Below are 288358 nucleotides of genomic sequence, written 5' to 3' on the forward strand. Positions count from 1 at the left end.
TGGAAAGGCAAAATTAAGGGGGGAAAAAAAAAATATTCCTTTTGTCTTAAAACCTGGTAATTAGCACATCTTCTGTAGCCCTGCCATTAAATGTCATCCCTCCGACTTCTTACCATTTTACGACCAGATCCATTTATCCCACCTACCATTCTGTTGTGGCGTTTGAGCAGAGAGATTGCTCCTCCTCACAGGAATGTGGAGACATCTGTTTTCTGAGGTCCTGCAAAGCATTATACAGAGCTCTTCTGACTCTGTCAGACTGGCTTCACATTCACTCTCCTTCCACTAGTCTTCAGCTCATTTAATTTATAACTGTTCTCTCAGTTCAAGACTTTGTTCCCAAGTCAAATCTTTCCTTAGTATAATCTGTCAAAGACAATTCTTGGTTAACAGCTTTGATGAACATGCCAACTCTGTATGTCTTAATGTAATAACAAAACTTTAAGGTTTTCTGTTATGGGATAACAAAAACCTAAAAGCACAAAAAAGACCATGTCTAGACTTCCCTGTATATTTTTGTTGCCAAAGCTGCATATAATGCTGACCGAACAGCACCTCAGCTAGGATTCTGCTTCAAAATCAGCAACGCAGAGAAAATGTCATTCTCATTTTACAACAGATACATTAACTTCACGTACATTCATACAATCACAGATACAAAGCATGTCCATACTTGCTCTAATTATTAGTGAAATCCTGTTCCTACTGACCTAATTACTAATTTTTTCATTGACTGATTTAGGAGAAAGGGAAGGCAATGATAAAAAAAAGGGCGAAATGATAAAACAAATGTGGAATATTCCAGATCTTTTCTACAAATACCATATTAATGCAACCCCATCTAAACCAATATGACAGAAGCAAAACTTGAGGTGAATACAATGATACAAATAATTAAACAGATATGATGAAAAAATTGTTGAAAAATGACATGAATATACTATTATTTCTTAACACATCAAGCCATGCATTTGGCCTGGGCCCCAAGACACCATAAGCACTGACTGTCCCTGCCCAGGACCCCCGGGGCTCCCCCACCCTGCCCACAGCCCAGGACCCCGTGTCAGCTCCCTGGGGCCGTCAGCCCCTGCCCCAGCAACGCTGCAGCAGGGCCGGTCTCCAGCTCCCCACAGCCCTGCCCTGCCCGGCCATGGGCCCCGCCGAGCCGGGCCCACCCACAGGCCCACATCCCGTCCCAGCCTTGGCCTGTTCCTGTCCCCAGGGAGGTGCCCGATGTCTGGGGCTGGGGCTGCCCTGGTGCCCCCCGGCTGCCCTGCTCCTGGCTGGGGGTGGGATGGGCCCTGGCTGCCAGGCCCTGCCCTGAGCCCCACAGAGAATCTTCACAAGCCTCGAGGTGCCCTGACAAATTGAATTAATATGCAAAGAAATTCACCATGCGTCATGAATTTTAAAGTTTTCTAGTAAATCTCTTTAATATAAGTGATTAAATCTCAATGTCTTTGTTCTTGCTTTGATTTGATTTAGCAATAAAATATTGGAGGGTTGTTTTGGGGTTTTTTGCAGTCAGTACGCCCAGAAAGATTTGAGTCTTTACCTGACAAAGTGTTTTTAAATGTTGCTTTGTACACTCATTGACATAATGCACTAAGGAATGCATCCATAAATTGAAAATCATGTATTTAAAAAACCTCAGGTAGCATTTGTTACAAATTTTCATGAAATTATAAACTGCAGAAAAATTAATTGTTTAAAGATGTCTATCAGAATAAAAACATGCAAATTGCAGAACTGATAATGTTTTCTTGCTAGAATAATAATACAAAAAAGTAAAAGAGCAAGTTTACCATTACATACTAATTGAGCTAAACGTAATGAAAAAGCATCTGACAGAACTGTAATGAAAGCAGAAAAAATGATAAATAAAATTATGCTAATATGAATTTGTAATAGACCAAGGGAGAGAGAATGAAGATATGTAATCCTATCTGCAACTTGATGTTTCAGTAGAGAGAAAAATATCCTGTTCAAGTGGCTGTCCATGTGGTGATGCCCAGCCTGCAACATAACAAATGTAGTTAGCTTAAATACAGATATAAGCATATTCAAAGATAACAGGAGTCTTCACATGATGCATTATTTTAGACTTTGTCTTAGTGTTTATTAAATGGAATATTACATTATATTTAAGAAACAATAAACTCATTCAAAAAATCGTAAACTCACTCAAAATCCACAGTGTGCTTTCTCCTTTCGGGTATTTATTTCCTTCCTGGCAGGACTGCAACCTAACCATGTATTATGTTACGTAGAAGCATATATGAATCTTATTTATCTCCAATTAATACTGAAAATTATTCCAAATCAGTCATTCATCACCATCATGGAACACAGACATATATTCTAACCTTGGTTGTACATGTACTCCAAAGGTTTTGAGAGGACTCAGAATGAGGACTATTGTAGCTCTAGGAGAAACTGACTTGACTGTCCAAAACTGAACCTCTTCTAAAACAACAATGGGCACAGCTATTACCCAGGACATCTTTGTAGAGCAGTAACAGGTCTAAACAAGTTACATATAGAGAGTAAAGAGTAAATAGGTGTCCTTTTTTTTTTCCCCCAGCACACCAGTATATACAATAAAGCAGCAAGAAACCATCTTCAACTTCCACATCTTCTGTCCTTTCTGACTTCAGTTCTGCACCTATTTCCTTCTTTTGCCCAGACAGACCCATATCTTCCTTGAAGCCATCCACACAATCCTAGTGCAAAGCCTAGGCTAATATTCATATTCATAATCAGCCCAGTTTACAGAACTTACATCCTAGGGGAAAACAACCATTTGCCTACTTTTTCATTATAATGTATACAAACTTATGTTCCAGATTGGATTATCCAAATCAATATGAGATTGGAGTTAATATGGTTCATAATATGCTAACTGGAGTCTAGTCAATACATCATGTAATAACTGAGGTATTTGTTTTCCTCATCTCTTAGTTAATGTAACCTGATTCTGCAAGTGAAAGAACAGATTTAAGAAGCTTCAGTCATCTTCTGTTTATTCCAGTATGAATCAAAAGTAACCTGATGAAATGAAATTTGTTTTGCTGATGCAAGATAGGTGTGAGAGGACATACAAAAACAAAAACTGAAGGTCCAACTTAGGTAACAAAAGCTTTTCTTAAGTGCATGCAGAGAGAGAGGGAGAAAGAGGATCCACAGTAAGTGCTGAGCAGGGAACAGCTAGAATACTCAGGAGAACATGTTGATAGAAACCAGGATGCCTTTAGTTTTTACTCTTCTCCTTTCCACCTCTTCAGTTACACAATGACGTACTTCTAGCTGCAATGCACAGTTGTCCTGGTTTCGGCTAGGACAGAGTTAATTTTCTTCCTAGTAGCTGGTATAGTGCTGTGTTTTGGATTTAGTAGGAAAAGAATGTTGATAACACACTGATGTTTTCAGTTGTTGCTAAGTAGTGTTTATACTAAGCCAAGGATTTTTCAGCTTCTCGTGCCCAGCCAGCAAGAAGGCTGGAGGGGCACAAGAAGCTGGGAGGGGACACCGCCAGGACAGCTGACCCAAACTGGCCAAAGAGCTATTCCATACCATATGACATCATGCCCAGTATATAAACTGGGGGGAGTTAACTGGGAGGGGGGATCGCGGCTTGGGAACTAACCGGGCATCAGTCAACGAGTGGTGAGCAAGTGCATTGTGCACCACTTGCTTTGTATAGTTTAATTCTTTTAGTATTGCTATTGTCATATTATTATTATCATTATCATTGTTTTTCATTCCTTTCTGTCCTATTAAACTGTCTTTATCTCAACTCACGAGGTTTTTTTTTCCTGATTCTCTCCCCCATCCCAGGGGTGGGGGGGCAGTGAGCGAGCGGCTGCGTGGTGCTTAGCTGCCGGCTGGGGTTAAACCACGACAACAGTCCTGATCAATGTCCTCCAGTTACTCCTTTTTCACAAAATGCAGAAAGAGATACATATAATTATAAATACAAATACATATGGGCAGTATGAGTATATACACATCCATTGGGAGTTTATGAATATCTCAGGTGCATATATAGTGTACATATAAGAAGGAGGTACAGCCTTCTTATTAGGTAGTAGCTTAGGCAATCACTAGTAACTAAGCAAGCCAGTCTGAAGGGATCTGAAATAGATGGGCTTACAAAACTATTTGTGCTGAAGTGTTCCATTTTGATAGAAAAAATTAAATTTTCATTGGGCCAGAGAGATGAACACATGTGAAAGCGTGAGCATGGCTTATTGGTAACAATGTACTCACGTGGGTTCAGATTCCCTTTGCTGGGTGCTGTGAGACATGATTGAACACCTCACAATTTTTTCAGGTGAAACATGCACACCTAAAAAAACAAGGTTAGGCAGCAGCTGATCATGGAATTTCAGGCTGTGTGCTAGGAATGATAATACTCATAGTAAAAGTTTACCACTTAACTCTTACTTTAATCCTCCTATTAATGATCTGAGTTTGTGCCAAAATGTTAAGCATTTGCTCAAAATTTCCAAAGTTTCCTACAGCTCAGCACTTTGAAAATAACTTTAAGGATCAAATTAATGGTCTTGACACAATGACTAAACAAGCAGGTGGGACAGAGAAGACGACAGGCGTTCAAAGTAATCTTTTAACCATAGTAAACTCAAAATACAATGCCTAAAAGATAACAACTCCTTTATATATTTTTTTAGCACATCTATTCCAGTTGAGTTTTATCTGCAGTATTTTTATATTGTGGGATGATTCCTTAGTACCCACCTATACAAGGAATGACACAATATTGTATCAATAAGGATAGCTTTGCTATACATAGTAAATCTTAAAAATATAGACTATCTCTTCTTTCTGACATATATTGGCAAAAATATTCGGCTTTAAATGAAGGCAGTAAGATAGAGATTACTGAACTTTTGAAATCACACATACTAAAGAACTTTATTTGTTGAACTAATAATTAGCTTACACTAGCTAGAACAAATTGTGCATTATCCTTGAGAGTCAGGTAGCATTTTATGTGAGAAAAATAATAAAACACCCTTCTTTTATCTAGTGTCTGTATCTCTCACACGTGACTGAAGTCTTTTAAATCTTGAAGTACTGATTAGGGGTATAATTGACCATATGGTGGAATTTTTAAGTTCCTCTCTTTAATACCCCTAATATTATGGCTTCTTGCATCAGTTATATCAGCCTAAGGCATAGATTTTGTGTGTACAAATACAACTTTTTATAGACATACACACAAATATATACACACACACGGATTGATGGAATATATATCTCTCTCTCCAAATATATATATATATATATATGTTTGGACATAGATATAGATATACACATATATGTATGTATACGTATTTGGATATATACACACACACACATATATACACACACACACATATATACACACACATTGGTGGATGGAATTTTTGTTCCAAGCTTCTTGATGGCCATCTGCTTGGGATTCCATTTAAGGAAGCTAAACAGCTGAGGATCAAAGGTGTTTTTAAGAAAATAAAACCTACAGGTCAAATGGGCACACTTGGAGCACAAAGAATGTTAAGGAAAAGAGCACAGATGAAGAACAGCTTGTTTTCAGTCATATGTCTTGTGTATGTTAAAACCCAAAAGCTTACCAAACACTGCAGAGAGTGGATATTGGGAGTTATATTTATGTAGGTAGATATTGTTTTATCTACCTATATATTATGTACAGACATTTTATACAGATATGAAGTTCATTATGGGTTAAAGCTATTACCGATTGGCACACTGAATTATGTTTGCCAGACTTCAAAAAAGACAGAATACTCTAGAAGAGGAACTAACATTTTAAACATACTCACTGAACATATTGCAGCAATTGTTATTATTAATGCATCAGTTACAAAATTAAAACACATTCCATCATGCTGGAAGAAAGAAATCCCATTTTAACAAAATGGTCATTAAGTTTCAACGGTTTACACATGTTCTGAGTGTACAGCCCTCAGACTTGAAAGCATTTGAGAGGCCAATTGTAGGGCAGAAAGGCAATAGAGGGTCCCTGCAACAGATAGATCTAGAGAAACTTTGCTGGATGTTCAAGTGGTATAGAGTTTTGCTTGGTGAGATGTGTAGATAACACATGGAACAATGTAATCAGAAATTAAAAGTTACTGCTATGGATAATGAAGTCACACAGAGAGAAGGACAGACAATGTACATAGATTTAATTGTATTAAATAGGGTAGTAACAGAAAAAAATAAATTAGTTTAAGCTACTTAAATCTTCCTTTTATATAGGTTCCTGCTTTTACACAGATTCCTTTAACAGAGGCTCTGGATCACTTCTAGATCCATGCTATGGACAAAACTGGAACATGGAACTGAATGTAATTCCATGGAAAAGTGAAAATAAACAGCCCTTGAGCTCTACTGTTTGGAATGATCCACAGGTATACTGATTTTAAACTTTGAAGAGACAGTATAATAATTGAATATGACTCTTGCATAGGATAGACCACAGAACCTAGCTGGTAATTTCTTCATTACACCAATTGCTTCAAGTTTAGCTATGTTATACTTTCTAGAAAGTAAAAAATTAACGTCCCTGCTGTAGTATACATATTGCTTAAAGCTTTCTGAATCATTATAACAGATACAAGTTTGATACGAAAATGGAAGAGGCACATATTAAACTTTTGAGAAGTTTAAAAAGTTGAAAATGCCAAATGAACTCGACACATATTAATATTTTTTTCATAATGTATGCTCCGCTGAAAAAAAAAAAAAAACATATGTTTCCAGTAATAACTAGAGATAGTTTAAACATAGAATATTTCTGGGTAGTTTGGGAGTTTGGGTGCCTTTCCAAATTCATCGTGTTACAAACTCTGCATGAACTTGACCTAAATAAAAATATGTGGAACAAATCTTGAATAGTATGCATTTTGATTGTGTGCAACAGCAGAATGATTTGGAGCACCTATGCTCAAGAGAGTGCTAGACTGATGTTACATTTCATCAAATGGAAAGCAACATGAAGTACATTACCAAAAGACAGTTGCTCATATTAAAACACAAATATTAAACTATTTATGACAATCACTTCATCTCTATGCGGAGCTCTGACATTTAGACTCAGAGAAAAAACTTTCTAGGTCTTGTGTGTATATTTTCACTTTAAAAAAAGGATCATTATAAAGAACGACAAGCTACAGTTAAATTAATTCTGGTTTTTCCATGACGAAAATCAAGCCCTGATTAACTTCAGAGCTGTATTAAGGCAATTTTACTGTTTGCCATTGTGGAAACTGGCTTGACATGCTGGAAAGCCAGGAAACATTTTTAGATTTTTTTTGTCCACAAAATCTGGTTTGGATGACTTACCTGTAGGAACTGAGCATGGAATTTCTTCTGTCTAACTTAAACTATTTAAGAGGTAATTCTGCAGCATAATCTATTATTTTGGACTACTCGGATAGGTGTTTACTGTAGGTCATTGGAATCACCTACTAATGGGGCCTAAAGGGCAAATTATTGAAAGAGAAAACCTAAAAATCTGTCTTTCAGGTGGATGGAAATGAGATGAGGTCTGTTCTGAGATAGGAGCTCCACTTCAAGTCTGTCTCCTGTAAAACTGCTAATGAAAGCACTAGTTGGTATTGGTCTCATTACCATAAACTTACTAGTAAACAGATAATTTCCGTCAGTTCATTTTAGTAACAACAGATATTGAAAAGCTACAGAGTGTAATGACTTTTAACCACCTATTCATTTAGTTGAGATCTGAACAACTGACTAGTCTCCTAAGAAATGAAAATCGCAATATATATCTTAATCATTCATTTCTCGTGATGACTCCTCTGACTTTAAAACCAGGCTTCAGCTAAAACTGGCCTATTTTCCACTAAGAGAAAATATGTTGCATCAATGTGGCTGATTTCTGAAAAAGAACAGTTCATGTCTGGTTGATTGGCCGATTCTCAGCTACTAATGCTTGGCAATACTCCAAGAGCTATATTTACAATAAACATTTTGATAAGTGCTAAGAGGCAGTCCATGAAATTTCTCCAAAGTTCATTATCTGGTGCCCACATCTGGTCGTGAAGAGAGCATTGTATGGGGATAGTTTTGTAAACATTATACATCTACATGTAACAGTGTCTGACAGAGGATATAGGTAAAGCTGTCTAAACACTAAAAACATAGCCCAACTGCAGCAACTATCTCTGTGAAACTTGAAAAAATCTGATCAAAATACAGGGGCAAGTCAGCAGCAGGTGAGAAGAAGGAGCCTGAAAGAGAGCAGAGATGCGCTCGCAGCCCAGAAAGCCAACCGTATCCTGGGCTGCATCAAAAGAAGCGTGGCCAGCAGGTTGAGGGAGGTGATTCTCCCCCTCTACTCTCATGAGACTCCACCTGGAGTACTGCATTCAGCTCTTGGGCCCCCAACATAAGATGGACATGGACCTGTTCGGTGGGTCCAGAAGAGGGCCACAAAAATGATCAGAAGGATGGAACACCTCTCCTCTGAAGAAAGGCTAAGTTGGGCTTGTTCAGTCTGGAAAAGAGAAGGCTCCAGGGAGACCTTGTTGTGGACTTTCAATACTTAAAGGGGGCTTGTAAGAAAGATGGGGACAAACTTTTTAGTAGGGCCTGTTGCAGTAGGACTAGGGGTAATGGTTTTAAACTAAAAGAGGGTAGATTCAGACTAGATATAAGGAAGAAATTTTTTACGATGAGGGCGGTGAAACACTGGAACAGAGTGCCCAGAGAGGTGGCAAATGCTTCATCGCTAGAAACATTCAAGGTCAGGTTGGACAGGGCTCTGAGCAACCTGATCTAGTTGAAGATGTCCCTGCTCATTGCAGGGGAGTTGGACTAGATGACCTTTAAAGGTCCCTTCCAACCCAAACTATTCTATGATTCTATGATTCTACGCTGAAAATACATGAACTTACTCCACAGATCTTGAGTTTACTCTGTGAAGACTCAGTCTCCAAGTCAGAGAAACTGTAATGCTTTCTACCAAATGGTACTAATGATGTGACACAGCAAATGAAGATAAGGACAAAGCAGCAACATTGTGTTCCCTTGTTCTAGCCATGTTTCACATACTCTCAGAAACTGAAAGTTTAGTGTGTGGCCGTATCTGTTGACTATGCCACTGGAAGACTGTCCTTTCATTCTGAGGAGTGCCCATAGCCAGATCTGGGCAATTGTGGAAGAAAACAAATACAGCTATCAGTAGATGTGACACACCATATTGGTTGCACACTACAATCTCATATTTCTTATAGAATTATAGGTCATGTCTACCTTATTAAATTAAATGGATCTAGGGAACAGCTACTTAAATTAGGCAGTGCTAGTTCCAAGCACTGGAACTCGATCTGTACTGTTAAACAAGCAGAATCCCTGCTATGTCCTTTGTATGTTTTTGACCTTCACATTTTGCTCCCAAACCATTCCTAGGACTAGACAAGAGTTGACATGGGCTAGGAGCCATTCACAACAAAGTTTATACGCAACCTCCCACTTTTGTAGGACAATATTGTTTAATGTTATGAATGTGGTCTGTTCAACATCAGCTGTCCTCAGCACTAGAGAACAGTCCCCAACACATTTAATGTCCCAGATAGAAATAGACTTTGCAACGGACACGTCTTGCAGCAGGGAGATTCTGAGTAGATAAAAGGAAAAATTCTTTTTACCCTGACAATGGTCAAACATCAGCATAGGTTACTCAGAGAGGCTGTGGGGTCTACCTCCTTGGAGGTCTTCAAGATTTGACACAGCCCTGAACAACCTGATCTGCTTCAAGAGGGGAATAGGATTAAGTGACGTCCAGAGGTCCCTTCCAACATAAATTATTCTGTGATTTTGTGATTCATGTTCTGATTCAAAATCCACACTAGACTGTGCACAAAGGTAAGGATAATTTCATCCAACAAAAGCTATTATTTCTTAAATTGGCACCATGGTTCAGATGGATGAATTTTCCATTTATTTTGTGAGAGTAATTCACATAATTTGAATCCCAAACAAGACTATTATAGAAAGATGACATAAGCATCATGTTACAGAACATAAACAATAAAACTTTGTGTATTCACTTAACAGACACATCCAATCAATACACGAATTACATCTGGCAAAAGTGTGAGAAGAGACATGAGAAAAACTCTACCAAAACCATTAAATTCAGTAAGCAACACTTCCGAATGCAGCTGAAGAGGATCTGAACAGCCCTCCATAATGACCAATTCACAACATCTCTACCACTAGAAAATACGCCTGCACAAACAAGATCTGGGTCATGCATGAAATTTGATATGTACACTTTTTTAGTCTTTTGAAATTGTGACTTAAATTAGATAGCTATGTTGAGGTCCTCATTTTACTCAGTAGAGTTTTCAAAAGTCCTGAAATTCCTCAGTAAAATATGACCCATTTTCAAAAGTAACTAACTCACCTAAGAAGTATTTCCCACTGGAAGTCAAAATGGCCATTAGTTTATACATTGTATGCAACACAACCGTATGTGTGTGTCTCTGCGTATTTTCTGCCTACCAGATTCATCATAATGAATTTGTACAAAAAGATTTCGTATGAATTCCATTTGATGGCAATGATAATAATTTAGATTGTACAGATATAAAACCAAACAGCCATTTCCAAATTCTTGCAAGACTTGAACAAACATCATGAAAAGAAGGACAGATGATACTGAGTATTTCCTGTGAAGTTATAGATTGTATGTCTTGAAATGAGCTTTCTTTCATGTGGATTTTATTATTATTTTTCTATGGCATGACATAATTAAAAACACAGAAACATTTAAATGAAATCTATATATTTCTTACATTAAATTTATTCCCACCACTTTCTAGACTCTGATCAAATCAAAATACATGATAAATTGTCCTTCCCTATGGATCATTTACAAAGTGTACAAAAATTATTAATGACCATATCACTTCATGCTTACAGAGACCTTACTCACATGGATCACTGGCAAAATAAACTACAACAGGAACCGTGTCAATGTGTATAGTTCTTAATCTGCAACTCTGTAAATGAATCAAGTCCACATACTGATGGCAAGCATAATGTTTTTCGATACTGGAATTGTTGATGGCTAAACAAAAAAAGTTAATTAATATTATGGAGTATTGACCTCAATGATTTCCCTCCTAATATAAAGACATTTGAAAATAAGATTTCACACATAGGAGATTCAAAAGCTAAATAGTTAAAGAAGTATTTCCTTCCCAATTTGAGCTAGGAGAAGGAGTACGCGATCAACTAAAGCAGAGACTTAAAGGCTGTGGGTCTAGTAGGGACTGCTCCGCTCTGTGCTGAGGCACTTCAGTCCAGTTCCCCCGACCTCTCTTCTCAGAGTACCTTTAGTTTGGCTTCACTCCAGCAATCCTTTTCTGACCTGTTTCTTTCCCCTACCACTTTCTTCATTAATTTGCATACCCTTCTTCTCCTTTTACTTTATTTATGCATTTATCTAATCACTTCCTACAATTCGCCTTCCTGAAATTATACCCCCAGCATAGTGTTGTCTGCCACAATACTAATCTTTCAGTGTGTTTTGCTTCTGTTCTTTTGATCTTTCTTTTCTTGTTTATTTGGACTGCAATAAGGTTAGGGAAGGCATTATAACACCTAATGCAATGTGGCTCCATTCCTGATTGATCACAAGTCACCAGCAATTAATAATAAAAATTGTGACCCTTAATAAAAATTTACCAAATGTATTATTTTCAAGATTGGGAAAGAAAATCCTCCTTTTGAAAGTTCTAGCTTTGCAATATATGCCTACAATCAGCTTGACATAGCTAGTACTATAAAACACAGCCCTTCAGGAGAAATACTGGAAAGGTTGTTTCGTCCGGAGGAAAATGCTGGTAAAAGAAGGTGCTTTGTGGACAAATGAAAAACCACAGAGGAAAGGAAAATGACTGAATCACTAAAGAAAAGTCTTAAATAAATAGTGTATTTTCTTATATATAAGAATATATATAAGAAAAATGCATCTGCTAAATTATGTATGAAACACATAGATTTCATACAGAGGTCCAAATTCTAGTCTATATGTTAAACCTGATCATTTTCTTCCCCACCCTTTGATTATATGGCTTTAGAAAAGTATTATGCTGCCAAAGAGGATTAAACTGGATTTGAGATCCATGATGGTCCTATTATTTCAAGCATTTAGGAGCAGCCTTTTGTTTGTGTTCAGCATTAGGCAAACTGACAGCCTTCAACTTATCCTTCCTGCCACGGTACACTGTGTAATGTCTGTCATCTACTTAGCCAGGGCTGATTTCTGGGTACCTGTCATTCTGGTTTGCTCTTAATCTAGTCCATTTTCAACATTACAGAGAAAGACTATGAACACTCAGTTAAAGCTTATGTAAAATATAGCTTAGTCTATCTAGCAACATTAATCTTGGCCCCAATCCAGCAAAGCTCTTAATATTTCTTAATATTCTCATTATATTCAGCAGAAGAATTGAAAATCAAACATGTATCTGAGCATGGAGTCAGCTCAAGGCTTTCAACATTATCTGTGTTATAACAGTGAAAACAATAAGAACACAGAAAAACAGAATATTGTAGATCAGGAAGGGCACGAGAAACGTTTCTGAGATTAGGTTAAAACCAAAAGAATACACAAATTTCATTTTTATGCTAATTAATGTAGCTTGGACACAGACTTAAACTAGAGCTAGTTATATACTGCCGATACTGATCTTTGCTTAAAATATCTCTCTTTCATCTGGAGAATCAGATGGTGCACAGTTGATAAGGCCAGGCTAAAGATCTCTCTCGGTACCTCTGTACTGTATTAAAAAAGGGCCAGAGACTGAGGTCAGCACTGGACCACAGCATCCTCGCTGCCTAATTGTTAACAGCACTTCCTGGCTCTTTTTTTGGAATACTCCAGCTTGCTCTCTCCAAGACAAATTTCTTACAGAGGTGGTTAGCACTAAACACTGCGGACCACAGCCAGCTGGCAGCACTCAGCCTTTCAGCAAAAGATCAATCCCTGGACTTTTATTTAGCAATATAGATGGAACTTCAGCTTCCATGGTTGCGAAATAGCTCAGAAAATTAAGCTCCCTTTGCGAGGTGCCTTGCTAAAGATCACGTCTCTCCTTCCCCTACTTTTTCTCTTCATGATCTCTCTTCTATTGCAAAGGTTGTAAAATCTTTTTAACTCTATACATGGATTTCTCAGCCTCTCTGCCTTTCTACAGCTAAAATAGGCTATCATTCCTCTGCCTCTGGTTTGATAGAGCTCCTGAAAACCTTGCAGAAAAAAGGACTTAGAAAAGGACTGTTTTAGGTTTTAAGTAGTCCTTTCTCTATTACAGAGGGTTACATAATCAAAACCTAAAATCAGAAGTTTTATAGTATCATCAAGTTCAGAAGTTGTTTTTATTCTTCCTGTCTTTTTCTTGACTGTCTCCCAAAGGCCTAAATCAAATCATGGCACCAGACAAATGTTTCAGTTTGTTGAATGTTGTGTGTGTTGCATTCTATAGTCCCAGTTTAGTCTTATCAAATGGATAATGACCAACTAAAGGACAGAATAAATGTTCATATTCTTATAGTGATTTGAAGCACTTACAACATGGTTAAACAGTGAGAAGGAAAACAATTCCAAAACAAATAGATCAACTTCCTCTGGATGAGGAATGAGATGCAACATAATTTCCTTGAAGATATTTCTAATAATCATATATTAGCTACTTCAGCCTGTTAGAAATGCTCAGATACCTTCATTTTTTCTTGTGCCTGACACTGAAAATAAAGCCAATCTCTACATTCATTTGTACTCTAAACTGTGTAGTTCTGAAACTTGTGAATAGATTCTGCTGTAGTTTTGGATACAAATTATTTTTGACTGTGCGCGGATAGAAAAAATCCTCTTGGTCTGATTATAACTGGAAAGATAGTTTGAAGAGCAGTGAATATACCAAGGAATAGCTGATACGTTTCTAAGTAAAAAAAAAAAACAAACCAAATTATTGCTTTCAGAAAAGAAAAAATAAAACAAGAAAACAAGGATTTTTAGTGCATGCACTAAATAGTATGTATCACCTTGCTAAGAAAGGACTTGAACTGCAAGATAGTGTCTTAAATAAACTGAAAATATCTCCATAAATGGAGAAGCCAGCTATCACGTCATTTAACTGATTGGTTTGTAGGCAGGATAACATATTTATGATACTTCAAAGTGAGTGAAAGAAGGCTGAGATAAATTCTTGCCATTCAAAATGACATAATGGTAACAGTGGCTCTGAAAAAACATGAGAGATTATTCTTGAACAATTGCTGGAAAGTGATACATGTAGTTATGGTAGATTAAGTAAAACAGATTTCTCTAACACAAGGAGAGTGGTTTTATGGCTATGATATGTGGGTGATGACATTAATTGTCCTTAATTTATTGACAAGTATAAGATAACTTGTACATTGGCAGAAGTATACGAGTCATGAAAGATATAATACTGACTTTAAATATGTCTACCAACAATTGTCAAAGACACCATTATATAATGCAGCTAATAGTAATGGGCTTGGTAGCCAAGTGTTACCAAAAAATTGCAGCTAAAGGAATTGAGAGCAAAATATTCTCATTGCTATGGATTTTGCATGCCAGGAAACTAGTAAAAATAGCATTGTGTATACATACTTCAGAAATTGTTCATAAAGTATCCAAATGAAAGTTTATATGTCAGGACATAAAATACAAAGCATCAAGTCACATCACTGGATGTGTGTTTTTCTTGCCTAACTGGATGGACAAGCAGCAGCACTGATTTCAGTTTCTGAGAATATCTGGCATTAGGTACAACTTGAGAGGCTGTTAAGGATCCTAGAACATGATATGCAATGTTATGGACAGTAACCTCAACAGAAATGTTTTATTTTTCCAAGGCACTAAATCAAAAAGACATAAACATGTCTTATCTACCCTACCGTCTCAAGCTGCAAAGGCACAGCAATCTGCTTCAGTCCAGCTGGTCAGATAGAAACTACAATTCCTTCTGGAAGGAAGATCATCAGAAAAGTTTAAGGTCAGATATAGTGAGAAAGCCAAACTTTCCAAAGAAAACAAAAGTTCCCAAGAAATGTAAAGAGATACTGATGAATCAAGCTGCCTAAATTCAGCACACAAAAAGTAATCATAGATATGCTACCTCAAAGTAACAGATACTGAAATGGCTGGTATTCAGTCAAGATCAAACTAGAGAACATATACAATTATTACTAGTCTTGGAACCCTACCAAAGCAGCAAATGTAAGTGATAAGCAAGTTCAAAATGTTCCTTGGGTGAATGTTTCTACTCTCAATCAAGACAGAACAGTGACTCCATTTCAGCTCTGCAAGACAAATGTCACCTTACAGAAAGAACACTGAAGTTTGTTCAGGAGTGTCTCTGTTGAGCCAGATCCAATATCATGGGTTTTTCAAAGCAATCAAGATGACAAAGAAAGATTCTGGTGATAGCAGGAAGCGAGGCTGTAGCTGCGGTTAGTTTCAGTCCTTCTGTAATATGCTGTAACAGTCAGAACAACACATATGCACACGGGCTGAAGGCAGTGACATGTAGCTTCTACATGTAAGAAAATATGTCGTGTCCAGAAATCCAGAGCTCAGATTACTGAAACATTTTCAGGCTTGTAAATTGTTCTTTTTACTTAGGAATTTTTAAGAAATATTTTTAAGCCACAGTGGCACACAGCCCCTTTAATAAAAGTAAGCTGAACAAGTTTCTCAATTCTCTTTATATATTATCATGATTCCTGGGGTGGGGAGGGAGAGATCAAAGTTCTCCTATGAATCTCCCTTTAGTTGTCTTTTGCCTTGCTGATCAAGCGGTCAGGCCACCACAAAACAAGAATAAACAGAGGGTGAGGGCAGAATGAGAACAGAGCAGAGGAAAATGTTTTACTTTGTGAAGAAAAAGTTGGTAACCTAGGAAAACAGGTTATAATTTCCCGAGCTCATTTTAGCAAAGCAGATACATCATATAAATGTAGCAATGCATCTAAATACTAATGCATTTGCCACATGTATGGATTGTCAGAGTTACTGGAGTTTCATATTTCAGAGTTACTGAAGTTAAATATTTCACTCGTGAACAAAAATACCAAAATGGGTTTATGCAGCTCATAAAGACTGGGACTTCCTGCGGCCCTAAGCATGCAAGCAAAATTTCTTTACCCCATTTCTAGAAGATCTTTTTTTCTTTTGTTAGCATTTTGCACATTTGACCTCTAACCTAAAGCTTGCTGCAGAAAGACCCCATCACACCCTTTTTGAGTTATGAAACAAACATGAGAAAGATTTCCTTCTTAAGATTCTGTTATACCTCATTCATCTTATCATTGTTTTCACTCTGCAAAGATATGTTAAGCTCTTTCCAAGCCCCCAAGGCAGCACAACAGTATTACAATAACATTTGCTGAAAGCTCTCAGAAAGACCTCCTACACTGCAATTCCTAGTTGGCTGGCACACCTATGTGTCAGTTCTTTTAAATCATGTGTCTCAGCAGGTTTTACACACATGCTCATTCATAACGTATAAGCTTGTTGGGTTTGAGGGCTCACTTTCTTTTATCACAGATTGACATGTTGTTGAAATTAATCATAGGTTACTTTCCCTAATGGCTGCTGCTGGGAATTTGGGTATGTTGGAAATCCTGTTGTGATTTGGGATAAAATATTAATGTCAATAGCAGCTGCTTTATGTTATAATGCTATGTAGAGTTAAATAGCAAGGCAGTTAGTTAGTCATATTAGAAGGCTATCCTTGCAAATTACCATACTATTTATTACATTGTGATACCTGACGTGAATGAGCCTTAATTATGATCTTATTTATCTTTCAAATGCAGGTCTTATTTTCATATAAGGTCTACTTTTTTGCAACAAGCAACTATCTATGGCTCAAAGCTTCTTAAAGTGCCAATGACCATCCTTACCACCTTTATAGAACTTTATTCCAGTAAATCAAACCCAGGCTGTTCTGAACTGCATTCAGATCAAGCACATTTACACTTCTTGATAGATCATTGGACTATTGTGTGAACTAAACTAACAGTTTCTAAGGTACTAAACCTGAATTCTGTCTTTCAGCTGCAGAAACCCAACAACTTAAACGTTCAAGCAGAAGTCACCTGGTGGTGTTTGTATTCATTTATTTTGGTCTAGATAACTTGCTCAGTTGGTGCTGAAAGCTATCCAATTTTAAAAGAATTTTAAAAGAGGTGTTTGAACAAAAACCCTAAAATTGTTGCGTCTTTAGGATATTGTTCTCATCAATACCCTCCCTAAGCTACCATCGATTTAAATGGAAAATAGATCATGCTCCAGGTGAATTAGGGAATCATTTGTTGCCTGGAAGCTAGGCTAGGAATAATGGTCAGGCAATGTATATAACAACTGATGAATATTCAAAAACTGGCAGGGACCAAGCTAAGGAGAGGAGAGTAAGAGTTAGTACACAGACAAGGAGGTGCAAAATGAGTTGCTAAAGCCAGAGATATGATTAATCGATCAGCCAGCACATTTATTGAGTAATGCAATGGCATATCTCCAGTTAGAGAAACTGGAGGGAGTCCAAAAAAGTCCCCCAGAATACCTAATCTGCATGCAGACTCGTGATGGAGTATCATTTGCCCCAGGAAAGTGGAAAGGCTGTTTTGGGAGAGGACATAGATCAGACATGAGATAGCTGTGAACAGCTGTCCTGTTTTACTTGGTGGGGTTTTTTTACCCTAGAGGTGAAAAAGAAAGCAAGAAACAGTCACTGCAGTGTCATTTCCTGGACAAATGCTCTCCTGAAGAAGGATGAGCTATTGCAATCTTTCTTTTGTAGGCTGACACAGACCCTGTTTCCTGCAAACATTTTTAGTATGTGACGTCTGGGCAGACATTCCTACATGTACCAGCATGTACATGATAGTGCAAAGGTGGTGGTAAAAATATACTAATCTTTTCGGCCCCAAACTGGTTTTGACCAATTTTTTACTGTGCTGGGAAAACACTTTTGTGCTGCTCCTGCTCCTGTTATTGTAAGAAAAACAGATATAAAATGTGAGAAAAATAGTAGGCCTGTGGTCCTTGCTTCATATTTGCTTTGGTTTTTTGCCTTAAAGAATCAGGTAATTGGCTTTGGTAGCACAGTCATCACCTTCTGCTTGAGAAAGTGAGCAGCTGATCTCAAATATGGAAACAGCTCTTAATTATCAGGTTGTGCCACATAGCTGATCCCTGAACCCCTCACGTGTCTGTGGCATCTTTTTTCTAAGGTATCGTCAAAGTTTTCTTTTGAACCATAACCTTACTCCCAGCATCTACCAACTGTGCCAGCTGCTATCAGATCTGACCTGTCATCATGCAAAAGTATTTCCACTCTTTCCTTAAGGACAATCAGAAAGCAAATGTGTACTGCTATTAAGCTGTCAGTATGAATCACTTCCCATCTGGGTCCTTCTCATGATTCTTCCCATCCTTTGCAACCTGAAGAGTAAATTTTGGGGCTAGCTATATGGGAAGATGTCTCCATCTAATCTACTCAGTCTTTTGGCTGAATGTGAATTCTGCACCAATAAATAAGCAACGTCATGTAGGCTGGAAAACTGTTGTCTATGATAACATGATGGAGATTGCCATTTTGTTTCAGGTTACATTGTATAGCTTTGTTAAAAGCAGTATGTCTGAGCATGGCTTTGATTAGCTTTGCATGTGCAGTTAGCCAATTCAGATGTCACCCAGTAAATCAGACTTTCTTGTGACATTTTGGAGCTAGAAGGACCAGGAGCTACCACAGCATATGAGTATTCCCTGGGCATTAGATAAAGAGGTCCAAAGTATTAGAAATTACACATAGATCATAACATTAGTTGTAGTAGTGGTCTTTGACCTGCTTACCTGGAGAACTTCCAGAGATAGGAGATAGGGGATCTTTCGTGTTCCACAACCCAGACTCAAGAGAGACTACCTCCTTCTCTCCAACTGTTAGTAAGAGATGTTATATTGCTGAAAGCCTGAACCTGGTGAGTTATAATGAGTGACACATGCATGGGAACTGCATTGTCCAGCAGAGAGAGACAGAAACGAGACTGGTCTGTGGCTGCTTTGGCATGAGTAGCTGGCTGTGATAAATGAAGAGCCTTTGACACTGACCTCCTAGGCTAGTCAGGACCTGGAATACTGATAAAGACTGGAGAGAGATGTAGAGCTGCAGCTGGAAAGAACCACACACAGAAGTTAGGAGAATGTGCCATGTTCTGCCAGATAAAATTTTGTCTCAATGTGGAAACATGTCCATATGAACACTTCCTGTGCACGTCCTTTTTTTTCCTGACCTTAACTTCCAATGTAACAAACTTATTAGTGGAAATCTGGGTGACCAGTCGTCTGAAACATAAACCTTTCCTGTGGACTGTGCCACTGAATAACAGAGAGAAGAGAGTATGGCAATTTTGTATGCAGTCTTAGAACTGAGGGAAATGTCTGATGAGGGTCTCTTCCCCCCTGACTGTACTCCATCATGGGTAGCTCCATTCACTGGCCAGATACACCTCTCTGGCTGCTAGTGGAGTGTGGTGCTCACAGTTTAGCACATCTAAGTTCCTGCTAACTTGCAGTAGACTGCGGTGAAGAATGAACAATATCTGTCTCTTCAAATGCAATGTCTGGGAAGGTGACTGTAGTTTGTTAACACACCGTGGCCTTGATCTGAAAATCTAAGATGTGGCTAGATTTTCATCAGCACCTGACAGGTATTACTCTTTGCTGCCTTTGCTCAGAGATGCCATTATTTCATGGTGTCAGGGAAAGAAGTAAATTCAGCAGGCATACATTCAAGGTCTTTTTTTGCATAAAGAACTGATGACAACTATGGTGAACAAATGAGGCACAGGGTGAGGGAGAACTGTATTGGCATAACACAAGTTCATCCTGCAGGCCTGAGGCTGCCCAGATATCCAGAGAAGTTAAAAAAGGAACTACTTATTCAAGAGTACTGCCAGAATTAAAGGGGAGCTTGACTGACTGGCCTGGGCATCTTCCATAATATCTTAGAAGGAGAAGCTCATGCAAATGGGGCTCTGCACATGTCAGAATTAATCTGCAGGATGGGATACTCTATATACTCCTTGCTATTATTTGCAACTTTGAGGAAGAACACTCTTTCTTTTTCATAGATCTCAAGCAATTTATAAAAAAGCAGTTGTGCCCTGAGAAAGAAAACTGAAAAGTAGCAATCACGCTGTCATTCTCAGAATAGTCAGGACCTGATTCACCAGACTATGTGATAGAAGTCACCTATGCTGCATTTTCTAAAAGGGATTATAGTTCAAATTTTTCTGCTCATTGAACACTTTTTTTTTTAGTTTAAAAAAAAAGTTTTCTTTTTCCTTTTGCATTTCTTTAGCAGGAAAAAAGCCCTACTTTAACACCAAATCTTATCCATAGGGAAATCTCTCATCCTGTTTAGAAGTGCAGATTACTCAAAGCCACCTGCAGAAGGTGTGATTAAAACAATACAATAACATTGGGAATATTTTTTATTGTTGCATTGTACAACTGCATTTTCTTTTAAAATATGAAGAAACAGCATGATATTAATGTAATGTACTAAAACTCCTGAATGATACTTCTATACATTAGGAAATTAGAAAAACAGAAAGTTTGTTGATGCTTGAAATGCTGCATAGCCCAGTTCAAATTAAAACAGCTGAGATATAAAAAAAAATTAAAACATTCAGATTCATACTGCAAGTGGTGACAGATTTATACTAGGGTTGCTATATGTATGTCCTAAAATGAGACCCAAATGACTGAGCAATCTGAGCAAAACACACAAGATGGGCAACATGAAAAGATGTTCTCTAAGACAGACTGGATATGATCCACAGTAAAACATAAAATGAACATAAGCATCATAATAACAATAATAAGCAGAGCCTAGCAAGCTAACCGAAGAATTTATGCTTGCAAATGTGTCCCACATGTCTAATTTTGAAATCGTGAACACAATTTTACTGCTTTACCTTTTAACAGGATGAGTTAATACCCTAGTTTTTAATGCAAGCAATGCAAATGTGCTCTAAGTGTGCATTAGCTGTCTCACCTTAGTGGCAGAACACTCAGTTTTTTCTCTGTCTTGTCCTGTTTATCCGTTCTGACTGTTTTCAGATAGTAAACCTAAAAAAGTGATTTTCCACTCTGCTCAGATTGTATATCAGGCTTATACGTAACAGGATTTGGGGAAACAGGAGTCTGTAATTGCTTTGATAAAATAGAGTTTCAACAGAAAACATTGATTTGTCAAAACTGAAATTTGGTACATTCACCACTGTTAACACAGTGGAGAGAGACATTCACCAGAGAAAAAGCAGAAGAGTGGCCAAAAACGATATCACTCATGGTCTTTTAAATTACTCAGATCTATAAAGTATCTTATTTTAAAACCTAACACAAATGAGAATGATGGTGAAAAATGTGGGTGTGAACCTTTTCAGGAAGAAAAGGTAATAGAATTGGGTTTCCCAAATCCTAGATGAGTGCTACAAATACAGATGCAGTAAAAAACCCAAACTCCTCTTCTCTATTCTTGTCAGAAAGTTTTAAAAAATGTTATTTGCAAAAGCCCCAATATTGGTTAATTTTTAAAAGCCGTCTCCATCCGGAGAAAGTTCATTGTTATAAATTCGAAGCAGAAGTTATGGAAAGAAATAAGGTTAAGAAACACCCCCTATTCTTAAGGTTTGCTATCAGCTTAGTTTAGGTGGCTCCTCACTCAGCATGCTGACTGTCAGTTCTGAATCCAGTTCTGCACTGCATTGCCCTCATACTTTAATTAGAGACAATATTTGTGCAGGATTTTATCCTCCATCAGAGGCTTTGTAGATAATGTAAAGCAGTGTAGGGATCCTTGTTGCCTCATAGTAAATATGACTGTAGAAGTCTTGGTAACGTTCAACAGTACACTGTATGACGTGTATAAATGTTTTATCAAAAACTGGATGAAACACTGTTCAGTGTTGTTTCTCCATCAGGGCTTAGAGGTTGGCAGTAAGTCATAACTTGTGTGAGCAGAATGCAGCTGAAGTGAATATTAAGTGTTCTGAAGAACATCATTCAAATTATATATACTCTTTGTTGTTGTTCTTGCAAAATTTTCCAGCCTGTGACACTGTCCCTATTCTTCTCCAGTTGAAAACAGTTATCTCATCACTAGTACTTAAAATGGATTTCTGGATGTGACTATGTAGGTTCACTATTCAGGAGAAAAAGAAAGGAAAACAGAAAACAGATGAAAATGCTGCACCTCTGAAATTAACAGGAAAATTCTTATGTTGTTAGAAGTTTAGAAATATTTCTGATGATGAAATTAGATACTCTGTATCATATTTCTGCTCTCTTAAACCATGAAAAATATGGATGTTAGGGAACTACATATAGATGTTTGTGATACTTACAGTTTTTTCAGAATTAAAAAATATATTTAGATTCCCCCATATATATTCTTTACCTTTTACTGTACATAGATTCCACAACTGTATATAGTGTATAGAGCACATGTAATACAATGGCATAATAAACTTCTTGTTGCATCATAACCTGCATCAGTATTTCACACAAAATTTTTGTGAAGAACACTCTGAACATCATGTGAACACAGGACTGAATGTTCACATTTCTTACATGGTAATAGTGAGAAATTAATCTATAACAGCTCCTTATGAACAAGAGGTAGTGAAAGCCTCAACCTGAGAGATTCCAGTAAGTGATGCTGTTCTATCATTTGTCTTAATTTTTTATGAACTTTCAGCAATTTTTAGTGTTGCAGCCTGAACAGTCATTGCTGAAAGCTCTTTCAGCAGTACCATGGCCACATACGTTAGTAGAAGTTAAGAAACACAAAGATATTTCCATCCCCTTCCATAAGTGTATCATTTATACCTGACTTAACATGAACGGACGAAAACTTGGTGTTTGCTGGAGGTTATTTCTAGCAAAAACAAAGCAGATTTCTACCCTGTAAACCTACAGTGGTCTTTTTAAGACAGAAGATTCTCTAATAAGGGTGGTCCATTTTATAGGATTTCCTGCATCTAGAAGAATCTATCTTTGCTCTTTCCATTTGGGAAGTTACAAAGCCAACATACAGGTGGCCAGGAAAGACTGGACTAACCTTTTCCAATTATGAACTAGCTGGGTCATTGGGAATGCCTGCTGGCATACATTATATTATGCGGGGCAACTGTTTGATGGCAATACAACACTGCCCAAAGTCAACTTCTAAATACGTGTGGATTTGCATGAATCCCTAAGTGTATGACAAAAACATACACTTTGTACCAGAACTGTGTACTATTGGATCATGAATCATTCGGGTATCTCTGGTCTAGTACTGATCATTTGGAGTCCCTGCATATTCTCAACAGGAACTACAGAGTAGCATTTTATATTTCTTCCAACAGCCACCATGTGTTTTCAATAAGAGCAGCAGTCTGCAGGTGCAGTTATCTTTTGCAGTACATAAATTTTAAGGAGACTGAATTCTTTTTCTCCCCTAACAAAGACCTCTGAGACTTGCCATGCAGTTGAGACCTTGCCATTGAGGTGTAACCTCTGACCTCCCATCCAACACGCAGCAGAAGAAAGCAAACTCCCTGGTCTGTACAGAACACCTGCCTCAAACATCTGCAAGCAGCAGAGTCGGCAATTTAATGAACTGGCCGGCTCACAGCCCTGTGATTACAATAGCTCTGCAAAGATTCTTAAGGAGGCCAAGACTAAAAGTGCTCAGGATAGTATGATTTATAATACTATAATGTTGACCTTTTGCAGACTTAGTATGATCAAGCCTCATACTTCAGTTTGATGTCGCCTGTTAAAAACACCAGCCCACTTGCCTGTTGCATGCTAATGCTTTATGTGCTTAGTGTTTTTATTCTCCCTTTTACTTATGGACTTGCACCCATTTGGAATACCCTGTGGAGGGAAACCCCACTGTAAAAGCTTGGAAAGAAAACCACTGTTTTCCTGTTTCTCCATTTGTGACAGTAATATTTATATCTGCTTATACAGTGATTTGAGATCCCTGAATAAAACCGTTTTTTTCTTAGAGTTTGCACAATCCAGGCCACTCTAAGGATGTCATATACAAGTCCCCATAGAATCTAGACAAAGTCCCGCAGATCTGTCTTGTCTCTCAAGCTTGCTGGGAACTCTGCTGTATTACTCTGCTGAACATAGTATTTCCACCTTTGGGATTTTTTGGGGAGGGGGGTTGGTTAGTTGGGGAGGGGAGTGGTTCCTGAAAGGAAAACAGTAAGTAATTCCACCCATTTTGGTTGTTTCAGAAGCATAGTCTGCTTGGGAAAGTGTTCTGCTGTGGGAGCACACAAAGCTCCTTTGACACCCTTGTAGTCACTTCTCCCTACCTACCAGGGTCTATATGTGTGCATCTGACAAAGTAAATGGCACTTGTTCTCACAGCTCCACACCACCTGGCTATGCTTTGTGACGATCTAGTCAGATATGAGCTCTTTTTAATAGTATATTAAGTGAGCTTAGTAAATATGGCAATCATGCCATATTCTGAGCAGTACATCTCCTACTGAAGTTAATAGTTCTCACTTGCTAAGGACCTGAAGTCACACTGAAATCAAGGAACAATACTGGTAACCAAAAAAGACTACCCAGGATAAGGCCCAACATGCCCTTGCTATAAACACAGTATAACTCTTCTTCCACTGCAAAACTTGTAAAACAATTTTCTGCTGAGCCTTTGCCAAATATAAATCTTAGTTATCTGGAGCATCCTAATTGAGTCATTAGCTCTTCCCACTTATCTGATCATTGCTAATCTTTCCTATTTGGCCACAAGTTTTTCTTTGCTTCTTTCTACTGCAAAAAGCGCACAACATAGTCCAACCCTTTCACTGTAATAAGACTGATAAACCTCTAAGGTCCCGAGGATTTTAAATGAGGAGAGCTTGCCCTTTGTTAGCCTGAGTGTTTGGAAGTTGGGTTCCCAGACGTATTTATGTACTGCAAATTGCAGTGTTGCAGAGCATAACTTCAGTGCCCAGCTTTATTTCCTCAGATAAATTGTTTTCCTAAATCTCTTAAAAACTGGGATTTATCCAGTCATCCTCTATAGTAACACCTGTAATGCTGGTACCCTAACCGTTCCAGACAAGGAGATTTGCTGAATATACTGAAGTTCCCTCTCTGTTTAGCTCCTAAATCTCATTCTAATTAATCTAAGGCATAGCGGTGGGATAGCACAGGTAGGAGACTCAAGAGACAGGTTCATTTTAACATGTTGCACTGTCATGGTATGACAAAAGATCACTAGGTCTGCAAAGTGCTTGCAGATGCTCAAGATACCCCGCTCAATATAATTTGAAAATCAAATGTTTTGAGTATTGAACAACTCTTCAATGTCATGAAAGGAGGAAAATCCGTTAAAGAAAATTTTCTTTAGTTACATGATCTTCTATGAAAGTTGCTTTCCAGCTCAGTTTTTAATGTACCAAAAAGTCATGGTTTCTTTTAAATGTCCCTAAATTTTTCTTCCTATTGTTCTGTTGTGAGAACGATTCTAACCTAATTAGGAAACTCCTCTACTCTGATGGAAAAGTTGTGAGCATGCAGGGACAGAAATGTATGAGAAAGGACAGATTCACAGGTTCCCAGCTAATTCCATTCCAGGACAGTTCTCTGTTAATGTCCCTCTTTCCCACCTCTGAATCAGGTGCAGTGTAAATTTTATCTGATGAAAATCCCTAAGAAAAATAACAGACTATCTTTCTCAAATGAACCTCTAGTCTCATAGGCATCTACAAGAGTAAAGAATTAAGATTGTCTGCAGGAAGTGTATTCACTATGTTTCAGCTGGGATAGAGTTAATTTTCTTCTTAGTAGCTGGTACAGTGCTGCGTCTTGGATTTAGTCTGAGAATAACGTTGATAACATGCTGATGTTTTAGTTGTTGCTAAGTAGCACTTATCTTAAGCCAAGGACTTTTCAGTTTCCCATGCTCTGCCAGCAAGCAGGTGTGCAAGAAGCTGGGAGGGAGCAGAGCCGGGGCAGCTGACCTGAACTAGCCAAAGGGGTATTCCATACCATGGAATGTCATGCCCAGTATATAAATGGGGGGGAGTTGGCCAGGAGGGGCAGATCGCTGCTCAGGCATCGGTCAGCGGGTGGTGAGCAATTGCATTGTGCATCACTGGTTTTTTTTCTTTTTTTTTCTTTTTTTTCCCCTCTTCTTTTTTTTTTGTTATATTCCTTTTCATTACTATTATTATTATTATTATTATATTTCATTATTATTATTGTTAGTATTATATTTTACTTTAATTATTAAACCATTCTTATCTGAACCCACGAGTTTTACCTTTTTTTGCTGATTGTCCTCCCTATCCCACTGGGAGCTGGGGGGGAGTGAGGGAGCAGCTGTGTGGTGCTTGGCTGCTGGCTGGGGCTAAACCACAACAGCTACAAATTACGTAAATAAACACCAAGTACCTCAAAAGTGCACAACCGACTTTATCCATATCCACATCAGATCCAAAAAAGGATTTTTTTTTTTTCTTTTTAATGGAAGGATCATCCATTGTCTAGAATTGAAAAATCCTGTCATTACGGGTGTACCTCAGGTATCGCTACTGGCTCCTGTACTGTTCAACATCTTCATTAATGACCTGGATGACGGGATAGAGTGCACCCTCAGCAAATTTGCAGATGATGATACAAAACTGGGAGGAGTGCTTCTTACACCAGATGGCTGTGCCACCATTCAGAGGAACCTCAAAAGGCTGGAGAAATGGGCATAGAAGAATGCATGAAATTCAGCAAAGGGAAAAGCAAAGTCCTCCACCTGAGGAGGAATAAACCCTGTACCTGTACAGGCAGGGGGCTAACTGGCTGAAAAGCAGCTTGACAGAGAAGGACCTCTGGGTCTGGGTGGACACCATGTTGACCATGAGCCTGTAGTGTGCTCTCGTGGCAACGAAGGCCAATAACAGCCCAGGCTGCATTAGGCAAAACTTTGCCAGCAGGTCAAGGAAAGTGATCCTTCCTCTTTGCTCAGCACTGGTGAGACATATCTGGAGTGCTGGGCCCAGTTCTGGGCTCCCCAGTATGAGAGAAATGGACATAGTGGAGCAAGTGTGGCAAAAGACCACAAAGGTGATTAAGGGACTGGAGCATCTTCAACACGAGGAGAGGCTGAGAGAACTGGGACTGTTCAGCCTGGAGAAGAGAAGGTTCAGGGGGGGTCTTATTCATGAGTGTAAATATATGATGGGTAGAATAAAGAAGAGTGAGCCAGACACTTCTCAGTAGTGTCCACTGACAGGACAAAGGCACAAACATGAAACTACATCTGAACATCAGGAAACACTTTTTTACTGTGAGGGTGACTCAGCACTGGAACAGGTTGCCCAGGGAGTTAGTGGAGTCTCCATCCTTGGAGATATTCAAAACCTGACTGGACACCTCCCTAAGCAACCTGCTGTAGTTGACCTTGCTTGAGCAGGGAAGCTGGACTAGACAATCCCAAGAGACTAGACAATGCAATCTCATCTATTCTGTGTAATTCTGAGTAATCCAGCCCTTTTATGTTAAAATTGGATGTCAGTTCTGGGATCCATCTTACAGGCTACATGGGACAGATGGCCAAGATGGCACTCTGATCTCAGTGTTGAAAGCACTTGCTCAGCAGTGTTAACAACAATGTCATTTCTCTGTGCATAAATTCTCTGGCTACATGAAGCATAGCAGGTCAGATGGAGTCATCCTCTGTGACAGGTTGCCACTTTATCTACTCTGCTTCAGGGCGGACTGTAGGGAAATGGGAAAACCAGAATCTATTCTTAGGTTAGTCAAGGGCTCATATAGGACCCAGAAGAAGTTCTTAAAGGGGCCTTAATCTAATAATTTTTAAAGTTGGGCAAAAGTAGGCTAGCTTCTAGGACTCTAACGTATGACCAGAGACATAAGAACTTTCTGAGTAAACATTGACATGACAAGGTAGCAAAGCTCTTCTTCCTCTCCAAGCAGTCGGGAGGCTAATTGTCTCCTTGAGAATAAAACAAGGTGGAATAACTATGTTGGATGTCCAAGATGGTTCTGGCAGTACATGCAAGTTTCATATCAGCTACTCGATCCTCAGTCATCAATAAAGTAACCCTTCCCACATGACAACTGAAGTGATGCTTCCTTTTGACTTTATTTTAAAAGCAATACTTTTTTTTAAAACTTGAACATATGTTTTAATTTTTTTTTTTTCTCCTTTAGAAAATGTACGGATTGAGAGAGACATTTACTGATGGAAAAGACTGTTTTTCATTAATAATTACTGGCATGATAAAACAAAACAAAACCCTTTCAAAGGCTTAATTTCAATAATTTTACCTTTCTCAGCTTGCAAGTTCTTCAGTTCTTTTAAAACTATACCACATAAAGCAGAAAGAAATAGTCATTGCAAACTAAAATGATAGGATTTTACTGTAAAAAAAATTCAGAAATGAAAGACTACTTTGTGAAAAGTGTATGAAGTAATTAGCACATTGAGCTGTTCTGAAAGCTGCTGGCACTGTTTAGAGATTAAGTCAGCCTTTGGCATTGCTGATCATTATTATTTCAGTGTTGTATTTTTAAAGGAGGATTTTAATGAAAGGCTATTGGATTAGTAGTTTGGAGAAAAGCGTTTATGTTATGAAGCAGATTTATAATGCAAGTCCATGTTGATGGCAAGGGCAACAAAAGGGATATACCTCTGGCAATGCAAATTGCTAGATATGCCTTAGGCTGAACTTTTACCTGAAAGTACGACTTTGAAAAACAGCTAGTTCATCTGTGATCTTGGGAAACAACTGAATCTTTTCCTTTGCAAAAGAAATAGAACAAAACAAACCCAAAACAGGTTCAAAATGTAGCTCTGAGAAATTTGGCAATCTTCTCTTGAAAGGGAGTTTCAAAAGAGTGTGTTGATTCCTGGAGATGTGTGTCAATCCATTTCCTGATTCTCTCATATTTTGTTTTCTCTTTGGAGTTTGAATGAACTGTTGACTTTCTCCTCTCTTCATCAAAAATGGAATTTTTAATTTTGCCACTTGTTAGCTTAGATATATAGGAAATATTTGGCAATCAGGAAGGCTCTCAAAGCACAAGGTCTGAGTTACCAGGTACGGGTTTTATCAGGGCAATAACCACTAATATTTGTGAAGCAGTTCATGAAGACAATGTAGGTGAATCACACTCAGAATCAGCAAATTTTTGCTTCTGTTTTCTGTTTTTTCTGTTAACATTTTATGCAGCTGTCTAAGCACAAATACATATTGAAAAAATAGATATTTATATTGAATTAAGCTTGCATAAAGCAATTTCTGAATTTAGATGGGATGCATTAATTCACAGGAGATATACATTGCTGTATATTCACTGCAGATCTAGGGAATCCCTGCCTTAAGGATAATAAGAAATACTAGATCATCAGAAACTAGGGACTAAACATTAGAAAAGGATGTTTGTCATTGCCTCATTCCATCTGGTCAGATTAAAACAAAAAGGCAGTTTTCGGAGTATTCATATTTTCTTCTACAGGAAATCATGCAACTTCCTATAAGCACAAATGGTGACATGACTTAGATTTCCAAAAATCCATTTCTATTTGGACAGTTAAATGCTGCTTAACTTTTGCTGTGATCTTCAGTTCCATTCACTTATACAGGATTTAAACAGATCCAAACATACTGACCTGAATGCAAATGATCTCCAGAGCCTCAGCTAACATAATATCATCAAACGAACCTCACCAGCAGAGAAGCTTGTAAGCTCAACTTAAGACAAGGTGATTGTCTTGCTGCAGAATCCACAAATGAAAGCCTCCAAAGTCTGAAAGCCATTCAAAATATTTGCAATAACTTCTCTGCTTTTCTTTTTATGCAAGGCAGAATGCTTTGGAAAGCGTTTTTAGGAATACTTTCCTTTGAAAACATTTACTGTTATTTAAATATTATTATCAATCAACTATACTACTACAAGGGAATAGGATGCGAAGAACATAGGGTAGTCCAACAAGGCATAAATGTGTTTTTTTCTTTCAAGAGCATTTAGAGAGAAGTTAAAATCATTGAGAATTGTATTGTTTAGGGCTTTTTAAAAAACTGTTCTGCTCAAACACAAAGTCATGCTGCTCAAAGAAATCTCTCTTCAGTTTATTCTTCAGATTCCAATAGGGACCATTATAATCATCAGAAATAATGATAGATATCAATCTCATCTGATCAGATATTACAAGTGCAATGAAAACCAGTGTCTTTTGGGACAAGAAACATTTATTTTGAAGGTATCTTACGAAGAAATTATTTCCAGGATCCAAAATGAAAGATGAAAACAAGGGCTGTGTTTTTTCTCTATTTGATATGCTGCCCTAGGCAATCTTGGGAACCTTAATAATTTTGTAATATTTCTAAATCACTTTGTTCTTATTCCTTTTATAAGCCGGTGGAAAGTAAAGTAATTTTGAGTAATCAGAGGTCTTCTGTTAGCTACTTTATACCAGCAGCTCCTAATTACACCAAAAAATTAACATTCCTTAGAGAACTTTACTTTTTACTAGGATGAAGTTAAGTCTGAGATTTACCATTTTACCAAAAAATCCTGTATTCTGTATTAGAATGAGGCAACAATTTTATCTGTGAACAATAGGTGATGCAGTTTTTTAAAATGCAAATATATATAAAGAAACACTCCATACAGATTTAAGTCATAAACAAAATTATTCTATTCATGATTTTATCTTAAGTTCTCATTAATATGGTAATGTCCTATTAAGTATAAATGTAGTGCTTAGAATCAAAGTAAAGATTAAATAAAAGCAAATGACTCTGTCACAGCCTCAATCTTTTATAGATACTTTCCAGGTGACTAGTATGCCTGACTGTTAAACAAAGCAAATATGGACCATTTGGAACTACTTGGAAATCCTTTCATCGTTTGCTTAAAAGAAATGTGTACCATATAGTTCAGCACATCATTCTCTGGAAACCATTTAACTAATTTATAAAAACAAGACCACTGTTGAGAGTGTGGTCTGCATCTACCAGGCATAATGATGCTGCCTTATGTTTTGTTCATTCTGGAAACAATCAGTCACACACGTGCCAGGAATAATAGTTACTACATGTTCAGAAAGTACCCAAACACCAGAGACACATGTATCTCATTGACTAAGTGGGGAGTATAAATCTACACCAACAATCATCATATTCTGATATTCATAAGATATTTTATTTCAGCTACTGACAGTTTCAGATCATTTTTATATCTAATATATCATAGTTCACAAATACCTTGGAGATGAATCATGTGAGTGAGAAAAAGAGAGGGCTGTGGTGAACTGAGAAGTGAAAGCTGAAGGAAAAAGACAAAGAGAAGATAAATGAATAGTTTTCTGTGACAAATTTTCAGAGCAGCTGGAGATATCAAGCAGACATCAGTAACAAAATATCCCATTTCTACAAATTCAATGTAATATGCAGTTATTATAAAATAAAATTCACACAGCCCAATAATATCTGTTAGAAATTAAAACCAGGATGTCTCAGAAGCACAATCTACTTTCCTGGGACCACTCACAGGATTAAGTGTTGTACAATTTCAGGAAACTCAACAGAATCAATTCCATAACAATTCTTTTCATAAATAAGTATTACTGGCAGGAACTTGCTTCCCTAAAACTCCCTGATAATTTTAGAAAACCAGCCACCCATTCTACCTTCGTCTAAAGTTTTTCCATTCCAGTTAACAGAGTGAACTGGGGAACACTGCTGTACACAAAGAAAAAGGAATACTGAAGTCTGTATCAGTTGTATCTGATTAGAAAGATTTTGTTAATACCTTGCCAATAGTTTATATGTTCCTGTGGACTACAAAGTGTCTTTTGCTCTTTAATTCATTCAGCCTATGAAGAATCTCAGCCCTTGTCGGAACTGGAAGATCCTTTGCCTTCATGGGTGATGGACAGCCACAACACTCTAGCATTATCAACAACAGTCTCTTGTTCTCTTGTCTAGTTCACAAAGTATTTATGGGGATATATCCTCCGGTGACAGGATTGGCAGCACAGTCTTCCCTTCAGCACTTTGATGGGAGAAAGTATGTCCCTTTAGTTATGTGGTTTAGTTTAATGTACATTCAGAATAACTACACGTGGGCCAGTAGGTTGAAACAGATGTAAATCAGCATGTCTGAGTCAGATTTAGTAGGTGAGCTGACCAGTAAAATGTACTTTTACACTGCGCAATAGACAGAAAACACAACTGACCTACTACGGGCAGGGTACAGAAGTTACTGTCTAGGGGCCCATGGGTTACCTTAGCATAAAATCAATGAGGGTTCAGATTTGATCTCACAGGATGAAAGGATTAGTGCATCTGAGAAATGTCAAAGAAAACAAGATTACAGTGCATGTGATGCATAAAGAACTAAGGGTTAAGTATGCACGGGGTCTGCGCCAGGTCAGTTTGCTGGATCTGCTCCTTTTTTCTGAAGGCAGAGTAACCTACTAGCAAATCTTCGCTTAAAATGCATTATTAACTCTGCTTGCATTATGGTTCGTCTTAGAAGCTTTATACATTTCATATTGAGAGCTGCATCTTTAAAGTGTGATTAATACAGAATTAGATGTAGGTAAGCTAATGGAGGACTTGATGGCTGTGATGAGACATACAGCCCCACGCAGTCTGGGAGTGATTGATCAGTTGGGGTGATCCTACTGGCTGCTTGTGGGACCGGAGAGCAGCACCAGCCCGCCGGGGCTCCTTCCACCCTGCCCAGGGCCCAGGACCCCATGTCAGCCCCCGGGGCAGCTGGCTCATGACCACGCTGCCAAGGGACCATCATGGCACTTGTTCTCCCTGCTTCCTGCGTCATCGTTACTACCACATGGGTTTTGCACTAAAATCTCTGGAATAATAAGAGGATTGTGCTGTAGCCCACTAGAGTGGTTTTACTATAAAGTGGAACTGGGGGATAAGTGACGCTGCCTGAGCTGCCACGTGAAGGAGTGCTAGGGTGATCAGGCAGGGGGACCTAAAAGGTGTAGTTTAACAGAATGCCATGGTTCCATCTTTTCCAAACTGCCTCTGGCGAGTAGCGCCAAGAGAAACTTATCCAAACTCTGGGCTTTGTCTCAGGCCTCACTAGTTGGAGCGGTCCTATCTAGGGCAGGAAACAAACCAACAATTAAGCAAAGTGGCCGGTCTGGCATCTGGTACTAAAGCTCGCTACCTGGACCTCTTTCACACAGACTCAGAGAGGCAGCGCATACACCTTAATTACACAAAGCAACTGAGCATATCCTGCCTGAGAATTTATGATGCTTTCCCTAACTCCTCTTTACCTATCACAGGATCACAGGATGGTTGAGGTTGGAAGGGACCTCTGGAGGTCATTTGGTCCAAGCCCCCTGCTCAAGTAGGACCGTCTTGAGCCTGTTGCCCAGACCATGTCCAGACAGCTCTTGAATATCTTGAAGGATGGAGACTCCACAATCTCCCTGGGCAACCTGTGCCAGTGCCTGGTCACCCTCACAGTGAAAAAGTGCTTCCTGATGTTCAGAGGGAACCTCCTGTGTTTTAGTTTGTGCCCACTGCCTCTGGTCCTGTCACTGGGCACCACAGAAATGAGCCTGGCTCTGTCTTCTTTACACCCACCCTTCAGGTATTTGAACACATTTGTACCTACTGTGGCTTTAGGCTTAGCAAGGGAGAAGCAGAGGCAGTGATCTCTTCTGTGATAATGAATTAAAGACACAGCATGAGGTTCAGGACAAAACAACTGACTTCTTGTTGTAACTCCAGAAGTAACTTAAACTCTGGTATTTCCTAATTTTCAAGTACTCAACTTTTTAACTTAAATATAGTTTAATAAGTTTGGGGGATGTAATGGAATACACATTTCCCTCCAGTTACAACACAGCATAAAATTCAACCAGTATCTCAGTTTTTGTGCTCACTTAACAGAGTTAGGTGCATCAGTCACTAAAAACTATGTTTGACTAATTACATCTTTACATTAAAGAGGAATTATTTTAATATATATTACCATTTGAAAACCTTGTGTCAGCCAAATTCTCTTCTCAAAAGCATTTGTGATAACATAAGCAACAATAAGTTTGCTCTAGTCTCACCTGGAAAATCAGCTTTGGTATCATGTTTAAGCTACAAACTGAAAAGTAATACAGCCTTCACTTTGCAATTTGCATAATTCCTATTTTACTTGAAAAGAAAAATAAAATATAAAAATCAGTGGCCCAAATATTTATTATTTCTATTATTTAGTTATTATTGTGCATATACACACACACCCTTATGACATGCATGCGTACACATATATATACACATGCTGTTTCTAGATACAATGAGGTTTTATTGATAAGCAAAAGTTATCAGGGAGAATCTCTGACCTGGGTCAAGCTGATGAGGCAAAACTGATAGGTCATGAAGGTCAAGACCTCTTTCAATTAACCCCACACCATGTGAATGGCATTAGGTAATTACTGTTTTAGATGTGCCAGGGTGGATTAATTGTGTGTCTATTAGCATTTAGACATTGAAGTAGATATGAGTGAAACTTACAGTATGCTACTACAGTCTATTACCTGTAAGATGGTAAATACTGCTACTTAAAAATACTTTTAACTACATAAATTTCAGTTTCTAAGCAATAAATTAGCATGATGGCCAAAATACTGTCATTAGTTAGATGAACCTCCCTTCAAGGCTTCAGAATGAGGGGTAAGCACACTACCATTTCATTAAAGGAGTAGCTACAGGCCCTTATCCAACAAGCATTGAAGTCAATGAATGACAAGAATGCTAACCAATGAGAAAAATATGGGTAGTCTTTAAAATCATTAACAGACAATAAACTTTAAAGAAATGCATATTATTGATGTATGAATTATAAATTTATTCAAACTAGCAGCATAACTAGTTTTTTATGGGTAATCTGTCTACCTTTCCAACATTCATCAGTATCTCAATTTTACTTAAGAGAGTATATGTATGTTCATAATTCCAACATTTATAAATATTTCTGAGCAAGCAGACCACAAAGGATTTTTCACTGAATTAGGGCTCAGAAGATTTGTTTTACTCCTTTCGCTACTAGTGTCCATTGGTTAAGAAAATTTCATTTCCCTCCTATGTAAAAAGGGAAAAAAAACAAAGGACAAGAGAACTGGAAAAGTGGGGATGTTTTGAAGATTTGCCTCTTCTCAATTATCGTGTTCCACTTAGAGTGACAAATGGCCTTAGACTGTTAAGTTGGCTCTTAATACTGTACAGCATTTGTGGACTTTAGGTGCACTGTAGCTGGGTACACACAGAAGTGCAGCTGCCAGGCATTCAGGGGCACGACTTTTAATTCTGACCCAGCTTGATCAGAAAATTGCACCTCTATTAGCAGCTACAGTTTAGGTCACAAGGATATTTGTGTTATCCTGGCTTCAACATTAAGATACGAAATCTCAAAGCTACATAATCACTGCTACAAAATTCATCAGTCTGTATGTTTAGATGCAGATTGCTACAAGCAGATCACCTTTGTAGGCTGGCTTTCTCCCTGTGTCAAGATATTATGACCCTTGAACAGTAGTCTCCGGTCTCTGCAGCTGTCCCTGCCTCTGCTCAGGATCAAGGCAATCTGGAGATCACCTTTCCCAGTGAGTGGGTTCCTGGTCCAGGACCTGTCTGCTGGAAGCAAGACCAGCTGTGGTGTGAGACACCAGTTAGAAATATGCTTCCGTCTTTCACAGGGGAAGATACATGAAGAAGAGCCCTGGTTACAAGCAGAAGTACTCTACTGATGGTTGTGTACTTCAATAACAGTGAATGACTTACGGCCTAAGGCCTGGAAAATGAAAAGTGAGAAGAGAAAGTTCAGAGCAGGTGAATAGATGGTGCCTCTTGTGCAGGAGAAGAGGAGTGGTTGTGTGTGGGTACCTGGAAGAAATCTGAAATCCAAAGCTCTGTAAAACTTTGGAGCAGTTCTGTCCCTCTAAATAGCACAGGGCACTGGCCACAGTAAGGGCTCACATGATAAGCTGCTGCTTCTTTGAAAAAGAGAATCTAATTCTTCTTCAGTTTACTAAAGTGACTAATGTTACATCCATGACATTAGCATCCCTTAACAGGTGTGTCCACAAGAAAGAGTATAACGATGTTCATAAGAGGGAGAGACTATACTTCAACTAGAGCAGGCTTTAGGCTTTGGATTTTTATAATACAACAAATTAGACTGAAAGACTCACTTTTTCAGAGCACAACAAAAAACTTGTGCTTGGCTTAGCTCTCATTCAGTTTCTCATCTATGTGCAAACATGTAGCGCACAAACAAAACTAAAGCAGAACTGTGAAAAAGCCTCACAAAACACCTGCATATCCACCCCATTCTGATTTTTCTTTTTCTTTCTCCTGTACCTCAGCAAGCCACTCTCAATGGAAATTTAGGGAACATATTTTGCCTAAAAAGGACACTTTTCCCAACATTTCTGCAGCTGAAAATACCAGTTAATCTAAACTAAAATCTTTGCATTAAAAGCTTTGAATTTCTATGTATCTAGGAAGAAAAAGTTTATCAAAACCAGAATACAATTGCCAATAAGAGGAGGAGCAACACAAAGGACTGTCTCACAGAGCAGACTTGCAGCTGAGTCTCCACCATTGCAAGGAGATATTTGAACAATAAAATTTTACTTTTTATGGGCTGGATGTCTCGTTTTCCATGGCCAGCTTTATTCCCATGCAGAATAAAGTACGGAGGTTCTCTGAACAATCCTTACTTTTTTTAGGTAGAGGATTTGATAAAGAGAGAAAGAGAGAGACATTGTATTCCCTGTGGGATCTTCAGTTTGGGCTGCACTTTACTAGCTACAGTGAAGTAAAAAAATAATCTCCTTCCCAAAACATGGGGAGAGAGACAAAGTGGCTTATAACAGTCCTTGCCAATGTTTTATTGCACAGACTAATGCAGCAGGATTATTGACCTCTTTTGACCTTTTGACCTTGGTTAACTACATCTTTAAAAAATACCATTTGCTCCATGCATTTTTCCTCATGAATGGGAGTAATTTTTTAACCTTGTGGTATTTGTTAGGCATAGTTCAGTCAGGAGTAGGGAGAAAATAAATGTTCTAAACATAGCTGGTGGCATTATGAATTCTGAGCTTTATCATTGTAAAAGATGTTTACAGATAGTATTTTTTTTTAACTTTGCATTACAAAAAAAATTATTATTCTTCCTATCAGCTTGAGACAAGAATAAAAGATTGTTATTTCTCTCTTGAAATCCTCACTAGTTACACGCAAATTGCCATGGGAAGTATCATTAAAGTATATGAGCAGTCTGCCTATATTTTTTGTTAATCATTTAAAATGAAAACAGTACATATGTCATTATAAGTTGTAGATCTTTAGAAACACAATCTCTTCTTTCATTTGATGTCCCAGCTTCTTGTTTTAGGTGTTGGCTTTAGTGACAGAAAGCACAAACTTGATGACAGAGTGAAAGGCTGAAAACACCTAATTAATTATCATAATTAAAAAGATTCATATTTCTCTTTGCACATTGTGTGTGTGCTTACATTTTAACTGAGACAGAATCAGCACTTCCGTGTACTTTTAATCAGAATTATTTTGGGAAGATATAGCAATTTCCGTTTCAAAGATTTTCCTTTTTCTTTTTCTGCTAGGAGTGTGTCACAAGGAAATATTTCTCCCTGTTCAGTTCTTTACAGAAACACTAACTTTATCAATATTCAATCACTGTTATTTTTGCCCCTTTTTCAAAGCCAGAGAAACAGTACTGTACTGCCTCAGTTGTGCTGGTCCTCAAAAAATTTCTTTTTTATTATATCACAGTATAATATTCCATTCATCTTGATGTTAATTTTTGTATGTAAATATGTTGCCTTTACAGTCTCAGAGCTAGAATTTTATGAAACCCAAAAGTGACAGAATATGGGCTGTGCTAGTAGGAACATCTCCATTCCAGTCCCATTGATTTACTGAGCCCTGACTCGGTGAATTATAAGGGGTAGTAAGTCTTCCAGCTACTAGGATAATTACAAAAGAAATTAAGGACATAGTCCCAACGATGTTTTGTTCTAAGAGTAGTACCAACACAAGCTTCAGCTGCACTTGTGAATTTCAAAGATGTCAGAAACCACATATTTTCTGCTTTCATTACAGTGCTGATAACATCAGAGCTACCAGGGTCTGTGAAGAGTAATATAGTTAGTAGTTAAAGCTTTCTCATCTGTAGCAAATGATGTGCATGGCACTAATAAAGTTTACTGTTTTACAAACGTGTAATAAAAATCCATCACATATTTTAGTGTGAAACAGACAAAGTTTCAGGTGTTTCTGAGATTTTATGTCAATCTACCCACTTCTGGATGAAAAGTAAATGCTAATTACTCCCAAATGGCATTTGTGAGCTAAACAGCTATTCAACTGGGGGAAAGAGGTGAAGAAAGGATAATACTCCCACCTCTACAGGTCTTCCAGGCCAAAAAAAATGGAAAAAATGTCTTTCAGATGTAAAGCAAGATAGAAGATACTGTGTACTGTAGCACTGTAACAACTGATGGACCAAAACATTCTTCAAAACAAATATTTATCTACCTGATAAGAAGGAGCCAATTTTGGAAAAGTATTCAGCTCTTCTCTAGACCAAACTGTTTGTTGTATCTTGAATTAATATTAATTAAATCACTCCGTATCTCCTTAATCTTGGTTGCCTTTCCAAAAAGGAAATAAATCATAGTTTTCCATTAACTATAATGTAAAATGATTTGGCTAATGTCAATGAATTGTTCTATAATGTGATCAATCCATTTCTTTCAGAAGTATTCCAAAGCACTGTATGCCCAGTCCTTGGATTAATAAATAAATATGTAGGAAAAAAGAGGGGGGAAAGGTAGGCATTTGAGAAACTAAACTAATCAAAGTGGTTTCTTTTAAAGTTAACTTGGTTTTTCTATGTTAGACCAAAAAACCTTAACACCCACCCTCCAGGTGTGCACTTTTAATGCTGTTTAGCTTTTTTGCTGAAATGCCAACAATCAAGGGATGCAGCCTTAGTGATTACAAAGTACAGTGCAGCAATTGCTCTGTGCTGATTAATGCTAATATATTCATATGCTGCTGTTTGAATCCAGAGGTCATGACTTGCAGTGAAGTTCTGGTGGATCTCTTCACTACCAGTGCCTTCTTTTTGATAGAAATACATAGAAATTTACAGGGAAGTTTTTTAAGTTGTATTCATATCACACAAACTCTGATGCTGAGTGTATTGCATAGATCTCAATAAGATAGGAGTAACTTTTCTGGATTTATTATTATTAATTGATTTTTTTGTGTTTTGGTGCACAATCCCATTGCATTATTTTATTACTCTAAAGTTGGATACTTCCTTTTCCTACTATGAAACACAACAGACACATTCCTCAAAAGAACACTGAAGCATCAGCAATATCCTTGTTTATTTGTTTCTAGGTTAAGTGACCCTGGAGTTAAAGGGCCCTTGGTGGCCTTTTCAAAGCTCCTTAATACTTTATATCTGATGGAACCATATTTGGCAATATGGTCCTTGTAGTGCAGGGAGTACTTCATGAACCCCAGAAAGGTTTACCTTTCACTTCAGGTATGAACTCAAATCTCCATAAAAATCTTCTACTAAACACCTCATCTATTAGTTGGGTCTTCATGTTCTCCGTATTTGGCCATCCACCTTTAGTGTGATAAAATTTTCATTGGTCTCAGTCAGAAACTTAGTATATTTTCCCTAGGTATTTAAGTCAAAAAGCTAGAAGACTAAAGGTAAGGCTTTATCTTTAGAATCAAATCATTTATCACTTCTTCTCTTTTTCTTTTTCATTTCTTTTTCTGAATATATTAGCTAGTGCAGAAATACCAACATTTTATTAGAACTTTTAAGCTCCTTCAATGCCATTCAGAGCATTAAATCCTAACCCCTATATGGCCCTATTTTACCAGTTTGTGAAATGGAACTAGAAAACTTCATTAGCCTCTCGGCTGAGTATACAAAACCTGAGTGTTAGCTAGTCCTCCCAGTGTAGAGGACTCTTTATGAATAAACTGGGAAATATTCAGGGAGAAAATGTGCCTCACTCCAAAATCACTCCAAAAATCTTCCCTCGCATCATAAAATCCCTGGATTCTACCACAGGCTGATGCAATTTAGAGGCTGCTTTAAGGATTCAGGGGAGAACAATGACTGATTAGTGCTTTCTTGTTTTGTTTTCCTTTTGTCCCTCTCCTAGGTTATGCAAAACAACAAATTATAACAGAAACTGGATTAAAATGCTCTGGAAATTATCCAGATCACCAAGCGTAGTAGCTCGGAAGTACCACCATATTGTTAACACCCAGAAATAGTTATGTTACATATTTCTTCTGAGGTAGTAGCAGCAGTTTTCATAAATGTTTCATTATATGATTAATATATTAATCTATTATAGAATGCATGTCACTGCTCATCCTTTGGTAGTATCCTGTAAAAGAGGTTATAAAGTATAGTAATAACATTTAGACATGCTTAACTAATTATGCTATAGGAACATACTGAAATGCTACTACACTCAACACTACGTTTGTCATTCTAGAATGATTTTTTACTGTTAAAATACCATTTTATGAGCAGTGGTAGTGATACTGCTCAAAGGTAACATCTGCAGTTCTGCAAACATCTGTGTCAATTTTTGCAACCGTCTGAATACCATTTTTGTAATAGCAAGACTGACTTCCAGCCTCATTAGTTTGATCTAATCAATGAGCACACCTTTAGCATTTAGCACACACCTTTTGCTTAGCATTTGCTGAATATACACTTAACAATACAACTTTAACTAGAAGGAGCTGTTTCTCACTTCTACAGTTAATTTACCTACTGAAGGCAAGTTTCCTATTAGTTGCAAGGAACACAGCATTTATATCCAGCGACATGTATTTTTAAGCAAATTCAGTCTTTAGTCCACCAAAATCATTCAGTATGCATGCTTAGAAAGCTTTAAGGGGGGGTAGTCTCATATGCCTGGAAGCTTACTTTAGATAGGAGGAGTTCAAAGCATTTACATCAAAGCTTTAATTTTTTTGCCATTAAAGACTGTGGAGGTGAGTTTGGCAGATGCAAAGTCTTGCATTCAAAGCCAGAGGCAAATGTATGTATCTCTAGGCTTGTTCTGTTCATGTTTTCATTAATTGCAAAGAATGTATTGCTTTAGGCTTACTTTATACTATAGATAACAGAATCACTTCAGCAGAAGTAAGAATCCTTTAAATCACCCACAGAATTATCTTAGATACAGACATTGAAGAATTTTGTGGTCCCTATTTTGCTATGAAAAAATACTTCAGATTTCTCATTTATCTTTTACAAGAAAAGCCATGCCCTCACCAGTAGAAGACAGTTTACTTATATGCTCAGCAACACTAACGATACTAATTCTCCAAATTGTTCTGAGCGAAAGAGTTATGGGAAATGGGAGGAGAAAACTGAGTGGGGATCAAGTGATTAAAAAAAGATATTTTAGCAGGTCCATGGCTCTAGACTACCGTGACTTTGTGGATAATTATAGAACTTATATTCTTGAACCTGACATACCTGTAGTGACCCATGTTGCTCCCATTAACAGTAGCAGACTGTCAGTGTCTCTGTTGGCTCCTCAGCTATGTGTGAGAAGGGACAAGAGAAAGAAGCGCATTTTTGTTGATGCAGTTTGTTATCTGTGGGAGTTGCAGTGACAAATATAAAGGAACTAAGGAAGTAAGACAGAAAAGCGGTGAAAAAATAAACTATATGTAAGCTGCTAGTAGAACCTTCATGGTAAAAAATAATCTTCATTCCTTCAGAAGGAAAAGAAAATCATAGATTTAGACAGCGTTATTTTCATATGCTTCTTATACACCATTCCCAGTCACAGCTAGAAAACATCCTAACCATACCAAACGGTGGTTCTGGTAGGGAGGTGACAGTTAAAGACCAAGAGGTAAGGAAAAAGGAAACACTCAGCAAGGTCATCTTGAGCAAAAAGCTTTGTGTTTGGGGTCCCAGGTGGTTTTGGTTTTAGCTGTGGAGACTCATGCAGCATGAAACCAACTTTTCAGAAGAAATTCTTCAAAAGCCCTAGCAGAGATGGGGAAGCTCCTCATCCAACATGTCAACAGAGTTGATGTGCAATACTTGTGGGGGTAGCAGCCCCTCCAGCTGGAACGGGATCAATATGCAGTCACCTTGAAATGCCTGGAATACTAATGTGGTAATTAATACTAATGCTACAATTTGCAAGTGAAGTCTGAGGTACCTGGAGTCATCTGTGGTTGCAGTTTTGCTCACTGGGTTTTCACAAAGATTGATGTGTGTGTGTAACAAATCAATCAATTTAACCGTCTTAATTAATTACATCCCTACAAAGGGTAGACACTCAGATAGATACTTTCCCTCCAACTGGAATGGAAAGATCAGAGGGGAGCCAAATTCTTTGGTCTTTCCATAAGCATTAAATTATCACTGGGGTTTCTCAAATTCCAAGGCCCTGTTTGCCCTTACTAAAGATTGCTCTATTTCACACATACAAGTAAAGAACTCTCAAAGGATGAAAGCTCTGTCGGTGCTTGGGGCAAAAAGGAAAAGCTTTTTCTCTTGTGATGAGTAAAAGCTTAGGCCAGAGTTTTTAAGCACATAGGACCAAGCTCTCAGTATCATTGCCAACCACAGAAGGTTACAAAAGGAAAGAAGAAGCAACTCAGAAGGATAATGTAAACACATGCTGGGGAAGTAAGGGTTGCATTTAAGAAATGAAGGAAGTTAGTGTTTTGGGGTTAATGATAATTTTTCTGGAAATTCTTGGGAGGTCTGACTGTACTCTGGGAGATCTTTGGTTTCTCAGGATTGCAAAGCTTCTGAATTCTCCCTTACATACACACAAAAGCCAGTGCTATGCACTACATAGTTGTGCTAAGAAGTGAAGCTCTCTGTAGGAGCAGCTCACCATTTTCTCTGCATTCCAGTGAAGCCAGTGTTGGAATGCCACTAAGGTCCTGGCATCTGCTTTTTTAGTAGGTGGCTGGATGGAAAAAAGCTTTTTGGGAGGTTCTACCCAAAAGACAGCAGTAGCAACACAGGGATTATGACTGTCAAAGTTGTGCATTTGCTTCACCCATGCATGTGTGCATACTAATGAAGTAATTCTATTGTTTTTTAAAAAGGTGTGCTCATTGCTTGCTTGGTTTAATAATTAAGGATTTGAAAAGCAGAGTTTTTATACAGTAGGGATTAAATTACCTGCCTTTATGGTTTGTGTTTCTTTGTGTGCCCTCCCTTCTCAATATCCTATTTACCCACTGCTGTTTGAATCCCCTACCTCCTCAGCCCTGCTTTTGGTGCTGTTCTGTTCCCATCTTTCACCACCCTTTGTTTGTTACAAGTAAAATGTGATCGTAGTTACACACCTGCTGTTCTCACTTCATGATAGCATCAGAATACTACTTTCCCAGCAATGTGAGACTGACAGCAGTCAGAGCTTTTTGTTGGATTTTTCTTCTTTTTGCATATCTTTTTGAATATTTGGCATTAAGTGAAAAGCAGTCTTTTCCTTTCACATTACTGCTGTTTTGAACAAGCAAGGTTTCAATTTCTTTGAAGATAAGAGAACAAAAAAATCTATTCTTTGGACACATCTTTTCTATTTTGCTGTATAATGACAATATTGACTCTTCTCCTCATGCCATTAGATCATCTGCCTCAAGGCCAGGGCAATAAAGATGCTTAATTTGTTTCTCACCTAACTTTGACATTTATTTTAAAATTGTATAAATTGTGTGTTATGGGAGAAGACTATCTCACAGATAAAGCATATACATCATAACCATCTCCCTTCCTTTCAGTTTATCTAAAATGCATGTCCCTGCTCATGCTACCTTTACCTCTCTTTTCAGCAAGTTATTTCAGAGTTGCTTCCTCCAGTTAATTCCTAACCATTGGAAGTTAATACTTTTTTTGCTTTTAGTTTTGTTTGCTCAGCATTACCCTGACTTGTGCTTTGAACATACCCCATCACCATCCCCTTCAAACTGTTTGCACTGTTAACAGTGCCAGCTCTCTATTTATTGCCTTTTTTCAGCCCTTTTCTCCAACTGTTGCCATGTGTTTGCTGTTGCCATCTGCTTGCTGCACATTTACATCTCACTTAAAAACCTGTCTATATTCACATGGGTTGCAGATGGAGAGCTCTTTTTGTTGGGTTGTTCATAAGTTAATTTACTATCAAAGAAAAAGGAAAAATTACCTGAACTGATGACTTCCTCTCAGTCTCCATTTTGCAGGGTGGGAAATGTAAATTAGTCTTGTGTAGAAACATAGAAACAAGTATGCTGTTGGTGCTAAACAACTTTTGCATATGTATTTATTAACTGACACAGAGAAATATATTTAGGAGCAACAGCTATAAAAGGTTTTCACAGTTCCTCACTTTGCTTTGAACTAGGCTTTCATGTTATCAGCTGTAGTATCTGAGTTAGAAGTTAATCTGTTGCAGCTTTGGGATAAATGTATAATGCTAAGATTACATGGAATGTTATTACTATTTGCGTACCCCTCAAATCAATTAAATAAATGAAGCCAATAAAACTACAAGCCAAATAAAACATTATCATCACAGCAGATTTTAGTCATGATTATGTACATAGAACTCCGAAATAGCACTGCTTAGACTCTCTGATTTCATCCAATTACCTTTGAATTTACATTAGTAAAACTCAAGCTAGAAATTCATTAATTCTCTTTGCAAAGAGACTTCTATAATATCTTGGCAAATACGAGTGTTGTTTACAATCATTTTATGAATGGAAATGAATTCTGCTGTGTATTTGGTAGATGTATTAGAATATTAGATGTCTTAGAATATGTGATATCTTCAATATCACATATTAGAATTATTAGATTATTAGATATCTTAGAATACGTGGAGTGTTCAATACTGAGAGTATTTTCTGTTATTATTGACATCTTGTAATGTTACATGTGCACAACTGTCGTGGTTTAACCCCAGTCAGAAGCTAAGCACCACGCAGCTGCTCCCTCACTCCCCGTCCCCCCGTCCCCGCTCCCGGTGTGACGGGGAGAAGAATCGGGAAAGAAGGCAGAACTCATGGGTTGAGATAACAACAGTTTAATAACTAAAGAAAAATATAATATTAAACCATGACACAATAATAATAATAAAATATAATACTAATAATAATAATAATAATAGTAATGAAAAGGAATATAACAAAAAAAGGCAGGGGAGGGGGGGAAACCCTAGTGATGCACAATGCAATGGCTCACCACCCACTGACCGATGCCAGAGCCACGATCCGTGCCTCCCGGCCAACTCCCCCCGTTTATATACTGGGCATGACGTTCTATGGTATGGAATACCCCTTTGGCTAGTTCGGGTCAGCAGTCCTGGCTGTGCTCCCTCCCAGCTTCTTGCACACCTGCTTGCTGGCAGAGCAAGGGAAACTGAAAAGTCCTTGGCTTAAGATAAGCGCTACTTAGCAACAACTAAACCATCAGCGTGTTATCAACATCATTCTCACACTAAATCCAAAACACAGCACTGTACCAGCTACTAAGAAGAGAGTTAACTCTGTCCCAGCCAAAACCAGGACAACAACTTTTATATGAAAAATTTGAACTCTATATGATCACACTTTCACAATATGTATATTATAAATGAATATACATCTTCAAGTCCAATATTGTGAGTTTTTCCTTAATTTGACCTTTGACCTTTCCTGAAAAGTTTAACTTTTTTTTTTTTTTTTAACATGAAAATTCGGATGTTACCTACTTGGGTCCTGCTCAGGGAACAGTCAGTTTATGCCAAGAAACTGTGATGTGGAAATAATTCAGACATCTGCAAAAATATACACAAGAAGTTAGTTGTTTTGCACCATGTGTAAATTGGCTATGAAGAAAAATGGGGAAATTCTGAATTATTATTTTTGTTCTAACCATCTGTCAGCAACTTTCACTCTTTTTTTTTCCTTTGACCTACTAAGTTGTCTGTATGCTCTAATGAAACTGAGCTACCCTGGGACACTGAGAGAACTGAAATGAAAGAAGAACATGAGGTAGTCAAAGGTTCTTGTTTAATGAACCTTTATTAACCTCCTATGCATTCCTTCTCATTATGTTGATTTCAGTCTTAGAAAAGATTTTAAAAATATACTCAGAGAAACTGCCTGCTGTGGAAAAGTTTAGTTTGTGAGGAATGTGGTGGTATGCCAGTTCTTTCAGCATGGAAAGAGAAAAACTAAGAATGCCTACCAATTAAGGCAATGTAATTCAGCAAGCCAGAGCCAACTGCAAAATAGCCCTGCTAAGACTGAAATGATATGACTGGAGCATAACAGTGCAATCCTAGTAAGGATTCGTGAGAATCAGTTCCTGTAAGACAATCTTACAATAAAATTAATTTGTGGCTGAAGACCTTCACCAAGGAAAGTAACACCTGGGAGGAAAAGAACTGCCTCACTGTTTATGGTGTGACTAGATAGCATAAACCAGTAGAGACTAAATAAACCATTATTAAATTCACTATTGAGCAAGAAGATAACAGAGTCTTGCAAAAATACACTTTAATTGGCAGCACCTTAAAGTCAAAATAGCTATGTTGATTTATAGTAGCTGAGATTGTAACCTTTTATCTTCAAAGAACTCCAGCTCAAGGAGCTTTGAATCATATAGGACTGAAGTAATAATATTTCCCTCAAGACAGTTTCTCAGTATGGGGACATTGCTACAGGGTGGATTTATTGATTGTATCTTTGATGCTACTGACCAAAAGGAGACTGCACTGTATTTTCTCAGATTGCAAGCTCAACTTTAAGGATTTCAACTTCAGTGCTCCTGCCTTGTGGAATTAAAGAGAAACTTGTTAATTTGCTCTTGACCTCGAGGGATAACTGTCATGAAAGACATTGTCCTCCTTAAGTAGCTTAATATTTCTCTTGCTTTTCTTATTTCTAGCAAGAGTACAAATTCTTTCCTGACCAGGTCTTGGCAGGAAGGATGTGCCCTTGTCTACCTTTAGCAGTCAGTCTAGCTATAGTTTTAGATGTTTAGCCCAGGTATACTTGCATTCCTCTTTGGTTGTACAGAAACAACCCAGTTTGTGAAAATCTCTGATATAAAATACAATTCTGTCTTAATAACATTACTGTAGATGAAAGTGAATATTGAGCATTATTAAAAGAAGGACTTTGTCTACACAGATTCTGAGACGCTGTAGTAGCTTTGAGGATATTAATAAAACTGTCGGCATCCCAGTCATTGAACTTCCACATGGAGCAGCAGAACTGCCAGAGTTGCAAATATCTGTGCCATTATGCAAAAGTTAAATCAGGATCTAGATCAAAATTTTGCAGACTAGCCACATGTCTATTAAATACCTGAATAAACAATGCTGCCCTCATTTTTACTTTCTTGTTTCAAACACAGTTATGCTACATAAAAAGCTAGTCAATCCAACATCCTCAAACATGCCATGTTCTCTCTGTACTGATTTTCTAGCTCTTGCCTGTCTAGAGAAAGTAGCTTAGGATTGTACATTTACTTCATACACTTAAAATTTTGTCAGCACATCTACTACTTCTTTCTCCTCCTGAAGCTATGCAGCTGGATAGTAGCATTTGTGGGATGACACTAGCTGGACTGTATCAGTAATAGTAGTATTGGCGAAGGGAAGTTGGAAGGGGAGGCAGCAAGCAGAAGAGAAAAGAAGACCAGAAGGCAGTAACTTATCTTGCAATATAGATGGCTTGTCCTAGCAGCAGGCTTTAATTACCTTATTAAACTAAATAAATTGGGGGGGATTGAAATATCTAATAAAGTCAGAAATTCTAGAGTACAGAGTGAGTATTTTTCTTTTGAAATTCCCTGTCTTTACTTATTTTCTACCAAAGCAACGCCTAGAAGCTTGAGAATATGTTTATCTATGCATTATAGGATGTTAGGTAAAAAATAAATCTCTAGCCAGAAGAATTTATTACCTAAATAGATAACCAAGAAATTTCTGTTATCTGTATTTCACTAGGACAAAAATCAGGAAACAGCAAAATGCAGTGATTTGACAAAGGTTAAACAGCAAATTGTGATGCTTTGAATCCAGCCCCAATTCTTCTGTCTTCTAGTCCTGAGAAAGAGGTTAGCCTTCCCTGCTGACAGGACGGGTGTCTAGCAGCATTTCTGTTTAGACCTCTGCAATAAGACTGTACTGGACTATGTCAGGACTCAAGCTCCTTTGACTATATCCACTTCCATGGGTGTACCCTAAAAGACGATGCAGTGCACAGCCACTTGGTCATTCCTTTTTCCACACACACTAAACAGCATTAAGGCAAATGTCATATGCAGAGCTGACAGAAATAAATTGCACAAAAGTGATGAAGCATGGAGAATTATTTAGTAATAGTGGAAACTTCTAGTCAATACTGACCTTTACTCAAGTGGCAATATTTCTAGGTGATGAATAATTGCAGACATACACACAGTGCATATATACCTTTCTGAATCTTTGACTTTCTATGTGGTTTTTTTCTACTTAGCCAATATTTATTCTTCCTCTACTGTATTTGTCTATTAAAAGATATCAAAATGAAAGAGGTCTAACTTTTTTTTTTCAAAGCTTTACTTATTTTATTAGGAATTTCAAGACATTTTTTATCTAAAGCAAATGTTAATGTATGACCTTCCGCAATGGCAGTTTTACATCCTGAGGTGACAAACAGATTTTAAAATACACCTGGTACTGTTCATCTCTCAGTCATAAGTGTGCTTCAAAAACAGTGAGAATATACTATGACCAGCTTTGATGATATTCCTGGAAGAGTATGGTATAACTCAGAGTTGACTAAGGGCAGCAGAAGAGAACTGTCATTGAACCATTTTCTAATTACACAAAAGTTTACTGATAATTTTGGCCACAAGTCCAAGTAAATCACATTACATATTTGCACCAGCTGCATATGTTTAATGCTGCAATTTTTATCTCATGAACTAAAAACATTCCCAAAAGTACTCTTGAACTAGTGGAGAACTCTGCTGCAGTAAGATGTCTAATTCTGTTAAATTAACAGGGAACACACCATGTTTGCAATCCATGTTTTCATTTGAGTGGAAGATTTTCTATAGAAATAGCTAGTTACTTTTCTTGCATTCTAAAATTGGAAATGATACAGAAAAGCAGTGTTTATTGTCTTACTATATGAATGTACCGGTAGGTTGTGCATGACCGGAAAACTCAGCGCTTGTGCTGAGGCTGTAGGAAGGGTGACATCCTGTAGTGTTCTCTTGGTCCTGCCCTCCAGAGGGGAGACTGGGAACATTTTCATAGCTCTCTGCAGTTCCCCTCTGCTCTGTGGGTCTAGGTTGCCTTCTGTAATCCAAGGCTGTAGCGGCAGGAGGAAGGACCAAATGATATCTTTAGACTCCAGACATAAGGGGCAGTCAAAAAAATCCAATTCAGACATAAATGAGATGTAATTGATAATATGATTGAAATGATATGTTGTTGGTTTCTTTTTTTTTTTTTTTTTCCTCCACAGTAGATGTATATCCTGGAACAAGAAATCCTATATAGCTAAAATATAAGAAAAATATGTTTCTTTTTCTTCTCTTTCAGATGACAACTAATGAGTCTCTTTTCAACAAGATTCTTATAAATGATAAAGGTATCTGTCACTGTTCTGTTATTTTGAGTCTTTGGTTCAGTGGCCATTAATCTATGCTAATTTTACTAGTGATTTTTTAAATAGGATTTATTAATTTATTAATAGGATTACTCATGGACATAAGAAATATGCCTAGATGTTAGGTTTACACATGTAAAATGATCTTTGGAACTTATAAGCAGTGCCAAACAAGCCTTTAGTCTTGTACTATTGCACTTGTATAACACCAATGCATTAATAAGGCAGACCAAGCTCAATTTAAAAAAGCTACCATACGCATGACAGATTCTTCTTGAGATCTCCATTTCATACTATGAACCCTTTTTACATAAGTACTTTATATTCACTGAAGTCAAAGGAACTGCTTTTATAAGTAATGTGATACTATTAGCCCTTTTCAATTTTAGCAGCAGCCCTCTTTTACAAAAAAGACTCTTTATAAAAGCATTTAGAACCATTCCTGTATTAGCAATATAGTATTGTTTGAATTGTATACAGCTTCACATATTTTCCAGAGAAGTATAATAGTGTATCCAGAGCTGGGAGTTCAAGTTCTATATAGAACAAAAATATAAGCAACTCATGTTGCAAGTCAGTAGGTTTTGGTTTAACCAGTAACAGCTTCATTGCTTTAATTATTACCCCAGTAAAAAGTAATAAATAATGTTGGAAAACTGAAGAGAATAATTGATTTAACTCCTTAAAGAAGGGCCAATTCTGCTGTTATCTTGCTCCAGTTTAGAAATATATTTGAATTATATTTTTTTCCAATGCTAGTTCCAAAGCATTTGGTATTCATTTTAAAAATGGCAATTTTCAGAAATTTTCTTACATTATGGTCCAGTCCTGCCCATGTTAAATTCAACAAAAAGTTATCACTGTTTTCCACTAAATGATTGTTATCACTCCAAATTTGACAAATCGTACTTTCCATCCCGCCATTTCCCTATGAGGTCATTTGGGAACCTGTGAGAATAACCTCCCAGTTTCTTGAAGGAGGCACTGAAACGTTGCAGAAAAGATATACAAGCACTAATGAGAAGAAGAACTGGGAAAGCTCCTTTCAGGCAAGGTGTTAAGCTGTGTTCACTTTCTCTTCTAAGTGAAGTAGACACAGTGATTTGGTTGAGTACTGAACCGAGAAATGGTGCTCCGCTGCCCTGGAACACCAGCTGCTGGTGTCCCTGACTAAAGCATCTGCCCTGCTCTGTGGCATCTTGCCCTGTGCCAGCTTCCTCTAAAACTATTTCAGAAGCATTTGCTAAGGCTTGACTACACACATGCTGAGCTTACCCACCTGATTTCCTAAGGATACAGTAGCCATTTAAATTGTTCATAAATTTCACAGTGAAACTTTCCTTGAACTCCAATATCCTAAACTGATTATAATAGATAATGGTGACACACAGGCTTCAACTGGGAACCAGAACAGTTCTAGGAATGCTGTTCAAAGACACTAAGTTTTAACAGTGAGAGAGAAAAATATTTTTTCTTAAAGATTTAAACATGCAGCACAATGACTGAATGAACAACAATGTGTCATGGATAGGACATAGAAAGTGCATGCATTACAATGACACAAAATGTGTGCAGCTGGTAACTTTGCTGCTTCACAATGAAAACCAAAACTGATTGTAAAGTGAAAGTCATTGCAGTAAGAGTAAAGCAAAAATAGAGATGATTGAAATAATAATAAAGCAGAAAGGCTTTTCTATAACTTTCATCTTGCCATGAGCTGTTTGGAACGTCAACATACAGTGACCACTGCATGAATGTTAGAGGAACAGTAACAGACTGGCAAATGAAATGAGGTGAAATGATGCCTGCCCACTAGTTTACATCAGAGCTAGTTATTCTGGCTGTTTGCCCAAACCAAGCCTTTTCTCATTTCAGTATTCTTCCTCCAGTGTTTTCTGGACATCTATTACCCTTACTAACGAAGCTGACATAAACTGCCAGTATGGCCATTCACACTTGCTGAGATACCACTCACATTCTTCTTTTATGATCTTTCTAATAATTATCCCAGTCCTGTATTATAACATACACTGCACATAGGCCTGCTGACTTAAAATCAAATGGTAACTCCACAGTAGTAGTTTCTTACAGAAATTGATTTAATCTCGTGAAGTATTGCATCAGCTAATAATTCTATAATTACTGTACATGTCATGGAATGTCTTAACAAAACTTCTACTGAGAAAGAATTACTTCTATATTAGAAGAATCCATCATTTTGTGGGCTATAACAACATAGAGCAATGTGAAATTTGAATTTCCTTTTGTTGAAACTTGTGATAACTTATGCTTTTTTCTTATGTAAATTTTCCTCTTTCATTTAATATTCTAATACACTTAATGTTTTAAAGCATTTTATGAAGTGTTAGTAGGACACATTTTTTTAAAATACAAAAAAACTCCATGATCACAACTCTCCATGAACTTTAAACTGTTAAAAGAAAATTAAACAAAGTAACTTCATAACTTTCAAAGGCTGTCACAGACAAGTAAAAACCTCTAAAAATTTAATAAACCTCTGAAAAAAATCTATGAATTATTATTTTTTTAAAGTTTTCTGCATGATGGCATTACAGGGCATTGTATGTAAGATGGGAGACTGTCCACATCCCTGTGCCTTAACATGAATTCTGCCATCACCACTTCAGCAACTAGCTGGGAGGAAAGAGAGCTTTATTTGGAATCTCATTCTTCTACCAGTATAACCAGCGGCTATACGCGCCCTTGAGCTCAGAGTACCTGGTGGCACTTCTTGGGGATTTTCTCACTGTCCACTCCATTTATGCTGCACCTACCTAGATATCCAGCTCTCATGAAGACAAGGCTTTCTCCTTCAGGAAAGAAGTAGGAGCCTGGTCCTCACAGATTCAAAGCTGGCTGAGACCTTTAAACATCCACGTACCTGAAAGCAAAATGAATTGTGCTTAGGACAGAAGTTTATTTCAATGGATCTTAAGCCCTGGAAACCACATAAAATCTCTTCAGGCAAGGTTCTCTAGTACTTTATTGTCCTCACTAATACAAAATATTTTCCCAAATACTTAAATTTGAGTCCTTTAGATATTCATCAACCTGCTTCTCACTGCAGCACATTTCTATGTAGTTGAAGTAAATAACACTTCTTTGCTCTTTCTATTCTCTAAATTACCATTCTCCAGAAGTCCTTTATTCTTTTACCATAGACCGTGTTTTCTGAACTCTGATCATTCTCTTTGCTCTGTAGTTTTTCCACAGTCTTTCTTAAAGTGAGGTTCATTCTCAGAGTAATACTCCTGCAGAAGCCGTAGTAGTGCCAAGTAGAAGGAAAAATTATTTTAATGTTGAATGTCACATTCCTATCTAAATAATTCAGTACAGTTTGCCTTATTTTCTTTTGCAACAATACAATATTGCTGGCTTATGGACAATTTTTCTTCAGCCCATGAATTTGTGTCAATTAGACTACTACTTAGCTAATTGTTCCCCAACCTGTCGTGTGCAGCAGATTATTCTAGCTCTAGCAAAGTACTTTTTGCTTATCTCTATTACAGCTAGCGCTTTAAAATAGACCATATCATTAACTTGAGATTACTTCAAATTCTAGTCTTTCTTTAAGATGTACTTCCTTTATCAAGTCTGCAAACTCAATAAGAACTCCCTATTTCATCCTCCAAAATGTCGATGAAAACAGTACATAATCCTGGACAGAGCAAGAGTCCCTGCAGTACATTAGTGGATACATTCTTCAAAATTGACATGTACCATTAGTAATTACTCTTTAAACATTTTTTTGAAACAAAGTTTGCATATACTGTAATACTTTCAGCTGAACAACATTTTTTGAATTTGATCCTAAGAGTAGAAGACAAAGCCAAAAGCCCTGCTAAAATCAAGATATGCAGAAATGCTCTTCTTTTCTATCTTGAAGGCTTGTTGCTGTGTTATATGAAGAAATCATGCTACTGTTACAGTTTGGTCTTTACAAATTCATAATGGCCATTATTTTGTTGCCTATATTATCTTCTAAGTTTTCACAGGTTGGACCTTGTTATTTTTTTCCATCCTTTGCTAGGTGAACTTCCTTTATACTTTTGCTTATTTATTTTTGTTCCCACATCCATCTTTACTGACCTGCCCACAGGCAGTATGCTTTCTGGTATATGACATCAATACCTTGCAAGTTAGTCAAGCTGCAAGCGCAGCTTGGTATTGTTTCTCTAACAGACTCCAGCTTCTTTACAACATCCTCCTCTGCAGGATTTTGCCTCCTGAGTCTATTAAGTGGTACCACCACGTTCCAAAAACTTTTTGGACTGCCTGGACGGGATACATATCATCCTGCTTTAAGTTTCTTCTGCATAGACATCTGTATCTTAGGTTTTCATTCAAAGTTCTTTTTGATAATGTAAAAAAAATAGACTTTTTTAATGCACAGTTACTCAGATCTTAGCACCTTTTAAGTGCCTCTATTGACTAGAGAGTAGTCAGCACAGATACAGATGTCCTCTCTGTACAAGTCTACCCTTAGTCAGGTGAGTTCCTACCTCCATGTGTTGCTGCGTTCTTTCCATAGATTATGCTTGAGTAGTGACCAGTGACTACCAAGTAATTACAATATTAATACCAAGTCCTATGCTTGGATTATTCTGATTTTCATCTCCAGGACCATCACCATGATAGTGTCCATCTACTTTCTCCTTTAATTCCAAGCAGTATAAAGAGGGCTCTGAACACCTATAGGAAATGTATGCTTCTCTGTAATCCGGATCTCAGAGCAGATGTAAGCATCTTTCACATTTAAGAATATTTTCTTGCCTTCTTCATTAGTCTCCTGCTTGCCTTTTCTGAGCGAGCTATACCCTTCAATATTAATGCTGTGACACATGTGAATCATCTGACAAGTTTTTAATCAACCAAGTGTCATTTCCACCAAAATATTGGCCATGTAATAAAGCCTCCAGCTCCTCCTACTTAATACCTACATTATCTAATATGTTTGGTGGACCAACCCATCATTCTCCTTTTTGTCTCTCCTCTGACCTTACGGTAAATACTTCTTTTCTTGCCAATATTTAGACTTTTGTTAAGGGCAGAATAGTTCATACTGATCTAGTGGGTTTTGTGAACCTGTCTCAATAAATCAGTAAATTGGTGTGAGAGAGGTGCAGTTCTTCCTTGTGCCATGGGGTTTGTGGAACATTATTCCATGGTCAAGGCAGCTGACGTTCTGCTGGCAGCACCATCTGCTCACTCACATATTTATCTCTGTGTCACATCTGTCCCTAAGCCTTGACCTTTGATCAGCAGAATTGACAAAAAAGCCACCTGAGCTCCTGACCCCTTCACCTCCTCATTCCCAGAGCCTTACAGTAGCTTTTAATCTATGTAAACTCATGCCCAGTAGTGTTGTTAACATCCACATGGAACATAAGCATGGGGTAGTGTTCAGTGGGTTGGAGGAGCCTTGGCAACGTTTCAGTAACACCAAGGATTTGGGTTCCTCAGAGGCAGCATGCCTCCCAGAATGTCAAGTCTTGTCAACAGATGGGTCCCACTGTCACTCTCATCACGACTGTCATTGACAAATCTTATAGTCTTGTCACAAAAGTGGTGTTACTTGGTGTTTCTCATGCAACCTAATCCTTTGAATTCTTAACGTCATGAGAATTTCACATTCTTTTCTTCCAACCTTTCCCCCTCCGTTACTGTCACTCTTGTAAAATTGTAACTTTTCTATTTACAGAGAAAAGCTCAAAAACATAAGTCCTGACTGGCAAGAAACCAGAATGTAAATTAAAATGAAACGAAACAAAACAAAACCACATATTTTTTCTCTTTAGAGAAGCCTATGATTTTTCAAGCATATATTAGTTTGGTAATTCCAGGGATTATTTTGCCTACCACAATGAAATGTACAATAGAATAAAAGAATACAAATTCATCCATCCTTAGGGGTAAGTGGTTGAAGAGAAGATAAATGTCTTTAGTAATAAGCTTTTGCCTTAGCTAAACCTCTGACTGCATTCTTAAAATACTTCCTGAAATATACTTTTGTAAACAGTGCAAGTTTACAGTGGAATGAATCTGTACACACAAAGTGCAGTGCCATAGACAAAGACATACTTCTGAAACATTTTAAGAGATACCTAACATAATATCTAATCAACCTTTTTGTGACATAGTGATTAGCTGCTGTGAGGATGCATCCTTCCCTTTCTTTAAATTTATAACAAGAAAGCAGGTAGGGATAAGAAAATTTTAGGGAAAATCTCTGAAACAAAGCCAAAAGAATAAACATTCTACGGTGCAAATAGTGACCCATTATGGAAAAAAAATTGCTCATCATTATAAACATTTACTTTTTTTGTCATTTTTAGATCCTCTATGGGAGAAATACACTCATTTTGAAGAAGACTAAATAAGAAAGACAATCAGCTGCAATCTAGCCCTTTGAAAGATTTCTCATAGCTCACTTATTGAATCACCTGGGAGGAAAGAACAAGACACTAAATATTGGAAAAAGGAAACTTCACACAAATCTGTTGTGGCGGGTTGACCCCGGCTGGATTCCAGGTGCCCACCAAAGCCGTTCTATCACTCCCCCTCCTCAACTGGACAGGGGAGAGAAAATACAACAAAAGGCTCGTGGGTCGAGATAAGGACAGGGAGATCACTCAGCAATTACCATCACGGGCAAAACAGACTCGACTTGGGGGAAAAAAAAAAAAATTTATTACTAGTCAAATCAGAATAGAGTAATGAGAAATAAAACTAAATCTCAAAACACCTTCCCCCCACCCCTCCCTTCTTCCCGGGCTTAACTTTACTGCCGAATTTTCTACCTCCTCCCCCTGAGTGGCGCAGGGGGACGGGCAATGGGGGTTTGGGTCAGTTCATCACACGTTGTTTCTGCCGATCCTTCCTCCTCAGGGGGAGGAGGACTCACACTCTTCCCCTGCTCCAGTATGGGGTCCCTCCCACAGGAGACAGTCCTTCACAAACTTCTCCAACGTGAGTCCTTCCCACAGGCTGCTCCAGCATGGGTCCCTTCCACGGGGTGCAGTCCTTCAGGAACAGACTGCTCCAGCGTGGGTCCCCCACGGGGTCACAGGTCCTGCCAGGAGCCTGCTCCAGCATGGGCTTCCCACGGGGCCACAACCTCCTTCGGGCATGCTCCGGTGTGGGGTCCTCCACGGGCTGCAGGTGGATATCTGCTCCACCGTGGACCTCCACGGGCTGCAGGGGGACAGCCTGCCTCACCATGGTCTTCACCACGGGCTGCAGGGGAATCCCTGCTCTGGTGCCTGGAGCACCTCCTCCCCCTCCTTCTTCACTGACCTTGGTGTCTGCAGAGCTGTTCCTCTCACATATTTTTACTCCTCTCTCTGCAACTGCTACTCCCCTGTAACTTCTTTTCCCTTTCTTAAATATGTTATCCCAGAGGCGCTACCACTGTCGCTGATGGGCTCGGCCTTGGCCAGCCCCGGGTCCGTCTTGGAACCCGCTGGCATTGGCTTTATCGGACATGGGGGAAGCTTCCAGCAGCTTCTCACAGAAGCAACGCCTATGCGCCCCCCCCCCCCCCCCCCCACTACCAAAACCTTGCCACACAAACCCAATACATCTGTGAAGCACAAAGCATCTCATAATGTATGCAATGAGGAATGCGATAATATTGCTAGATCATCTCTATAAAAAGTAATGGTGATATTATTCTTTAGAAAAGGTAAGCAACCTAAAATGTACATTATGCCTAAAAGGGCAAGTCTTTTGCCACAAAATAGTCAGTGATCAAGAGAAGATAAAAACTTTGTAAAGTTGACATATAAACAAGAAGTGCAATTTTGAGACTGAGGAACACATAACGGAGTGTTTAGTAATTGGAATTTTAAAAAACATCTTGCAGCTAATAAATGAACTTCCTCTTAAAGGAGTGATGGAAAGCATCACTATCCAACTCAGGCAAAATTCAGGATATCCAATGAAAAAGTAGGGGGACAGTGGTCAAGAACAAGCAAAGGCAAAATCCTTAGAGAAACAAGGAAGCCCATAAAAATGCTTTTTAGAAGAGTGGATTTCCCAAGGCAGAATTATGGCTCTTAGGGACAAGGCAGAACACAGCAGAGAGGAGAGAGGCTCAGACAACGGAAGTATATCCAGGATGTGTAAAAGAAGAGTCAGAAGGATTGTCTGTCAAAAATCTTTTTTCAAAGTTAATAATGATGAGCAAGTTGGGTTTTTTAATCTCAAATCTGGCAGTACTACTATTAAATTTAAAATGGATTTAAGGTCAGAGGTGACTGTGATTTGTAAGGAGACTTTACAAGAGATGATCCCTGGAACCAGATGGAGCGGTTGCAGATAGTGCTCAATAGCCCTGGGGACATATAAGTTGCCTTGTTTAGTGCAAAACCTACCTTAGCATCACAGGGAAGGCGTGTGCGTTCGACAAACTTGGCATTAATAGGATTCCAAACACTAAAATGGCTAACTAAATCACAGTCATTGAGAAGGAGATTAAAAGCAATTGGAAGAAGCTTGGCCTAAATTTGGCAATAATGGCCTAAAAGCAGTGTAGAATTTACTGAAACAAGGGACCTTATTTCATGCCTTTTGCTTACACATTTTTGCCATTCTTGCTGCTCATATGGCAGGAAGGCTAAAGGACATGGCAAAAAACAAAGTAGCTGTCATTATTAAACTGACAGTGTGGTGTGTCCTTACAGTGCTGATGCTAGTCATTGCTTAGCTAAGCCGTACATACATTTTTTAGACATTAACATATGTTAAGAGTAATACGATGTTAATAACTAAATGCATTACTCCAAGATGTCCAGCCTCACTGAAATGCTGCAACTAAAGGCTTCCCAACATTGCACATGCTTTCTTTGATTCTCATGACACGTTAGAAAAATATTTCATGGATTGGTGCTACAGAATTTGCTGAAATGTTCTCTCCAACATTTTCTAACTGATTTAGTCACTTCATTTTTTATATTTTTGTATCATTTCTAAGAATGTCTAGGTAATATTTAAGAGAAAAATAAGGATTTTTGAATCATATTTATTAATTTTTTTTCACTGTTCACCTCATTAAAATCTTTCGTGTTCCCCTCTAAGTCCTTTCTTTTGATGATTTTCTTCCCATAGTGGCTTATCAAATTATCTTTTTTCAGGTTATGGATCTGTTCATTTAAGGGAAAGCTAAGTATTCTCCTACGATGGGAAAGTTTACTAGGTAATGAGAGCAGCCTGCCAGAGACCAGAAGAAGCTTTCTTTGTTGTTCTTTACAGTGTGCTGACTCCATGGCATTGGCATAGCTGTTGAATTTGCCGGCAGACTAACTATACCTGGAACGGCCGAGCAGCCAAGATGCACAGCGAAGAGATGTCCAGGGAGACCAGTATTCACATCTGGCCTCCTTTTATTTCTGACACCAAACGTCTGGTGGGCTATACTTGCTGATCTTTATCCTGTCCTTCACAAGTCCTTAAGAAATTCCATAACTTTTATTTTCTTCTCTGTGGCTGTGGGATCATTGAAAGGGTGACCCTTTTTCTTGTTTCTGAGTTGTCATGAACTATCTGAGGAGGAAGAGAAACATTTACTTGATCTATAAGTATTTCAATATTTCCACATTCAAGATGACTGTAACATATGCTTCACAATGCGTGGAAATGGCTTGCTTTCAATTACAACGCAAGTCATACATTTAGACTCGTCTTTCGAATATAAAGGAAACCTATTGATTTCAGAAGTCTAAGCTTCAGAATATTTCACAGTAACTGTTGCTAAATCCTCACTATAAGTTGCTAAAAACTGGAGCAGCACCCCTTTCATCTGAAGCTAACAGGTTCAATAGGCAAAACTGGAAACTGATGATTATGCAGAAATGCTTTGCCTGCATTACTGTTTCCCCATAGTTAGGACAGTTGAGGAATTAGCATAAAGTCTCTAGGTCTCCTCATTGCCTGTCTTCTCTTGTATGCAAATTGCCTCTTATTTTTAATGTTTGACTCTCACTATTCTGTCTGTAGTAGGACTTCTACAGAGAGAGAAAAAATTTTGCTTGAGACCTAATGCCTTGCCAGAAGGACTGAGCATGTGAGGTTCTGGATTTCAACTGTGACGTGTGATGAGCCTCCCGCTGGGCTCAAACCCTGCCTTTAGGAGGAACATTCTTTTCTTTCCACTGACACCCAGTGCAGCTCCTGCTTTTGGCAGCTCAGGACCTCATTACTGTAGGTGCTCTCCTGCTGCATAAAAGCAGAGCTCACTCATTTGCGGTCGCTGCTGAAACAACACAAGGGGAACCCTGCTTGTGGTGTCCTCCTTGGAGGCTCCCTTCCTCTACCCAGCTCAAGAGCTCCAGCCTCTTTGCATGCAGTGCCAGGGTTTACCCTTTCTAGCTTGTAGGGCCTTGATTTACTCAGCTTTTCTTATGATCCAACACAGTCCCTCTCCTTTCAGCAACAGTGTTTGACAGTGATGAAACTCACACAGCTACTATCCCTCTGACACTAGGTGATATTTGGGCAACCATCTGAGATGGGGTAGACCCATGGATGTGAGGACCACGTGCAGGGGAAGACTTGCTTAGGACAGGTCAGTGTGAACTTCCCTGAGCACATGGCAACCCAAGGGACAAAAGGAAGAGAAGGGACAGCAATACATGTGTTCACCGCAGTGGCGAAACAGAGAAGGCTAGTGGAGACCAGAGGTGTGCTCCCACGCAGGTCCAGATCCCACATCTCAAAGTTTTGCTCAAATACTCTCCATCTTGGAGGAGCTGAGCTCCCTACACAGTGCCAGCAGTAGACACAAAACCCTGTCAGAGCAGCAGGCAGTGTCAGTCCCAGCTAGTACCCCAGCCATGGTGATACTTTGCACTAAGGTCCCAGAGTTGCAGCTCTGCATCAGCAGATGTCTGGGCTAACAGCAAATGGAGGTATTTCTATGAGTCTTCCACAAACCAAGGTTCAATGGAAGTAGGTCTGTGTGGATTCCAGCACAACGGTCTTTGTGCCAGTCGTCTTTGCATCTTGTCCACCCTCCTCACCCTCACCTAGTCCCCTCAGAAAGGCAGCGTACTGAAGGTGTGAGGTGCTCCTCTCTCCCCTTGCTGTGGACACAGGAGCTCAGGACTGTTCTGCTTCAACAGCGGGGGCATCTCCCCCTGACCAGCATGGCTCTCTATGCCCCTTTGCTCCCTCTTTTGTCAAGGCTGTGCTCATGCAATCAGTTACGCTTCCCTCCCAGCTCGGATCAGTGGGCACCTCCGTGCTGAATCTTTCTTCCCTACTCACCCTACAGTTCTGCAGTGGGACGAGAGGCCTTTCCACAGCATTTTCACCGAAGGCACTCCTTTCTTTCCACTCCCAGGCAGCCGCCCCCTCTCCCCCTGCCATCCCCAAGCATGAGGGTTTCAACATCTGCGGCACTAGCAGAGCCAGCTGGGTGCCAGGCACGCTCTGCACAGCCACAGCAACCTGACCTGCTCAGCTCGGCTCTGCTCTCCAGAGCCCTTGGTGGTCTCCTCAGAAGCTCATACCCTGCTAAGAGTAACATGTTACCTGACCAAGGAGGACTGATAATTTTGGTAGCTGTAACAACCCATGGCATACAAAAGAGGCAACACAAACGGGCCACTGCCATTGTCAATTTAATATTTAGTAATTTTTTGAATGTTAATATGTTGATATGGTAAACTATCACGTGAGTCCTAATTCATTCAGTTTTGTAAGCTAGGCAACCAGTATGAATTCTCTAGAAATATGGCTGATCCACTTCCCATTTCTCAAGGCTTTTGAGGTAACTATTGTCTGACAAAATGAAAATATATTGAGAAGCTGCAGGTCTCATTTTCTGCTAGTTTTGAATTCCCAGGGCCAGTGTAAGAAGGGTTTCATCACAAACCTACTGAGAATAAAAGAACCTATAAGCTTGTGCTTCAACAGAATATTTTTCAATTTCTTTATAATTTGACAGGCCCATCATGCAATTGAAATTGTTTATGCCATGTGGTTTTTCCCATACAATGTCCTTGATAGTTAAGATGTCACTATCTGCCTTACTGTTGTTTCACAACTGATTAGTAAGAGAGGATGTGGAATCCCCATCCTTGATTATCTCCAAAACATGAAAGGGCAAGGCCGTGAGCAACCTATCACATATGAATGACAGTATGGAATAAACTATTCTAGAGATTTTGAGGTTAGCTGAGATAAGAGAACAAGTTTCCTCGATAAAGTCTGACAACAGCTACTGAAAACACTGAATACATTATTCGACTCATAGTTTCCCAATAACTGTATATATAATTTTTAAAAATAGGAAGATTTTTTCAGTCAAAGGTTGAATTTCAGGGAGAGAATCCCAAACTGAACTGTTCACTCAGCTGAATTATGCTGCTCTATGCAAGTTTTCTGCTGAGTGATTCTGAGAACGATGTTAGGCAAATATTAATTTTTAAAATGAAATTTATTGAAATAAAAGGATTAATTTCTTGTTATTGGTTCCACATATTTTACAAAGTTACTTACAAAAGTTACAAGATCGCCTACAAAATAAATGTGGGATCATCGTAGGATTTTATTAAAGTATTGAGTATTCTCTATTAGTGATTGTGAAAAAACCACATAAAGATAATTTAAGCTCTGTCAGCGTTGTGCTTTTTGATATTATTCAGGCACAGAAGTTTATATTGTTCCTGCTACATCTCTCTCCAGACTTCTACTATTCATCCACAACTCCTGTTTTGCAGATGAATTGGGATCAGTTTTGCTCAGTCTAAAAGTGATGTATTTAGCTAACCTGAACATAATTTATTGTCTTAACAGCATTTATCAAGCTGCAAATATGAGTGATATCAATCAGTTTAATATGCTTCTGCGTGCTTGCTACAATTTCCTGCAGCTAGCACGGCTGTTGTTTAAAAAGACAGTAAGGTTTCCTATTCTCCAAAACTATATTATGTACATAATAAATTAAATGAGATACAGCTGCAGATATACTTTATATCCAAAAACTAGTATTACTTTGTTGACAAGGAGCCCTTTATTGAAATCAGCTCTAAATACATGAATGTATATATATTACCTTAATGGATTTATTTTTTATTGGAAAGGTATCATAAACCTAAATCTTTATAGCAATGAGCAGTGAAGAGAAACATGCTTTGACTGTGTCATGTATGACTAAGATTAATAAATGAGACAAGTTCTCACACTGAACATACAACAAAAGCAATGAACAGTGATCCATTATAAAACAAAACAACAAAAAAAAATTGAAGTTCAGGCAAAAAGATGAGACAAATTAATACAACCTTCAGATAAATGAAAAAATACAGGGTTCATTCACTAGTGCATCATTACAGTGTTAAGCTACTGTATACCTCTGGTAACTCAGCCATTCATGAACCACCTTTAGCCAATTAAATGGGATCCTTTGTGATAAGAGGTATTTCACTCAAAGCAAGAAAAATGCATATGGATCTTCTTTGTCTTCAGTATGATTCAATAAACACCAAGCAAAAAGAACAGTTGTCCCTAAGTGTTCTGAGAGAACCATCAGCATCCACCAGCTTATTTTTTTCTTGTATATTCCTGTTTTATGAGGTACGGTCTAATTGATTTTGGCTTGCAGGTATGTTCACTGAAAGTCTGAAATATTTATATTTCAAGCAAGTATTGCAGCACATCTCAGAAAAGAAATCTAAAAGATTGTTTTAAGAGTTTGCAGGTAACTACTAATACTGGAAATTGGATGTCCGCAAAGAAACAAACACATCAGATGATAAGCTTCTTCTCGCGCCACCTATGCTCTTCTGTCCCCAATCTGCCTCCTCTACCTTTCACTTACATAGAAATGACAGTGTGGAAATTACAGCCTACGACTCTGCATCTACTAATAACTATGCAGTCTGAATCATTTAAATCAGGCAACGTTTTCTAAATAAAATTATAAAAACATGAAAAATATATTGGCTAATCAGTACTAATCAGCAAACCCAGAGCTACTTTTTGAACCTATTGCACATCTATATTACTGGACAGCTTGCGAAAAGGACAAGCAAGCTCTATTTGGTGTACAAATATATTTGCACACAAATATAAAGGGAGATTTGTGTGTAGCATATTTGCCTAACTCTCCTGAAAAATGACAGCCCACTATTTCCAAAGTTGATCTTCCATTGAGAAGAAACAGACCTCCTGAATGTAGCTTATTATTAAGTAACATGAATAAATCACCATCGCAGGTGAGGAACTGGGTACAGAAAGCATTCATAAATTCTTTAGTTTCTGTGCCACATGGCACTCTCAGTAAATGCTTATAGCAAGGCATGTATTAAGTATTAATCTATGCTCCTGCCAGCACCTTGAGCAGAAGCAGGAAGGCTATTAAGCACAATCTAAGGGGGACACTGCAATTCACTTCTGCTGAACCACATCCCCTTCAAATCTGCAGGAGTCTTGCACATTGGCTCTATTTCAAAGCTTACGTTCTCAATGTTCTCCCTGGTGATTTCTTTACCCTTACAGGTGCTGAATTGCCACCGATGGGCTAACAGCCAGTGTTTTGGCCCAAGGCCTTCCTCAAGGAGGCTGGCATATATCCAGACGATGACAATACACCACCTGTAATAAGAAAACAGAAGTATAGAGGGAGGGGGTTTTTTGTACTATAAAAAGCTTTTATTGTATTAAATTTTTTATGAAATGGAATCTTTTGAGTGCATTCTCTTTTTAGATGCACAAAAGCCAAGTTGTACAGAAGCACAAGCCACAAAACTCAAAACCAAAATGATCAATACTGTTCAATATATAGCAAATTTGCTTTGTTTCATATGATTCACATCATCCAGTCATTGTCTCTTTTAATTCAATGTTGAATAAAATATTTATTTGAAGTTACGGAAAGAAAAAACAAATGGCTGTTTTGAATTACAGTGTATACAACACTTCAACTATGTATTATGACCACTTACCTATCCACAGTGATCTATCATTCTTGTCTGGGTTTACTGAATTGTAATGGCAAATATCACTGAAACAGTCCAACTTGTAGAGAAATTTAACTATATGGGTTTTTCTAAATATTATCCATTTATGTAAAAGGAAAACCAAAAACAAAAATTCAAGCACTTATTCTAATGAGAAAGCAATACCAGGAAATTGTGGAGTTTATGTTCAAGTTAACAAAATCTAAACGTTTATTAGGTAAGGTAAGTAAGTCAAGAGTAAGTCAAAGGCATATCCCCAAACTAAAGATATTGCATCTGAGAATGACAGCACATCTAGGACCATTTGAAATAGTTAAATGTTTGTTCTAAGACAAATATTTATATTTATTAAAAATATAGAATTTAAATAACGGGATACTGCACTTTAAAATAGAAAATACTCCAAATCTGGTGTATACATAGATTTCGCCACGAGTTTCAATCATGAAAATCTTGACTTGCAGGATCAGGCCACTGACATAGATCCAGCAACATTTTAATTATTTTAAGTTAGTATTACAAAGGGTGAACAAATCTTTACTGCGAACTATCCCATTAAAACAGAGAAAGGGATGGCAAGTTCTTGAGTCTGATTTCTTACTTCAAGGGTTGCTTTTCAATGTAAAAGACTCAAATGATATCTAAATTTATTTTCAGATTATTTTGATCACTTTCTAAAGAAAACAAAATGCTGCGGTAAATGGAGGATAAAATGGTATGACTTTATACACAATGAAATTCAGATGTAGCAAAGGTACGTGGCGTGACACTGATTTTTCTTAGATGACTCTGTGTCTTCAACTTAAGAAAAACAAAACTATAAATTCTGTATGGAGGAGATAATGTAGCAAGATTTCGATGTAGGATAGTTTATTACCTAAACAGTATGTACAAATTCTAAACATGAAAATAGTGAGTAAAAGAAATCAGACTCTATTTACATTTACATTTTTTTACAAATTGTTTTTACAAGAAGTGTATTTTTTTTCTCTAAATAACAGGACAAACACATAAGACCAATCTTTTTGTATTACATACATAAATAAATATTGACTTTAAATGAGTGTTATAGGAACATAATTTCTACAGCCAATTTGGGTAACAGAGAAGCAGTTCTGTTACCTCTACTACACTATAATTAAGTAAAAAGGAAAAATTTTACATATAGAGCTCTGTTAATTACTTTGTAAATTGTACCTTACTAATATATTCAGTAGAGGTAATACAGTCGTTACATTTCATGCCCACAACTGAACAATGAGTTTTGGCATGCAAAACCATATATAATAATCAACATCTGCAGGTATTCATTTACATTTTTTAAATAAAGGGTTTTCTTAATTATTTAAAACTACATGCAACAGCTTATTAGCATCATATTCCTGGTTACAATGCACAAGTTTGCATAACATTAATTTTAGTAATCGATGTTCACAGGTACTGATCAAAAGGGTAGGAATATACTTGGCACATAGTATAAGAAAATGAATTAATAAATAAGTCAATATCACAACTACATTTACATATACACAAGACAAAAATAAAAATTTTTATGGTGTTGTACACAGAATTTAGAACTGTCTGGGTCCCACACTTTGTTCTATAAGGCCCTGATTTAAGACAGTATTCGAGCAAATTTTGACATCCATGCTCTATTCAAGGCATCACTAAAGCTCATTCTTAACTGCAAGGGTTTACTTCCATCCCACTGACATCTTCTGTGCATATGGAAGTTTCCTGTTCTGCATACCTTCCTGAATCAGGGCCTGCTTATCTGAAACTCTCCCAGACTCCAGTTGGGAGCATGGAGATCCAAGTATTGTGGAATAAATGGACTCAGTATTAAGGTTTCTATACTGTTCTGCTAATACCAATGGTAAAATTCCCATTCACATTAGCAATGAGTATTTCTTTGACTTTGTGTGTGACCATGCCAAATGTTAATGTCAATGTTAGCATTGCCACACCATGTCCTCGGCTCTTTCTGAAGCCACTAAGTTGAGGATGTTCAGCATTTCAGAAGTCAGACCTCTTATTTGTTGTCTACGTGCTATACTCTTACTGAATATTGAAGATGATACACATAGATGATACAGCACAAGCTCTGTCTTATTTGAATTTCTCCTGCTCTATAAACAACTCAAAAATGGTCAAAAAAGATGTAACAAGAACAAACCAGTCTCTTCTTAAACAAAAATCATTGATGAACAAAAAAAAAATCCACTTCACAAAGCGGTTAGCAAAAATGGCATAATCTTATAATTCTCCTTTAAGAAATAAAGATAAACAAAATGCATCCTGAAGTCAACTGACAAATCCATCAGAATCGTACATAGCAAATAATACATTAGTGTAAAGGTGCAAAGTATCTAAAACCATCCCAATATCTATATTAACTCTGTATTACACAACATCATTAGAGAAAATAAATTTTTAACTAGTGAATCAAGCAGTGAATTACAACTGTATTGCTGAATTAAATGTTTAATGTGACTTAGGCCAGTAAATTAGGACAATACTCTGTAAAATTCAGCAAACAAGGCTTTATGAATTAGGCACTAACAACTTCAAATCTGTACTGCTAAATTCAAAGAATAATCAGGAAATCACTCATAGTTGGGAATTTAACATCCATGTGTGAGCTTTGTTGACCTTGTATTTTTCATTTTTGATTTGGAGAATGACTCGAAAGGTGAGTTGATAAGCTGATTTGTAGAAGAAAAAAATAATTTATATCTTAGTGGATTCTATATAATACACTTCGTCAATACAATTCCACTTTATCAACTTTTTTTTGATTTCCAGAATCTACTTTAAAAGGGAAAGCCCCTCCATGTTCTTCAAAAGTACATTGTTACTTTTAAAAGTTGAATGCTTCGAAGACACTGGCATCGGCAAACAGTAACCATTTTGACTCATTTCAGAAGAATAAGGCTTCCCCTCAGCAGCCAAGACTAAGGGTATGATCACTCGGGGCTGCTAACTTCCAGTTTATCTCCAAGCCAGATTTGGCATCATTGTAATAAAGACCGACATCCATGTTCTATGCTTTACCATGTCACTATGAATGAAACATAATTTCTTTAACATTAATCTAGTCACTACAGATTTGCTCCAGCGTAACTAGAATAGACTGTGATTGAAAGGTTTGGACAGAATTTTTCAGAGCAGCCTGAGGTAATTACTTTCCCTGATCCCACTGACTCCTGCTCTCAGCAAACACGACAGAGAACACTTCTAGCCCTACCTACACCCTGTGCAATCTAAATGTCAAAGCAGTGCTGCACACCAGTCCGATTCAAATTGTGTTTTCTTTGTAAAGACTTGTACACATGAAACATTTACATCCCGACAAAAATCTCTGAGGCTCTGGCCTTCTGCCAAAATTGAAAATAAACCTTTATACTATGGATTTTATGAAGAGTTCATCTGTTTATTTGCTAATGTATTTTGGAAAAGGGGAGATGACAGAATGACAGAGGAAGGAATCAAAAGCACCACAGCCTTTAATATTTTTAAAACTACTGTTAAAGGCCTAAATCATGTAGCAATAGAAAATGTCTGGAAAAGTTCTTGGTCACTGAGTGCATATCAAAAAAGACAACAAAGTAGAAAGAGAATGGAAGAAAAGAGCCCTTTAAAACTGAAGGTAGAAATGTAGGAAAACTGGAATGAGCAAGTGATCAAAATTAACTCAGTTTCCTTCACCCCCTGTGGTATCAACCCACATGAAACAAAAAGCCACAAACTTCAGCATAGACAAACTGTATTTGAGTATTCTGTGAACGCTCTACTATGATAAACTTAACTCTGATCCTCCGTTTCAGGTATGTATTTCTTTTCTTCATATTTGCTTTTCCACAAAACAGTTTGTCATCAAGAGAAGGAAAATATATTTACCACTAATGTCTGAGCTGCTCTCACTGAATATCTCAGGCAAATGTGCAGTACAGGTAAGTCTGTAGCATCTGCTGGTAGAAAAAGTGGCCACTTTGTCAAGTTTGACTCCTGAGTGTTTGAGGTACGTTAGCCTCATATGACAATTCAGGGAGAAATGGAAACGGTGCCAAAGAATGCAGGAGCGCTTTGAACAACTTGAACATTAGAAGCTGATTATGAGTATTTGTATGGACATTTATTGGCAGATACTTTCCACCCTCTTGATAATAAATCCAAGCAGTTTCTGTTTACTATCGAGGTATGTCTCTCTGTGTGGCAAATTATTCTAGACAGTTTATATTGCACAACAAGGCAATATGAATTCCCTTATGGTTAAAAAGGGCACCCTTCTGTCTCAATTTGAAAAATGCATTCAAATAAACTATAAGCCAATGTTTTCCAGATGCCAGAATATTGTCACATAATTCTTTCTGTAAGCAAAACAGCAGAATAGAGCCAATACATCCATCCTTCTGTTCAAAAGATCCACGGGGAAAAGAAATATGCGCATCAAAATCCAAAGCCAAAAAGTAGCTCTACAGCTACTTGAATAATAAATGTGCCTCAGAATTTCAGTTTCTAAAATGTTAACTATTCAGATTTTTAACTGAAAATTGGTGTTTCTTTTCAAGATATTATTATACCTTGAAATATTATATACCAAAAAATTATAAGTGGAATTTTAAAAGTCATTCTTCCAGGACCTACCAATTAATTGTATTAATTGCCATTAATTTTCAACAATTCTATTAATTGCCATTTGTTTCTTTACAATGGTACATCTACCCTGTATATTTTTTAGCTATTAACTACATTCATAGAAGATCTACGTACTAAAACATTACCACTTTAGAACGGATGGGTGACACAAATGTATCATCATCCTTCTCTGTGGTAATACCGCAATTATTAAATACTGACTATTTTAGGGTTTCTGCTACTGGTATTTATTTTACTTACGTCCTTATTTCAGACGTGGAGATCTTCTTTAATAGCAAAATACACTAGGGCTTAAACTGGTGAGAGGCAGAGCTTTAAATAAAATAGATCATTTAAACACGCTGATGAGAACATGGCCTCCAGTGTTCAAAAGTATGTATACATCACAGGACAACCTTGCAAATATTAACATTGAAGTCACTAAGAGAAAAAGCTGTATACACTGCACCATTTCAATTACTTTAAACATAGAAATACAAAAACATTATAATGAACACAGTTCTGATTTTCTCACAGGCATTGAGTTAGATGTGATCTTCAGTATGTTGAATAGTGGTGGTACTGAAAGGATACTTGCTGTATGTTTCATCCTGGTCTTGATGCAAATACAATTCTTCATGGCTAAACTACAGAGAATTAGATACAGATCGTACAGGATGGTAACTTCCAGTGGAAAACTGGGTTCATTGCTCCTACAGATGTGCCTTTTCCCAGCCCTCATTGGGGAGCTCAGTTTTTCTCTCAGTTATTTGTATAATCATCTGAAACAGTCTAATACTTCTCTGGGGGTGGCTTGTAGTGATGTGGATGATGTTGCTTCAGATGGGGTCCTAAACAAAAAAATAGGAAAATATGCACATATCAAACCCTGAATTTGTAATACTAACGTTTATCCATACTAAAAAGGCTTCATGAGGCCTTCAACTTGTAATCCTTCAGCTTGTAATTGAACTGCCTGTGCTGACAACTATGTGCATGTTCAGTCCAGACAACTTTAGTGGGACTGTGAAAGGACAAACAGATTCAAGCAGATGAATGCTGGACTAATTCATTATATTTTTTACTGGGCTTCACAACGCTGAGCTGTACTTTCAGAAACACATAAAATGCTGGAAATGGCCATTAAGAGGTTTGCACTGCTTTGGAAATACGATCAGGCTCTAGCCATGCTGGACTGAATGCACCCAGAAAAATCTAATCTTGAAAGCTAAGGAATCCCAGGCCTAGGTAGTACCTGGACGACAGACCAGCTTTGAATCCCAAGAGCTACAGGCATAAGCCAAAGAGCTGTGGTGGAATGAATGGCAAATGTCAGACCACAGAAACTGAGTAAGAGAAAGACTGCATTTGCTTCCATCATTGCTGATGGACAGTTATGGGGGGGAAAACCCCAATATTTTCACACATCTAAAGTTTATGGAATGCTACTGGAACCAATAAAGACTCTAAGGCTCCAGCAAACTGTTTACATGTGGAGGACTGAAGTTTTGTAACATGTAACCACATGTCAAAACTGTGAAGTACTTACTGTGGGGTGAAAAAGGAGGAAGGTCGGGTGTTCGGAACAATTTTATCGTAGCTGGCCCTTCCCCACCAGTTGTCAGCACTTGAACTTCCAAGCGGTATAGCATCGATGGCCTCAGATTGGGCACGGTAAGTACATAATGATCCTAAAAATAAATACATCACCTTAATTCTCAGAGCATCTAAAAATAAAACACGGTTGCTCTACTCACACAAATCAGTGGTTTAAGCAGGTTCTGTCACAGCACCCACAAATTATTTTCTTAGAATTCTGTTAAAAGGATTTAACATATGCATCACTTTGTTGAGAAGATTTGTTATTAATTTTTTGCTTGCCATTCCCTTTGAGCAGACTTTTTTACCATAATGTTATGGTTTCATGTATAAGATCTCCACATTGTTCCCTACTGTTCTGGAAAATGGATGATGTGCTCATCACTAAAAAAAAAAAAACCAAATAAAAATGTAACTTCCTAATCATTCTTTTTAACAAACATGTTCATTATATAAACTTGTTTTTATTTTGGATCTGCCTGTGAATTCTACTAATTGGTAAATTAATTAATGGCAGGCCTGGGGCCCCTGCTGCAGCTAGTGAAAGTATGTGTAGCTACACTGATTTCAGCCGATTTGTCCCAATTACACCACAAGAATTTGCCTTCTGTTCTTAATAAATTTCTGGCATGATGGACTCACTTTTCACTGCTCCATACCTTTCGTGGTCACTTACACCTGTGCAAAATAATTTCAGAGTAAGTTTATAAATACTCCCAAATAGGAATACATCTGGCTAAAGACTAAAGGTTATTAAGGAATCAAAAGTCCTGATTCGTCCTATTCCAAGCTGAAAAGGCCCAGTCCCAGGAAGGGGACAGCGGAGCAGTGATGCCAGACAGTGTGGGCACGGTGTGGTCCCACAACCAGCCAGGCTGGACTGGCCAGGAATTTGCAGAGCAAGTTCTTCCGGCCGGCACAGCATCCAGCGCCACACGGGGGGACCCAAGCGAGCTGTGGGAATAACTGATAATTTGCTGTTACTGCCAGAGCAGACAGTAAAGGGGAAAGGAGAGAGAGAAAAGGTGGGGGGAAATGTGTAGTTTTACTGCCAAACTAGCGCGTATTCTGAGATGGGGCTGCTCTTAACAGACCTTGCTGAAGCTGTTCCACCTCGTATAAAATACTGAATGGGTAGGAGAGAGAGAGGAGTGCATACATCACACTCAAACACTCACTCTGCTCGTTCAGGCGCCCCTCTGGCAGCTGGGACCTGTGCATTTCAGCCCTAGTTGTGTAAATATTAAATTTTTATCAGTCAGAGGCTACCAACAAGAATGAGTGAATGATCCTCACCGTAAAATACTCTACATTCTGGTGGTTTCTGAGAGGTAGGAGATATTATTTCAACTCAAATCAGAGTTTACCACAAGTAAACCAGTTGCCATAAATAGATAAATATAGTGATAGATAATTAAATAAAAGGAATCTCCAGGCTCTACAGTAGTGCAAAGATAAAAAATTAAAGCATAACACAATGCAAAGGAGTGTTTTAAATAAAACTTATATATATTTCAGACCTAACTGGAACAAAAGCTTAAAAAAAGGAATAGGAATTCTGAATAAAACATACGCCTGCTCCTAAAAAAAAGGTGAAAACCAAAGTGAAAATCAGCATCTCATGGTCTGTAACTTTGCTTAGCATTGTGCTAAAGTGGCTGTGTGCAGCCAAAGGTCTGTGACTGAGTAACCGCTTCAAGGTAACCCTTGCTAAAAAGACCAAGGCTGTATCTGCACTGTGCTTCTGCTCTGGACTCTAGGTTGAGCTTTCAGCAAATTGGTGCGGATCACACCAAGTCTGTACTAAGATGTAACAAAACAGCTCTGCACACTGCATGGTAGCTTGCCCCATAGTTTTAGAGCATCCGTGGTCAACTTTGTTGCTCTCCCCCAGAACAAAAGGCTTTGAAACACAGGTGCCCTAGCCCTAGGGCAGTCTGCTAGGAATTAAGACAGCATGGTGAGAACCTCGTCTTGGATTTGTGGAAAACGCATTGCATGTAGGATGTGTCCAACAAAACATTTTATGCATTCTTTGGTGAAAGAAATGTTGTGAAAAGATTTTCAGCCAGTTCTGCTCTAGACACAATCACCTTGATCCACTTCCCTAAGTGAATGGAAAGACTCCCAACGTTGTTAGCAGACTTTGGATCAAGACCAGCTGCTTAAGCCCTTTTGTTGACTCCGGTGGATCTGGCAGCGGAGTCTGAATGAAGTGCTCTTCACCTGCCTCTGCCAGAGGAGGAACTGAAATAGCAAAGGCCATCTTAAAGCAAATAGGAGGAAGAATTCAAATTGTTAATTCTCGTACTTTCAATAAACAGTGAAATATAGTTCTCCTTTAAATTATTTGTCCATCAGACAATGGTGTGTATTGGCAGAGGAGGAAGTGATTTTTATTTTTCTTAGAGCAATGAGTGACTCAAAGGAAGAGAAAATTCTCTTAAATCCATTGACTTGGACACCAAATAATGAGTAAAACTATAGTAACCGCCAAGCTGAACAGCCTGATCATCAAAACAAAATAAAAACTATCTATGGCCACACAGATAATCTTATTCTTCCTTCAGGCATTTCTCAGACAATGGTTGCTAATTTGACAATTGTGCACATTAAAATGTTTGATGTGTCATCAAGAAGAGTAGCTGTGCTTTGTATCTCCAGCAAGGAGAAAAATTAAGCACCTCCTGCTCTAACTTGCCTGCAGAGCCAGAGAACGCTATGCGTGACACCTGCATCACCACTAAACATTAAAAATAGGCCACGTACACACACACTTATAAAGCTGCTAGCAAAGGAAAGTAACAAACAACTTACTGCTGGCAGTATCTGCGACTGTGAAATGATGCTGTTGGGTAAGCTGTTCTGCCGGCTTTCTGTGGTTACTTCGGCCCAAGTGACTTGAAACCCTGTCATGGGCTGGTGAAGGTCTGCCTTAGATATCTTCCAGGAAAAATGACCAGTGATGTTACCTTCCTGAACAATGAAAGACGCAGATAGATTCTCGGGTTTGGCCAACACTTTGGGTAGAACTGGCACTATAAATTTGGAAAGCAAAAAGATAAGCTAAACTTTGAGAGATAATGTTCAATAATGTTCATTTAATTCCACAAATCAAGGTCAGACAGAGCTCTCTTTCTGGTGTTACCCAGGATCCTACCAGCTTTCTAGCTCTGCATTTTCAGTGTTAACCAAAGCCTATCTTTCATATATGCCATTGGCATTTTGGGCCAAATTCAAACTTCAGATCAAATGCTGTCAGCTGCAGGTGACAGAAAGGAAAGCTTATAGCATGTAAAGATATAAGTGCCTCATTCACAGGTAGCCATCCTCCTGCACCTCTGTATTTCAGAATACCTGAGCTCTGATTTTCAATTTTGGGACCACAAGAAAACCCACAGGATAGCACAGAACTCCATGATGCAGGCAAAAAGTAAAATTCATGCTTTAAAACTGTAGTACAAGTTAATAGGGGCACTCTGATTAGGGGAAACATATGCCTGAGTTGCATTTGCCCAGGAAGGCTGTAATGCTGGAAACTGTCAGGAGGGGCGGTGAGGAAATGGCAATGGTGGCCAGCAGGACTCTGAGGTGACCCATGGAGCATGGGAGTACCCCTTGGGGACAGTAGGGACTCAAAGTGAGAGGGTCACTCTCTAACTAAATAGAGAGGTTTCCAGACTTGGCTGGGCAAAGCCATGGCTGACCTGACCTAGTGCTGGCAACAGTCCTGCTTTGGGCGGGCGGCTGGACTAGCTGTCCCCAGAGGTCCTTTCCAACGAATATCTCCATAATTCTGCAATTTCCATAACCCTCTAGCTATACCTACCATTGTGGCAATGCTGTAAAAGGTACGAGTACCTTTATTTGTTATTTGAAAGCAGAATTAACCTAAACAAAATCAAACTGAAAAAGCAGCTTGCATCAGTAGCAAAACATTCAAAAGATGGGTCATGCCAGCATAATTATGTTTACACTAATCATCCATCATTATAATAAATGTAACTGGGAAACTGTTCCTCCTTACAAAAATAAACATTGTATAATAACAAATGTCATCATATGTTTATAAACAGTCCGCTAAAATTATCACCTAATTGACAAAACAGTAATATACTAGCCAAAATCTATACTGCTCTGTGTTTTAGTTGATTTTTCACATAAGCATTAGTCGTATTTTTATTTGTTCTGAATCTTTCATTTCCCATTTTAGAAATCCTTTTAAAGACTTTTTTCTTGGTGATTGTAAATGCATTTGAAACTCTTTGGCTAGTTCTCCAGATCATGCCTTACCTCCTTCAGCAGGACAATTAATGTGCTTGTGGTTTTTTTCTTTAAATGCAGAGCAAGGTGGGGTAACAAAGAAAATACTCTCAGCCTTAAAACGACCTTTAGATTTTGCAGGTAAAACAGTTACTTTATATTTGCATGAAAATGACAGGTCCTTGAGAATCACGTAGTTTTCCTACAGCAAGAAAAACAAAAAGATCACATGCTGCAAATAGACCTCTAGAAGAAAAAAAGAAATTAAAAAATAAGTTTGGCAGAAGATGAAAAGTTTTCTCCAATAAAATATTGTCCTGATATGCTTAACACATGACAACATGGCTTTTACTCAGAGAACAAAGCAAACATTGCCTATGTTATGATTATTTTCAGTAGTAAAATATATTAGCATGGTATTTGGATATGTCCTTCCAATCTACACAGTTCCTTCACCATGCTGCATCAAAGCAACTGGCTTCTAACATTTAGAACAGTCTCTCTGACATGATGGCAGTGGGGGTAGCAATGTGAGGATGTAAATGCTAATTGAATTAAATAAATGTAAGAAAGCTGAGTTAAGCTGCTGTAAATGACAGGCTTCATCTACATTTAACTTTTTAAAAGCGCATTCAAAGTCCAGCATGGCATTATGGATCCATTTTTTTCCACTTTAGTACATTAACTACTTCTACCTTCTTATCAGGAAGAAAAGCTCCACAGCTGAACTACAAAGCACAAGTCTCTGTTTAAAGACAATGACTGGACAAGATAACTTTACACAAAGTGTAAGTGTCCTGCCAAATTCTTACTGTTGTCTAAAGTACTTTTGAAAATCACAGCCTGAAAGCTTTAGCACAAATCATATATGAGAAAAAAATGTTTGGATTTTTTTTTTCTGGGAAAATGTCCAATAATGCCTTACTGGCTAAGGTCAAAAGTCTTTCACTGCCTTTTTGATCTTTACTTCCCTTCAGAATCACTAATTTCCAGTGTGTTTCTGCATAACTCCCTCTTTTTTCTAATCCGAAATTGGATTAGTCTCACCTTCACTTGGAAGGTCATTTTCAATGGGACATAGAGATTGGCCTGAGAACAGACTTGACTCCCCGCCTTCCACCTGCCGGGAGGGGGCTCTAACAGGCTTGACGCCTCTTTAAAATTGTGACAGGACTATTTTTATTTATTGTGACAGAGCCTAAATGCTCAACACTGGAAACATAAGGCCTTTATCTACCTCGACCTATCATATCCAGTACCAAACCTTTTGTAGCATCCATCTTGTTCTGTTTGCTTGTAATTATTTTCTTCCTCAAAAGAAACACAGAGTTTCCCAAAGTAGATTGGACCAATTACTGTAAGATGATTGAGAGGAAATAAATGAACTAATCCCACAATGCCTTTGGGCAGATGTACGAAGAGTCTTTCCTGGCCTCTAGCGGAAATAAACTTCTTAAATGTTAACTTTTTCCTATCTTCAGTGTGCATAACTTGAAATATTGGGACTGATCATAACATTATGTCAAAATCATTTTTTTAATCCACCTCTAATATTTGCTTTGCTGACCCCATGAAGCAGTAAATCTTACAAGCTAACAGCCTCCTGTATGAGAAATGATGTCTTTTGATTTACTCTACTTTTACATGCCATTAACTCCACTGAATTGATCTGGTAGTATAGGTCAGGGTAAGAAGGAAAGGTGAATTGTGATTTCTTCCATTCTCCATAACCCACTAAATCAATTGTGATACACCAATCATATTACTGTGTTGTTCAAATAATGTGTTACAGAGACGGATGACACTGGATTGCAAACAAATTGAGTACGAAGAACTGCCACTGCAATATATATTTGGGCTGACATGTACTTACAGAGAGCTTTTCTCCTTATCCGATATCTGTCTGACTTCCAGGTTTAATATCTAGTATTTTTCACCTACGGTCCTTTTTTCGTATTCTATTATTCTCCTCAGGGTTGTGAAACCCACCTGCATGTCTAAAAGAAAACCTAGTTTATTAATTACTATTAATACTGTTCCGTATTTGCACTGTGCTAGAGTCCTACAGGACCAATTACAGATAAAGCTCCATGTTCTACATGCTGTAGAAATATGTAAGTACTTAGCTAAGAAGTTTGTTTGCCTGCTCTTGTTTTCTGAATAACACCAACAAAAAAAAAAAAGATTTTATCCTAGTGTGAATTTTAAAAAAACAAGACAAAACCCAAAACGGTCCAGATGCATGATTTTTACCTTTTGCTGGAGGAACATAAAAAAGAAACTTTCTTACTTATCTGTGAAACATGGTATAAAGCATACTGTGTTATGTTACAGAACCATCCTTTCTCTTGCTGCTCAGAAGCTATTCAGAGTCAAGCAGAAGGCTGAACGGAGACTTACATAAGTCAGCTCTGTTACTTTCCCAAGTCCTTTGGTGTCGTTGTGTGCACAGGACTCCAGTAACCAGTGGACTTGGAATTGATTCGTGCTGATATCTAAATGATACAAAAAGAGAGGAAAAGAGATATATAATAGTTATGCTTTCACCATTGCAACTTTTCTGGCTTCTCTGGATAAAAATAGGAGGAGTTTTAAGTATTGTAGAGTTGGTAGTTCCTCACTTGTTCCTAAGCATCCTTTAATAGAATGGAGAAAATATTATACACTTACGTAATTTAAACCTTATATCAGCTAATGGAGATAAATTTAAAAATAGTGAATTGGCATTTTCAGATATGTAAGCATATACTGCTTACATTTTTTTAAAAATCAAGCATTTAAATTGAGCATTAAAAAAAAAAAATCTCAATGCTGCTACTTCTAACATCCTGCAAATGATGGGAATGACTTTGTGTCAACTGCCTGTGACTGTTTATATTGTCAGAGTATTGCAGTACCGCTGCCTGGCACTGCTTGAGAAATCTGTGCCTGAAGATATGTGAAAATGTCTGTAAATCCCTGACCTTTCTCCTTTCAGAATATATCATAAGACCTGTTCAGTATCTGTCCAAATAAAATTCTAGTCTTGACTCTTAGGAGTAATACTGAAGGCTTGAGTTTGCTCCCATTTAAATAAATGACAAAACTTGCTGCAGTACCAATAATATAAGCTTTCAACCAATTTCCAGCTCTTCTAGCTTCTTGTCTAATACTGATTGCATAAGGAAGCAAAACAAAGGGCAATAAAGAATTAGACAAGAGAAGAAAAACTCATCAGGTAGTGCAAATACATCCTGTCATTTTTCTGGATTTAGTTCTCCTCTATCTTTATACAGGGGATGCAAAATTATGTCTGTTATTATTAATTAGCTCGGTATGACATAGCCACTAATGCCAAGTGCCTGATTGTGGGTTTCAGGAGGGAAAACAAATATCTTTGATGCCTTAAGGGCTGGTCTGGCATTAGACTGCTATGAGCAAATTGGACGCAGAAGGGAAGGATTGTAAACTAAAGAGAAAATAAGTAGTGTCTGAAACTAGCTCAAATGGTATTCTGGTTAAAAGACAGAATAGAAGCTCCTTGAAGTAGATTTTTGCAGCAGCTATCTTCATAACAACATGTATACTAACTATTTCTGCAATTTCTTTAGAAACCCAACCCTTTTTTCAAAAAGAAATCTGTAAAGAAGTAACTTGCTGCCTTGTGATTGTTCCCTCTCATTTAAAAATAAAGAAATGGATGTGCTTTCACTTGCCTCTTAGTTGCTGGGCTTTCCCACTTGATGTGCCTATTGGATGAAGACACAAACTCACAGTGCAATTGTAAGTAGGTTTCATCTGATTTCATCTCTCCCAGTTCACTCAATCACCTGCTTGTGCCCCTCTCCTGGGACAAACAAAACACCTAGCTTCTTGGGACCTGAAAACTTTGTGCTGCTGTATTAATCATGCTATATTAACGATGTACACTCTGTGCCAATTAACCACAGTGAATCTGTTATTGATTGTATATTATCTGATAATCACAACTTACTAATTTAAACTATCTGCACATAAGGTGGGCTGCTCTTTGTAAAGTTACAAATTGGCTATTTTCACTTATAATAACTTTCACATGCAATCCATAAATAAGTCACTCTCTCTTTAGTAGAGATGATCCGAGCCAATTAAGCCTTGCCATTATCCAGCCATCAAGAACTGGATAAGACACATACCTCAGGTAGGTCACTGAATATCACTACGTGGGCAACTGGGGAAAGATAAATCCCAAGCATCAAGAGCTTACAACAGCTCAGCATCCAGATATATCAGTGTACAGGTTTACTGAGCCTCTGTTCAGAAATGTAATTAAGGTTGTAACCCAAGATATTTGGTTTTTCCAGCTCCTGGCACAGTAGAATTCTGTTTGGATTTTATTGCGGCTCCATCTCCATCCCTTATGTGAGCTTCTGCTCTCAGGTAGTTCTTTTCTTCCTTCCTACTTCTCCTCTCCTGCATTAGCAAACCTTTAGTAACCCATTTGTAAACAGCTGTGGTTTCTGATAACCTTTCTATTTGAGCCACAAAATCAGAAAGAGGTTAAAAAAATTATTTCACTTCCTATCAACTTGGACTGTAAATGTAGGATGAAGGTTTTTAACAAACATAATTTCTTTTTTTTTTTTTTTATTTAAACAAAATGAAGAAATGAATCTTATATTTCATAGGGCTCACATCTGGTATTCTGATAACAACCTATATTGAAAAGATAGGATTTTCTTTCCTTTCAGTGAGTATGTAATTAAAGTTATTTCAAAAAGGTTTTTGCATATATATATATATACACACATCAATTGCTATAAACTGGAATGCATCATGACAGCATCAGCTAAGTTTATCCAAAACTTTTCACTAGAACAGGCCTTTTTGACTTCCCTAAACTTTTATTTTCAAGACTAAAACTTCTTCAATTCTCATCTTCACCTTTGTGATTGCTGTTATCTAAAAGATTTGAACATAAGCATGTTACTTGTTTTTTGTTAAAAAGAAGAATGTAAAAACAATTGACAACAATTAAAAAAATATTCTCTTTTTAAAAAATCTATCTATCCTGTCAGGGTCTAAAGCCTGAGTAATTTGGGCTGCAAAACCGAAATATAATAGGGAAGTAGCTCCTACTTGAGACAGAAACTTTTTCAAAAATAGGGAAAGGTGGGACATTTTGTAACTGAATAAAGCTAGAAGCATGAAAAACTCAAAGTGTATGTGCATGCATGAAGTATGCATATTAAATAAAAAGACTGGTTTAGAAATTATCTTTAAATTTTTCAAAAGCAAAAGGAGACAAGATGTATGGAATGATCTAAAAAGTCACATAAGAGACTTTATAAAACAAATGCATATTTTCATCATTTTTTTTTTAAGTTGCTCATAAAGCTCATGGCTCTAGAGTTTCATTTTTATGCAACATTATACATCTGATTTTGTGTTTACAGCACGTGCAAAAGAAAAGCTTCTCCCAGCCTTCATTTCAGCAACATACACTCTCCTAGTGAGATCACTACTATAACTTTATTGAGATTTTTGTTTTCAGCTGTCCATTACCTACTCAGTGGTAGGTACTGGACAAGTGATGCAGGCTGCAGTCTAGCTGAATGTCAGGCACTACCACCAAAGTTAATGGTTCGGAATTAAGCCCAGCTGAAGTTAATACACTGTAACCCACAGCCACATCTCTTTCTGAGAAGTTATTTGAGTAGTTAATATTAACAGAATATCCAGTATCTAATGGGACTGATTTTGGCGAGTTTTATCGGAAAGCTCTGCTATCCCTTCTGGAATAGGTACATAACACTGAAAAGAAACTGCCAGACTCCTTCGGTCTGGCTCCCTGATATTTCAGATATCACATTATAAAGCCTTTTTTGTATCTAATCAATCTCCTTCTTAACACTTTGGAGTTTTCTTGATTCTGTACTTTGAATTATAAGTCTTTATAAAGCTTTATAACTTCATTGTTCTCATGGTTAGAAAGTATACCATTTAACACTAAAAAGACTGATACTTGCACAAAGAGCAAGCATTCATCTTTCCCAGAATTCAAAATATTGTATAGAAACACTGAAGCTGAAGGACATACTAAGTGCTAGCACTCATTCGAGCAGCTTTAAGCTTGTGAAATTAGTCAACATAATCATTTAAGTAAGAACTCCTTAAAGGACTGTTACAGCAGACAGCTTATTCAAACAATTACTTTTATTCTCAAGCTTCTTTAAAAAGAAAAAAAAAAAAGCAAACCAGAAAAATTACTTTAAAAATCCTATAAAGTTCCTGTCATGGACATGACCTTCAGCGGCTCAAGCTAAAGATTTCTTGATGTTTCAGGCAGTTGCACAAAACTAATCCTCCCCAATAAACTAATAGCTAATGGTAATTATTTTGGCTATAATTTTAAAAGTAAATTTTCTGAAGCATAAAATGAGTTCCTAGCCTTAAGAAAACATTCCTACACAGACATCACATGAGCATGTTCTTAAAATTCCACATATGCTTAGCTGTTTTACTGAACAAGGGTATGCAGCCAACTTTGTTAGACAGAACTCTTAAATCTCTAACTAGAAATGTATTGATCAGGGGATGCTCTAATGCATGTTGAAAAGATGTCTGTTTTGATTCCCTCCCTCTTATGTTTCACCCAAAAAAGCCTTTAAACTCCACACGAGTATCTCCACAAAGCTCTCTGTCGATTGTATTTATGAATACGTTCTTCACCAGATTTATCTTCTTTCTCCCCCTCCCCAACCTAAACTCTTTGGTTCCATTTCAATTAAAATAAATAAATATATTTCAGATTTTTTTTTTTGGGGGGGGGGGGCGGGAAATGCACATTTATTCTGCAAAAGCAGCTCAAAATCCCATTAATGCCAGAGCCAAACACATCTTTTTGCCACTTTGAAAAGCTCAGGTTCATATGCACAATTTAAGCATCTTACACGGAAAAGTTTTGCTTAAAGTACTGCAACACATCCTAAGTCATGGCTGCATGATGGTTAATAGGAATACCCTAGGCCTACATTCTACATTTGCTAAATCTCATATCTCCCCACAGAATTTGAAGCTCGAGACCTATTCAGAAAAATCACCCAACATAATGCCAGGTACCTCTGCAACTTTTCCTAGCTGGAATTTCTGGTTTAAATAGTTCCACAGTTTCTTGAAAAGAAACTAAATAAAAAAGTAATCTCTCTTCCTCGTCTTTGCCAACATTTTCCACATTTCTGTTCTGCTGTGCATTTCCATTACTGCCAGCCATGTGAATAATTTCATCTAATGTGGCTTCTTTTTTTCTACCATGTTACCGCAGACAGCTCCTTTCTTTACCTCAAATATTTTTTTCTGCTTTATATTACATTTATCGTTGCAGAAGGGTGCTAACTTGACAATCTTGAGGAACTGAAGTCCGCTTTGTAGCTAGAAAACTGGCATAGCATGGGCAGGCACAGCAGTGAAGTTTGTTCACACAACCCAACACCACCAATATGACAACAACCTACTATCACTCCAGGAGACCAGGTAAATAGATTTAAGAGGTATGTATTTCTTTGTATTCTTGTGATCCACAGCAAGAAAATTGCAGCAGACTGTTTTGGGAACTGGGGCTAGTTCTGCTGCTGGTTTGCTGGAGGTCTTTAGGCAAAGCGCTTCATGGCTGCTTACCTCTGTTCCACCCCTGTCAAGTGGTGATAATGATAACAGTCTCTGCTGTAAAAGTATTTCAGCTCTATAGTTGTATATTATTCTGTTTGACAGGTGGTTGTTGGATGATGGGTCTCTACAATTTGGTATAAAAATGCCGATTAATGCCAGCTGTGACAGCACTATTATGCAGGCAACCAAATTACAAAAACATATTAGAAAGAAAAATCAAATGGGATTTGCTGGAAAACAAGATTTCAGAGCAGACTTGTTCAACAACAAGAGCTGAAATTAAGGTTTAATTACAATAAAAATATCTGGCATCAATAAACATAGTAACATCAAGCCATTTTCTGTATCGTGACAGGATTTGAAGTAATTAACAAGCAGTGTCTGATAGATTTTCCCATTAGAATAAAATATGGTAAAAAAGTAAAGATTATAAAATAAGACTTACGTATATGAAAACCTTTACCTGGCAGCATAAGAGTATTAATTTAATATAAATAACAAGCATATGTCGAATGAGTATTTCAGTAAAAAAGGAAATGGTGTTCTGTATTTTTTGTCAAGTTACCTCAGCAAACTGACTCCCTCCAAAATATATACATATAATTAATATGATAACTGTATGTCAAAAGGAGTTGTTATCAAAGTTTGGAAGATAATTAGCCATATGTAAACCTGCTGTCTTCATTCAAACCTAACCTTTCTTCAAACAGAATGCCATATATGGAGACTGAAATTCCTGTGAGGCTATTCAGAAAGAAAATTACTGAAAGAATTTGTTCTGCATGTAGCTAAACCTTTGGATTTATTAGATATTGTTAAATCTGATAGTTCATACAGCAAACTGCAATGATTATTTGTGATTGGCCACATGGTTTTTGTTTTTCTTCTCATACTGGGGGGTTGATCTTACAAGCTTCTGAGCACTCTGGCCCTTATTCAACAAAGCACTTAAGCATATGAACAGTCGTGTTGACTTCAGTCGTTAAGAGTAGCTAATGGATCAGGCCAGAAAGTTTAGTACCCACCAAGATCAAGACACTAATGACCATACAAACTATAGTTAAAAGACGGTCTTGAACATGTCTTTGACTGTCTTAGACTAATAGGAAGAAGGAAATATAGCAAAATTACGTAATTTCCTTTCAGGATCATGTGTCTTGCAGCATTACCGCTCTAAAAATAGCCTATAGCAAGGGGTAAATATTTTATATTTAATATCACAGCACAGGGCAGAATCTGCTCAGGGCACGTGAAGTGCATGCCTCAGTATCTACAAGCTTGATTAACTGTTTCTATGGCAAAGTTATAGTATGATTTTGGGGAGCTCTGTATAAATCTAAATAAATAAAAAGTCAAACAACACACCATCCAGGACAAAAATTATTTATCTCATTGTATTGAATGGTGAAGCTGTGCTATGGTGAATGTAAAAGTAACAATGGCAAATGGTGAAATTTATGATGCCTTGCATAAAGAAAAACATTTTATCATCTCTGAAGTGCCCAAAGATGTGTACAAGTCAAAGGCTTCCTGAAGAAGTTCCTGCTCTATCTTTTCCCAGTATGCAACCCCTGATAGACCTTTACAACTGTGGATCTAATACAACACAGCACTGCTTCCAACCCACCATTCTGGCAGAAGGATAAGCAGTGCTCGCAGCATAACCTGCCTGTATTTCCACACCAAGAACTATTATGCAAATAGTTGAGCTGATAGAATATAATGAAGTGGCTTCTGCTCTCTCAGGCTTGTGTTCATCTGTTTATCAGGCCACCATTCTTCTCCATGTCAACACAGAGTTCTACAACATGCAAGTTTCCATAAACACTTTTTCTGCTAAAACTCAGTTGCTGGAGAGGTCCTGAAAAATATGCAGGGAAGGCTTAAATATGGGCAAAATCCAAGTGAATAAATGAAGCAGTGTTATTTACTACTAGTTGCTTCCGTTTTGAAGACACGATTAGTATAAAGTGATCCACATGGTATTTATTGCATTATAATAACAGCATGACTGAAGAACAGTTTGGGAAGGAACACTTCAGTGTACTACAGAGAAGCAAAACATGATCTCAGTCAGTACTTGATCATAACATTTATTTCTTCACGTATTGGTTCACGAGCCGTTCTATGCCTCTCTGAATCATGGCGTTTCTTGCCAACATTTGCAATCTGAAGCTAATGATGGGACAAGAAATAATGACAGAATAACAAGTGTTATTTTACTTACGGTAGTTTAGCAAATGCAGTCTTAGGACACATAGGTAACCACAATTTACCTTCAACTAATAATAAAATGCTGCATTGATGTGTTAATGCATGGCGAGCCTCTCTGCACTCCTCTTTTCCCTGTAAAAACTACGTTGTTGATGTGTTCTGTCTCAGGCATCTTAGGTAAGTTTTCTTAAAAAAATGAAATGAAAACAGCTCTGGCTCTTTAGCTGCCTATGCATTGATTCACTGGGTGGTATAAAAAAAGAAAAAAAAATCCAAAGTGTCAAATGTTTGGTTATGAAATTCATGGTATTCATGACACCTCTGAGAAAAAGAACTTTTTAATAATCACCCATTCAAGCAGTATGATTAAAATAAACATCAAAACCCTCAGCTGACATTTAAACTTCATTCAATAAACAATTCCTAACAAGGCAAACTATACTGTTGCCTGCTCTCACATGGAATATAAGCAGTATTGATTAAATTACAAAGATTTTGTTTCTCACATTATGCCATTTAAAACAAACTTTCTTTCTATAGAACACATTCTTTGTATAATACAACGATAAGCCTTTCCAAAAATGATATTGACAATAAGTGTGTAATTTAAAGACAGGCCTGAGCCACAGTATTTGTGTCCATATCTAGACCTAGGAAGCCTCAAGGTTTAAAGATGTTTATATTGAGAGATTTAAGCTTGGGATCATCTCTAAGCCGGATTACCTCTACCCTCACTCCTTTTCCCACACACAACATCCTATACAAAGTGAGTTCAACAGTATCTCATTCTGGTTTTCTATTACAAGGAAATCTGCCTCTTGTAAGCTCCAAGTCTCACAATAGCTGCTTGTAGCCTGAACAGAAGCTTCCTACATTACTCCCTCATAGCCAGATTTTCAAAGGTATCTAAGCATCCAAAACCTGAATTTAATGAAAAAAAAAAAACCCAAACAAACAAGTCCAAGGCTCACTATTGTTATACATCTATTGAAAATGTCACCAGGTACTCTATCATTAACTTCTGTGTAACTTTGACAAACCTGGACATTAATTTAGGTGGGGAGGCTATACTGAGGGTAGGTAATCTGGGAGTCCTTCTCAATTCCAGAGTCAAGGTACAGACCCAGCTTACCCCTAACTCCACAGTGGGAGGAGATGCAGAGGTGCACCTGCTACTCCCTTCTCTCTCATACCCTACGCAAAAGCCGTACGGGTGGGTTTGCATGCATGTACAATGCTCCATCAAGTTCCAAAACTGGACTTTCATGGTATGCATCATGGCACGCCATATCAGGATGTTGCTCTGCTGAACTGTTATTCATAAAGTTAATGGCATTAATATGCAGTTTCTAAATCTGCAGTTTAAGACTACTGAGTCTACGAGAAAAAGAACAGAACAAAACCGGGTTAAATATCCACAAAATCATGTGCGTACAGACAGGGTGAACAGAGCTTGACTGTTTTCTGTGTCTCCAATGTAAGAATTAGTATTCAAATGAAGCTAGAAGAAGTGGCTTCAAAACAAATAAAAAAATGTGGTTCTTCATAGAACAAGCACTTAAAACTCTGAAACTCCATAACCCAGGATGTTTCAGATGCCCCAAATTTATGTGACCCTGATGGGACACTGGATATTATCATTGAAGAGAAATGCATCAAAAGTGAATAAACACAATACAATCACATTGGGTTCAGGAAATCCCATGAACTAGAAGTTGTCTGAAGCTAGGACAATAATCTGCAGAAGTATCATTACATGCTCGCCCTATTCTTACGTTCCTTTCGATTTGCTTTTGGTCACTGACAAGAACAGAATACCTGTTGGGATGGACCTTTAGTCTAGACTACTATGGATCTCTTTATATTTAGTATATGGTCACAGGAGTAAAAGCAACTGCTGTTCAAGAACTCATTATTCATGAGCTGCATACATGTGACATCTTTAAATTTAGATTATAATTTCAGTGTCAGATACCCTTCTTTGGTGTCTTTCCCTCCAACTCTAGCTACTCATTCAAGTAGTCCAGTTTCCTTCCCTATCTGTAGTGTTTATGCTACTGGTTTTATGGCCACCTTATAAACTAGGCTAATTAAACAATACAGGTTAAAAAAAGGCACGTGGAGGAAAACTGACCCAGTTTACAAGAGGACACTCGTTAGCTTAAACCACCTTCACCATGAGCATGATGACTCCCTGCTGATAGTTTAACCTCCCCTGGATCATAAGCTAAATATTTTACTTCAGACCGTAGGGAGGCTAAGAGAGAACTCATGAGCAGTTATTACCCCATAGCTGATGAAAGGTATCTTGCTAAACTGCAGTACCTCAGTATCTTTTTACTCACAGTAGGAATGGTAGGATCGCTCCAGGTATGATAGTGTAAGCATATAAGATAAAGCTTTGACTGAATGTGACCTAGTGATACAGTTTGGGGAAAGGAGGGGAAGAACTGGATGGTAAAAAACTTGCCATTTTATCCCTCAGTTATTCAGACTGCCTAACAACAGACATTGTCATTGACAGTCTTAGTGACACTATATATATATATGCATATATATAAAGTTCTGTATTTGTTGTTAAAATAATTAACGTTATAGGTTGTGGTAATACTCTAGAAGTAATAAGAAATGTAAAAAATTGCGTACTGGGTAGACAGATATTATTGAAGGAACATAAAGATGCTGGTTTTGAAAACATATTTTTTTCCTGAAGAATTAAAAATCAGGTAAGAGTTTATTTATTAGTTGGCCAGTTAATTCTTTCAATGTCTTGAAGTGAGTTAAGTCTTGATAAATGATTTCGCAATGCAATATTGAATGTGTATCTCCAGTCTGACTGCAGGTACTCATCCCACATAATGATGGTCTATCTTTGGATTGCACTCATGGACCAGGTAATTTGCAATTACATTTCTATTTGATCTTTTAATGTAAGTTCAAAAGAAATCAAGCTTAAATTTGTATTCAGTTATTAAGTTTAAGAATAAAAAGAAGACTTCTTTTAAATGTATAAATTAAGTCAAATTAAATACACTTTCACAATTACTAAAGGTGTTCTGGAGTATGATTCAGGTCATACTGAGGGCTTGTGAACAGCATAGAGTATGTAAATTTTAAAATGAAGCAGTAAGTGACTCAACCATACAAAGTGTTAGAACTAGTTTGATGAATGTTCTGGAGCAAACCAGTTCAGTACAGCCACAATCTGCCTTCAGCAGACATCAGTGGGTGCCTGTTAGGCAAAATCAGTCTTCTGTGCTGTCTGAGCTCTGGGACCACAGAGGGCAGTTCTGGTTTGGCTTGTGATATTTGATTTCATCGCAGACTTTGAATCAGTTCCAATTACATTCCTGCGACTAATCATTGGACAGACTTGCCCCTAAGTCTCTCATACCAAGAGCTTTAACCACCTACCCTGAAAGGTATGGAGGTTTGGAAGCAAGTGAAAGGCAACCAGTAATGGTTTTCTGTTGTGCCTGTGGAAACATGAAGAAATGCAGTAAACTGTGCCCTTGAAAAGACTCCCCAATATCGTCCCATTTGCAGGGGAGATGCCACTGAGTTGCCACTATTGTAAATGGGATTTTAAAACTTTATTATTTGTCCCACTAATCAATTGCATACTATCTGAGAAGTTGCACACTATCTGCTCTACCAAATTGTATTATTTGTTGTTGATGTTTTTCATGACTCCCACCAGCAACATTTTAAGTATTGTTAGCACCTCACTTTTGGACATAATCCAATGCAAGCCAAACAGTCCAAGTCCTGTAGTCAGTTTATAAAGTACAACAAATGTGACTGGAGATGGTCAGATGCTCCCCTTTTCATTCTCTCCAGGCAGCAAAAAGGCAAAGAGATTCTTCCTGGAACTACATTAGGCCTATGTAAGACAAAGTTAGGGAGGAGTAGGAATCACACAGAGGATACTTCTGACAGGATAGTCTTTTAACTCTGGAACAATTTCCCATGACAGTTAAAGCTGACAGCATTACCTGCTTCCCCAGGCAGGATGCTGGGGAAGCCCAGAGGATACAGGCATCTGAGTCAGCTGTAGCACATGTGGAAAAGCAAATTATGCAATGTCTACTGCTGAATTTCTAAAGAGGTGAGCTAGTCGAAGATTCCTGTGCTTGGGGCCAGCTTTACTAAGTAAATCCCTAAATACAAATGCACATTATGCGTACCCACACAATCAGCCTCTGCTGAGCCAATGTCTCTGTATTCACATGGAAGTATGAGGGCAGTACATTGGTGTATACTTCACTATAATTAACAGCGAGGTCTTGTTGAAAGAACCATCTGCACCATAGTGATACCTTCAAGTAGAAATATTTTACTCCTTAAATATCGATAATCAGAAAATGGCCAGCTGCTCAAACACTTATCTTCCTAGTGCAACAGTTAGTACCAAAGTAAATAATTCATTAGCGTTAAGCAACTACTGCTGAATTCTTTACAATAACAGCTAGAAACTCCAACTGGCATTGAAGGGTTTCATGAGCTTCAACAGCTCTAGTTCCGTGAGAAAGGACCATTGGATAACATGGGAAAAGCTTTCAATTATTTTAAACCTGCCATATGAAATACCTTATTGCAAACTAAGAGTCAGCACATACAGTCACTTCATTTATCTCCCTGAACTGAGTGAAAGTTAATTTTGTTTTCCTAAGATCTGGTTTTAAAAGCATTCATGGCAGCTTTCTGTTTGCTTTGCCTCGCCTTGCATTTTATTCTTCCCTGTAATTTAATTCATTATTCTTGTTTGGTTGATTTATCAGACAATGGAGGATTCTTTGCCTCTTCCTGCCCTAAGTGTTCTTTTTTTTTTCTGCTTTAGCATTTACCAGAAACAGAAAGAAAGAAGCCTGAAGCCAAGTCTTAATGCATTTTAAATATTTGTCTTTTTAAGCAAAACCAAAGGGCAGACATATTGATTTTAAATATCTAGAAGTACTTTAAATGTTTAATTTAAACGGGGGGACATAAATGCACATAGACTTCATTCAAAGAAAAGTGAAGGAAACTAAAGCTTTACCTGAGCAAGGAGAGTTACATTATACTCAAATAACAGGCACTAAGAAAACAGTAGTGAAGGTAGAGTAATGGTTTAGAAAATATTATCGTGACATGTTGCTTTGGAAAGAAATCATCATACTAAATTACATTTTAATATTCTCATGTATTATAATTATTGCAGCAAGTGATGAGAATTGAGGCAGTGAGTTCATAAAGAATATTTTTTTTTTTCCTTCTGTCAATGTGAAATATCTTGTTTTCATACACAGATTTGCAGGAACTTGAAGGCTTTTCAGTTGAAGTCCAAAACCTCAACTCTCCAGTTGCCAAACCACTAAGCAACAGAGGAAACATAAGGATCTTTTTATTTTCACACTTTCAGTCTTGATTACTGATACGGAGAATCTTAATTATCCTAAGTAGCTAATCCTTTTACGTAGGGTGTTCAGAGTGCATCCATTCTTGGTAATGGATGGTACTCTGTGACTCCAGCACCAAGGAGTTAAAGTGATTTGATTCCACTATTTGACATAAATAGCACATAATTTCTAATTTCACACAGTCGAGATGGCCAAAAAATCTGGCCACAAGTAAGTTGTTCTTTTCATTTACAAAAGTGGGATTCATGCAGTTTAAGGAATGTACTGTGTTTCTCTAATCCCAGGCCTAAGTCAGAGGCAACTAGTGAAAGACATTTTCTTCTTTCAGAAAGAAGCCATTGTATTCATATAATTGCAATATGCTTTTGTGATGACTCTGTCTAGCAAAATTATGTGCATTTGCTAAGCACCTTGTACTGCTTGAAGTGTGGAGTTATTTTTGCTAGCATACATCCTGAAGTAAAGTTATTATTGCCATCATACCGAAGCATTCAAACTGAAAGATTATTTCAGAAAGAGATTTATTTTAATGTAAAGTCCAGATCCTACATTCCATTCATGCCTCATGCTTACTGAAGCTAATGGGACTTAAGAAATGACACTTGAAGAACAGGCCTAGATAAGTCTTTCCCGCTACCAAACTGTGGCACATTATGATGCATGTATATGGAAATAGGATCTTCCATCCGCTTACTCAGACTTTAACTCAAACACTGTGTTCAGTTTCTGAATACTGATAAGCAATCACTTCTTTACTGTATAATAAAGCCAGTTCAGTAATAGTTTGCAACACCCCCTCTATTGCAGTTGTTGCACAGGATAGAGGTCTGATGAATTCTATCCAGAGGGATGATACAAAACCAAGAGCTTCAGCCCTGATGTCATCATTGTGGTCTTTCACCAGCTTCCTAGAGGCACATCTGCAAATGACACTGAGGAATACATCTTCTTTGCAGTAATGGAAGAACTATCTTTGAATGTCAAGAGACATCACTGTAAATTCTGGAAATCCTAAGGTACATTGCAATAAACTGCTAGGTGGCCTCTGCACCCTGATATTCATAAAGGACAAATTCCCTGTCATTCAGAAAACAATAACAACATCTGTTATAGGGCCTTACAGATAGGACTGAACAATTTGATTTAACTTCAGAGTTCTCTTTGAGCAGATGGTTGGACCAGCTGACCTCCAGAGGTCCCTTCCAACTCTATTTTGACCTTTTTAGAGAGAGTAAAATGGTTCAAATTCAAAAGCAAAACAATTTCTCAGCTAACAAAGGGACCAATGAAAGTAAAGTAATAATCTAAAACAACCTTAGGAACGCGTTTGTGTTTCTTAAGTGGTCTGAGACTGCAAGAAATCCACACAAGTCTTTCCTTCTGTTTGTTTCTGTAATCTGTGGTGTGCTGTGATGCTACAGTGTTGGGAGGCAGTACAAAACTCTTCTATAGAGCCATCTCAGTTTTGGACAGAATTAAAAAAATAAATAAATAAACTCAGGTCTAAGTAGAATGGTAGGGCCACTGAATTCAGGAATACAACAAAAATTTCTGAGCAGCTATTACCATAGAAAATTAGTAACATTCTTACAAAGTGAAAGACTGCTGTTTTAGTAGTTGTTAAAGTTTTCACTACAGCTAAAAGACATTCTACATCAACATATCATACTGGTTTAAATGTCTTCATCTTGAAAAGATCCAAAATCTAAATAACATATTTATTTCATCACCACTGCAACTATCTCTTGTTAGGACCATGAAGTCCATCACAGAAAGTACAAAAAAACTTGAAAATCAAACCAGACAAAGCAAAGATTGCTACAACCAATTGAAATTTTGCTTAATTTACAATTGTCCAACATAATCAAGCTTGAGACTCGTATTTCTTGAACTACTTTTTATGTCATGGGAACTCTTACCATTATCAATATACTTATTTCACATGGTTTCATTATATTTTCTTAATTTTTATTTGTTTTAAAGTCACACATCCTAATTTAGGACTATAGAATGGCTGTGTTCCTGTACCAAAAAAAGTGTTGTTTTTAATAGCAAACTACAAAATGATGAGAACATTAGAGCAATCAACAGGGACTCCTGTTTTCACCCACCACGTAAAAGACACAGAGGTCAATTCCTTGTCAGGAAGGATTTGAACTCTGATTGCCTATCTGCAATGAAAATAGCCTAGACACTAGGCCATAGAGTAGGCTGAGGTAAGTTCTCTCTCAGTATTTCCTATTACAGTTGCTGCACTCTTCTACCTCCTACAACTCCCTAAACACGACTTGAGACAGTGCAGTTCATAAAGGAGAAAGATATGTGGGTACAGTTCCCAACGCAGCTGGCTCCAGTAACTGCTGTCTTTCATAAAGACAAGACACAGCCAATATGCTTCTCCTGCTGTGTTCCTTGCACGGTGAAAAAGACTTGCTCTGCAGTAACTTGTCACTAGTAAATTTATAGTCAGTACCTCATCCAGTACTACATAACCTCCAAACTCCTGTAAGAGCTTATAGAAGCTGCTAGCTTCTCAGGAGCAGGTAACTGGCTATATTTCAGTTCCACATGAGGCAATGGCTCCTGCTGAGTTCCTGCATATGCTGTCACTCAGAACACAGATATTTTCTTTTTAAAAAAGAAAAGAAAAAAGTAAGTGTGACAAACTGTCATATTCTGCCCCTCTTCACGCACCTTTGCTATCACTGTTCGTTATGTGAGAAAAATGAAGGCAACTTCCACTGCATGGCTGGGGCATATACCTAAACACCCTCATGCATGTGACAGAGCTTGCTCCCACAACGTGACCAAGATGGACCTCTGGGTGTCCCCCTTATATAACTGGATGTACACAAATTCATACAAGATGAGTCAGCTCTACAGTCAGCAACTCAGGAACTCAACTGGTCCATCCCTGGCACAAGGTGACAGTATGTAAATCCATGTCATTTCTAACAGATCTGTGCCATGTCCATCTTTGAAGATCTCCAATTGTGGAGATTATACCACTTCCAAACACTGTTATTTCCAAGCTATAAAATATTCCCTGACTTCATTTAATCTTAATAACCTCTTTTCTCAGCCACTATGAGAATGCCGACTACCTTATTTCTTTTTATAAGCATTTATAACTTTTACTACAAATATTACTTCCAGGCATGTAACAGTGTGGGATTCCTCTCCAGATTTAGATGTCAACATTTAAGTAACTACGGTGTAACATTTACTTATGAGCTCGATATCCAAGTTACCATTATAATTAGTGGACACCTAGTTCAAGATATCTACTTTGGAACAAGATGAATATTGCTGTACTGGTCATGATTTTTCCTCCATTAACTATAACAGTGAACTTGGAAAAATACTTGTAAGGTGAATTTAATTAGGGGTGCTGGCATTTTGGTCACAGGACACATAATCTTTGTTCTGGAAACAGGCTGGTAAGAAAAGAGCTGCAGCTGGATCAATTGTTCCACTGGGCTGAATCTTGCCTGTGGACTGTGAGTTGCACAACCCAGCCTTACACCTGTGGGAGACATCACAGTCTCCTTATCTTTGAATCTTGTCCCTCAATTTTTTCAGTTCAAACTGCTCAGAATTGAACCTCAGCTCACAGAGATGTTAGGCATCTCTAAGCCTTCTACAAATGAGTTGTCTAGGCTCCCTTCTGTACTCACTAAGGAAGAAAGGCATCTCCAGAGAATGATTCAGCTGCTGTGTGGGATGAATTGCTTCAGAAGTCACCTGCTTTTCTTTTTTGCCTATAAAAGGAGCTTGGGCAACGAGTTGACATCTCACTTCCAGAAGGCTAAAGCTTAAGGTGATCAGTCCCAAGTTCAGAGTATATAAATCTCACTTTGGATGACCAAAAGTATATTGTTCAGTAAACTTAGTATTCACAATTAAAAATGCCTCAACTTTTCTTTAAACTTTAAATTATTCCAGCTTTCCATGAAGTTAGGCAAAAATGAAATATAATGGGGAAAGCTAGAAAAAAGAAAACTAGCATAGCCAAGATACGGACAAACATTTAAAATGTGTATGTAGTCAGGCTGAGCCAAAGCTTGCAGATTTTATGGAGGAAGAAGCATTTGATTCGAAAGTATTTGATATAGCAGGGCTAGAAATGTAACCATTCAAACAGGCAGGCACTTTTTAAGAAGCAAAAGGTACCTCTCACAATCCACACCATCCACTGTGACATATTCTTAAGTTACATAGCATAATTGAATGGTTATATAGCCTTTCCTTGTTCAGGGTGGTGCTGCATACACCTACACCCAAAAGAACTTAAATATTTCTAAAATTCTTTGAAAAATTCCAGAAGAAAAGGTGATTATCCATTTTGTAGCCCTTTATTTCAAACAAAAAAATTGAATGGATTTGATACATATGCTACTGCTACACATGTAGATTGCTGCAAGTTAAAACACTAACAGTGTCAGTACATTTTCAAATAACAGCATATGAACCTATTATGGCAAAGCTGAAGCAATGTGTAATGACCTATATGATCCTAGAGGGCAAGAAAGAAAAATCCCTTTTTTGATTTCTGAATTTGATCAGACACTTAAAATTTATGGCATTTTCCTTTAGACTGGAAGACTTAAACGTAAAATTGTTTTTAGATTTTTCTGAAAAACAAAATGATGCATGCAGCCTAGCAGAAAACCAACTTAAGGATTTTTCCAGTGGTTGTGGCCAACTATTTATACTGTTCTAATTCAAGGTGACTGATAAAGTTTGGCATAAAGCCGATTGTGACCTTAACATGAGCCAGTACAACTCTAAATTTTGTGGTTCAAACTACAGTTTAGTTTTTGTGACACCACTGCGTGATTTCGATATACATTCATTTCTTGACTCATTTCTCAACTGACAAAGTCCAACAAGCGATACAGCAGTGGCATCAACAGAAAATCCGCCTGGGAACTGCATGTGCTTGAGACCCTCTGACCACACTCCAGGGAGACAACATTCATAGCCACAAAAGCTCTGTTGAACATAAGGCCAAATTCTGCTTCCCTATTTAAAACTTTACAGAAGCAATTTCCACCAAACTAAAAATTACCTCAGCACTGGGAAGATTCAGTGTCCCAACATGACTGACTGTAATTTTTGGACAGCTGATTCACATCATTTCCCTTTGCCAGACACTTACACATCCATAACACGAAGAGGAGAGGCAATGTTTCGCTCTAACGTGAAGGTGAAGCCAAGGAAGGAGGAGTGTAGGATTTAACTTTGAATGATTGTGCAAGGTTCATTATATTATATCAATGTTCTGCAACTCTGAGGCAGTTAATGAGAGTTCCTCCTTAGAAAAAATAGCAAAATAAAAATTTGACAAACCTGTCTTCTTCCAGTAGACTTTGACCTGAAGTTGATTTTCCTGATAGAAAGGAGTTCCAATTTTAAGAAAACGAGTGGTTTTTCTTCTTTGAAATGTTGGGTAAGAATCTACCAGTCCTTTCTGGGGTTTCCCACTAGCAGATGTCTGTTCCTCTGCAACACATAGAACAATCAGTAATTATTTAAGTACAGTATAATGACTATGTTAACAGTGCTGAAATTCAGAAAATAATACTATCTTTAATCCAAATTATCTATTTCAGTATCTTACCTAAACGAAATTAATATAAAGAACAAACTGTCCATAATGATTGAAAAGCATATTATTTGTTTGAAATTCAGTCAAAAAAAAAAAAATTGGAGAGAGAAAAAGACAAATATATTTTAATATGAAAATGCTCTGTAAATTTTCAACAGAATAAGGAAAGGGAGTGTATTTATATCCCCAAGAACAAGAAATGTTAATACATGGACTTTTTAAACAGGCAGAGTATCCAGCAGTAGTTCTGTATAATCATTCATGGTCTTTATATTTGTGCAGTGTTTGAATATACACAAAACCCAAGGACGGCATTGAGTGTAACCCACAGAGTGCCACGTGTGGTTATTACATCAAAGTAAATATAGTGTTTGGTATGCTATATAAGAACACTCTGGTCAGATTAAAGATCTTTCTTGCCCACTTTCCTGTTTCCAACAGTGAACAGTGAATGCTTAGGAAAACATTGTAAGAGCAGAATTAACTTTGAGCAATTCCCTTGGTGTTATCTGCCTAGCTTCCAAGAAGCAATGGTAACGGGATGTCCCTCATCAAGCATTTCGTTTGGCAACAGTTCATCAACATTTAGCAGGGTTGACAGTATTTCTAGATATTTTCAGTTGAAAAGGCAGCAATGCTGATTCAAACTGCATTTTCATTGCACACTTGCAAATATATCAGTTCTGATTAAGAGGACAGTATTTGCATCAGATTAACAAAAAAGTTGCATTTAATTCAATAATACACCTAAATGAAAAGTAAAGATTCTAATAATTAGGAAGTGGCAAATTATTAACTACATACTTGAGAGAAAGAGGGAAAGACTCAGGTTTCAATAATTACCATGAGTAACATGTAAACTTGAACATTGTGCCCTACATGTAGCTTCAGCTGAAACCCACTTGCTTTTTGGCCACATTTTACTTGGTCAATCCTTTGCTTAATCTGATTCAATTTTACATTTTCTTTGCTTGTTTTAAATTAAAGTAAAACTACCAAACTTAAGCAAATTCTTTCTCAAGGTAACCATAATGTTTATACTACCTGAAAGGAAATAAAAAAGTGATAGAGAGAAGTACAAACTTAAATCTATTAGGTATACCTCAACTTAAAGTATTTTAATTTTACTAAACCTCTGCTTTGCTGTTCTCTGTCTGCTCCACTTCCAGAAAAACCAGGACACCAATTTAGAATATTTCTATATAAAGATCAAGAGAGAGAGTCTTGCTGCATTTCCCAGAAGTGAAGCATACAAACATAGTGAGGCAACGTATTTCTGAGTGTGGGGAAATATAACGCCAGAGGGCCAGGGTCAAAGCTCACAGAGGTCTGTAGGACTAAATTACTTCAGCGGGTTATGGACTACTCTCTATTCTGACAATAGGAACAGACACCTAAAAAAACAGTGCTTAATTCCACAGAGAGCAGAGCAACTGACAGTGGGACTTCAGCAAAATTGGCATGTTGCTTCTGGAACTACTTCCCAGCGGCCATGGGAGTCCCCAAATAAAGAGGGGGCGTGAATGTCATGTCCTAGATAATATTTCAGGCATTTTTTTTTTCTTTTTCATATTTCTCCATCTGCTGCTGAGTATTCTCAAAAGTACCTCAAGCAGGACTGGCTCTATACCTAACAAACTTCAGTGAGATTCAGAAGATGAATTTGCATCTCCTCCAGGAGTAGTTTTTATTTGCTTTTCTATGTAAGCTATAATTTAGCCATTTTTTAAAAATGCCCAAAAAGGTCCAAATACACTTCTAGCAGAGTGCTCTATCCACTAAAATGTGTAATATCAGTGGTTTAGGCTCAAAGAATCCTAAATCCTTTACTTCACAGCTTTAACAGAAAGGATGCTCAGATTTGTCTGTAAACTTATTATTGGAGTACTCTACTGTAAAACAAATATGTGTTTTAGTTCTCGCAGGCACTGATTTGCAGTTAAAAAGAAAATACTGCTCGTTAACTAAATGGATGTTCATAACTCGAACACAACAGGCAAATACTTGAACTATATGAGAAAACAAAAATATTGCTCTTAGTATAGTATTACTCTGGTTTAAAAAACAATACAACAATTAGTGAACCTTTTGGTCCAAAAAGGTCACCACAGTCAAGTGAAATAAAGCACAAGGCATTAGAAAGTTTATACTAATTAGACATTGGTAGATAGCAGGCTCTCACAGAAACTACTGAGGGACTGTTTTCTGAAGTAAAAGAATCAAGGAGAGGGCAGATTATCCAAGCAAAATCGTGGAAGGAATTTAAATCTAGCTGTGATGATGATAGGAAAGAGGTGCCACTGGAGTGGACAGAAAATGATGAAACCACCAAAGTCACATGTGAGGCATAGGGTAAATGAACTCCATTTGGTAGAGGATTTGTAAGTAATAAATCGGATGTGATCTGCATCAGATTCTGAAAACCACAATGGTTTGGAGAGGGAAAAGTGAAACAAAAATCTTCTTCTCCCAACACAAATCCATTGGTGATATAGACCATGAGAGACAGATCACTAGTGAGACCATGGAGACTTGATAAAGCACTACTAGCAAAAGGGTTTCTCACAGTAAGTATAGAACGGTACCAAAACCGACACAGTCCAATCTCAATTACTCAGCTTCAGTTTAGAGGGTTTTTGTTCTATAGAAAGTCTTTATTTACTATCGTGTTTAAAGACTATGATGATCTGACCTAACGTCAGGACTAGCAATAAAGCCTGACAAACATCAGTTGATTAATTATCCCTGCTCCCAAGAGGGGAAAGTTTATAAAGCTATTCTTATAGTAAAATGAGAGAAAGAAATTCAACAGTTTGCCCAATGTCACTTTAGCTAGGTGTGTATAATGGCACCTAGAATTTCATCCCAGTTACCAGGACACAGCTCAGCCTCAGGTGAAACCCAGGCACCAGCCTTCTATTGTGACCTGATATAAAGTAAACTCAGTTACATGTTCTTTCTCAGAGCTGTGACATAATCTGGTGAAATGCCAGCCAAGATGACTGGACTGAAAACTAAACACCTTAAAGTATAGCACTGAGATCCAGAACTTCACAGAAACTTCTAATCAGAAGAGACAACAAGACCGGGGCAGGGGGGCTTAAAAAAAAAAAAAAAAAAGAAATTTTTGCTTGTTTATCTAGCAAAATGTGCTTTGCAGGAAAAAAAAAAAAAAAGAAAAAAAAAAGAAGCAAAACCAACAACAAATTCTTAGGAAAATACTCAGCAAAATGAGAACATCTCTCATAAACACCAATGATATGCTTCTAGTTGAGCTCAGTGGCTGAGTGTACTGGAATTAAACACCCAGTTCCCACTGCAGTTTTTCTTCCATTACATCTCCTGTGTATGTATAGAAAAGAAAGGAAAACTAAATGTGGTAACTCAAAGAAGCTTTCGATATCATGCACAATCCTGCAAACTAGGTCACTTTTCTAGGGGACGACAGAAAGCACAGGTACAATCTAAGAGAGCCAGTATGGAAACGGCAGAACTCTTATATTCACTTACATTGGGCTTCACTGAGAATTTAACCCAAACTTGCCTTACGTACACACTGTGGAGATTCAAGCTCATATTCTGGTATGGATTTAAAGTAAAGACTCAGTTTATTGAAAAGATGAAATCCTGGCCCTCTGCTGTCTCTTAAAATGGACCAAAAAGGTAGTAAAAATGAGCTTAATATGGGAAAAAGAAGGATCTTTAGGTCTATTTTATCTTCTCGGTACATTAAAATGGGAAGCAACTGTAGATATGAAGGTCTGTCATAGCTAACTACTTTAAAATATTTTATGTACATCCAAACTGAATATGCTTGCAGAAGGGTCCAGCAACAACAGCAATTGATTAGTTAGGATGAGAGTAATCACAGTTATGTTATGAAAATGACAACAAGTGTAAACTTTGAGTGTACTTCAAAAAAATGAATGTAAATGGATGGAAAATGAAATGGAGTCAGGACAAGATATTTAAAATTATATTCTTTAACTTCTTATTATCAGAATTTTGCTGTATTGGTTAATCAGAGACACATCAGCAGTTCGGACAGTGTCGTGGTTTAACCCCAGCCAGCAGCTAAGCACCATGCAGCCGCTCTCTCAGTCTGCCCCCAGCTCCCAGTGGGATGGGGAAGAGAATCAGGAAAGAAGGTAAAACTCGTGGGTTGAGATAAGAACGGTTTAATAACTAAAGTAAAATATAATACTAACAATAATAATAATGAAATATAATAATAATAATAATAGTAATGAAAAGGAATATAACAAAAAAAAAGAAGAGGAAAAGAAAAAACCAAAAAAACCCCCAGTGATGCACAATGCAATTACTCGCCACCCACTGACCGATGCCCAAGCAGCGATCAGCCCCTCCTGGCCAACTCCCCCCTGTTTATATACTGGGCATGACGTTCCATGGTATGGAATGCCCCTTTGGCTAGTTCAGGTCAGCTGCCCCGGCTCTGCTCCCTCCCAGCTTCTTGCACACCTGCTTGCTGGCAGAGCATGGGAAACTGAAAAATCCTTGGCTTAGCATAAGCACTACTTAGCAACAACTAAACCATCAGCATGTTATCAACATTATTCTCACACTAAATCCAAAACCCAGCACTGTACCAGCTACTAAGAAGAAAATTAACTCTGTCCCAGCCGAACCCAGGACAGGCAGTAACTTGGTATTGTACTGTAATTACACAAATAGCATTTAACTAAGACTAAGAATCATGGTTTACTTTCAGATTCAGATATGCTTTTCAATTATATTATTTAGCATATGAGGTTTTAAAGAAGATCTTAACAAGCAATAACCCAACATCTACAGTTCTCAAGATTCTAATTTGAATGCGGGTTCTATGTGTGCAATACTTCCTTGAGAATCCATTGTTTGTCAGGCATGGAACATTTTAGATTCCCTAATAGAAGAGTTGATGTTTTACATCAGTTCATAGTAGACACATATTTGTGTGGTCCAAGAATCTGAATTAATGCACTACTCAAAATAGTCAGGATTTTGAAAAGCATTGCAAGCTAAAACTGTCTAGTTAAGACAAAGACACAGAAATGTTTTTATTCCAGCCACTGACAAATATACTAAGTATTTATACCTGTATTGCGTTTAAAAAATATGAACACCACAGTCATGCAAATGCTTCCATTTTTGTTGCATTTGTTTATTTCAGGTGAGTAGCATCTAAGATAAAGAATTAGGCAAAAACTGCCACCGATTTTTAGATAAGAAATTAACATTAAAAGGTTACTCAACTTCACCAAGACAGGATCACTATGATATGAAACAGAAAGCTTTAAGAAAAAAAAATTTTTGAGACATCATTATATAAAGCATTCAAATTCCAGATAAACAAGAGATAAAGCATTCAGGTGTTGAATACAATTACTCACTATTATTCCTGGTGTCCTGAGTTGTGCTAAAATGGAGAGAAACCTTAGCACTTTTTAGGCGTATCTGACCCCAACGTGTTACTGCCTGCAGTTCTACATTGTAGTTGCTGTTGGGTTGGAGTCCCTCCAGGACCACATAATTTTGGGCCTATAATAGAGGAGAATAAATGTACAAAGTAGTTATAGTATTACTGAAACACAGGCCCTTATTAAAAGCAGGCCTGTTATCTTAGGCACACTATTCTTTTGAAATTAGAAAAGAAAACTCATGTATAAATTTCAGCAGAGTAAAATTTCCTTTCTTTAAAAAATATATTTTATTGGACTCTGTTTTTCTGTGTCATTTTTAAAATACTAAGCTTCTTGATGTTTATATAATTTTGGCAATTACTTGGCAAATACAGACATCTATTGTTTAGGTCAAAACTAAAGGATTTTTTTTACATATAACTAGTTTTTTTCTTATGCCAAAATTATTTTAGCCAAAGAAATTTAAACTTTTTATTCCCCAATTTCTGTGTTAGCAAAGCAATTGAAAACCTTTTCTAGAGACAGTCAGTCTGAAAACAGCTAAAATCCAACATTCAGTACATTTGTCAATATCTTCTATTTGTTTCAACGGTTGAAAACAAAAATGAAAAAAAAAAACCCAAACCCACAACCAAAAATACCCCCTCATTGGTAAGAACACTTTTCCGCCATAGAATGGAAAACAGAAAAGAAAAAATACAGTCTCCATTGTCATGGAAATGTCTTAAATGGGGAAACACCAGAGTAGGATTATCATTCTCCGGTCAATAATCCATAAATTAAGGCAAGTCCCATGATATTGCAAAGAAGAGCCAAGGCTTGTCAGTATTCTTACATTTCTAAATTTTTTAAAATGTATTTATAAAAATGCCCTTCTAGCCCATATCACAGACAGAAGACATTAGTGCATGCTTTCACTAGAATACTTTGTGCCTCTGAAGTTTGACAGTCAATCCAGAGTGAAAAAGATAACCATGTACTGCCATATTTAACACTTCAGGGATTGTCAAAAGCATTTCATATCAATTACCTTTACTTGTTTTGTGCTGAGATATTTATAACATTGACTATAATGCTCAATTAACAGTGTTAATACTGTAGTCAAATTATTTGAATGTCTACCTGGAATGATTTCATATGGAAACCATTATAAAATTATTTGGACTAGACTACATCTAAAGGTAAAAACTGGGTAAAAGAAATCTTCAATGATCTTCAAAAAATAAGATTTTTCCACCTTTAATTTTTTTTTTTTTTAAGATTTCTGCAGTTTCAATTTTTAGACAGAAGAGTTGCTAAAATATTCAAAGGACTATTGATTAGCAATAGGCTCAGGAGTGTCCTGTGGGGGAAGTCTGAATCTCATGGGCATTGCTGTACAGTTTCATGACATGCTACACAAGAAAAAGTACAATGAATCAGGAGTAATATGAAAGGTATTCTAAGAGCCTGCCTTTTCTCTAAAATATGCCTTGGCTCTTCTGGATTTCCCTATATTCTAGGTCAGAACTTGGCCCCAATTACTGTAATGTTGTATATTGGATCTGTTTTAACTTATTTATACATAGGAGGTACCCTGCGCAAAGTGCCAAAACAACATTAAGGACCCAGCTCAATTTTAAAATTCTCTGGGTTTTGTGATTTAAGGACCAGCTTGTGGAGAGAAAGCTTCCCTGTATCTTTAGGCTGTAGCCTCTGCCATGAAGATCTCTAGCCAATGGCAGCTTTCCTGAGAAACACAAACTTTTCTACGTAGCACAGTCCAACCCTACTCCTATCTTGCCAAAGTGATTTTTTAAAAGTATAAGAAAGAACTAACTTTCTTTTCTATGCATATTTATTTAAAAAAAAAAAGTATTTAACTGAAGCAGAAACAAAGAACCAAGTTATCTCAGCCCCTGAAATTACTCCATATTGTCTACGTTTGCAGGGAAATTTCCTTTTCCTGCCTGCCCAGCACAGAGCTGGTGGTGGTGGCTCTGCAGCCTCCAGACCCTGATCACCCATCAGTTCCCATGAGAAGGCATGGGTCCAGCATGCTCCCACGGTGGCGCCTCTGCTGTGTCCAATCTGCTGTAGATGAACTCAGCACACAGCCTTCATCGCCTTTATTTCTCTCAGGGTTTGGTGACTAAGGGACAGAGAGGGAACTATAACACTCTGGCTGTCATTCACCACAGTGCAAGTGGGCAGCCAGAGCCAAAACACAGTGTTAACATAGACATGCAACCAAATTCTCACAATGCATTTATTAAGAGCACTGAAAATTAATTTCAGCCTGTTATCTGTAATTGATTTCTATTTCTGTTAACTACTTCAAAATAATATGCAATACGCTTAAGGATATCACAACAGATAGTTTTCCAGTAAAGCCGTGTTTGATACATCATTCAAGAAACTCATAGGAACTTGCTGCTATGGAAATATGTCAGATCTTTGGTACAACAGCTTATTTAAAGAGTTTTGGGTTTGTTTTTTCCTTGGACCTATACTGACTATTTAATGGTTATTCTACATGACAGCGTCACAAGTTTTATTTGCATAGTGAAAGAACAATGTGACAGATGATATTAGGCTTTTTAAATAAAACAAGCACTGTATCTTTAAGAAGCACTAATAAAATAAGCCTGAATTTAGAGGACAAACAGCATTTAACTTTCTATTCATCTCTCCTGCAAAATCTTATAGTATTTACCTGCATTTTAAAGCAGAAGTCTACTTCTCTCCTTGAGTTCAGTGAAAGACAGAAATTGAGAGATCACAATTGTCTATGGGGTAGGTGATATTAAAAATTAAGACCACTACTTTACCAGCTGCTGAAATCATTGCAATTTATCACATATTTTATACTTACACTCTATTTTGTGCCAGAAATAAGCCATATTTCTGTCTCATTTACTATTTTCTTTCTTACCCCATCGGTAATCTTCCTTCTCTTTTTTTTAGCTGGGATTACATATTTGCTATATGTCCAGCTCCAGAAGACTTTGTAGTGGTGCACTGGGATATCAGGCTCTTCTGGAAGATCCCAAGTAATCATTACGTTTACACTCCCATCATTGTTTGCACTGATATTGGCAATTCTGATATTAGATGGAGCTGGTGGAGCAGACGGATCTGGAATTTAAAAGAAAAAGAGTCTAAAGTAAAGATCATCTTCAATAAGGTAAAGATCATCTTCATCTTATGTATTTACCAGGCATACACAAGCTGGATTAAACACTCTCAATACACTGAAGAAAATTTAGGCAAAAATTTCCCATAAGTGATATGGCTTCTTGTAAATTCTAGAAATTCAAGCTCTACTGAAATAAAAATTATGGGTTAGCATCTAGTTTTGTCATTATTCTGTGTGGTTGATAGTTCACAAATATCATGAAGCTTCATCAAAATGTACTAGATGACCAGCTTTACTTCTGTCATTCACTACTTTAAATACATAGTGAGTGTAAAACATTCGTGTTCTACAAGTGGCCTTGTATAGTCACCACAGAATTGTATGGTGGAAACACTGAATATTTTTTTGATGTTGCCAGACAATCCTCAGATGATAAAATTATGTTTCTATATGTTGAATCTTTCTTCAAAATTCTAGTATTGATATCTACCACCCTGGACATAAACACTTCCTTAGAATAAATGTAATTAAGATGTAATGATATATTATGATGTCATAGAAGTCTACAGGGGTTTTTTAGAACAACAAAAAGCAATTAGCTACCCCTGTGACTTATTTCCCTATTCTGGTTTAATTTCTGGTCAATATCAACTGAAATATTATTCCTTTAGTTGTCTCTGTGCTGACCCTAGAGTCAAGAAGGACACCTGACAGTCAGAGGTTCCAATATTGAACCTTTTCCAATATTGAATGTTAGGTCCTCCTTGTGGACCTACTATATAATATCCTGGCCCTGAGTAATGTGAATCAATGAAAATTTTGCAACTGAGCTTCTGAAAGTCCAATTTGCTATTTACTAATGCCTACTTTTTAATCCTACTTTTTAACTCCTACTTTTTTTAAAATGCCCACAGTAGCCAAACATTGGTGACAAAATATAAGGAAACTGCAAAAACAAAATTTAAGTAAAAGTCAACAGTGTGACTCAAAAAAAATTAAAAGTATATCAGGCAGAACAAAGGAAATTCATAGTAATTAAGGAATATTATGAACCTGTAGCCAAGAAAAAACAATCTGATCAAAAAGACCACTTCCATATAACTTTTTAGCCAAATGAACTACCACTTATTTGCCAGAAATAAAACTGGAGGTGTGCAGAGGGGACACAAGGCATTCATTTACTGCATGGTTCACCTGCATCTTTTTATAATGGTAAATGAGCTGTTAAATAAATTTTCCAGGCATACTAAGTTCATCAGATAATCCCTATGACAAACGGTCTCACTGAAAAATTCCGTCGTTTAGGTCATGCAAACTGACACATTCAGAATTAATAAAGACAGCATTTCCTTTTTAAAGATCAGCAGATGTGAAATAATGGCTTATTCCTGTTATTTAACAGGACTCTTGGTTAAATAACAATGGATGCTCCTGTTTCCTCACACATGCCATTTTAGTTAAATAGTAATGGATGCCCCTGTTCCCTCACACATATAATTCAACCTAACTTTTGGCTATAAAAGTTACAAAGCATACCTGAGTTTACGAATTCTGGAAATATAACTTAATTTTCAAAATAATGATAAATCCTTATTTTGTCTCACTCATTTTTTTAATCAGCTTGCAAGCCAGTTCCCTTTATTTTTTTCTGGCTTTGGAGAAGCACTGTCCTTACACTTATTTTCTTACCTGTGAAGTAGCCAACAACTCCATCTTAAAGTATACAAAGCTATTTATATTGGAGGGGATAAATTTAAGAGATTAATTTAGTTAAATGGTTTGTACTGTTCTCTAACACAACTTTTCACTTACTTCTATAGTTTAATAGAATAAGTAGATATAAAATGAAATTTATGTACAATAAACAGAATCATGATTCATAAATCCAAAATCTTTTGTCTTCACTGATTTAAAATGTTAGGGGTTTTTAATGTTATATGACAATGTATTATGGCAATAAAACATTTATAACCTGAAGTGCAACATGATCATATTACTGTAGGTGAATTATTCAGGTTATCTCCCAGAAGTACGATGCATCATGTATTATGTATACATAACATATTGGATAGAATTAAAATGTTTCAGAGATGTCTGCACAAATATTCAGATATAAGCAAAAACAATTCTAACCATAAAACATGTTTGTCTTCATTCTGCATCTATAAAAGACTCTGAGAGTCATTAAAAAAAATCTAAAAGTTAAATGAAATAGCTCTCCTGGACAAAGTGTATTATATAATTAAAAATATTTAAAAGTTCTATTCACCAATTTTTCATAGGTCTAAAAGCAAATGACCAAATTTACTTTCTTCCTTTTCAAATGTTTCTGTTCCCATAAGAATGCAAGATAGTGTGTAATTTTCTTTGTATAAAGTTAGCGATCGACCAGAATGGAGCTTTTATATGTCTCAGAATCACAGGAATTTGTTTTTCTTTTAAGGTAACTTCAAACATCTCTGTTTTTCCCAGTAACATAAGCAGAAAAAAGAAAACAGTAAGGAAGAACTATGTGCATACTGAAACCAATAGATCATTTCTTCTGACTTCTATAGCAGCAGCACTTCATCTTGTACTTCTTACAATTGCCCAGTTTATTGAAAACATTACTTTATCAGTAGCATTTCTTCTGGGTTCACTAGAAACAGTCCAGTCAGCAGACAAAACACTGATCCATATTTCAAAGAAAACCTAGTAGTGTTTCTCCTTTGCTATGGGAGAATGTAAACATTGTATTAAAAATCATTGGACATCTACAGTTAAGGAAAGAAAGAACGCCCTCTTCAAGGGAATATACATGTGAAATAATACAGCAATAGCAGAAACATTTTCCTGAGTGCCCCCTTTCTTCAAAGTCTCTCTTTTGCAAGCCTCGCAAATGTAATCCACAAAAACGCCTTTGAACAGGAGGAAGGGTGGTGGTGGTAGCAACAGAAGACAGAAAGGAAGGAGATCTGCAGTTGACAGACACGAAAAGACGAGACATTTGAAAGTGCCACATTTTCTAGAAGAGCTTTTTTAAAACCAGTAGACTTAGCTGGAGAAAATAATAAACTAGAAAGACGTAAGATATCAAAGATGAAGCAAACTTAATTTATTACAGTTTCGCATTTAATCATCTGAAAAAACCCTGACTGATTGTAAAGACACAACAGTAAAATATTTCTTGGATCTGGAGTGTATTACCTGAAATATGAAGCCACTTAGTGAGCATTTTATACCAGCTGAGGATCCATTCCATATTAAGTATTTCAATACAACTATATAATTTATTCATCTATTTCTATATATTTCTGTGACACTCATCACCATTACAACTGACAGATCTATCATTTTGTAAGCCAAAAACCCAAGAATATTAATCTTTTCTTTCATTTGAAAGGATTGAGTTTCACCAGCAAAACAAACAGGTGAGAAGGAATAGCAGCAAGGCAAGATATTGTGATCTCTGTTATATAACAGGAAAAAAACCCAAACGACCCAAACCCCACCCTCAAAAAATGAAAAAAGACCAACAAACCCCGCCCCAGACCTCTCCAAAGCCCCCCCTCAAAAAAACCCAACCCCAAAAAAACCCAAAACCCAAAAACTGTTAAGTATAAGAGCATGCTCGTCCATAAAGCGTGCCTGCCAGTTACCAGGTAACAGATTAGTTGTTTTCTTCTGTTTTTTTAAGCCTTCACTACTGCGTTATTGAATGGAAAAGTCATGCTTCTACAAGGTGCTCTATTATGCTTATGTCTATGCAGACATTAAAAGCAGTGTACAACTCGTGCTGAAATATTTCAAGGTCTAATAACTGGTACTGGATTATAAAGCCTATATACATAAAGTGTTTGTTAACCTGACAATGAAGCTAAACTGGCATTCTGCTGACTATAAAGCTAACAGCTATTCTACTGTTAGTCTTCATATATCTGTGATCCCTTTGACTGCCCACATGTATAATTCAGATACATGAACATTAAATTACTGGAATGGAAACTACTGCCAGTTTTTCAAATGTAAAGTTCTGAAATTTTATATACACAGATTTATCTGAGTGTTAAATCAAATTCTTTGGTTTGCAGAAAGAGTGATGCTAGTTGCAGCTTCTCCTTTGCAGTTTATACTACAACTCAAATAAAATAAAAGTCATTATATATATACTAGAATTTGGCACAGACAGCTGTCCTCAAATCTGAAAAAATTCTGGTCTCAGCAGCCTGACAAGTAAATCACTTCTCTCTGCTAGAAATGATAGCTTCATTAGGTCAAGGCTGAAGCTGCTGTTCCAGCACATGGAGTAAGTACTGCATTTGTCTGGATTTTATCTGGCTTGAGTATACTCAAAGGACTTAAATTCTTGTCTTGCTGGCTACTTAGCCTTCACAAGCAAAACTCTGTCTCCAGTCCCCAAAAGGGAGGATTGCTTGCTGCAAATAAAAGAAAAAAAGAAAACCCTCACATCATCACGATTTCAAAATGCACATCTTCCCACACTCATATTTGTAAACATAGTGATAGACAATTTACATTTTACAGAATTCTTTCAGTCAATAGGATCTGGAAGCACTTTGCAACCTCAACGAAACAGCATGGGCAAGCTATATACAAGAATCACATCATACACTGCTGCAATGCATCCACTTTGGCTTTAAATGTGGCAACTGTAATGAAAACAGTAAATTATTTGGAATATATGTCAGAGAAGAAAATAATTACATTGGAACTGGAATTCTCATTCTGAGCTCCAAAAGTGACAGCAAGTTTGACTCTAATTTAAACCCTTTTTTACAGAACTTTTTTTTCTGACTTAAAATGGATCTCCCATTGCTATCTTTTAAACATCAGACCTTCCAACTCTAAAAATCTGCTGAAGCTGCTCTACAGACAAGTTTCCAACCATTAAACAATTCCAAGGCATAAGCAGGAGGACTGGCTTTGCCCAATGGAAATGGCACACATAAACCAGCTGTGCAACAGTATAAAAAAATCATTGGTCCCAAAGGAGCAACAGAAAGAATTTTATTGCTGGGAGTGGGTGTCTGTTCTGGTTTTACTAACACTCAGTAATGTATGCATGAAATCACATCCAGCATGGTACTTATGTGCTGTGAAAACAATGTTGTCTGCTTCCTTTTGCTTGACAATTTATCCTCTGTATGCTAGCAACTGCCTTCATGTTGAAGATAAAAACCTTTAGCAGAGGTGGAAGGATCGGATGGTTTGGGCTCATTATGTGCATCTTATAGCCTCTTTTCGTCTCGGAAAATGGCACAGTACCTCACTACAGACCAGCAAGATAATATATTATATGGAAATGACTAACACTGATCCCTCTAGTTAACTGCAGTCTCTGTTACTAAGAGTTCATTCTTATCATAAATCATAAAAAGCTAGGAAAAAGACAGCCTAAAAACTCTTACCCAAATGCAACAAATTAAAAGTTTTATTACTAGTGCCGAGCAGCTTCTGACCAGTTGGGTTAGGCTATTCAGTGTCCGCTTAATAGGAGAAAAGCACAGGTAGCTTTTCATCCAAGGAGACTAATTTATGGGTTGTAGGAACAGTCCTCTCCTGCTTCCAGAGAAAAAGAAGCAGCTTGGAGAAAGCCAGTCAAAATATCAAGAGAAATATATTTGTAGCTTTGGGGATCAAAAATGTTCTGTCAGGCATTTGTTAGCTTTATTTATTGCTGTTATTGCAAAGTGCTGCCACTCAGTTGAAGATGAAAAGGAAAGCACGCAATTTAAAAACCCTGAAAAGTGAAGTGGAAACCACTGTCAAAATAGCAGAAAGTTTTGATCAATTTTAGCTGACTATCAATCTGAAAATCCATGTGTGGAGTTCTAGTTCTAGGAAAGAACCCACTCTCCTAGGTGCAGTATTCACTTCATCTTCTAGCCACTCTGCTCCAGATAGGTATAGTCTAATCTGTGTTTCTTGTGATTCTGGAATCGCGTTGTGGCAAAATGAAGCATCACTTCATTCCCTGTGAAGGGCCATGCCAGACATGCACATGCAAATCCTTCATTTCCTTTATAAAACAGAAATAAACAGCATAAAAAAATTCTCTCTGCTTAAGCTCTGAATATTTCATAAATTATCTCAGCTGTGTCACTGATTATTTATTATTTACAGATTAATGCCATAAATGAACACCTGAGGCAGTGTAAAACAGCTAATAAACCTTCACCTCCAACGTTTACAGTATAAGAGCATCAAAAGCTGCAGTGGATAAAACCTCAAAACATAGCTAGATGAAGAATGGTAAGCTGGAAAGCTTAATGAAATACTCTTGTTTTCCTGGTTTTGTCTTTTTCATGACTGGGAAATTAAACTAATTAGGATAATAAGAAGTTTTATTTAGTGATAGAAAAGTTAATGGAAATTACATACCTCAGAGGACTTAACATTATTTTGAATAAAACAAAAACTCACTTTGCTGTGTCTACTTAGAGATCATATTTTTTTATTTGCAAAAAAACACAAAATAGTATAAAACAGTAGTGTGGTAACCACAATAGTCTCTCTCCAAGTAATTATAGCACCAATGTTTTTGAATGTTCTTTTTTAACAGCTTAAAATATTTAGTGACAGAGACTTTGTGGTGCCATACTCCTCCCTAGATTCAGATTATATATCATGTTTGTCCTCCTTTAAAGAAAAAACAAACCCAAATAATTTGCTATTCGTTGTAACTTATGAGCAATTGGTAAAAGTTCAGCATCTTGTGTGAGAAACTGTCTTAGGAATTGCTGTCGTGTTTCCTGATCAAAGGGTTTCTTTTTGAAGAAAACTTCAGTTAAGTCTGATGAAGATAATAATCTTCTCTTGGTCTTGGCACAACAGGATGAATTGAAACAGTACAAGAACTAATGTGAATTTCTGTCCACAGTTCACATAAATGTAGCACAGACAGTCAGCAACCTTCCAAAGGTGATGTGCCAAAGTCCACTTTCCTTTTCCAAACTGGAGGTTAAATGTGCCTGTAGGAGCTCAGCAGGGGCCAGCAGATGCTGGCACTCAAAAAACTAGGCACATCTGAGCAGCAGTTTCTTGCCTCTCTGCCAGGCAGGGGCCGCCACTTCCCACTGAGCTCCAAAGTAGTAATTAAATGTCTATATGACACTATAACTGTTACCACTATGAGCGCCTACTCAGGGACGTGGAGGCTAAGAGATACTGATTGAAGCATCCCAGTATCATTCCCGACAGTCACCACCTAGCAGCATCTTCATCTGTGTCACCTAGCGCTTCTACACGTTTCATCTGGCGAACATGGTATCTTTATAATAACCACTGACAATACCAAAGCCTCTAAAATAGTCAAATGACCTGCCACAGTAGGATGATTTTGGCTACACAGCTGATAGCTAACTGAACTCCTTGTTGTTTGTCTGGCAATTCACGATTCTCTGCCAGGGGCTGGAGTTTAGATTTGAAAATTGTTATTTTGAGGGTTATAGAAGCCTTTTGAACAACGCTGGCTACATACTTTCTGCCATTATCAAGATCCCGTTATTTTGGCTTATTAGGTAAGAACATGCAGAGGTACTACTGGCTCCTGCTGTCCTTGTCACAAAGTTCTAAAAGTGCTCCCCACCTCCACCAGACAGCCGTGAGCAGTACTCAAGGAGAGCAAGTGCTTCAGGGGTAGCTGCACAGACCACAGAAAAAGAGGACTCTGGTATCTGACATGTAATCATTTCAAAACCACAAGCTCCTTAAACACAAATCTCTGCCAGCTGGGAGCCTATTCTGAAGAAATATCCCTATGTGCTTATCGTGCTCTTATGCTGTTCTCCAAACACTCACTTTCGGCTGGGGTCAGATACTGGGCTAAAGAGACCTTTAGTATGACTTACCATGGATGTTCTTATATTCATTACCAACGTAGGTATTTTGAACAATATACTCCTGTGGCTAGCACACTCAGTAGGGGACGAATTTTTTGGAAAGTAATACAAATCCTGCCTGAAAATGTCATGCTTAAGCCAAAACCTCAGTGTTATCATGATATACCTTTATGTAATTGCAATTATAGTGGTTCCAAGCAGAATAGTTGGAAAATCTTTGCAAACTCAGTAAAACAACTGACAATGATCTCAGTTTAAAAGAAAGTTGGTGCCAGATTCAGCAACAAAGTGCTGTATCTGCTGAAGTGCTGCTCATGAAGAAAAGCAGAGAAAGCTACTGCTGCTGCTGAGTCCTTGCAGTAAGTTCAACACAGCTTGAAGGAACTGCATTTTTGATGTGACTGAAATGGTATGCTACTTAAGTATAATAAATTCTTAAAATAATACTTCTTTTATACTTGAAAAGGTTTGTGGTCACAGCAGTAATGGGATAGCTATGCCAGCCAGCCTTCCTACCACAAATGTGGTTATAGCTCCAAAAAATTATTAAGTCTAATGTGTACTTATTCAGTAAGTAATTAAACCATCCATACCAGCAAAAGCACTTGCATGCCTCTATAACTGCATCCACAATAAGATTTTTTCTAGGACTGACTATGGCCAAACAGCAAGCTAAAAGCTAGCACGGGAACCCATAGGTGGCAACTGCCTGTATTGCAAGATAATTCTGTCTGCAGAAAGAGGAAGAAATGCCTTCCTCGAAGTATGTGCTATACCAGTGTAAAGATTCTGCCACTACTAAAACAAAGGCAAGTCTTCCTATTAGAAACTACCTCTATTAGTAGAGTTAAGAGTGCTAGATCTCATTCTTTGGCACTAAAGTCAACTAGCATGGTCTGGCTATGCCCACATTATTGACTGCCTTTAAGAGAGGGTGACCACATCCAGCCCATATGTCTGTCGGGAATAGTTTTCAGTCTGTGCTAACTCCTATACTATGCCTGAGAGTTATCCGGGAAAATTTTGCTTCATGTGGGTCAAAGGCACACCAGGGACAATGCCAGCAACTTCACAGGACGGGAGATCCGTTTCTATCTCCCTCATGCCCCAAGTACCATTTACTGGTACAGAAATAATTTTCAAAGTTATTTTATTACCCAAACCCTTGCAAAACCAGAAATGGCAACAAAAATTCCTACAATACTTTGTGGATTGTCTGGTATGCCTTTCTAATGAACAGAAACATGCTATTTAGCATTTATACCCTTTATTTTCTTAAGTCTTAAAATTAGTGCTAGCAAGGGGAAAGTTAGACTGAGAGAGCCCACAGTTCCATCAAAACAATGCTGCTACAATTATTTAGATACAGGCAACAACATATTTTAATACTCTGCTAAACATATGGCAGCAACATATTTCTCATAACTAAAAAGAAAAATAAGAGAAACCTCTCGGAATAACACACTGAAACCCCAGTTCCTTCATTTTTCATGGTCAGGGTCATGTTGTTTGATACCAACTGTGCAGAAAATGTTTAAAAGGAGGTTTATTCGTTGAGACCCCTTACTGATAAAAGAATAATGACATCTTTAACCTTTAATTCCTTTGCTGACTTCAAACAAATCTTACATCATTTCTAAAGCCGGTGGCAAAACTACCCAAAACCCCACCTGTTAAAAACCTTCTGCCACAAAAGTAGGCAGATCAGGTTGCACTCCACGTGTGAGTGAGTAGAAGGTGAGCACCAGACGTAGCAAACAAAAACTAACCTTTCGAGGATCTGAAGTGCTTGCTGGGTGCCGTGAAGCCTCTTGTCCCGTGCACGTTCACAGCTGCCACACGGAACTGGTACCACCTGCTTGCTCGGATGTCCGGCAGCCGAACCCGCTCATCCGTAGTCTGGTGGGGAAAATGCCACACTTACACTCGTTGTTCTGACACGGCTAGTTGTACTGTCATCTCCCATTCAACACTGGTTAGTCAGACTGAATATGCACCAGTGTCAGCAGGCTGTATGCAACCACCTCACCTGACTCTGAGCACCATTCTGCGCTGCAAAGCATTTACAGCTGTGAACAAAACCATATAACCACCCAATTCTACAGTGCCTTGCAGGTCTCTTCTGGAAAAAGTAACCTTTAGAAAACTGGTGAAGTGTTAAATTCACAAAATTAGTTTTCCAATTATCACGATCTTCACCAGTGTATAGGGCTTAGCTGTTCAGGTGTTGATGTTTCAGGGAACTCATTGCCCCAGGTCACAGGACTGATTTCTCCAATTCTCAATTCTCAGAGAATTAGGGGTCCAAAATGGCTTTATGAAATCCAGCGCTGTGAGAAGTCACCTTTTCTGGTTCACAGGAAACACAGGTAATGAATGTAAGCCTTCTTCAGATCTTTGGCACTTATGTCAAAAAGACACTCACAGCCTTAGCTCTCCCCTGCAGACTTTTCTCAGGTCATAGGAGATGACCTTTTCTCCAACAACACCCACTGAGACTGCTAGTGTCATGAGTTCAATTTCCAGCTTCTGTGGGGAGGGCCTTAACTGCTGAAATACGGCATAAGCATAGATGCACTCTGAACCCTTTCAGTAGGAGGTGCTTTACATGCTCTTATTCTGAGCCCTGCTTTCCTCTATCTTTTTTTCCCCTTTAAACTTTCAAAGAGCTATCTTCTGCACTGTTTCTTATTTTTCCTAAGGTACAAACACCAGAACTGAACACAGCCTCCTGGTAACTGCTGAATCACTACCACGTACAGAAGACGTTGCATTTTTGTAGAACTCATCAGAAACTCATCCACTTGTTGAGGATTTTACTTTTGCAACTACCTCTCAATTATCCAGTTTTCAATTCATTTTAGGATGTCATGTTTATTGCATTTTAATTTAATTCTTTAATCAAAATAACACATGAACCTGAACCAAATGTCCTGTATATGTCTAAATATACTATACAATCATTACTGATTATCATTACTGACCATACATGTAAGCTCATTAAAAATGTAGTGACATCAATTTATTTTTACAAGCTCTGTTTTCTATAACTTCAAAACCCCACCTTCCCTGTATAGGATTCAATGTTATTTGCAATGATGTCAAGTAGTTCCTAAAAAAGGCACAGCATAATTTCTGCTTTTTGCTCCCTTTCCAATCTGTGTAAGAAAGTAGCAGCTGCCGACCTAACTCAGATAGCCAGAACTTGAGGAAGTTGTTTCAGCTCTCCAGCAATGGTATTTTTAAAGCCCTGACAAATAAAATTTGTAGGTGTTATCTTGCACTTAATCTCTTCATTTGGTGACAAGCAAAATTTAGGGAAACAGATATCTCGTTTGTGTGTGCATGCAAAGGAAAGAGAGCCTTTCTAAACTGCACGATTAACTGCTGTCAGACTGGTAAGCATTGCAGACTTTGAGCCCCTCACATATTGCTGCTGCTCAGAGTCCTTCTCCATTCAGACCGCTGTATTTGTCTTTTTAGCTTAAGCAGGGGTAACAGTCCCAATGCTTTCATTGTCTGCCTCATCTTCTTTCCTTTTTTTAGCTTTTATGTTACCTGTAGAGTGAATTATCTCATCCAATGAAGGGGTTCCCCTAGGGAAGAAAAAGCCTACCTGAACCAACTTTTACTATTATTTTCATTTTATGGAGCACTCAAATGTGCTAGTTTTTTCCGGCATGCAGGCCCACATACTCAAGAATTTACAGATAAGACACGACAGTGAACTAGAGTAATAGAAACTATCACTATATTAACAGAAAAAAACCCAAGGATATATTCTGGCTACTGCTGCAACTGCAATCAGGGTCAGGACCAATATTTAATTGTAATTAACTAGTTACAACACTGTGGGTTTTTAAAAACAGATTTGCTGAATTTAGTTACAAGGCAAGCATAATCTGAATAGACTTGACCCCAAATTCCTCAGCTAAGGAATCTTGTTTGTCATTTGCATCAGCTCAGCTATTCTGCTAGGACTGATTAAAAGAAAGGATTTCAGTTGTGTCAGCCTTCCGTGGCAACCGTGAAATACTGTAAGATCAAATAATCTGTCAATGCATATCACCAAAATTATTTTAATTTATGAACATGCCTTGGGCCTATTACTTTCATCATTCATTTTGCTGGCATAGCTCCTGTTAAACTCAATGGCATGCAGGAGGTGTATCTGTAACTCCCGCATTATAAACTACTTTGGCACCTCTAAGCAACTTTTACATAGATTTAATAGATTTCAAGAAAGAGCTAAATACTACTGAGATATCTTATACTACCTTAATGGTAAACTGAATTTTTTGTTTAATTGCTTTAGTTTAGTTAGTTCTCACTACTTAAGTATGTTTGGAGCTCAGATCATAATATTCAAGAGTCCTTTCAATATCCTTCATATTAATGTAAGCCCACTAAATGGTATGCTGAGTGGTATTAAATAACTAATGGATTTCATTACACACCTAAAATTCTGCCTGAATATGAGAGAAATTAAACAACAATTTTATTGTTTTCTTAGAATGCTAATATATTTTTTTAAGAATCATAAATAAATGACAAAACAAAAAGATCACCCTTCAAATCATTACGGGATCAACAACCTTATGTAAGAGCAGCATGTAATTGCAATGACATAACCTGGAGAATACAGAGAATAGCTTGACACTCCTTCTCAAGAGTGCATTTAAGGTCCAAGTGACAACAGGCCACCTGCAATGGCCACAAAGAAGAAAGTGGTTGGGCTTTCAGGTGAGAATTTGGCTGAGATCTGCCCAGAGCTGCCCCATTTAGGAAGCACTGACAGTTCTACTCCTCTCGCAGCAGCCCTTAACTGTTTAAGCCCTGAGCCTTCTCCTGAAAGTAGTCCCCTCATCCTGTCTTTCAAAATGGGATCATCTGCTGTTCTCTTCAAAATGCCTACAGAAATCTCGCCCGGCCGCTCATACAACTGACTAATGATTAAAGTACTTACCCAGAGCATGGATGACCTATCTTCAATCCCATCCTTGGTCTGAGAGGCTGGGAGAAAATATTCCCTAGCATCTTGGATGTTGCATGCTATTTTGAATTAGAACATGTTCTAGATTCACGGGCAAAACTGTTCCACGGAGAAAGGAAGGCTGAAAGTTACAACTTCTTGTAAGGGAAAAGTGGGATTAGTTAGGATGAGGAGGGAGAAGAAAGAGAATATATGACCCAGCAGCATAGCAGTTAGGCCATTCAAATGGGATTCTTATGTCGCCACTCCAAGGATTTTTTTCTGTCATATATATATATAATAACTGGTGTAAGAAGGTCTTCATAGCAAAGACTGGTACAGAGGACTCTCTCCTATCCAAGGACTACAGTAATCAATGGACTGTTTCATTGTGTTCATTCCCTTTCTTTCACACTATCAATCCTGTATTCCTTTCTGTAGTACAAAGGTTTAATGGAAATAGGAGAGGACAGCCTTACTCTGCTGAGTTCATAGCTCTACACCTTCTTTTGAAACAACGCACAGTGATAAAAGAATTTGCAGTTCAGACAGTGAAGGGATACCATCCAGGGTATCAGAAGAGCTGAGTTTATGTTTCCTCTGATACAGAAGAAACCTGACAGTGCTGCTTCCACTACTGTATCAAAGGACAGCAGACCCCCCCTATTTCGTGTGAGTGCAATCCCACACAAGGTGGGCGCTCTCTAAGAATGGTTACCAAAGCAAGCCCCTCCTGCGAGACGGAGAAAGAAACCTTTAGTGTACAGGACTGGTGGTTAGCTCCAGCAGGGACTTCTCACTGTCAAGGGCTGAGAAACTTTTTGTGATCCTCAGAACCAGAACTTTAGGTGTCTCAGAAACTTTAAGTTTTAAAAAAGATTAGTTGTCCACAGAATTTAGACAATTCCAAGGTGAAGAACTAAGGTCTGTCAAAATCAGGCTAGCAGTAATACTGCCCCTTATTTGTTGTAATAAAGGAATAAACTAATAAGTAAACTTCATTATTGTCTGCCCATATGTATACGTATATATTTGTGTATGTGTGTATATATATACACACACACATATACTTGACATACATTCACACAACACAGACGTGTTCTGTCTGAAAATAACTGACCTGGCATATCTGAATTAACTTCATTAATTAGCTTAATACAACTAAATATCTAAGTTTCCAATGTAAACAGTAATACTATTATTTTCAGAAAGCATTAGCACCAAACAGAATGGTAAGTTTGTTAACAAGATATACGGTATTCTTATAGGATAGTGCAGCAGGTCCTACTCAGCTGGTTAAACCTTAAAAAAACAGTAGTGTAAGAAACTTGGCATAACCACTTAGGCCACTGTACATCATAGCTAACTAGGCTAACTAGTATCTTAGTTCCCATAGTTTTTATATTAACCAATGGAAATTAGTCAAATGGTTAGTTTTGTCAAGTTTTCCCAAAAATGTGCAGTAAAAAAATAAAGTTAACAAAATCCCTTCTTCCTGAAGTGAAAAATAACTAAAATTGTTTTCAATGTGTTTGCTTTCTTTGTATACTTGGAGAGTTAAATAAATAACGTATTAATAGATTGAGCCTTCCTCCTTAAAAAGAAAACATCAAAAAAGACCTGATGACACAATATAATACAAAGGAAACAAACTTTTTCAAAATTATTTTTTCAATACCAAGTAAAAATTTATGTGAGACATGAGAAATTACTTGCAAATTAGCTCACGTAAAGGCAATAGAAAACAGCACATTTTTTTTGAAAAGTAAACACCTTAAAATAAAGTTATTGAAAATTATAACCCCATTTCTTCTTGGACAGATAATAAAAATAGAATATTGGATGAGGAACTCTGATAAAATATTATGAAATTTCTTATAAGAAGATGCAAACAATAACTTTGCATAATTACACTACATATGGGCATAGGCATACAGAAATTCAGATCCTCACCCACAGCTTTTTTGATCTTCGACTGTTTTTTACATGCTCTCTAGCTTAAGTTGCAGAGTAATGAAAGAGCCAGCATCATCTCCCCTGGACTGAGATGTCCCAGGAGTTCTCAGTCGAATGGCTGAGCTCTTCGCAGCCTTTGCCTATAATTAAAGTCTCATACTCCAATGTTTTGGAATCATACAAGAAAAAATCTCAGTTATACAGACAAGAAAAGCCTGGAGGCTGCACACACAATCACTTTATATCCGTCCTTGTTGCTGATATTGCAAAATAAATTCCATTGCATGCAGCCACACTTAACAAATTTGGCTGCCTGGTGGGATGTCTAAAACTACAAACACCATGGAGGTACATTACTCTGTAGAGGCAGAAATTCTGATTACTAGCACCCCTCAAGGGTGCCCAGCCTGTATTTCCCATAAGGTATACACAGTTCACAAAGCCAGTCAGGCATCCTGAAGCTTGTTCTGAACTGACATTGCCAGTGGGGTCCATCACACAATCAAACACGCGTCTCTTGTGATGCAGAAGGGACAGCAAAGTTCTCAGAAAGATGTCAGTTGGAGGAGACTTCTCCTGCCACAGTGATTAACTCAGTCCCTTCTGCCCATGTGTAACAGACCCCCAGGAAAGGTAGCTGTCAGGGTTCTTATCACTCTTGCACAGGAACACGTTTCTGAAACACTCTCTCCTGTACATCCACTGCAAGAAGGCAGAGGTTCGTATATGCTCCACTACTGTGGAGCATATATAGCACATGCTTCCAGAAATGTGCATGAGGTCTGTTACTGGGATGAGAAAAAGCACAGCAGTGTGCTACCTTTGCAGTCTGGATCCACCAGCCAGGAGAGCTGGGCTTCTACAGTCTAGCACATATACATGGCATGATAACAGTGAGGAGTAATTCAGATCTGGCTCATTTTTGCTACATGGTATTTTCCTGGTAGCAAAGGCAGAAGGTTGTTTGCTGAATATGGAGAATGCAGACTGAAGACCTGCACCTCACCTGAGAGATAATAAATAAGTCACTGCAACTTTATCAGGTTTGGAGGTGTGCACGTTCCTTTGGGCTTGCACAAGCAGGGTTTCATGGCAGGCTCTGCTGCAGGTGACTTTTTCTGAGCAAGACTCTAACATAGTGACAGCCCCCTGTAGCACCAGATTGAAGCCAAGAATTTCACTTCTGAGGGTTCAGTTTCACAAGCTTGATATTATTTTAAAATAGGTTTTTCCTAAGCAATCTGAATTGAGAATGAACACAGACTGTCACAGAATTTAAACTCCTTTATTTTGTGGATGGTTCTATTTATTCTCTCTTTCCTTTTTTTCCTAGCTATAATGACATTTTGCAGGTCTTTTCAAAATCAGCATTTGACTTTTCGTGTCAGCAGGGATGAGGGTGAAGCAGTTAAGATAAACGACTGGAACTCTGCCATCCAGGTGGACTGTCAGCATGTTAAAAAACAGACTGAAACTGGGAAGGTACTAAGTGAAAATTTATGCTCTGTTGGCTGCTTCTCATTAGGAAACATTTGCTCATGAATCTTACATTTTCAGTCTGGATTGTACTGAGTGATAAGAGCATGACATCATAGGCTTTTCTGAATTGGGAGGGTAGCATCTGAAAAAATCAACTTTACAAAGAATAAAGGTTTTAGTCTTTTTTTCACTCTTTGTTTTATTTAAAAAAATTAAATAGCCTTTTCACCAATCGTATTTCTTATCTTTTTGATAAGACCCAAGCCATGCTTGGAGACTGTGCACTGAGTCCCACTGACCTCAACAGGACTATGTCTCTTATGTGCTTCCTTCAGTGGATTTTGGTATCTAATTCTACATTTTTCAAGAGATTTGTGGCTTTCAGAGACTTGGGAATAGATCATAAGTATGTGCTTACAAGAAAGTGGCACTCACTGGCCTTATGAAAATCAAGCCTCCAGCTAGTTCTATAGATTTTTATCTATAGAGAGCAAACCCAAAAAATAAACTAATTTTGAAAACACAAACCTCTGAGTATTTGGTTTTTTGGGGACAAGGAAACCATTATTTACTTCTTTACTGATATATTCACACATTTTTAATGAAGTAATTTTCAATACATACCAAAAGCATTTGATGTTTCTATAACTGAAAAACTGGAAGTGAAAATACTGAAGCTCATTTCTCCTGAGTAAATCTAGAAAACAGTTCATTGAGCAGTGAAGTAAGGCCTTGGAGATATGGATTCTGTTTGCAGCTCTGTTGTGACCTGGAGAGAGACCCCTGCATAAAGGGATCCCTCTGCATGAGCCTCCCCACCTGTAAGTGATCTAACTCTTCTCCAATCTGAAGAGGACCTTTAGATCACGGTCTGGAAGTTAGGGATCCATACCGTTTTACAAAGAACTGACCTGTGCCACAGTTTGCCAGTTAGTAGCATCATCCTCACTTGGATGGATTCCTTGATTCCACCTCCTCTGAACAACATAGATCACAGGCTCAATGGAAATATTGAATTTTGAAGACCACTTCACCTCCAGGTCTCCAGACTGAAGTTCTATGAATTTTAATTCTTTCCGGGGTTTCAGTGGAACACCTGTAATAGGAACGTGCAGACAAAAATATGTGAGTAATTTACAAGATGCAATTAAACCATATGTAAATGAAGCTGTATAAAAAAAATAACTAAAAAAAAAGGAGATTGTTGGTCAGACAGAAGGAAAAAAGAGGGGAATGGATAGGCTGATAAGCATGGGAGTTTCAGAAGTGCTCATAGCTGACTAACACTAAAACTTGTTTTTAAAAAATCTTCAAACTTATTTATTTCATTTAAAAACTAAAGGATCTGAAATTTGTAAGCTAAAACTGATCTCACAGAAAACACTTTCCAAATATTCTTTGATAACCTGGAGAAAGATCCTTTTGATCCCAAGCAGAATCAGCTACACCTGTTGTTCAGTTTTTCACCTAATTTGTCCTTAAACGCATCTAATGACAGAATTTCCACAGCACCACGTAGTAATCCGTTCCACTACTTCTCTATCTTTACCATTAGAAAGCTTTCTCACTACCTTGTTTAGTCTCCTCTGCTGCATCTTAAACTCGATACTTGTCCATGATGTTCATGGATCGTGGAGAATGGATTCTTTCTTTCATCTATGGAGGAGCCTTTTATGTACCACAAGACTGTTACCATGCCTCTGATTGTTTTCTTCTTCAGTCTAATAACCACAGTGCACTCCATCTTCCTTTTAAATCAGTGTTTCTAGACCTCTGATCATTCTTGCAGTTGTCTCTGGAAAATCTCCCATTGGCCCACAGCCCTTCTCCAGAGTCAAGCCTAAAACTGGACACAGACTGTGTCTAAGCTCTTACCAGTGTAGACTAGACAAGCAGGATAATCTCACACATCTTACATTAGTCTGATACACTTAAGCAAGCTGTTCGCCTTCTCCATGGCAGCATGATCTTATTGACTCACATACAGCTGTATTGTATGATGTGTCACTCTCCACTCTTCCCTAAAGATCTAGGAAAGGTAATTCCAAGGCATCTTGAAATAGATATATCTAATGTATATTGTCCAATTGTTACATTTCAGAGACAAAGATGTCTTTCTAAAATTTTACAGTAATTTCTCATTACACAATGACACTGAAGGACAGTTATTTCTGTTGTTTCTACTGCTGGTAACATCACCTTTTTGAAAACATCTGCAGTAGCTTGAAGGAAAAAACAACTCTTCAAATTTGGCATCTTTTGATTAAATCAACAAATTGAGTGTTAGATACATTTCTCTAGACAGACTTTAGAACTCAAATATTTGAGTGCGCAGCATTTTGTCACTTCAGGATATGTCACAAATAAGATTTCTATGCTGACATATAAACCTTCTTAGAAAGTTGTTATAGGCACTTTAGTTATTTTGTCATTTCAGCGGGTGTCCACGTAAGTCCAGCTGTATGTGTTGGTTTAATAAATTGTTTCCTACTCAGTCTGCCACAGATGACTGAGTACCAAAACTTCCTTAGGTGAACAAACCACTTTTATATTTTAAGAGGTCTTCTCCTAAATCTGATTATACAATTAGCTACAAATAAATAAAAATTGATCTTGTAGCCCTTGAAGAAACCTAAAATCAACCTGAGGAAAATCCAGTACTTAAATCTGGTTATCACAGCAGTTTAAACCCTGGATATCCTTCAACAGCCTGCAGTCTTAGTCTAATATAACGAACATCACAGAACATGTCAGTTCAGATTTCCAAATTTGAAAATTCTTCCGTAATTATGATGTACAATAATCCTACAATTTGCATGTTAAGAAAACTTCCATCTGCTTTGCATTAGGGGCAGTTGGGTTCACTTGATTGCAAGTATCTCAGCCTCTCCGGTGTTACGTAATTGCGTGCAGATGGAGCGCAGCAGCACAAATAACGAGAGCACAGCACAAGTGCATTTTAAAACACTTTTGTAGAACCAGTACCATCAATTTAATATCCAGATGTGTAGATCCAATTACTCTTCAATGTGCTTTTTATTATGTAAATGGTCAGCCCTTTCATTGTGCTGGAACAAATTAGTCCTCTGAAGTCTGCAATGCTTAACTGAAGAATTCAAATCACTGATTGCCGTATGTGTGCAACACCAGAGCCCAGGAAAAATGTTTCTAAAGGTGTCTTTCAAACAGCACATGCATCTCTGTGCCATGAAAAATAAATGCACACTGCATCACACACATGATGCAATAAATGCATCATAAGAATCTGTATCTTAAATGTCGGTTCCCCACGAATTCAAAAAGTTTCCATGGAAGGGTTTCAGACAGTAAAGAGTACATTCGTGGCATCAGTACAATTGTGAATACAGTTGTTCAAAGACTCAGAGATGTGCACTTTTAAAACCGTACACTATTTTTTTAATTCAAAACTATTTTTCTTTAAGCATGAAAAGAGCCTTTAAACTGTGGGTGACCATCTGGCCCCAGCTATCCTATTATGATATTGTTATACCACCATACCCTTTAAATGTCATGATCTTCTCTTCACAATTTACCTTGACCAGATCTGCAGTTTGGTCTGCTGTATGGATTGCTCCCTTACATGTTTCAGACAAAACTAGTTAGGCTGGTTTAGACAGCATGAACCCTGAATCTTTGTTAAAAAGAGGTCCTGGAAAGTTCACACAAGTAGGTGTATCATCACATCTAAGAGATCACTAACTTCTGAACAGGAAAAAGGTAATGGGTAATTTTTTCAGCTGTCACTAGCTGAGTGTAGAAGAAGATACATGTCCTTGTCCTTACTTGGGGATATATATGCGCACGTTAGACAAAGTGAACCTGATCACGCATTTTCCATCCCTTTCTCTTCCTTCCTTTTTCTTCTGCACTTTTAAACTGTTTATTTCTAAGCAGAGATATTGCCCCCATTTCTATCTCTAAAGTACCAAATTTACTTTAGGCACTTGCTGTTATTTATAACATCATTATCTCCATATAGAAAAAAAAAATTAGGCAGACCATGGAGAAGGGACACTTTCTGAAGTCCTTCACTAGTTGAGATGACGTAAAGGAGGTGGATGAGGCAGATGACGGAAGAGTAGGAGAGAACATTTGATATGTCCAGTAAAGGGAAATAAAAATGTGAAGACTATGTAACTGATTAGTAATACTCCCAACAGAGATGAAAAAATACAATGACAATCGACAGTTTGAAGATTATAGCGAATGCAAGCCAATAAACAATTAGGATAACAAGTTACTGGACTTGTTATGTTAATCCAACAACATTTGCAATATATGATTTTGATGGCAGTGTACTTACATTAATATTCTTTTAGGACTGGGCTTTAGCACTCAGTACTAGAGGGCAAATCCAGTTTGTAAATACAGTAAATCAGATGAGTATTTTATATCTGCTGTTGTAACTAATCTCCAGAGCTTGATCAACAGTAAAACTATAGGAACTTCTCCAGACTCTTAGATTCAATCTGAGTTCATTTTCTAGCTGTAAGTGCTGTCAAAATGATAATAAGTACTAAACTTATTCACTAGATCTTAGTCATGCTTGCAGAGTTTGCTCTTCCTCAGTGACAGGAAGGTCATTTACCCCTGGAGGAAATGAATAGCAAGCCTGCTCCGCTTCTATTTGTCCTTTGTTGCAGAAAGACAGGTTGAAGAGGCTAATTAGCTGAATTCATTGTATGGTATTGGGTTTGCCCTTCCTCTGCAAGACATATATGCTCTTACAAGCAAGCACCTCCTGCAGATAGGTGATAAGATGTTAGAGAAGGTTAGTTCTGTTCCTATATAATTAGGCTGAACAGTAGTAGACTTTCCAATGTGCAGTTATACAATGTATCATACATATCCTGTCATATCCTGTGTCCTCTCCAAAAGCATGTCATCTTGTTTCATTTGTTTGTTTGTTTGCTTGTTTGTTTTGTTTTTACCTTTTCCAGCTGTTACATTTATTGGAATGCTTTGTAGTTGTGGTATGGAGCCTGATCATGTAAATCATTATGTATACAATATGAATGCCAGTTTACCACTCTGGTCATTTGTCTCAAGAAGACAAAAGAAATAACTAAGCAACCCATTTTAATAATTTTCATTTTGAAAGGTACTGTGTGTAAGAGTGTATTAATTCCTTATAGTTTTAAAGGGGCCATTCTGAAGTATCTTGGAAGCAAGAGAATTTCCCTTCTGCACTGGAAATCTGGATCACAGTATTGCCTGCTGTTCAAATGAGTACTGTCTTCGTCAGTTTTATGCTTACTCAACCTCTATGACTTCTAGATCAAATTTTCTCCATTTATGTAAGTAAATAAGACAGTGCTTCCTGATGGCCCATCCTGTACACTCAAAGACAGGATTCAAAAGTCAAAGCACATTATTTTTTACATACTTTCTCATCACTAAGGATATTCAAAAAGATGCATCAACATTTCACTTAAAGCAATGAACTTAAAAATAAAATCACCATCTCCACATATTTTACCATTTTTCCATTCACAGGTGGAAATAAGTCTGGATTCAGATCTAAGTCTGGAGCTTAGTTTAGAGTTCTGCTGATTAGGCTCTCCACAGAGAGCCCATGCTATCAGAAGAATAACTGATTAATATTTATTTTCTATCACTGAAGTAAGGAGAATGGATTTCTAAAAAAACACTCCATCTCTGTGGAACAAGAAAATGCCTTTCATAAATGCTCATTGTTCTGCATTAGAAGCACATTTTCAGAATATTTTCATGTATAAAGCTTTTTTTAATTCCAACAAATTAAAATCTGGAGTTTGTCTAAGCAAATCACTTCTTAGTCTATATGTTCTTGCCAATGGATGTCAAGGAAAACCTTTTTTCACAGAACCTCAGGACTCAAATAAATTAAAAATTTTTGAATAAGATTGCCTTAGATTTAAATAATGAATTAATATATATATGTGGATATTATAATCTTTCACTATTTTGTTCTTAGGTCATTAAGAACACCAATGCCAAATATACTGCGTTGATTTGTTCTTTTACCAGATTATCTCACACTTCCTATTTGGTAGTCCTATATGGTTGGCTTATAAACATAAATGTTATTTGTGATTAATAGGACTTGAACTATTTATCGTTAAATATTTTCCTGCTGCATTCTCTCTCATCTGCATCAAATTAAGTGAGATTTCACCTAAATTGGCAAGTTTGTTCTGCTTAAGATGATTCATAATAGCCACATGTTTACATTCCACAGATTTCCAGACATGGGCTTCATAAGAGGAAAAAAATTCAGAAACTTGAGCAACATTTTGCTCTGGCTTTCCACCCTTTCAGTGGCCAGCCACATCTCTACAGGCGCCTCTACTTTTTCTTCCCATCCATACTAACTCTTATGAAATGAAAGTCCTGGTTTTCTAGGAGACTTCATTATGGCCTGAAGTTATTAGCCCAGTATGAGTACATATTAATAATCTCTACCTTTGTACAGATTTTTTGGAACTTGGCATGTATGACCACATCCATTGGAACAGCATTTCTTCACTCCAGAACATTCACTATCAGCTTCACAGCTTTCAACACAGGCAGCTGCAAAACCACTGGCCTTCTCAGGTGCTGGGCAGTCCCCTTGCTTCACAGACAGGATGTACTTAAGGAATTCACAGCTAGTTAGGCATTCATAATTCTTCTTGGGGAAAAGAGGCTAAAGGGAAAACAAAAGAATTGCATAAAGTTTTCAACAGGAACAAAAAAAAAAAACGAAAAAATGTTGTACGTTTTCCAAGACCTCCTAAAGGAAAAATCAGATTTTCAGCTTTTGCAAGACTATCCCTGAAGATTTATATATTCAAGCCACTTCTAAAAAAGCATTCCGAGTACAGAATGATGAATTCCCCTAAGTAAGACCACCATCTTTAATGGAATAAAGTTGTTTATATCTGCCAGCTTTCCCTTGTTTTCCCCACATTGGCTGGCTACAAAGTTGCTCAATGACAAATTAAAAACATTCCCAAAACAAAGGGGAAGCAATGGTCAGACAGTCTTTTTTTCTGGACTACCCCACATTCTTTCCTTTGTACTTCATAACACTTTACCCACAATATCTCACGTAATGTCACTCTAGATAAATAAATGAAATCTTGTTTCATTATACTATTTGAACTGAGTTGGCTAAGAGAAGATTTTGCAGCATCTTTATGTTCTTGCCAGCATACTAGTAATTGTATAACTCTTCATGGAACTGGAACTAAATTTCTGATAAAATGATTAAAATAAGCCTTAAATATATTGATTAAAGATCAAAGTAAATGCTACTTCTTTGAGAAAACAAGTCCTAGATATATGAAAGGTTGCTTCAACACATAGACATTTTATAGCATGTCTACTACTCAGAGGTTTGCAAGGTTCACTTAAAATTATATTAAAAATAGCATCTAGCACCCTGGCGAGAACATTGTGTGTGACATGAGGACTTCACCTCCTCTTTTATCTGGTGCTTTATTTAGTTTGGTGCAAAAACAGCAAAAGTGATTCCCTCAAAGTGATTGGTGGAACTGTAGATGGGCAACCCATATAACTGGGGTTATCTATAGCCTGCCTTTCTATCTCAGAGCAATCAAAAACCTTCCACTCTGACTGATCTGATTTACAGATTCCTAAGCCTGCACAGGAATTACAAGCCACTCTCCATCCAACTATTCATGTAACGTCTGCAACTTCCTTCCATATTCAAATGTTTTACTCCCTTATTTTTACTGTTCTCATATTTCTGGCAAAATGGAAAAGGCTTCACTATTATGGAGGCCGAAGGGTTTCACAGACTATGTGTCAGTTTATTCTCCAAAGTCACTGTGGTCCAAGAATTGTGCCACTACATTACCCCTCCCATCTTGTCCTACAGAACAGTCCAGAATTTTTGAATCAGGTTTTTAAGGATGCATTTGGGTGTTACGACTTAACCAGCCTAAAGGCTGCCAAAATGAGCAGTCCTTATATCTCCTACTGACTCCAGTGATTCTTGGACACGCAATCCTGCTGTTCCCCCCATTGGAATGCACCTGATCCCATGGTTAGCCAGTTAAGAAGCTAAACCAGCAGGAAACTGAATTTATGGAAAAAAAGGAGTCAGGTAAACTGTCTCCTTTTCTTCTTCACACATAAGGTTCCTTTAACATTAGTACACTCATTCAGTAGGTCAGAAGTAACATACCAAGCAGGGACCTTGAGAAACACAAAGCTAAATTGTTGCTTCCAGATTTTTTACAAAATACAAAAAGATTGAAAACACTCTCAAAGGAAAACAGCCTTATTTAATTCAATCAATGTCTATGGAGCAAACATGAGTCTTAGAGAAAGGAAAGTGGTCCCGTGCTTGTGTGTGTGTGTGTCTGAAGCTAATTTCAAATCCTAAAACATCACAAATTTGCAGCTACTTAATTAAAAACTTTATAGCTCCCTGAGGCATAATACATCCTCAAGGCTTCTCCTCCTCACCCTATTTCACAGCTCATTTTTCAGTTAGCTGCTAAATGTGCTGCTCTTCATTATGGGCTTTTGAAGTTCTAAATTTAGCTTTAACCACAAAACACTAATCAAAGAGGGATGCTCACTGTTTTTAACTACAATAGAACAGTGTTCTACAAATGTTTTCCTTTTAAACCAATTTTATACGTATTTTCACCCATATCTGGAAACATACAGCCTGAGTGAGAAGTGATATATGAGAATGACATAAATTAGATCCACTAAAACTGCTTTATTACACTACCCTAGAGTTTTGTATATGAGGAAGCAGCAATTAATTGGGTTAAAGAACTCTTACAAGGATTGGTTTTCATGAGAAATTTTTACTTTGTGTTCTAATGTAACTACATAGATCAGTAATCCAGTAATCCCTATTTACATATAGTTGGACCTAAATTTTTTGGTTTAGTTGAAATTACTGCTTTTCCTAATCATCTTCATGATGCTTAAAATCATTTAAACATCAGACATGCTCTTGTACCAGAAAAAGAGTACCCACAGTGATGAGGGAGGACTTAAATCAGTATATCAGTGAGATCAATATTATCAGTTATGGTCACTTCTATTTTTTTATAGGAAAAGCTGAAAATCTTCATAAATATACACTTTCATAGACTTGAATAAAGTTGTATCTTTAAATTGATTTAGTTATAATAAAGCAACTTTCTATTAGGATTATATTTCCATCTTGTACTAAGAAACACTTAAGAACTGTAACAGCTGAATTCCACCAACTCAGCAAAGCCACGTTTTAAATCCAATAAAACCATCTCATTTTTTGTACTAGTTTAACTGACCTAGGTTTGCTTATTCACAAGGTTATTCTGAAACATGATTCAGAAACAGTTTTCCAAAGACTTGTTCCTGAATAGTTAAGTATTGTGAGAGTAGTCTTCTGAACTAGGAGTCCGCAATCCAGTTACTCCTGGAGAGAGATTGTTTTAGAAACCAGATTGACTTTCACATACAGGAAAGCCATCTTTTCTAGCTACCCTGCACAAGGGTTTTCACACAATGACGTTTTATCTTTTAAACAAAGATACTCTTTCTTACACATGGCCAGAAAAGATAGAGGGCATGTGGTAGAAATAGCATCTTACAGGAGGGATTTAACAGCACCTTCTGAGAGAAGCTACATAACTGTAGCTGGATCAAGTCTTAAAACTTCAAGTTGAAATAAATCATTTGGTCAGGAAAAAAAGATCTTTTTTTTTAAACTCAAACTTAATATGGCTAAATTGTTATATGTGTACCCATCCAAATTAAGGCTAATGCCGTAAAAATCCCATGTTTGTTCACTGTCTCATTGAAGCTAATAATTTAAATGAAAGTGACAGCTAGAACAAAGTGAGAAAGAGTGCCCTTGGGCTGACGTACCTCACAGAAGCTTTGGCAATGGTTTTTCTTCAGGTCCCAGGACTCTTTGCACGGCTCCAGGCACTAGGAAGAATCAGGTGGCAGAGAAATGTCAGGAAGAGAAAGAAATAAACAACCAAAAATGACCCCATTTCTTCTCCAGTTGTTTGTTTGGCCCACAGGAAGTTAATAATAGGCTTTAAAAATCCACTTCTCCTGAGGATAAGCTTGTGTCATTGAGTCATGGTGGCACAGCGAGGTCATGCCAAGCCATGGTTAGATTACAAGAAATATTTTCAGTATTTCTTATTGTACAAGGCAATTGCCTCACTCGTTTATATGCCATCCTATTTTCCGTGTTATTGAATCTAGGTCCTAATACCATTTAACACCGTGTCACTGGATCACAGACACAATGTCAAAAGCACTACTCTGAACTACAGAAAGTTAAATCTTCTCGCTGACCAGCCTAAAGATTAGACGGGCACATTGCCTTCCCAAGCGAGAAACTATTTCATCAAGCTATCGAGTAAACTCAGCAGAGGTTTAACCACTATTCCTGTATTCACAGACAATGTTCACTGGTCTATTAGCAAAACCACTTTATTTCAAGTACCATATTATCATTTCTTCACCTTCAACCTCTACTGCAACGGTTACACAGAGAGTTGAGATTCAAACTCTGCAAACCAGAGTCAAGCTTCATGGTATAGCATAAAGAAAAATCACACTATTAAGAGCATTTACTGCAGCTGAAACACGAATTCAGACTCACATCCAGAAACTTTTTCTCTTCCTTTGTTAGACATATGATCTTGGAAAATACTGGCATTGTTGGGACTTAATAACACCTACTCCTTCTGGTAATAGTGGAAAGATACTTATTGCACCAAAAAGAAAGGCCTTTGACATGCAAGTCAGTATTTATATAATTTGTTTCTCTTACACACAGTATTAGATTGGATGCAAATACATTCATGTTATTCAAAAACAAGCATGAATACATATAGGCTGTACCTCAGCTGTCCACCTGTACCATTAATGTACTAAAAAAATCAGTGTTTTAAAAGTTAAGCATTTTCCTTACTAGCAATAAAGCCTGAAAAATATAATAAAACCATTAGTCACAGAGGTTACATATTTCAGGAATGAAAAATACCACTCAAACACTTTCTCTATATATATTTTGGTATTTTAGACTCAACTTCTAGCTCTTCAAAATTCACAATGTGCTGTATACAGAGTAATTAGAAGGATATGTTATAAAATGTCACTGAATTCAGTAAGTTTAATTAATTCCAGAGTGTTGTTCCTCCTGTGGTACAGTTACCGCACATTTGAGCCCAATTCCACTGTCATGCCAATTTTACAACTCTCCTAACTGTCTGATGGATTTAGCCCCAAATTACAGTTATAAATGGTGTAAAGACAAAATAGGCAACATTTTGACCACACTGGCACTTTGTCAGTGATCCTCAAGGCTGTCAGGATTTCCATATCCTTGCCTTCTCTGAATTCTTGCTTCACTGCTGCACAGCCACACAGAGCATATCTAAACCAGCACATCCACAATCTTGAGATGACAACTAGGACCAAGTTCATGCTGGCTGGACCACCTTGCTTGCAGGCTCTAGAGCAAAACAGTTGGTACTCCTGGAAGAAAACACCAAGGCGCTGTATGCTTCAGAAGGTTTATTCAAGGCCTTTGTACCAGGATGTCTTTACCTGCAATCTAAGTAGGCTCCAGCACTTGATGCCTTGCCTGGCCACCGCTCTGTCTCAATAATCACTCGGGACAGCCTAGGCCACTTTCAGTTGAGCCCCAGCATCTCCTGCCATCAGGGCAGACAGAGACGATGGGCATCTCAGCTCAGACACTTCAAAGGAAAGATGGACAAAATGAACTAGGGCTGAGCAGTATCCTGCAATCCGACTGCTCTCACAATACTACAAGGAAAACAGATGATGTAGCAAGCCATAAGGCCTCCTTCATAAGCTTTATAGCCTCTGATTAGAGTACTCTTACCTATACATAAACAAAAAAATCTTCCTGCTCCTGCTGTATGAGGAGTCCTCAGAGCATTGGGCTCAGCCTAGCACCATGGGCTGCTGCAGAAGCTGATTGCCTAGCTTTAGTAGAGCTGTATCATTCTGCAGGTTGGAGAAAAACTGCTAGCAGACAGGAATGTTGCCAATAACTTTGCCCTAGAAGAATTTGGAACTGTCCTTCTAAAAATGTAGTTATTAAGCTTGCAATAACAAAGATGAGAGCACCTCACAAACACTGAGGTTTCTGCATTTATTCTCTCAGCTACTCTGTTATGACGTTCCCCTAAAGTGGGAAGCTGGAAAAGCTGGAAGCTTGGATCCAGGTCTCACCTTTAAGTCCTTGACTTAAATCAGCTGAGATCTTGAGATCCCTCGACTGTGTGGTGAGCTTTATCCTCTGAATGGCAATAATCTCAGGTAGAGAGATACCTTTTTCCCCCCATGAAGTCTCTGTTGATGTTTTTCATATGGAGAGGGAAATGTGTTCTAGATCCAATATGTTATATACATGCTAGCTCTGAAGAAGGGCTATTGTGTACATAAATTTGTCTTTTTCCAGATGTTTCAACTTTCCAATAAACTCTCTGTCCTCATAAACTTTAGCCTGCCTGGTTCTGTTAAACTTTCTTGTCCCATTTACATGTGTCACTCTGAGCTGTATCTTTTATCTGCAGAGAGTTGTGGGGGTTTTCTCATCTTTGGCATGCTTTGCTATGAATGTACATCAAGATGAGTTTATTGAAGAACATACATTTTGCAGTGCTCTGCACAGTACTGTAGTAAAACAATTCTCCCTCCACTATGGATCTCCCCCATTTTTAGTCCATCTAGCCAAGGCAAGCACCAAGTTGAAAATTCTCTCAAGAAAACGCAGAATCAGGCTTTACATCAACAGCAGCTGAAGGTTTTCTGACATGTATCATTCCATGCATAATAAAAAATAAAATCAAGAAAATGTCAGAACTAGTGGCAATAACATCTGTTTTCTTAAATCCAAGCCTTCAGAGAATACAAAAAAAAGCATACATCTTAAAATTTAAAATTTGGATACTACGTGTCTAATAATTTCAATGCAACTCAGCAAAGGCCTGACCCAAAGGTCCCCCAGACCAACAGGAGTTATTTCACTGGTGTTTAGCTTAGCCTTGATGTCTGAAAGGAAAGCATACAGCATTTCTCACCAATAAGAAGAGTTTCAAGGAAATACCTAAAACACCCTTGAGAAAACTATTCCAACCCAGCAGGTAAACACATTCAGGTTTTCTGGATTAGTGTAAATGTGTGTGCCTGTTAAAAGGATACTGAAACCCTCTATCCAAGATAAGGAGGAATCTAGGCCAAGCAGCAGCTGGCAGCTGGTTTTGGCTCTACTTTATGTAATAAAAAATACCTTGCAGTCATTACCACCCACCCTCAGAAGCTAAGCTTAGGTATGTAGATGGCAGACCACCAGCAGACAGGAGGGCAGCAGTGCGGGAAGCATCCCGGCACTCCATTTGGCAGATGTCACTGGTCCCTTGGAGCCACCACTGACTGCTGCCCTGGCACCACCACAAAGGCTGCTCTACTGCTGGGGCGGGAAGAGATATGAAACACATCATTGAACCAGTCATTACAGGCTGGTGGCACTCTTCAGAAGATGATGGGTGTTAATCACACTGGCCTTGCTAAATTGAATCCTCCTAAAGCATCTGTTTTATCATCTCCTGTGGTTAAATCTGGAAGTTGTAGGCTTTATTTCTTCATCCAGACTGCTGCAGTTGTTATTCAGTACTAAACAATTGCATCAAAAGCCAAAAGGAGTGCTAACAGAAAGCACCTCAGCATTTGTCATCCTTCAGAATTTGGGGGGGGGGGGGGGTACATATGCACACACACATAGGTATAAATATATATATCAGATACTTGTATAGATCTGTTAATACTCAGACTGTATAAAATCAGGAACAAGGGCAAAGTACTGTTTCATTCAAGGAAGAAGGATTACTATTACTTTAAAATATTTTGGTTTATATGTTTTTATTTCATTTTTTAAATTTGCAGTTAAGGGCCCTGTTAGAGAAATCTTTTTTGTTCTAATTTTTAAACTATAAATAAAGCAACTATGAGATTAGCATATGATGCATGCCGTTTACATCAGTTAGTAAAGGGATTTTCAAAATAGTCCACCAACACTTTTGCTTAGGAAACATTGCCTTTGACCTGAATGGAGAGAGTTACACCAATACAGCGATTTTGAAACTCTAATGAATTGCAAAACATCATTTAAGAATTGAAATAAATATTTATTCAAATACTGTATATTTATTCAAATATTATATTTAAATTAAATAGCTGAATATGACTATTTATAACTATTTAAACAGCAAACAATTATTTATTTCAGAGTAGAAGAGTCTACCCACAGTATTTTTGTCTAATATGGCTTCTTCCTTCACCAAAGTGGAACCAAGTCATATGCAAACTGTTGTAAAAAGAATGGAATCAAAGTGTTATAGCTGGAATATAATTATTCTTTTCATTATCATTCACCATTCCAGTTGCTCACAACACCAAGGTCAGAAATAAATAATTTATGTTTACAATATATATTTAAGTGTTTTGCTGTCCTAAGGTATTTAATTAAATGGAACTTAGATGGTTAAAAAAAAAAGGAAAAAAACACCTTCCAGTGTACAGTCTCCTAAGAACCTGCCATGTCATGAAGACAAGTACCTGAAAAATGCATGCACTCACTATCAGGCACTGAGCAGAGAACATTCTTGGGGTCAGGAATTTAACCAAAGTCAAAGGAGAAGATAGCGTTCCTCACTCTTAGAGAGAATCATTTTGTGATGGGTACACTTAAATATAAGACTGCACCCAAAGGAAGCATGAGAAAAGTGATTTTCAATTTGTAAATCTTAGCACAGTGGCAGTAAACACAATGAAAAACATAGGCAGCAAGAGCGAAATAACTGATTTTGAGGGTTTTTTTATCTACATCTGCTGTTTATCAATAGGAATAGAAATCATTACTTTCTGTGTCTCAAAAATTGGACTGTGAGCTGTCTGAAGAACACATTTTTTTGTTTCAGAAAAGTAAATGCACAGTTGAATATTTACCCAGCCCAAATCAATTAATAGCATGCTAGCTTGGTAGAACAATATTAGGTATTAGCAATATCGCATTATAGAACACACTATCTTTTGAACAGTTTGAACAACTACTTTTCTTCTTTACTATACGAGTCATGAGATGCAGGATGTGTTTACTGAAACTATTTCTCATGACAAAACTGAGGAGAAGCATCAGGAAGACTTATAATTTAAAAAAATTTAGCACATCAATTAAAAAAAAAAATCTGTTAATTCTGGATTATATTTTCCCAAAAGATCCATACACACAAAAACAATCCTCAAACATTCTCTTCCTCAAAGATACACCTCATTTATTAATGCCAAAAAGAAATATCAATATTTATGTTACTGTTTGAATCAAAGACTAAATTAGATTCTTGACACATGAATCTGATTTGGTACTTCTGCACTTAGGAGAACTCTAAAACCTATACCTATAAGGAAATAATCTAGCAGAATAGGAGAATATTAATTACGCATAAAAGTAGGTAAGAATCACAACTCACTAACAATTTGCAATGAAACATAAGAAAAGCATCCTGCGATGAGACCAATGAATCCATCTGAAGGACTCTGGCTGCCCACTCCAGGAATGTACATAATTTTTGTCAAATCATTTTATAAAGGTCTATTTACACAATTGTCTCTCAACTTCCTGTGGTAATGCATGTCCTCATAAACTTTAAGAAGGGTATTTTCCTTCCATAGATTCAAGGCAGCTTACTTGAATTCTGTATATTAAAATGAAAGAAGTGTTTGGTATGAAATTGATGTTAGACACACTCTTTTAAAGATTCGTGTTCTATTTTTTTTTTAATCTCCAGTTTAAATCTTTGACCAGCACTAAGGTATGGGCTGTCTACCCACCCAGAACACACAGGTGTGACTGTTTCATAATGTATGTTACAAAATGAAAAGCTCAGGTAAACAGAACTATATGCAGTGAGAATTTCAGGCACTTAGAGTGAGGAATCCTACAGAGGCAGGTGAGTGAATCCAGAACCGTGATGCAAAAAAAAACTTTTCTCATTTCTACGCTGGATCATTCTCAATGCTCTCCAAAACTCATGCTCGATAGTTTGATTGATTCGGAGTCTTCATGTGAGTAATTCTCCATGTGAGTGGTTCACGGTATCAAGGTATTGCACTCAAGCTTGTGGGCACTTTTCCTAGTGATCAAATGCCTAAGATGAGGCACTGCAGCACTTCAGGTATGAGCAATTTCAGGTGCTCGTACACCCTATCAGGTCAGGCACCCACTGTACACATCTATCTTCTTTAAAACAAACCAACATCTATCTTGTTTAAAACAAACCATTAGAGGTAGAGATGCACTAACGAATCAGTCGGTTCCTCAGACCAAAAAAAATCTGTGAGCCCAGAGAGGATTGTTCAACTGCAGAATCAGTAGCTGTCATATTACCTTGTAGGTTGATACACGCTGCTCAAGAAGCCTCTGAGAATTTTGTGAGATCCATTTTAAGTCGAGTCAGTCTCTTGCTTCTCTGCCTCTTTTGCCTCTCCTCCCCCATTAGCAGACTGAACCATCGGAGCACTAGTCATCAACTTTTCTAGAAACTCGGTGTGACATTTTAGCTCCTAAAATTCAGTTACTTTTAATGTAGACTGGGAGAGGTTTAAGTATCTTTAAAACTTTGAAAGTCTAATAGGAACAACTGTGAAATGTATTCTTTTATGTAAAATAGCAGTTTCATGGGACTACCTGGAGTTACTCCTCTGTTCATGTTAAAGAGATTCTCATGAGAATTACACTAGTAATTTATTTCCCTTGTATCTGAATAAACAAATAGGTTAAATAACAGAGAACGGTTCCCTTGTCTGTGTTGCCTGTTTTCTCTCCTGTAGGTCAGTGAGCATCATGATTTGGTGAAAAGGAGTGATTTTGTATTCGAGTATCAAGTCTTAATTAAATTAGTTACAGTTGGGGTTGTTCTGTGACATTATCATGTACACTGGGAATCCAGCTGATACTGTCTGAAAGTATTGCTAATTGTAGAGCTGGTTTTGAATGAAAGCCAGGTCTTAGATTTTAAATGGTCACTAAAGAATGTGCTACTTGATTAGAGTGTTCTGGGTCTTTAAAATCGCTTTAAGGAGCGCTTCTTAGTCTTTCTTGAAATATATTTTTTGTTTTTCTATACTGATCGCTTCCTGATGTGTACTGTGATGGGGTAGACAACAAAGAACGGGTTATTAATGTGGAATTTGTTATCATCTGCAAGTACTAATTTATTCTAATTAATAAAAGTATATATATACAAAGAAAAATCCTTCATTTGTAATCAACATTCAGACAGTGCATGCTTACGTTTTAGGACAGATGACCGCTTTGTATTTTTCAGAAGTCAACTGCTCAGAAAAAAGTAACAACAAAATACCTGGGGCTGGCACTGAAACTAAGGGAACGGTGTCTCTATTGGAGATGTAGTTACGGCTACCTTAACTATTCTGAGTCCTCTTCAGTTGTAAGGTAAAACAGCGCAGCACAAACCTCCAGGGTCCAACAGGAGCAAGTAGGGACAGAAAGGGATAGGGGACAGCAACCACATGGCCACTGTCACATTATATCACACAAGAGTGTACCTGCAGTGGCTGGGATTAACTTGAGGCTAACACCCTAACAGACTTTCCTGGTTAATTCACATGTGACCTCATCCAGAACAATTTGGCATTAAAATACTAAGCCCTAAGTTATGAGAATACAGCATTTTGTGTTGATGTCCTGGTTTCGGCTGGGACAGAGTTAACTCTCTTCTTAGTAGCTGGTACAGTGCTGTGTTTTGGATTTAGTGTGAAAATAATGTTGATAACACGCTGATGTTTTACTTGTTGCTAAGTAGCGCTTATCCTAAGTTAAGGATTTTTTCAGTTTCCCATGCTCTGCCAGCAAGCAGGTGGGCAAGAAGCTGGGAGAGAGCATAGCCAGGAGAGCTGACCCGAACTAGCCAAATGGATATTCCATACCATGGAACGTCATGCCCATATAAACGGGGGGAGTTGGCCAGGAGGCGCGGATCGCTGCTCTGGCATCGGTCAGCGGGTGGTGAGCAATTGCATTGTGCATCACTGGTTTTTTTTTTTCTTTCTCCCCCCCCGCCCCATTCTTTTTTTGTTACATTCCTTTTCATTACTATTATTATTATAATATATTATTATTATTATTGTTAGTATTATATTTTACTTTAGTTATTAAACCGTTCTTATCTCAACCCATGAGTTTTACCTTTTTTCCTGATTCTCCTCCCCATCCCACTGGGAGAGAGCGAGGAGTGAGGGAGTGGCTGCGTGGTGGTTAGTTGCTGGCTGGGGTTAAACCACGACAGTTGAGTTCTAACATCAGAAAGTAAGAGGGAACATAAGTCATCCAGCAGTGGTCTTAGTCAACAGGAATGACAGCCATATTTCCTGGCAGAATTTGGTATATCCGTTATGAAAAGACTAGCAAAAGCTGCATAACAGAGATCCAAAACGTATCATTACATAGGCAACTGAGATTTATTTTTACTAATTCTTATCTAAGAAGGATGATGTATACAACCTGCAAGTGAAATATGGAACTTATGACACATGACTTGCTTTAGATAATTTTCCAGGAATTGGATTCTTTCTATTTTGCTCACTGTTTTTATATTTTAAGAAAAAGATGGTAAATTACGTCTTCCAAATATATGCTAAATATAAACCTACAAAGTGAGATCTTCCCTCTCTGGCACCTTGAACTGAAGTCTTGAAAGATATGAACAACCCTTACTCACCTCAAAATGGTGTTAATACTGAAATACTTTTTAAAATTACATTTCAAAACCAGCATTAAATTATTTTACTTCTGGTTTCACATCCAAGCAGTGTGCTCTCAATAAACGTAAATTGTTTCTGCAGATGGGACTGTCAGTGTCTCATAACAGACCACTAAAACCTTCACTTCACCAAACCACGCAGAACATAGCTCAGTATCTTCCAATTACAAATCCTGAAGGACATAGAAAAAAAATAAAATATTAATATTCAAAATAATATCCAAATAAGCAAGAGAAGGACAGCATACTGGCATGTTTCTTTGAAGCTCTGTTTTGCTACTTTAGCTGAGAGGTGGACAAACCCTTACTTCACCTCTGTTTACTCAGCCTCTTACAAGGCTTAGACATATAGTTACTGAAGCAAACTACAGCCGTTTTAGGTGCAACTGTCTTCTATCTGTTACCAGCACTTTGGAGAGTGGTCTGGTCATTCAAATGGTTATTTCAGAGCAGAATTGAACATTTCTAAGAAACTTTACTGGCTGCAAAGTCGAGCAGCATAGTTTAAACTGCTATAGCAAATAGCTGCATTCGATGTGTATTTATACTACTTGGGTGTGGAGGGACTAAAAGTGCACACATGGACAGGTATTACTGCTCTCCACAGTTATGCAAACTTGCTAATATCAAATCAGGACTTACAGTAAAGGAAATTTTCAGCAGTGCAATCGCTGGATATCTAACAAAAACATGAGCTTGAAAAAATAATTTCCTTAATTGTCCAGTTCATTTCAGTAGACAACATCAGGGATGCCAAGACCACAATTTTAAGTGTTAGCAATTTGAGTTACTGAATGCCTTCAACACCCTAAACAAATAAAGGAAGCCTCATGACTTAGGATCGGTATCAGTATTTCCTGGAATAGAGATAGGGAAAGGGCTAGTCACAGTGTATTCATTAAGTCTGTCCAGACTTTTGCATATACAGAGTAGCATTACAGGCTTTGTTCCTAAAATGGAGACTCTGTTTCAAAAATTTGGATAAAAAAGCTGTTCTGACTGCATTGATCTCTGAAAATCCATCATTTCAAATCTCTATATGCTCCAACACCCTGCATTAGAGCACCAGAAAGACCAAGACCCTTGCCAAGAACTTCAGGTCAAATTTTCTGGACGTCCATGTAGCCTTTGCTGTAAATTCCCGGAATTAAACAGAAAGTGAAAGCTAGCAGAAAAGTACATGTACTGAAGGTGAAAATAACTGAAGGTGTTCAAAATGAAGGAACTGTTCTGACACAAAATATTTGGAAAGTAAATTACTATAAAAAAAAAAGAAGTCATATCATCACACTAGCAGAAATGCAGCAGTTTCAACTCTAATCCTTTCAGAGTGAAAATAACTTTCAACACTGACAGCTTGGTATCTATCTGTATGGCTTAGTTGTCTGGCATGTCAAACTTTGCCAGCAGAAGTGTTTGTTTGAAAGGACAGAAGAACAATCCTAGGACGCTTTTCGTGTTTTTATTCTTTGTTACCAAATCAAAATCATGGCCATCGATTTCAACAGAAAATTGGCTCCCAAACATTAGTTCATTCCTGACCAGTTCTTTTCAGTTTGTTTACAGGGGTTTGTACCAGCAGATGAAACTGGGACACGTACTTTCTTCCCTTTTCCTGCCTCATAGCCTAGAGCTTAACACAGTCACCAAAAAACAACTTTGTGTTCTTACTTTGCCTGATTTTGAAACATGGAATTGAACTTAAACCTCCTACATTCAAGATGAATCCCCCAAACATAAAGTATTTGATTGAGCTTTCTCTCTCCTGTTGAGAGAGGGAGAAAGTCTGTTTTGTCTTGTGTAAGCAATGAGTTCTTCTCTAGAGGACACCCTTAAATGTGAACCTCTCACCTTGAAGGGGCATGCCCTAGCAGCACTTTCTGATCCTCTTGAAGTTCTTTTGAAATGCTTATAATATGTACAAATATTTTGGTTATGTCTCAGTGCAGTAGCTATTGCACCACCACTTCTTTGCTACAGAGATAATATTTTTTTTCATGCTCTCCTTTTTTCACATCTTTGTTTGCTCTACTAACCTTCTCTGGTCTTAAAATTGTTGTTCCAATTATCCCTATTCAAACTGTTGCCTCAAAGATCATTTTCCTATTCTTCTATTGCCTTGCTTTTATGTGCTGCATCAAGTGCCAATTAGTTCTCTTTTTTCAAAACTCTTCCTAGCCCTTATTCTAAATCTCCACATTCTGAGGTTTCACCTGTCAAGATATAAGGCGTAGCATTGGCAAAATGCTATGAAGCAGCAAGTCAAGCCTGGAGCGCTAGTGTGCACACAAGATATATACTGTGGCAAAGTGCATAAATTATTTTAAATCAAATGAAGAGTGATACAGTCTAAAAAGGTTAAGAAACTCTTCTCTAACAGATAGTGATAATAGCTTTAATTGCTTAGTGCCTTCTGCTTCTTTCTATGCTATTGCTTACGTATGGAATTCTTTGGTAGCGCAGCTACCATATTAATGAATAATGAAATGAACTACCTGAATTAAAAAACAGTGGAAGTTTTGCTTCTCTGTCTGAACTTTCTTCCTCCAGGCTGCAGTCCTGCAGTGCAGTTTACCAATAAATTGATTTGTTATGTTTGCATCTGTTCCACCAATCTATCACGGATCAGTCATGCCAACTCTTTCTTTCTGCTTTTAAAGCTTCTCCAAGATTGCGTCTATAACCTAGAGAGTAAGCAACATGGCAGAAACTTTCCACTTGTACGTCCCTACTGTTTCTAGATCATTGTTCCCTGCCACCCTTTCCATGTGGATAGGGTCCAAAGAAGGTAATCTAGTGAAAATAACAGAAATACTTACTGCTAACAATATGGGTCTGCAAAATGTAACAGCTTTTCCCTTCCAGATATTAGAACTGTGGATGGGCTTTCACAATTTTTTTCCAGCAGTAGCAATAGTGATCTGCTGATGGATAACTTTACGGTTGGACTCGATGATCTTAAAGGTCTTTTCCAAGCTGAATGATTCTATGATTCTATGAAAAGAAGCCCATCTTACGTTCTAAAATGTCTCTCTCATAAACTGTCTTTTCACTTCCTAATAGTTGACTATTTTCTTTAGTGATTACATAATACTTTTAAAGTAAAAGTAAGCATAAATATTTTGACATTTTATATATGCACAGAATTTTCATTGAGAAAACACGATTCTTTTAATCTCAAACAGACAAGGGAAAGCCTCTTCAAGCTGGCACTTTCCCCTTCCAATCTGTTACAATGCAGCTTCAGATAACCACACACAGTCTTGTTATAAACACCATCTTGCTATGCAACTTAAAGTGTCTGTCAGAGCAGTGCTGCTCTCTCCAAGCAAAGTCAAGCTTTTTGTTGCTGTTTTATAAATGAGTTAAACTAGTGAACTCTTCTGATAACAGATGACTCTCCTTATACATCACCCTGCAAATTCACACATACATTTCTGAATGAAAGAGCCGCAACTAAATGTTCTTTTTGCTTGTATCCACCACAGTACTATGGTTTTATAGACCACCTAACAACCAGAGACGACGAAAAAAAGAGGCGTCCTCTTTGCCTAAATCGTTACTTTGTTTCTCTTCCCTGGCTTTCTATTTCCCTCCCAGCACTACCATCACCATCAGAAACGACATATTCCGCATAACTAAACAGCAAGAGCCATAGGGCTTTTCACTTCTAATTTCACGCCATAATAAAATGCAGTGGTTGTTTCACTGGGGGACCTGAAAAGCCTTCCTTTGTGAGGCTTGTTTGACGGTCAGGTTAAGTATCACACTCTGGCAGCAGGCATCTGTGCGTGACTCTTCATGCAGTTATGGCAAAGGAGGAGGAAAAAGAACAGAAAAATGAAAAGGAGCTCGTCTTGAAAAAAATATTCATCCCTTACTCTGAAGCAAGCAATTCACATTCTATTGCTTGGCCTAAATATTTTTAAGTATTATCTGTTGTCCACCTCATTGATAGACCAATCAATCTAATAACAGTAAGTCTAGAAAATTTTCAGTGTACTTGGAGTTGCGCTCGTTGCTTTAATTGAAAATCTATTGACCTAAAGTAGACTGATGATACAAATTTGTGTAGGTGAGAGGAAGGAAAAAAAGCCAGAGCTAAAGAAAATAAATTTGCGTTTTTATTAATTTCAGAGTAAACAAATTCACAAAAAAAAAGTGAAGATGATCAGCAATAACAAAAAAGCAATATGGTGTTTCTAAAAAGTACCAGGATCATATGTAACAGAAATATTGCTTCATACTATAAAAACAGAAGTTAAAATTCCATTTATCCCAAGTACAACAGGAACAAAAAACCAAAATGTAACAGAAAACTCTGTGAAGTGTTCTACACTTATCTTAGCTTTTTCCAAATATATTCCCACTACACAAAGAATGTTTTTCTGTCCCATGTTTAGAAACCCTATTGTATCCATTGAATCTTTTGTAAAAAGAGATAATGTGATTCCTTTTCACAATAATCTCTTCACGTATCTTAACATAGTCTACCAAAAAAACAAAATGAGTAGAATGCTATCAGTTTACAAGGCAATTCATAGAATAAACACTGCTGAGTAATACTTTAAAAGTTAGATAGTTTCACATATTACTTGAAAAAAAGAAAAGAAGATTGTGATTTAAATAATAAAGTGTCTGAATACCTTAGAAAATTCAAACAAAGTAACCTAAAATAGCTATCTTGTTTCAAAGGAATTTTTCAAAGGTTATTTAATAAATGCCTTCCCTCCTATTATTTTTCAATGCGTGCTACACATGAGCAAGAAAGACTACACTTACATACTAAATTTCTTGATAAGTATCTCTAATTGTTATATTTTTTAGGTTATGGTTTCGTGATGGGCATAAGTGAAGCTAAATCCATAATGCCACCAGAAGAGGGGCAGTCCTGAACAGGGACGAGCACTCCTTTGGATGTAAATGTGCTGAAACAGGCACCCTAGATGAAAAATTGACCAGTTTTTAGCCAAGTGAACTTCCCCATTCAGTTCGCTCGGTAGCCTCATAAAAACTAGCTGTCTGGGTCAGGGACGCATGCAAAAGGGAAGGAGAGAGAAGTCTGTAAACACCTCTTTAATTGAGAGCCTGCACTTACAACAGCTTAAGCCAGTCATAAAACCACAGTCTAAAAACCAACTAATATCTCATTTTCCCTCCAAGGCTGACTAATAAAGGTTAACATTATGGTGTTGAGAGGTAAGCAGGACAAACTGGCAGCTGAGTTAACAAATAAATAGTTCTGATTAAACTATCATAGAACGTAATAAACTGTTAAATCAAACCTCAGCCTTGTGCTGGAAGAATCGAGCTGGATGTAGCAATAGTCTGGGCCAGACCACTGGCCATTTCTACTTCCACGACAGAAGAGAAGGTGATTTGGCTGTCCAGACTGTCACAGACTGCACCTTCTAGTCATGGCCTACAATACATAAAGGGAAAGACTGATAGTAATATACTTCTAGTCATCCTAAAGCGACCTATCGTAGTGTGCAGATGTTAAGATGATGAAATGATCTTTAACAGTTGGACTCGATGATCTTAAGGGTCCTTTCCAACCTAAATGATTCTATGATTCTATGAAATGGAATATAATTGTGATAAAGGTGATGCTGTGGCACAGCAAAAAATGTAAAGTGGAAATCTGGGATAGGTAATGCTTCATCTAGTTTTCCGCCATTCATCTTAACGGGACTCTTGAGCAAGCTCTCAGAGGAATCAGAAAGTAAGATTATGGAAGCATGTTGGTATTAAGTCCCCAGAGAACAACTGTCTGAAAAGCAGCTCTTTGCATAGCACTCTGTATGCTGACAGACGAAATGGATAGCTTGCCTTTTTATGCAAATATATGCAAGGAAATGCACACTAGTTAATGAAGTATAGCCAAAGGGTCACAACCAGAAGTCATAATTCTAGATTAAATCAGCACAGATTGCAGGTGCCCACCAGTCTCAGGAACTGACTCCCTGTGATTGCTCACAGGCATCCTAAATCTCATGGTAATGCATGGCTAGATAAGAGTACCAGAATGCTCGATTTTGTATAGAGAGCATGTAAGTGTGAGCTGCTCTGTAGTTACTGTCATTGTAAACTGCAAAACTTGACAATCCTGAAAAATTTTCACTGAGGGCTCTGGAGTTGCAGCAGCTCTAACTGGATGTCATTTTTTACCACTCATCTCAATACAAACAGGGTTAGGTTGGGCAGTAATGGTAAGATGGCAGGTTGGAGGACTCCGTGCAAAAGGAAGAAGGAAAACAATGGCACTGGATGAGGGAAATAGAAAAGGGGGGCATAGGAAAAAATAGTCCTGCAAAGCTTTCCGTGTGAAGTCATCTGTAAGGACCACAGTACATCCTTCAGGGTATATTAATGTGTAATCAAATACTGCAGCTTTTCATTCAGTCAGGATATTTCCAAGTTTTCTGTTTTCTATATAGCTACCTCTTTTAATGAAACATTTTAGGGATTTTCTTTTAAGAGTTAAACTCCTTTTGAAACCAAACGTCAGGAACGAAAGTACATAAGACAGTTGCCCGTTCACGGGTACCTATATCCAATATAATGCACAGTATGGCAATTAGCCTCCAGCGGCCACTCCTGAAAGACAAACACCTTTTTCTTAGGTATGTCACACCTGCCAGCCCCACATGGATGTCTCCAGGACTCTACAGATCAAATGGAACTAGGTGCTCATGTGTAAATGAACGATACAGCCTTTCTGTGGGATTCAGCCTCAGACATCTAAGCTGGATGTCTACATGTGAGACAGGGACTCAGCTTCCCATTAGCTGATGGAGATCTAGTCAATACAGTCAATGGCATGTGGAGAACCACTCAGTGGACCAAATACAGGTGTCTCCTGCAGGGTGAGATAAGTAGCTCTCTGGAGGTTACTGACTGTACTAACTTGATCCCTATTGACAACAGAGGGAGCCTGGATACCTCCATCACATATAAATTGTATAGGATCCAAAATTCAGGTGTCTGAATCTCAAGTTAAGTCCCACCACTGGTTAATTTGATTAGCATGGCGCGATTATCATATTGAATAACCATTTCTTACCCAACAACTGTAATATTTCAGAATATTCCTGGAAATAGAATACTTCTGTAACAAGTATTCCAGGCAGACATTTATAATCTTATGGCTGTATTCTATTTCTTAAATGTAAGAACACTCAGTGATAAAAGTAGATATAAAAGTACTCATGAAGATACTTCTGAACAAGAGGTAAGATAAAATCTGGCTGGAGATTAATATGTAATATTAATATGTATATGTAATATATGTAATATTGTAATATATGTACATATGTAATATTAATATGTATAGGATGTAAGCACCTTAGGGTAACCATCCTATATTTGTCTGAACAAATGCATCAATTGATGCCATATAATAAAAAACCAATTCTCTCTTTTCCCCAGCCTCCACAAGACAGTTAGACAAATTTTTTCTACCACCATGTAAAATTGCCACTGCCCAGTGGCAAAATTGCTAGTATACTGAAACTGTTTACAGAATTACTTGTAACATAAAATAGACATATAGTCTTTATTGTAAATGCTAATTTTTACAAATCAAATCACAAAAACTACCCGTTTTCGGGAACAGTGCAAAATTTTTTGAATAGTGTTTTTTGTACACTACAGAATGAAGAATATTTCAGGATTTGACTATTAAAAACATCTTAATAATGTCTGATTGTGAAGAAATATAATACCTCTCTCCTGCATTTTATAATTGCCTAACGGAATGGCCATAAAAGTTTGCATGCATCTGACAAATGTATTCTTCAAATATCCTAAAATTTGCTTACACATTCATACAGAAACGACCTGTTTTATGGTTTAGCCTCAGTGACTCAGTATCATAGGGCCAATTTTGTGCTTGAATCAACATATGCAATGTTCATTAAAATCAATAGGAGCCACCCAGGCAACCAAGGAGACAGAGTTTGGCCCAAAGTATCTTAAGAATAATTTATGTATTTGGCACAAATTCTGGAACAACATTTAGGCCAAGCCACTTACATAAACAATCTTTCCATTCATATTCTTAAAAAAGGCAACAGCAACAACAGCTGTCACAGCTTGTTGTCGAAATACATCTTTCTCTTTTTGATTTTAACCTCTTAGACTAACCTGTACCTGCATTTTTAAGAAACTAATTCCATATGATGTCTTTTTCAGTTCTTTTCTTCTATGAATACAATTTTCCTTCAGACATTAACAAGTAGCTTGAAAATTATATTCTTCTAAATTGTAGCCATTACAGTTGATTTACTTACTTCTTCCCCAGTCCTTTCATGCATCCTTTTCCTGTTCAGTGTAACTACTGAAATCCTTTCCAGGCCTGAAGACGACCAACAGAGATGACTACATCAAGATAATTTAGATATAAGAACCTTTCCAGAAAAGGGACATCACTGTAGGCAAAAATGGACTTCATTCATGTTAGAAAATCTATACTTCTTGAGTGTATCTCAGGCTTTACTTTGGTTACTAAAACTCATGATACGTACAAAATCATTCTAACTTAGGTGAAGCTTACAGTATCATATAATGTTCTCTTAAAGACACAGCCTACCACAGTTAAGTTGAAATATTCTGTGCCTGTAAAAGCCCTTCTATGCCATTATAATTGCATCCCTATAAGTATTTTGATAGAGGAGTATCAAAAAGCTCTACTACTCCAATCTATACTGCCAAACTAGCTGCTTATATAGTTTTATATTTTTCTCCTCTCCTGGATCTGACAACAGCATAACAAAGGTATGGTGTTAAGACAATTAAAGTATTTTTTAAAATGGAAGAAAACTTCTAGCCAAAAATCATTATAACTCAGCTATTGAAAAATGTCACCATATCTCTTCAGGCACAAATCCAATCCAAGAAGTCAAAAAGAAAAAACATGCCAGCCCCATCTGTAACGCATTTTAAACTAATTTATTGCCACTAACTGTTCTCAAGTAACTGACTTGCCCTGCAAATACTATAAGCTAAAGTTTTCATTTAAGAGCTTTATTTTATTTGCTTCATGGATTGTTTTGGCACATTTTGCCATTTCCCACTGCAAAAGTAGGACTAAATTTCATGTACTCTGCGAACCTCCATGTAATATCTCAGAAGAAAGAGAGAGTACTCTGAAGTTTGTTATTTGCCACATTAATAATCCAAACTGTTCCAGTTACCCCCAAGAAGGACAATCAATCACATTTGCTATATGAGTCTCCAGAAGCTATTTCCTCCATCAAAGCATTTTACTGATTTTTCTAAATGACATACCATCTTACATTCAGATTTGCTTTTAAAAAAGAAGTAGAAATGTAGCTTTAAAAGGATCGCTTTGACTGCTATAACACAATATAGAATATAGAAGATAGGGACATTTGATGTTTGAAACGGTGACTTCAAAACATGAGGAAGCAGAAGCAGACTAAACAGTGGCATCTACTTCCCAAGTTTACACAAGGAACACTTCATCAGTCCAAAATACTCACCATCCTCTCCCTACACATAAATATGCTTGAGGGTCTGTATATCCTAAAGCATTTCAGGGTGTTTTTTGTTTTGTTCCACCACCCCCAGCCCCCCAAGTTACACTAGTACCTTACAAAAGCTTTATTCAACCTTATGCAGATCATACACAATACAAGACCTGTAGCAGGCTTTACCTTCCAGTACATTGCTTCTTGTAGAGCCATTCAAACCAAGCACAAATCAAGTGATACAAAACCAGAACAATAATGGTTTCCAACTCATTGGATCCAGTTTGGAAATTAGAGATGATCTCTTTACAAAGTGATTGGTGAAGGTTAAGTGAGAGGCATACAAAAGTATTAGTCAAGATGTAGTGGAGAAATAGCATCCTCCCCCACAGCTATTAGTTAAGTAGTACCAGTGAGAGGAGACTGAAGTCCCACTGCCCTTTATAATGAGACTGAGCGAGCACTTTGCAGAGATGAGCAGGTGAGGCTCCAAGAACAGCATAAGCCAAATCAACTATGGGCAGGTGTCTTGGTTCTGCCCTCCCGCTCTGCCTGGGCTGCCCATTGTGTTTACTCTTTTGCACTTCAACTGAAAAAGTGAACACACTTTTAAGCTGGCAATGCTGAAAACTCTCCCTTTGCTCATCTCCTGCACCCTGAGAAGTTTTCGGCCACACATGTAAGCTGACCTTGCTCACTGCAAAGTCAACATAAGGTAGTGGGACAGAACAAGTAGCTAGGGGAAGGGAAGACTGCCCCTTGCCACATCAATCAATATATAAAACAGCCTTATGGCCAGCCCACCCCAAAATGTATTGTTTTGAAAATTTCCTTTTTTCCTCATCGTTTTACTAAACTGAAAAAACTTTGGGATTTTAAAGTGACCACCAAATAAAAAAAGATGAAGTGTTAACATTTTTTTCTTTTACTTCTGCATTTAGAAGATGTGAACTGTTGCCATGATCCTCAAAGAAAGGAGTATTGCATTCTAAAATAATAAAGCCTTATTTGCCCTACTTCTGTTCAAGTTCTTATATACAGAGACATAAATTTGAGCAACCTGAGCATTAGAAAACTTACTCACAAAGAAGATAGTTATGTCACCATGCTGCTCTATGACTGGTCCAGTGACCAAATTCTCACACTGACACTAAAATTTTGTCATTAAATCGTCTTTGATAGAGATAATTTGCTACTAATTCAGACAGAAAGCTTATACAGCTTTTAGACTGGACGATACTATTTGCAATCATATATTCTGACCTTCTTACTTCACTGTCAAACTGTCACAGGTGTTAAGGAGCAGAGTAAAGCTTTTTTTCTAATCTCACATGCCCCACCTTAAAACAACAGGTTATGGGAGTTGAAAAATTTACCAGGTTTCAATGCTGGGCTCCCAGCTGCCTGCAGCAAGCGTTCCCAGATCTCAGCAGAGCTGTGAATTGCCCTTGCCCTTCCCCACTCTAGAATGTCTCACCTTCTATCCCAACTACATATTCTTTGCTCTGGATCTTCACAAGAGTCTTGGGTGCGTGCAACTTTTTGCAGTGCCTATTCTGGAGAAATTCTCCTTAAAAAGCTCAGGGGCTTCTCAAGTGCTTCTCAGCAACATGAAGAATCCAGGCTGAAGGAGACAGATAAATATTTCTTACCTTTCCTGAAACTGATATTTTGGTAGATAGTAAAAATATAAATGAACAGATCTTTACCAAAACCTGAAAAGCTTAAAATGGAAGAAATGAAGATATAATACTGGCCAAATTAATAATAACGAAAAATAATCAGAGGAAGGGCAAGGAATTGCATTCTGAAAATTCTATCATAAAAATTAAGATTTTTAAAACTGAAAACAATAATCACAAGTAGCCAACTGAAATCAATGGTACCTTTGCATTTACTTCAGCAGGCTTTCAATAGGGCTATAATTGCTTTAATTGAGTCTTGAAAGATAACCCGTGATCATATCATGTACATTATAAGAATAGATAGTTGAAAACTGAGAATGTTAATCACAAAAGCCCTTTTTTCCCCACTTGTTCGCCATCTCTGTAGTTTGAATGAGTACTTTTTTTGTAAATATTTATTCAAGTTTGTATTTTTTTCACCATTAACTTCTAAACTAAAAGTTTTACATTGTTCAAGCATCTATGTATTTCTGTTTACTCAAGGTGTGAAGCAGCTTGCCTTTCAAAGAAAAGTTGCAATTCTGTCCTACCATTTCCTTCCAGTGTAACTCGTTTTTCATTTTATCAATGAAAAATTAGCAGATTGTTGTTTCCACAGTTGAGCACATTTTCAGTGCGATGTCGAAACATTTAAAACTTTGTTTACTGAACTTCAGCAATTTTATAGCAATAAATATTGTATGCAAATATTTACATTTTATTGTAAAAGCACCTATAAAGTCGTGATTTTATTAATCTGTCCTAGTAGTTCTCGTCTATCACTTTGAAACAGCAGCCAAATTATTGCACAGGATTTTACAGCAAAACTTGTCTCCTGAAGCTTTTCTACAAAACAGAAGACATTAATTTCTACACAACCTTGCAACTGTACCAGTTTTCTAGAGCTTTTTATCAGTTTCAAAAATACTGTGTCTAATTACTAACCTTGTCTGTTAACTCAATAGTAACTTCATTAGCATAGCTCATAGGTGTTGCATTCACACATTTATAATAAAGAATTGTTCAAAGAAAATGTGTCCAGCTCAAACTACAGTTCTTAATTGCTAAAGCAGATCCAAATTAGCATTCACAGCCTGCATTTCCTTAACAACAGGCTTTCAAGCTGAAAATAATTTCTAATTCAAAAAGGATCTTGGTCAATAGATTCTGAGCATGGAAAACATGCTTGGCACTTAAAAATTCCAAGACCTGTTGAAAACTTAACTTATGAGTTTACATTTTCTTGTTTCCTGTTATTTTTCAGTGAAACATTATAAAATGAGTGTATGATTTGATAAACATTGGAACTATTCCCAGACATTCAATTTAGACTAGGTTTATTGCTAATATCTGATGAAATCTTAATCTATATTTACAACAGTTCTTTACTTTGATTCCAAATGATGTAACGTCCTTATGGTTTAATAAACAGGAAAAGATGTTGAGAAAAATAATCTCATATGTAAATTTGAAACACACCAGCCTCCTCTTCAAAATGTTTGTCTGTACATATGTAAAGATTGTTAGTATAGCTGCTGCAATATGTTTACTCCAATAACAGATGCAGAGAAAATCAGGCTGATTCATTGATTAATTATATAGTTAAGTTGTGTGCAACATCTAGCACTGAATGTGCCTACACGCAATTACATTTTTATGGGGATTTATGGTACATAACAAGTCATGAGATTTAAAAAAAATGAACAGTACTTTCCTATTACAAAAATAGAAAAGCACACACACAACAGTTTATATTTTCCCATATTTGGTTGTCTTTGGAAGTCTGAAATATGTAGACATGATATGATGGAAGTAATATGCGGCATTAGTATTTCTGCGCTGCACTGCACTTTTATGAGTGCTGAAGAAACCTCTGAAACAGTTCTCAAAGAATTCAAAATGTGATTTCCCCTATGAAGTCTGTTCATGATTTGGGCAATACATGTTTTCCCTTTATTTGCATTGAAGAAGAGGAACAGAGAAGAACAAAATAATAGACCTGTCAAGTCGATGACAAAAGAGATGCTCACCATTTTGGCCTTCACCTTAAGTCCTCTCTCCCTCCCTCTTTCCCCTCAAGCCTACCCCTCTAGCTTGATGCCCTCATCTGACACACCTGCACACCTATCAACTTCTGCAACTGTATCCGGCCAGTTGGAAGAGCTTGCTAACAAGATTTATGTGGTGCAGGGAATCCAACATTTTAAGGCAACAGAACCATGCTGCAACAAGGAAAGCATATGCCTAGATACAGACGTGCTTATGTGTGTCTACAAAGAGACTGTATTCTTGGAGAAGAGCACCGATTCCACACGGGGAACAAGACTCCAGAAGACTGGAGGAAGCTTGCCTTCTGTACAGTTCCCAGATAAAGTATTTTACCCTGAAGACTAGAAGTGTTCCAAATAAGTTCCTGATCATGTTGAAACAGATTCAGGTATTATCTCAGCCATGAGAACAAATTAATGTAACATCCTAGTCCCCTGGGGATTTAGGACACAGCAAGAACTTCTCCTTGAAACCTTAAAGCTGTAACTATATTTCATCACAGCTACAGCTTTTTTTGTGCATCAGGGGGCACACAGGTTTAATATGTATTTTTATTTCATGTTTGTTTGTCATCTTGCATATTTTTGTTAGGTACGTCACAGGTGTTGTGATACTTCAGCCTGTTGAGTGAAAAACCATTGGAAATCATATAAAGTAATTTTGAAGTCAATTTTAGTAAAAATTGTCTGAGATTGAAACAATAATATTTATACCAATTTCACTTCTTATTTTCTGAGCCATACAATATGTTTTGCATATTGTCATGACTTCAGGAGACATGCCATCTAGGAAAAAGCAAGATCCACAGATCAAAGACTTGGCAGACAACTTTGTGGATTATTTCATTACATAACCACCCTTCTACGCTAACCCCAAAAGCAAAAGAGCTGCTACAGATGGCTTCTGATGGCAATTTTTTCCTCATTGTAGTGGTAAGACACATTAGAATGATTGCCAGCTTACAGAATGTCCAGCCAGACCTTTATTTCTTTCAAATAAAATTAGAAGTATGATCATTATGGGTTTATCCAAATGCTTCCTCCATCCCCACACCCCGCATATACAGAAAAGTTAGCTGTGATTTTTTCCCACACTCAGCTGACATACTAGATGCTTGGGTATGAAATTATTCAGTCAGAACATGAAATTTGTCTCAGACTCACCTCGTCAGTCTTTTGTCTCTTACATATGATTTAAATAAGAAAATGAAAGCCACTTTTTTACTGAAGCTGAAAAAAAAATACAGAAAAGCAACATAAAACAGTATAAAATATTTAGTTTCACAGAATAAGAGAAGGTAAAGCATTTGATTTCCTATGAACCAGAGTATTATCTTCTATATTCTGGGTCACAATATAGGAAATAAATATTACACTTTCATAACATTTCACATCTCTGTCATCAAACTTCAACCACCATCACTAAAAAGACTGAGATGATTTACACAGCAGCATGTGACAGCTTTAGCCAAAGAAAGGGAGAGAATAAGCGGGTAGAGGAGGGGATGAGACATGACTTTTTAGTTTTGATTCTGGATAGAAACATGGAGATATACTGGTGTGATGGATAAATGCATTAGATTGGTGTTTCTGAAGCTTTTTGAGAGGTTCTTTTTGTGGCTATGCTGCTTTGACAGTCATATCACGAATGGTGTTGGTTTTGCAGCAGCAAACTGAGAGCTGATGAGGGTTTTTGGTTGCTCTACCTCCCTCATACTGGCTACCTGCTTCTCGGAAGAGACTCCAGAAAAGGACACATGTTCAGTGCCCATCTTCCTTACTTGACAAACCCCCAGCTTAATATTTACCAGCATTAAAGTTTATGAATTCTGTTGATTCAGAAGAGGAAACTAGAATTCACCTCTCCCCTTCTTTTTTCTTTCTTCCTGTCTTTGGGACAAATGTTGAGATGTTGCACTCTAACCCACCTGGGCTATGCTAACACTAGCTCTGAAAGCTCATCAGCATGAACCTGATTATAGCAAAGTACCAAAGTGTAATGGTTACAGGCAAATTAAATTTGCAAATGTATATAACAAGAAATGTATATAACAACAAAAGTATATAACAAAATAGGGATTTCTTATTAGGGATTGACAATAGATTTAGTTTCAGTTCTGAAGTGCCCCGTAGCATTGCAAATACCTTTTACTACATTTTATATTAGCTCTGCATACAATAATTGCTTTAACAAGAAACTCTAAGTTAGTCTGACTTCAAAAGTTAACACATACATGTAATAGATCTTGTGCTTAGCTCTGTGTAATAACTTCTGAACATTTCCGGAAAGACCAAACTGTGCCTAGTAGGATAGCAAGGAATTAAATGGAGATGCAAGAAGTAGGGAAAATACTACGTAGGCCACCTATTTACTCACCATTTTCCTGCTCCATTACGCCAACTGTTATCACAAGACGTTACACCAGTACACTGCTAAGAGTTTACTCTCTATTGCTAGCCATGTAGGCATTTACTACAATCAACACAGTAAATGTTCATGACAGACCAGTATATATTAATAAAGTTAAAATATTTCATCAACCATTATTATCTTTAGAGGACACTAATTTAAAACAATCTATTAGAGTAGTTTCTGATGTGTAAGAAGAATCAAGCTCTCTATCGATTTATCTGTGGTGCTGGAAATAGGGAGCCAAAGTACGGCAGAATTATTTCACACCTATCAGTTTATCATGATGTCAGTTATCATCCGAAAGAAATGAAAAAGATCAGAATTAATCCAAAATGTAAGTCTAGCCAAAGGGAACATATATTATATTATGACACTTTGATTATTCCATAAATATCCCAGTAAAGCTTCCACTTTGGCAAAGCCATTTATACTAATACAGTATAATGCTTTTCCTACTTAGGACAAAGAAGTGTAATCAACACATAGTTTTAACTAGAAGAATCCGTGAAAAGGGTTCATGATTTCCTTGGTAGATAATATAATGAGTCCTTTTCATCACTGGGTTATTCGCTACTCTTTCTTTGTTGTACTGAGATCAGATGTCATGAAAAATGATTATAGAATTCACTGGTATTATCCAAGCAGACACTAGTGACCAGGCACCCTACATGCTTGTATGTGTATCCTAAAAATAACTTCCCTATCTTGTTCTTAGTTAAAAAAAAAAAAGCAATGTAAAACTAAGACTAACATTTCACAAAAAAGCAAGCCTCCCTTCCACCAGAGTTGCCCTTGGTTGCTATTCTGTTAATGTGTCATGTACTCATATTTCTTTCTTCCCCATCTCTCATCGTTGATTTACATAAAATCATAACAGATTTGAGTTGGTGCAGACACCTAGCAAAGATATTGGACAGCAAATGTTTCCTATCTTCACTGAAATACTTCATTCTACAAAGACAGCTGTAGGAAACAAGTAATATTTTAATTTCAAACACTATTACAGCTTCCTCCTCAAGAAAAATTTCAATTCTTAGATAAACTAATGTATGTAATGCCAAACTTATGGAATGGAATTATTTTTCAGTACAACAGCAGACTTAGTGATAGCTATGTACTTTATTAACTCTGAAAAACTATTTCCAACAAAGTCCATGGGAGGTAAATACCATTCCGTTTTACAGATGGGGAAGGTAGAGAAGAGAGAGGGCACAGAATTTGCCAAGACTACTTAAAGTATATCAGTGATAAGAACATGTGTCTTTCAACCCCAGCTAAATCAAAAGAATCTTGCTCCTACCTGAGTTACAGTCACCTATAAGCAATTCACCATTTAAAATCACTTTCTGTCCCTGGATGGCAGCATAGATACTCCCAAGCCTTAAGTACTATGTTCAGATTTTGCTGTGATGATCCCCATATCCCACCTCTGTCTTCCGCTGTGCTCCCTTCGCAGCAGAGAATACTGCACCCTGAGATTTCCTCAGGCAGGTGGGTCTGTGACATTTTCCAGTCAAAATGAGGCTAGTTAGCAAAAACTGTAAATTTGTCCAGATTAACTTGTTTTGACAGAAGCAGGTTAGGATGTGCTCACTGTAGTAGCAGAGTGGAGAACCAGTAATCACAGGGATACTGTGGAGAGGGAAGAGATGATAAACAGCTGGGGACATTAACCTCTTCAGTGGTACTATAAGAAACAAAACAAAGTGTAGTACACAAACCGGAACCTGCAGCCCAGCATGAAGGAAAGGTATGTATTGTGCTAGCCAGAGAATTTACCTAGTTAGCACCGCACTAACCTGAACTCTGAACGATCGTTAAATGAATGCTCACAGTGAGAAAACCCAACCAACTGAACTTGAGGAACAGTAAGAGCAGAGGTTGAAGGTAAATTACAAGCTCCAAAGGAGAGGAGAAAAAGGGGTTGATTTAATTCTCATCCACTGACTTACAGCACCCTGATTTTCTACTCTCACCAGCAATAAGAGTGAATGTAAATCAAAAAACCAAGGAAAATACTTAGTCAGTTAGCTAGTGTCCCAAATTCAACACTAGCATAACTCTATTTAATGACAATATGGTCATATCACAACTCAATTTAGAATAATGTATATTTTTTCTGTATTCCTCTTATAATTGTGAATTACACAAGAAGTACAAGCAGTGCCCCCCGTGTGAATAAAGTCAGCTGCAATTATAAAGTGACCAAATAACCATCAGGCCTAGCTGCAACACTCCTCAGTGATGAAGACTGCTAAAAATTAAGCAATGATACTTTCTTGCAGCTCAAAAGACAGCCTGTGCAAGCCTAAAATTAGCACATACCTCTCCTCCAAGGCATTTTATCTGTTCCTTTAAAAAAATTCTCATCAACCTGAATATGAATTAAATGCTGCTTCTCTTCTTTTTCCTCTTTTAAACAAAATCTGCATTTCAAAGGAAATAGACAATTTTGTGTTGGATAATGAAGACAGTATCTGCCAACTCCTCCTTTTGTGTTTCATGTTTCATATCTCCCCTTTTCAATTCTGCATCTTAAAACACCTGGTTTGGCTGGTAAGAAACGCACTGTCCAAAGAAGTACATACTACAAACAATCAGACGGTCTAATTTTTTCTTGGTATGTTACTTCATGACGATACCTGTATCTATACCACAGAATAGTTGAAGCTGGAAGTGACCTCTGGAGATCATCTAGTCCAACCCCCTCGGCTCAAAGCAGAGTCCACTAAAGCAAGTTGCTCAATATTTATACAGAGAGAAAAGGGTGTTGTTATTGCATATTCTTTTATACTACAGCAGCAGGCCCGTGCTCTGGTTACATTAGGATCCTATATAACTATATGCACAAAAGCTCTGTAAGAAATAATTTTGTAGCCTGACAAGTTTCCCATACAAATAAAAATTATTCAACAAATGACTACACCACAATATAAAGAATAAAGGTAACTGCAATTACCAATATGCTCAGCCTTCACAGAATATCTGTTTCACCATAACCTTCTGAATAGAAGCAACACTAGAGATAAATTAAATGATACTGTCATAACAAGCCACATAACTGCTGCATTTTAAGGGCTGGCCAAGTGTACGATGTGGGTATGCTTCAATGTGGGCATGCTTGGGCACAGGCACTACTTGACGATGCACTTTCAGACATGAACTAGCTACTGGACAAAAAGATAATTAAAGAAATATTAGGGTTTTAGCAATTTTTTCTTGTAATTTCAGCCTAACTAGACATATCAGTCACTAACAGAGATTTAATCTATTTTATAAAGTGACATGAAGTTTAGTATCGTCCCAGTATTTTAGACAGACATAATCCTTCAGTAAGATACAGTTTACAGTAGATGCATAGACATTTTATCTAGACATTCTTGTAAATAGCACTCTATAGGTTCTAGGAGCTCAGGCTGTAATCATCTGTAAAGATTTCTGCACCAACAAGGAAAAGCAAATCCTGAAGTCGTATGAACTGCTGTAAGTAGAGCACCACTATTTAGCTTCAGAATTACACTATCTGCAATGATGGTACTCCAAGTTCAATGAACTTCAGTGTTGTTCCTTACCACACTGATACTTTCAGAGAAAATTACACTGACTTCCTTGGGGACTGGATTTTACCTGAAAAACATATTAGAGAAAGCATGTACAAGTGTCTCTAAATTGGGGCCCAAGTGGAGAAATTTTCACCAAGTAGTCACCAAGATGAATAGCTCTTCTTCACCATTTCAGTAGCTCAAAGAGAGGCAGCAGTCCCAAACACATTTCAGCATCTGTATCAAGCCACAATTTTCTCAGTGTCGCATAGCCTATGTTCCCTGCCAGTGTGAAAGTAACATTTTGGGAAGCAGCAAAAACAAGAACAGATATAGATATAACATTTTAAATCTGCATTTAGATCCAACTAAAACTTACAGTTTTCAAACAAAAATTCTTCCCCAATTCTTCCCTTATGGAGGGAAGGATGCCTCTACTTATCTGAATGGACTACCGGACCCAAGGGAAGGCAGTAAATTTTCCCAGGGAAATGATGTTTCAGGACAGAAGCTGAAAGATGAGGCAAGATAATGTGTAGGACATCTGGAAGAAGAAGATGTGCTTCTTTTCTGCCTTTTTGTGGCAACTCTCTCTAACAATCAAAGGCACACATCTTTGTAAAAGCTAGCAAAAGTCACAACAAAGGTTAAGCCTAATCCACATATTTGAAGAATCAAAAGGCTCTCCAAGCACATAGCACTTTAAAAACAGAGTTTAAGCAAGTGGATTTTAAAAAGCAACAGAAATGAGCATATTTGAGAATCATGCATTTCTGCATAGGTAGATGCTGGTTTACATAGATAATGCAGCAGAAATAACAAGTAACAATGTACTATCTCTCCCAGACACCAGTTTCTACTTTATGTTATTTTTAAAAGCCCAGATATGGGAAAAGAGAACTAGACTTGAAATACGAATTCTGTATAAAAACTGACATTTCCCTACCCAAGGTGGTTTACTAAAAACCTCCATCATTAGCCAGTCACAAAGAATGAATATGTGTGTGTTTTCACAGCTGTCTGCTGCAGCTTCCTGCAACAAAGTTTGGAGCAGTTGCAAAATCTTCAACTTGAAGGGAGTTATTGCTGAAGAAGACTTTGTATCACTGCAGTGTCTTGACTTTCACTGAAATTTTGCCTGGGTACAAAGTAAGGAAAGCCCCAGGAAATTGCTGTGTTGGATTTGTCCTGTGGGAGGTGTGGCCAAGTAAAGATCTCTGGATTCATGTCTCAAAAAAAGCCTCCTGAGCCAGGTAATTGAATGTCATTGCCAACATCAATTCATCTGCTTCAGTGAGAATAAAAATTATTTATTTTCAAATATATATACATATATAGATACATATTGTATTACCAATCAATAAGAATGATTTTCTCAGGGGTTAAATGAACAGGTTCAGAGCATAGAAACAGGTAAAAAACAAGGAATAGTTTCAGTGCTTTCAGTAAAAGTTGAAAACTATGGTATCAAAACAGATTCAGATAATACAACATCTTGAAAATATATCACAGTAGCTTACATTATAAGATCCAGTCGAAAATTGTTATATCCCACATAAAGGCTGACTACAGGGGTCAGGCTGGTATATATACATTTGGATTGAAACTCACATTCATAGTTTTACAATTTTCTTTCATACAAATTTCCAACACATTTTTACTATTTCTCTCTCTATAAATCAAGTATCACTGATGCACTTGCCATATATTCTGCGGGTCGAATATAACTGGAATAATCATTTTAAAAAACAACCTTTTTTGAGAGATCCGACTGCATGTCATAGTGTTCTGTACTAAAGGGCCCAGGAAAAAGGAAAGAACCTGTCAAGATTCTCATCCTTTAAAAGAAATGAAAAGAACGGCAAAAGAAGAAAACAACAGAAGGTTGTCTCTTCATGTGTTTTTCCTTAAATTACTGTTAGGGAATGTTGGGGTGGGGGGAAGTTTCTCTTCCCCCCCCCGCCTTGCTCTTTCTTTGTTTTTCTTTCCTCTGTGCGAGAATGCTATTGTACAATAAAAATGTCTTTTCAGTAATTTGTCATCTGCTTTGAAATCATTCCTTTCAATATAACCTTTTGTTAAAATCAGGCAGAAGAACACATCTCTTTCTGCAGAAAGGCACAAATTAAATTTCTTTCTAGTACACACTGGGTGGATAAGTTCTACTGACAAATTGCATTACATGAGCATTAATACTTACAGTTGGAAGATGAAGATATTTGACACACTTAGATCATACATTGTGGTGTAAAAATTTGAACTAGTGCACATTATCACTTTCATATCCTAAAGTTTAAATTTAGTATCTCAAGATCCTCCTAAAATGGATATCATTTGACAAATGTTAAACTCTGCACTTTTACAAAATTATTCTTGCTTACTCATTTTGTGTGTAAATATATATTAAAGGGGAGAAAGCAAAAAACGCATTTTTAAGCATATGTTCACTTAGAACCTAAAATCTTGTCTTCTTTTCGCCCCCCTTAACATCACCTATAAAGTGGCAGTGCTATCATAACCCTTATTTCTGAACAATTTCATATTATTGGAAGACCTGCATAAACACAGACTGCAAAGTTGGACTTTTATGACTGCCCTATATACTTCAGTGAGTCTGAAGGAAGTTTACAAACCTACTTCTTTACAGAAAAATGTCCCTCTGCTTTTAGTGGTCAGATATTTAAACTACTTCTCATGTCCTGAAGTGCAGAGACCATGCTGCTAATGCCTATATTTGTCCATATAAATCTCTAATCTGTCAATCCAGTTCCCCATGAATAGTCCATTTAGGTTGGGTTTAAAGCAGTGGGAAGTCGACCTACACGAGAGAGTTCTCTTGTAAAATGACCGGAGGTCAGTGTTATTATCTCTGTAGGCTACCAATGGTGCATTTGTTCCACCCTATGTATGAGTCATTCATTTATAATAAGCTCCACTGTGCTTTGAAAGTGCTGGGAGGGATGGGTACAGAAGCTTATCTTCTATCAATTGGCTGAAGCATAAGACGACTCAAAAAAGAGATGTCCTCAGTATTTAACTGTTCAACTAGAAGATGATTAACTTTCTTATAAAGCAGAGACTTTACACCCAAATCCCAGTAAAAGTATGCTATAATCACACTTTCTATTCAGACTGCTACTTTGTTATATACTTCCTTCACTTTTGAAGTTCTCATTGTTTATAAATACCTACTGAAGATGTGTACTGTCGATAGCAACTTCCCATTAAATGCAAAAGTAGTTACAAACGCCAGTTTAAGCAATTAAAGTACAACCACATTATCAAGATGTGATTCTATATCTCAGTGTTTATCTTTCACACATAAAATTTAAATAATACAAATAAAACAAGCTCAATATTCAATTGAAAGTAAATTACGTACAGATATAGGTTCAGATTTTCCAGAGAGCCTACAGGAGTTAGATGCAAAACTCCCATATGGTTTGAACAGAGTGGAACATTTCTCTTTTATAGGTTTCTTGAGGGAGTGAGAGAGGAAGGTGAAAACACAATAAACCAAAACCATTTCAGAATTCCTGCAATCACTGACATTTGTAGATGGCTGTGGGATTCATGCAAAAAAAGCATTCTCCTACCCAACATATTTGTACAACATATTTACACACTAGCTTAATTCATAGTTCTTTATAAATTATAATACAGAAGCATTATTTAAATGTTTCATACACTCTTCTTATGATGCACTCTTGTCAATCTTGGAATCCCTTAGACAATTTAGCTGCTGTTATTTTTTCCTAACTTATTCCATCTCCCTGAGGCATCTCCTTTAAAGCCCTTCCACCTGTTCTCTTTATAAGATGTGGCATTTTTAGATGGTAGACCATGGAACTAAAGAGAAGTTAGTTAAGGCTTTCTTAATACAAGAGACAAAGGTGTCAAGACAGATAAATTTCTGTGGCTCTGTCTTGAAAAGATACAGAACAATACAACTTGGCAGCTTGACAATTCTTCCAGGCTTTGTTTACTGTTCTTGCAACATTCACAGTAAATGAGATCACCAATCAGACAAGGTCAGAATATCATGCTATCCAAATGCTGGAGAAAATATAGCACAGAGCATGCAAAGTGAATGTTATATATCATTACAGAGGAGCTCAGATTACTGTAGGCATACAGTACTATGCATCAGTAGTACTTGGATTTGATGCAACACTTACCACTTTGACAGACCACCCCAAAATAACTACATATACAATTTATTTAAATAAGAAAATATTTTTACTTCCTTTAATAATATTCTGGAGCCATGAACAGAAAGTGTAATCATTTTTTTGAGTGCAATTGCAGATGTTGAAAAACATCCAGTTTTTGTCACTGCACAATAAAACATTTCTGAAACCTATTCATATCCTTTCCAGATTATATGATGTCTACTTTCAATTCAAGTACCAAATGTGGAGTCATTTGCAAAGCTGAAACAGTAGAATACAAACAAGGGGCGGAAAGGTCAAAATAGGCCTGACATCTTTACAGGCCTGTCTTCTCACTGACAGATTTCCCAAAACACACTGTGTTTCTTGTTAAGCAAGTGCCACAAGTTTATTGTCTTCTTCCAAGGTGTGAAACAGCTCTGTACTGTTTGATAACCTGTCATCACCCAACAAACGTTAGTAACAAAGAAAAAATGTGCTAGCTTTCCATGACAGCACTATAAAACATACTCAAGAGCTTTTCCCTAAATTCACTATTTGATAAAACTACAATTAAAAGTACAACTGTATTGAGGTATTTCAGCCTTTCCCCAGGAAAAAAGCAAAAACCAAACTGTAATGCACTTAAAATGTCACTCTGAACTAACAGATCATTCAAGTGAGTTTCTGTGCAAACACAAAACACACTTGCCACATGCATCTGTTTGAATTACACTGATCTACCCAGAAAACTGTGACAACTCAGGGAGGAAAAACCCTTCAAATTATTATGATATAAGCTCTTCTTTCTTTTCTCAATTCCATGGTGAACAACTTCATTTTTTAAATAAAAGGTAAGTTAGAGAAGAAAAACCACAGCTCATTTTCTAACAAGGGGAAGATTTTGTAGGCAGATGGCTGAGGTGCAGCAAACCTCCACTAGAAGGATCCTGCTGGCAGGGCAGGAACGATCCCTGTCATTTGTTGGCAAAGATGTGGGTATGAGATCTGCCTACACTACTGTGCTACCTGTTCACTGCTCCTTTACCACCACGCTGTCCTCTTACTATTTCTTTTACAGAACACCACCCATGTCTTTAACATTTTTATATGATCTGCAAAAAGCAGAAGTTTAAATAGCCATTAAGTGCGTCATACAGTTCACAAACACTTTTAAATCAGTATTACATCTGACAATCTTTCTATCACCGAACCAGTAAAAAGGGGGAAGGAGAGCTGAATGTCTAATTAATTCAATCTTCCCATATTAGTCATTAAAAACATTAATGTATATGAATAGTGTTTGCAAATCTATTTTGCTGTTGATGTTGTCTGGATAAAAAAAAATTAAAAGGACATCTTTAAAGAACTGCATATAGATACACCCACTTCCTTACAATAACTACTTTCAAGTGTATTATAAAATGAATTTGCATAATGTTGGACCCGCAATAATGAGGAATAATGAGGACAAATAAGCCCTTCCCTGAAGATGATGATGACCTACTTACTTGCCATTTAAGGAATTAAATTCTTCTTTCTGCAATACTTTCAAACCCTTATTAAACCTAGGAAACATGAAAATCAGATGATTTACCCTACAGCAAGATATTACTTTGAATGAAGTACATATTGTGATTTTATGCAGCACTATTATCCTTTAAGAAAAAATGTGTTTCCACACAATAAACCTACATTATTTTAGTTCTCCTGGTTTCAGTTTATTTAATGGTAGGGGTAGAAATTAAAAGGAAAAAACAAGGCAAGAAAGCTACCAACCAAATCTCTTCTTTTTTTTAAACACTAATTTGTTATTCAAATGTGTTATGTAACTACAGATTAATTTTAAAATATTCAGTTATGAAACCAAAAGATTTAATTCAACATTTGAAGAAAATGAACAATTAAAAGGTGACTACTTTCTGTATCATGACCCCACCAAAAAATGTAGGTCACAATTATCGTAGGAGTTGTGTATGATGACGCAAAGTGAAAGATGACTGGATGAGGAAATTGTGCAGCAGGAACAGCTGAACTCTAAAGAAACACAATACTTCTGTCATGCAGATACCTTCAACAATAAATAATGGTAGGAAAATAGATCCCTAAATAATATATGGGCAGAATAGATCCCCAGTAGAAAGATGTTGGAGGTTTTCTCTGAGACACTAGTGGTTCTTTGAGAAATATTTGCTGAGCTGATGATCTTCCAAGGTGGCAAAGACAGATTTGGTAATGTTTTCATTGATTTAAATAGTTACTTGTCAGCTCTCATTGTCTTGGTGCTTCTTTACAGCTACAACTCCTAACCCTCCAAAAATCTCACCCAAAAAACTCCAGTTCCCTCCCTTGCTCATAGCCCTTCAGGAGCTTTATACCTGCCACCCGGTGAGTGAATAATGATACCCTCAGATATCACTCAACAATATGGTCCAGATCCAAACAAAAATTAACAACTGTAGCCGGACTTATCTCTGCCTGCTGGGTCTGGCGATACCTCCCATGAGCACTCCTGCCACCCAGCAGCAAGCATGGTTAGTTCTCCTCCTAACAACAGCTGCATGGACCAGGCCAGAGATGCGTTCAGGGCTCTGTATTGTATTCTCAGGCCAAACTGAAAGAATTCCAGACATTAGGAAGAGCAACACATCAGAATCCATGTGATGCTAAAGCCTGATTCAAGCAGACATAAGTTGAAAACAATGATAAAGTGGCAAATACTGTTTAACCAATATCTTCGTTGTTTACTAGGGCTAACAGGGTGTTCATATTTACGTAAAACAAAAATAAGTCTATTTCCCTCACGAAGGAGTTCAAAATTCAGTTAGTAACCATATAGCTAAACGTTTTACATAAACCATAAAATTGGAGATATTTCATTCCTAATATGAAACCATTTTAAAAATTGATTCTGCATGCCTAATTCTGGAAAATTCCTGCTATCTTCAGAAGGTGCAGTTCAAATCCCAAGTGTCATAACTGAACTTTCTTTTCCTGCTCATGCCCTGATTTATTGTGGATATTTAGATTCAATATATTTTGGATACAACAATATCACCTCTGTGAGAAAAAAACATAGGCATCTCTTTTCTTTATCCAAAGTCAGAGGCTGCAAACTCTGACATTTGTTGGAATCCACAGGTTTTACATCTTAAAACAAGGACAACATTAGATATTCTGGGGTAAAGAACCTTGTTCATAACTCAGTCTCCTGGTTCACACTCCAAAGGAAAAATCCCTTTCCAGAATTAATTATAGCAATCCTATCATTCCTAAATGCATAAGCTGAAAACACCTTCCTGAAAAAGGAAATCCCTTTTATGCATACATGCACCAGCATCAAAATAGTACAATGCTGAATAGTTATCCTTTGTCTTCTTTCATTTCAGTGTAGTGGATCCTGCTGATGTTCCTGCATGGGGAACTCCTTAGGTTGAACACGAACCCAAAATACCTCTTTATGTTTTCCATGAACATTAAATATGTATGTTAACATTCAAGAAATATGGCTATGATTTTCCCCTTCACTTTACACTCCAAGTAACTGTTCACTTGTATAAAATGAGGATGCAAACCAATTTTAAATTAGACTGCAAGTAGTAGTCTTTAGACCCAATTGCAGATACATAAGTGACTTCAGAAAGGTTACAGTATTGGAAAACAGGCCTGAGTATTTTTCTGTCACTATCTCAGTTTTGGGGATTTGTATCTGTCTAGTTCTATGCTGCCTCTGTGTGTTTAAATTCTTTAGGCCATTGAAATAGCTAAAAACATTTGATCTGACTAAAATCAGAACGCGTATATGTAATCCATATAGTAGCTGTGATTATTACGGAAGAACTGTCAAAACCAGTTACCTTTTTGACCTGTTAACCTGAGACTATACCCCGAACTGACTTCAAGCAGAACTTTCTAAGGAAACTCAATGAGGAGATCTGCTTAAAATCTATGGCACGCAAAACCAACTCTTTAACACTGCACCCTCTCAGAAACATTTTTGTCTGTTGTGCATAGAGAGTTATTCTAATATACAGACAGTGCTAAAAGGCAATGAACTCTTTAATGCCTGATTAAATATCACAGTTAGTGTTACAAAACAGAACTTGCAATTTCTGTTTTAGGACAGACCATGCTTCTGTGCTCGGATAGCTTCCCAATTCTTTGCAGGCACTCAAAAGTGGAAAACAGTCATAGCTCCCACTTCCAGCTCAATGCTTTCCTTACAGCTCAATGAGTGCATGGAGAAAAGGGCGCTTACATCCTTGTCTGTGTGCCTCAAAGACAGTTGCCTTCCTCTCAGCACAGTATCCTCATCTACCTAAGCACATTTTTATAACTCCTTCAATATTATGGTAATGGAGAAACTCCAAGGTAGGTCACTTGAAAAAGCACAATCTTGCCTTCTGGATGGATATAAAGCTTGTTTAAAGTCAGTATTCCTTACTTCAGTGGGTTTTGAATAATGCCCTGGGTCTAGTCAAGCAAAACTCCTTTTAAAGTCAAGGCTAAGACACAGACATGCGTGGTTTTCAGGCTCTGCCCCTTTACAGTGGCTTGAATATATTTTATTACTACATTAAAGGTCAATGCAAGTACATTTTGTCTTTGTCACTTAACTGGAGCTATATTTGATCTAACTCTGCAGTTGTCTCCCACAAGAGGAGAAAAGGACCATACATTTAAACAGACTATTACAGCCTGTTTTGCACTAAGAATTAATTAGGTTAATGAAATGTAATTTAATAAGATAAAATTAAGATTCTGATCTCAACTGCAAAGTTATAAATTTTGTACAGATTCTCTGACTTATGTGAGCTATTAAAATTTCCGAATAGTAATTCATGTAGCTGAGCTTAGGGAACTAAGATTATATTTGGGAAATCAAAATCTCACATACACTTCCATGTTATATATTTCCCTCTGCATATAGAGTGCAAAGCTATTGAAAGATGAGAAAAAAATATGTACAAGGTTTGAGCAAACTGAGTGGTGAGAGACCTGGGAAAACTCTAAAGATTTAGAAGGATAAATCTGTTGCTTGTTTTCAAGCAGATTTACTGCTATTTTTCCTTAGTCTTAGTAGTACTGTCTGTCTTTATTGTCTGACCAGTGTTGCTCTGGTGATGACTGGCCTTCTGCTAGATGTTACTTAATCAACTGCTTTCTAGATGACAAAAAATTACAGTTGATTAGGCTGCATAGCGCCGCTGCTATTTCAAAAGTTTCTAGGAAGGGATTATTTTTGTGCTCAAATACCTCTAAATAAAGGGTTCTGCAGTCTGAATATCCCTGGATTCTGAACAGTGTTCACTGAAGCAGATAAGGTTAAGTTAAAGAAGCATTTAGTGCTTCAGCATGCCAGCTTCAATAAATATCTGTCGGGTATGTGTGTGTGCGTGCGCCCATGCACACATTTCTCCCTTTAGCTGTAGTGTATGTCTGTATATAGTGTAGAGTATGCAGACTTAAGGTCTAAAGCCAGCATTTGCATTTTTGAGACTGGAGTTGAGACTGTTATGCTATTATCCTCAAAGCCAGTGTTGGCACAATTCAGTCATTAATGACAATTTTGTGTCCTTTCTCCGTGAAAGAGGGCTACTTAATCTTTGGCTGGTTATGCTCAGCATTGGCTCAGTTTGCTCAGTATTCAGTAGCTCAAATTTCAAACAGGTGATCAGACTTGCTTACCTCCGTTAACAAGTAGACCAGATACAACCTTCCAGAAAAGCAAGCTCCAAAAGAGCCAAACTTTTCTATAAACCCACAATGAAGATCAATGAGAAGCTCAGCAGAATTCTGCATCAACGAAAACCTGGGGTACAGGGACAGAGAACCAGTATGATCCTTTCCTCCATATCCATTGTAAGGGCTCTAGCAGTGGTGATACTCTTTTACCAGAAGAAAAATGAAAATAATTTGATTCTAACCATTTGTCCTAGACACAGAAAGTTATCAGCAGGACCATTCAGAGTGAAGGTCAAGCAAAACACCTTCCATCAAGCCCTGAGGCCTGTTCTTCAAGATAAAAACATTTAAGTTGAACAAAACAATAAACAGTAAGAGCTGAGAAACCAAAACTAGTGTCTTGAAAAGGACATACCCTTTATGTTTCACAGTACCACACAAAAATAAGTAAAAGGGCTTAAGTAAGTTTGTTCTAGCAGCAGGTTATTCCAGACCTGCTGGTTTACTTACCTATGGAGAATCTAGCTGGTAACACAGTATTAGACTGGAAGGATGACTGACGTGATCCAACATGGCAACTGTGAATAATATGAACTTTCTTCATTTCCACTTATTTCAGTGTCCCATGTTCTAATACAACTGGTTTTTTCATACCCGAAAAATGAAACTTGATATTTACAAATATAGAGAGATACATCAGAGGATTACAAAGTACTGTAAACATTGTTTGGATTTTAACTCTGTTTGTCAGTTCTCAAGGCCCTTAGAGAACAAAGGGATTCCTGTCATCACAGCACATTTATACACTAATGCTTTTGTATAAACATAAACACTGAATCACAAAGCTGTTTCTTCTATTTCCCCAAACACAAATATCCAGAAACTTCAGTCAACCTATTTCTTAGCTAGTTCAGCTTTAATCATCTAACCACTATGGTTCTCTCAGCCCCCTCTATCTTTTTATAGATGAATATAATAAAAAAATCAAATCATCCATAAGAATGCAAGCAGTAGTATTACATCTGCCTTCTTATATGCTCAGGATTATTTTATCTATTTAACACACCAATAATCTGACCAATTCTTATGAACTCTGATTCTATTAAATGGTTTTACCGTATCTTTTACTAGATGAAAGAAAAACACTCTGCCTAGCAGATCAAGAAAAAAATTTTTATTCATTCTTTCTTTTTAGTCAAAAATCAAAACGTCCGTTATCTCACCCTCTCTTGGGTGGTACTTAAATCACAATAGATTGACAATACCAAGAATCACTATTCTTCTTAAATTTTACAAAACTATCTCTATCTTGCTGTAGCTTTCTTGTGTAAATAACAGTGGCTCAACATACTTTCCAGCAGAGATGTGAGTTTCCAGGCTAAGAAACCTGGAATGTTCCAGCTACTTCAGGCTAATGATCTCTCAAATGCACACTAATATGTTTGATAAAAGTCTCCCAGCATGTGTGCACAGAATGCTTACCATAAGAATGACAGTACTGTGGGCAGGGCAAATCGCTGACACCGTTTCAGACTGAGTTAGATGCTGGAGGCACAAATTAAAACTGTGAGCTTTCATTTCAGTGGGCTTTGACAGATGGAAGAGTGCATCAAATCTCTAATTGTTTAAACCATTAACTCATCTTTCCACCTGCATTATCTTTGGAAAGAGCTCAGCTGGAAGCCTGAAACAATTGCTCACAGACTGAATTCAGGAGTGTGTATTATTCTAAAAAGAAATTAGAGTTGTCTTTTTGAAATAGTCTGTTTATTTGGCTGCAGCATTTGTAAACTTATTTATCTTTATTTTCACATTTTCCTCTCAGTTCTGAAAACTCAAAAAATAGCCTTTCAGCCTTTCTGCAGAATCAATCAATCAGGGACCACTGCCTTGGCTGCTGGGAACAAGAAAGTTGTATTGCAATTCACAGTGCATTATGATGATCCTCATTTGTCTCCAGTCCTTGTAAATGCCACTGCACATGCAGCTCTAAATTATGCCTGCTGGTCTTTTGACTTTCAGTTGCTTACAAAAAGAAAAACTTGTGTAAGGAGCTGTAAAAAAAAAATTATCTCTACTTCACAAACTCTCTTGAAATGCCTTTCCCAGCCATTTTGCCCCCCCTTAGGGCTAAAATACATTTTTCACTAAACCAGCATCAATGTAGGGCACTTTGTCATTTCATGTTACTCTCACTAGCATTCGACTCTTACTGTTGTTTTTATAGGGAAGCACCTGTTATGTGCTCAGCACTTCCACGTACTTGAGAAGAACAGCCTCAGAGCTATGGAGCTCACACTGTAAAAGCAAACTGGCAAAATGGAGCAGGAACAGCAAATGCTGTGCATTTACATACAGTTTAGCAAGACTCGCTGTTAATAAGACGACAGAAGGCAGTGGGATTTTAAGGACAGGACAGGAGCTTTGTGAATGACAGTAGGCAGGAGTCATTTTGGGCTTAGAAGGCATAAGTAGAAAAGAAGAAAACATAGGGCCACAAATACCATTAAGGGACTGGAGCATCTGCCATATACAGAGAAGCTCAGAGAGCTGGGACTGTTCAGCCTGGAGAGAGGAAGAAGGTTCAGGGGGATCTTACCCATGTTTACAAATACCTGATGGGAAGCAATGAAGAAGAGGGAGCCAGGCTCTTCTCAGTCATGCCCACATGAGGCATGGGCACAAATTAAAAAACAGGAAGTACAAAAACTTTTTTACTGTGTGGGTGGTTAAACACTGGAACAGGTTGCCCAGAGAGGTTGTGGTCTTCATCTGTGGAGATACTCGAAACCCAACGGGACATGGTTCTGGACAACTTGCTCTAGCTGGCCCTGCTTGAGTAGGGAGGTTGCAGTAGAAGATCTCAAGAGGTTCCTTCCAACCAAAACAATACACTGATTCTTTGGTAGATTTGTAAGAAACAGGTAGATGGGCATACAGAATAGTGACACTAGTGGAGAGAATGAGGCAAAATACCACATAAAGATTTTCGGAGGATAAGTTAAGGAGAGGCAAAGTTTTAAACAAGAATTATGTAAAGATTTGAAAGTTAAATCCAATAGCAAAGGTGAAGTCAGTGGGGGAATTCTAAACACGACATAAAACAGTTTATTACCATTGTACAAAAAGAGCAAACCTCCAGTGCGACATGGTTATCCTTGAAGTACTTGAGTCATCCTTGCAGACTATTTTATTGGGCCAGATTCTGATAGTGTCTCACAGATCAAGTAGTACCTTAGTCCACACACAGCTATTAGTGGGAGGTTGATCAACAAATTTAATGGTATTGTAATGGTTTAGTTCAAGTGAGCTAATCAGTTATGTCAAGACTGGAGACAGCCTGGGCTGCAGTGATCATGCACTGGTGGACTTCGCAGTCCTGAGGGATATGGGTCAGGCGAAGAGTAAAGTCAGGACCCTGAATTTTAGGAAAGCAAACTTCTAGCTCTTCAATGAATTAGTCAATACGACCCCCTGGGAAACTGCCCTCAGGGACAAGGGAGCAAAACAGAGCTGGCAGATCTTTAAGGACACTTCCCATAGAGCGCAAGAGCTCTCGATCCCCAGGTGTAAGAAATCAGGAAAGGAAGGCAAGAGACCGTCATGGCTGAGTCAAGACCTGCTGGTCAAACTAAAGGGCAAGAAGGAAATGCACAGGCAGTGGAAGCAGGGACAAGTATCCTGGGAAGTGTATAGGGATGCTGCCTGGTTGTGTAGGGATGGGGTCAGGAAGGCCAAGGCGCAGCTGGAGCTGAACTTGGCAAGGGATGCAAAGAATAACAAGAAGGGCTTCTATTGGTATGCCAGCCAAAAAAGGAAGGTCAAAGAAAGCGTACCCCCCATGATGAACAAGACTGGCAAACTGGTAACAACAGATGAGAAGGCTGAGGTACTCAACAACTTTTCTGCCTCAGTCTTCACTGGCAACCTCTCTTCCCACACCCCTCAAGTGGATGGACCTCAAGGCAGAGGGACTAGGGGAGCAAAGTCCCTCCCACTGTAAGAGAAGATCAGGTTCGTGACCACCTGAGGAACCTGAACATGCATAAGCCTATGGGACTTGATGATATGCATCCCAGAGTCCTGAGGGAATTGGCTGATATAGGTGCCAAGCCACTCTCTGTGATATTTGAAAAGCCATGGCAGTCAGGTGAAGTCCCCAGTGACTGGAAAAAGGGAAATATTGCACCATTTTTAAAAAAGGTAGAAAGGGGGACCCTGGGAACTACTGACCTGTCAGCCTCACCTCTGTGCCTGGGAAGATCATGGAACAGATCCTCCTAGAAGCTATGCTAAGGCACATGGAGGACAGGGAGGTGATTCGAGACAGCCAGCATGGCTTCACCAAGGGCAAGTCTTGCCTGACCAACCTGGTGGCCTTCTATGATGGAGTGACTACATCAGTGGACAAGGGAAGAGCCACGGATGTCACCTATCTGGACTTCTGTAAGGCCTTTGACACAGTCCCCCACAACATCCTTCTCTCTAAATTGGAGAGACATGGATTTGATGGGTGCACTGTTTGGTGGATGAGGAATTGGTTGGATGGTCGCATCCAGAGGGTAGTGGTCAACGGCTCAATGTCCAGATGGAGATCAGTGACAAGTGGTGTCCCTCAGGGGTCCATATTGGGACCGGTACTGTTTAATATCTTCATCAATGACATAGACAGTGGGATCGAGTGCACCCTCAGCAAGTTTGCAGACAACACCAAGCTGAGTGGTGTGGCTGACACGCCTGAGGGACAGGATGCCATCCAGAGGGACCTGGACAAGCTCAAGAAGTGGGCCCATGTGAACCTCATGAGGTTCAACAAGGCCAAGTGTAAGGTCCTGCACCTGGGTCAGGGCAACCCCCTGTATCAATACAGGCTGGGGGATGAAGGGATTGAGGGCAGCCTTGCAGAGAAGGACTTGGGGGTGCTGGTGGATGAAAGGCTGGACCTGAGCCAGCAATGTGTGCTCACAGCCCAGAAAGCCAACCGTATCCTGGGCTGCATCAAAAGAAGCGTGGCCGGCAGGTCAAGGGAGGTGATTCTTCCCCTCTACTCTGCTCTCATGAGACCCTACCTGGAATACTGCGTCCAGCTCTGGAGTCCCCATCACAGGAAAGACATGGACCTGTTGGAGTGGGTCCAGAGGAGGGCCACAAAAATGATCAGAGGGCTGGAGCACCTCTCCTCTGAAGAAAGGCTGAGAGAGTTGGGGTTGTTCAGCCTGGAGAAGAGAAGGCTCTGGGGAGACCTTATTGCAGCCTTTCAATACTTAAAGGGGGCTTATAAGAAAGATGGGGACAAACATTTTAGCAGGGCCTGTTGTGATAGGACAAGGGTAATGGTTTTAAAGTAAAAGATGGTAGATTTAGACTAGATATAAGGAAAAATTTTCAAGGTCAGGTTGGACGAGGCTCTGAGCAACCTGATCTAGCTGAAGATGTCCCTGCTCATTGCAGCGGGGTTGGACTAGATGACCTTTAAAGGTCCCTCCCAACCCAAGATATTCTATAATTCTATGATTCTAAGTGGATTACATAAAGGGGAATTTACTGGTCAAAGTAAACAAGAGGAGTGAAACAGACCCTTCACCTGTGTGCAATCAGTATTGGTATATAGTCAGTGAGTTAATATGCATAAGAAAAAAACACAGTTGTGAAAATGGGTGGATGTTTTCTGCTTTTCTCCTGAACCCACTAAGTAAACTGTATTTCATTTTAAGAAGCAATATAATGAAACTGCCAGATAACAACACCTGTACGTAGGATAAAAACAAGAATACTATTTTCTACCCTCATGAACACTGGGAATTGCAAGTAAAGATGTATAAGATCAGCTCCGGAAAACACAAATCTAAGAACAACCATATCTGGGCAAAATTCTTCTCTCAGCACTGAACACACATCTCTCTACTCAGAATTTCTCATTAATGTCAATGAGAATTACGCTTGCAGAAAGAGCTAGAATCCATACAGATTTCATTATGTGACTTCTATTTATAAAATCTCTCTCAGAAAAGAAAAAGGAAAAAATGTTCTGAGACCTATCACTTTAACAAATGATAAACAAATCTCTAACAAAAAGTGTCACGAATATTTCTCAACAGCAGCACTAGACATTCTGGTTTAGACGCTGTACATTCAACCAACGGTATTTTAAACACAGACCTATCCTACCCTTTCCTCCCTAGCAGCTGCCATTACACCCAAAAATAAAAAAAAAAAAAGTTTTTTTCTACATGTTTCCATTGAGAGGGAACTTTTCCAGTATTAATGAGAGTTACATGTATTAAAGCCGACTGACTACCTGTGTTGGAAACAAGTTGAATTCTTTAAACTGACGTAACAGATTAGACTATTATATGTTAGATGAGATCAATACATTACAGACACTACTTCATCATGTATACAATCTGCACCTCATAATGCTTTAAAATGATTACCTAGGTACCTCAGAGTATGAGATATCATAGAAAATATGACTAATCGGAGGGGAAAAGGAGGAATAAACCCAAAGTAGATTTTATTTTCATACCTACATATGTAACCCATGTCAAAATATTTTTTTTGTTTTTAAAGACAGCCTACAGATGAGAGACATGAATATATTTTTAATTGCAACATGAAAGCCAAACACTTTGCTATGATGCAAGACTTAAGTCCAGCTTGCATAAGTATACTGGATCTATCAGATTCCAGTTTTAACTGTCTTCCTCCAACCACACAATACACTCTGCAGAGCTTCTATTTTGAATTTCTCTGCTGGGCCAGCTGTTGGCAACAGGAGCTGGGGTTTTATGTAGTCATGTATGTGAAAGAAAAGAAGGGAGTGTCTACTTGTCTGGTTCTCTCCCCAAACAAGCTTTTGACCCATGTGGTGTCCAGGAACGAGTAGAGATGACTGAGATCAGGTGCTGGTCCAATGACTGTGTGTCAAGAAATACTGAGCCCAGCCCAACTCAGCCCATTTTGCTTTTTCTCAGTCTCTCCACTTTGCAGCTCCACTTTCTCACACTGTTGTTTATGAGCCCACCTTTGCACTACTCAGCAAGTCTGACAGGCTGCCAGTAATCTACTGGTAAACTGAAAGAAAAGAAACACTAAATTTTAACTTTCGTTATCTAGACCAAATCTGAATGGAACCTCAGGACATAAAGTAAGTTCTATACCATGTAGTATCAATCCTAATGAGGGTGGCAATGCTAGTGGGAACATTTACGCTGCTCCTGGGAGCACGGAGGGCTCAGGAGCGTATCTGAAATGCTTGTACACCAATGCACGCAGTATGAGAAAAAAAAAAAAGGTGAACTGGAAGCGTTGGTCAGCTCCCAGAGCTATGATATCATTGGTATTAGTGAGACTTGGTGGAATGAGTCCCACAATTGGAGTAGTGGGATGGAGGGCTCCAGGCTGTTCAGGAGGGATAGGCAGGGCAGGCAAGGTGGAGGTGTCACACTATATGTAAGGGAGAGGTTTGATCGTACAGCCCTTACAGTTAGCGATGATGCAGTTGAGAGCCTCTGGGTGAGGATTAGGGGAATGGAAAACAAAGGAGATGTTGTAGTGGGTGTCTACTACCGATCACCTAGCCAGGATGTTAGCACTGATGAGTTATTCTATAGGCAATTAGGAGAAATTTCTGGATCAGTAGCCCTTGTCCTTATGGGAGATTTCAACTTCCCAGACATCAACTGGGAATATCATACTGCTGTGACGAGCAGGTCTTGGAAATTCTTGAAGTTTGTAGGAGATATAACTTCTTGTCACAGGTACTCAGTGAGCCAACTAGGAAAGATGCCCTCCTAGACTTCCTATTTGTGAATAGAGAAGGACTCGTGGGGGATGTGATGGTAGGTGGCTGTCTTGGCCACAGTGGTCATGAAATGGTTGAGTTTAAAATTTTCAGTGTGATGAGAAAAAAGGACAGCAGAGTTGCTACCCTGGACTTCAGGAGAGCAAACTTTAAGCTGTTCAGGGAGCTACTTAGCAGAGGACCCTGGGAACCTGCTTTTGAGGGCTTAGGAGTCCACGAGTGTTGGTCAGTCTTTAAGAACTACCCTTTAGAAGCACAAGAGCAGGTAATTCCACTGTGTTGTAAGTCAAGCAAGCGGGGCAGAAGACCAGCTTGGCTGAACAGGGAACTCCTCGTGGAGCTCAAGAGGAAAAAGAAATTGTATGATCTCTGGAAGCGAGGTCAGGCTTTGCAGGAAGAGTACAGAGCTATGATTCGTATATGCAAGGGAGAAGACATGAAAGGCCAAAACTCCATTAGAGTTGAAACTGGCCAGTGCTGTGCAGGATAACAAGAAGAGCTTTTTTAAGTATGTTAATAGCAAGAGGAGGTCTAAAGAAAACATTGGGCTGATATTTGTTGAAGATGGTCACCTGACTAATAGGGATGAAAAAAAAGCAGAGGCATTCAATGCTTTTTTTGCCTCAGTCTTTAATAATAGTGATAGACCTTGGGCTGCCCAGTCCCCTGAGTCGGAGGACCATGAGTGTGGGAACAGTGACTTTCCTTTTGTGGACACTGAAATTGTAAGGGACCAGCTGTATCAGCTGAATGTTCACAGGTCCATGGGGCCTGATGGGATTCATCCCAGAGTTCTGAAGGAGCTAGTGGGCGTTATGACAGGACCTCTCTCAACCATCTACCAAAGGTCTTGGGAGTCTGGGGAGGTCGGAGGTCCCTGCTGACTGGAAGCTAGCGAATGTTATTCCAGTCTACAAAAAGGGTGTGAGGAAAGACCCAGGGAACTGCAGACTTGTTAGCCTACCCTCAGTTCCTGGAAAAATCATGGAGAAGATTATACTGTGTACTATTGAAAGGCATTTAAAGAATAACGCAATCATCAGGCACAGTCAACATGGGTTCACAAAGGGAAAGTCCTGTTTAACTAATTTGATATCCTTCTGTGATAAGGTCACCCACCTAGTGGATGAAGGGAAGGTGGTGGATATAGTTTTTCTGGATTTTAGTAAGGTTTTTGATACTGTCCCTCACAGCATCCTTCTGGCCAAGTTGTCCAACTGTAGGATGAGCGGGTTCACAGCGCGCTGGGTGAAGAACTGGCTGAACTGCAGGGCTCAAAGGGTTCTGGTGAATGGTGCTACATCTGGCTGGTGACGGGTCACCAGTGGTGTTCCTCAGGGTTCAATTCTAGGGCTGGTTCTGTTCAATGTCTTTGTCAACGACCTCGATGCAGGAGTTGAATGCACCGTTAGCAAGTTTGCTGATGATACCAAACTGGGAGGTGCTGTTGACTCTCTCGAGGGACAAGAGGCCTTGCAGAGGGAGCTAGATAGATTGCAGCATTGGGCTATGATTAATGGGATGAAATTTAACAAGTCCAAATGTCGGATTCTGCATCTAGGACAGAGTAATGCCAGGCACAAGAATAAATTGGGAGAGGAGTGGCTGGAGAGCAGTCCTGCAGAAAGGGATCTGGGGGTGCTGGTCAACAGCAGGCTCAATGTGAGTCAGCAGTGTGCCCTGGCAGCCAAGAGGGCAAACTGCATCCTGGGGTGCCTCAAAGACAGTATAACCAGCCGGCCAAAAGAGGTGATTATCCTGCTGTGTGCAGTTCTGGGCCCCGCAATATGAGAAGGATGTAAAGGTCCTTGAATGCGTCCAGAGGAAGGCAACAAAGCTGGTGAAAGGGCTGGAAGGCATGTCCTGTGAGGAGTGGCTAAGGGCTCTGGGTTTGTCTAGTTTGGAGAGAAGGAGTCTGAGGGGCAACCTCATTGCTCTCTCCAGCTTCCTGAGGAGGGGAAGTGGAGAGGGAGGTGCTGATCTCTTCTCCCTGGGATCCAGTGACAGGACATGTGGGAATGGTTCAAAGCTGCGCCAGGAGAGGTTCAGACTGGACATTAAGAAGCATTTCTTTACCGAGAGGGTGGTCAAACACTGGAACAGGCTTCCTAGAGAGGTGGTCAGTGCCCCAAGCCTGACAATGCCCTTAACAACATGCTTTAACTTTTGGTCATCCCTGAAGTGGTCAGGCAGTTGGGCTAGATGATCATTGTACATCCCTTCCAACTGAAATATTCTGTTCTATTCTGTTCTATTCCATGAGGAGCAGCTGAGGGATCCGGGGTTGTTTAGTCTGGAGAAAAGGAGGCTCAGGGGAGACCTTATCACTCTCTACAACTACCTGAAAGAAGGTTGTAGGGAGGTGGGTGTCAGCCTCTTCTCCCAAATAACAAGGGATAGGACAAGAGGAAAAGGCCTCAAGTTGCTCCAGGGGAGGTTTAGATTTGGTATTAGGAAAAATTTCTTCACTGAAAGGGTTGTCAAGCATTGGAACAGGCTGCCCAGGGAAGCGGTCGAGTCACCATCCCTGGAAGTATTTAAAAGACATGTAGATGTGGCACTTAGGGACATGGTTTAGTGGTGGATTTAGCAGTGTCAGGTTTATGGTTGGACTCAATGATCTTAAAGGCCTTTTCCAGCCTAAATGATTCTATGATTCTTTTCTATTCTATTCCTCTGATTTCCAAAGAAAAACCCACCAAGTTTTCAAGACTCAGCTTCATGCTTAATATATTAAAGATTAAAAGATTAAAAGAACTAATTTCAGGACCAAATAGCTACTGGATTAATATTCACTGTTTTTATCAATATATAAACAACACACAGATGTTATCGCATAAAAATACATTAGTTTGTGGGTACAATAATTCTCAAGCATTATTTTAATTCTAACCAACAGTACCAAACACTTTTCTCCTGCATAAATTGTAGAAAAACGTCTAAACCTTAAAATAAGATTCATTGCCAAAGTATTTTTTTTTTAGGGACTATAGGAAATTAAAACACACCAGATATCTGCTGTAATTAGAGGGCTAAAAAAAAAAAATTATTCCATTCAGTTTTTAATACAAATTCTTATTCTTCCGAGACCACAAGATCTAAAAAAAAGGAAAACCAAATATCCACCATAAAGTAGTAGTGAGAAGAATGAACATAGTAGGAAAGAGCAAAACATAAGAAAAAAGAAAGACAAAACTATAAAATAATACGAAAGGCATAAGCTCAAACAAAACAATAGAACTATGGACGAAGTTAGACATAAAAATTTTGGTTTCAAATCTATTTCCAAAGAAGTTCACAATAAACTTCACTGACTACAGTGCGAATTTTACCTCAATACTCATATTTGCAGCAGATGCCAACCAGGCAATTGACAGGATCCCAAGAAAGCCCTCAGTCTGCTTCAACTCTGTACAAGCAGACAAGTAGGAGTGCATGATGGCAGTGAATAAATAACTACTGCAACCAAAAATGGCAATTTATTTAATGATCCTATAGTCACCCTGATTATAATAGAGTATTTTAACATATTGAAATTACTCACCTCATGTCAAAACAGGGCAAGCATTCAAAAGCTCTCTTGTGTTTTATCTTGTAAAATAGACCTCTGGAGAGATCTTATTAAATTAAATTACATATAAAATTATTGGTGCATATTTTGCTGCTCACAGTCATGCTTTTGTGACTTGCTCCATTAAAATAACAAAAATAAATAGCCATTTGGGATGTAGGTAGAAATCTACAACTGTTCCTGTGAGAGCTAAAACCAGTTTAGTTCATTAGATTTGCACCTCTTTGAAAAATTAGTAGTTCTCAAAGGTATTAATCTTCAAACTAACATTTGTTGCCTACACTTGTATTAGAGGGAAATGGTATAATAGCTGGAATTAACTTTAGACGTACTTCACTGACCAAACGAACTTGAACAATATCTTATCAACAGCTATCTTCAACTACAGAAGTATTCTTAAATATAAAGACCACAGACTGCCATGAGAAAAGAAACATTTTCATTGTATGCTACCATTAAGATATTTTCCCCAGTTATTCTATGTACAAAATTGTGGCCACAAAATTTCCACAGAATTTTATGCCAGACCGATCTTACTCTCAGAGAATAATGGACAGAGACTTTAGAACAGCTTTTTGCCAGTTCAGGTCTAGGCAAAATGAAGCCGAAATAGATATCAAAGGTGCAATGAGGAGAAAACACATGCAAAAGTCCTGTATTGGATACTTTATGATGATTTTTCCTTCTCTGTAGCTCCATCTCCCATCTAGGACATCTACTTTTACCAGCTACTGTCTGTCCTTGGAATAAAAAAAATGCTTCTAAAATAAAATTGGGATTGGTTATGTTACAAGTAAGAAGATGGACTACACTGTACCTTTTCCATCTTATAAATTGTTCTATGAAAAAGTAAAATAATAGAAAAGTTACTAAATTAACTACTTCATCTTTTATTGCTGTATCAGCGACTGTCTGACACATTGATGCAACTTCCAAATAAAATTTCTCCACTGTGTATCATGTGCAAATACTTGTGCAAAAAAAGGTGCTTCTGTGCTTCAAAGTTCCCCTGCTAAGAAAGTAGCTGGATGTTTGCTGTCATCTGCTCTTTACCACAAATCACCTCAAAAAGCTGTGTCTCTAAACAACACAACCACAAAATAAAGGTAGACACTGGGAGAATCCTTTAGAAAAAACGTCATCTGAGATATTTAGCAGAATCACACTCATATAAACCTCCTCTACTGAGGTGCTAAGAAGCAGTGAAAGGAATTTGCATTTTTAAAAGGTTAACTGAATCCCCTGGCATTGCTTTGAAAGTTTCAGTTAGGTAACGCAATTGTTTGACTTTGCATTGCAAAACACAGAAAACCAAAGCTTGCCTGAAAGGAGAACATACTGCTAATGTTCAGCTCTGCTAACAATTTGACCAAGTTTATATTTATTTCTTTTTCTAAACATGGCAAAGCTGCTTTCTTAAGGAAAATGTATTGCCTTCCTGTCGTGGTTTAACCCCAGCCAGCAACTAAGCACCACGCAGCTGCTCCCCCCTCCCCCCTCCCAGTGGGGCGGGGAGGAGGAAAAAAGAAGTAAAACTCATGGGTTGAGATAAGAACAGTTTAATAACTAAAGTAAAATACAATATAATACTAACTAATAATAATAATAATATTATAATAATTGTAATGAAAAGGAATATAACAAAAAAAAAATAACACCCCAGAAAAGACAAGTGATGCACAATGCAATTGCTTACCACCCACTGACCGATGCCCAAGCAACGATCCACCCCTCCCAGCCAACTCCCCCCTGTTTATACACTGGGCACGATGTTCCATGGTATGGAATATCCCTGTGGCTCGTTCGGGTCAGCTGCCCCGGCTCTGCTCCCTCCCAGCTTCTTGCACACCTGCTTGCTGGCAGAGCATGGGAAACTGAAAAGTCCTTGGCTTAAGATAAGCGCTACTTAGCAACAACTAAACCATCAGCGTGTTATCAACATTATTCTCACACTAAATCCAAAACACAGCACTGTACCAGCTACTAAGAAGAAAATTAACTCTGTCCCAGCTGAAACCAGGACACTTCCTAAGAATGACAACATAAGGTAACATGACTGTAAAGTATATGTTAAGTAATTTAAAACTTAAACTGTTGTTGCATTTTGTATTATAATATAATATTAATTTGTAGCATTCTTACACTGATTTCAAGAGACTAATACAAACTTAAGGCAAACCTTAAATTCATAATACTTTATATACACCTTATGTGGATTCTGTGAACTTGGGAGTGACTCAGAGAGATGTTCCTATAACCTCTGCCCTGCTTTAAAAGCTGGACAATTTTTCTTGTATGATTCCTTCTTTGTTAGGCAGGCACAAACCACTGGAAAACCTTTAGGATTACATACCATGGTAGCCTTCATAACTGATTAAAAAAGAAAATTACATCAGGATCGCTGTGGTACAAGACCCCCATGCTTTCCTTAAAAGGCAATTCAGTTACGATTAAACACATTCTCTGCACCTCTGTTTGGGTTTTTTTTAAGAATGATGAGATTTCATTGCAGAAGTGCAATCCTTACCAGCACGGTACAGCTAACAGGAAATATTTTATTCTCTTCTTATACTGACTTTGTTATACCCTGTTTTTAATACTGAAAAAAGTGATCAACTTTGTTATTGACTGTTCCATCTCAGGAAAATAAAACAAATTGGTCCATGTCCAATCCCATTCATTTCAATGGAAGCTAGATCAGTGAATCAGTAATCTCACTCTTTAAATGTAGAGAAGAAATTGTCATGTGTTCAAATCAAGGGTTCTCATCAGCATTTACATAGATTACTTTATTAAAACAATACAGAACAATGCTACTTGGATTTAATCCCATTTGCAGTACAACTTTCACAGAATAGAGAATAAATATTGAAGTTATAAAGCCTAAGTTATTGTAGAAATACATCTTCAGGAAGATTAGACAAAAATATGACCTTCAGCATTTTCAGGTAAATTTCCAATGGATACATCTTCTATGACATTTACGAACAGTCAGCACCAGGGTGTGCAATTCCACTTTGACCCACCAAAGCTCCCAAATCAGTGTTGCTTCTATCCAGGCACCATAGAAATACTCTTGCACAGGAGAATCAGTTGACAGTTAGCTCTCCTACCCTTCAGGCTTTCAGGGTTAAAGTGCTAGGATAGGGCAGGGCATCAGTAGAGCCACTGGCATTTGTATCAAGAATTTTTTCAAAGAAATTCAGTGTCAGGCTAAAAATTAAATACCCAAACTGAATGAAATGTTGAATGTTGACAGACCTCGGTGCTGTTGGAGGAAGATTTTAAAGTGATTGACAGTTTTACTCTCTTATGACCAAAAATACTGAAAGAACACAAATGATGCACCAGATTTTAGCCAGTGTAAAGTTCGTTGATAACCACGGAATTATGTTGGTTTAACTAAGCTTGATATGTATCCTCAAACATGATTCCTTTGTCCTGAAAGAGTAAACTACTCCATTTTAATTTTGGATATTTTATTATAGGTTGAGGTTTCCAAATAAAATATAAACAGATGCTTCTGAAAACACACTAAGATGAAAAGCACTTAATCTACAGACAAGAGATTGAAAGCAACTAGGTAACTTAAATGAGAGGGGAAAAGAAAGGACATACCTTTGAACACTGTTTATGATTCTGGCACCAAGCAAGTGATCCATTGTTCTGAAAGACAAAGAAAAAGTACATGAATATTAATATTTCTTTAAGACTAGACATGATCACCCTAACAGGTTTAAACACAATACACCATCCAGTTCTGCCTAGAGAATGATGTTGTGTCACAACACTAGTACCAATTCTAACTCCAACTCCCTTGTGTTGAGTAAAAGGCTCAGGCAAGTGTAAAGTGACCAGAGAAAAGTTAGGAAAGCATTTCATCAGGTAAGGCTGGTGGAAAACTGACCAAAGTCACCTTTTAGTCCATCTTTGTAAACACTGACTATCTAGGCTTGCTAGGAAGCAAACAAAAGGTAACGCTTGTATTTAAGAAATTGATATGGATTGGTCGTGATTCATGAACAGAAAGCCCATTAGTCACATTTCAATATTGCACGATACTTAAAATAAATTACCAAGGAAAGACAATGAACGGCCTTGAAGTAAATGGAAAATTTAATTAAATGCGACATGAGTTTACCAAAGTCATCTGTGCCAGTTTTATTTTATATTTTTTTATAATAAAGTGCATTTCCAAGATCAGTAAACACTTCAGCTCTCATTTATCTTGACTGCAGTAAAACAACCAATACAGTATCATATGCAAAATAATAATTTAAGCTAAAGGAAAAGAGAACATGATGAGAACAGAAAGATAAATATGAAACTGTCACAGGGACAAACAGCAACTTGCTGTTCTACTAGAGGAGCTTCTGAAGGGTCAATTTTAGAAACAATATTTCCTGGTGTCGTGGTTTAACCCCAGTCAGAAGCCAAGTACCACACAGCCACTCCCGCACTCCCCATCCCCCTCCCCCTGCTCCCAGTGGGATGGCGAGGAGAATCAGGAAAGAAGGCAGAACTCGTGGGTTGAGATAAGAACAGTTTAATAACTAAAGTAAAACATAAAATTAACAATAATAATAATAATGAAATATAATAATACTAATACTAATAATAGTAATGAAAAGGAATATAACAAAAAAGGGGGGGGGGGGGGGGGGGAAACCCCAGTGATGCACAATGCAATTGCTCACCACCCACTGACTGATGCCAGAGCAACGATCCACCCCTCCCTGCCAACTCCCCCCGTTTATATACTGGGCATGACATTCCATGGTATGGAATATCCCTTTGGCTAGTTCAGGTCAGCTGCCCTGGCTATGCTCCCTCCCAGCTTCTTGCACACCTGCTTGCTGGCAGAGCATGGGAAACTGAAAAATCCTTAAGATAAGTGCTACTTAGCAACAACTAAAACATCAGCGTGTTATCAACATTATTCTCACACTAAATCCAAAACACAGCACTGTACCAGCTACTAAGAAGAGAGTTAACTCTGTCCCAGCCAAAACCAGGACACCTGGTAAAAAAACACAGCTCAGGAAAGAGAAGTCTATGTTTGTGAGGTTAAGAGATGAAACAAAATATTGATTCACTTTCTCTATAGTGGAAGATCAAAACAACATCAAGAGCACCTGAGTGACTCTGGGGACTGAACACAAGAAATCGGGTACAAACTCTGCAACACAGAGTGCACATTTATGTACTTGGGAATTTCTACGTATATATTTATTCCATAATTTATAAGCTCATACTCGGGAAACAGAACAGATGAAGATTCTGGTAAATTTGTTGTTCAGAATCTGACTACAACAGTGAGTCTATGAGGGAGTAATAGGACATCCTTTCATATGAATTAGGCAAGGTATTTCCGCAGGGATGAATTAATGTGATTGTACTATACCTTAACCTTTGTCACTGACTATAGATCTGGAAATCAGTCTCCAAGGAAGAGGAATTCAGGTAGGCCAGACTGCAAAGGACTAGCAGGACTATACTTTTTTTTCTTTTATTTGTTTCTTTGTTTTTGTTTTAATAAGGAGAGATGCAAATAATGGAATAATACATATACATATGCTGGTTTTGGCTGGGATAGAGTTCATTTTCTTCATAGTAGCTAGTATGGGGCTGTGTTTTGGACTTGTGCTGAAAACAGTGTTGATAACACAGGGATGTTTACATTATTGCTGAGCAGTGCTTACACAGAGTCAAGGCCTTTTCTGCTTCTCACACCACCCCACCAGCGAGGAGGCTGGGGGTGCACAAGGAGTTGGGAGGGGACACAGCCGGGACAGCTGACTCCAACTGACCAAAGGGATATTCCATACCATATGATGTCATGCTCAGCATATAAAGCTGGGGAAGAAGAAGGAAGGGGGGGACGTTCAGAGTGATGGCATTTGTCTTCCCAAGTAACCATTACATGTGATGGAGCCCTGCTTTCCTGGAGATGGCTGAACACCTGCCTGCCGATGGGAAGGGGTGAATGAATTCCTTGTTTTGCCTTGCTTGCGTGCGCAGCTTTTGCTTTACCTATTAAACTGTCTTTATCTCAACCCACAAGTTTCCTCACTTTTACCTTCCGACTCTCTCCCCCATCCCACTGGGGGCGAGTGAGCGAGCAAGCAGCTGTGTGGTGCTTAGTTGCCAGCTGGGGTTAAACCACAACAATACATAACTTTTTACGTAGAAAAATCACACAGAAAAAGCCAAAATTATTCTCTGGATGTACAACAACTACAATTCAGAAGCAGAAATAGATACATTAGCATGCATTGTAACCAAGCCAACTAGACCAGTTTCTCAAAACAGCAGTACTCTGTTCTGATCTCAGCAAAGCTTATAAGCTTGAATACAGTGACTTGCTACCACAACTATGAAGCCTATGCTTTGAAGCTGGATCTCTCTTAGCGAGTGTTTGAGGAGATCATGTTTGTGCATGTCTTCATACAAGTATAGAGTCATGCCTTCACACAAGCTCCCAAGATGTGGTCAGCAGGTCGAGAAATGGGATCGTCCCCCTCTACTCCGCTCTCGTGAGACCCCACCTGGAGTACTGCATCCAGTTCTGGGGTCCCCAGCACAAGAAAGACATGGAGCTGTTTGAGCAGGTCCAGAAGAGGGCCATGAACATGGGCAGAGGGCTGAAATACCTCTCCTCTGAGGAAAGGCTGAGAGAGTTGGGGTTTTACAGCTGGGAGAAGAGAAGGCTCTGGGACACCCTATTGTGACTTTTCAATATATAAAGGGGCATTACAAGAAAGACAGAGAGAGACTTTTTACCAAGGCCTGTAGTGACAGAACAAGGGGCAACAGTTTTAAACTGAAAGACAGCAGATAGAGATTGGACATAAGGAAGAAAATGTTTACCATATGGGTGGTGAGACACTGGAACAGGTTGCCCAGAGAAGTGGTAGATGCCCCATCATTGGAACTGTTCAAAGTCAGGTTGGAAAAGGGCTTTGAGCAACCTGATGTCATGAAAGATGTCCCTTCCCAGGGCAGGGGAGGTGGACTGGATGACCTTTAAAGGTCCCTTTCCAACCAAAACCATTCTGTGATTCTATGACTATGAAGATTGTTCAAGTAACACATTCACAGAATGACTGAGGTTGGAAGGGACTCTGGAATTCATCTGGTCCAACCCCCCTGATCAAGCAGGGACACCAGTTTCCCACGTCCAGGTCCAGACAGCTTTTGAATATCTCCAAGGAGGGAGACTCCACAACCTCTCTGGGCAACCTGTGCCAGTGCTTGGTCACCCTCAGGAAAAAAAGTGTTTCCTGATGTTCAGAGGGAACCTCCTGAGTTTCAGATTGTGCCCATTGCCTCTGGTCCTGTCACTGGGCACCACTGAAAAGAGCCTGGCTCCATCTGCTTTGCACCCTCCCTTCAGGTATTTATACACGTTAATGTGATCCCCCCTCAGCCTTCTCTTCTGTAGGCTAAACAGTCTCAGCTCTCTCAGCCTTTCTTCATAGGAGAGATGCTCCAGTCCCTTCAGCATCTTCCTGGCCCTTCACTGGACTCTCTCCAGTATGTCCTTGTCTCTCTTGTACTGAGGAGCCCCAGACCTGCACACAGTACTCCAGCTGTGGCCTCACCAGTGCTGAAGAGAGGGAAACGAACACCTCCCTTGACCTGCTAGCAATACTTTGCCCAATGCAGACCAGCATACCATTAGCCTTCCTTGCTGCAGGGGCACATTGCTGGCTCGTGTTCAACTCAGTGTCCACCAGGACCCCCAGGACCTATTCTGCCAACCTTCCAGATGGGTGGCCCCCAGAATATATATTCGTGCATGGGGTTCTTCCTCCCCAGGTGCAGGACTTTGCACTTCCCCTTGTTGAACTTCATGAGGTTCCTGTCAGCCTATTTCTCCAGCCTGTCAAGGTCCCTCTGGATGGCAGCACGACCCACGGGTATATCAGCCACTCCTCCCTGTTCTGTGTCATCAGCAAACTTGCTGAGGGTACACTCTGCCCTGTCACCCAGGTCATTCATGAAGATGTAAAACAGGACTGGACCCAGTATTGACCCCTGGGGCACACCACTAGTCACTGGCCTCCAACTAGACTTTGCGCCGCTGATCACCACCCTCTGGGCCTCACCATTCAGCCAGTTTTCAACCCACCTCACTGTCTCCTCATCCAGCCTATACATCAACAGCTTCTCTTTGAGGATCATATGGGAGACACTGTCAAAGGCCCTACTGAAGTCCAGGTAGACAACATCCACAGCTCTCCCCTTGTCTACCAGGCCAGTCACTTCGTCATAGAAGGTCATCAAGTTGGTCAAGCAAGACTTCCCCTTGGTGATGCCATGCTGACTATTCCTGATGATTTTCTTGTCCTTAATGTGCCCGGAAATGTACTTCTGGATTAGCTGCTCCATCACCTTCCCAGGGATGGAGGTGAGGCTGACCGGCCTGTAGTTCCCTGGGTCACATAGGAGTCAGACAGGAGTCACATCTGCTTTCCTCCAGTCTTTGGGCACTTCTCCCAACGGCCGTGATGATCGATCAAAGATTATCGAGAGTGGCCTTGCAATGACATCTGCCAGCTCCCTCAGCACTCATGGGTGCATCCCATCAGGGCCCACGGACTTATTCATGTCCAGTTTGCCTACATATTCACTGACCTGATCCTCTTCCAACAAGGCTACATCTTCCTTGCTCCAACCCTTCCCCCTGGACTCTGGGACCTGGCATTCCTGAAGGCTGGTCATGCTAGTAAAGTCCGAGGCAAAGAAGGCATTCAGTACCTCAGCCTTTTCCATGTCTGATGTAACCAGGTTGCCCATTTCTTTGAGCAATGAGTTTCCCTAGTCTTCCTTTTGTCACCTATGTACTTACAGAAGCCCTTCTTGTTGTCCTTGACGTCCCTGGCCAGATTCAATTCCATTTGGGCTTTAGCTTTCCTACCTTCATCCCTGGATGCTTGGCCAATATTTCTGTATTCCTCCCAGTTTACTGGTCCTTGCTTCCGCCCTCTGTATGCTCTCTTTTTGTGTTTGAGTATTGCTAGGAGCTCCTTGTTCCTCCATGCAGGACTCCTGGCATTTTTTCCTGACTTCCTATGCATTGGGATGGACTGCTCCTGAGCTTGGAGGAGGTGATCCTTGAACATTAACCAGCTTTCTTGGGCCCCACTTCCCTCCAAGGCCTTATCGCACAGGACTCTTCCAAGCAGATCTTTGAAGAGGGCAAAGTCTGCTCTCCTGAAAGTTCCAAAAATCTTCCCAGCTGTCACAGGAGCTTGGCCCCAACACAGAAATATAGCAAAAAGAACCAGAATCACTTCTTTTCAAGATGCTGTACACCAAAAGGACCAGAAAGTACAGTAAGTAAAAGGACAGAAACAGTATGGATTTTGACTCACATGTTCCCATTAGACAGTTTGTGGAAACTAAAGCCTTCATACAGCAAAGAACATAAATCTGCTTTTAACCTAAACACAAGTTATTCTAACAATACCAACAGCTAAGCACACTCTTCTATGCACTAATGGACCAACTAAATTAAAAAAAAACAAACAAACAAAAAAAAAACCCACCACAGATCTACTCCAAAATCAGTAGGATAAACAAATTTTTGGTTAGATCAGTCATCTGAGGGCATGTCCTTTCTGTACGTAGAGATGAGCACAGCTCACTAAGATGGTTCCGTAAAAATAACAATGGCGAGTCACTTACAAGGACAATTCAGAATCACCTTCCAAATTTTTCTTAAGCTTCTGTTAGCAGGAAAGACAAAAAGATGGAGGATAAGGTAACTAGTCTGCAAACTTGGGTGTTTCAGTCATGCAAGATAAATCACTGCCGCCTTCACTTTGAGCATTAAGCATATTTTGTATCTGATACAATGCAAAGACAAGTCAGTAACACAGATTTGGATCAGACACATTGGGAAGTTCAGGAACTGAAACTAAAGCATTGAACTTGAATGTTACTCTAGTACCTTAAGAACCAAACTAATGCAAATTATATTTATGCTTTCACCTCAACTTTTAATGTGGACTTCAGAAATTTTTATATATGCCATTTTTTTCATATGAGCTGTAATGCTAAAAATTTCTATTCCTGTATTACTTAAGGAGCTCTGGGGATGACAAATGTAAAGGCATATCCACTCCTTTCCACTTGTAAGCTTATTTAGGAGCAATTTAAAAATTTTAGTTCATAGAATTTAATTTCAATATTTTATGAAAATTTATTTTGTCTTATCTTCTCAGCAGATTACAATGCAATCATTATTTGATTCTATAATACCATTTTTATCTGTTGTTACTGTAGAATTTAGCTAAAACTGAGATTTGCTAGCGTAAGAATAGCTAACTATGAGCATCATGTCAAGTCCAACCCCTTCAAAAAAGAGAGACACATAAATAGAAGAAATAAAACTTTAGAATAGCCGTAAATAACATATGCTAGTGGGAATACTTTAGTATTACCCTCAATGCTGTATGAGGATTTATTATTTCCATTTACAGATCTAGCCAGCAGTAATGTTAAAACAATATTTTATGTGCTATTTTCAATTTACCCCCCTTTCTTCCTCATATAAAATGTGACAGAGGCAGCTGACTGCAATAACAGATTAGTAGCAGCTCACCACTTTGTGTCAGGTATGCTGCTGCTTTCCACTGAACTAGAAAAAGCACTCCTGCTTTTGAATTATATCTGTTACTTGAGACAATAATGCCATAAACGTCCAGATGTGCGGCTCCCCTACTTCATAACTTCAATGTCTACAACTGTTTTCATTTTTCTGCTGAAAACTATTACCACTTGAATTAAAAAGTAAGTTTATCAAAACATAAAAGTATTGTTTAGCAACTTCAACTTCATACAAACATGTGAATGATCTTTCATCGCACAGGTGAAAGCAAATTCTGCAGGCTTCCTTTGAACAACAGGGCATCAGAGGAAGCAGGAATGCTAATGAACGCTCTCCTCCACTCTGCATCTTAGCAAATGGTTAATCTAAGTTACACAAACGTTCAGCTGTGATTTTTTTCTGCTTTTAATCTAGTGTACCTGGCTGAAACTGTCATTTCAAACTATCAGAAATCTGTCTTTTGTCTGTAGCATTTTACGTGCTCCCAGATTACATCCTCAGCTCCCTCACATCTGTTTTTCTTCAAACCCAATCCTGACCTGACTTATGCCAATGAGAGTTTTGACTTAGTCTTTAGTGGTGGCTTAACTCTGCTGTGCAGAAATGGCCTTGAGGAAGAATCATATACCACTGTTTCTGCCCATCTATAAGCCTTCCACCAGTGTACCTTCAGGGCAACCTTAAAGTATCTTAATCTGTATACTGAAGAGGAGAAGAAGCTGCGCTCAATGGGGCAAACTCCAAATATTCTATCTTCCCCGCACTGACACGTCATATGAAAGATGTCAGGCAGACAAGACCAAAACAGTCTCCAACATCACATAGTAGATGAAGACAACAGGAACTCAGGCCACCGTCTGAGCCCTACACACTTTCAGTCTGCCAGAAAGGAAACTGTAGACAAACAGAATCAGACCTTCGAAGACAAGGACTGTTTGACATGTATAAGGCAAGAGTTTACAAAAGCAAAGATGGGGAGGGGGGAAAGGAAACAGGAAAAAAAAAAATCAGACAAATATTATAAGATTTATCATTCAAATTTTTCATGAAAATACAAGCCACAAGTATTTTCAATGAAACTGATAAATTGGCATCTCTAATCACTATTACTGGGCTTCGTTTCAGCAAGTATATGTGCATGCTTGCTTTCCTGTGGCAAACCACAAATGTCCTTGGGCCTAAACAGTTAAGATCGAAACATCTGTGTTCTGTGCCCCCTTACGCCTTGAAAAAAGAAAAGTTGTGCAGCATCTCTTGTAAGGAAAGAAATGCATGTAGAGAGGCAATATAGAATCAATCTTCATCTATCTACAGTGTGCCCCAGGGAAAAAAAATTAATAATCTTCACAAGCAAGTAAAAACTGGCCTTTCATTGGTGCAATGGCAAAATAAAAAGAATTTCCTTCATTTGCATCTTTGTCCATAATTATGTTAGGAGATATAACCCTTCTTTTGAAATGCCAGAGATCAGCTGTGAAAAATGAACTAGCCACTTAATCTGCTATGACAGTACCTGTGTACCTATTATCAGTTTTGGAAGTCTTTTCTCCCCTGCCCAATCTTCAATTCACGTTTGAGTGAAACTGCTCTCTCAGAAGTGGCCTCTCCTGACGACCTCACTGATTCTTTCAAAATGACAAAAAAAGCATAGAAATAAACCTTTCAAATAACTGTACCCACTGACGTGAAACAGAGCATTTGAGTAGACAAATCAATAGCTGATGCAATGATGAATTTAAAGGGACAGGTTCCCAACATTTTCCTTAACCTTTCAAAAATCTCAACAACATGAAATTATATGTAATGGTAAAATATAATTTATACTGTGCCTGACATATATTTCCTGACTGCTTGCTCACTAAGACACAAATTAATATAGGGACTTATCTATGGCAGTGCTGTGTGTCCCCAGGCCCAACTCTAAAGTGTGGAATTAAGGTGCAGAATGGAATCAACAAACTCAAACTAGGCTTTCTAGTTCCCAAATACCAAAGTATGCACCTAGGAATGAATTTCAGAAATCCTGTACACTTAGTGGGGAGAGATACCAAACCCAGCAGATAGGAAACACCAAAGAAAAATTTTTTTCTCAAAGCCTTTCTCTTGAGATTAAACATGAACTTGTAGATGTATGGACAGGGGAACCACAGTCTCACCTCTCCTGGGCTCTGGTATTTAGGTATCCTTTTGCATATAAATAACCAGAACACATTTTTCTTTGAAAATATGGCAGAAGAATGAAAAGAGGATAACCTTTTATACAACAGCTTGAACACTTGCCCCATAAGTCTTTCAAGCTAGAGCAAATTTAAGCCCTTATGCACTTTGAAATGACTCTTAGCAACAGGCTAGAGTGAAGACTGAAACCTGGCCAGTGAAAGTGAACCACTCTGTAGAAATGAACAGGAGATACATGGAGCTAGAGACAGTGAACAAGCAAGGTTATAAAGCCCAGTGACAAGGTCCACCTCTGGGAAACAAGACTGCTCCTTCAAGGACAATTTATGCAAACATATTTTTAGCATCTTCACTTCTATGTGCTTGTCCAATGTACAGCAAGTTTCCACCGGAGAAGCCATGGATAGAAGAGGATCAGTATGAGATGAAACCACCCATAAAATACAACAAAATCCCAGAAACATTCTGGTTCCTTGGCTTTCATCCGGGGAAGACAGGAAGGACATACAAACAACTGAAATGCGTACATTTTGTTCCTTTTATAAAGTTTCTTATTTCATTGTAAACTATGTCTTAAGGAAATAATTAATTCTTTAGTAAGGGATTTCTGTTGCCTTCTAATGGTTCTAATAAGGAATGAAATTGAATAAAGCAAGCATCAACAAATCATAAATTGAATGTTATTGAGCAGGACCATTTCTGATACTTAAACAAACAGGAACAGTGTTTGAACGTATAGCAGCAGTTTCCATTATAAACATTTAATTGGGATACTTCATCCCATCCTGATAGAAAATGATCAGACCTTGGTTAGTTACACTTTCATCACCTCTAAGCTATATTAAACCATGTGACAACCCTAATTACTACTAGGGAGTTCCAGCTAATATAAAACAATGTCATATACTGCAGAAAATGCAAGTCTGACCAGTAGGTGCCCCTGGATTCCAGTCTTCCCAGTTGCTGGCACCTGGATACGCGCCCAAGATCACAGCCCCACTCCAGCTGCTGGTACAGCCCGTCTCACACACACTGACAGAGCAGACTGGGACTCCAGTAGCCAACCCCACTATGATTGGGAGGGTTACTCTGGCCCCCAGTAGCCAAGCCCCCTGTGGTCTTGCCCTTAGAGACACACTGTGACACACCCAGACCTGGTCAGGACTCCCCTGGTCCTGCAGTAGCCAACCTGCTGTCCTCTCACCCCTGGAGGCACACACTCACACCCAGCTCCCAGGCCACCTCACCTACCCATGGGCTTGTCCAGCTGGCTCTTCACTAGTGCTCACACACCCACGCTCGGTCCAGTCGCTGGCACCACAGATGCACAAGCCCCTGTGACCCACGGTCCCAAGCCAGGGGCTGGCACTTGGTTTCACTCGCTCCAGTCCCTCCGGCCGCCGGCTATCAGCACATGGGCCCTCCAGCCCATGGTCCCAGCCCAGCCGCTGGCACCCAGAACCTTGCTCACTCCAGCCACTGGTACCATGGACACACGAGCCTCTGCCCCGGGGTCTGACTCTGGTTCCTGGCACTCAAGCCCCCATGTACACACACACAGAGACAGACACACAGAACAGATGCCCTTCAGCCAGGAAAAGAGTTAGAAGTGGAATTTGATAAGATAGTACTGACTGTGCTGATCAGGAGCAGGGCATGGCCAGACAAGGGCGTCACCTATTTACACACATCCAGCCCTTTTTATCCCCTTATCCCTCTATTTACCTGTAATAAACCCTGAGCAATCCCGAAATTCTCTTCCCCTGCATCCCATACTGTGTGCCATGCCCCAGGCAGCATCTCCCCTCAGTACAAACGAGGATTCAGCATTGATTCACCTTGATGGGTTTCATGGCTGGATGATTCACCTTGATGGCTCTCCTGGGACAGCCCTGGGAGGGCCCGGACAGGCTGTTCCTCCCTCTGAGTCCTTAATCTGGGCTCCCATCTACCTTCAGGACTCTGTGCTCCCCTGGCCTTGTGGAGATGGGCCTCTGATGGGCTGATGGCTCCTGTGGTGGGCCTGGGAACAGCCAGGCAGGGTGTGATTTGGGATCCCCCACCTGCCGTCGCCTCTCTGAGCTCTTTCGTGGGTCTGCAGATGAGCTTCTATCACACAACCTAACAGTTCATACCTAAATATTTTATAGCAGTCAGAGAACTGAATCAAATTCCACATAGTCCAACGTCATGTATCCAAGAGTGGCAAAAATGGTTACTGAAGCAAAAGTGTAAGAACTGGATGAGCAACTAAGGGCTAATTCCATATTTTTGGTCTTTCTTGTTACTCTTCTCTGTAATTTTCCTACTTCTACTGTACTTTTTTGAGACGGAAAGACAGCAACAACATGCAACCTTCAAAATGGATCATGCATAATTTATACAGTATCATAATATCTTCAATTTCTTTCACTGTTGTTTCTCAAAAATCCTTAACTTTTAGTTTATAGTTTTGATTTCTCCAGAGAAGTTAGCTGATATTTTCACCTTTGAAACATGTGACAATGTCATGTGTGCAGGTGTCAGTGCCCTGAAGACACAAGTAGGCCTTAACAGCCCTGACCTGCCTCACCTGGGGTCTCCACCCTCACCTCCTGCCCATGGGCCCAGATGTCCCATTTCAGCCCGGCTGGGGCCATCAGTCCTTCCGTGAGCTATGCTGTAGCTGTGCCTCTCACTGGTCCTGCCTCCTGGATGTCCTTCTCACCTATGCTGTAGGCAGCTCATCTCCTGGGTGTACCCTGTAGCTTCTCTCTGGCCCCGTCTCGTGGCTGGACCTGGGACCGCTTGCTAAGGCCTTGTCTCCAGCACTGTCTCGCTTTAGACTAGAATAGAATACACTATTTCAGCTGGAAGGGATCTACAATGATCATCTAGTCCACCTGCCTGACCCCTTCAGGGATGACCAAAAGTTAAAGCATGTTGTTAAGGGCATTGTCCAAATGCCTCTTAAACACTGACAGGCTTGCAGCATTGACCACCTCTCTAGGAAGCCTGTTCCAGTGTTTGACCACCCTCTCGGTAAAGAAATGCTTCTTAATGTCCAGTCTGAACTTCACCTGGCGCAGCTTTGAACCATTCCCACATGTCCTGTCACTGGATCCCAGGGAGAAGAGATCAGCACCTCCCTCTCCACTTCCCCTCCTCAGGAAGCTGGAGAGAGCAATGAGGTTGCCCCTCAGACTCCTTCTCTCCAAACTAGACAAACCCAAAGTCCTTAGCCACTCCTCACAGGACATGCCTTCCAGCCCTTTCACCAGCTTTGTTGCCTTCCTCTGGACGCATTCAAGGACCTTTACATCCTTCTCATATTGCGGGGCCCAGAACTGCACACAGTATTCGAGGTGAGGCCCCACCAATGCTGAATACAGCGGGATAATCACCTCTTTTGACCGGCTGGTTATACTGTCTTTGAGGCACCCCAGGATGCAGTTTGCCCTCTTGGCTGCCAGGGCACACTGCTGACTCACATTGAGCCTGCTGTTGACCAGCACCCCCAGATCCCTTTCTGCAGGACTGCTCTCCAGCCACTCCTCTCCCAATTTATTCTTGTGCCAGGCATTACTCTGTCCTAGATGCAGAATCCGACATTTGGACTTGTTAAATTTCATCCCATTAATCATAGCCCAATGCTGCAATCTATCTAGCTCCCTCTGCAAGGCCTCTTGTCCCTCAAGAGAGTCAACAGCACCTCCCAGTTTGGTATCATCAGCAAACTTGCTAATGGTGCATTCAACTCCTGCATCCAGATCGTTGACAAAGACATTGAACAGAACTGGCCCTAGAATTGAACCCTGAGGAACACCACTGGTGACCCATCACCAGCCAGATGTAGCACCATTCACCAGAACCCGTTGAGCCCTGCAGTTCAGCCAGTTCTTCACCCAGCGCACCATGAACCCACTCATCCCACAGTTGCCCCTGGCTGCCCCTGACCCTGGCTCATCACTTGCTGTGCCTAGGACTGTTGATGACCCTGTTAACAGCACCCAGCTCTGCCCATCCTGTGCAGGCCCTTTAGGGCTGCTCCCCTTGGAGAGTCCACGGCCTGTGATAGGGTCACCCTCAGTCCCCGGCCCCCCATCACCTGGGAGCAGCCAGCCCTCACTGAGCCTGACAGCAAGAGACTGTGCTTTGGGGTCTACATTAACAACTTCATTTTTTCCTGATGTATAAGAAATGTCCTTAGACTTTGCTCTAGTTAACAAAAGCACAAAGCAAAAATTCAACAAGAAAACCAAATAAAGATCACCCAAACCTGGCAAAACCACCAAACATAAAAAAACTACCAAAACAAGCAAAAAAAATTACTGCATAGGACTCTAATGTGAGAAAAGGTAAGAGAACAAACAGTACTCAGCGGATATTAGTCACATTGTTTAACATATTACCATCAGACACTTGGATAACTTTATGATGAGTGTGTTTTTTAAAATCTTAGGTAGAAATACAGCATTAAGCTTAACTATGTACATATATTTCCTCTGCCATCTTACAAGTACATACAACTCTTTTCATTAAAAAAAAAAATTAACTGAGCAACAGTATTCTGAAAAGGAAGCCGAAGGCAAGAACTTATTTTGGAACATACAACTGGAGTTCTTCTGTTACTGTAACTAGCCACTGTGATCCCTCACAGCTAAATCAAATGTACATCCTCCTTAGCAGAAGCCATTTCTATGCCACAGATGTTTAAACGTTAGAAAAGTAAATGGTGGTTACTAGTTAACCCAAAGTAATTAAGTTCAAGAGGTGACTGAATGTAAGAAATAGTTATAAAACTGATCAGCCTAACAATTCATTCTGGTGACATCACTGCAGTTTGTAAATATAAACCAAAATTAAATTATCATGGGTAACAGCTTGACTAACACTGCAGTCAAATTTTAAACATCTGGATTTAACACCAGAAAATGGATATCACAAATAATTTTTAGAATGTCTTAGTCAGGCTTTCTTTTGGATTTACACTAATGCTGCCATCACCTGTAATGTGCTGACTCCTATCACAATGATATGGTGGGTCCTCCTGTAGATGAATGGGTACAAATAGAACTGTATTGACCCAAGCCTTGTATTGATATTTCCTAAACAGTCCATGCAAAGTCATCTTCAACCTTCGTTTCTATTACAGACTGTTTTCATTAGAGTTTACACTGAAATATTTAAAGCCACAACTTTACATGCACCAAAATGAAAACATGGAAAAAACATTAAGATCAGAGTAATTACAAAAGAAATTAGAAAAAAAATACAAAATCAGCAACCATCACCTAAATCGTGAGACACAACAGTATTCGTTCTCTGGCTGTCATTAGTAGATTCCTAGAAAGACAGTCATCAAAATCCAAAGGTCATTACCAATGAAACAGCAAGAGATCAGTAGTTTTGAAAATACGGACTATGTATTGCTTGGATCAAATTTGCATCTCAAGTATGGAACACCTTTTCTCTTTTTACAGCAGTGTCTTCTCAAATGCATAGAAAAACTACTAGATAAACACCAGCTGTAAAAACAAATGAGCCACAGGAATCCTTGTGCCTCCACCGCACTTGTGAGTTATGACTGCCTTCTTGTGGTTTTACAGACTTCACTCTTACCGCTTCTAAGACTGATCTCAACTGAGGTCTTATTCTACTTAGCAGAAGTTTCTATCAATCTGTAAAAGAATCCAGATGAAAAACTTCACTTCACTAAGCAACAGGAGGAATTAAATACACTGACACTAACTTGAAGATATTAAAATTAAATATGGAATCTCACACTAAGGCACATACTTTGGGCCAAATCCCGCACACATTTCTTGGGGTTAAGTAACCCAGTTGAAGTGAACAGAAACTAACCTAATAGCATTAATATGGGAAGCAAAAGATAGCTTGTCGACTATTTGTCTGTAGGCTCTATTTCAAAACCCCCACCCTTCAAAAATGCTAATGTGCCTTTTTTGTCATGTCATTAAGTAGATTTGCTAGACAAATGAAATTATGAGACAATAAAAGTATATGCCAGCTCAAGGATGTAACAGAAATGTAGCCCACTGGGAAATTAACACCAAAAAGAACAAAATACATTCTAAAAAATGTAATGTTTACTTACGCAGAATACAAAAAAAATGTAGATGTACATGACCTACTTCAGTGTACTTGAAAAAACACGACTGATTTACCAAAAAAAAGTAATATTCCAGGTTTCAGAAATGTGTGCATGCTGCTTTTAATGCTGATTTGGCTTTATAACTGAAAATTATAGTCCATATTACTATTCTGTATAATCATAAGATTATTGGTTAGTTGGGTGATTCCCAACAGCATGTGATGTGGTACATTTGCCACAGGCTGCATTTGCCTGTGCTTGCCTGCACTGCCTACCAGCTGATCATTCCAGAATCAGCTACAAACACCCCAGGGTGTCTCCACACTAGGAAGTCATGTGAACTACAGGAACACATCTGTTGAGCAAAACAACTGGTGTTGATGGACTTGATGTCTGCACTACACATGCACCAACTTCCCCTTTCCCTTTTCCTTCAACTAGTTCTAGTCTAGTCCCATGGACACAATGCCCATTAGTCTCTAAAGCACATTAGGTCCCCCTGGATCATCTCTTCCAGTTATTTCATCCAGAAGAAATCCACTGTATGAATTCTCAGACCGGTCCATGATGTGAAACAAAAGGTGATCATGATGCTCAGGAGACTCACTCTAAAAGCAAACTCTGATCCACGTTAAAACACTAATGTGTAGATGCACCTCAGACACTTCTAACATCTCCCACAAACACACAAAAGTAGTATTTCAGTGCTTCCTACTAGACTAGATTTTCCTCAGAAGTCACACTGTTTCAGGACCATTCAGGGTGGCATTCCTTCCTGGACTTGAAAAACGCCTAGGGTTCTGGTGTCTCATGTCCTTAAGAAACTAAGCGTTAAAAAAAAAAAAAAAAAAAAAAAAAACCACACCACACATTTTTAGATCTTCTACAATGTCCATTATAAATAGTCTATAAACTATATGAACACGGGATGCTCCATGCAGGTTGCTTTGTCATGGAGTCATTTCTGATTACAAAACTGCTAACTGTATTGTATTACATACTGGCTATGTGATATTTTACTGTATTTTCTCGAATTCTGTTCCAGTATGTATGGGAGGGACATCATTATATAATACACTTGTACCTTTGGCAAGAGTATGTATACATACCTGCCCTTAAAACTTAACAGCTCTTCAGTACCCATGTTATGACGACTCAGGCACCATCAAATTCTATGCTCACACTCTTGTATTTAATGTACTAATTATTTCAAATACAATTGCATGAAATTCACATGATAAATTTCAGGAATGTACTTCCTTTGTCTTTGGCATGTATTATTAGTTTACAAGATACTAAATATTTCAAGCAGTAGTAGCAGCCATATCCACCACAAGCTGATGGATACGTATATTTTCATTTCCCTTTAAAAGAAAAACAAACAAACAAATAAATGAATAAATTCCATGCAGTACCTTTCTCGACAGAAAATATTTGTGACAAATATCCCCATCTTATTCCAATTGTCTTGATATATTACTATAAAATTTCTCCTCTTTGATCTGTGAAAGGCAACAAGCTCAATAAACATCATTGCCAATATAAATACTTTGTTTCACTGTCCCAAGTTCTTTTAATATTGTAAAAGCATGTAAAAAAGTGTAATCTCGGTAGTAAAAAACAGCACAAATTATGATCCTACAGATGAAATATGCAATCTAAAATTTGACTGTAATTATACATTGGTAGTTCCACAGACCCATTCATATTTATAAATAAAGTTTTCTATACAAAAATCCTATTTCAGAAGAATTATTGAAGTGCATAGCAAAGCTCTCGAAAGTAAGAAGTGTCAAAATTAACACAGTCCTTGGAGCTCTAACAGTTGTTTAAAATAGTCTTTTGGGATTTTTTTTCCTTTTTCCATAGGAGACGTGGCTCAGTGAGTGAAGTGCAACTCACCAGACCTGGGATTTCCTAGAAATGTTTGCAAAAGGGTTCTGCGGTCATTCAGGAACTAAAGAACTGTCCAAATTAAAATGACCCTTGGACTCATAAGTAGAACAGCCTATCTTCAATCTGAACAAAAAACCCCACAATATTGTTAACAGACACTCAGAAAGCACTAATTCAAAGAAACGTGTCAGCCACACAAAAAAAGCTTTCACCACAACAGTTAAAGCAGCATTTCAGGAAGCAGTCTTATTTCCCAGACAGAATTTAATTGCTACAGTCTTTCCATACATCTGCCTTCACTGCAGACTTTACAGAAAGACAGGCAAGATGTAATGGGTACAGTTTAATTAGCCCACAACTTCATTGTCTCATCTCTAAAGCACAACCCAACAACAAATCACACTGTGCAAGTTAACACTCTTCTCTCCATTGCTTGTATTGGTTTGGCCCTCAGCCTGTCCCTTCCCAACCCAGCTCCCACTTCTGCAGAAAGCCAACACACAGGACTGCCACATTAAGCCAATAATAAAGGCTAGCGGATGCCAGTTGCGTACTGGTCAGATACCACATATCACATCATGTAATGAATGTCCTCCTCCCAAGTGTATCACGTAACGAAGAGGAAGTCATGACCCCCTTCTGACCAGCTCAGTGCTGCTCTCTTTCCCCAGCTTCCAGACCTGTAAACTCAGTTCATATTTGTCTGCAGACCACATTTTTATTCCTATCCTATTTTAAGGAACAGCAACAGCTCCCTGAACAGCAAAGGTTGCAATGACATTGCATTGACAATGGATGAAAAACAGGCATCAAGTGGAGGAGCACATAGAAGGCTGGGTGAGTCTTTCCCTTTCCACTTGAAATTTAACATGCCTGCTAACCTGATCCTAGCTGGGATCCTTCAGCCCTGCGACACCAATAGTATATTCCTGAGAGAAGAGCCAGCCTTTTAATGTAGGTTACAACAGATACAATCAATTTCTTCCAGTCTTCATAAGAGCTTTTTCCAGTTTGTTAAGAACTGTATGCCACAAGAAACATGTATTACATGGGACAATTGCTGCAGTCCAGTCTTCTAGACAACCCTGCGACCAGCCTAAGACTGTGAAAGGACAGACGAGAGGGAGAGCAAATCAACATGAAATTCTATTATTTGAGAAACATATAACATACTAAAACTACTTATACAGTTCGAGCTACAGAGATATTAACTGGATCTTTCTACAGTAACAGTCTTCAGTGGAAGATTTACGTTGCTTCATCATATTGTCATAAAACTTTCGACAAACATAAAAGCCTTTCATGTGCCAGCTTTCTAGAATACAGTCTGATAACTAGCTAATGAAGACATACCATAAAAAGAAAATAAATCCCTCTTCAAGGCAGGACTGAAGCATTTGTCATTAACACGTTTGGTTACCAGAGATATAGCTGTTATGCAGAGCAATCATTTCCTCACAGGTCCATCATGTTTCAGACCTTTCTGGCATCAGGTGAAAGAGTTAAAAATTAAGACAGGTTAATCTGCGTTGAAGTTATTGAAAGGCTTGTAACATGAGAGATGTCAAAGCTCAGCCTAAGTCCCTACCTAAGCCACAGTATTTTAAAGTCTCCAGTTAATGTAAACAATTGGATATGGAATTTTCATAGAATTCCACTGCAAGGATCACACTGGTTCTGAAGCCTAGCATTTTCTTTTATATCTTTGATCTAAATTAACAGCCACAAAAGAAAAACATTATAATATATACCCTTAAGCTCATAAAATGTGGACAACTGAGGTTAATACCAGTTGTCAACATCTTGTATTATCAGCAGGCTTTTTATATTAAAATTTTGTTTCTCTTTCTTAAACCATCTATTTTTGCAGAACTGACAAATATTTTAGTTGTTCTGTCTCTGGAAGGTCTCAGATACTGGTGGCATGCTCCAAGAGTTCTATCCCAATTATAACGTTTCCTTCCATTTTACCAGCCTCCTCACCTGTGTAAAGCAATTAAGAAAGACAGTGAAGTGAAGTGGGTTGTGGTACTACAAATATGTTGATAATATTCAAGTTTCTTTTTCATTGGACTGAGGAGCTCTGCTTGATTTGCTTTCTCAGTGGGAAGGTCATGGATGAGAACAACTTGACTGAGGCTCGATCTATACCAGATGGATCTACTAGGTATGAGTAAGCATCTTAGGGGCATGAAAATTTGACATCTGCTCCTATTATTAAGAGCATAAGCCATGCCTGTTGATGAAACTTACAGAGATGCTTTGGAATCCCTGAGGGCACCTGGATACATAGAGTAACAATCAGTAACTGGACAGTATCTCATTTTTTTTTTAAATATTTATTTATTGTCTTTAGTGGTACTCAGCTCTGGTTACATCAAAAATTGCTTCTACCTTCCCTTACCATCTGAAAGAATCTCTTCTAAAAGTATCTTAATTTGAAGCCAAGGTGCTTTGCATCTGGCAAATAACTGGCAATTCAGTTTTACTTTGTCCTAATGGCATAGTATTATTTACTACCATTCTGAATTGTAAAGGATGATGTCAAGATGCAGTAAGATGGTATTTAACAAATTCAAGTTAATCATCTTTAAACAGCATACTGGGAATTTTCTTGTTTTTATCTATAAATTCTGAACAGACATTTCCAGTACATTTGCACTGGCCTAACTTTATTTCCATTGAAACCACTGGATACATTACTATCAACTGTAGGGATATAAGACTCAGGCCAGCAATGAAAGCTCCAGAAAAATCCTGTATTAAACTATTAATCATATAAATGGAAGAACCAATAAGTATCAGTCAGAAGGCTGAAAGATCACCAGCTAAAGAAAACAACATAAGCTTACACTACATTAATGTGTAAAGCTTTTTAGTCTTTAAAACTACCTGTGAGTCATGCTTTCTATCCCAAAACAAAGGCAGTCAGTATATCTTTAGGAAACTCCAAATGTTCATTCCTTTCTACAATTTGGAAAATGGCTGAGGTTAGGTTTAACTTTCAAGGTCAGTCCACATTGCTGCTCTTTTTTTCTACTTAAGAAAAGGAAGGTTTTGAACACCAGAAGGAGGCTTGAAATAATTATTATTTGCTGTTGCACATTTATCGCCACTGTAATTACAGCTTTGGTGCTGTCCAGTGCTCAAATGTATATGTGTGTGGTTCTATGATTAAAGTAAATCTTTTACAAAGTGAGTTAATATGCTGCATGTGCAGTGTCAAATGCATTCCTACTCCACTTGGTCAATGAGGATCCATTGGACAGAAAATGCATGAAATTTACCAAAAGCCTACTGTCTTTCACACTATTTATTCAGTTTTTTAACTCAAAGAAAAAAATCCAACAATAAGTTGCTAGCTGCAAAAATCTACATCTTCTTTCCTTATTTATTCTGACAAACGTGTTCCATGGCTGCTACTAAGTACTATATGAAGAGTGACACACACCTCGTTAATTGGATGATTTTTACCTCTTTGTGTCAGTTTGTCTAACCCCAAATGTTCCTTCCACCTACTGCAGATCCAGACTGATCAACACTTGGCTAATTCATGATCTCTCAGTTCATAGTTGCATAGAAAGAAATTTCAAAAGAGAAGAAAGCCTCAAGCTCTCCTAGTTCCAGTTTCCCTCCCAAAATTGCTAGATACAAATCAAATGTCAACATATTATACACTCTTTGTGACTAAGAAAAATGGGGGCAGGTAATGATGTGATTCATTATTGTCTAGCTGTAGTTACACAGTGATGTGATTTCATTGTTTTCACAGGAGCTATAACCATCACCTAATTAGAAAAAAAAAAAAAAAAAAAAAACAACCCACCCTATTGAATTAGTTTGTATGTAGGAACACAAATTCTGAAAAAAAAAAAAAAAATGACAAACAGTCACTGTATTAGGACACATTATTATTAATATTATTGTTATCACCCCTTCCTCAGCGTTCAACTATTTGCTGCCTCACATATCTGTTAATTCATGTACTAAATTCCAACAAAACCCAAAGTCTTCCAGCAAGTGAGGTTAAGAAAAGAATTTATGATGTCTAGGTCCAAAAATGCCCTGAGGCCTGACTGGAATGTTCCAGTAATACAAAGAAATCATTAACAGTTAAAAAGCATTATCAATTAACTACAAATGATGTATAGCCCTAGATCTACGGCCTAAATCACAAGATGAGAAACCATGTTCATGTATGTGAACTGTGATTACTTGTGTTCTTTTTTTTTTAATATAAGTTAATGTGAAGATCACTCCCCTAAAGTGTAATTCATAAAAAAGAAAGACAGGACTATGCTTATAAATTCTTATAAGAATGGCAAGGAAAGTTGAACTATGTTTGTACTGGATTAAATGAGTACATTCTTCTCACCCAATCTTCACCATCAACCTCAATCTCTGACTCTCTGGACGGAAGACATTTGTTTTGAAGCAATCTTATTCTTTCCCTCATATTATCTTATTACCGGATCCATGGCAGCTGGATTGCAACCCTCACAGGCAGAAAAAACAAAGTCTTCACTACCTCAGCTAGGTTTGCAGTTTGAGTTGTGACCACTTGAGAAATTACAGTGGCAGCAGTTTGTCAAACTTCTGACTTGAAAGGCAACATCCTTGTAGTAGATGGTGCCCAATATACTGCCTGGGGAGGCCATTTCACTTTCTCTACTGTATGGGAATAAAACATATGTACAGCTCTTCTCTCATCACATGACCAAACTTTACTATACATGTGCAATACAGTAAATCCAGCACATCTGAAAATGCACAGAACACATGCATAAGAAGATTCAAAGCTTTTCCTGAAGAATCAGGATTACTATTTAATTCAGAATACATGTATTGACTCAAGAGAGCAGACTGCCATCACCAGAACATATTTCTGGCTGAAAACTCTCCACAGAGTAAAGTCATAATGTTTGGAGACCAGGAATTGTTCAGAAAGCCAAAGTAGCCTGTTCCTTTTCCCCTTTTCTCACAATCCATCAATGTGGTTAAGGTCTTTAGGAAAGACAGAGATGAGGAGCAAGCTGCCACCACCAGGACACACTCAGCCCATAAACTGCCTCCAGACTCCCAAGTTAGTTTTAGGAAAGAAATTAATGAAAACAAGCTGAAAAGAAGCCAGCCACTGGTCAGCAGCATTACCTGGACAGGCTGCACACTTGAGCACCCCGGTCTAGAATAAACTTAATGTTTATTTGCCTGCATTGGTATACATGACAGGACCACAAATTAGCTAGAACTTCGTGGTGAATTTTCTTGGAGGTTTTACCTGTAACTGGACTTTCTGATGAACACAAAAGGATTTTCAAACCACACTTTTACTAAACTACAAACAAGAAAAATTAACTTTTTTAAACCATGTAAAACTCCATGCAGTTGAGAAAGAACAGAAATAAAAAATATTTACAAACAACTCTTCCTAGGCCCATTGTGTCTATACTCTGTTTCCAGCCTTAGTTTCAATTAATTGTGTCACAGTAAAATCTACAGTCCCCTCTACTCCTAGACAATTTCTCTTCCCAGCATAGTGTGCCTGCTGGAGGTCACCTATCTCCAGCTTTCTCCCTTCGGAGACTCTCTGTCTCTTCTTTTGCTTCTCCTGCTGGAGAAGCCATGCCTTCCTCAGGAATCTCAGCTGCTTACCAGGGGAGTCACTCCCTTTGCAAGCTTGAGTCAAGTCACTCCTGTTTTAAAGGAACATAATGTAACATACAGACCAAGAAAAAAAAAAAAAAGCAAAACGTGCAGTGTTCATAAAGGTATAATAAGCCACAGGGTTTTTTTTCTGGTGAAAGATGCATGTATTCTCCTGTACTATATTTTTACGTAACTTTGATGCCATACCTCTTTGACAGTCTAGAGACACATTGGTGAAAATATGGTTCACAGAAGTCAATAGAAATTTGATAAAAACTTTGGGCTGGGGTTGTTCCCCAAATCTGGAAATATCTGATACTCCTTTCGGTAGATGGAAATGAACGTGTGATTCTTTTTAGTCAGAGATGAAAGGAGCAGTACTGCACTTTCAAGTTTAAAGGGTCCACCTACCTTTCAACACCCCCGGTTCTCCATCTTCGTGTCCTGTGATCTCTTGGACATTAAAAGACTAAAAATGGGATACAACCAGAGTTGGGATACCAAGTTCACAACACTCTTCTTCTTTGTTGACAAAGGCTGCACGGACCTAGTTTTCATACATGGACCTCATCCAGCTGAAATCAACAGAAGGCTTTTCATGGACTTCAAAGGTTTTTGAAATATAAGGCCTTATAAGGCTCAGCTGTGGGAAAGGTCAAAAAATGAAGATTCTTGGTGTAAACTCCTAGGCAAGTGCTTTTTTGGTGCAAGGTTTACATTTGCTAGGCACTGACTACTTAATATCAATATGAATGTGTTTTCCTTCTGTATCATATTCCTGATACTCGGTTATTAATCTTATTTTCGATCTTAAAAAAATATGGATGCTAAATAACAGCACTTTCTTTTTCTGTTTACAGAAGTTGGATATGTATTCAAACCCAGATAATCAAAGAAAGCAAAAATTCACACAGAATAGCCAATGGAGATGTAGACCAGCTTGTGAACAATAATCTCCATTTGTAGAGACACATAAATTCAGCATTCCGTCTTAAGAAGTTTGCCCTTTGCAAAATGACAAATGTTCAGCATCTGGGAAATCAGTCTGGTTTTCAAGCTGTCTCAGAAATGTATTGGGTTTTTTTCCTTATAAGACACTTACTAAACCAAACACATTTAAATACAGTTCAGAGCACCAGTTAATCACAGAAACAACCCATATGCAGACAATGAATAATGTTTTAATAGTAGTTTTGATATGAACACTACCTAGCTTATAACTTTTCACTCTGTAGTAAGTCGATATATGTTCAAATGGAAAAAGGATTTACATTTTAGAACTCCCACTGTTTTTCTTTCAAAAGTTTTCTAATGCTTTTCAAAAGCAACATCTCCTCCCCCTCCCCACCACATGCCTGTGACATTAAAACTATGCTTTGCCAATATTTTCTATACATAAAACGTCTGCCTCAGAACATACTAGTAACATTCCTATTGGTTTTATTGCATTTGGTATCAGGCATATTTACCAAATTAACAGTAATTTTAATCTTATGAACAAGAACAAGATAGCATAAAGAATTTTTTTCTAATATGTAAGCATCCACAAGTAAAATGCGAGAAAAGTATGTTGGCAACTCTTATTGTTCAATACCATTGCTCACCATTCGCTTACATTTTCATACAGTTCGTTTGATTTGTATTTAAAACTTACACTTGAGGCACAGCCAAACATTCTGATTTGGGGAAGCAATGGTCAAGGTTAAGGTCCCAAATCCGAGTAATCAAAACTGCTAGAAAACAATGACCAGGCTCTGTAACCCCTGCACTCGTATCAACTGTGCAAGCCTTCACTGATGCCAGAGAGATTCGAGTTTGGTTATAAGAAAGTGAACTTAACTCCCACTGAAATCAGGGAGGTTCATACCAGACCAGGATACAACTGCAAAGACTAACTGTGGCTCAATTCCACAATATGGTGAATAACACAGGTGTTTTCACTAGATGCAACCATCATTATTCAAAACAAACCTTCCATCTTCAAAGTTTTTCCATAAGATCATGTTAAAAGATCTGTGCACCTCTTGTTCACAACAGCAGATCTCAATAATAAGAGCACACCAAATGCCAGAATAATTATCCAGATCGTATGCCATATGAACAATAGACAGAAGAATGATTGGGAATTTTAACAAGTTTTGAGAAAATCATAAAGTAACGACAAATGTTTAACTTTGTCTGTGGAAAGAAATTAACAGCAGTGTGCTTTATGAGACATATGAAAGTCAGAATTATTTAACACAAGGACTATTTTCAGAAAGGAGAGGAGTGCTGAAATGGCAACACAAGCAGATGGCACATATTTCCTAAGTAGTAACATGTAGAAAAGATTGTGAACATGTCCCGAAAGATCTGAGCAAATTCAGTGCCTGGGCAGCCTATCCATTGGAACTGAAATATTCTGGGAATAACACACTACATATCTACTACATTTCATTACAAAAGTACTACATATCTTTTCAAAAGATTTCATGAAAAGTAATTTATGGTTTCAGAATCATTCAAGACAGTTACAGTAAATGGTTTCTTCATGATCTCCATCTTCTCTACAGCAGAGCAGAGAGGCACATGCACCCTAGACTTTCAGCCTGGCCTACCGCTTTCCCATCTGGAATCGATTGCAGATTTTTGCAGGTGCAGTCACTTTGGAATTACAAGCAATTCAAAGGCAGATGTGCTGGCATTCAGACAACTAGCTGCCTGACTTGTAGGTAAAATCTGGTATTGGGTATCTAGAGGTAATCACTTGCACACTATTTGCTTGCAGATATAAAACCTGAGAACCTTTTATTATTTATTTAAAAGAATTGCCTGTTTTTCCTCAAAAACTTCAGTTGTCCTGACAAGCAACAGTCCATCTATAACAGTGAAAACAACCTCCTACCATCATATAGTTATCAGTCATTCAATATAACAAACTTATAAGGCCTTATTTTTCCCTCTTACAGCTATTACATTATGCAACATACAGATCTATTAGCTTAAAACAATATTTTTCCATCCTTTCAAAAACAATTTTGAGCTAGCCTTAGCTGATCTAGCTTAGTACTAATTCCTAAGTACTAATTCTTAGTACATTACTATCAGATTTACACTAAATCACACTTATGAGTGGAAATCTCTCAATAATTTCCCTTCATGTATCACAAAACTGGCTTACCATTTGAGGGATGTCTACGCTGTATCAAAAGTTTCAACTGTAACTCATCCACTATTTAAATAAGTTAGCTTAGGTTTGAATACAGAACCCCTATGTGACCAAGCTCATCCACACTGTTGCTGGTATGGTTTTAAACAGTACCCATCTTAACGAGTTTAAACAGTCTCTTATGAGCCTATTCAAGCAGCAATCACAATTCTGGATCACACTACTTGTATACATTCTAATGTACCTGGACTTCCCTCTTAAGAATAAAGAAACGGATTTGTTAAGAGTCAATTTACTACTGAAGACTACCAAAAAAAAAAACTACAGTGAGATGCACTGATATCTAAAAATATGGGGAAAAAAAAATTTTATTTGATTTAGCATTAGCATTTTGGTTTTAATGCACTGACAATCACAAATGGTCTTATATAAACTAATGTAAGAAAACGTAAATAGTGAAAATGAATTTAGAAGTGAGTACCAATATTTAGCAGGCATTTTATCTTTAAAATGTAACAACTCCTACTCTCTGTCCTACTCACTCCTCCACATCTGGAGTGCTAGGTCCAGTGCTGGGCTCCCCTTTACGCAGACAGACATGGACTTAGTGGAGTGAGTCCAGCAAAGGGACTGTAGCATCTCTTACATGAGAAGAGGCTGAGAGAACTGGGATTGTTTAGCCTGGAATAGAAAAGGCTCAAGAGGTTCTCATCAATGTTTGTAAATACCTAATGGGAGGGAGTAAAGAAGACAGAGCCAGACTCTTCTCAGTGGTGCCCAGTAACAGGACAAGAGGCAATGGGCAAAAATTGAAACACGGGAAATACCATCTGAACATAAGAAAACACTTTTTTTTTTTTTTACTGTGAGGGTTGTTGAACACTAGAACAGGTTGCCTAGAGGTGCTGTCCAGCCTCAACTACTCTGTCACTCTGTGAGCATGTGGCTGTGGCCTCTCTCTGTTCCTGCGACTCCATACCACAAACACAGCCAGTCAGTTTGACTGGCAGCTACCCCAAATTCTTGCTGCCACCATTCTTCCATCCTGTGGCATGTTCTACCACCCTCTCAGTTTTTGACCCAGTAAACAAGATTGACACCTCCTCTACCTTAGCTAACTTGTCAAGTTTCACATATTAAGCCGGAAGACATTTGAGAGGTCTGTAACAGATGGCAACTAAGACAAAAGATCCATGAGTTCACAGGTCCAAGAAAACACTGTTTGCTCTCCATAACATTTTAATGCTGTACTTTTAGCCTATGTGCTTATGCTGATGTTCAAGCTCTTATTCACAAAGAAAACTTTTAATCATGCTGTTTTCTGAACACGGCTCAGATGGCTGGCAGTAGAGGTTAAAATCCAAACTGTGTTTTCACTCAACTTGAAAACAGAACACTAAATGTCGCTGCCATGCCTGCTCCCCCAAAATGGAAGGAGTTCATCCACAACTAATATCACAGATGGGAAAGGCTACACCCATAGACAGTAATGCAAGGAATTTAGTCTCACTCCACTAAAACAAGCAGGTTATACAAAAAAGCCCTAGCTAAACTAATCTGAAGAGGTCCCTATTTATATCCATATCCTTTTCAGGAAGACAAAAACTTGTGCAGTAACTGTGACTACTTCTTCATGAGGGTTTTACCTACTGTAGTAGGTTACTCTATAACTAGATTCACAAATAAACTTTGGATACTTCAAATTAGAATTCCTAACTTTCTCCTGTACATCAGCTAAAACACTGAGAAGGGAACTGCCTTAGTAAGAAAATGTTGAGGGAAAGAATGTATCCAGTGACATCACTACTCTTTACAACCTCGGTCCCTAAAACAGCATGCCTTCTTCCACACAGGATTCACAGTCTTGATGTTTCTTGTGGAGCCAGGCACCTTAGCCCTTCCTTTCATTCCAAACTAGAGGAGGAGTAGCCCTTCCCATCTTATAAGGACAGCTTACTAACACACAGGCATGCTCTTTTAGACAACAGCCAAATGGGTACAATGCTGATTATGATACAGGACTGTCAGGTTCAAATCTACATCTTCTCCACTGTAGGCAGGCCACTAGACTGTCATGCCATTGGTTGCTGGAAGAACACTCTCGCCATCCTCCCCTGCTCAGGTGATTTACAGAGAATTTTGCCAGAAACGGAGCACAGCAGTAGGAACTCTACTTGTCGATGCAGTCACCCAGGAGCATGGACGGGTTCCAGTGAATGCTCCAATTACTCCCATATACATGTTACGCAACAGTCATTGTAAAACCCCAGTCTCAACACCCAAAGTAGCTAAAAGTGAGTACCCTAAACATTAGGCTAGAGAGATGTGTTCTCTTTGCCCTACTCTTTCTGGTCACAGGTCAATGAATGCTTCATTCAGTGCTGTCCAGTGGCCCAAGTTACGCAGTTGGGATAAAAATGCTTTCTCTCATCTGCAAAAGTTCAAAGCAAGCTAAAGCTCTATCCTGCACACACTCCAGGAAGACAGAAGAGATATGTTGGAGTCCCTTCATTCATAGATTAAACATCATTCTCTACTGTGGATGACTACGTAATTAATATGCTGTTATATAAAAGAAGAAACCACTATGACCCATTCAGCTTATATTTTTTTGTTTGTTTGCTTTTTTATGAGAGGACTTTGTGCCAGGATGTTCTGTGTGAAACCTCCCAGCCTGTAGACAGGCCATAGATAGATATAAAATCTACATATTTCATTGGGCTATAAGACCCATGTGGCGCAATAACTCTCATATTGATCCCAAATGTCCTTTGGTGTAACCTCTACCTAGAATTCCCCAACACTCCCAAAACTGGAAAACTCCCCTGGCCATGGGAATTTTATAGCAAAAAGCAGGCATCTGTGCCTCTTCAACAGGCATTCTGAAGATCACAGACTTTTGATTTAGGTGACTAATTCTTCTTCTAGCCCACATCAATAGTCTACATGAAAAAAAAAAAAAAAAAGAGTGAATTATTTGACCTGTGCATCGGTTAAAATAATTTCCTACTGAGAATGCACCTTTAAAATAAGCTTATAACTGCTTCCCAAATGTAAATTAACAAATAGATTTAAAAAAAAAAAGAACACCTCTCTTGACCCTTTCACAAATAGCGACGGTAAAGAAAAATGGGTCAAAATTCTCTGTGGGGGAAAATGAATGAAAATCTCTTGTGAGCATTTTGGAAATTTGAAAAATATCAGTTGGCATTCAAACAAGGGAGTCAGCAGGTACAGAATTAATCCTAATTTCCTGTTCATACTACCTCATTCCCTCTAAAAGGTTGTTAGTGATGTGGTTTTAGTACCATGAACTATGTGAAATGAAGCCTCTCTGAAGTGTTGGGGAGGCCACCTCCCATGAAGCATTCAGCTGCTGTCTCCCTGACCCCCACCATTAAGGCTGTATCTAAAGCAGGGCTGGGAAATGAGTGGGTCAGTCTTCTTTCAATTCTTGTCCTAACTGGGAGACACCAGAGTTCCTTCCTGCTCCGGTTGGGACGAGCTAGTGTTTAGTTAGCTTCAAAGGTTGAATCAGATTACAAGATAAGTGGGCATCTCTGAAATGAAAAGAACTCCAGAAATTGCTACCAGTTGAGACGAAAACGGGGGGGTGGGGGAGGTTAGAAGGAGGGATAAGAGAGAGGGATGAAAGGAACATCGTATCCTTTAGCCCTCATGGAATAATATGGCCCAGACCTGCATCTCCTACAGTCCACTGTGTATTATCAGTCTCCTCTGAGAACATCGGATGCTTGCTGTACTCTAAAACTCTCCTCCTTTCCCTCATTAAAAGACAATGGAAAGCTTAACTTTTATAAACGAGAGCACTTTATCTTCCAAACATTACAGTCGTTTCATGTCTAGCAGGAGTTTAATCCCTGGTAATTTAGATAAATTACCGTGTGCTTTAACAGGTTGGGGTTAAAACCGCAAGATTTTCAACTGATTACAAAAAACCCAGCCAGTTATCAAGTCCTAACTGAGTAATTTGCAGCTTATTTCACCCTGGCTAATTAAAACGTAATCACTATTGTTTGGCAATGTGCATTCTGTCAGCAGTTTTACGTCGGAAAAGAAATCTTGCCAAGAAAACACAAAAAAAGCCTTTCACCGGGAATTGGCTTGATCTAAAGTGCCTCTTTAGCCACTGAAACTGTAAAACAAATAAGTTACAACCGCCTGACAACGCAATAAAAAATACTAATCCCTCTCGAAGATAATGAACTATTTTAATGGGTACCCTCCTTTCAAGCCATCCCGTGAAGCGGAGACCACGTTGACAGCGAGCGCTCCGCCGCCCCCGGCCCCAGCGGAGCTGCGGGCGAAGCCTCGCGCGGGGCAGCCGCGCCCGCGGGCAGCTGGCGGGGCCGCGGGCAGCGGCGGGGCGGGCAGGGGAGGGCAGCTGGCGGGGCCGCGGGCAGGGCAGCCCCTTCCCCACCCGCCTCGGGCTGCATCCCCGGTCTCCTTAGCCCAGATCCGGTTACAGGCACCGAACACCTCCTGCTGCCCTTGAAACGAACACGCTAAGCTCTCCTTTCACACCGACTTCTGGTTGTTTCTTTTTTTAATCGGGTTACCCTTAAGTATCTCTCAAACCTGCCTTTTGCGCCAACACCTTAGCCCTGAACGCTGCTTTACCCACAACATTTGCCCGAGCGGTTCCGGTTTCTAATTGACAGGAAAGCACAGGGCAAGCGAGCGGCGCGCTCCCCGCCGGGTCCCCTGCGGGCTGCAGAGACGTGCCATCCCGAAAGGTGGATGTGGCTCCCATCCCACCGGGCTGGCCGGCCCTTTCTAAAAGGGGCTTGAGGGCTAGGGAGGGAGAAGGGCTGGCAGTTCAGGAGGGTTTCCATCATTTGGATGGAGTCGACTCGGTTTAATACCTGCATAATGTAGAACAGGTGGGGAAGGGAGAAGGGAAAGGTGCGTGTATAACTGGAAGACGGGAAAGGACGGGCAGATACCCGCTGCTGTTACACCACCTCCCGCACTGCTTCCAGCGCAGTCGGTTTCGGGGCTCACTCTCCCTCACCTCATTTTATACCCCGCAGGTCTCCCGCCACTTCAACCCCGTTTCCCCCCACTTCATCCCCATTTCCCCACTCCCGTTAGCCAGAGGTGTGCCCCTCTGCTTCAGAAAAAAAAAAAAAAAAGTGTTACCCCCACCCTCCCCTTCCAGGAGGTAATACCAAGTATTACACGTTCCCGATCACCGCTCTTAAAAAATAAGCTCAAACTTTCCCACCAGGCTGGAGAAGCGAACCACCCGCGGGCGGCAGGGCGCAACGACTCGCCCGGCCCGCAGGCAGGAGGAGCCCCGCGGGATCGCCCCAGCACCGCCCGCCGCTCGGAAGCACAAGCGCACCCCCGGCCCGGGAGCACCATGCTGCGGCCGCCCCGCCCGCCCCACGGTCTCGGGCATCACCGGAGGCAGCGGCCGGGGCCCGTCCCGCCGTGCCAGAGGCAGCGGCAGGGCGCGCCGAGCACCTGCGAGGAACCGGGGCAGAGCGGTGCCCCCGCCTCGCCCCACCGCGGGCTCAGCCCCGCCGCCCAGCCGGCCGGCGAGCAGCTGACAAGCGTGCGGCGGGGCGCGGCGTGCCGGGAGCCCCGCAATCCGCCGCCTCCTCCCCGCGACCGGCCACGCGGGGAGCTCGGCCGGCACCCACAGGCACCGGCGGGTCTCGGCGCTGCCGCCGGGCCGTGCCCACCTGTCCGCCGCCTCCAGGTGCTGGCGGCGGCACCCGCAACGCGCCCGCCATCCCTTGGGGAAACGGCCCCCCAAGTTTGCCAAGAGGCGCTCCGGCCCCGGCCGTCCTTTCCGCCCCCTCCCCGCGCCCGCCGCGCCGGTGCGAGTGCCGGTGCCGAGGGACGCCCACCCGCCGGGAGGGCCGGGCGGCGGCGGCCGGGCGCCCCTGCGCGGCGCCATGCCCCTACCTGGAAATGCTTGAAGAAGGCGGAGATGCGGGTGATCTGGAGGCTCAGGCACCTGGAGGTGCATCTGGCGGCGGAGAAAGCCTCGTCCTGCCTGCGGGCGGCGGCGGCGCCGCCGGCCCCCGGCCCGGCGGGGCTGCCGCAGGCGGCCGTTACCCAGAGGAGCAGGGCGAGGGACGCGCCGGGCGCCCTCCGCACCATCGCTCTGCGGGAGAGGAGGGCAGAGGGGCGGCCGGGCGCTGAGGGGGCGGCAGGCGCCGGGGTACGCTCCCGCTCGGCGGGCTGGTGCCGGGCTGCGCTGGGGACGGGCACCTCCGCGCCGCAGAAACTACACAAGAAAGTTCAATCATTCAACTCTCCTCACCCCCGCCCCGGCCCACAGCCCTCCCCCGCCCGGCAGCGGGCGGGCCGAGGCTGACAGCGGCCGCGCCATTGGCTGCGCGGAGCGCCAGTGGCGGGGCGGGCGGGCCGTGTGGCCGCGGGCAGGTCGGGCCGGCGGGGCCGCCGCTGGCCACCGGGGCCCTCGCCGCAGGCCGCCACCTGTGGGGCACCGGGGCGGGCAGCGGAGCCGCTCGCCCTGTCCGCACACACGGGCGGGCGGGGTGGGGGTCCCGCCCCCGCTGGCGCAGAGAGCTGGGCGCCGGGGGCGCGCGGCCCGCGCCCGACCTGCCCGGCCGTTGGTAACCGGTTGGCCGTTAGCGCGGGGTCGGCCCGCTGTCGGCGGAGGGCCGGGCGCGGCGGCCTGGCTCAGCCGTGTCACAGCGCGCTGCCGGCCCTTGCGCCGCCGGAGGGGACCGGCGCAGCCCGCCCGGGGCTTTGTATATCGGCAGCCCTGCTAAGGGGCCGGCCCTTAAAGCCGTGTCTCTCTTAGTCTCTTATTTCTTCTTTTTTTTAAAAAAAAAAAAAAGAATGGGGAGGCAAGAACGCACGGAAATTACTTTCTGAAACTCGGTGTTTCTTACAGAGAAACACTGTGGTGAGCATTTGTCCCAAGGTGAAACCCATAAAGGCTCCTCTGAAGAGTTATTTAAAAATGAAAATCTACAAGTCATTAGTCCAAATACCTCTGGGTAATAGCTGCAAAATTAAAACAGCGCCTTGAGCTTTAAAATGGCTACCATACAGTATACATCAGCCTAACGTCCTTTCTCTCTGCGCCTTCAGTTCCAGGGCTGGGTGCGCACGCCGCAGTATGTAGCACAGAGGTTACGTACTACATTCCTCTCCGTGCCTTTGCTATATGGACTCCTCCCGTTGCAAGTATGTGCTACTAGAAAGAGCAAGTGGATCTTTTCTCACTGCAGCCTGTGGATTGAGCCTCCTGAACTTGAAAATCCCAAGGTTGCATGAGCTGAAGTAAGTAGTCTTTAGGCCATTTCAGGACTTAATACTAGATTAGTTACTACTATAAGTAGTAGTTTAATGTGGTTATCAAACCCTATATTAAACAGACTGCAGGAGTCTTCTTTACTGGAACAAGTTTCAGCATAAGTTAAGTGCTCATTAGGAAAGTCACCTAAAATCTCATCAAAAGACAGCAAGGTCTTCAACCAGTCTGGCTTGTACTAATTTTACATGGCTGTAATTCCTCTCTTTATGGATGTTCTTATGTACGCAAATGTGAAATAAAGCATGTTCTCCAATCTCATTGTTCTTACCGAACTGTATGCATACGCCTTCCATACACCCATATGTATTAGAAAATCAAAGTATAAGAAGGTTTGCTACATCCAAACTAATAAATCAGTAGTTAAATTCTAGCTCTAGAGTCTAGCTGTAATTTTACTATCTTTCCACAAAAGGCACAGATTAAAAAGAGAAGAGAGTTCTTGTCACAAGTGTTGGTAACATACAAATATAGAAAGCGAGACAAATTTTAGTTTAGATATGACTTTGCAGCTTACAGTGTCTCTTGTCAGCTGACCAGAAATCTTCGCTTGAAAGAAGCCAGTAGGCTAGATTCACTGCTGCAAGTGTTAACAAATTGAGATGACAGTTTGCGCCCTTGGACGCTCGAGGGAGCACAGTTGCCAGAAGACGAGGTCGCTTGCCACGTGCTGGCACAAAAGTTGCCCCGCTGCTTGCACTGTGTAAGCGTACTCTGCCGGCTATTTTAGAAGTGCCCTGGTTAGGCAAGGAAGACCGTCTCAGCTACACCTCCAGAAGTCTTCCTTGTCTTTGGAGCTGGAGTGACTACCTACCTCTTGCCGTGAGCAGAGGTCATAAGTGGCTCAGAAATACTGTTCCCAATTCTGACAGATTTCTTGCCGCTAGAGAACCGGTTACTTTGGCTAATCCAGCATCTCTATATTTAAAAAGAAAAAACAACCACATCATAGAACAACACAGAAATAAATGCACAGTCCTAGCAATATTGTGACAAATAGGGGTGAGCCCATTCAGGCCTCAATATGAAGTTCAGGACTTCCCAGTTTCTAGCTGACTAACTTTCAAATACGTTTTCTTAAGCCTTGGCTAACAATTTCACAATTTTTTGCCTTGAGTCAGGAAAAGAAAATTGCTTTGCTGATTCATAGTGTTTACAGGTACACCAAATGCTTTCAACTTTTGCCATATTTTAGCAGATAATAAGAATTGCCTGAAAAAATATGTAACTATCTGTAAATCAGATGCAAATCTGGAGAGGGCAGATGGTTCTGTAGATATGTCCTCTCCATGTTAGTACTAATGCAATTTATGTTGTATATTATAAACCCCAGCTTTAAGTAAAAGGGTACGAATCGTGTTTCTTTTGTTTTATAAAGTCTGGCAGTGAAGGGCATAGAGTCCTTAATAATTAAAAAGTTTGTGAATACACAGTTTACTCAGTTGCTTTTGTTTGAAAGGTCATGGTTACAGAGATCATCAGCGTAGTCTGTGAATTCCTTTTTAGTGAGGGCTGACTTGGTTAGCACACAAAAGACTGGCTGTTCAGTTCCAGTAAAACTGTATTCACACAGGTCCTGTTCCCTTACATGGAGATTAAGAAGCAGGCTCGGTAGCTCAAGAATTTAGTAGGTAATTAAAACCCACTATGGGCTAAATATCTGATAGACCTAACGGAAAGATACACAAGTTTGTAAATACACTCGTTTTAAAGAGGTTAATAAATTGGTTACAGAATGCAGGAATTTGGAAATAAATTATATACACAATCTAACCAGTCTTTAAAAAGAATTATGGTCCATAACCACATAAATAGGTATATAGACACTTTCGTATGTTTTGCTTGCTGACTTTTTTTTGTCAATAAATGACATTAAGTAATCTTTAAGTATTAGAAGTAGTAGAATTAGTACCAATAAATTCTTGCAAATGCAGAGTATTGGTCTTAAAATACAGGGATTCTTTTCCTGCCTGTGCTTCAGAGCAGTCTGACAATGTAAAAAAGAGCTTTTTTGAAGACCAGCTTTGCAAAAGTCGGGGCTGGTTTTTTACAGGAGACAGCGCCACATGCTGGTTTTGTGAGGTGAGAGCTACTGGGCGTTGTACTGTTTTATTTCTATATGTTTTATTTATAATGAGTTGGTTTTAATCGATTTTAAATTAAGATGACTGCATCTTAAGTAATTACTTCTTATTCTAAAGGGAATTGCCAACATTAGGTTCTCATTTCAGGTAAACAAATAAAGGAGATATTGTTAATGTTAAAAATATTTATTGTTTTCATATAAACCACTGTATTCTAGCTCACTGATTTAGTTTATTATATTAAATCATCCTAATGTGCCATTCTTTACTCAGTTCTCTTCAGCTTTAATTATGTTATGTCAAAAATGATTACAACTCTGGGTACAACATAATCCCCCAAACCCTCCCCAGGAACTCAACATGCTGGAGTGCCCCTCTGAAGTGCCTGCATACTAACGGAGGCAGTGTGGGGAATAAACAGGATGAGTCAGAGATCCGTGTGCAGATGCAGGGCTACAATCCTGTCGGGATCACGGAGGCATGGGGGGATGGCTCCCACGACTGGAGTGTTGCAATGGAAGAATATAGGTCCTTTAGGAAGGACAGAACGAGAAAACGAGGAGGGGGAGTTGCCCTTTATGTGAGAGAGCAGCTGGAGTGCATGGAGCTCTGCCTGGGGATGGATGAGGAGCCAGCTGAGCACTTAAGGGTTAGGATTAAAGAGAGGACAGGTAAAGGTGACATTACAGTAGGTGTCTGCTATAGGCCACCTGACCAGGAAGATCAAGTGGATGAGGCCCTCTACAGACAGATGGGAGCAGCCTCACGTTCGCAGGTCCTGGTCCTCATGAGGGACTTCAACCATCCTGATATTGGCTGGAGGGACAAAACAGCAGGGCATAAGCAATCCAGGAGGTTCCTGGAGTGCATTCTTGATAACTTCCTCCTCTGAGTGATAGAGGAGCCAACAAGGAGAGGTGATCTGCTGGACTTCATACCAACACCGAGGGGCTTGTTGGGGATGTGAAGGTCAAAGGCAGCCTTGGCGGCAGTGGCCATGAGATGGTGGGGTTCAGAATCCTGAGGGCAGGGAGGAGGGTGAGAAACAAGCTCACAACCCAGGACTTCAGGAGAGCAGACTTTGCCCTCTTCAAAGATCTGCTTGGAAGAGTCCTGTGCGATAAGGCCTTGGAGGGAAGTGGGGCCCAAGAAAGCTGATTAATATTCAAGGATGACCTCCAAGCTCAGGAGCAGTCCATCCCAATGCATAGGAAGTCAGGAAAAAATGCCAGGAGTCCTGCATGGATGAACAAGGAGCTCCTAGCAATACTCAAACACAAAAAGAGAGCATACAGAGGGCGGAAGCAAGGACCAGTAAACTGGGAGGAATACAGAAATATTGGCCAAGCATCCAGGGATGAAGGTAGGAAAGCTAAAGCCCAAATGGAACTGAATCTGGCCAGGGACGTCAAGGACAACAAGAAGGGCTTCTGTAAGTACATAGGTGACAAAAGGAAGACTAGGGAAAATGTGGGCCCATTGCTCAACGAGACAGGGGACCTGGTTAAACAGGACATGGAAAAGGCTGAGGTACTGAATGCCTTCTTTGCCTCAGACTTTATTAGCATGACCAGCCTTCAGGAATGCCAGGTCCCAGAGTCCAGGGGGAAGGGTTGGAGCAAGGAAGATGTAGCCTTGTTGGAAGAGGATCAGGTCAGTGAATATGTAGGCAAACTGGACATGAATAAGTCCGTGGGCCCTGATGGGATGCACCCATGAGTGCTGAGGGAGCTGGCAGATGTCATTGCAAGGCCACTCTCGATAATCTTTGATCGATCATCACGGCCATTGGGAGAAGTGCCCAAAGACTGGAGGAAAGCAGATGTGACTCCTGTCTGACTCCTATGTGACCCAGGGAACTACAGGCCGGTCAGCCTCACCTCCATCCCTGGGAAGGTGATGGAGCAGCTAATCCAGAAATACATTTCCGGGCACATTAAGGACAAGAAAATCATCAGGAATAGTCAGCATGGCATCACCAAGGGGAAGTCTTGCTTGACCAACTTGATGACCTTCTATGACGAAGTGACTGGCCTGGTAGACAAGGGGAGAGCTGTGGATGTTGTCTACCTGGACTTCAGTAGGGCCTTTGACAGTGTCTCCCATATGATCCTCAAAGAGAAGCTGTTGATGTACGGGCTGGATGAGGAGACAGTGAGGTGGGTTGAAAACTGGCTGAATGGCGAGGCCCAGAGGGTGGTGATCAGCAGTGCAAAGTCTAGTTGGAGGCCAGTGACTAGCGGTGTGCCCCAGGGGTCAATACTGGGTCCAGTCCTGTTTTACATCTTCATGAATGACCTGGGTGACAGGGCAGAGTGTACCCTCAGCAAGTTTGCTGATGACACAGAACAGGGAGGAGTGGCTGATATACCCGTGGGTCGTGCTGCCATCCAGAGGGACCTTGACAGGCTGGAGAAATGGGCTGACAGGAACCTCATGAAGTTCAACAAGGGGAAGTGCAAAGTCCTGCACCTGGGGAGGAAGAACCCCATGCACGAATATATATTCTGGAGGCCACCCATCTGGAAGGTTGGCAGAATAGGTCCTGGGGGTCCTGGTGGACACTGAGTTGAACATGAGCCAGCAATGTGCCCCTGCAGCAAGGAAGGCTAATGGTATGCTGGTCTGCATTGGGCAAAGTATTGCTAGCAGGTCAAGGGAGGTGTTCATTTCCCTCTGTTCAGCACTGGTGAGGCCACAGCTGGAGTACTGTGTGCAGGTCTGGGGCTCCTCAGTACAAGAGAGACAAGGACATACTGGAGAGAGTCCAGTGAAGGGCCACAAAGATGCTGAAGGGACTGGAGCATCTCTCCTATGAAGAAAGGCTGAGAGAGCTGAGACTGTTTAGCCTACAGAAGAGAAGGCTGAGGGGGGGATCACATTAACGTGTATAAATACCTGAAGGGAGGGTGCAAAGCAGATGGAGCCAGGCTCTTTTCAGTGGTGCCCAGTGACAGGACCAGAGGCAATGGGCACAATCTGAAACTCAGGAGGTTCCCTCTGAACATCAGGAAACACTTCTTTTCCTGAGGGTGACCGAGCACTGGCACAGGTTGCCCAGTAAGGTTGTGGAGTCTCCCTCCTTGGAGATATTCAAAAGCTGTCTGGACCTGGACGTGGGAAACTGGTGTCCCTGCTTGATCAGGGGGGTTGGACCAGATGACCTCCAGAGGTCCCTTCCAACCTCAACCATTCTGTGATTTGAACAACGCAATAATTTGAACAAACGAATATATTTTCAAGTGCATTTCCCAAATAAAAAAGAAAGCTAAATAGAAAATCATTACCTTAAATTTTTACCTTGAAAACTAAATGCTTGCCATAGTCTTCATTGAAGTCTGCAGGTATTTTTTCAGAAGCACTTATTTAATGCAGCAGTGCAACTTATATTTGAATTATATGGGCTTTTTGAAAAGCAGTAGTCTATTTATTTTGTTAGTGAATTCATGGCCAGGGATTAAAAAGATTATTACATGTCCCACCTACACTGCATGTTTAGTTCACTCGTATTCAGGACATACATGAGGAAGGTAATATGTATGAGATATACAATAATTTAGATGTAATATTAGATTTATTTTTAATCTATTTTAACTGTACTTATAGACTTACCAAGTTTTTGGAGATGTCTGGCTTACCTGTGGTTTCTTGATTGTGATTTTTTGCTAGCAGAAGTTCACCAAAGATACTTCAATAACTAGAACTCTGGTAGATACTGGTCTTTAATTTTCTCTGAGCTTTGAATCCAGCCTGTGTCTGCTGTAGATTGCTGCTGCTCAAGAGAAGCTGAAAGCATTTACCATGGAAAATGAAGTGATTTTGAAAGATGTTTTCACAAAATCATTTCTTTCTGCAAGTAAAACAATGGAAGCCAGAACTGACATTGAAAGAAGAATGAATTTGTGCCAGAAATTATGCCATTTGTGGACAAACCCTCATGCCTGTGAATGGGAGGATGAAATAGACTTTCTTATGGCTTTGAACATTCCTTCAAGGACCAAATACAACTCCATTCCTGTGGTAAGGGCCACATAGTAACTCTTTTTTTTTCCCTGGGCTCTTATAGGTGGTCTGTAGCATTCCTTCCACATGGGATCCCTGAAGTTAATGATCTTCTCAAACTCCTTTTGAGGAGTAGGATTTTGCATAGTCCTAACTCAAGCCTGTGAGTAAAATCCAGAAATCTCTCTGTGTCTCATATGGCTGATATTCTTCATTTGTAGATGTAGAATTGCAGTCCTTATAATACTACTTTCTTCCAGGAGCAAATCAAGAGGAATTTTCTGAGTCACTGTTTTCTCTTGTACAAGAGAAATCAGTAGTAGGTAGTAGGAATATTAGTAGTGCAGTTAGCAGTCACAGTGGAAGGTAGGATGAAATAATGGCTCACTGTTCCAAAAATCTCATCATGTATGTGTAAAGCACGAGACAACAGAAGCCTATCCAAAGATTGCTGGGGAAATGCAGGAAAACAATTAGGTAATTATGAAGTATGTGGTAGGCCTCATTGTGTGTGTAAGAAACACAAGAGCAGTGAGGTCTGAGGAGGGGTTTGAAGCAAAATGATGGGATAGCTTTAGAGAAATTCACTGAGCGCTCTTCCCAAACATAAGAAGAAACATAACAGAAAGTATGAAGGTGCTTATTTTAAAATGTAAGAAATGAAAAATAAATACTGACATCATCGGTTGACTGTAAGAAGGATTGGATTTTTTGGTGTTGAACTAGAACTTAATGTTCTGTGTCTTAATGCAGTGTGGAAGAGAAGCAAATTCAGAAATACAAAGAGAGAAGAGGTGACTAAAACAGAAGGCTGGGAAAGCGCCTTTTGCTCTGTTGTTGACAAATGAAAATTTGCTTTTATATCAAGAACAGGTAAAAGAAGTCACAGTGTTTAGGATGGAAAATGATAAGAGTTTACCTGCATGAATGAATAGAAAGGACTGAATATTAGAGACATTATGCAAAGAATGCAGATTTAAACAAACTTTGATTTTCAAGATGAGATCAAAGCCTTCAAATCAAAGATGGTGCCCAAATGATACTCCTGAATGAGGTTTCATCCACAACACTAAAGAAAGGAGACAAAACGAGACAAATTATGAACATATTGAACTTGAGAGACCCATAAAGAAAGGTCAGAGGTAAACAATGCTATTAGCTGAATGAATGTACTTATTTCCTCCCAGGGACTCTCATCTTCTTCAGGGTCACATAGAATAGGGCAAAGCCAAGGCCTCACTCACTCCAAATCTGTGTCTTCAACTAGTTTACAAAAATATGTTTTCCAATAAAAATATGTCTTACTGGCATGTTCCCAGCTGCCTCTTGTCACTCCAGTCATTTAGTCTGATTTCTTGTTTCAAACAGACCATAATTCTTTGTCTTGTGTTTTGTATATCCCATACTTATCTTCTGATTGAACTAGAGCAGCATGTTTTTAAACAGGCACCCACTCTTTATATCAGGAGAGAAGACAATGTAGAAATCAACACATCTTTAGGGAAGGTTTTTTGTGATTGTCTTACTTTAAAAATGTGTACCTTATTGCTAGCCTGACTGCAGTGTTTATTAATGTTTAGACATTGAACTTTTTTCCAGTTTTTGGATAGGTGAAAACTGCCTTTCCTGTTGAAATCCACCTGAAGATAGATCCATCTGAAGATAAATCTGGGACATAAGGGGAGGTTACTTGCAGACCATGATTAACTTCTTTTATAAATTAACTAGACTGAGATTTCTTTGTGAAGTTTTGCTGTATTGCAGATTTTGTAAACCTTCTGTTTTTTTCAGAAACTTTCCGACCTTGAGGTGTATACCTTAGGATTGGACATGGTATTCTAGTAATGGTGTCAATAATACCATACAGATGTAATATGATATCTATAGTCTGTCTTATTTGTCTTCACCTTACATAGTTAAGAGCTACATTAGTCTTAGTCGCTGTATTATACTGGGAGCTCATGTTCAGTTGGTTACTCACCAGACCCCAAAGGCTTTCATAGAGACAGGTTTTCCAAGAAACATTTTTGTGTCCTGTGAGCGTGACCTACTTTCTGTGTTCCTAGATGTACAATCTTGCATATGGCAGCATTAAAATGCACGATGTTTAAAAATGAATTCAGAACTGAGTGATTCAGAATTCTCTATATATTATTTATCACTTAAGTCAATAATCATGTCACATGGAAACTTCATAAGAAGTGATTTTATTATTTGTTTCTACGTTACCAATACACAAACTAGATAACACTGAGTCAAGAACAGACAGCACTGAACTCATTAATTTCTGTTATGATTTCCCATTTACAGTTAGTTTTGGAGATGGTATAGTTATCACAATTTTTTTTTTTCCAATCTGGATAACACAAATGTTATACATTGATTATTGCTGAATGTCAAATGTTAGTTAGAAAGTCACATAATAATGAGCCAAGTGACACACTTTTGACATTGTCTTTGCCAATCAAATTTGTAATCGCCTCAAAAGACAACGTCGGATTTGCTTTGTATATGTGTATGAAAAGTGTTTTCATGCAGTTATTAATTTAATTTGCTGCCATACTTGCCATTGTTGCTTTTGCCAAGGCGAGGCAGACCTATCAAGGTGAAGGCCCTCTTGGGCTAGGCCATACAAGGAGTCAACCAGTGTGTGCAGAGTCTGAAAGGAATATGTGACACACTTGTAATAATTCTTTTTGATTAGCCTCAATCTTAAGCAACTATCCAGCGTGTTACACAACACATATCAGTTCTTCTCAACTCACATGACTGCATAATTTTAATATAATGTATCCTTAAGATTTATTTGCAAAATATTTAAGAAAACAGCATTCAGGATAACAGCACTACAACATAATGAATTGATCTTTTATAAACATACCTAGCTAATAACTATGAAGTCTTAATATTCCTGTTCAATGTCTACAATAACATTTTTTGTACAAAAAATAGCTAAAGGTAAGGCATGGTATATAAAAACATTCTGTGTTCCTTTGAATTAAGCTGAAACCTTTTGATGTGCTCGAGAGGTTGTTGTTTGTGCACTGTGTCCTTCAACCTAAAATAGCACCGAAAGTGATAGAATGAAAAATGACAACAATTAAGAAGAAGCTGAACCTGCAAATTTGTTTTTATGGATTTTCCTGCTCTGTGTTGCAAACTGTAAGATTTAAAATACAGAATAATTCAGACTTCTATTGTTCACAGTTCTCTCTTCAAGGTTAATTAATTTTGAAATGAATAGAATGAAAATCCATAGCAATATGTTTGCCTTTATCCCCACTCTTTTATTAATTGTACTAAAAATGGTTAAGTATGTACCTGTGCTTTTTCATGTGCAGACAGACACATATGTGGAAACTCATGAGAGTAGTGAATGACCCCAGGTAAGTTGCTTTGTTTGCCTCTGTTCACTTGGCAATAATTTTCAAAACGGTGTTGTTCCTTGTGCCACTCAGAAGAGCAGAGAGGCTGGTGACAGTTATATCACTCCCTGCAATACCAAAGCTTAGGAGGATATGACCAACCAGACAACACATATGGGGATATCAGTGCTAATATCTGCCTTCCCATGTCTGCAAATATGATGTCTTTATAAGAAAATACCTCGGTGAACTGTGCCAGTCCATCAGTCCTCAGCATGTATTGGTGCCTGGGATTCTTCCTTTTCTGGTGCAATTCTTGTTGTATTTCATGAGGTTCCTCTTGGTCCCTTCCTCCAGCCTGCCTGGGTCCCTTTGGATGGCAGCCCTGCCCTCCAGCATATTTACTGTTCTCCCCAATTTGAAGTCATCTGCAAACTTGATGAGAGTGCACTCCATTACCAACTCCAGATCACTGATAAAGATGTTAAACCTGACAGGTCCCAGTGCAGACCCCTGTGGTATCCACTTGTCACAGGCATCCACGTAGAGTGCTACCCATTAGCCACCACTCTCTGACCAGGCCCATCCAACTAGCTTTTTACCATCTAGTTGTCCAGCCATCCAGACCGTGATGTTCTAATTTGGCTAAAAGAAGTAATTAATTATGGCTTAGCTAGGCAAGAGAAATGAGTCTGTCAAAATGTGGGCTAATCTATTCCCTACTCTAGTAAGCAGAATTCCTTCTGATTACTTCCAGGGCTAATGTTGAACTGTGTATCTTAAGCAACATAGTTGATTGTCTGATTTGTCTTTACAAATGTCACTGAGCAGATGAAGTTTGGCAACTTGCCCAGTATCAGTTTATGTATTTATGATATTGGGTACTTATCAGGCCTTCACTAGCAAGGACTAGTAGTTATAGGAACTGCCCATTTTCTCTTGGCTAAGAGAAAAAACCTCATTTTTTCACAAAAACTCTGTAGTTCAGAGTTTGAAGTAGTCAGAGCTTAATAGTGAAATAGTGATACAGTGTGGTGGCTCTCCCACAATATCCATTCCAATGTCCTTAACTTTTTGTGCACAGCTGATGCCACTCCATAAACAAGTTAAATTGGGAACCCAAATAGTTATTTACAGTCAACTGAACTGATCAGAATTCTTCTATCTAAATGTTTGTCATTGAAAACATGTTTTTAATATAGAATGGAAACATTTTTAAAAGATTCAATTTTAATTAAAATCCTCTCAGGTAAAGAATACTTTGAAAGCATCTCCTGTTTGTGTTTGTAATGAAGCCTTTTGATACAGGGAAAAAAAAAAGAGCAGTGTTCCAAATGTGCCAAAATCAGTTGTTGGTATTGATTTTAAGAATAATTAAATATTTCAGTATTTTTTCTTACAGTCACATGCCAGTAGTAGTGCTATAGGTGAATATGCTGATGATGATATGCCATGAACCAATAAATATAAAAATAACACATAGTATAAATTTTGCAAATCTACCAAATTAACAAAAAAATTGATTCTTACGGTTTGTTTTTTTTATTTTAGCTAAGCAAAAATCACCCCGAAGTGATATGTTTTCAACATTTTTGTTTCCAGCAGACTTTTTTAAAGTTTAGTTTTAGTTCCAAATCAGAATGAAACCCTTCTTTGAAATGCTGCATTTTTGAATTTGAATTAGAATGCCAAGAATTTCAAAGATCTGTCCTCAGTCTTATAAAAAGTTGTTTAATAGTTTTAAAATCTGGAAAAAAGGGTACATGTCTCTGATGTCTTGGTGATCTGGAGCAAGATATGGATCCTCAGAGAATGTTTGCTTTTTGTATTACTCTTTAAACTTCTCTAATCTAATTGAGAGGTTGGGCTGATATTAAACTGGTCCTGATGTTGAGCTGTTCTTTATACACCTTCTCCCACTTGTATCAAGTCCATTTACCCTAGACGAAAATATCCTTCCCCCCACCCCCTCAAAAAAGCAAATCATAGTTTTAATGTTTGTTACTGCAATGACGAATTCCTGTGTTGTTTTATATCATGGTCTTGATAGGAAATACCATTTTTCTTGACCTCCTCAAGTCATTTGTGTAGCTTTCACACTTGTATAATGCTCAGCCTTGTTTAATAATGCCTGTCTGATCATCTATATTGCCATGAAGACTTTAAAAGATAACGCTATGCAACTGCTAAATAAAGTCACTGTTGAAGAAAGTCTTCAAGAGTCACATTCAGGGTATTAGGAATATGCTTTCATTTTGAGATAAAAGAAACTGTAGGGAGACTGTCCTAAAAACATAAAAACTTGGGCTGTAGTGGTCCTTAGTTGCCACGAGAAACATCTACGAGTGTAGCCCAAAACTGTCTGTGAGGCTAGAGTTTTGAATGAGATACTTACCTGTCTACTTTGCCAAATATTGGAATGGTGTTTTCATGCTAATTTGCTGCACCAAACTGGCGATATTCAATTAATTGTACTTTGCATGTTGCTTTGTGCTGAACCCAGGAGGATTCAGTCCTGATGTGACAAAGATATACGCTGCTATGAATGAATCTGAGAAGTGAACCAGTCTCTTGGAATAGAGTATTTCTGCCATTCTTGTGACACATTTGTGTAAAGATTTGGGTGAAGGATTCAGCTGTCAAAATTGGGGTATATGTATTTCCAATAGAAGAAGACAGCTTCATCTTCATGCTTTTTGTGTCCCACCTGAGGGAGAAATCCTGTAGAAAACGTAAGTGAGATTTGATCACATAACTAAATACCTTAACATGATGTACGTGTGAAATGGGCACAATGAATTGTCAGGATAATTTAGATTTTGCATTGTAATTCCTGTATTGGAATGCTTGAACTTGTGATTTTAATACCATTGGTTTTACATGAGGCTTTATGGCATATAATATATTAATATCTAAAATTCCTTTACTCAGTAGTTGTCCTGTATCTTCAATAACTACTTTTAAATAGAAATTATAAGACATGGATGTAATATGAAGTACATGGCAACATGAGTCACATTATAAAGGAGTCTTCTGCAGAAAACCTTGAATCTAATGATCTCTAGCTGATCCAGTTTAAATGAAACTGTAGGATAAACAAAAGTATGTCTGTAAGTAAGGATTTTGATTTTGAAAGGGCAAACTTTGAGAAATTATGAGAACCAGTTAGAGACAATGACTGGATTGAGAGCCTAAGGACTTGAATCTAGAAGAGCCATGCACATTAATTCAAAAGAGCAAACTCTATCTGGAATTTACAGGCTAAGCAAAGAAGAAAAGGTTGCAAACAACATTCCGGGACTCTTAGAGTAAAACTACCTTCAAAATTGTAGTGGATATAAAAAGAGAAATTAGTTAAAAGAAAAAAAGAAGGATTGATTTTATTTGGTGGTAGAAAGAGTAGGGGTAGAATAATAAGGTAAAGATAAAGCCTTGCAAAAGATATTTAAATACATTAAGCAGTGTATTTAGCCAGAATTATAAAAAGAAAAGACAAAGTAAATCTCATGATAGAAAGGCGGAGGTAGTAATGAAATGCAAGATTTTGTTAGTGTAGCTCTAGAACAACATGCATGTTGTGCTTCAATTTTCAGTACCTGGAATCATCAGCTGAATCATCAGCTGATGATTCAGAACACCAGCCACTGGGTCCCAGTCTTCCTGCAGACCAGCCGTGAGCCCTGTGCAGAGTTACATGCTGCAGGGCCTCCTCTTGCCACATAATCTGGCATGTATAAAACATAACAGAGCTAAGAATTCCTGTGCAGAAAACTTACACTGAAAAATAAAATAATGTTATCTGCAAATCTGTTTAAAATTTCTGTATTGTAGGAAGAATCTGCAAAAATGAAACAAAAATATGAATTTCATCTGTTTTATTTGCTGCAATCCTTACATTTATTGATATATTTCTTTGAACCCGTATTGATTTTACCATTTTACACTTACCATAGTATTTATTAACGAGAAGTGGATTTTAAGTATAGATATTTTAGAATTCCATCTTATCTTACTTTAGAAAAAAGCTTACAAATTAAGTTAGTTGGATTTTATCCCAGATAACTGAGAACAGGTCTGTTCAAGAAAGACCAGTATTCTATACGTTTATTCTTAAATGATTATTTTGATGGAGAATAATATTCTGCTGTAAATTTGTTGTTCTGTACAGAAGAGAACAAGTTTCCTCCTCTGTGGAGGACTTCTGCATGAAGTTTACCAGGAGAATATAGTTTTGCTTAGCCCACTGAGAATACATTAAAGATTCACATATGTTGTATTAGAAGAAAAATTAGGGGCTGTAATCATTGTGTAATGCATTTAAAGACCACATCAGAGAGGCACCATCTGCAGTTCACTAAAGGCTTGTTCCAGCCTGTGCTAGAGCCCAGATTTGTCCCCAGAACTACTAACATGAGGAAGCTTAATTCAGTTTCCCTTGGTCCTCTGTCTTTAGTTTTGCTGAAAAAATGAATTAGTATTTGCGTATAGCCGCTTTTCTCACTAATGTTATTGGGTAAGGTTGTCTGAACAAAATATTGCTGCTAATGGATGTATTGTTTCACACATATCAATAAGAAAAAAATAACCTGTGCGTTGTAGCCACTTCTTATCATTGCCAGCATTATCCCTGATCTGGAGGTTCCTGTGCTGGATAGTTTAAAACCAGCTATGCAACTCTAAATAGAATTTCTAAGAACCTTACCAGTAACATTTTCTAGATTATTCAGAAACATTCAATAATATTTCTGATTTGTACTTCTTCGCACCTTACAACATCTTTTCACCTTGCTCAAGGTACATAAGAAACATCAGATGATCAGAATTACCAGGGGATTTACACCTGATGATCTTTGAAATCTCTGTGTGTTGAGAAGCAGGGTATATTAGCCCATGTGAGATTTATTCCCAATATAAGAGTAATTAATAGAAGAGCTGGCTGTATGCAGACATACTTTTGGAGATAATATCATGGGAGCTGGAAAAGAAGCTAGGGCTTTACTTTGTTTCACAAAGTACTTCTGTGTGTCCTAGAGATTCTTCATTGCATGTCTCTTCTACACTGTGGAAAAGTTATTTTCTCTACTCTTTTATTTCTTTCCTCCTTTCTCTTCCCAGCTCTCCATTTCAAGCACTAAATACACATTTCAGACGTTAGCTTCTAGAGCTCCAATCCCCATATGAACCAAGAAGGAAATGTTTCTCTCATTCACACCAAGGGGTTGTTGTTATTCAGCTCAAATGAGACCGGGATTTTACCTCAAATATTTATGGCAAAACTGTGGACATCAAGGCCTATTGAATTTAGTGAAAAGATAGAATCTAAAATACTTTCTTAGAGCTTATTCTTCCTTGGTACCTTCTCTGGTAGGAATGGTACCACTTGTCACATCACTGAAGATAAACCATGAATTTCCCCGTACGAATTTGCTTGGCAATTCTTCTTGAGCAAAAAAATATTTAAAGCACTAGCCATTTATCAATTCTAGTAGTCCATACTTCTGTTTCCCTTTTGCTGGACATCCTGAAGAAAATAGTTTTATCCATCCTTGGATCGAACTAATGAAAACTAAGATATGCTTATATATATCGTGCAAGTAGTACTTGAATACAGGTGTGTGTATATATGTATTTAGCCCTGGAAGATAATTTATTCATTTCCAAATCAGAAAAAAAAAAAAAAAAGTTTTACCATATGGATGCTTGCAAGATTATGCTCATTCTGAAGATTTGTATTTTTGCAGATTTGCCATCCTTGTACCACCAGACCATTTTCTATTATGTGATTCTCAAATGCTTTGCAGCATCGTAATTAGAAAGACTTCTCACCTCTGCTCACACACAGCAATTTTTTTTCATTTAATAATCTAGCTAAGGAAATTAGTGTTTGGGGGGGGGATAAAGTCAAGAGTGGCAAGAGTGACAGGCCTGTGATGATGACTGTCTTAGAACAGATGTTTTGTTAAAAAATTCATTTTTGCTATTTAAAAAAAAGGAAAATCCAGTGGAACACAGTCAGAGACTTCACAAACTTAGATTCAGGCCTCTCTTCTGTTGAATTTTCTGGTGTGACCTTGGACCAGTCTCATAACTGTCCTGTGCTTCATTTCCACATCTTCAAAAAGAAGCTAACAGCTCTTCCTATTCCACAGAAGCTGTGTGAGGAAAAGTAAGTGAAAGACTATGATGTGATTATATACGATGTGAAAATCTATCCAAGGAAGAGTGATATTCATTTACTTATCTGTTTAATACAGATGTCCACTTTTCAACTGCTCACTTCTTGTTTTCTTCATAGTCACTGGAATTAAATAAGTACTTCCAGGGCACAAATCATCTCATCCTAAAGGAGACATTGAAAATAAGTCAGCTGAATAATGTGCTGAATGCCTCTTCCTCTCCACTGACTCCAAAGGAAATCTCAGGTGTAGATGTGCAAACGTCTGTAACTGCAGATATTTGGTCAGATTACTCACACTTAAAGAATGCTGAGTTCCTTATAATACCCATACAGATGAAGTGTGGGGCAGGTAGTCAGGCAAAGATATACCATCTCCTCAGTGTCACTTAAATGCCCAATACTAAAGCAATTAGCTCTACAAAAATTATATCCTGTAGAGCACATAGAAGATAGACATTTAAATGCGTTTCAGTATCTTGCTTACTTACAATGCTGAGGGAGGCAGTGTGGCTTTCCATGAACACCTTCTTGAAAATTCAAATCCAACTGTAATCTGTAGGCTTGAGAAAATCTATTTAATATGTCATTTTTTTGATCAGACGAAAGTTGTGGATGACATTTTCAGCCAGAACCTCTACTCCTTTTATGCATACCTACTTACTTTCAGAAAAATATTGACATCTCTGCAAATGTCTTTTTGAAGAGTACTTTCTTCTATAAATACCCCTATTGAAGTCATGAGGGTACTTGTAGACTAAACCACTGCCTATCACAGAATCAGAGACAAATAGGCTGAAAGAGAGCTCAAGAGGTCATCTACGCTATGCTTTTGCCCGCAGGCAAAATCAACTGTACCTGTCAGCTCTGATAGATGTTTACCTAACCTGTCCTTAGAGATTTCCAATGACTGAAACTCCAAAAGCTTTTCAGGCAATCTATTCTAGTGTGTCACGATCCATGTCATTAGAAAGTTTTACTTAATATCTATCTTAAATCTTCTTGGCTGTAATTCAAGCCCATTAATTCTTTTTCCATTCTCTCTAAGCACAGAAAACTGAGTATTTCTTTCTTCATTCCAGAAACATTTTATGTACTTGCAGATCATAACAATGCCATCCTCTTTTTTCTGTTTTTCCTGAAGCATTCCTAGTAGTGCACTTTTTTTTTTTTTTGAAAGTCCAGTTATTTTCATTGTTCTTTTCAGTTAGACCAAATGATAATTCTACCTGGCAAAAATAGTTCTTTTCTGACTTCCTTAAGCTTCAGAGATGGCCTTGGTAAGACTGAATACACCTGCTTTTGTTAGATAAACCTGATTTATATAGGGCATACATGAGAAAATGAAAATTTTTATCAAGTGTTAAAGAGGGAGGAGTGTGTGATCACAACATTGCAAGTGATGTCCATTACGGCATGCAGACTAGATGACAAACATAGAAGTCTGATAATTCTTTCTTTTATCCTAGCATCTGAATGATGTAAGTATTCCAGGGGAAGAGTAGTTAGGCAGAATGTACTGAAAAAAAGTTGTAATATAGCCATTTATTTAGAAGCATTAGGAGGATATACCCTGATAAAAAGTTCTAAAATGTCCAAAAATTAATAATCTCTTGTGGCAGCAGTAGATGAATGTTACACACTTTTAAGGAAGTTTTATACCACTCTGCATATGCTTTGACAAAGACTAGAGTCACAACAAGTCTTAGTTACTCCACTTCCAACTTTGGCAACTAGAACATTTTGATCTCTTGAGACACATTAATCATTGTTAGATATCACCAATCCTATACAGACCTATCTTCTTGACAACACAATTGCACAAAATTTCCTTTCCTCTAATGTTTCCAGAGTTTGGGTGCCTTAATTCTAGGAAGTTTCTTAAAGCAATAATTTTTTAATTTATCTTATTTAAGAGCTGCTTAGGCCAGCATACCTATATCTTAAATGTATGTGGAATATTCAAGACAATAACTTAATATCTACTATTGAATTTTCTCTATAAATGAATTAAATCTTCATGTGGCCAAAGAAGAAATCATGGACGTTTAAGTGCTATAGTTAAATGATGAGGGCATTGCTTTAGGATTTAGGAGAGACAGATGAAACTTTCTGCTGCAATTAACAGTTCATCATTTATACAAAATACCACAGATCCAGGAGAAAACAAAGAGAACATCCAGTAGATTAATGACTGGAGTGGTCTTTCAGGATTTAAACAATCTGAATTCAAGCCTTTGCTTCAAACGTGGTAGAAAAGTAGTTTTAAAATAGCTTTCTTACCTTCAAGCACCACTGCGAGGCCGAGTTGCAACAACTGAGTTTTAGGCACCTCATACGTGAAGTCCAGGTAGAGTTAGCTACCACAATATGAAATTCAGAGCTGCCAGCATACTGTGGGTAGATACCTAGGCTCACCAGTAACCAGTGCTGAACACAGAATATGTTTTACACGTCAGGGATTTTGATGACTAACATCAAAATCCACTTTCCTTCTTCCTCCCAAAAAGGTTTGTATCATATAGCGTAGGATGGGCATAAATCACCATCTCTCATGTGGAAGGCTCTTCTGTACAAAAGCATCCATGATTTTGAGGCTGAAGAAATAACAAGGTCACCAAGTCTCTGAATTGGGCGTTCAAGAGAAAAGGGTCCTGGATTCAGAACCATATACATACTTCATAATCGAGTTGAGGAGAGCAGGTGAGAATGCAAGGGTGCAGTTGTCCAGAAGGAATGTCCTAATACCAGGCTAAGTTATTTTGTTCTAGCTCTCTGTCAAATGGAAAACTGACATCTTCTTTGGGAAGTCGTGCATTTTCAGTAGGAGGCATGGAGATCCCCTGTCCCACAATAGTTCAGACCAGGTTATGCTCCTTATCTGTCTCCCCACCAAGAAGGGTGGAAACATATGTTTCAAACTTCTTCAGCTGAGCTGATGCTTCAGTAACTGCTGTGGTCATGGAACAAAAAAAAAATACTCCACTTGTTCATCATCAGGAACCTAAATTCCACCTGCTCCCACAATAGATTAACAAATATTTTTGTGAGACAGCACTTTGCCCTCAATAATCTGTCATATAGTAGGAGCCACACTAAAGTACAACAGAAATCTGGCATTTGTACATGCTTTAAATAAGAGATGTAAGGGCATCCTTCCAATGGTATTGTATATTGGGTGTAGGTTGCAAGGTTTTGGTAGTGGGAAGGGAGCTACAGGCGTAGCCTCTGTGAGAAGAGACCAGGGGTTGCCCCATGCTGTTTCCAGCTGGCTCTGCAACAGACTTACCAGAGGACACAGCTGAGCCCATTAGCCAAGCTGGTGGTGCCTCTGGGAAAGCATATTTAAGGAAGAGCAAAACACTGCATAGCAGTGAGGAAAAGTATGAGAAATAATCCTGCAAATAGCAAGGTCAGAGAAGGAGGGGAAACAGGTACTCCAGGCACTGGAGCTGGAGCAGATTCCCCTGTGGCCTGTGTAAGAGACCATGCTGGAGCAGATATTCACACTGCAGCCCATGGAGGACCCAATGCTGGAGCAGGTTTATCCTGAAGGGCTGCCGCCCATGGAGAGGACCCATGCTGGAACAGGGGAAAAGTGTGAGAAGGAAAGAGCAGCAGAGAAGAACTGTTATGGACTGACTACAAACCCCCATTCCCCATCCCCCCTGCACCACTTGGTGAGGGAGGAGGTCGAGGGGTCGGGAAAGAGGGAGTGAAGTTGAGTCTGGGGAAAAAAGGTGGCTGGGAGGAAGGTATTTTAGTTTTTGTATTTGTTTCTGTCCTGGTTTTGGCTAGGATAGAGTTAATTTTTGTCTTAGTAGCTGGTACAGTGCTGTGTTTTGGATTTAGTGTGAGAATAATGTTGATAACAAGCTGATGTTTTAGTTGTTGCTAAGTAGCGCTTATCTTACGTTAAGGATTTTTCAGTTTCCCATGCTCTGCCAGCAAGCAGGTGTGCAAGAAGCTGGGAGGGAGCATAGCCGGGGCAGCTGACCAGAACTAGCCAAAGGGGTATTCCATACCATGGAACATCATGCCCAGTATATAAACAGGGGGGAGTTGGCCGGGAGAGGCAGATTGCTGCTCGGGCATCAGTCAGTGGGTGGTGAGCAATTGCATTGTGCATCACTTGTCTTTTCTTGGGCTTTATTTCTTTTTTTTTTTTTGTTATATTCCTTTTCATTACTATTATTATTATAGTAGTAGTAGTGGTTAGTATTATATTGTATTTTACTTTAGTTATTAAACTGTTCTTATCTCAACCCACAAGTTTTTTCCCAATCTTCCTCCCCATCCCACTGGGAGAGGGAGGGGTGCTTGTGATCCTAAGTGGTAAAGTGATATCCTTGTCTTTATCTCCACCCACAAGCTTTTTTCATCTTATTTACTCCCCTGTCCTATTAAGGAATGGGAGTGAGAGAGCAGCTGGGGGGGTGTCTGGCAGCTACCCAAGGTCAACCCACCACATTCCCACTACAGGATAATCATTTATATTGAACATTTTTCCTGGTTTTTAAATACATTTTACATATTTAATTTAAAGAATGAAAATAAGGAAATCAGTTACCAAGTCCTTTCCTATCCTATCTTTCTATCTTGAACTTCATACTTCAAAAAATTACAAAATACTATTTGACAACTAGACTTTCCTATGCAGACCACAAAAATGTGGAACAACCATCTAAAACTTCAGCTCTTCTATGATTTCACCTGCAAGAAGCTAAACAAAAATGCTACTTATTTTTACTTGAGAAAAATCAGTCCTTACTAAAAACTATATTAAAAATCCAGCCCACGCTCCTTATGGTTCCATTTCTGATGAATCATGTTAATTCAGAAGTGTCAATTAGCCAAGATGGCATTCCATCCTGGTAAGAAACTGAAAATGTTCAAAACAGCAGGAGTTTTCTATTTTTACTTTATTACTTTAATTATTTTAGCAAGAAATTACAAAATTTTAAAGCCAGAAAGAAATTTGTTTATAATTATAATGGTATCATAATTTTTTAAAAAAAGCAGTCAGCCTTCATTCACATCTTTCAATGTGACTTCAGAGTCTAAAATTATGCTTTAAATATGAAGTTCATTTTAAGCATTTTATCTTAGAAGTATATTGAGATTCCATATAACAAATAGGGAATTGGGCTACACCATTTACTGCATAATTCATAGTTCATAATTAGCGTGGTTGGGTTTTATGAATTAATATGTGCATTCATGGATTCCTGGCTCTACTTACTTCAGTGTGATAGTATAGAGAAAGGTGATAGATTTACAGTGAAAAAAATTGGAACAAAGATTCTTTCTTGTAAGTTATTTATGACAAGCTGATTAATATGAAGAGCTAGGAACTGCAATTTACAAGTGGTATTGATTAAAGTAAAAAGTATAGCGGAGGGGCCAGTAGAATAAGCCATTTTCTTGAGAAACAGATGATGAACAAGATCTGTGACATAATTTCTGTCTAAATCCCAGCATCAGTCTATTGAAATGTGATCTAAAAACTCAAAGGGCCAGGCTGCCTGTTAGGTTTCTGGTGGTGATACAGTCACCACTTCATGGAACCATAGAATGGTTTGGGTTGAATGGGACCTTTAAAGATCATGTAGTCCAACCCCCCCTGCCCTGGGGACATCTTTCATGAGATCGGGTTGCTCAAAGCCCCATCCAACCTGGCCTTGAAACACTTCCAGTGATGGGGCATCCACAAATTCTCTGGGAAACTTGTTCCAGTGCCTCACCACCCTCATTGTAAAAGATTTTTTTCCTTAGGTCCAATCTAAACCTACCCTCTTTCAGTTTAAAACCATTGCCCCTTGTCCTGTCACTGCAGGCCCTGCTAAAATGTTTGTCCCCATCTTTCTTATAAACCCCCTTTAAGTATCGACAGGCCGCAATAAGGTCTCCCTGGAGCCTTGTCTTCTCCAGGCTGAACAACCCCAACTCTCTCAGCGTTTTTTCACAGGAGAGGTATTCCAGCCCTCTGTTCATTTTTGTGGCCCTCCTCTGGATCCACTCTAACAGCTCCATGTCTTTCTTGTGCTGGGGACCCCAGAGCTGGATGCAGTACTCCAGGTGGGGTCTCATGAGAACGGAGTAGAGGGGCAGAATCACCTCCCTTGACCTGCTGGCCACACTTCTTTTGATGCAGTCCAGGATACGACTGGCTTTCTGGGCTGCATCACACATTGCCAGCTTGTGGTGGGTTGACCTTGGCTGGATGCCGGGTGCCCACCAAGCCACTCTATCACACCCCTCGTCAACTGGACAGGGGAGAGAACATATTACGAAAGGCTCGTGGGTCGAGTTAAGGACAGGGAGATCACTCAGCAATTACCATCATGGGCAAAACAGACTCCACTTGGGGAAATTAGTTTAATTTATTACCAATCAAATCAGAGTAGGATAATAAGAAATAAAACCAAATCTTAAAACACCTTCCCCCCACCCCTCCCTTCTTCCTGGGCTAAACTTTACTCCCAATTTTCTCTACCTCCTCCCCCCCCCCCCAGCAGCGCAGGGGGACAGGGAACGGGGTTTGGGTCAGTTCATCACACGTTGTTTCTGCCGCTCCTTCCTCCTCAGGGGGAGGACTCCTCACACTCTTCCCCTGCTCCAGTGCGGGGTCCCTCCCACGGGAGACAGTCCTCCACGAACTTCTCCAATGTGAGTCCTTCCCACGGGCTGCGGTTCTTCACAAACTGCTCCAGCGTGGGTCCCTTCCGTGGAGTGCAGTCCTTCAGGAACAGACTGCTCCAGCGTGGGTCCCCCGCGGGGTCACAAGTCCTGCCAGCAAACCTGCTCCAGCGTGGGCTCCTCTCTCCATGGGTCCACAGGTCCTGCCAGGAGCCTGCTCCAGCGCAGGCTTCCCATGGGGTCACAGCCTCCTTCAGGTGCATCCACCTGCTCCAGTGTGGGGTCCTCCACAGGCTGCAGGTGGATATCTGCTCCACCGTGGAGGTTAACACCTCCATGGGCTGCAGGGGGACAGCCTGCCTCACCATGGTCTTCACCACGGGCTGCAGGGGAATCTCTGCTCTGGCGCCTGGCGCACCTCCTCCCCCTCCTTCTTCGCTGACCTTGGTGTCTGCGGAGTTGTTCCTCTCACATCTTCTCACTCCTCTCTCTGGCTGCAGTTGTCCTTACGCAGGTTTCTTTTTCCCTTACTTAAATACATTATCACAGTGGCACTACCACCGTCACTGATGGGCTTGGCCTTGGCCAGCGGTGGGTCCACCTTGGAGCCAGCTTGTATTGGCTCTGTCGGACATAGGAGAAGCTTCTGGCAGCTTCTCACACAAGCCACCTCTGCATCCCCCCTGCTACCAAAACCTTGCCACGCAAACCCAATACACAGTTCTCATCCAATTTTTCATCCACTAGTATCCCCAAGTCCTTCTCTGCAGGGCTGCTCTCAATCCATTCGTCACAGTCTGTACAGATGCTGGTGATTGCCCTGACCCAGGTGCAGGACCTTGCACTTGGCCCTGCTGAACTTCATGAGGTTTACAATGGCCTACTTCTCAAGCTTGTCGAGGTCCGTCTGGATGGCATCCCTTCCCTCAAGCATATCAACTACGCCACTCAGCTTGGTGTCATCCACCACTTGATGAAAACATACTTGGTATAGCCTTGACTGAACCTGCTATAGCCTGTTTTTTTTCCATTAGACTGCAGGTGCAGTCTGAGAGGTTCTGCATACTGAAGTGGAAGTTTAGGCTTGAAATGAGTGCATATAAGGATTTGATGTTGGTTTCAAGGCCTTTTTTGGTTTGCTGCAATACTATGTAACTTTTGCCTGACTATCACAGGAGAAGAGCATTAAGGAGCATGATACTGAAGTGCGCCAAAGGTTAAATTATATAACAAATAATAGTGAAATTCTTAATGAAAGCTTTATGGCAGGATTTTTGTTTTTATCACAGAAGAAAAAGCTTTGCTTTTTTGGAATCATTCCAAGCAATCAAAATGTTTTCTCGGAGAATTCGTTCTGCAACAAATTATGCTTTCATCCTATACTGCTTGAGAAAGCCATGTTTTACCTCAAGCATACATGTCATGGTTCTCTGCTGTGTTCTGATCTAATGGCACTTTCACAGGCTCCACTGAGACTCCACTAACTTCGCTCTATTTCAAGTCCATAAAGAAGATTTAGACCAGATCCTATAAATTCAAGTGCTGTACAAATGTAATGGTTGTCTGATGGCTACTATTCTGATGCTTTCAGAACAGTGTGACTTAGTAATATGATCTCAGCCAACATTTATGTTTTTATGCGGTTGGAGTCCCAGCCTGGGAGTTAGTAACCTCGTGCTCTGTTCCCAGCTATGCTTCAGATTTACTGTGCAACCATAATCAGATCTGATGTTCTCTCTGTTCTTTGGATTGCTGTTTGCACAAGGACAATAATATTTCTTTAACCTGAAAAGCCTTTCAGAGAAATATGTGTAAAAACTATTAATCTGTTGATTACTTATCTTATTACCTGGAGTGTCAACGATAGCATTGCTTATGCAGCCATCGATTATGTTAAGACCCCATGACTTTGAAATGGGCTTCTGCAGTATTCAGGAATGCCCATGGATTTTGCTTTCAGAAGGACTCAGTATCTTCTAATGGAAACAATATTATATGTTATGGCTATCATAATCACATCATGAGATTCAAACCAATGTAAAGCATTGGAATTAAAGTTTTGCTTTTTGTACTCCAGGATTTCTGGTCTAATTATTTATATCCATCAGTGCTTTCTGCATGTCAAGTGAAATTTCCTGTCAAATGGAAAAGAAAAGTTTTTGATGTGGCATGGTCCTTGATTTTTTTTATTATAGCCAACATCTAGCTTTCTAGATTTATATACTTCAGCATAAAATAATGATGTAAGAATCGCCTAATATAGTTATGGTCTTGTTCTGTAAATTTTGTCATGGGTACAGTGATAACTGATCTCTTCATGTTCCTTTCAGAGCACTCCATCACGTGCTATTTCCAGCTGTTACATGCCATATTGTATATTCCTTTCCAGCCAGGTTAATAGATTTACTCATAATAATCTTTTAAACCTACGCATAGTGCCTATATTCTGAACTTACATTTTTCCTTTTGTCAATCTATCCTCAAACATACACTGTGCAAAGAAGCTGCATATCATGGTTAAATACTCAAGCACTCTTTCTGATCTACCTTTTGCATACATTTATAATGTTTTTCACTTCCTTCCTCTAGTGTTAGTATCCCTTCTGTTTTTCCTGTTGTATACATAATTGTCTGTTCTGTTATTGAAATACCCATTAAAAGTCAGCATTTGCAATGGCATTTAAGATTCTGCAAAGATTCCCTACACTGCAAATACAGAATAACAATATTGCTTCTGCCGCAATGCTTTGGAGTAAAGCCAGATTTTTGAATGGTGATCACTGGCATTTTATTTTACAGTTCAGACAACTGCATTTCCTGCAGTAGCACACTGGAGCCCCAAATTAACTTACAAATATGTGTTGATGCTACCCAGTATGTTTTTTTCTTCATTACTTTTGATATTTAAGAGCTATGGTGTGCACTGGATAGTTTCATGAAATGAGACGGTTCGCATTGTTGGGTACCTTTTGTCCTTTGTTCTAATAAGAAAGTATATTCAGATTCTCTGAGTTATTAAATGGAGTTCATCTTGTGTGTACAGAGAAGAAGCACTTCTAATGCACACGCTGTGCAACAAATCCTGCCTCTCTCGCAGCTAGCGAGCTCTGGGAAGATGCCAGAATGGGAGCTGAGGTGCCCAGAGGCAGACTTTCAGACACTCTGTACATACAACACGTGTAGCAACAACCCTCGGTCTCTCCTTTGAGGCCGTGGATGCAGCTGGCCTTGGGCGCTCCTGGAGCCTGCGGGAAGGCCTGGAAAGTGTCTTATATGGTGAATCTACCTGGACATTTGGGACTAATATGGTTGGGTACAATGTTCTCTGGTAAGGCAGGAAAGACATATGGGAGATTACTGAGGTAATGTCCCCTGAAAAGGTTGTTTTCTTTTTGACAGCCTCACACTTAAAAGCTTCCGGCTATGATATTTGGTCTTCAACTCATAATTCAGTCAAAGCCAGAAGACCACGAACAATAAAGGATGAGAGACATCTTTTTTAAAAGATTTTTGTAATAGATAAGTTAGGTAAAGCATGATTGTCATGTCCTTCGTAGGATAAATGGGGCAAATTCTGCAATGGCATAGGCAATGCAGACTATCAGAAATGAAGTGCTGTTCCTACATCACTGCACACAGTTCTTTACGGTTCAAGTGAAGGAAGAATGGATGCGGCAAAAGCTGGAAGTCTCGCATTTAGTGGATCAGAGATATTCTGGACAAGGAAACTAGATTCCTAATGATGGAATGAACCCATGGTATTTGAGGAAAGGTTTTGTCATCCTACTCCAGTTAGTTGTTCTGAGTGATGAAAATACAATGTACTCCTAAGTGCTGATTGATTGAGTTTTATCCAAAGGTCAGGCTGAATTATTAAAAGAAATGCTGAATCTATTTGGTATCAAATCATCTGTACAAAGAGTTTGTGACTGTATCTCATACAGTTACTATTAAAATCTGGCCTCAAAACTAAATGAAGTAATGTTCAAAGTTATGTTTGTAACTATTAAAAAAAGAAAAGACACAGCAATAACAGAGGAAAGAATAATCCATCATATGTTCTTCAATATGAAAGTCATATATTCTCCTTTGCTGTAAAGTGGCCTACGGGTTACTATATTGTCTTCTGCATTTCATTAAGGTACTTTTGCAGCAGTCTCTGAAATCCGCCTAGGGCTGTCCTGACAGGGAGTTCTGACCTTTTGATGGATATTGTTTTGCCTGTAAAGCAAGCTGATGGCTAACCTTATCCCCAGTGGACAAATGTCCATAGTGCGAAGCCTAGCAGTGCTCAGCAAATCTGGGCCAAATCCTCAACTGGTGCAAATCATCATAGGTTCAGAAAGTCACTGTGCAACAGCTGAAATCTAGCCTCAGTAAAGTCAGTGATGAAATTCATATTGCTGCCAGTGGAACCAGGATTTTACACTTCATATTCGGCTAATACAAAGTCAAGCTTATAATATTATTATAAAATAAATTTTTAATTGCTCTGTAACATGCCACTTAGAGCATACTAGGTGCTTTGATTTGGAAGTCTCCTCTAGCTCCACTGTATTATATCAGGGCTTTCGTGGAGAGGACTTTGCATTCTCCCATGCAGCGTATTCTGTGTATGGCATAGGCTCAGACCTAATATAAAAGAAGATCTTGAGCCCTTCTCTCCTCATAACAGTTCATGGTGGGGAGGTGTGAATTCACAGTGCTGGGCTGCAATCACATAGAACACATCTTCTGGTGACTGTGCAGCATCTTATCTCTCTGGTTCCTTGGCTGTGATGCATGGGGTTGAGAAAACAGAAAAAAACCTTGGTACTGCACTTCCTGCTGCATTAGCAAAGTGCTAATGTCCTGGCAGGGGAACAGGAAGTGAGGCAAACCCTCTTTTCTTTCCTCTTTTCCTCCTGCCACTGGTAACATCCATTCTGTGTTTTAGGTCTTCTCATGTAATGAAAGTAAACGTAGACTCTTCTCCAATATTTATTTTTAAATTACACCTTATCTCTTTATCTACTGTTGAGCCACTTCTCCAAACTATGTTATGAATTTGTATGTAAATAACATAAAAAATGTGAAAAGTGGCATGGTCTTGTGCTTGATATTTAGTGCTTTCTTCTATATTCCTCTTTATCTGGTTTTGCTTTCCATAACAAACACTTGCTTTTCCCTCCAAATGTCATTCTACCAAACATCTTGAGTCATGATCTCTATGAGTTAGACAAACTGAGCAACCAGAAATACATACCCAATTACAGTAACTTTAAGATGTAAGTACTTACAAAGCATGACGCAGCTGTAGGCCACTTAGAATGAAGTTGTTTTATGACTTATACATATTAATATAGATCATATCAGATCATTTTTGGCCTGGATTAACACAGCAGTTTTCACTGCTATGATATCCACTGCTTAGATGAACTCCACTCTCAGAAGATGTAATTGCTAAAGAGGTGGTCCTTTTCCGATCTTTTCAGGAAGTTTCAATCCACAAATGCACCTCATACCTGATAAGGGCCTTACCTTTATGTAACAAAGAAGCAGGCATTTCTGAGACAACCATTACAATAGCCAACAAAGCCACACCTAAGTGGATATGAATAGTAAAATGTTTTACTGTAAGTACAAGTATCTCATAGGTTTTCAAAACAGATCTATAGGTTCTTCAAGAATATCTCAAATGAAGAATGAATTTTCTTTCGTAGAGCTCTAATTTGCAAAACATTGAAGGCTCGCCAAAATTATATTCTTTGCAGCCCACGTATGTGCAGCTGATGCATTAGTCTACTTATAAGTAAGGATGATATAAAATGATGGACAGTTTTGCATGAATAGCTTAAAGTAGTAGTGCATAGACTAAAATTTATCATCATAAATATGTTGGAAAAGATGTAAATTACATTTGGTGACATCTAATCCAAGCGAAAACCATCTGTATTAAATATTGTAAATGCTTATCTTGCTAATGCCTTAAATAGAACAGATTGTGTAAAAAATGAGCAGAAAGAAGAAATGACTAAGTAATTTAATGTGTAAACAATCTTTAATCACTCATTCTCTAGATGTGTGCTGAAATGGGTGGGTTTGCTTTTTGGGTGTTTTAGCAAGTATTTTCTTTTCTGATTTCACCAGAAAAAAAAAACAAACAAGCAAACGCCACCACCTCCCCCCAAAAAACCCCAAACCAAACAAGTTTTTAATACACTTATTTCTTATTTGGGTAGCTTAAGTTTAAGATTTTAAGTTTGTGAAGCCATGCATTTCTGGCGATACTAAAGTTAAGTGAGCTAGCAATGAACAGACTGAGGCCCAAAAATTATCAAAATATCCCTTGGGGGAAACAAATGGGTTTCCTATTGTTTCCTTTTCCAAACTTTAAGTTTTACAAAATGACAAATTTTCCCTCTCTCTAATATGGAAGACCACCATCAGCCTACTTCCAATGAAACTAAATTCAGTTTAGTTCATATTTCTTCTCTGATCTGAATGGTTCTGTAGACCCAAGCCAGTTCCAGGATAACTGTGACCAGAGCTTTTCAACTAAACACAAAACCTGGAAACATTTGCATGGAGCTTTAGGAAAAAATGAAACAAGTTAATAGAAAAATTAATTTTATAAAAGTATTTCAGTTGTCTTCAGTACAGTTTCCCTCAAAGATTTGAATTAGAACAGTTCCTGAATTTTTTTGTAATCACTAAAGAATATTTTCGATCTGTATACTTTTTTTTTTCTCCTTTGTGGCCACTGGATTTAATTTTAAAAAATCTGTGGGATTAGACATTTTTCTTGTTGAAAAATGGATGAGGGTAACTTTACTCTTTATAAAAGTTCTAATATTGAGGATATTGTGCAATATTATGGAGCAGGAAAAAAGGAACAAAAACATAAAGATAAAAGAGCTGAGTAAAATAACAGATATCAATGAACTTACAGCAATAAAAAGGAAGATTGATGGCATAAAAGCTGCAAATTTAGATTTTTTTTTTGTCACTGAGAAATAAAACTTAAATTTTAGCTAAGAGCAAACAAAAACCAAGATTTGTTTAAAAGACTGAAAAGACAAATAATAATGAAACAAAATAAAAAATTCTGTATAAAGGTTTCCATGTGTAAGAGCTTTTCTTTGTGTTTTTTTTTTTTTCTAGCTATATCACGGGTCTAATAAAAACTATTTCCCCTCTGTACAAATTTTGACTCCAGTGAGATTAATGATATCTTTCTGTGAGAAAAAACAGAACCAACAAATTTTTCAGGGAAAACATATTTTCTTTAAAAAATAAAAAATTATGCTTCATCAAAATTATGACAGGAAACAATCTCTTTCAATAAAATATAAAATCAACTCATAAATAGTTGCAATTAGGAATTTAAAAATAACGTTCACAAGATTATTTCACAACATGGCAAACGAATTACATGTAAGTACCTGGTATCCATGGAACTGCTTTTGTATGAAGTTCATTAAGTTTATGAGGTCCATTCTTAGCAGTCAGTTTGTCAGATTTTCTTCTAAGATACTGCTTTTGGAAAGTAAGGATTCCACTTTCACGGTAATTTCTGGTCATCAACAGCTTCAGCTTTCATCTTCTTGAATACTACTGGGAATATATCAGACCTTTAACACTACTCTAAACAGGATTTTTATGGTTTAATATATACTTCAGGCCTTTGTGCTCAAGAAGGATAAAACCCATCTGATGATCATCACATCACAGTTAAGATCTGACCGGTGTCCCAATATGTAATTTAATCCATATGTACAGAGTAGCTGGGCCTGCAGTATGTAACCAATAGGTATGACTTAGAAAGCTAGCGTCACACATGCTTGAAATAAATGTCAGAAAAGAGAAAAAGCACAACTTCATATTTTAATGGTAACACACGAAACATTTAGATGCACTAGGTGCATATAGCAGTCTATCAGTAATTCATCCACCCCCTCAAACTTGATTAGTCTAAAAGGTCATGACCATTCTCTCATTGATTCATATGTATATTTAAAACCAAGAGTGGATTTTAAACACATGCAAGTAAACTGTTACATTCCCTGCTTTTTACCTTTAAGGTAATAAGATGTGACACTGTGCTGTCATGTATTTCTGCAGGAATATATAGGTAGATAAATATGTTTATCGTAGGCTATACCATATATACAATATATCATATAGGCCATATCAGAAGCTATATCATGATCCTCAGCCTAATCTTCATCTGCACTGTTCAAACTTGGATGCCCTTGCCATCTTCAGCTATATGTTGTAAAAGTGATGCTTGAGCCCACAATTTCACTTGCTGGAGGATCTTTTATTTAGATCATGTTATACTTTTTAGATTGGAATTTTCCCTAAATTATTTTCTCTGAAAGATTTACAACATGAAGCAAAACTGAATTATTACTGTTATTATTGTTGTTGTTGTTGTTGTTGCTGTATTACCTCAAGGTTGCAACTGATACAATTCATAAGTAAAATTTAAATAATATTTTATAATGTTTTTGTGTGTCTCATTTCAAAGTGTTTCTATTTGTTATTTGTAGGTAGAATTAAAATAATTTGCATATAATGAAACCCCTTTTTTCACAGGCAACAAACGATTGTTTTCTTCATTTTTGTTATTTTCTTTTATTTATGAATTGTTATTATCTGGATTCAGTGAAATGTAAGTAAAAAATTATTCTTGCTCCAACACATCTCAGATCCTACCTGGCATTGTCTAGTTTGGCAAAAATAGTAATTCCTAATTTGTGACTGAACAAAACTAATAGCTAAAAAAAGATTAAATAACAACTAAAGTTTCAAAGCAAACTGACCTAAAGGAGTGTCAGGATAGATTCAGCAATGCAGCAGCCAGTTCTCTCTCCACAACCTCAGCTCCTAAAGACTTCCTGACAGTTAAATTGGGAAAAATTTCTGAAGATTTACAAGTTTTTGAGAAGGTTCTGTCTTCTGTAAAAACTAGATTAGAAACACCCGAGAATGAAATGCAAATGATAACACAAAATTAAGAGACACTGAATCTGCTTAAATGAGAAATATTGATGAACATCATGAAGGAAATGATAACCAAGGTAGTCTGTGAAAAAACAGACTTTCAAGATAATTAGAGAATGAAGCAATCCACACCCTTCCTTCATTAACATCCATGTGGAAAAATTTACTCCGAAGTGAACTTGAACTCAACCATAGATTGTATCCATTGAATTGATCCTGCCACATCGATTTCAAGACTGAGGAATTCACTTATTATCAGAGGTTTTAGATTTACGGACATATTTAGAATAATGAATGCTGTCAGCTTGTTGATAAGCATGGGCCTTCCAAGGGTCTTGGGATTTCAAGATGTTGAACAAAATCTCTCATCGACATTAGTGGAAACAATTGGGCCTGTATGTTGGTATTTTCAGAGAATTTTAGTCTTTCTTAAACTTCCAGGAATTAACAAGCCTTCAGTGGAATCCAAGGGACATGGAAACTAAAATAGGAAAATGTTCCTATACTCCTTTATATAACACCTTGCAAGTGTTTCTAATTATAGAAGCAGTTACTGCCAAGAATAATAGGGAGATATGAACCGAGTGCTGAAATATCTTCATATCTGTTATCTTCTTACTTGATTTAACTGTTCATCATTTTTGTGAAAAGAAAGGATTTGCCTCAGCCAGAGGAAAAATGGAATTTACTAAAACATAAACTGCAATGACATTCTCAGCACCAGTCCTTCTCCCAGATGAGAAAAAAAGTCTTGTATTAATTACCCATGCACTCCAGATCCATTTTTTAAGTTATTTTATCCTTCAATTATTTCTACATTCCCAAAATGCCTAATGCTATTAAATCAGTTTTCCCTTGAACTGCATTAATATTCTGTAGTGAAAATGAGGAAGAATTAGCGTTAACAGTTATCTACATTAACTGCACATAAATACCTCTGCAAAGGTAACAGGAATTAAAGCAGTGGTTACAAGACAAAAGTTGCACTGGGCAAAATAACCTGTCAGGGCAAAATCCTTGATAGCAGATGAATAATGTACAAAGGTGTTAAACCCTAGCTTAGTACCGCTAATAGGAAAGGAAAAGCAAATTCAAAATTCTGTAGATATTCATGGCAGCAGGAAATATATCTTGGTCTCTATGAAGAGTGTTGGCTTGCAGCAAGGTCTGCCTCAGAGTCTGTTGTAAGCAATGGCACGTAATTCATACAGTCTTTGAGCTACTCAAATCAGTGATGCAAACTTACCAATTCCATTGTTATCTGCCATATCTTGCAGAATTTAAGTACTTGTTAATTGAATTTCAGAAGAGTCCGTATCTGACATGTCTTTGGCTTTCTGAGCTGTTTCACTCCGTATGTAGTATTAGACATATTCAAGCACATATTTTGTGGTTTTGTGATCTTCGATGTAAGAAAAAAAAAATTAAAGCAAAGCTGTTAAAATATCTGCAGGATGCAGAGAATAGAATCTAGTTAGTGCTTTCTCTGAATCATTTTATAGTAGGGCAGGCATGGTCTAAAACACACTCGAGTTGATGGGGCATATTTGAATTTGAATTGACATGGGAACAGGTCCATGCTATGTAAAGCTTTTATATGCCTTAATGCAATTTTTAGCAGTTCTTGTCTGCAGTTGATTGGAGAGTAATAATACTCAATGTATAATAATAACTGGTATCTACTAACTACATAATCTGTAGCCTTAGCTCCACTCATTGCTTTTTTTTTTCTGTTTTCTTGGTTTTTTGCTTTAATGTCCTACGGCTCTGAACTGTGAGCTCTGATACCCCAGACAAGCTGCAGAATAGGAATGATTAGTTCAGTATACCCTCTACTGTCACACTGGAGTTTCTCAACTTAATCTTTTTTAAGAAACTATACTTAGTCTCCACTGTCTATTCTGTCTTTTGTTTCTTATAGGTATTGCCTACAAGAAGACAAAAGAACTTTGGACTCATCGTGTCCCTTAGAGCCAATGTAAAACTAAGCAGTTTGCAGAGTTTTCCACTAATCTGAAACTGCCAGGACATCAAGACTAGGGGAAGGCAGCTGTTGTGTTTCTTTTCGCTTATGAAATTCAAATAAGATGGGAGAAGGATGGTAGTAGAAAAAAATATTGAAAATGGATTGCATTATACAGAGTTATTTTCCTTCTGGTTTTTCTATCACAGGGCGGATTAAGAGAAGACATATTCATATTATTCCTCAGAAGTAGCTCATTATAACATGATGAATGAATGAGTGAATGAAAGAGTGAATAGGAAACAGCAACCTTAATGGAAGCATAATCCCAAAGGTGAAATGAAGTTTTATGTTATGAAATTTTATGTTTATGAAGTTTTTTCCAACTGAACATTTAGGCTCCAAGACATCTTGTCTCTAAACCCCTCAGATCTCAATTCACACAGATTGTGTTGGAGAGTATATAGAGAATGTTTGTGGGAAACATCTTTAGATGACCCTCTTATTTTATTAGGGCCAGAAGCTTTGGAATCCTATGGAAACACTCAGAGTCAGCTTCTGCAGCAAGCTGAAAAGTGTTATCAAGTATAGTTTAATATTTTCTATATTTTCAAAAGATTTGTGCTAGAAGAATTCTTTTTAGGTTGAAATTTCTCCTTTGTTTCTGTAACTGATTATTTTCAACCTCACTGCTTTCCTCCTCTTTCTATCCTAAAACCAAAAGGCTTACACGTTTCTTAACTGTTGTTTCCCTAGTGAATCCCTTTTCTCTTGTGTATTGATCACCATCATGTAAGCTATTTTAATAATGAAGACAAAATCATATGGGTCAAAAGAATATTAATGCCTTTATATTACATATTTCATATTTTAAAGTATTTTATGTATTTAAAATGTAACCGAAGCTTATTCAAAGTAAGAGTTTAGAATTCAACACAAATACCACTTTCATGCTCTCCATACAGTTTATCCATCAAATATTTTTTCATGATATGCATTAAAAGGATATAGAAGGTTTGTCATTGCCATGCATTTCCTTGCACATTTCAAACAATAATTACACTTCACAGCTTCCTAATAAAGAAGAAAACTTTTCTCTTTTCCTTCATAAAAAAATCAATGTTCTATTGCTTCCATTTGCAGCAGCAGGTCAGTAACTGAATTCCTTTATCATCCCACAGCATTTTAGTGGCATACCGACAACATGGACAGTAAACCCTGATTCCATTTCAGTTTTTCTAACCCATGGCTTTCCAATTATGAAAATTATTCTTATTGTAGGTATTGAAAACAGAAACTATTTCATTTTTGACCCCTTAAACACCCTCTTCATTTTCTCTATTTTTAATAATTATGAAATTTGAAAGAGAGGTGATAGGGAGCTTATAGGGTTCTCAGCTCAGCTCAATCATTTTACACTGCTAAAAGTCAGCTGTGGGTGAATCTATAAAAGTCATTGACTATGTCACTGGAAAGCAGATCATAACAATATTGTTGAAATTAAAGGATGTTAAAGATACTTGGGAGTTCCACTACAGGGTTCTGCTTCCATCATGCCAGAAACAAACATCCACAGTGTCTCATTCAGGGTCTTTCATAAGTTGAGGCATTCATTCTTATTTTTTCTCTATCATCTCACTGTTTGTCTATTGACATCCCAACAAAACAAAGCAAATACCATGCAGCCAAACAAAATACTGGGTTAGCCCTGTTAATATACAGATAAGCATGCAAATAAGAATCAGCAGGGCTGAGTCACAACTACACGTAACAAATAACATTTGCTAGTTTTACCTATTCGGTAAAGTACACTGAGAGAAACAGTCTGTTCACTATCTTCAGAAGGTTCAGAAAGTTTTAATGCTTTTTTTTTATTTATTTTCCCATTTTTCCACCTCTAAATAAGTTTATCCAAGTTACCAACTGAGCCAATGACTCTGTGCATTTTGCATCAGCTGTACTTTTCCACTTTATTAATTTAATGCTCTTAACCACAGTTACTGCTGAAAAGACTTACTTTAAAGCAAAAAAGCAGAAAGGCCAAAAACGACACCCTGAGAGAAAAAAAATTTCTTTGACATGGTGGTCCAGTATATGTTTGAAGGTTAGGAGTCCAGTGAAGACACTGTTGTGTGAGAGAAATTAGAATATTATTTCTGCAAGTGCAATATCTTGAGTTTTCTTATTGGAAGCAAATCTCCCTTACAGGTTATTTTAGGTGTCTCTCAGAACCATCTTCTAAAAACCTGACAAGCAAACACAGCTGTCTTTGATATAAAATGATGTCAGCTTTCCATTTTGGCACTGGTGCATGATTTATATGGGGGATTGTCAGCAAACCTAGGGAACAGACCTTAAAAGACCACCTAACTTTTCTCGTTTCCTCCTCATTCCCCCCTTTAGTTCTCAAAACTGCACCACGAGGAAAGCACCCAACTTGCAGCTTCCCTGTAGACAGAAATGGTAGCATAGCTACATAGCAAAACTGCACTGAGATTGAGGTACAAGAGTTGTTGTTTTCTCACTGCATACTTCAGACACACTCTCTGGTACCTATATGAATATGTGCAGATGAACAGATGAAACTCATATTGCTTTGCATATCTATAACTACCATTAACATTAATGAACTTGCGAGTGTGAACAGTGTTTACCTAGGCATCTCAAAGGTTCACTGTGTGAGCTGAGGTGTTTTTTTAACTTTTTTTTGTAACGATGGTCCAGATAATACAGATGGATATTTATGTTAAGTAATTTGGACTAAGGACAGGTATATATTACAACATTTCTAAATATTGTGAAAAATACATCTTGTCAAATGGGCTGATTTTATTATTTTTGTAGGGGTATGTGGATCTGATACAGACTTTTGACAGGCCCCTGACTTAGTGCTACATCAGAATTTGTGGTATACAATATCAAGAAAGTAAGCATTAAGTAACTCTAAATATAGTTGTCGCTGAAGATTCACTTTTTTGTGATGGTGTTTTGTGTGGTGTTTTCATGGACTTAATTCTATTTGTTTGGCTTCCAGTCAGATTCTACTTAAAATTTTTCACCATTAAAACTTTTAAAGAATATAGTTGTGTTAAGTATAGCAGTTTGAGATTTTTTTTCCTAAAAAATATAGATTGTGTCAATTTCATCTATAATATGTGGAATGACTGAAATATATTTTTGTTAGTATCTGCATATCTCAATTGTGGTATGTAAAAGAAGTGCAGTGTGTAGTAGAAGTTATCCCTTCATGGTTTTATATCAGACATACGACATATTTAATATTTGAAGTGTCCCATATCCCACAGAGTAGAAGACTGAAAATGGGAAGTAGACCAGTAATGTGCGCATGAGTCATAGAAATTTCATTAGCACACCACAGAAACATCAGAAGGTGGGTTATCCATTCAAGAGAGTTCACCTGTGCTTTCTTAGGCATCTCTCCAGGTGTAGGACTGTGCTCCAGAAGAGCAGAAGCTGTATTTTACCTGAGAAAGGAAGTTAGTGTCGATGAATAAGCAACCAGGTTGCTGCTTGATTTGAGTGGAAGAGGACTGCTTGCTTTGGGCATAAGTCAGTGCTGGGAACTGCTGTGAGATACTTTACCACAATGCAAGACAGTGACCTAACCTGGAAAGTTATCCAGAAGATCTACAAGTAGGCCATGTAGGAGTTGATTTGAGGATAATTCAAGGGAGTGAAGTAGAGAGTCTTGGGGGCTTGTCCTCCCTACTTCCTAAGGTTCTCCAGGTGAAAACCTTGTATGACAGGATAGGTGCATTTCTATATGATGCCCCTGGTCAAGAAGATTTTAAATGTCTTAAATGATGAACGTTGTGGCTCTGATAGAACTGGTGGACTGTAGTTCCAGTGTGATACTGGTAGTTACTCTCCTTCAGGAGTTAAAGCAAAACTGGTCATGTTTAACTCAGCTTTCTAGCACAGTTATGTTGGATTGTATCTTAACTGGTGAAGCTAAAAGCACCTCCATGTTTTGGTTTCCACAGGAAAAAATGTAAATATGGAATGATATGGAGTGCTCTGATCATTTTCCTCATCTGGATAACCAGAGGCAGGGATCATAGCACACACCATGGCAAACACCTTGTGTGGTATGGATTGACATCACTGCTACTACAGTATTAGGGATTCAAAAGAACTGAGAGCTGAAAGACCACCTGGAAAACACAGGCAGCTGATCAGAATGGGGGGAAAAAGAAAAAACCCACCAGATTTGCATATGGCAAAAGCCCCAATGGGCATGGATGTAGAGGGTTTTTTACCTACATTTTATCTGGTTCTCAGAACGTTGACCCCTAACTTCCATATAGAAGAAAAACTATAATCTTCAGTTATTATTAAACAAGAGAAAACTCCTCATGAAACTCTTTTATAAATTGAATCTGCCTATGAATGTGTATGATTAGGTGAGCAAACATGGTACTGACACTCCATCAGGACCACCTTACCTTCCTATTTTTCAGTTATGCCCTTTTTTTTTGGAGGGGGGGTGTGTTTCTTTAGGTTTAGTGGAAGGAAAGATAGCTTGTAAATTAGATTGTGGCAGAGAACAGAGCAGTATTTTATGTGGTTCTGCACTAGGAAACAGCAGTATTCAAGGGAAATAGATCAGGAGGAACTAGGAGTTGCAAGTGCAGATCATGTACAAGTCAAGATTTCCTACAGCATAAGGAACTACACTATCTTATATACTCTAAAACTGAAAAGCTACCATGTTGTTGTGCCAAGTAAAAAAAAAAAAAACAACATACTTTTGCAATTAAAAAGAGGAAAGTGACAGTTTGTTGTACAAAGTTCTTTGGTTGGGTCTGGGTATTTTTAATTTAATCTTAAATTGGAAGGAGGAAGGTGTTCCCGATGGCACAAATCCAACTGAAAGAAACAAAAGGTATTCTGGTTTTTTTACATAAAGGTGAATTGCATTTGCACTCTTAAAGATTCAAACTAACTGTAGTGGAAAATTTCGGGGGGGGGGGGGGGCGTTGTTGTACTGTAAAAATATATGCCATAGAAAATTAGTCCCTGCAGCTGTCAGCAGAACAAGAATGGAGTTGCATCAGAACTTCATACAATTCCTTGTGGGTAATGAATTCTGGATCCCAGAAATGGGGAAATACCTTTCTTTTCTTGGCACACAGGACTGTCCTCCATCAACATACACTTGATTGCTGTCACTACAGCCGACTTGGTTGTGACCTTGGGTCCCTTAGCTTATGTATAGGTTTTTTCCATTGCATTCAGTGCTACCTCAGTCCTTTGACCAGTCTATGCTTACTAAAAGCACTGATATGCATCATCATTCTTAACAGATAACATAATTTCAGAATTTAAAATTCCTGGATAAATGTGAGGTATTATTAAATCTCATCTTCTCTTTGCTCTCTCTCAGGTTTTGGGAAATAATTTGCAAGCAATTGGATCCTGTAGTCACTTGCCCTTTTGGGAACTGGCTTTGTTAAGCAGAAAAATTGACATTGCTGTAATTCTTAGCCTGTGGAGAAAGATGACCTTACATAAACTTATAAATGTCAAATTCTGGCAAGAATAGAGACAGCCCTGTGGGATAGGTTGAGTCAACTATATATGTTATTTTAGAGATTCAGACTAAACCTGCCATCAAAAAAAAGTACAGTTAAAAAGAAGGGTTTTGTCTATTAATCATATTACTGGGTAAAGATAACATGGTGCTATGTTTCAATGTTAGTTTGACATATTAGACCCAGGCTTGGACTTACTGAAAAGGATAAAGGCCTTCTAACTTCCTGGGTTCAAGCACCAGATTTGAAGAGAATTTGTAGATCTCTACTTAATAAAGATGCAAGGTAAGAGATAGCTATTGTAGTGAAACAGGAGTAGAATGTCTTCCTTTATTTCTCCTGTTTTCTTTTGATGATCAGCATTTGCCTCAATTGTGATGACATGCTTTTTAAATGAGTAGGGGTAGAGAAGAGAAAAGAGGAAAGCTTCTTCTGTCTGGATATTGAAGGGAAAGGTGAAAAAATATATGAAAAATTAACACATTTCCATAGAAATTCTTAAGGCAGACTATTCAGTGCTTTTCTATCAGTTTCTGAAATATTTCTGCTTGTTACAAAAATTATATTTCAGGTATTTAATGTAATTAACATCATCTCTGTCTTGCTTTAACTCACGTTAATCAGACCAAGATACCACAATTACTGATTTAAAATGTATTTAATTAAAATTATTTTTCACTCTGAAGGACATAAAATGTTAACTTGACATTTTATGCAATTTGACTGCAAAGAATCTCAAAATATAACACAGCTTTGAAGCCCATTTTTTTATAATTGTTATGGTGATATTTTAAAGTTAATGCTAGCATTGTTAAGAATATGACCTATCACTGCAGATTATTATTAATAAAAAAGGTTTCAACACATTTTGTTTCTTAAGTATCCAGATGCTGTTATATATCCTGGAACATTAGCACTGGAAATCATAAATGACTTAAGGTGAGACATAAAGTAAACCATTTATCTTTCATCTTTGCTGCTAATTGACTGAAATGAAAATTCATCTGAAAGGTTTTGTGTATTCACTGATGATTTTAAGAGACTGTTTAAAATTGCAGTTCACTGAAATGAGGACGCCATCCATAGTACCAGCAGGTTTTCCCACGCTGTTTCCTGACCTGCAGAATCCCTGCTGCTCCAGTGTTTGGCTTTTCTTAAGCACAGACCACCAGTTGTGTTAAATTATTCTGTAGTATGTGCCTGAGGAATTATGTTGATTTCAGTGCCTGAAATATATCCCTCTCTGTTGACATAAGATGACTACATAAAGCTTCCATCTAATTTTTTATATGGAAGCTGTATTTTGAAAAGAAAAGCTTCTAAAATCCAACTTTGAAGAAACTTATTTAATAGAGTGTGCTGCACTGTAACTTGGTTATAAAATATTTGATATATGCCTTCCATTGTGTTTGCATAGGACAAAGAGTCACACAATCTAGTAAACTTTAGAATAAGTATCTTGATTAATACTGTTTTACAGACAGCAGATTTTATCCAAACTTTTTTAAAAACTCTGTATTTTGACATGGCCAAAACGATGAAAACCATGTTACAACTTGCATGCCACTTACAAGCATACTTTAAAAGTTTAGGAATGATCTGGTCTCACATTTGAACTTAACATCAGTGTAAGTTAATAACATGTATTACCGCTGATTGTCTTTTCTGTCTAATGAATAAATGAAAAAAGATAAAGTTTGAAGACACCAGTACCACCAAAAAAAAAAAAATCAATATTTCTCCTTTTAGAAAAACATTATTAGGATAAAGAACTTCATTAAATTTTATATGAGGTTTAGAGCCTTAAGACTCAATTTCCAAAATAACTGCTTTTCATTTTCTAGTTCAGCCTACGCTTCCTTATAATAAGTTGTCCAGGTTTTCACAGCTGTTCTGTATTTATAGTCTAATGGGAAATTTCACTTGTCAGGGATGGTATGACAAATAAATGTCCCATATGTGCATTTTATTCTTAGGTGTATCTTCTTATCAGCCAACAAAATGTCAAGAAATACCGTTTGAAGCCATTTAACTGCACACACACAGAGGCTGTGTTTTTTCTGTGGCACATCCCAACCAATTGAGAAATGATCTGCAGTTCTCTTAAAGAAGTGTAAAATTTTACTGACCTTTCAGACCTTTTGGGACTCTTTACTACAGCTATTCCCATTTCAGGAACTCTTGGAGTGGGCAGATGGAAACTGCCCACTTCAGTGTGGCAAGGGAGACCTGTAATAAATCTTCTATGTCATCAAAATTTTCTATGCAGTGTCTTCAAGACAGTGTGTGAACAGGATAAAATGTACACCACATCACAAAGACCTTGTGAAGAAACTGTAACCTAACACTTCCAAAATTCCCAAAAGACTGAGGCTTTTCAGCCCTATTTTCAGAAAGGAACCTGCACAAGACGTGTGCCTCTGGAAAACTCGGTTGGCATGGCCTGTGTGCTGAGGTTTGCTCTTAATGTGTGGGTCAGGCAAGGAAATAAGTAAAGTCTTGGTATCATTCTTGCTATTGGTAGACATAGCAGATGAGCCAGCACATTACAGCAGATATATGCTATTGACAGAGGTTCCTAGAATAAATGGGACCTGGAAAGAATTATTAATGACCCTTCGCATTTTTCATATACATCTTGGCCTATCTAGTCCATAATAATTAGTTTCTATTACATTGTCAAAAGGAAGTCATAATGAAAATGGCAGCTTCATTTTAACTTACCTTAAAGCTGCCAGACAAGTACTAATTACTGAGACATATATTGCTTTTTTTTTTTAACAAGAGAGAGTAATGTAAGGGCTAAATGAATTAGACATGATTTGTGTAAGTCATAATAGAACCAGCTCTGAATTGGCATATTTCATGCCAGTTATGAAAGATAAAAAGCCTGGCAATATCCACAAGAAAGATCAAACTTTCTTTCCTAATTTTCCTTTGGCAAAAGATGTGGGGTAGATCAGCTTTGATCAACAGGGAAGGAAAGAAGTACAATGCACAGGAAAGCTGAGTTGACAAGTAATTATCAGGAACGTCAAGGCAAACAAGGTCCCAAATAGAAGACTTAAGTGTTAGGTAAAACTTCTCTATTATCAAACATCTAGGGTTGAATTGATTTTTCTGCCTTGGTTCTCTCTAATGACTTGCCCTCTGGAGCTGTTTATCTTCCATTATAGTCAATAAAGAAAACCTAGGTAAGCAGAAGAAAAAGGCTGAAATTAAGTGAGATGAATCTCACCTTAGTATTCAAGAACCGAAGTATTCTCTACCGGCATTTCTCCTGTGACTGGTACAGGACTATGGCATTAAAATGTGATTCATACAACTATGATGAATAAATGAATTTCATTTATACATAGTGGAGAATAAATATCTCTATTTACAATAATGGGTAATATTTCTGCTGCTTGTTAATGCAATAGATGGAGTGCTCTGCTGTTGTAGTAGATACCATACAGCTAAACAAATGTTAGCGCTTAGTATTGAGAAAGGCACTTGCATAAAGAAGTGTTTGGATATATTTTACCATTCCCTGCCATGTGATATGAATAAATGAAGTTAAATGGCAGTACACTTTTTCAAACAGTATTGCCAAAATAATCTCTACTTGTTTGAATTATACTGTAAAGAACTTCAGTTCTCTTGAGCTGGCTCCTTCCAGTTATTTATTACTAGAGTGAAATAAATGGGATAATCCTTTTAAACTTTTGCAGCTTACCTATAGCCATATCTGTGCTGTCAATAGGCTCCCCTATATACAACACAGGATTTACCAGTTGCCAGCACAGTTCAGGATTTCCTATTAAAATGTATTTTTGCTAAAGGCAGTCATATGCGATGCTGGTGGCAGAGTTCCAGAGAACAGTAACTTTGCAAAGCATTTAAGAACATGTCAACAGAAATAGCTAAAAGTGTTTAACTTAAACATTTAAGTTACAGCTTACTTAAGTAAGTGGCTAAATGTTTTATTTGACTGCAGCAGCTATGATGCAAAAACCCACAAGCTCCCTGTTCCCTCAGGAATTACTGTATAAACTCATTATGTGAACAGTTTCTGTCCAGAGGAAGTCTCCTGTGAGCCGGCAGTCTTCTGGCTCTTTAATCGTATGCCACTTCTGCCACACTGTGGCTGAATGTCACGTCCTATGGATCTGCTTATGCAGACTGTGAACTCATGTCAAAAGCCAGGCTCACCTCCATCCCATAGATGCCGTAACGTCTCTCCTGCTGACCTCTAAGTTTGCCTTCAGTGCAGGACAGCCAGAATCTTTCTGAAGGTCAGTGCCCAATGCCCTAACCCTACTCACTCCTAAGGTGGGTTCAGAGCTTCTCCATATCCAGCAGGTCCTTCAAACAAAATCTTCAATAGCCCACAGGGTTCCTGTCATTAATCCTCATTGCTGCTCTCTTTCATCTCTTCAGTAATTCAGTTTCTGCCACCTTTGCTTGAAACCATAGATTTTCAAGAAGGAAAGGAGTGGGTTTCTTGAAGGATTTGCTTGTGGAACAAGCTTCATAGTACAGTCAAGCTTTGACAGAGTGACAAGTACAGGGGATTGTCAGGGTTGGCCTTAAATGTGACTCTAGTGATGATATGTCCTCACATATTTTTATAATGTTTTTATAATGTAAGTCATCAGCAAATACTCCATCTCCCCTGGCAATGTAATTACACTGTTGCAAATGTGGTGCATTTACAGAGTGGCAAATGCATTTATCTTCTCTTATCCACTTACCTGACTTGCTAAAGGTTTTTAATAACACCCAAAGTAATGGGAGCTGAATAATTCATGTACAAATTAGATATGCATTAATGGTCCCAGTGTAGTTAACTGGAAAACTAGGATCTGGCTTACTGCATGGTTAGAGCAATAAAACACTTTGAAGGCTACTGTGACTGTAACTGCTAGGCTGAATAAAGCTGAGTCACTAAAAAGAGATGATTTAATCTTTCCTGTTTACCTTCTCTAATGTACACTGCTTGTGGAACCACTGCCATAAAGGAACACTTTATTTTACATGGCAAAATAAACAGATTTTGCTATCATTAGTTGAAAAATACAACCATTTAGTCATACTTTTTTCAGTGAAGCTGATTTTATACATTCTCTGCAATAGATTACTTAACGTTTTAAAAATTTGATAAATTACCTATATATTAAAATTTATAGGACTGTCTGCACAGCTCAACTAAATTTTTAAGAATTATCTCAGACTTTTAACACAGTGGCATTTCTGTTGAAATAAGTTAACCATGTTCAGCTAAGGCTCTCTTTTGAATAAAAACATGAGAATTTTTTTTAAACCACAAGCTTAAGACTACAGTTGCTGCAGCCAACTTATCTGGGGGTAGCAGTCCTATGTACGTACAAAACTGGGTGAGCACCTTGTGTGCTAAAAGGGAATATTAAATCTTCATGTTCTTACATCCAATACTATGATTACTGCATGCACAGTGTTCCCTGCATATTCTAAATCTGTGAGCATCTCGGTAAAAGCTCAAGGCAGGGGTAAGGGCGCAGGAGGGTTCCAGGCGGAGGCTGTGCCGGGCAGCGGGCGGCAGCAGCCGGGACGGGAGGTGGGACTCTTCCCTCTGTGCACCTTGCTTCCCAGCGGCACTCCTCAGGACCAGGGATCGCTGTTGTGACGCACAAAAGCAAGTCTAGCCTGGCGAATTAAAGAAATTAGTACTTCCGTTTCTTTGTTAAATTCTACCCGTATCTTTACAAGGTGTAGAGCTGTAAAAGGAATACACAGTCAATTTTAAAATGTTGTTTAATCTAGTAATCTAGTGTTATCCTTTTTAATCACAAAATCCTCTCTTTTTTTTTCTTAGCATTGTGGATATAAACGTGATTTCATATTATGCTTTATATTATAGCTATAAACTCTTGTATAGCAGCAAACTTCTGTCTCTGACTTGTGTGTTGTGGCTTTACCATCGGTGTGGTGAACCTCTTACCGTATTTCTCTGTAACACTTCTGTATCCTCCAAATAGATTAATTTATCCCTTCTTTACCATTTCTGTCCCTAAGTTTGTGAGTAATTGAGAGGCTTTAAACATGGTCGGCCAAAATATATAGATGACATAGCTGTGTGTTCCATTTTGCATGTATGCACCCATTTTCATCTTAAGGCAGCCCTAAGGTTCAACGGAGATCAGTATCTGAATGAAAGAACAGATGGCTTGTGTGAGCGGTACATGGTCTAAGCAGTGACACTAAGGAATAAGCAGAACACGGTTGTCTTTGTCCCTGCCCTCCCTCTCTCTTTAGTTTGCTCTTTGCTCAACAAACAAGATTCAAGATCCTATTTGATTCATTACATTGATACATACATAAGTCATTTCATTTATTTATGATTATAGAAGAATATAAGCACAAATTCAGAATCTTCTGAGTTCCTTAACTTCCAGCAGACAGGCAGGCCATTGCTTCAGGGCAGTAGCCTAGATAAGAATATGAGGGGATGATAATAAAGAGGAAAGAGAAAAAAGATACAGTAACTTCCTGGTTTAATTTTTATGTTAGAAATGTTATTCTCTATACAGTTAGTGATGCTATAATGTTTCAATCTGAAATAGTTATATGTTGTAGAGAACATAGTTAAAAATTTAATATGGAAAACACTAAAGTGAATGTCCGTGTAAATTTTACCACAGTAACAAGACAGCTATAGAATAATGGAATAAAATAGTTCAGAAGGAACCTCTGAGGTCATCTGCTACAACCTCCTGCTCAAAGCAGGGCCAGCTTACATCAGGTTGCTCAAGTTCTTGCACAGTCAGGTTTTGATTATCTGCAAGAATTGAAATTTTACATGTTTCCTGGGCAACTCATTCCAATATTTGGCAACCCTCATGTTCTTCTTTGCTACAAGGCCATAGGGCTGACTCATGTTCAGCTTTGTGCACCAGGTCTTCTTTGGCAAAGTTGCTTCCCTGTCAGTCCCCACCTGTGCTGGTGCAGGGGCTTGCTCCATGCCAGCCAGGGGCAGGACTTGCATTTGCCTGTGCTGAACTTCATGTGGTTCCTCTCAGCCCATTCCTCCAGCCTGCCGAGGTCCCCCCGAATGGCAGCCCTGCCTGCTGGTGTATCAACCACCACCTCTACTTTGACATTGTCCTCAAAGCTTCTGAGGGTGCACTCTGTCCCATCATCCAGATCATAACTGTCTGCTTTGGGAGATCCTCCAGAAAACACACTGAAAGAGTAATCAGGAAAGGTAAATGGAGGCATAAGGAAGTAAGAGTTATGGATGTCCAGGAAGTCTGATGTTTTTCAGAAAAGGATTGTGCTCAAATGGCAGAGAGGTGGCTGGCAGTCAAAGAGAGCAGGAATGCAGCTTACTGATCCTAAGGTTCAAGAGACAAACAAGTGGTGAAGAATTGTTTCATTGGAATGAAAATGGTTGGGGATGGGTTTACGAAACAGCTGGAAGGTAGGAACTTCAGAGGAGCACTGTGCAAAACGGGGAGAGGAGGCAACCAGATTCAGTGATATGTTTTTAGCAAAGGAAATCAGTTCATATTAAACCACTCTTCCTTTGTTTTTTGGAGATGTTTTTGTTCAGTTAATGAACTTAAAATTATTGTTACTGTCTTAATTCCTATGTAAAGTACTAGAATGCATCTGGATGACACAACTGCATAAGGGTTAAAAAAAAGAACTCACTAAAGTCCTAAATTGTTCACATTTCAATACTATGACTGAGTATCCTCCGACAAAGAGATAAAAGAAAAACATTCCTCTGGAAAGGAGTAACCCACTACCTTGGTAAATGCTAAATCTGTGTTCTGTTTCTATTTAAAATGTAGCCAAGCTTTTCAATGAGATGGAAATTCAGTTCTACTCACAGCAAACGTGAAGCAATATTTCGCTTGTTTATTCGTTCTAGAGTGAGTATTGCCAGTGCATTTTCTTCCATTACAGTATTCTTAAATCTGTTGTTCCTCTGTTGGACAAAATTCCCACTGTAATTACAGATATTGTGCTTCCCTTAAATTGAAGTGATTTCTGATTATTAGTTTTCCTTCAAAGAGACATGAAGGTTGAAATATAGAAGAGCACTGTCCCATTCCCAACTTTAGATCTGACAGATAGGAAAATGCTGGGCAAGAAAATGAAAGCAATGGTTTTAGCCATGTCAATAATGAGCAAAATTTGTATAAAGAGTTCCCTTTAGATAGGGAAAATTTATTCAAATCAGCTGATGGTTATAAGTGGAAGTACGCACAGACTAACAATAAGAAGGGAAGACAGGTTGTGTGTGAAGTCCCCAATTTTGGACTTTAAGAACATTCTTGTGGATTTCACCTCAATTTTTTCAGTATCTGAACCTGACTCTTAATCAATTATTTAAATCAGAAATAATGTGCAGACAAACTTGTGAGTGCATAAAGGGAAGTAAAACCACTGGCAAAAATGGTTGTATAAAATAGTCACAAACTGGTTTAGGACCTAATGTTATTTCTTAACACATCTGGACAAAATTTACTCTCTCTGACCTGTGGGAACTCAAACTCCTAAAAAAACTTCTTTTTTGTTCTTATTCAATGCTTTGCATTGAAACTGTTAGGGATTAAGTGAATCAGCTAGCTTCAGTTATGATTTTAAGTTTTGATTGATTTGCCATTTAAAATAAAAACAGGTATCATGCAAATAAGGCCTGAATGGTTTTCTCTCAAATCTGTTGCTATTCAGCAATGTAAGGACCAAATTTGACCCTGAATTCATCTTACCATAAAATGGACAAGACTGTCACACAAGACATTCTTGTATTACACTAACCTCTCTGTCCTACGTATCATCTTAACCCGTATTACCTTCCCCAGTTAATTAAATCAGAAGAAAACTGCTTTAAGTTTTTTTAAACATCAAGTGTACATTTATACCATCAAATAAAAAAATTAAAATAATAGGAAGCAAACAAAATTTTTCTGCAAACCTTAGTGACTTTTCAATTATAATTTCTTCAGTCAATTTAATATATTGATTGAAGCCACTTCTGAAATAGTCCCAAACCCCAGACTTGAATCTCTGCAAATCGCTCATGTAAAAGATGAACAAAATTTTTGTCTTGAGCTGAACTGAGCTACTCCTGCACTGACAAAGATTAATTTTGTGAGTTACAAAATGCTGTTTAGAATGCTAGGCTACAGATGGTGAGATCTTGATTTCTTATCTTAAGGAATTAGAGCATCCTGCTCTAATTGACCCTGCCTTGAGCAGAGGTGGGACTAGAGGTCTCTTCCAAACTCTTGTGGTTCTGTGAGCTGATTCATTAATGTCAGATACATTTTGTTACTCTTCCAGGTGCCTCCTTTACACGTGTTGACAATTACAACCCTATTTAATAACTTCTGTTGAATGGCATGCTTATCCTTTCCTCAGCCTCTTCAGCTTATAACCTCACATATTAATGTAAACAACTGTGATATAGATCCTGCAGCTGCTACAGCTGTCTTCCAGCAATGATCAGAGCTCTTTTTCATTCATCTGTAAATATAAGATCATGAGATTACTGTTGGCCAAGCATTAAACAGATAGAAGCTTCTTCAAGTTCACCTTACCAATGTCTCACCTCTTCCCTTCCCACATTCAGTACGTGTCCCATAAGAGTTCCTGAGCAACAGTGGCATACTTCAAAGTCATCATTTATCTCTGGTTGTAGAATCTTTATTTTGGCACTGTCTAGACAGTTGAGTAGATTTTCTGCTAAAAGACATTAAGAATTATGCTGCTTTGTAGAACAACAGTCACTCCTTCTCAACAGCGCTGCCTTGAGACAAATTGTATTATAATGTTTTTGCATGGACTACGGGCCTTATTATGTATTGAAATCTATGTACTAATTGATACACTCAGACAAAATCAGTTTTGGTAAGTCGAAGATGTCTCAGTAGCACCAGCAAAATGATTAATAAAAAATATCACGTGTAAAAATTTAAAGACTGTAGTGGGCTTATTGTTCATGAGTTAAAGTCTGTCAAAGGATATTCATCAAATTGCCATAGCTACATAAAGCGCTCTGATTTAACAGCATGGACTCACTTTCCTCACTTTGTATTTATTACATCTTCAACTTGTTCTTATTATATCTTCAAATATTATCTTCGCGTGTGAAATAAATGAAGTACTTTACTGTACCAGACATGCATGTTAATGGACACAGGCCAAGAAGAAAAGTGACTTAGTCATTAACAGCTGAAATTATGTTAAGTATCTGAGTATGATTTCATTTCCTCTGGTTTCCTTTTATTTGTAATAGGCCTGGCTTTTTAAAGGTACTTATTAAAACCACATCTTTATTTTTTGTGACTGCACATTTAGTTTATGGACACAAACATGCTTTTGCTAAAAAAAAAAAAAGTATGGAAAGTGTAATATTTAATGGAAAAGAACCCAACTATTTTTCTAATCCAGACCTAATACTTTTAGCTTTGCATTTTAGAGTACTTACTTATGAAGCTATATATCTAGAAATGATAGCTGAATATCACAAATAAAAGGAGAGAATTATTACCAAATGTCATGAAGTTTAATTGTACAGAGGAGCATAGGTGGTTATTTACAAAATAGCATAAATATTGAGATATTCACATGTCTTTAAAAGTTGCCTTTTAGTACAAACTTGACTATTGAATTCAAAATAAATAAAAATTCATATCAAAGTGGGGAAAAACTATATCAGAACAAAGGAATGTGAGAATTCAAACCTTTAGTTAATTTTTAAAAATGGTAAAAGAGTTTGTCAATATTAACTTCTTTGAGATCAGAGAAGAAAATTAGGTCTTTACTTTTTTAATGACTGATCCCTATCAACTTTGGGCAGTAAGACTTTTTGCTGTTAACTATTAACTCCAATTGTGAAATATAAAATAGTATTACTAAAGAAAAAAAAAAGGAAAGTGTGAATGACATTATTATCATGAAACTTATACCCTTTGACAGATGAAATCTTGAAAGAAATGTGAGAATTTACTTTAATGATTTCTTCATCAATTTATAGTCTACCTCTTCAGCAATAACCCAGGATTTTTTTTTCTGGTTAAAAGCGTTTGCATTATCACCATCAAACCTGAGAAATACTGAAAATTGAACTGTGTGCTTTTATTTTCTGCAAGTCTTACTGGACCTGGTACTTGGCTCCCACTGAGTACTCAGTAATAATGAGAAGACACTTTTAAAGTATTCTTGGACACTCCAATAACACTGCACTACAAGATAGTTCCCATATTGAGATGTGGCTCCTATGGCCAGCATGCTGAAAAGCATGTCTGTCTTTCCTGTTTCCTCATGTGCCTTTTCTGCTTTCACAGAGGTCACAGCATCCTCCGGTCTCCCTGTTTCTGGTCACAGGAATCTTGCCTCTCTATCCAAGTAGCTTTTCTGCTCATTACATTAACCCAGATAATCTAACTAGCTAATAGCCTGGAAGACCACTAAGCAAGAAGTTGAAAAGAAAGGTTTGACTCTGTTGCACCAAAATCTCAAGGGTCCCCCACTTTTTGGGTAGTAGTCTAGAAGTCAAAATATTTAGATGTGGAGGGATGGATTTTTTCCTGGCCATGTTTTAAAACCTCTTGGCCACAGTTCTGTGATGAGGGACCATGTCTGCTCACAAGTGGTGATCATCTGTAAGCATGCAAGCAAAAGTAGGAGGTTTAGGACCTCAAACCAGCACAGATGCACAAGTGTTCAGGTCAAAGCAGCTATAAGCCTGCAGAGGAAGAACTAGAAACATCTGAAGCACAGGTCAAATGCAGGCACACACCAAACTTAGGTGACTGATGTGTAAAGATATTTTGGACAGTAATTTTGGCTAAGGTTCCCACAGTCCAGCTTAACATCCTGTTTCAGATCTTGTCTGAATTTCTTCATTTCTCTTCACATCATAAAGAAGTGGATTAGGAAAAGCTTGAGAAAGTCCGTCTGCTCTGCTTTCTTACTGAACTGCTCAGCTGTTTTTTTTTCAACAATGCCTGTTGGGATTTCAGTTTACCCTCTCCTACTATCCAGGTTAAGTGTGCAGGTTAAGATGATTGTTTCATACTAGTAGATTAATGTAAGCAATAGGCCTTTATTGTCCCAGAAGGACAAAATCATATTTGTGCAGACCAGCAGCAAAACTCATACACGGCTTCCGCACATGAGCTTCTTCATCTCCCTATCAGCTCAGGTGCGCAGGTAACTTTGGAAAAGCAATTGTTGCAATGAGAGTTTGCATCCTGTATAAAACTATATGGCACAGATTATTTTATTAGATAATAGAAGAGAGTTTGTATTATGGGGGGCAATTAGCAATCCTAGTGCTTGCTATCCTTCCTGTGTGGGGACCTGAAACCTCTAGCCTAGTGGACTTCACCTTAGCACCATGTTATAGGAGACAATTCAATCCTAAACAATACTTATTTAGACAGAAATTAAGCCAACCACCAACTGACTGGTGATATTGTAGGCTGTTGCCTGGCAACTGCTAGGAGCTGACAAATTAATTCTTTTTTTAGACTGATAATAATTCCCTCATTTTATTAAGTTAAAAAAAAAGCCAAATAGCGTTACCATGAATTTAAAAGTAAAGGAAAGAGAAGGTAATCTGAGGAGGGGAGGGGACAAGAAGCAGGAAAGGAAAACTGAGTTAGAACACAACAGTAATTCATGGGAAAAAAAGAAAACACCAGGAGAGGAGAGGAGAGGAGAGGAGAGGAGAGGAGAGGAGAGGAGAGGAGAGGAGAGGAGAGGAGAGGAGAGGAGAGGAGAGGAGAGGAGAGGAGAGGAGAGGAGAGGAGAGGAGAGGAGAGGAGAGGAGAGGAGAGGAGAGGAGAGGAGAGGAGAGGAGAGGAGCAACCATCACAGAAGAACATCTGTAAGGACACGAACAATGGGATCCAGACACCAAACAACATGAAGAATGGTCATGCTGGGTTAAAAGAACTAATTCAAATTTCTTCTTTTTGACAAAGGCCTATACGCAAAACAAGGAAAATTCAGCATGATGAGGTTACCTAGGAGCAACATATTCTTTTGGAGAATGAGCACTCTTGAAGTATACAAAGTATTTTATTTAAAAGAAAGGACTTTTTCCTTCTTTCCCTAAGGAGGGCTCTTTCCAGGTTCAGGTTTTGAAAAAGCATTCAAGTGTCTAAGAGATACTTGCCTTATACATACCCAGGTAATCTGAGAGCAACTGCAGCATAATCAAGAAGTAGTAATCAGTAAAATACTTTTTCTACTTTTTGTGACCCACTGCTATATCCAGCATGGTTCCATGACTGATGGTCTCAGAAAGATCCAATGGCTCCTGTCTCAACTTGCTTTTGCTTTGTTACTTTATACCACTGATTTAAAATAAGCTCAGAAAAAAGATATTTTTACTTTTATTCTTTGAATAACTGTGTTCTGATGAAATTTTACCTCCAGATCTCAGGGCTAAAATTAAATAGCTAGATTCTGGTGATCAGCAGAACTCCATTCTTATATAGATTTGATCTCAAAGTGCTTTCAAAAACTGAAGAACATGTTAGTCTTCAGTGTGGGAACACTGCCTTACCAATGATATTGGTAATTATGTAGGGTTTTTTTAATCTGGAAAAACTACCTTTTGATAAAATAAAAACATTTTAATTCAATAAAAGTTTTCCCAAAGAATTGCCTCAATTTGCACAAGAATTTTGTTGGTCCAATATGGAAGACCTTGTCAGAGTGTCTTCAAATAAGCTCAAAAGATCCCATTGATAACATTATTTATTTAAACTAACTCTGAAAGAATAAGGAGGTATAAGTTCAGGCACTTGCTGTATCTAGAGGAGAACAAAAACTTGAAACTGGATCTTCAGTAATGAAGGTAAGCGATTTTATCCCACATTGGGATACCATCCTCTCCCTCAATGTGAATTCCAATGTTTTGAAATGTTGCCCTATCTCCCAAATTACTGTCTGCAGCATTTTTTGTGCTGCTTATTGGAGAAGGCCAAAGACCTTTTTCTGCAGTGAACAGGACAAGTTGTAATTAGCTGAGATGATGAACACGGCTAGACTTGTGCTAGCAAAGACTGGTTATCTTGTAGCTCAAACACTTCTTTGTAATTAGTTCACCTGATTACTTGGGTTTAAGGAAAGAAAACAAATGCACATTATAGTACAGGCACATTAACTTCAATACAATTAGTGTAATTGCAGTGTAGTTATAATGCAGTTACAATTTGTTAAAAATAATTATAGCTAATGTATCTGAATTATGAAGTGTATTTAGAAGTTTGACTTGGTAGTTTCATTTTCTGTATAACACTAGAGAAATTGCTTGTTCATTGCTTCAGCTGTCACAATTTTTTGTTGTTGTTTATCTGAAGATTTATAAACAGCCACTGGGCAAAAACCCCTGGTATTCCAGCTGCAATAAGGATGTCCAGTCAACTGCATGATCAGGATGTCTATTCATATGAAACTGGTGGTTTTGTTATGAGAAAAGGATTTGGATTGACTTTCCCTTCTACTGCATACAATGTCTTCAGATTTAGCGAGTCTAGGTTATGTTGACTCCTTAACTCAATCTTAGTTGATTCCTGACATAATCAGCAAAGGGACAAGGATGTGCCAGTGCTGAGCACCACATTTCTCTTAGGTGCTCAGTTCCAGGGGCCAAAGTTTCAGCTGCAGACAATGGTCAGTCTGCCAAGGGAGGGGGGCAGGGAGAGAAGAGGGCATCTCTGCTGGCTACAAAGAAATGCTAGCATACTATCTCTCATTTAACCCTAGAGCTAAGTCAGGGATACAAGAAGGTACTTATGTAAAATTAGATTTCATGCCTAAAATGAACTCTGAGGTCTAGATGCTGAACATAGCCCTTTCAGCACAGACGATTGGCTTACTCTTTTTTTCCTGCAATCTTGTAAGAGGAGTTACTGCCACTCACCTTTAAACACACTGTATTAACTTGATTTGGGCTGAGCCAGAATGAGCTCAGATGCTCATTACTTGTGTCCCAGGTGAGCATCCTCAGTGCTACCAAGAAGGGGAGAATTCCCCTCTTCTCTTCACTGCCCCACTGGGCAGAGCAAGAGAGCACCAAAGGAGTCTGATCCAACTGCCCATCGGTAAAGGCACTCTGCTGGGAAGAGAAAGCAGTGAAGGCCTCTGAGAGGCTTCTATAGATTGTTTCCCATGACCTTTTAGTGCAAAATGCCTAAACAGTTGTGGGAGCAGGGGCCAGAACCTTATGGATTACATACCCCTCCAGTGCAGCTTGCTAGAGAGTGGTTTGCCTTTTCTTAGGGGCAGCAAGTATTGGAGCACTCCCTTGAAAGTTTAAATACCAAAGGGAGGACTATGGAATAACCTGCATAAACGAATGACCTTCCTAAGTTTCCGTGAGAAAGGTGCTGGAATGCATCTTGAAAGAGATGGGTTTCTATCCTTTTCTAAATCCCCTGACCTCAACGGTATCTTGTGAAAAAGAGAATTGCAAGAATGCAGGAGAAGCTGTAGTCTGTCAGTTCTACTTAGTTCTCTGTAAATGGAATTAAGTTACTAATTGGAGTAGGGAGCAGTAAGAGAAGTCATGTGCTCATTTGCCCTGAAGATCCTGAAATTAAAAATACTTGAAAAGCCATTCTTAACGTAGAACTGAGAACTAATTGGTAGTGGCTATGCACATGGAAGTGTTCATTATTTTCATCTTGTGAAATATCCTTATCCTTAGTATTTCAAGATTCTTGCTAGTACTTAGATGGAAAAACATCATTAGAAGTAAATAGATTATACTGAAGTGAATTTTTTAACATGAGGTACTCAATCTCTTGCCAGAACTTAATGATATTTATGACGTGAGAATGTCTACTAGGTGAAAAAAACAACTTAATTATTTTTCAGCTGTAACAATTCTATAATAAAATATCCCTTGGAGTAGCTACATGGGTGGTGTTCACAGGCACTACACACACGGCCTAAGTGACTATGCATAGTCAAATGCGTAGCTATTTGTGGGAGACCTGAGTTCATTTTGCTGTGGAAAAGTAGCTAGTCTAGTAACAGCCTTTCTCTGACAGTTATTCCCAGCTTCATACATTAACTGGATCTCTTACACCTGTTCGGATTTCTTTGACTAGCAAAGCTGTATGAGTAAAAGCCCACAGGTCTTTAATGAGGCTCTTCCACTCCACTCCATAGGACAGCAACTGCTGTTTGTGAAGAGTGCTTTGTGCGTAGCTGCATCAGCTGATGTGGTCCTCCTAGAAGTCCCCAGATCTTCCCAGGGACTCTGATGGATTCAGCGTGGACCAAGGCACTTCCAGCATTCTGAGCTGAGGTGGGCACCATCTGATCTGCCTTACTGGTTTCAGTGAGGCAGTAGCAAGCCTTTGCTGCTCAAACAGGAAAGACCCTAAGGAAAGGGCATTATCTAGCTGATCAACGGGGAAGTATGAATCAGAAACATGGGCTTTGTCAGATTCTGCGTAAAGCATATTCTTCTGCATGATGAAGGAAACTCAGTATATGGAAAAATATTATTATTTAATGAACTCCCATTGTCGTTCTCATCTGAAGTTGCTAATGAGGCTGAAGTCAATATCCTTCATCTGTTCAGAAAGTGAATTCTTCATCTTGACAGTCTAAGATTGCCAGTGGGTAGATGCAGATTTGTGAGAACTAAATGGTGTTTACTGTGGTGACTGATTATCTCCTGAAGAATCATGTGTTTTTCTCCAACAGTAGAGGATATAATTTAATTAGACTGTTATTTTAAATGTTGTGATTTTTTTAATGCATTAACTTATGGCCTGTGGCTGATAGAAAAGAAATTAACACTGACTCCTTTGAGTGTGGAATGAATTGCAGTTTGCAAGGGGAGAAAATTAATTATAAATGCCTGCTATTTAAGTTTTCCAGATTCAGATGATAAATGAAGCAATTATTACATGTCAAGTATATAAACAGTAATTCATCAACATTTCAGCTTATTAATTCTAACATTTGCCATTCCATGTAACATATTTATCACATTTTATTGCTTGTTGATGAAAAATCTAGCATAGTTCTCTCAATTATCTTTACGCAGCTGCATAATGAAGCAACAAAGTAGGAATGTATATCACAGTCCTGAACGCCACAAAAGGGTTCTTGTTTGTCTTGACTTCAGCTCAGAATAAAGCACCGAGACCTCAACCTGGCCCAGCTACAGGCGTCCGTCTTCATTTCAACTTCCCAACCTTGCTTTCAAGGTGGTGTGCCGCTGTGCTCCTGATTGCATTTCAGAGCCTGTTTCTGCTGACTACTGCATGCCCCAGCCACACCGACTTGTCCTGCCTGGATGTTCCTTCCTGCTCTTTCTAATCACATCTCTGTGGCTTTCCTCATGCTCTCTCTGTACCTGGAGTGACCTAAGAGCTGGACACTGGGAACCATTTTCACATTTCTCTCTGAAATCCTGGTGTTCCACTGCGCTCCTCACAAACTCCGCATTGGCATGTGCGATCCATTTCCTTTCACCCTCTCATTCTTGGACATAGCTGTCTAATCCAGGATGCTCCAAACTTTGCCTTATGGACTGAGAAGAGAGGCTGAAGCTCCCTCTTTACTAAGACAGACAGCTATGTTTATTAATGATCTATTAATGGAGCTGCTGTAAAATCTTCCTGTTCTGCACTACTGCTTCAGTCTGGAGGCTCTTCCGATACAGGGTGTCAAAATGTGGGAGCATGGCCATGCAATCGGACAGATCACAGGTCGGACAGTCTGGCTTTCACAACAGCTTTGTGCTGCTCTGTGACGTGATTAATCGCTTTATATCCCTGGGTGAAATCCTCACCCAAGTTACGTCAATGGAAAATGGCCATGACTTTAACCCCCGACATTTTGTTATTCCTTAACAAGGTTAGCCAAACCAGGTTTTTGATAAATCAAGTGTGAGAAAAAGAAAGCTCATATGAATCTCTCCAGGTCGTCATCATGGTTTTGGGTAAGAGGAAGGCTGTAGCTGAAGGTTAAGAAGCTGCATGAAGCTCAGTGGTCATTCAGGGATTACAGTACATCAGTTACTGAAGCCACCTGTACAGGGGATGGTGAGGCCAGGTTTCTGGCAGATGTGACAGGAAGAAGAATTTGGATTAAGTTATTTAAAGCTAAAAATTAAAACCTAGAATCACAAAAAAATCTGTTTATCTAACAGAATGAAAAAGTTATTTTGCAGGCTACATGTTTATTTACACGTTGTACATGTTGCAGAAGAAAGCCATCACTCAGCTGATTCATCTCCTTATCAGCCTGTGATCCACAATGACACCTAGAGCATTCTGTGCACAGCTGTTCCCTAGCCAGCTATTTCTTAGTCTCTCAGCGCAGATGGTTACTGCTGCCTAAATGTGTAATTTTATATTTATTAAATAGCATCTTTTTTTTTTCATTTTTCCATTTGTCAAGGTTACTCTGAACATTAATTGTCTCCTGAGCTGCCGATAGTTCCTTCCATTTTGATGCTGTCTGTAAATTTAGAGCGTACACTGTCATCATCTAGTTGTTAATTGATAAAAACTTTCGTCAGTTCCAAGATAATCTGGTTTAATTCAGCTGCTAGTGTGAAGTAAAAAATAAATAAATATTTGAGAAAAACCACATGATTAAAGATCAGGGATAAAGTTCTAAGGCACTTTAGTGGGGTTTCTTAGATGCTGACAATAACAAGATACAAACATACTCAGAAACGTGTGCTTCTACATATTTTCCAGAAGACAAAACTGGAATAATTTGCATGAAGAAAGTTTTACACTTCCTTTACAGGAGTTACCTTGGAATTAAAAAAAATTATAATTTTTGTATGATTTCATGCTTTAGAATTATACAGAATCTGCAGCAAAAAAAGTAATAAACACATGCCACTTCTAGAATTTAAAGACTTAGGAAAAGGAAGATTAAAAACACAATTTACAAACCAGTCATTTCAGAGAAGACATGTATGCTGGCAGTTACTCAAATGGAGGAACTGGCTATGATATACTCATTTTAGGCTTACCTGTAATTTTATGTCTTTGCTAATAAACTCTAAGTCTTCTAGTCTTAAGGCTGCATCAGCCTCTAAGACCACTTAGCCACAAACACATGGTACATGCGCATTATGTAATAAAGCAGAAACCTGCATAGAAACATACCTTTCTGATGAGCACCTATGCACCAACAAACTCGATCTTACTCCCCTATTGACAAGACTGAGGCTGAAGCAGATTGTAGATGACCAGGATGATGAGTGCAGCCAGTCCACGTTACGTTGTGTCCTGGAGTCACAGAGAACTCAGTTCTTCTGGGCCGTCCACCCCCAGAGCCACGTCCATAGCATCTACCTCCGAGCTTATCAAGCCTCATCTTAAGACCAGCTGAAGTCTTGCCCCTCCTTGAAGTGGCTCCATAATACCTTTTGTCTTTTCTGTCTGTTTCAGCATATAACACATTATAAGCTATGGCACATCAAGTAACAGATTTTGCTCTGATGCATTCAGGAGCCAAGCCACTTAATTTATTTGTATGTGATATCTTTATATTTATTATGAAACAGCTTGTTTAGAGGAGCTGACACAATGTTGTCAGCATAAGAAAAGTTGGCACTAGAGTCTAATTATGTCATATAAAAGCAACGTTTGCATTAGTTACCATAAACGTCAGTCTCAGTTGCCCTGATAAGTTAAGCAGGCATACAAAGAAATAGTTTTAAAGAGAAACTTAGAGAGAAAGACCCAACTTTGTAAGATTAGCATTTAATTTTAATTTTCAATATTTAAAAAAAAACTTCTAATTTACCCATACAAGACATTAACAGTATTATACTTGAGCACAGATGGAACAAATGACAGGCTGATAGTGTTTGTTCAGAAAGCTGCACAGGACAGTTATAAAGTCATAGTGGAGGATGTTATAACATCTGACAGCCCTCACCCCAAAATAAGTTATGAGCTCATGGATATGACTTATTATTGACAATCTCAAGTTTGTCCCATACTTCCACCCATGTCTCGGCATCAAACAAATGTTACCTCTTTAACAATGGCCTCTTCCCTCTTCTTGCTGTGGTTCAAAGAACCATTTGCAGATGTTCAAGGTTACTTTGCTGCAAGAGAGAGGCAAGTTATTACATTTCTTTTAAGAAAATGGACTTTTCTCTACATATGCCTAATATACATATCAGGCTGTGCTGCCTGTGTGCTGTCACAGTGTAAAAAATAAGTAATAGAAGGTATGTTTGCATATGAAGTGTGATTGTGATATTCGCTATGTGACTAGAAATAAGAAATAAAAGTATCGCCTTTCTCTCTCACACTTTTCTACACTCCTAAGAACATCCCACACAGGTATTTCTGAGATGATCACCTTGTTCTGAAGAATTGGAATGTGTTTTAATTTCTTCTTCTCTATAATGGTACTTACTTTCACTTTCTAATGGTTTTAATGAGAATTGAAACAGATGCTTACTTTCATCTGAAGAGAATCTGAAGCAGTGTCTTGGAGATGTGGAAGTCCCTACTTAATTTAACTTGCTTTAGCAATGTTTGAGGATGATGGAGATTTTCTCTATTGACTTTCTTATGAAGCGTGCTGGAAAAGGAGAGGATCATGTACTAAGGCACTACCCTCCTTTGGTACCACCAGGGGGTAGCAAGGGACAAAATAAGGTCTTAATAGGTATGTCTTTGCAAAAAGCGAGACAAAAAAAGTCACGGAAATGCAAACCAAGGGCTCTGACTCGGCTTGTGGCTGAATCATATTTGGACACCTGAAGACATTGGATTAATAAAGCTATCCTGAGGTGGAGCCATTCCTGAATTTCCTCACTTTTAAGTGCAGCTTACACTGGACTTGGCTTACACTGCTGAATGTACCAGGAATTCAAAGCTGCTATACGGCAGAGCAGGTATCTCTGTCCCATCCATCCAAGTGGCAAAATGAGCAGCGAAGTCCCAGAGCAGGGTTGGCCCCTGACTTTTGCAGGCAGTTTCATGAGCCAGCGAGTGCCCAAGAGCAAACCTGCACCGCCAGCCAGGGCAGGTCCCTCGTAGGCGAAGGAGAGCAGTGGGGATGCTGCCGGAACAGTGGTGGTGCAGAGCTAAAGCCAGCATGTATGACAGCCTCAGCACCCCACAGCACTATGCACAGGTCTGTAAACCTAGTTCTATGCTGTGACTAATTACTGTAGACACAGCACTATAGTAATGCAACTATATTGCTTTCTGAAGCCCAGTGAGGACTCTACTTGATGCTGCCTTGTTTGATTGGTATATCTGAGTACGTCAGTCCATTCAGAGGGATCTCTGTACATTCTACTCAGCTAGGGGCTATGGACACCTCCTAGGAGATGTGATAGGAATATTCTAATGAGTGTATTCTATTAAAAGAATCCTTGCAGTAAATAAACCAGATTTTTTTGCAATGGATACACTGACATTTACAGAGATAATTATATTGTACAGAATTGATACCTTTAGCTACAGTAAAGGGTCTCAGAATACTCTCCAGGCAGCCTCAGTAGAACTGTTCCTACAAAAGGATAATCAAAATTTAATAGCAAAAATCTAAGGCTGATACTTATCCAAACTGTTCTCATTTGGAGCTGGACAAGAAAAGGAAAGAAAATATCTCAGGATCTGAAGGGTATTGAAGGGAGACCACTTCAGATATTTCTGAGCATAAATCAACTCAATAGCTAAATTAAGATGTACATGGTGTGCAACTTCAGCGGTCTCAAAATGCAAAGCCTGCTTTTTTTTGTAGGCCTTCCAGCAAAAACAGTCCCAAAATAAAAATACATAAATCCATTCCAGTCTGGGCTGCCTGCAGGGAAGTGAGAGAAATAAAACATCCCAACAAGATGTATTTACGACATCTGGAGCAAGCTAAGTACAATGAGCTTCTGACCAAAGGCTGAATCACCATTTGCTAAGCTACCCCCAGTGACAGCTAGCAGAGATGGAATATGGCAAACCATTTACCTAATAATTGAACAACAGAAATGGTCTAGACCTTTTTTAAAAAAATTATCTTTTAAAATATTTCAGTATGAGCTAAAAAATTGGACTAATTAAACCCCCTTAATTTTGGCCACGAGCACTTACATTAAGTCACAAAGGAAAGTAGCTGGTATCCTCTCTGTTTACCATTATCACCACAGAAATACAGCAGGTAGTGCTACAGTTTCAAAAGTTACTAGATGCCAAGAATTTGCTTGCTAGGACAGAACAACATTATTTATTGTTGTGTTTGGTTGGAGGTTTTTTGTTATTTTCTTGGGGAGGTGGGGAAGGATAGCACTCTGCTGAATGTCAAAACAGTTTGACGATTTTTTTACCAACCTTAAAAACAAAGTCATGATCTGCTTTCAGTGTTGACAAAATTAAAGATATTATGGAAAAGGTAAATATTCCATGCAAATACAGGTTGAGTGAATTTGACTTACGGAATTGCTTGCACATCACCAAAAGCAATCTCATGAATATTAATCCTGTCTCTAGGTTAAAGGAGCAGAAGTGCTGTAAATTAGATTTATCAATATTAAATATAGAAGTAATTTAAATTCTAAACATGTTTTAATCTTGACAGTGTCTGATATAGAAGTCACATACCTGTCTCTTTAGACAAAGAGAAAAAAATGTGCTTTTTTTTGTTATATGCTTCCTCCAAAGTCCTTTACACCATCTGGATCGAAAAAAATTCCCCAAAAGATTTTACTGTTGCACTTAAGCTGACAGCAGGAAGCATAAAGCATAAGAATACCTGGCTTTCCATTGAGAAATTACACAAGTAATATATTTGATATAAATTTTTTCCTTTAATTTGCAGGTGCTTGCCTAGCATTTGGATTTGCTAAAACCTTGTCCTTCAGTGCATATCTATTTTTTTCATGCCTAGTTTTAAAAGTTCTTATACTGTCAGAATCTTTACAATCAAAACATTCAAAGTAAAAATTTTGTTTAAGTACAGAAGCTGATTCTGAATAAGTAGTCTATCAACCTCTCATTTAGAGAGAATATCCGTAGAGAGGAGGAGAGTAAACACAGAATGGAATTTTGCAGAGAATCAAGAAACATTTAGGAAAGTATTGAAGATGAGAATGTGTAAAATTGTTATCAGGCTTCCATGTTGGCATATTTATTCATTGTTCCTGGAAATGTGAAAGTGTGAGTGCAATATTGTCTCCAATGAAGTCAGAAGAGCAGCAATTTGTTTTCTGATGTGGATCCAGGTGTATATACAAAGGTATATCGCTAAGAAATAGGTTGTCTGAAAAGTACGGAGAATATTCTAAAGGAGCCTTGGTTTGCAATACGCCCGGGGAAAACACTGTACCTCCTATTGCAACCTAGTCACATGAAAGCTGAGTTACCTATAGGAATTACACATATAACTAATGTTCTTTTTAAGGGATGCGGTATCCTCATTAATGTGTAATTAGCTAGCCCTGTGAAAGAAAGGAGAAAACCAAGCTGTGCTATATCTTGGACTCAGTTCTTTGAAAAGTTGTTTTAAAAGACGCCAACACCAGCATTCCTGCAGCTGTGGATACCAATCCATGGAGCTCACGTCCTCCTTATTTGGCTTTTTCAGGTGTACATCCACTTTCTAATCTCCTCAGCACTTACTGTTTTTGTGGCAACATGTAATAAAGTCCTGAAGCTGCTCTGAAATTCCTACTTCCCGAGAGTTAAAGTGATGGGTAAGGACCTTCCCAGAGGTCCAGAGCCCAACCTGCCTGGCCTGCACCCTCCAGGTAAAGCCTCTCTGCGTTAGTAGGCAGCCAGCAAACTGTGCCAGTAGTGGCCAGGAGCTCGGGGGGGGACTGGTGAGATGTGCCTGGCCCTGGCAAATTGTACCATGGCACCTAGGTGCCTTGAAAGTCCTGGTGGGGGATCGGTGTGCTTCTCAGAGCAGAGGAACTGCTCGGCTGCGTCATTTCTGAGCGTCCTTGTTTTGTTTTTGCTTTAGTTGGCTGGAGTGTGGAGGGGGCAATGCCAAGTGGAGAGGCTCCAGGTCCCACCTTGCCAGCCGCTGGCCTAGAAGAGGTCTCGCTGCAGCAGGCAGTGGCAGGGCCCCTTGCACACCGGCCCCAAGGGTCTCCCTTAAGCACTGGACATGGTGCCAAGTGATGTTTCCCAGAAACGTGCAATGTGTACAGGGTTTTACAGCTGCATGCTAAAGCCAAGACATGTAGCTGGGAAAGCAGCAGGTGAGCTTGCAAGACCTTCTGATGTATCTTTGGAAGATTACAGGCCATCCAGTTTGAGTCAACGTTGCCTGTTAAACCAGGACTGCTGTTCTTTCCTCCTCAGGTCAGCTCCAAACATAAGGGAGAATCCAAGTCCACCCATGAGGAAAAATTTTCAAGGATGTATATCTCAGGCATGAAACAGAGCTCAAGCATATTATGATGCACATCAGGTCAAGGAGCACTTCAAAGGCTGTTCTAGCTCTCATGTAGGACTTTGTTCCATGTAGCTGCAGATCGACAGACCTTTGTACTTGTGGTGCCCGATCTCCATTGCTGTGATGAGATTTGGTGAAAAAGAGAAAACTGTTTTTCTCGGTATTTGAATTTACCTTTCAAGTTTCTTCTGTTCGTAGTGTTGCAATATATTGTCTTATCTAGACAGTAGCAGCTTAGCTGGCTCCAAAGAACTGGTTGTGGATACATACAGCCTTCTGAGAAATTTTCACTGCACAATAATCAATTACTAAAGCACCATCCCTCTCATATTTCTCTTTGCATTTTTTAGCCCATTTTATGCAACCAGAGTTCAAGATGGGGAGTTTCTGATAATCAAACACTAAATAAAGAATTCCGTTTCATAAAGTATAATGCCACAACTAACACAATCACATAGGAAAATACAGAATAGGTCATATTTCTGTCTTTGGTGCTGCATACAGTCTAACGATGAGCTACTGAAATTAGAGACGTAGTTGTTAAAGGCAGGCATAATCCTCTTCAGTTAGGGCTGTGTATGGCATTGATTTTGCTTTCACACAAACTGAAGCTCAAACCATCCATTTTCTCCATATTCTTCTCTTCCTACGCTAGATGGCACTGCGATGTACATTATTACAGACAAAAGCGGCTTTTGATATAATGTAAAAACAACACAAATTTCTGAAGAAAACCTAAAATGACTGTGGCAAAAATGCTTGCAAATGTTCTGGAGTTCTCAGAGATGCCTTGTAAAAAGCATGTCTCATTTCCAGTCCATGAATTTTGTATCCTCTCTACCTCAGTGTAATTTTGAGATGACTGTGTTAGGGAGGAAGGGCTGCTTTCTGGAAACAATGCAGAATTTTATTTTCATAGCTGTCAGTTTGCTAAAAATTGAGAATGAGAACATGCTTGCAGGTATTTTGCAGGAAAACTTAATTACACAGCTTGAACTTCTGATAATTTTTGCAGCTTCTTGAAAGAAGTAAATTTTATATCTAGGATTTTTATTCCCCACCCAACTCGAGCACTATAGTATTTCAGGTCAGGAAGATGAGCTTTGAAACACTTGCAAATATCAAAAATACTGTCTGAGTTCCTGTTATTATGATCCTAGTTAATCTTACACAACTTAGTGAGCTGTTTTTTGAAATAGCTGTTCTCCCATCCATTCCGTAAAAAAAAAGATTGCACAGCAGGGAATGTTAGCTGGTACACAACTTTTTCAATGTTATTGCAATGACAGCTTTGGATTGGTGGTTGACATTAAAATGAAAGAAAAATATTTTCCAGCACAGCTAGTTCAAGAGCCAAGGCCATGACAAAGTTGTTTAACAGTACAGTTATTACAAAAAAGAATTGACTTTTAGAGACTTTTTAAAAGAAGCCTGAAGCAACATAGAGGCACAATGTCATATCAGATAGTAGTGCCACTTTTTTAACTGGAAAATAAACCTATTGGAAGATGTCAGCTCAACAATTGTTTTGCATTAACTAAATGCAATGATATCAGCATCTCCAGAATCTGCGAAACTGGTTTCCTTTATGTTGCTATGATACCATATTATTATTTGATATGATATGTTTTATCATCAACCAACATAGGAGTCATGGTCAAGAGTAAAAATGCATAATTCAAATCAAGAAAAATCTCCCTTCCTAAAAAACACTGTTTATCACACAGTTTCCCTCTGAAAATTGACCCTGTGAAACCGATATCTGTAGGTTTTATGTTTACTGTCTTTCAATAGCTCCAATATCAAATATGGTTACTTTCCAAGCTGTTTGCTTTTTCTAACTGCTATTTCTGCAAACTCATCTATGGTCCAGGCTGATTTCCTGGCTCTCTGAAGTAAGAGAACACAAGATACTAAAGATTATTGTCACGAGGGGACCAGTACAGCCCATTGTCAAACTGGTGAGGTTAAACAGGTTCACAGGAGGCAGCTAACTAAATTATTCTCATAGGAATGGGTAAAGTACAATAAACTCTACCTGCTTATCAAAAGTAAAAATAGACACAGCTGACATTTTTCACTAACATTTGCAGAAGCAAGCTCAACGTCCTTTGATTGGTGTACCTTTGGCTGAGTGACCTTCCATCACTGGAGGTCAGGGGGTCTACAAAATTCAGCAAGGAGCCCAGGGGTCCTGAGTGCACCAGGCTCTGAGGAGAGGCAGGGCAGGATGCAGGGCAGCCCGATGAGCTATGGTCATGCTCTTCCATGGAGCCAGGGCCATAGCAGCCCTGACTTTAACCCACAGACCCTTGGGATGCATTCAGCTGTTTAATGAAGTTTATCTACATCTAAAGAAATTCCGTTGCACTGCTGTAGGGCCTGGGGCACATGCAGTCAGTGAAGTAACATTTGCTGCTGGTTCAAAATGGAGCTTCCAACAAATTTGTAGTTCACAGGAAATTTTGAACAGTTTCGCTTGATCAGATGATGTAGAGCGAAATCAAATTTTGAAATGTAATTTGTCATAAATTAGAAATCCTTCTTCGCTGCAGTGAAGACATCTTTTGCCATTAACACAAGAAAGCATGAATTAATACGCCAGCAAATCACCAGGGTTAGAAGGGGTCATTTTTAAAATTACTTGACCCAGTAAAAGTCAACTCAAGTTCACGCTGTTTAAGACAAAAGCACAGAAATATCTAAAGGATAGAAGAAAAAAAGTTATAACTCTCTGCTCTGCATTTAAATAGTCTTTCTTATTCCATGCTTTGTGTCCTTATCTTCTCCCACTCTGGTAATTACCTCTTTAACCATTTACCACCTTGGGAATAGGCAGTGTTCTGTAGGCACGTCGTACTCTGTGAAATAAATACACTGACATAGTCCTATCAAAACACCACACTGGGTATGATGGCACAAAACAACAATGAGGAGTTTTAGCAAAACAGCAACAACTGATATTCCTTTATATTCTGCACATATGTATTCCCTATGGCAAATATGCAAGAAGTGAACGGCTATTTTGTTAACCAAACCATTCATACTATATTCTTCTATGTTAGTTTAAAAGTGTCCTGTGCAAAAATTTAAATGTATATATGCCATAATATTTAGATATTAACGTGTTATAAATTATACAGTTTTATGTACTTAATTCACCTATGGGCATGCTTTGCATGCTAATGCAAATTAAATATGACTGATCTTGGTTTATGACATGCAAATTAATGTCTCACCTGACTCATCAGAGCCTTATCATTCGTTAGAAACAGCCACACCAAAAGACCACAAATAGCTATGTGGTTTGCCTTTTCCTGAAAAGAGGGAGTCTGTCTCTGTGGCACCATGCAGTATCATGAGGGGATAAATGAATTTGCTATAAATGAACTAGTTTGGCTACCAAAATCTGTACAATCCCTAATGGAAACATCAGCCCAGGCTGATCAGTTGTATCTGATTCGTATTAGCATACAAAGTATGCCCATAGGTGAACTTAAGGAAAATTCAATCTTGCAGTGTAAGCTATCTTTACCCAGAGACTACCTTTACCCAGAGCACAGACTGCTCACTTCAACATCTAAATAAAACTTCCACTACTGTGTGGCAGGACAGTAAGTATTGATGCAGCATGTTTGATACCTGCTAATTTAGAAAACAAGAGGAACTCTATCCATGTGAATTGTCTCTTTCACAAATGATACAGATATTCCTTTCCTTGAGAACAAGGGATTTAACACTGCATCTGCTGTATATTTTTAAAAATACCTGAGGTGTGTAAAATGCCCTGGATCCATAGTATCAAAGATATATAGCTAAGAGGGCCCTGAAACAGTTGCGTGGATTTGCTGCCATTGAGTAGTTGGCCATTCCCAAGAATTTAGGGAACCTGCTTAGGCATACAATTCACTTGTTATCAATCTTGACATTACTTTGCATTTCCTTTAAATGTCTGTAAAACCCCAGCTACCACCGCAAGTGTGCCTTTCTACAGGTTCCAGCAGGCCTTCACATAATTGCTTGTCTAATGTAGACCTGAATATGGTGGGGCTGCACCTGAGCCATGTTTAGTGTGTTTTGTTGTACGAGCATATGAAGTTGGGGACGACTGCTTGTACCTAAAGAGTCACTCACCACGGTAACATATGATTTAGCTAGTGCATGAACTAGTTTTATTTTCAAAGCCGTAACCTGCACTAGTGAAATTTGAATTCACAGCTTTCAAAATATGCTCATATACACTCTGTCAACATTAGCTGCCATTCCCATTGACAAGTATGACAAGCAACCAGAATCTCTTGATGGACAAATTTGAACTTAGCATTTTAACGGCAAAACCCAAGAACAAGAGTTCACATGAGGAGCCATGCCATGTGTGTTACTAGTACTCTGTTCCTTGGATTAAAAAGAAATAAAACACAATTAATAAACTCTAATCTAATTTGCTAATCTCTCCATCTAACCTCAGAACTTACAAAGGAGCAGTCAGATTTTAGTGGCTGGCCAGCAGATCCTGTTAGCTAGAACAGAGCAACACTTTGTAATATTTGTATAATTGTCTTTACAATATTTGTAATTTTGTTTTCTATGGTGATATTTCATACCTTCAGAATTCCTTAAGAAAAGTCTCAACTGTTTCAAAAGCAGGCTAGATATAGCACAACCATATTACAGATAAATACAGTATTTAGCTGCAGCTACATATGGGGAGAACGCTAGTGCTGTACTAATACAGATCTAAAAGAATGAAGACCAGGAGGAAAACATACTTCTAACACCTACAGACCATGAAGTGTGAGTGTTGTGTGCATACAAGCATAAATTATGTGCACAGACCATTTGCAGTTCTGTGAGAGTAATGCAAGCCTTTAGCTAGTGTAACAGAAATAAGCTGAATGCCACATTCAGCATCCTGACCTGCTCTCTCATGGATGAGTCCCAGACAGTAAGGTTGGCAGCAACCTACGTATCAACTAAGTCAATAAGAATTTTGTAGCAGAAGAACACCTTCCTGTTCATTAACCTCTGAAATAATTAAATTATGCAGTGCAACTCCAAAATTATTTTTGCCTTCTTGGTTGATATTGAAACATTAATACTTCCCTCTTAACCATTTCTTCCAAGCTGAATTTGTATTATCATGTTGGACAAAAGCCTGGACTTCCCTGGCTTCCGGCCTTGAGTGATGGATTAAAAAAAAAAAAAAAAAAAAGATTGATGCAGAATATTGCCTGCATTTCTGTGTGTCTGTTTATATATTCATCTAATTCTTCTTTTTTTATTATTGTTATTAAGCAGTTGGTGAATGGCTGACTATGTACCAGCATAACCCTTGAGAACTACCACTTCTAATAAATAAATTTAGTTTGCCTGCCATCAATTTTGCATGCCACTGGCTATTTACCAAGTATTAGGATTTGTGGTACCATCAATGGACTTCTCCTCATACAGCAGTAATCAGTGCTCTAGCAGATACTGTGCCACCTCTGCCAAGCTCCTGTTAGCCTGAGAGATGAAGCAGAGCACTGACTGCTGCTTTACAGGATACAGGCTTGCAAAAATGTGAGAAGAGAGTAATTGGCCTTGCCTCCCCACACCCCTCCATTTTACTTTCTCTTCCAATCAGTTTTTGGCTCCTTTCTATGGCAAGGAAGTGCTTTAGCGCCTTTTGTGTTATGTGCTCTCTGGTCTTGAATTTGCCAGTGGACATCTCACACTCCTGCCTACTGTAACCGTGACTGCTATATTCCTGCTTTTTTCCAAAGGTGTCCCCAGCTTTTTGTGCTTGGTTTGTTTTTTTCTGAACACCAGCAGACTGAAGCAGAACCTTTTCATGCACTCTGAGAAAGATAAATGCAGCCAGCATTAGTTCATAAGCTGTTGCTCAGAAGAATTTGAGACTCATTAAATTTGGTTTATTAATATTTATTTATTATCATACTACCTTGAGACCAAACAGTACTGGGTCTTCTTTATGCTGCATCCCATGCACCCCCAAAGAGAGCATCTTGCCCCAAAGAGTTGCCAACTATATTGAGACAAGCTGTGGGAAAGGCATATGGCACACAAGGGAAATGGCCAGTGGAAGGATGGCAAATGCCATGCTCATTCTACAGTTTTACTTTGAGCTGCATTTAACTAGAGGGAAAGTGAAAGGAAAAAAATAGGAAAGAAGCCTGAAGACTCTGTGGAGTGAGGAGTGGAGGATAAAAGAAATTTAGAACAAGCAATTGGCAATTTCTTTTTTAAAAAAGCAAGGAAGCTTGGACTGAATGGCAAAGACATTATCTTTGCTCTGGCTTAAAATACTTCTGAAGGTACTGCAGTTGCTTCAGCTAATGTAGTTTCCCTCATCACCACCACCATAAGATCTAAGTGGCTGACCACGGGTGAAGCACCATTTGTTCTCCACCTCCCAACTCTGGACCCGCAGGCTGAGGGGAAGCACAGTGGAAAACAGCCATGGATGGGCCCCATTTTATCCCCCTCCTTCCCCTCCTCTCCTTAAGGCTACTACCATTTTGTCTGCAGCTGCTTTATGCCCTTTCTTATCCACTTCACTTGCTCCTTTAAATCTCTATTTTCCGAGGCTCTTCCAGTTTAGTACTGGTGTATCTCAGAGCCCAGATTTACTTCCAGACCCTTCAAGATTCATTGTTGGTCTTATGATCTGAATAAGAATCCTTTCAGCCAGAGGAAGACAGAGTTGTCAGTTTCTCTTCTGCGTATAAATGGTATTGTTCATCCTGCTGGACAACATCCATGCGTTAAAGGTTAACCTATGGACGAGGCTCAGGTGCAGTAGTGTTATCAGTCTGTAAGCTCATATCTGGTACATCTGTTTTATTACTCGCTTGATGTTCTGGCCTTTGGGGGGACTTCTGGGAGTATCAGGTACTGGCATCACTGGAACCACACTCCCATTTACACCAGGTCACTGGCTTCTAGATGTTCAGGATAATTTTGGATTGTTAGCTCCTCCATTTGTTTCAGAAAGTGCCAGAGGGATCTGACAGCAGCAGTGTTTGTCCTGGCTGTATGATGTTTCCCTAGTGAATGCAAAGGCAGAAAAGGAAGGTAACATCTCTTTCAGAAGAAAATTTTTTTACTTGAAGAACCCAACCATACGAGCAGGGTTCACAACAGGAATGTCACAAGCCATATTATTAGTAGAAAACAGGATTACTGAACTGTCAAAGTACGATCTGAAGTTAAACCTTACCCTAACCTTGTCAAGGTCCCAGACGTGATGTTATCTTCATCTCTATAGGAAATCCCATATTTCTAACGGTTTTCCCTGTTTGTTTTGGAGAGCAACTGCAACATTTTCAGCCCTGAAAGTAATACACAGCATCTATGCAGCTGGGGAGAGCTGAAGCTGTTGCTAAATGGATACTGGCAAAAATTAGAAGTGCTTCTCAGGAAAAATTGTGTAGAAAAATTTAGCTCTGATATTGCCGTGCTGTCAGAGAAGGGATCACGTACCAGAGAATTCATTGCTTGATCCACACTGTTAAACATTCACTGCTGAAAAGAGACATAAATAATGTAAAAATTGACTCTCCTATGGGAACATTCCTTGACTCATTGAAGTATCTATCATGCCTGCCTTCCCTTCCTTCCTTTTTGTGCAAGAGCTTTGAATTAGATGTCCACTGTCGAAAATATTTCTACAAGTTCCTTGCGAAATCAGTTACTGTTTGTGGAAGGACATGTTTTCCAAGTCTCATATGCAAAGTATGGTCAGAGACGTTGTGCAGTACCGTACTGAATAATCACAGTAAATTAGGTAATTTATTAAGTTAATCCTTGAAATCCTTAAAACCTAAAATGTAAATATACCCACTGAACCAGAAACCCTATGTCATTTGTGCTCACCACATACAGATGCTTTTAAACTAGAGAGAGTGCACAAGCAAAGCCTAACTTGAAAGAAGTATTTGATAATGGAAAGCAATGTTAGGATTTTGAGAAAGGTAGCATATACTCCTTTTCCTGAAAAAAAAAGGATTATGACAGAAAGTTCTCAAAAAATGACACAAGCTGCATAAAGCTGCCCTCAGCTCAAT

At 38.6% G+C, this 288358-nt stretch overlaps 1 protein-coding gene across 2 annotated transcripts; it reads right to left on the bottom strand.

The window, feature by feature from the left end:
- Positions 1-65233: 65233 nt before the first annotated feature.
- On the bottom strand, positions 65234-215936 carry ANOS1 (anosmin 1). 2 transcript variants are annotated; one of them, XM_050909568.1, is made up of 15 exons: positions 215739-215936; positions 183840-183887; positions 130884-130946; positions 127464-127686; positions 121910-122094; positions 114361-114490; positions 104547-104749; positions 101603-101750; positions 95951-96103; positions 85897-85906; positions 77760-77847; positions 75390-75561; positions 73914-74134; positions 71047-71188; positions 65234-70348 (listed from the first exon to the last, which is right to left on the bottom strand). In XM_050909568.1, exons 1-15 carry the CDS (start codon positions 215934-215936, stop codon positions 70290-70292), a joined length of 2043 nt encoding a protein of 680 aa, XP_050765525.1. In that variant the 3' UTR covers positions 65234-70289. The 2 variants fall into 2 exon arrangements, with proteins under 2 accessions (XP_050765525.1, XP_050765515.1); XM_050909558.1 differs by lacking the exon at positions 85897-85906 and having other exon boundaries at positions 77760-77854.
- Positions 215937-288358: the final 72422 nt, after the last annotated feature.

Source organism: Gymnogyps californianus, chromosome 1 (assembly GCF_018139145.2).
Source record: "Gymnogyps californianus isolate 813 chromosome 1, ASM1813914v2, whole genome shotgun sequence".
Lineage (NCBI taxonomy): Eukaryota > Metazoa > Chordata > Aves > Accipitriformes > Cathartidae > Gymnogyps > Gymnogyps californianus.

What these genes read in the sequence shown, in the direction of transcription:
- ANOS1 (XM_050909568.1), bottom strand. Translation starts at nt 215,936, where the DNA reads ATGGTGCGGAGGGCGCCCGGCGCGTCCCTCGCCCTGCTCCTCTGGGTA. An exon ending in GCACTTCAGATCCTCGAAAG is followed by an intron (nt 104,750 to 114,360) that starts GTTAGTTTTTGT and finishes TTTAAATTCCAG; the next exon opens with ATCCGTCTGCTCCACCAGCT. An exon ending in AAGTAACAGAGCTGACTTAT is followed by an intron (nt 75,562 to 77,759) that starts GTAAGTCTCCGT and finishes TTCTTGCTGTAG; the next exon opens with GAAAACTACGTGATTCTCAA.